The sequence below is a fragment of the Macaca thibetana genome, chromosome 5 (genome assembly GCF_024542745.1).
Source record: "Macaca thibetana thibetana isolate TM-01 chromosome 5, ASM2454274v1, whole genome shotgun sequence".
Lineage (NCBI taxonomy): Eukaryota > Metazoa > Chordata > Mammalia > Primates > Cercopithecidae > Macaca > Macaca thibetana.
The window spans coordinates 71,293,747-71,582,104 of record NC_065582.1 but is presented as its reverse complement, the minus strand read 5'-3'; the positions used below and the strand labels follow the sequence as shown (position 1 = coordinate 71,582,104).

The window sequence follows — 288,358 nt, the reverse complement described above, 5'->3', positions numbered from 1 at the left end:
GCAAAAATAAACTGTGACATGTCAAAATCTGCTGAAAACAGACGAGAGAGGTAAGTCATGGACAATAGTAATTGTGCCCTGTTCACAGCTGGGTCACCAGAAGCAAAAGCCACTGTACAGACAAGATCATTTGATCTGACAATGAGCTATATATAAGGGCATATTTCTATCTGTGAATGAAACGTTGGTGAAACCTAATTCCTCTCTTATTCTTATGGGGAAATAAAGTATAAGCAACAGTTCTACTGTTTCTTTGTGTGCCCCAACGAAGCATTACTCTATATTACTATTCCAGACCAGAAAATTATTTGTGGTTTTATCATTATTATAGATTTAGTTGTCTTGACAAGATCTCTTTAGGAATTTCTGCCTATAGTGCACATAGCTGCCAACAAAAGATATGATATACCGCATCGTTACGTAAACCTTATTTTATTGTTGATATCGCAAACCCTCAGAATTTAAATGCCAAACATTTTCTAGAAAAATAAACCTATTTTTAAATATGTAATATAAAACACATAAAGTTTTTGGTAGTGAAAAATATAGTTCAAAAGTGAACTGACATCTGGTTCCAGGTCTACCCTTATTTCTTTGAACTTAGATCTTTGTACCTTCATGTGATCAATGTCATAGAATGTTAAACTATTGAATTTAAATAGTTAAATTTTAACCTGTCCCCATGATGCCATAATTTAAAAAGAACAATAAATATGCAACAATGATTTTCTAATATAGTCACTGGACTTACCTACTAAAATCCATCTACTCTAGATAATTACTCAAGAAAGCAATTCATATGTGAATATTATTTATATGATCATATATTTATTTCTCTCGTTGTATATATATAACTACATATAAATAATATCAATGTCTTAAATTACTTTGAATTACAAGTTAAGGTATTTTATATAGAATAAACAGCTGTTTTAAACATCTAATAATTATCTACAATTATTCACAATTACCCTTTCATGTTTTGAAAAATGTCAATTTAAATAAAGATATCATGTTTCCATTTGTTGCCATTTTCAATGAAAATATATAAGTATATATATGCATATATAGTATTTTATAAACTCAATTTTAAAGGTTGTATAAAGTATGCAAGAAACAGGCAAAGATTTTAGTGTTAGTTACTCTGTATGATGTTATTAAGGGTGACTTTTTCTATATCTCCATTTTATTCTATACATTCAAAATTTACTAAATGAATATGAGTTACTTTGATCACACAACAGCAAACAGGAAAAGAAAATTTAACCAATATGGCTATAGAGTAGAGACAAACATTTATCTCACCAAGTTTTATTTAGGTATAGAATTTCTTCCTACTTAATTCAAAAACTAACTGCAACTTTATTTAAGACATGCAATTTGTCAGATGTTTCATTTGGTGCTACATAAAATTGATTTTCTGAAGTAAATGCACAACAATCATTTTTCTTCGTAGTGCGTAACTTTCATACCAATTCATGTTTATAAAGGCAAGGTTTAAAATTTGAATGACTCTAAGGTTAGGCAGGCTTTATGAATGCATGAAGAAGATGATTTAACACAAAAGGAAATGGGTGGGGACCCTGGAAAACTAGAGAGTGCATGACCTGCCTAAGGACATTCTCTTAAAACTGTCAATACTTTACTAGCTGAAGGAAACATGTCCGCAGGCAGAGTTCAGACATAGGATAAAACTTAAAATCAGTAATTATAAACTCAACTTTATTCTTAACGAGGCATAATGGAAATAAACATGAAAACTGGAGGTGAATTTCACCATTATCATGGTGAAAAATTATGCAAAATGATTAAGTAAATAACAAAGTATAAAGAAATTAATGATCACAAGCAGGAATCTCATGCACACATATATAGAATTTATTTATATAAACTTTAATTGCAGCATTAAATGTGAAAAATATAAATTAAGAATTACAATTTGCTCGAGCTTGATAAGGATGCTTTCCAGAGTTATGTGACTGTTGAACCAAGTAAGATTTTTATAGCCTCAATTGGCTGCAGGCATTGGTTCTCTTTAATGTGACATTAATCTCACTTGGTTTCTACACTAGCCCTGGCCAGGTCAGAAATCTATCTAGAGGTTGCAACTTGCAGCTCTTTCTAGAACTGTTTTATGAAATTCATGCTCCTTTCCTTCAGTCTCTGCAAGTTTGATCCAGATTCCTGTTTAGATCCACAATTATCCACTGGCTTGATGGCTGAAATGTTGGCCATTTGGCTGTACCTCTGGTATCCACACTATTCTTCCCAACCTTGACTTTGAATACTGGATGGTCTTCTCCACACACCTAAGTGCCAACTACCATTCTGCTCAAGAGGCCTAACTTCCTATTGCCATGATGTCCTTTCTTGCCTCATTTTAACGTTGTACACTTTACATTCTTTTTTTTTTCTTTCTTTCTTTCTTTTTTTTTTAAAGAAAGATCTTGCTCTGTCTTACAGGCTGGAGTGCAGTGGTACAATCATGGCTTACTGCAGCCTGCACCTCTAGGCTCGAGTGATCCTCCCACTTCAGACTCTCAGTTATCTGGGACCATAGGCACAGGCCACCTGAATCAGCTAATTTCTATATTTTTTGTAGAGATGGGTTTTGCCATGTTGCCCTGGCTGGTCTTGAACTCCTGTTCTCAAGTGATCCTCCCACCTTGGCCTCTTAAAGTGCCGAGATTACAAATGTGAGCCATGGTACCTGTCCTCACTTTATGTTCTCTTACAGCTGAAATTCATCCACTTGATTGGGCCTATTTCATCAACACTGGGTCAAATCAAACCTGAGTATGACAAACCTCTCGGGGTGCTAAATAGTTTACTCTTAGTTACGTTCTTAACACACCAACCTTTAGGTAGATAACCCTTTATATACCAGTCCCAGATAATTTTGCCATGCAATATTTCTTCTTTTATCCCACGTTTATGTACCATCAATAATCCAGAAGTTCTAAATGATAAGACACTTGGAATTATACTATTATATGCAGTTATGTACCAGAAAGAAAGAATTGTTATTCCAACATTAATTATTGTCTCCACATTGTACATCCATTCAAAGTCAGCAGACTTGTTTATGGCAGAATTGCTTTTGACTATTTAAGACTCCGACATTTTTAGGAAGCTGAGAAAAGAGAAATCTTCCTTTTTCTGGTAACATTCAGAATTCAGTCAAAACACGGCAGACTGGAAATGACATATTTTGTTTCGACCCCTGAAAGTGAAGAGGAGGATAATCTCTGATGAAAACTGTTGTATTGTGAGCATGGCCACAGCATGAGCGGGAGAGAGCATAGACAGAGGGCAGTGAAAATATGCCTTTTGGAATTATTAACAGGCAAAAAATCCTTAACAGACACAACATAAAAATTAGGGGCATTATTATGATCATGCATAGAGTAATATAGTGTGTAATTCATTTTCAAAGTAATAGAAAATTAAAGATACTCATAGGAATAATAAATCTAGGGTATAGAAGTCACTTAAATCACACATAAAAAAACTGACTTTGTTATTCTTCTATAAACAGTGAGTGAACCAAATTCAAAATTGAGTATCTGTCAAAATGCATCAAGAAAAGTAGAAGTTGAGAAATTTACTTAAATATTATTGTTTCTGTGTCAGACAGATTTCTTCTCTGAGGATAGGTCCTTGCTTTCACAGCACTAATATTCCAATACTGGGAAATCACCTAGATATTTTGAGGAACACACAAGACCAGGGGCTTACAGCGTAATGAACATGAGAGTTCAATTATAAAATGAATTCAGAAAAACAGATTTTCTCCTAATCAGAGAATCTGAAAAATACTGGGAAGAAATTAGGATTTCATTGTAAATGAAATCTTTAAAAAATGAAAAGCTTTTAATCATGGCATAAATAATCTGTAAAAGATAATTCTGTTTGATTAACGAAGAATAGATGTAGGACAATAGTCACATGTTGAATTTTAGCTGAGTCCTCTGCTCCTACAAAACAGAAATGTTTAAGAAATTCTCCCACCTTTTAGTGTTCTGGGTAATGGCTTATTACAGTGAAATGCCCTTTCCCATAAGACTTTGATAAGACTCACAGGAAGTATCCTTATTTACCTGTGGAAAGGCCAGAGACATGCCCTCTAAATTCCCTTTCCTTGCCCCTTAAATAATTAACTAAATGGCTTGTCCTTACTGATCAATCAGTTCAAAATACTTACTAATCAAATTTTGTTTTGTTTTGATTTTTTTCCTTCACTGGACCTTTAAACCTTGACCCACCTTCAGCCTGAGCCAACATACAACATGCAACCCTTCCTGAAAATTGGCTGACTTCAGAGTAAAACGTTCTCTGACTTACTATCCTACTCTTATGCTACTCTTTCCTCTGACTTCTCCACACACTATTCTTCCTAGCCTTATTTACTCCTCCCCATAAAAGAGAAACTTCTTTTGCCTAACCGTTCAGATGCTTGCAAAGCTCATAATCAGAGTGAACTTCCTATTTGAAATTGTCCTCTCCACTTTCCCTCATCATGCAATAATTTTTTTGAAGAAAGTGTCTCCTTTCCTAAGTCCCTATTTGTTTTTATTTGACAATGCACATGGATGAAAGCCTAGATGTAATTTAGGTTATTGATGTCATAAAAACAAGGTAAAATGATAGATTATATTTACATAACTTCAAAGAGCAAGAATAGTGATGATATTTACCAAGAAAGGAAAGACTGGAGGAAAAATGTGTTTGATGTTGAGAATAAATATCAAGATTTTATTTTGGTCAGTAAAATTTAAGATGTTTTTCAAACATCCTAGTAGGCAGTTGGAATTTCATAGGAGTGATGAAAGCTGGGTGTTAATTTGAGAGTCATCAGCATAAAGGCTATATTTAATTAAAGGCACTAGAGGAGATAATCTATGAAGAGAGTAAAAATGGAGAAGAAGAGAAAGAAAGTTTAGGACTGAGTCTCAGAGTACACTAACACTTAGAGATCAAGCCTAGTTGTAAGAACTGACAAATGAAATCAGCTGATGCCTTGTGCTGGGGGAGGGAATCAAAGCATCAAAAAAGTTATAGGAATCAGAAGTGTTCTGAGAGAACAAAATGGGCGCCTTGAGGTTGTGCGTCCACTCATTCTGCTTGCCACATAACAGTCAATAAATTGAGAGACAAGAAGTTAGAGCAAGGGATGCAAATTTATTTTGGATAGCCGGCAAACCAATAAGATGGTATACTAAAGTCCTAAAGAACCATCTTAAGTAAGCACAGATTTCAGGCTCTTTTTAGGGGGAAGATGAGGAGGTTGGGATCAAGAGGTAACTGATGACCACAGACATATGGATGCCAGGAAGGGTCCAACAAGGTTTGGAACTTCTTCACCTTTGGTCAGGTCACAGTGCTCCCATACGTTTTTAACAAAATGTAGTCAGTTGTTTACATACTTCTCTTTTATTCACAGAGTTAGTTTCAAAAACTAAATGATTGTTTTTGCAAATTATCTCAGTGCTCTAAAATTATCCTTGTCTACTTGTAGGAGGCCCCTTAAACAAAAATGGAGTTACTTATGTTAGTTCTTTGGCTGTTTCACTGTTGCACTTTTTCCCACAGTATCTGGAACATTGAGTACCATACACTTCAATAGATACAAATCTTTGCATGTTTGCCTGTGTCATTGCATTTCTAGTATGTTTTATTAAATTTGTCATGATTACCATTAAAATTCCAGCAAAGTAAATCAATTAAAAATGAGAAGTGAGGATTAGTAACCTGTTGGTCACTACTACCATTGTGCTACATCAATTTAACTTAAGCAAATTGTTATTTGTTCTTACTATTCATTTCTTGAAGTAGAACGATATAGAACTTAACATTTCCAGTTGACTTCTTTCTTTGGTGAACATGTTAACAGAAAGCGCAAATTTGTCTGCAGAAACTAGGAACACATCTGTCCTAGCTAGTCAGTGAGCAGAACTTGTCAACTCCAAGTGAGGATATACCCACTGAAGGAATTGCAAGTCACTATCAAAGGAATTGGGAAAATGCATGCAAAAATTTATACAACTTGTTTAAAAATAAATACTTATAACTTACTCCTGATTCTTCTCAGTGCTCAAATCCTTCCCTAAGCGTATTTAGATGAGTAGGAATTCACCCCTAAATCTTTCTGATCACGCAGCACATTGATAATTCTGAGTGCCAGTATAAACGTATACATATTATTATTTTTGTAAGTTATATTAATAAAAACAGTAAACCTCGATTACATAGGTTCATCCATGTCACCTGATTTTTTAGTAGTTTGGATATTTATTCAGGGCAAATATAAAGAGGAATCACTGGATTCCTTTTCCTCAACAGAAAATAGCATAACAGAAGAAATAAAAATGCATGCCCCAAGGAGAGCACAGAACTTTTTCTGGAGCAGTATATGCTGTCAGCACATTCCAAATTGATTTGTAAATCTAATATGAAAGTTTGAATAAACAGTCTGTGTATAATTTAATATCTCCAATTTTATATCCCTTCTAAAACTAAGTTAAAATCGATTACAATGTAAGAAGTACATCTACAAAACGATTAATTTATTTTGGCTTCTTCTGTCTTGAAAAACACTAAAACAATAAAGGAATTTTTAACTGTTATCTTCTACTTAGCCTTCATAGTATGAAAATCTAGGTATATTTATACTATCTTCTAAAGAAAAATCAGACACATATTTATGAGAATGCCAAGAAGTTGAGTTTCAGTGAATGCTATATTCAGTCATATCTGTATCTGATACTTGAAACATTTATAAAAGTAATCATCAGTCCACCAGCTATAATACAAAGTTGTCTTTTGTTGCTTTATTGTGCCTCTTGAACTAATGCTTCACTCTTTTTCTGCTTTTAACAAAGTCTAATAATGTAATTCATTTCAAAAGTACCAAGTTTTCAGTTGAACGATTAGACTCTCAGATAGCTTTAGATCTTACTTTCAAAACTGAAGTTTCTACATTTCTACTCTAATTAGCATCACTACCAGCACTAAACACAACTTGTGACTTTGAAAAAAGTTTGTGTGTGTGTGTGTTTTTGTTTTAATTGTACCAAGAAGCCAAAACCAGTTCAATGTTCCCAATCTATTTAAATTTCCATGTGTATAATACATGAAGACACTAAAACTTCCATATAAATCATAAAATTTGATAGCACTAGTTTAAAATTCTTATTGTTATACATTTTACAGTCTCAGTTTCTAAGTATTATTGCAGATTGACAACTCAAAACTATTTTGAATATATTTTTCCCACCTCAAAACATTGGAAGTGACCTTCACTTCTATTTATACTCATATAAGAATACTAAAAAGAACATGGATATTTATATATATATAGTCTACGTGTGTGTATTTACTTATATACATCACCCACAGAAAAACACAATCTATAGCACATACGTAGCAATATTAGCCATGAATCTTTGTGTTCAAGATCTCTATTTGACATGTAAAAACACATAATGAGTCTAATGATGAAACTCCTGAAAAGGTACCAAATGTGAAGTTGATTATAAATAAATGAGTGTTAGAGATTATAGGTATATTGTGCCTATATTTAAATGTCCTATCTGTTATCTGACAACCATTTTTCAAATTTAATAGAGTTGGAGGAATGTGTGGGTATAAGAAAAGCATGTAAATCTAACTATTGGTCTCTGTCCAGTTCATTATAATTATTGGGTACTTGTATTCTATTTGATTAGTTCTGTAGCTTTTTTTAAATTTTTCAAATTTCTTACTTTCTTCAGTAATTTGTTTCATTAACAACATAGTTTCATTTTACACTGTTTGTGCTTTCTTCTCATAGTTCATCAGCATATCTCTAATCCAGAGTAATAATGTTTACCTATGGTTCAGACATTTTTACACTGAAAATTGGTAACGCTTTTAAATAAAACCCGGATATGTTTTTAGAATTTCATGTACTTTTTTTTATCCAGTAGTATTTATTATACACGAACATATTCGATTTTCATGTAATTGGCGTTTGCCTCCATGACCTTATGCTAAAGGGAATCTTTGAAACATACACCCAGCTTAAATTTTGACAGATACTATAGAAGACAGGTCTTCACCACAGAAATAAGAAATACAGTCAAATTAAATGTGGTATTTGTGATGTTCCTGCAGTTATTTTAAAGAGAATGAAAGTGAACTAGCATTGAAGTGATCAATAATGTATTGTACTTGAATAGCCCCAATGATTTCGTTTTATATCCAGGTGATTCATTTTATTTGGGGTTGAAGAATTATAATGTAAGGAAATTTAAACAAACTTTGGCCTACGGTAGTATAGCAACAGAAAGATATGTGCAAGAGCATCAGGGTTTTGTGCTTTAATATTGAGGACATGTATGCCTACAATTTAAACACTTATTAATCTTTTTTATTTATGTCAAATTATAAATGTAACAAAAGTTATCCTGATATTGTGATGTGCTATGTAAAATGTGTATTATTTGCTCAATCCAAGATTTGTTGTTTCTGCTATTTTCAAGAACATGTGGAGACTCCAGGTAAAACAGCCACTGCCATCTGTAACAGGGGTTCAGCTTCATATGGCATATCGGCTACAGTATATGTGTGTAGGAAAGGAACGAGAAAGAGGTCCAAAATAAAGGAAACAAGTAACAAATGAAGACCTCAGAACATGAAGGGAGAAGTTTCTTGGATAATATTCAAATTTTGACAATAGCATGTGAGGGTCTTAGGGAATGGTAGCTCCAGTTATATTGATTGTTACATGAATTTGTTTTCATCCATTTACCCTTTTGGCAAGTGTATACCCTGCTTGGAGAGATAAGGGGATCTAGATAAACTGAAAAAAAGAAGTTAATAAACTGTTAGCACCTAAGTACCTTTATTATGTCAATTCACATTAAAAAAAAAAAAAAAAAAAAAAAAAAAAAAACGTAAAACTGAAGACAGGGATTTTCCTACCTTCAGATAAAAGATGAACTTTAGTGTCATAAATGGCAAATTCTAAGATAAGTATCGGGTAAGTAGAATGCCAAGTGGAGTGTGATAACTGCATGACAATAACAGTTACAGAATCAGATTTAGCACAAGGTCTGGAAAACATCTAGAAATGTACAGTTAAGTGGCAACTAGAAAGCAAATACAGTGTAAGATATTATTTGAGTTTGCAAAGGTAAGCAACTATTGTTCATGTAACATGTAATAGGGGCCTCATTAAAGATTTCAGTAGTTCAGAATTAAGAGACTAGTTCATACTTAAGAGTCAGTTCTATTTACACTTTGGTGAGTTTCTAGCAGAACTGTGAAAAGAACTGACTGGGCAGATAATATGGTTTGGATCTGTGTTCCCACCCAAATCTCATGTAAAACTGTAATCCCCAATGTTGGAAGAAAGATCTCCTGAGAGGTGATTGGTTCATGAGGGTGGAGTTTTCATGAATGGTTCAGCACCATCCCCCTTTGGTACGGTATAGTGAGTGAGTACTTATGAGGCCTGGTTGTTCGAAAGTGTGTGGCACCTCTTCACTCTTTTTCTTGCTCCTGCTCCTGACATGTAAGACTCCTGCTCCAACTTTGCTTCCCACTATGAATAAAAGCTCCTTGATGCCTCCCCAGAAGCAGATGCTGCCATATTTCCTGTACAGTCTGCAGAACTGTGAACCAGTTAAACCTCTTTTCTTTGTAAATTACCTAGTCTCAGTCATTTCTTTGTAGCAATGTGAGAACCTACGAATAGAGCAGAGAACAAAGGGATAAGCAGAGTTCACCAGCCATCTAGGGACAGCCTCTGTGCAGGAGAAAAGGTAGTGGTAGAAAAGACAGAGAACCATCATGTGGTGACATGAAGTAAGCAGGGAATGGCAGTAGGAAAAACAGTTCCACCAAACATGTCAGTGTGTGAGCCATCATCCTAAAGGACAAGGGTGAGCACTCTGTGCTCTGGAAGGCAAATTTAGCTTGTGGCTTACTTTTGGATCACCAAGAAACTAAGAATGGTTTGTATATTTTTAAAGGATTGTGAAGGAAGAGAGAAAGGTGAAAGAGAAGAGGAAGTGGAAGAAAAGAAAAGGAATCAAGATCTTACACGACCTGAAAAGCCTAAAATATTTACCGTTACACAAATCTTTCCCTTTGTAGAAAAATTTTGACAATCCCTGCTCTAGAGAGAAGAAGAAAACTCCAAGGACCTACCAGGTTTCTGAAGTTAAACTACTGAGGAACAAAGCCACTAATAAAATTCCTGCAAGAATAATATATTTTCTGAGTTTATCACATGGAGTTTTTTTTTTTTTTTTTTTTTTTTTTTTTTTTTAACCAAAGGATAATTGAGCACACAAATAAAGACAAAACATCCACTAAAATTACGTCATGTAGAAACCATTTTGAAAATTATGAAAAGAGTATTTAACTAGCCTAAACATAGGTTGAACTGTATGTATCATAAAAAATAAAAAGCACATACTTAAAGCACACAATTTGATAAGTTGTTGAAATTCTCAACACAACCAAGATTATATATACATATACAATTAAATATACATAAGATATATATAACTACATGATATAAAATAGACCAATGATATGTATAGATACTTTATCAAAGTTGAGATGCATATATATATATATATATATCTCTCCATTACTAATCTCAAAATGTCCTCATGTTCTCTTGTAATCTTCATTTCCCCTTTTCTTGTCCTCCTCTCCAATCTCACCCCATTTCCAGGCAACCAGTGATTATCTTTGTGTTACTACATTTTTTTCTCAAATTGTATATAATAAAATAACTTAGTTATTTTGATATCCATTCATTTTTCATGCATGAATAGTTTATGCCTTTATATTGCATTGTACGGATGTACCAAAATTTTTTTATCCATTCACTTGTTTTTGACTGTTATAAATAAAGCTGCTATGAACGTTTATGTAGAAATCTTTATATGTACATATGTATTCATTTCTTTTAGGTAAATACCTAAGAGTGGAATGACAGGTCACATAGTATATATCCACTTAAATTTTTACACAAATGCCCAACTATTTTCCTGAGTGTTTCTGGAATTTTGTATTTTCAACAGTAGTGTATGAGAGTTAACACATTTTTACATGTTTGTGAACACTTCGCATACTCTGTCTTTTTAAAATGTTAGATATTCTAAGTAGATTAGTATCTCATTATTCAAAATTTTCATTTATTTAATGATTGAGCATCTTTTTATGTGCCTATTTGATGTCTGTTTATCTTCTGTGATGAAATGTATATGCACATAATTCATTGATTTTATATTAGGTGACTTTTTATTTTTGAACTTTGAAAGTTATTTATATATTCTTGACACAAGTCGTTTAATGGATAGGTGATTGCGAGTATTTTCTCCCCTGGTGCGGTTTGTATTTTTATTCTTTTATAAAATAGTTATTTTTTAGACTATGGGAATAAGAGTCACCATGAGAATATTTGGAAATTATGAATAAAATATTACTAGATATCTGCCCATATCTATCTATCTATCTATCTATCTATCTATCTATTTATCTATCTCTGTTCTTTTTCTGAAACATCCTGAATGTATTGAAATTATTTGTGGAATGCCTTGATGGGGCTATCACCTTATCATATTTTTTATTAACTTCCTGAAGCATTATTTTTACATGAATATCTAAACTTTTTAATAGTTTCCTAATTTAAGTCACTCTTTAGAATGTGACATGATAAAAGAAATACCGCTAATCCCCAGCTGTAGTCTTTGGAGATAGGAAATAGTCTCTTGGCTAAGAAAAAGTGTAAAGTAGTAATAGGTTGTGGCAGGGAAATCTTTATCAGTGTGCTAACTAGCTGTCCAACTAGCTCTCTGGTGGGGTACTAGTATCAAGATGATAGCCAATTGATTCAGCATCATTTTATATGTACACTGCTGCTGGCTGGCAAGATGCATTTTGTAAAGTTCCTACATATTAGTTTTGCTTCCTGTGGCAATACTATTTATTTAAATCTATTGCTGAGGTTATAACAAAGGCATAGGAATGACATTACTTATGCCTTTTCCCTAAATATGACATTACTGCCTCTCTAAGGTTAGGCTATTTTTTAAATGAATTATTCCTCTAAAGGCAGATAGTTAGAATATAGTTGTAAATTTTCCACAGAAGGTAAGAGCTTCAATAATAATCCAAAACCAACTTAAATTGATTGTTCTAAGTTCAAGGATACTAAAAGAAAAGGAAATTACCCTGGCTCTGTCAGAATTTCCCACACATACATGCTTACAAAAATGCCTTTGCAGTGTTGGAAGACACATAAGAAATAAGTGTCTTGAAACAATTACAATTTTGTAAACTGTAGATTTTTTTCAGAGACCTCTTCTGTATAGTTACTTGAATAGCCTTAAACTACTAAAGCTATTAAGGTTTCACCATCATTCAATTTCTAGTTAATTTCCACTCTGTAGTGAAAAATGACTAAAGTAAAAAAAAAAAAAAAGCCAGTCTATAATGTAAGATATTGCCTAATGTTAATCTGCACAGTAAAGAATTATGAGATTTAATTATTGAACATGGCAATGAAGATTTACTATGACCTTCATTACCACTATCATTTTTGAGGTACTATATTTTACCTACTATGACAGATTATTTTGAGATGTAACATTTCTCTGTTAGTAACCATGAAAAAATACTTATAATCATTATATTCATAATTTGTTTTATTCATTTATTACTATGCAATTGCTGAAAATAATAATTTTGTCTTTCATTTTTCCAAATACATCATAGATTCATAGATGTTTGAGCTAGCCCAGGCCCCATTATTATGCCTACAAATGAAATCATTGCAATTACCCTATTGCATTGAAATTATTTAATTCTATGACTTGCTGCCTCCCAAGAATCGAAGCTTATGCAAGAGCAAAAACTGTTTATCTCCTCCACTTAGAATGGTAATTAGATATGAAGGAAAGAGCAAAACTTTGCAGAATTGAAGTAAATGTGTTTTGTGTATAGTTTGTCTATTTTACATACTAAATGAGCTATATTTTATTTTCATGGAAATAACACAATATATGCCCAAGAAAGCAAACATATTTAGAATTTTAAAAGAGAGACCAGTAACGAGGTTCTAAGAAGTTTAACAGTAAACTTCTCTGGAGAACTTCTTTAGAATTTCCTTCTAATGCATTCTTGGATATATGTAAGTGTATTATTGTACTTCATGGGTTTATATCTAGCATAGCCAATAAACTACTTAAGGGTAGTAATCTTATTCTTCATTAAATAATCTATATTCCTATACCTACAGTAACTCACTGTCATGCCTTTTCAAAATTGGACTAAAATACTCAAATTAGATTTTCTTATTGATTTTGTTAATGTAAGTAAGTAATTCAACATGGTAATTATTAATTTAATGTCTACTTTGTATCCACTACTGTACTCAGCCCTGGAGACACCATGGTGAAAAAGACAGTCTTTCAACTTGGTGAATTTACAAACTAGAGGAAGGAAGACAATCATTGGGTGAGTACAGTGTACTATCATAAACACCATGATAGGTGCAAGTTCTATATCTATGAGAAAAACTAACCCCATCTTACACTGCTTAAGGAAGACTTTCTCAAAGCTTTGATGAGTAACCTAGAACTAAAGGACACTGAGAGTTTTACAGGAAGAGGAAGCAGCATCTGAAAAGGCACAGAACTGAGAGGGGTGCAAATGGCATACTAAAATTATAGTTGTAGCATAAAACGCAAGTGTGAGAAAAAAGACAACATGTGTGTGCCATGCTAAGATATTTATACTTTACTCAAAATCATAAAACTTCATTTTTAAGTTTTAAACAAGAGAAGGATATGATCAAATTCTTATTTGAGAAAATTCATTGGCCATAGTACAGAAAATAAATGAAGAAACAAATATCAGTTAATTGGGGCACTGGTTCACATAATTCAGAAAAAAGGTGAAATGAACCAGAGCAACTGCAGTAAGAGTAGATAAAAAGATACTATTATAAGAGATACTAATTTTTTTTTCTTCAGCAAGTGACCATGGGACAACTGGATATCAACATGCAAAGAATGAAGTTTGCTGAACTTACCCCACAGGGAAAATTTAACTCAAAGTGCATAAAGACCTAAATGTAAGAGCTAAAACTATAGAACTTTTAGAAGAAACCATAGAAATAAATATTATTGACCATGGATCAGACAACGATTTATCAGAAGTGACATCAAAAACGCCATCAACAACAACAAAAAGATAAACTGGGCATCACCAAAATTAAAAATTTTGTATTTCGGACACTATCAAGAAAATAAAGAGACAATCCACATAAATGGGGAAAATTTGCAAATCACATATCTAATAACATCCTATCAGAATTTGAAGGGACTTGGGAGGCCGATCAAGGAAAAATATATTGCCATGAGGTGGCAATAGCACAAGCAATTATATTGGGCTATGCCGACTAAGAAGTGATGGTTCCTACACAGAAGTGGAAAAAGGCAAGGGTTCTTGTCACTAGGAAGGAAAACTCTGGGTTAGAGAGCTCCAAAAAGCAGCATCTCCAATAGATAAGCAGGGTTGGGCTTATCTATTGCTAGCAGATGTGAGGCAAGGTTTTATGGGATATGCAAAGCAGGCAGTCTCTAACTGGCTAAAAATCAGCTTGTTTGGGCAATTTTAAAAACAATTGATGTGCAAAACTTTAAGTTTGTCACCAGTGAGCTTTTGAGTTAACAGGTCTCAGCCTAAGTAAAGAAATAAGCATCCTCAAGGCCAATAAAAAGAGGCCATCTTAGGCTGGTTTATGTAGCAGGTACTTTCCTCTGGAATATATAAAGAACTGTTACAACTCAATAATAAAAAGATGATATTTTTAAATGGGCAAAGGTTCAGAATACAACTTATTACAAGGCAGACGTACAAATGACAAGTAAGCACAGGAAAATGTGTTCAACATCATTAGTCATTGTGCAAATGCAAATGAAAAACACAATGAGAAAACACTTCACATTCACTATGATGACTATAATCTAAAAGATAAAAAATAACAAATGTTAGAAGGATGTGGAGAAATGAAATACTCATGCATTGCTGGTAGAAATGTAAAATGTTGCAGTTGCTTTGGAAAACCGTCTGGCAGTATCTCAAATGAGTTGACATAGAACTACTGCATGATTTCACCATTCCACTCCTAGGTGTATACCCAAGAAAAATGAAACATATCTCCACACAAAAACTTGTACATAAATGCTTTTAGCAACATTATTCTTAATAATCAAAAGGTAAAAGTAAACCAAATGTCTATAAATCAACAAATGGATAAACAAGATGTGGTATATCTATACAATGATAAATTATTTGACCATAAAACAAGAATGAAGTACTGATACCTGCTACAATATGAACGAACATTGAAAACAAGTGAAGTGAAAGAAGCTAGTCACAAAGGGCCAATATTATCTTATGCTATTTATAAGAAATGTCCAGCACTGATAAATCTATAGAGAAAAAAAAGTCGATTTGTGGTTATCTAGTGGTGTTGTGAAAGGATGGGTTGGTAGGTGGCATTTCAGTATTAAGAGGTTCATTTTGGGGGTAATAAAAGTGTTTAAATTGATTGTAGTGATGGATACACAACTATGAATATGATCAAAGTGATTATAAACTCTAAGTGGGTAAATTGTATGATATGTTCATTCTATCTTAATAAAGCCATTAAAATGAAATAAAAAGTGATTCTCTGAAAAAGATGTATGCATAGAAATATGGATAGGTAGATAAAACAGGGTTCAAGATATATTACAGTCAAGTTTTATGTCAGCTGGTAATGCCATTCACTGAAGTAAAGAACAGAGGAAAAGAAAAGGAATTTTTTTTCAGTAAAATAAATTTGATGGGTTAAATTTGAGACAATTTTGAAGCACCAAAATCAAGATTACCAACAAGCAATTATTTATATAGGTCCTGGGAAGAGGAGAAAAATCTTGAAATACAGATAGAGGATTGTCATCATACAGAAGTCCTGGTGCAGTATGAAATCCCTAAGCATGAATATGTGAATGAAAAGGCCAGTAAAAGAATCGCAAAATATTCTATTAGCATGACCAGGGGTGGCCAGGTGGTATCTTTGCAAAGGCAAGTCTTTAGTAAAGCAATAAGAACAGAAAGTTCTTCCATTCTGTATTGCTTATGATTCCAGGAAAAGTATGTTCCCAGGTGAGAAAACAGGGTATCCATTTGATTAAATAGTCTCAACCTGAAGGATCCTCTTTTATCTCATTTATCTTAAGATTTCATAAATTATTTGCACAAATGATCAGAAGCAAATGTAATTGTAGTTGACAGTTTTTAAGATAATAAAATATTTTTTTCATCAATGCAGTTATTTTATGGTATTTAAGAGGATTTTCATTGGCATCAACTCCATATAAGATGATTAAGCCAATGAAACACTACTTACGAACAGCCTTGTGAGATTTGATGCAGATTCTATACAGCTTCTAAGTTACCTTAGCATTAGATTTGACTGAAAAATTGAAACTAAATTTCCAAAAATAATATGCATTTCTACCCAAAGGAGAAAAATTATTCTCAAAATTTACCTCCAAAATAGTTTTCTAATTGTGTTAATTGAATGTTAAATGTATTTTTTACACAATAAGAACTTCTACTTGATAGAATTAAATTTCCTTTAAGACTAGACCAAATAATACACAAAATCGTTGAGAAATAAAAGACATTTGTCTGTGTTCATATAGTTAAACCCCTAGCTATTATGAACCAATAAAGTTTCATGTATATAACCGAAATGAATATAATCATTAAGTGTGCATAGCATATGTATCAGTAATTGCAGCACATATCTATTACAACACTAGGGTATGTTGTGTTTAATGTACCTCTTAATTAAAAATGAAGAACCCCATTGTTTTCTCCTATGTATGATGACTTTAATTTGATATTCTTAGAAGTATTAAAGAAATGAAAATATTATCCTGCACAAGCCTGTTAAGCTTCCTTACATATCTGTGAACCTATCAGACTTCTTCTAACGTCAGGATTATTATGCCTGTGAATCCCTGTTCCTGAGATCTCTTTTTCCCAAATATACACAAAGCTCACTCCCTTTCCTCCTCCATGTATTTGCACAAGTATCACTTTTTCATTGAGGCCTTCTCTGAACACGCTATTCAAATTGCAACTATGCCTCTGATACTCTCTGCCCTCTTTCCTGTTTCATTAATATTTTTTCTTAATAACTACTAACACTCTTTTAAATGCTATGGATTTTTTTGTATGCACATTGTCTAGAACCACTAGAATAGAGATGTTTTTTGACTGTTTTGATCAGATACGTATCCCTAATACCTAAAAGTGTGCTTGGCACATGCTAAGCACTCAACTAATACATAATTGTTGAATACATAAAATGGACTAAAGATAAAATGTAAAGAAACAATGGCTGAGAATATTGCAGAACTAATGAATGTCACCAATTCTCAGATACAGAAAGCCCGATAAACTTCACATAAAATAAATAAAAAGAAGTTCATACTAGATACATCATAGTGAAACTTCAGAAAATCAAAGACAAAGGGAAGGTCTTTAAAATTGTCAGATAAAAGGACCAGATTATTTTCGAGTGAGTTACATGAGTCTGAGAGCTAGTTTCTGGACAGTACTGATGGACTCCTGAAGACTGAGGAGCAGAACTTGTGAACATAAAACTCCATACTGTAAAAACATTTTTTCAAGAGATATCACAAAATAAAGAGCTCTAACTTCAGACCCAGGCAATCAGGATCCTTGCCCTGGGTCCAGCATTGTACAAAACTCCTTTCTGGCCTTGCTCTGGCTTCACCCCTGAAATGGAGACTGATTTTGTAAACAAAACTTAGACATGCAGGCTGGGGTGTCCACGCAGTATCCTTATGGTGAGGGATGAGGCTGGGGATAGGAAGAGAATATGTGATAAGTTATAAACCAGACTCTATCATTTTGTCTTATGCTATGATTTCAATAAATGTTACTGATGGAATAAACAAAGACTTTTAGAGAAGTATTATGGGTGGCACATGTACAAACAAAGACTTTTGGCAGACAAAATCTAGCTGTTTATCACCAGCAGATTCTTACAAAGAAATTCTATCACTATACTTGACTCAGAAGCAAATTAGTCTTATGTAAAAGACGTGTGAGGACACAAGAAAGGAAAAGCATAGGAAAGAGTAAAAATGTGAGTAAATCTAAACAAATACTGACGATACACATAATTATAGCATATTGCAGGGTAAAAAATGTAATTGCATAACATTTACATAGATGAATGAGTCCACATCTTTATATTTTCTGGGAGCAGGATAAAGGTATTCATTAGCCTTAGAATTAGGTAAGTTTAATATTTACATTGTAATCTTTAGAACATTCTAAGGCAGATAAATATATTCCAAAGTAGAAGAAAAAAAATAGTGGAAAAAGCAAAAAGAATCAATTCGGAGGAGGCAAAAAAGGAAAGAAATAATATGGACCAAATAGAACAAATACAAAACTCAAAATTAGATAATAAAGAAAAACAAATATACTGGTAATTACATTAAATGTAAATGAACTGAATGGGTCGGTGTAAATCAAATATTATCAGATGGGATTTAAAATATCCAATAGTGTTCTGTTCAGTAGAGATGTATAAGTATATAGAAAGATTAAAAGCAAAATGATGAAAAAAAGAAAAAGCAAATCCTAATCAAAAGAAACTTGGTGCACCTACGTTAATATCTAGAAAAAAAAAAAAAATGACTCTAAGACAACCGTAGTCCTCCACCACCGGCCTGGACACAGCTTGGCTGTTGCTACCAAAGAAAGGCTTCAATACTACTGCTGGAAATTGCCTCGGTGAATGAATTCCCCTCTCATCTTTATGTTGCTAGTGTTTGTTTCAACAACAACCCTACGTTGTGTCTGGCTGTACTAATAGTGGCTGCAGTGACTTCTTTTTTGGATCCTTGAGTAGGAAAAATGCCAACAATGTTTCCTCTCTTTTTCTTTTGGTTTATTTATTTGGGGGACAGTGGGAGGCTTTAATTATCTGGATAATTGCTTCTGGTTTGTAATTTATTACAGGATTGTGCAATCTTGCAAAAAAAACCATCACCACAAGGAGTAAGTTGATCTAAAGAACAGAGGCAGAGTCCCAGTGTCTTGACTACCAATTACTTTATGGTTTGGATTTCTCAAAATGTAAAAAGGAGTAATATAAAATATTGTTGTGGCAAATATAATATAAATCTTCTACTCCAACTATAGCACCAGATGCTAAGATTCATAGAAATTACTACTTAGAAGGATTTCAACTTTCCTTTTTATGCCTTTCTCTGAATGGGATTTCTGATTTATTATTACATCTACAAGAAAAGTACCTAAAATAACCTTAAATAATTAAAAGTATAAAATTCAATCTCGCAAAGAAAAATAGGTTGTCTCACATCTTCCCCGAAGTCACACAGCATTGAGCCATTTGTGATACGAAGTTCTGCCCAACAGTGATCCCTTAGCCTAAACTAATCACTACAAGGCAGCTGGCAATTTGACAGGGAAAGACAAGCTGACAGCTTTTCCTCAAACATCAAGCATGCACTGTGTTTCCAGTGCCAAGCTGGATTTGACATTTAATTAAAAAAAGTATCTTAACATAGGTCTACACAAAAATCTAGGCTGCTGCAACAAAATCAATTTTGTCTTATTTAAAGCTGGAAAAGCTTGATGCCCCAAAGGCAGAATTTTTATAAGAAAAGTATCACTGCTCTACCAGTGGGAATAGTGAGGGTATTAAAAATAATGTGTTTCGATTGGTTTATGGCATTAGACTTGGCTCAGGACTACATATAATAACTGTTTATTATACAAGTTGAACTGCTATAAATAAAAGAATCCATTGCTCTAATTAGCTTGTGATTTGTACAAAAGTATAATCAGCTTCATACAAAAAATATATTTATATATACATACACACGTATATACATATATGTATGTTTTACTATATATAGACACACATTCACATACACATGCACACACACACACACATATATATGGGCTCATAAAAAGATTTTCAGAATCAGTAATAACACTTTGATTATGTTTTGCAGAACACATACACATGCGTTTTTATATTTAGTGATAAGCAGAATCAATATAGTTTCATCATATTATCAAACTAACCGAATGAAAGGTTAATATGTTTAAGTATGTCAACATGAATTAAAAAAACACAAAAATTTTGTTGGATAAACAATATTTTTCAGGCTCATGCTGTTCAGTATATTTGGCTTATTTGTTTGTGTTTGATTTCTTGCAAGGTGAAGAAAACACAATATTATTTTATTATTTTTTTTTTTTTTTTTTTTTTTTTGAGACGGAGTCTCGCTCTGTCACCCGGGCTGGAGTGCAGTGGCCAGATCTCAGCTCACTGCAAGCTCCGCCTCCCGGGTTCACGCCATTCTCCTGCCTCAGCCTCCCGAGTAGCTGGGACTACAGGCGCCCGCCACCTCGCCCGGCTAGCTTTTTGTATTTTTTAGTAGAGACAGGGTTTCACCGTGTTAGCCAGGATGGTCTCAATCTCCTGACCTTGTTTGATCCGCCCGTCTCAGCTTTTTATTAACCATTTCATTTCAAGATATTTAGGATATAATGAGAAACTATGTCAAATTTAAAGTGTAGTTAAAATTTTACTTTTTAAACATTGTATAGTTAAAAATTTCACTTTTTAACCATAAAATTAATTTCACCATCTCTTTATTAAATAGCAAGTATGAAGTAACAAATATCAAGTCTGGCATACAACACATTGTTCACACTTGCTGGATTACTAGTGTCCCGCTGTCTGCTTTGCATTGTTGGTGTCCACTCCTAAGGACTCCTCTAGAGTGCAGAGAAGTCAGAAACTACATTTCCCAGAATACCCTTTCCTTTACATGATTCCAGGTTACAGTTTAACAATAAAAGGAACTTGTGCACATTTAGAAGAAGTTACAATTCCCTCAGGAGGTCATGACGGATGCACACCAGGACTTCAAATATCTCCCTGATGTCCCTGCTTCCCTGTTGAACACTAGCACTTGAAGTAACTACCCAGCCAACATTGGAGTCCTCTTGTTCAGTGATTCAGGCTAATGTCAGCAGTGATTGGTTCTTGACCCTCCTAACCTACATTACCATCCCTCTACTCACTAATTACCCCACAACCCACCTCCTTTTCACATTCCCATATCCTCAGCTTCTACATTAACTACTTTATTTTCTCAATTCTTAGAGTAGTTCTGGTTTCCTAACCAAACTGAGACTAATACACCTTTACCCAAAAAGATAATAGATACTATGTATTAGAACATTACAGCAGTGCGATCTCAAGGCAGGACTGGTACGACATTCCCAAAACAATAAACAAACATCTAAAATTGTCTCTCCTTTTAAAGGTTAATAACTTCAATAAGATACATTGATGCTTTGAGGGTAATACTTTATTTTCTATTGCTTATAAAGGTCTGAAGTGATATTTCTTTAAGCTGCTACCAATCATGTACTTGCTAGTGTAAATAAAAAACACTAGGCAGAACCCTCAGCCATGAGCACACCATTATAATGAGTTTTAAGGCCTTGTACATATACCTGAGCTACAATTTTCCCCAAAGCAGAGAAGGAGGACTACCATTCACTTTTCTATTAAGACAGAATTTAAAAGGACCTTTTACAATGATGTTACAATTTCATAAAACTTGGACTTGTTTATTTCACTTCCAGTTATTATTTCGTCCTTTTCTCCTCTACTATAAACAACTTTAAAGGCTGACAACAAACTTATTAATTCTGATAATCACTGTCATCCTTCTCAGTCAAAGTTTTTTCATGAGTATATACTCTATGAAATTTTAAACAATAATAATAAAGTGAAAACACAGAAAGCTTGAAAGGGTTCCCTAATGGAAAGACTAGTAAGATTTCAGTCAAATTATATATTTAAATAATTTATCAGATTCATCCACAACAAGGTAAAAATAATAACAAAACATATTCCTTCCTTTAAACAGGAAGTCAAAAATGGCCTCTTATTATATCTCCCTATCTCTCTCCCTTTCTCTCTCTCTTTCCCTCTCTCTTTCTCTCTTTCCCTCTCTCTCTCTTTCACACACACACGCTTATAAAACCATTTGAGGTTTAAATATTACAAGCTGGCATCATATATTTTGTAACCTTTAATTGTCAAAACAGTCGTATGATTTTGGTGGAAGGAATAAATGCAGACTTCTGAAATTTCAATTTCTTTGTGAAGCCTTGATTTCCATCTCTAACAAAATTTCACTCTCCCTTCACTGAGTCCCCTGTATTCTACGTGGATTTTGACCACAGCTATATAATCACTTAATATTGTTTTGTTTCCTCTATTATACTGTAAACTTCTTGAAGAGAAAGGTATTTCCAGCTCTCAATAGATGCTTGTTGAACAAATACATAAATAAGAAACTAGTTTTTTCTGTGAAGTTGGAAGCAATAGCATGAACTTAGAGTTATGAATAAAAAAAGATGAATAGACATCAGAGAAGGACAAGCAGGCTTAGAATAGAACATTTCATATTCATAGTGCAAGCCAAGGAAAGCCCACAAAGAAGATGAATTCAGACAATGCTGACAAGTAATATTTTTGCTCCCTACTTCTGTTCAAAAGTTAGCAGTATGCTTCCTCTTTCCATCTCTCTCTACATTCCCCACTATCTACTGATTCCATTAAAATGAAGGCAACTTTTTATTTTATATCTGTTAGAGAAGAGATTTTCTCTAAAGGAATAGAATTAGAAGGATAAAATATTGGAAAAAATAATAAAGAGTAATCTAATAAAGAATGAACTCTAATAAAGAGTTCCTAGAAGTCCACGTCATTTGTGACAGCATGGTTGAATGAGGGCAACTCTGGTTAAGGAGTGAGGGTCAGAAACTTTCAAGATTCTGTTAGAGGAATGTTGGATATTACGCTTTGGAGTTGGCACAGTGAAGTGTGGCATTAGACTGGGAGAAGCCCTTCTCCCTGCCTCTAGCGAGATCAGAATCATTTCAATGTCCCAAAGATAAGAATTTCTCAGAATATCTAAAAACAACTTAATTACTAGGGATGTTGGCATTTTAGGATGGAACAATGGTGAGACTTCTTATAAGCTGCTCACAGGCATGGGAAAATGGTAGCAGGAGCAAGACAGCAGAATCAGGGACAATTTGGCATGGAGAAAGAAGCGTATAAATTCCCATGTGGTTACTTGCAAAGCGTCATTGTCAGACTCCCAAAAATCATGACTTGACAGGGTGAGAAAGAGAGCAATGTTCATGTTAGTACATAGGTCAGGGCTATAAAATCAAGATTCATTTGACTGACAAGTAAAAGAATTGCCAGATAATTTTGAGGGCCCAGCTGAAATTGGAAAGCATAAATCTGCTCCACATGACAGAATGAGGATGAAATCCATTAAAAGGTTATATCAGTGATCCAGGTAAAAATGGACGAATTTTGAATTAATACGATGTCAGTTGGAAATTAGATAAGAAAATGAATGCAAGAGGTATTCAGACTGTAGAATCTATAACAATTTATGGCAAATTGAACATAGAATTCATTGAGAGCAAGAAGGTTAGCTGTGGTTCTCATTTGTAGGGCTTGGGTAATCAGTGGTGATTTAACTCGCAGAGTCAGGGAGAAAAGGAGGAAGAGAAAATTTTATTAAAAAGATAATTTGAGGGTCAGTGAAATTTACAAGGTATTCGAAACTCCTGTAGTGCTTATGAAAAACCACCAAGGATGAGTACATATAATGATGAGGGCAGCAGAACATAGGCAAATCACAGGAAAACAAAGCATAAGGGATATGTGTATAAAGAAGAGAGAGCATATGAAAGTAAAATGAAAATCAAAAGATTGTGATGACAAAAAAGCTAAGGAAGAGAAATTTTCAAGAAGGGAGTGTTCCACTGGTTTAAATTTTGCTGAAACCTCAACGTAATACAAAGGTATGCATGCACTTAATTAACCTTACAAGGCAGCTCAGCAAAACCGATATGATTGTGACACAAAGGGAGAGGTAGATAGAGGGCTGAGTGATTAATTTTGACTAGGAACACGTCCTTTGTGCACTCCCCGGAGAAATCGCACCAATATAGCAATAACTAAACCAGTGAATTCCAAATGTTTTGATCACACATACAACTCAATAAAAATAAAATTAAACATAATTATTACACATGTTTATTTTAGAACCTCATGAATATAATCATTGACAGAAAAAGGACTTTGAAATAAATAGCGCCCATAGAAAATCAAGTGGAGAAGAACATTAAATTGTGGACCCAGAGAGTGAAATCTGAGGAAGAATGTTTTGATTGAAAGTGAGCGCAACTTACCATGTCATCTGTTACAACGTTCTTTGCCATAGTTAATTCAAGGTTTAAGAAAGATTCAAAGAGAGAAACAGAGTGTTATTATTGAAGAAATATATATTTAAAAATTTGGCTATCAAGAATGTATCCATAATAATTTCCTAATACAGATTCAGAGACAAGCTATTACAGTTATTATGATAGCCCATCTCTCCAGATATTTGTTGAAAATTCCCATTTTGTTGAAAGTTTTATTTTTCCAAGCTTAGGAAATATGTCCAATTTCAAACATTATCACCAGGGACATCTAAAATTAGTTATGGGGGTCCCTGGTATACTTTTATCATTTTAAAATGCTTGGAAAAGGCCGGGCGCGGTGGCTCAAGCCTGTAATCCCAGCACTTTGGGAGGCCGAGACGGGCGGATCACGAGGTCAGGAGATCGAGACCATCCTGGCTAACACGGTGAAACCCCGTCTCTACTAAAAAATACAAAAAAATAGCCGGGCGACGTGGCGGGCGCCTGTAGTCCCAGCTACTCAGGAGGATGAGGCAGGAGAATGGCGTAAACCCGGGGGGCGGAGCTTGCAGTGAGCTGAGATCCGGCCACTGCACTCCAGCCTGGGCGACAGAGCAAGACTCCGTCTCAAAAAAAAAAAAAAAAAAAAAAAAAAAAAAAAAAAAAAAAAAAATGCTTGAAAACAACTGAATACTTAAGAATAATTACATGTAACCTACTATTTTGGTTTGGAAATAAAGTATTATGAGCAATGCATTTTAATGGGGAAACAATGAGAAAAGGTCTTTTGTGGTAAAAATGAAGAATTATTTACTGATTCATTTCTCCTGACTTCACAGTGATGAACAAGAAGGAATAACTTGGTGAGGAAGAAATGGCAACTGAGAGAGAAAGTAATTTTGTCATCATGGAATTTGTATAGCCATGAAATTGAAGAGTGTGCATAATGATTAATTCATTCTAGACTTTAGGAAGACAGACTTCTAAAAATTCGGGTAGAAAGAATGTACTAATTCATATCTCAAAGTAGACAATTATTCAAGCAATCGAATGCTCTCAGAGAAAGTATTTCTGGCTATGTAGTTATTTGTGAGGAAGAAAAATAAGATTTATCTTTAAAATATATTACATTTGCCTCTGAACTTCCTGCAAATTAAATTCTGGAAGAATATTTACATTGATATGAAAATAAGAACATATAATGAGATGTAAATAAAACAAAAACCAATATGAAAAGTCACAAGTATCACAGAATTGTAAGAATAGTATTAGCTGAGGCTTATAATAATTTTTTAAAATTCAAAGTGTTTTTTTGTTAAATACACCAGAACAAAGCTATTAATAAATGGATAGGTTCACTGCCTGAGGTTGATGGTGAAAAGTTAATGGATAACATTGCAAAAATACATGACACCATATTGTTTCTGTGTTTTCCATAAAGGGAAAATTTGTAAGGGTAAATGGAAAACTAAGACTAGAAAAATGATGATTAAAATGTTTCTCACTGCTCTATATGAGGTCAAGCCTCCTGGCTGGGAAAAATGTCATTTGAGGAGACTATAGGTAATTGTAGATGGGATTGTTTGAATGTGATGATAATGCTTTGAGTAATTATGAGGAAATGAAAATACATCAAAACAATAAAAATGGGAAAATTTGGTTACTTTTCTTTTCTGAAAGGGGAAAAGAATCCTGATGGGACATACAAGATTAATATTTTGAAGAAGAAGAGCTGGCAACTAGAAGCCAAATGGACTTATGAGGAAAACATTAATAATATTTTCTATTCAATATTCTCAATATTGTCAAGTTGAGAAACTGTAGTAATCACCGGGAGAGAGAGATTAAAGCAAGATTTAAGTTTGCTGAAAAAATGTAGCTGAGGTATTGAGGAAGAAGTTAAATAATGGAATTGATGTCTAGAAATATACTTGTGGAAAGAAAAAGAACAAGTTTATTATGAAAATATTGTGTGACACTTAACTCTCAAAACAACCCTATAAGGTAGATAGTATATATACTTAAAGCTAATAAAATTGAGTTTTAGAGGAAATTATTAACCTTCACTGGATCATTCAGCTGGTAGTGGAAAAACTAAAATACAAATCTACATCTTGCTGACTTCAAAACCTGGGTTAGATTGCTCTGCCTCAAGTACAGTTCAGAAAACTAAAACTTTCAGAAATGTGGCTAAATGGGATGAATGAAAAGAAATGTACTTTAAGACACACATTTAAAGTATCCAACTGAATAAAAAGAAGAAAGATATTGTTTAAGAGCCACACATTTTATGTGAAAATACATTAAGTTTTATCCATTTATTTGTATGCTTATTGAACAAATACCCATTGAGCACCTACTGTCTAATCAAGTTTTATTCTAACTTTTCAGGATAAATGGTGAATAAAATATACAATATATCCTGACATTTGATATCTGCTAGTAGAAAGGAGAGGGAGTTAACAAACATTATAATTACTAAATTATATGGGATGTTACCTGGTGAATTTTATGTTAAGTGAAAATAATAATAATAAGGCAGGGAAAAGAGATAGGAAGATTGAAATAAGAGTTTTTCAATTCCAGATAGAGCATTGTATAGGCCTCCCGGAAGAGATGACTTTCCAGTAAAGGCATGAAAGAGTTGAGAAAAGGTGGCAAACAGATATATGTTAAATAGAACTTCAAAAACAGAGAATAGCTCCTGCAAAAATGCCTTAGGCAGCAGCATCTGTAAAATGTTTTAAGAGTGTTGGGAAGTGAACGTGGTGGAAATTGGATTGGGTGGGGAGGAAAGAGGTGGGAAGTAATAGCAGATATGAAGGGGAGCATTAAGGTACATTGCATAGGTGATTGGAAATAATATCAGTCATGTGCCAGGCAAATTAATGCCAATAGAATTCCATGAGCTAGGCATTGACAGCTGGGATAGACTTCCTTCTAATAGGATCATGGGTGATGTATTCTCACTTAAGGCAATGGAAAACTTTATACCCAAGATAACAAGGCAAGAAAACAAAACATGAGGTTAAAGGTCATGAAGGGTTTAGAACAGAGAGCTTATAGGGAAAATAGAAAGTCAGGCTACATAGAAAGTGTTTAATAGTTACCTGTTGAATTAAAAACTAAATGATTAAATGTACTTCTGTAATATTTTCTTATGTGCTGTTATTAAATCATATCAACAGAAGTTCCAAATAAAGGATTGTGGAGTAATGGATTAACCTTACCCAAAGAGAGTTCTGGCTTTTGCCCTTTGCTTCTAGGAGGTTGCCTCTTCTGGGAGGTGATCCTTAAAACATCTTCCCTTGGAGTCTTTGTTTATTGGGAGCCTTGGGCTACTATAACAATACGATATATTTTGGGGCCTTTGGACCCACCAGATAGTCTAGGCTAACATTATGATTTATTATGGGGTCTTTAGGCCACCAAAGCTATACCTTTGGTCAGGTCAACCCCCAAAGGTATTGGATACTAAGGACAACCACCGGGGCAATCACATCTATGTGACCAGGATCCATTAAAACTCTGTCACATGTTATTGCTGGGAGAAGTTACCACTGTTTACAACTCCCCTGGGAGAAACCAACTCAAGTTTGAACTCTTCCCTATGCATTTATTTCTCTGCTAATTTTAATCTGAGTATTTTACTGTAATAAACCATAACCACAAATAAAGCAGCTTTCAGTGAGTTCTGCAAATCTTTCTAATGGTTTATCAAACTTGCAAATGGTCTTGGGGATCCCCCAAACTTGCAATTGGTTTCAGGAGTGAAGGTGATCTTGATGCCTCCTGAGTCTCTCAAGTATGAAGGAAAAAATGGCTAGTAATCTTGGGCCAGAAAGTCAGGGGGAAATGTGAGAGTACTATTAGGAGTAATATAAGGACACAAAGAAAAGTTTAGTGTAAATTTATAAGAAAATGTAATAGCGTTTGGATCTTCCCTTAATGAAGAAAGAGAGGTATGTTTAATGAGTTGGTCATTCAGCTGAAAGGCTAGACAACTAACTAAGGAGCACATCCTTCCCCAGAGACTTTTCCCCTAGCAAGGTAGTTTGGTTTGGGATCCTCTTGATCAACAGTGGTAGAGATTTGTAGATGTTCTCAGGAGAAAGATAATAATAGTTTGTATAGGCCGGGCGCGGTGGCTCAAGCCTGTAATCCCAGCACTTTGGGAGGCCGAGGCGGGCGGATCACAAGGTCAGGAGATCGAGACCACAGTGAAACCCCGTCTCTACTAAAAATACAAAAAATTAGCCGGGCGCGGTGGCGGGCGCCTGTAGTCCCAGCTACTCAGGAGGCTGAGGCAGGAGAATGGCGGGAACCCGGGAGGCGGAGCTTGCAGTGAGCCGAGATCGCGCCACTGCACTCCAGCCTGGGCAACAGCGTGAAACTCCGTCTCAAAAAAAAAAAAAAAAAAAAAAAAAAAAAAAATAGTTTGTATAATTTTGAATTTAAAAAGTATAGCGTGGTTTATCAGGTGGATCTGGGGCAGATGGGTGGAAGGGACCGGATGGTGTCTACCACTGTGATATGCAAACTTTGGCTATTCCCTCACAGTTGCTGGGATTGCATGTGCACACCATAATGGCTTGGCCAGAACCAAAACAATGCTCAAAGATGGCTAGCGCATGCCCTTTTCTGCTTCACGGTATTCCAGTGAGTATGCTGCAGATTATTTTCAGTGGATTGTCGCTTCCTTGAGATATGAAATCACAATTGCTATATCTGAATCTTGATAATCGTAATGTAAAAACACTTCCTGGATTGTTTCTCCTAGAAGATAGAGATACTTTAATTTTGCAGTTATAAGTGAGGCACCCATACATCATTCAGAAAGCAAACCAAAATCCTATTTATTATGAAAAGATTTAAAGAGCGATTCTGTGAAAGGACAGGATTTAATAAAGTCTCTTCAGAGAAACATTCCAGTTAAACAAAGATGAATTTTCTTAAAGAGTTCTGCATTGGCTAAGTGTGTTATTTAATTTTTTTTTTCGTAATTAAAGCTCTTTAAATACAAGCTAAAGTCTTTTCATATGTAAATTTCAGAAGGAATTCAAACTGGGTTAATTTGGCTGGCTTAACTGCTAAATCAAATAAACCCAAAAAAATACAAAGAAGAAAACACAGAATAAGTTTAGTTCTCCTTCCCATAGTAATTTAAAGTAGATATTCCTGAAGAACCAGCTGCTTTTAGCTAATCCTGATTCAGAAAACAGTGTTCATACAGCTTCAATCTCTGCCGTTTCCCAAAACATTGCAATTCTCTGCATTAAGAACAGGTTGAGAAGAGAGAACTTGGAGGAGACACATCTGTTTCTTAAGTCTTGGTTCTGGCCAAGCATTATGGTGTGCACATGCAATCCCAGCTATTTGGGAGGCTGAGGCAGGAGAAACCATTGAGTCCCAAAGTTCAAGACCCATCTGAGTGACACAGAAAGACCTCTGTCTCAAACAAACAAACAAACAAAAATCTTGGTCCTTCAAGAGCAGACATTACTTCCACTTAAATTCCATAATTTAAATGAAGATAGTTGCTAGTTGTCACTCAGAATAAAAGAAAAAGCAATTGTTTTCTTGAGTATCTAGCAACCTCTTATGTTTAGCCATTAATGTTTAATTCCCTAAATTGTTATAGATATTGCCTTCTACTCTATAAGCCTATTCCATATTTAACCACATGATTGTGAAAACATTGAAGGTAGTGAATATCATTGGGTAATACATACAAATTCACTCAGAACTAATCATGTAAAACACAGTTTCTTTCTTTGGGGTTCTCTAAATTAGAAATCTTATTTGTCAGAGACCTTGAAAAAACATTTCGGGACATTCTGATGATCAAGAAAGATAGTTGAGAAGTACATTGAAGTAGATTTAGATAAATTAGTACCTACTCTAACAACGTGACCCAGAATTGGTCTAAATATATCAGTATCTGTCTAGAGAGGATGTCTGTAACGGTGTTCTTAAGGACTTAAACTTGACCCTTTACTCATGGAAAGGTTTCAAATGCCTAAAGATGTAGCAGTTTTGTATTTATCAAACTGTGACTGCCACCAAGTGGAGTATAGTTTAATAAGTTAATAGAATCAGAATCGGTAAGGACATGGACATTCAACAACCAAGATCTCTAACAGCAATAAGTATGGCAGAACTCTATATGGATGAAGAAAAAGTTCCTGTTTTGTTTTGAATACATTAAGTACATAGCAACTACTGATAAATTGAAAAAGAGCTGTGAGTTCAAGTTGATTATAAATTCAACGGAGCCATCAATTTACTGTAAAAAATATCTAAATCAAATTTAGGACACATGAGTAGAAATAAAGTATTTTCTCAGGAAAATAGAGTTATTCTGAATGCTGTGCTCTGATCAGCATATCTGGAAAACTTTAATTTCTTGGTAACACATTTCAGGAAGGACATTAGCAAATGTATCGTGTCCTGAATTAGTGACCAGAATTATAAAAATTTACACACTACCTTGTGAATAATAATTGAATGAATTAAAATTCTTTAGAGACAAAAAGGAAACACTTAAGGAAATAATTATCAAAAGGTTTTTCTTGTGATAGCAAAATTAGCTCTATCTAATCTTCTAACCCCACTGGGTGAACATCATTTTGTGTAAATGTATTATTGTTATACTATTATTTTTGGGTAATTGCTATATTGTTCATATTAATGTTCCTAGCTGTATTTTTATAATAATAGCTGAGCTAGATTATTATATAGGTAAGATGCTAGGGCTTCCCCTGGACGGTATTTCTAACACATTCTCAGCAGGTAGGAATTATTATTACCGTGTCACACACGCCATTGCTGGAGACACAGGTTATCTAATGCACATGTGCTCATACTACTAATAAGTGAAAGAACCTGGATTTGTAGCCAAGAAATGTTCACTACAAAGTCCTGCACTAATTACCACAACATTGCCATCCTGAGAGTGGAGAATGTTCTAGAAAGCATATACAAATCTCAAATTATTTGCCCCACAAGAGAATTATATGTTTAAAGTGGAAATAAGAAGAAACTAGATATACAGGCCGGGTGCTGTGGCTCATGCCTGTAATCCCAGCACTTTTGGAGGCTGATGTGGGCGGATCACCAGGTCAGGAGATCAAGACCATCCTGGCTAACAAGGTGAAACCCCATCTTTACTAAAAAAATTAGCCGGGCGTGGTGGCAGGCGCCTGTAGTCCCAGCTACTCCGGAGGCTGAGGCAGGAGAATGACATGAATCCCGGGAGGCAGAGCTTGCAATGAGTTGAGATCCCACCACTGCACTCCAGCCTGGGTGACAGAGTGAGACTCTGTCTCAAAAAAAAAAAAAAAAAAAAAAAAAGAAAAGAAAAGAGACTAGATATCCAAATGACAGGTGGATAATTTAGAAATTTAGCACTAAGTGAAATTTTTAAATAAATGATTACCAATGTATTTTCAACTTTCAAGGTTTTATGATTTTATTATGTATATGTATGTATGATTTTATTATGTATATTATTTTGCCTTGTCTTTTCCAATTACCTGGGCAACTTGTCTTGAAAAGGATTACTATTGATTTGTAAGCATTAGCACAAAGGAATTTCATTGTGTGACTGGATATTTTGGTGTTTGCCATATTTTTGTTCCTGCTGTTTATTTTGAATAAAATGCCTGCCCATATTATCCTACTCCCATATTCCAACCATCCTTTTAAGGACTTTCTAGGTTGTCAACTTCTCTGTAGAATTTGTCTTGATTTCCTAGGGGTGATGGTTAATTTTATGTGTGAATTGGAGTAGTCTATGATCACCAGTTGTTTGGTCAAACGCTAGTGTAAATGTTAGTGCATTTTTTAGATGTCATTAATATTTAAAGTCAGTTGAATTTAAGAAAAAGAGATTAGCTTCTATAATGTGAATGGGCCTCATCCAATCACTCGAAAGCCATTAGGAAAACATGAAAGATTCTCTAAGAAGAATAATTCTGCCTCCCAACTGCAAAATAGAAATTCTGCCTGAATATTTAGCCTTCAGACTTAAGACTACACATCAACTCCTACCTGCTTCTCCAGCCTGCCCGCTTGCCCTACAGATTTTCCACTTGTTGATCCCACTAATTATAAGATATGCTTTAAAAACACCCTCATATGATTCAGTTGTATCTTGAACCTTCTCTAAATCACACCCAATCTTAAACGTTTTTTACAAATTCTTCCCAAAAGGCCTTGCATACATTTTTTTTTTCAGAACAGTGTAAGTGGCAGAGGTTTTAATTAAATCCATGGTTGAGATCTAATTCTACCTGACTTTAGACAAAATCTAATGGTGCACACTCAAACTTCCGTATGGAAAGAAAAATTTTGGAAAAAAAGTATAAAGAGGAAGTAAAGGAAATCGTTATGGAAAACTTTTATATTTACTGACACCGACTATACAAAATATATAGTAAGTTAGTGGGCATAAAAAAAAACTCTCTCTCCCATCTATCTGAAATACAGTCAAGAAGTAAGTCATGGAATTAGAAAGAAAACTACTTCCATAATTAAATGATGAGTGACAAAGTAGTGTGCAAATAAGTAGTGTTGTAGAAAATCAAAGGGCTTATGTAGGTTATTGATAATCAAGAACAGTTTCCTGTAGGAAAAATGGCACAAGCTAAGCCTCTGGGATGGCAATGTGTAGAAAATGGTCAGGGAAAGTAAGGACCTTAATTTGCATATAGGATTGCTACAGGCAATTGATGAAGACTGGAGGAAATACAGGTTGCTCAAGATTGGAAAGATTTAAATAAAAATTTACACTTCATCTATCAGAAAATGAGACATTTAAGGTTTTAAAGCAGAAAAATAACATATAAAATTGACATTGTAAGTAAAATAACCTAGAGATGGTATTCAATATGGACTGAAAATAAGAGAGAAATAGGAAATTGATGGAAATCATTACTATAACTAGTATCGGTTTCATGAGAAAAAATTCTATATGTTGTAAACCTTATGCTTCATAATGAATACCTTCAGAGACAGCAAAGAAAAAATATTTACAGATAAATGGCTTTTCAGTGTTATCTGTTATTCTTCTACATAATAACATACTATAGCTCACATCACTATTTCTTTTCCTTCTTTGTTATACTTACTTACCAATAAGGATTTTTTAAAATAAACTTTTATATTGAATACAGTATAATAGCTTCCTTGCTAAATGTTGTGGACACAAAAATTTTAAAAACTCACTGTCAGTACATTTTAAAGTTCAGACAGGAGTCTCATACAAAAGTATTATGTGAAGAAGAGCAAAATAAAACAACACGTAATAAAGCAAAACCACTTGAATCTACTTAGAGCAGTTCAGAAAAGTTTTTCAGAAAAGTTGACTTGTGACTTGAGTCTTAAAGAAGAGGCATCACAATGGGAAAAAGACTCTGGGTAAAAAAAAAAAAAAAGAATGTATTTACGTAAAGGCAAATAAAGCTCTCCTTGTAAGTAAAATATAGTCTAAAAGAATTGAAAATGTTTGAATATGAGTGCAGTTAAAGTAATTAATTTAAAGCAATACAGTTATTTCTTTGTTTTTTTTTTTTTTTTTTCCTGTTACTTAAAAATATTTTCATGATACATGGTGATTGGAAATTAACAGCCACATTGGTAGAAGAGTTTATGTGTACAAGGGGGGAAGATAGGTCTCAGAAAAGCAATTTGAAAAGGAGGAAGAAATTGTTCACTAAGATAAGTTTGCAGAGGCAAATAGAATGCAGACATTTTTCGAAGAATCATTTCTTAGGACATATTCTTATTTTATGTTCTAAAATTCCAAGAAGTATTTTAAATATAGTTTTAGTATTTATTTTTATTTCAATAGTTTTGGGGGTACAGGTGATTTTTGCTTTAATGGAAAAGTTCTTTAATGGTGATTTCTTAGATTTTGGTGTACCTGCCACCTGAGCAGTGTATACTGTATCCAGTATGTAGTCGTTAATCCCTCACCCCTCTCTCACCCTGTCCCCTCCAGTCCCCAAAGTCCATTATATCATTCTTATGACTTTGAATCCTCATAGCTTAACTTCCACTTTCAAGTAGAACATAAAATATTTGGATTTCGATTCCTGAGTTACTTCACTTAGAATAATGACCTCCAGTTCCATCCAAGTTGCTGCAAAAGACAAGGAATATAATAAATATTTTGTTCATCCTAATGCACATGAGTTATTCTTGATAAAGTGATCATATGTAGATTTTGTTTTAAAAAGCATCTGTGCCTGGCCTGGTGGCTCACGCCTGTAATCCCAGCACTTTGGGAGGCCAAGGTAGGCGAATCAGGTGAGGTTAGGAGTTTGAGAACAGTCTGGTCAACATGGTAAAACCCTGTCATTACTAAAAATACAAAAATTAGCCAGGTGTGGTGGTGGGAGCCTATAATCCCAGCTACTCGGGAGGTTAAGACACGAGAATTTCTTAAACCATGGAGGTGGAGGTTGCAGTGAGCCGAGAATGCACCACTGCACTCCTGCCTAGGTGAGGCAGCGAGACTGACTCAAAAAAATAAACATAAAATAAATAAATAAAAATACAAATAAAAAGCAGCTTGACCAACAGACAGCTATCCTATTTAAAGATATTCATATTTTCTTTTATTTAAGCTCTTAATGTTATATGTACCAGCTTACATCACACTGCTTTCCCTTTTTAACATTTATTTTTATTTTAAAAAATTTTAAATTATTTTATTTATTTTAATTGTGGTAAAACACATGAGATCACCCTCTTGATCATTTTTAAACTGCACAATACAGTATTGTTAACGATAGACACAATGATGGACAGCAGATCTCTAGAACTTACTCACCTTGTGTAACTGAATCTTTAGACCCATTGATCAGTAACTCTCCATTTCCCCTTACCACTGGCCCCTCACAACCGGCATTCGATCCTCTGTTTCTATAAGTTTGACTACTTTAGATATCTCTAATAGGTAGAATCTTGCAGTATTTGTCCTTCTGTGACTGGCTTATTTCTCTTAATGTCCTAGAATTTCATGTATATTGTCATATATGAAAGGATTTTCTTCTTTATAAAAAAACTTAAAAGTGCATAGAAAAGTGTAGTTTTTATTTGTTCAAAAGAAAATTCAAACAGATTATCAAGTTGTGAATTTCTCCTTCACCCTCCATTTATTTGTTTGAAATTTAAGAACCAAGATTTATCTAAAATGAGGAATTTGCCAAAAGATGACAGGTGGCAGGAATATTTCCTCTGAACCAAAATCCAGTTGTAAACAGAGTAAAATATTTTAATTTATTAGAATATTTGCCTATTTTATTTTGATTGTTCACAATTCAAGTATAAATTGATGAATAAAAAATGCAGATACTTGTCCACTTGCATTGTTTATGTGATTTAAATACATACTCAACTGAAGAGTTCTTTACAGACTGAGTTTATTGAAGGGATCATTTGTTCTCTCATTGCAGGAAGGTTTTAGAAAGAACAAATATTCCATTGATGGAATACCATAATTAAAACAGTTTTAATCCCTTAAGACCTGCCTCAGCAAAAGTTCTTTTAGCATATGATATGTAATTTTCAACTTTCTGATATGGTAACCAAAACCAAAAAATAATTCACCAAACTGTTTATTGTCTCACAATATTTACCAAGACTTACATAACTTTATTTTATAAAAGAACATTTATCAAAAATTATGTATTCTGCATAGCCAATTCCGAATAATTAAAACCAAACAAACAGAAATTTCATGGTACATTTTAATTTTACTGGTGTAAATCCTTATTATTTCAAAAGTTTTGCATTAACATAGCATTTTTATCTGCAACTCTATACTAACAATTATGCATGATGAAACCGTTCAATTTATAGAAAGTAAATAATAATACATAAGTAACATTTATTCTGTATATGACATTACTAATATCTTTCATATTTTTTATTATTTATTTGTTTTGAGACAGTCTTGTTCTGTTGCCCCAGCTGGAGTTCACTGGCACAGTTTCAACTCACTGCAACCTCTGGCTCCCAGGTTCAAGCGATTCTCCTACCTCAGCCTCCCGAGTAGCTGGAACTACAGGTTCCCACCACCACACCCAGGTAATTTTGTATTTTTGTAGAGATGGGGTTTCGCCATGTTGGCCATGGTCTTGAACTCCTGACCTCAACTGATCCACTTGCCTTGGTCTCCTAAAGTGCTGGCATTACAGGCATGAGACTTTTTAAGCCAATATTATTTTCTAATGTCCTCTTTTACTCATATTTTTCTGCCTTAATATTCTAAGTCCTTATATATAATTTTAATCTGTAATTTATGTATACTATATATTGATATATACATTATGTTATATATAACATTTTATGCTTTTAAGGTATTGCTACATATGACAGGAAAGCCAGGGTAAATACTTTTGCTCCTTTTATCATTATTCACAAGAGAGCTGCTAATTTTTGGAATAACATATTTTCATAACTAGTGTGTACATATTTTATATGTATGAATCTGTGATTGTGTATGTGCTTACTAATCACACATCTATAACACATACATGCATGTATGTGTTTGTGTACATATATATGTAAATGACGGCATGGCATAAATATATGCCATCATTTTGTAAATATAGGATTGCTATTTTAGACTAGTATATTTCCACATTTTGTTTTATCTTTAGATTCTGCAAAGGCTTAAGAGATGCTCATGTGGCTATTTTAGAAAAGTAATTGGATTATATAGCAAATTATATGTAATAGTCTGTTGACATTGAGACAAGGAGAAGTGAAAGTTGTATATATTATTGCAATTTGTTGTCAACAAGAAATCACTGTGTGCTTACTTCATGAAAAGAACTGCTTGAAAGACTCAAGACATAATCACACTCATCAGTGGTTTTCTTTATTCATGTGGTGATGGTGAGCATTAAGGAAGGGACCGTAATTTGCAAAGAGAGCTTTTACAAACTGTCAGCGCATAATTATTGAACATCTACTTTGTAACAGGCCCTATGAAGACATGACAGGAGCATATGTGAATCTTGATGATTGTTTATATTTTCCAGCACAGCGTAAGTGTCAGTTTCTATTCTAGCACAATGTTGGTGTTAGGTTCTATTCTAACATGTTTTCTTGATACGTGAAAAACGTTTATTGCACAAGTAAGTTTTCAGTGTAATATATTTTACACAAATGTGTGTGAGAAATCTGAGTACTGGCAATTCGTCTAGACTTATTCATTCACAGAGCTTGTGACTGCTGAGTATTTACAAAAAGAGCTCTAGAGGAAGTAACAAAATTAACTGTGAGAATAAAAAATGTATAGAAGTTTTCAAGCCAGAATAGGTCAGTGGTCCATCTAATTGAGTATAGAGTTTCCGAGTATTTCAATAAAAATCTAAGATTAGATCATTTAGAGATAGTCATCAGTATGGCATTAAAAAGTCACTTAATTTTCAATAGTCTACTGCAAAGCAAAATCATCTTTTACTTCACCTAATGATGTACTTAGAGACAAGTTAAAAAGTTATTACCTATCTAAATACTGAATATAAAAATAATTTTATTTAAAGTAACAACTCTTCCTATCACACAACTTCAGAAAAATAAATCATGAACTTTTAATCACTTCTGTTTACTACATATATACAAGTTTTTTTTATGGATTTCCAAATTGTGAGAAAGAGAGGAGGTTGCTTAATAAGAACATGAAAATATTTGCTAAAGTAATAACACTTTTTTAAGATTCTCAAACTAAGTTTTATAACCTGGATGTTGAACAGAAATTCTTGAAACATCATTATTTTTCTTTTGTAGAATACACATTATATTTATATATGCTGCAAACTTCACAGGTCTGTAATCCACAAGAAAATTAAAGCTAATACATGTAAAAGCACTATTATACTACACAATCATATTTAAATATAGAAATCATACTATACAGAGTGACAAACTATCTTTTTATTTTAATACATTTAATAGTGTAAATAAGCCAGCTAAAGGTGGATTTTTAAAGCATGATTTTAAAAGAGAATGTGTTTTTTATCATAGAAGTAACAATTTTCTAAAGTAATGGACATTTGCCATAATGATAGAATAATATTCAGAAGTTTTGGTCAGGATCTACTATTGGTAAATCTATTAGCTTCATCAACACTTGGTAAGATGTTACCTAAACAAATAAGGTAAATAAAATTTCAGTAAAAGTGAAAAGAGTAGGAACATAAGAAACCCATTTTTATGCCACCCACTGAAAAGCAAGGTATTAAAGCAACATGCAAAAAAGATCCAGTCATTTGGGTTCTTGCAATTAATTTTATTATATCCTTCTTAAAATTGTATATTGGTATAAAAAAGTTTAAATATTATTGCCACATGCCAGATGACAGAAGTTACATTGATTTACTTCAATACAAAGAACATATATGAGATAGTAGCAAGCAATGAAACATCACCTGGTTAAACCTAAAATAAATTGTTGCCATTTTTCATGTTCTATCTCAAGAAAACACAAAAGTAAAATATGAACACAGTAGAAATCAACAACATTTAATCTTCCAAGTTTTAGAAAGTGATGTTAATCTCTGCTTTTCCCAAAGGATGTATTATTGAATATAGTTTAAATTTTGTCAGAGTCTTAATTCAGGGAATTATGTTCTTTTTCATATGACGCTAGTCCTAGGCATGTGAAAGCCAAAAGAAAAAAAAAATAATGAGTCTACCAGTTTCTGAAAAATAACATCATACCCATGAGCTTGGAAAATTAAAAAATTAATGGATTCATATAAATGTCATACTAATTTTTAAATCATTTTAGGCAGAACTTTATCACCTAAACCCCAAAACCAAATCATACTATTGATCCTCATTGGTCCACTAAATTACCAAGAATGGTTATTAACTAAAGCCAGTGTCTATATTATTCTCCCAAAAAGTTCTACATGTTTCCCTTACCCAAGTAAGTATTCATTTTCTGAAGAAGACTCTGGTGCTTACAGTAACAATCAAGAAAAAGAGTTATGGTGTGTACTTGTCAGATTGTTTCAGGGTCTTCCTTCAAAAAAGTCTTGTCTCTTCAGTGTACTTGGGATTCATAACCTGATGGAAGTTGGGGATTAAATGTGAGGCAGAGACTTTCCATCACTGTGACTCCTATCAGGCTAGATTCACAATATTTAGAGATATGTTGTTATACAGAACAAAAAGACCTTAGAAGATGCCCCAACAATTCATGTTCCAGGAACTCCATTTTTGGTTAGTCATTTTAATTACTGCTTTTGCTCTGCTGCATTGAATGGCAATTGTTTCTGCTTTTCTTTTACCAATTAAATATGATTGCCTTTGTGAATAGTGAGACCCCGTCTCTATTAAAAGAAAAATTAAATACTATTGCCTGGAATTTTCTTCACCAATATTCTACTATCTACATTTAGGGAGCTTATTTCAACAGTGACATACCCAACCTTTATTGATACCTCCATTTTATCCTTTTTCAAGGGTGTAATTGCTTCATTTCTTATGTGTTCTCAATGCCTTGGTGAAGGAAGTCTTCTTTGAGAACTGTCCCAGTAGATGTATTTAGGAAATGGTTGTGCAAGTAGATCTTGAGGAATCTACTCTACCAACTTTATCTAATTTATTGAATCCTTTAATATCCATTCTATCTAAGAACGATTTGCTTTGTCAACTCATTCTCAGTAAGCCATCATTGAGCCCAAGATTCCACTTAGTAACCACACAAATGATATTGCTCCTAGATGTTCAACTTCCCACATTGAACCCAGAATCATTGGTAAGTCTATTTCATTAAGAATAAGTCCACCTAAATTATGTTCTCCCTTCCTCATCTAGCACTACAAGACTTATTTGCCATACAAATTTCCCAGGATCAGGATCCCTAATACACATTAATCAAATCTTGAAATTCTATTGGCATTGTAACGCTTTGTCTCCCAGGTTTAATTTTTTATTAACCCCATGGGGCATGTAACAATCTGCATCTAGTAATAGATAAAGAAATAATGACTGTGGGAAAGGTGGGCCATGGCAGCTGGAATTTTCTTGCAAGGTAATGACCTCTTGTGTGACTGTAACAGTATCTCTATAGAAAACAGGACCTCCCTTATATGACGGGGAGGATTCTATTTCTGCTAGCATTGGAGATACACAGGAGCATTCTAGAGTTTAGAGTTCTTAGAATTTCCCAAATGTTTCCAATCTTTGCTAATCAATCCCTTAATGCTTATTTAAAAAACTTTACATTGCTATGAATTGATTTAGGAATCAACAAAGTCACACATCTGCTTTAAGATACATGAGCCATCAGGCTTCAACAAAACACTTTTAAATAAGTTATAGAAATTCTCTTTCTCTGACATGTCCTGAGTCAAGTTAACTCTAAATCTATTGCTTTCTTTCTCCAGTACTCCAGTGCAACAAGAACAACACACTTTGCCCAGAAATATTTATTGTCCTTTGGCAACTGTCACTTGTTCTGTCAAAGTCATGCATTAAATAAGCACTTTATGTCAACTGAACACAAGTGATAATTTCAGTAACTTTTGCCACAGCATACCACACACACTATACTGTGTTTCACCTTTCAATGATAATTAATCTTTAACTCATTGAAACACAATTAACATCTTGATTTTCCAGATTCCAAATCCTGAAGATTGATAGCTTACAACAAATTCTAACACCAAACATTGTCAAGTGGATCTAAGTTACAAAGATAAAAATATCTCAAGTTATTTTAAGAAAAAATGAGCTGCCTACAAAGCTGTTATAAGGACTAGAAGAATATACCCTGGCTTCTGCCCCTAGAATAACTCCAAGGATAACATCACTGAACTTTGCTTACAAAGAAACTAACTTTTTTCAAGGCCAGGGAGTGGGAGTTTCATCAAGACATTATCAAAGGTTGAGCTCCTGAAACAGGAAAGTGGTGCTGACAAGATCAGAAGGTTACTATCAGAACCATCAGCTCTGGTTTGCTGCAAGATCTGAACTGGCAAAATGGATCTCAGGAACTACTGTGTGTTCCCCCACTTATCTCATCTTAAAAACCAAATATGTGGGTAAATCTGAATTTTAGAACTAAAATTATAACCAGAATCTTTGCTGCAAGTCAGGAACATGGAGCTTGTAGTTTCCCACTGTCTATGTTAAAGGAAGATACGCCAGCAGGATCTTGTACCATATTTTGAGTAAGCCTGTCTACTGAATCTACCACAATCATCAGCATTCTAAGATTCAGCTGAGGACAAGACCCTGGCACTTAATAGAAGAGAAGTGATGAAAATTGAATGATGACGAGTACTAATGATGAATTCTAAAATCTGTATTGAAGGCTTGGGATTTCTGCACACTAGTAATTTGTCCCCTCCTCTTTTTAATCTATTGCTTTGTTTTTATATGTAGTATTAACAATTTAGATAAGGCAACTTCTAAAGTTTCTAACACGTATTTTCACATATTCTATCATTTCAGAACAACTGCTGAAAAAAAGTGTTCTGGGATTTAGAGGTTTTCTGTTCTTTGCAATGGATTTGTTTTAGCCCATGGGGGAAGATTAGAGAATATGTGTGTGCATTAGTGAGAAAATGTTAAATGTATTAAGATTCAGTAAGAGTAGAATAAACATCAAACTTATAAACTCATACAAATCTACAAGGAAAAAAAGCAGGAAAGAAAGTTTTGTTATGACTCAGAAAATGAAGCAAGCAGTTGCCTGAAGCTAAAGGGGAAAAACGCATCTAAACACAAGGGACAAGCTTTATAAAATAACTAACTTCAAACGCAAAGATTTTGTGTCAAAACATATATTTACGAACACAATAATAAAAATATTGTAGAAAACCCTATGAAAAGATTTGGGTGTTGGGACAACCCGTATCCCTATTTTTTTTTTTTTTTATTTTCTAATTTCCATCTCTCAGTGCTCTGTCTGGGATATATTTTATAGCAATAATCATGCAATGTTTATTTCTAAGGGAGAGAAAAATATAAGGCACAAAGCCAGTTGTCAGAATCATGCACTGGAGATTCACAGAAAATATCAAAGCTAACATGTCATTAATCAGATTGTCCTAATCTTAGAATGTTTTTACCCTTCTTAGAAGCAAACAAAGAGGTGATTGGGAGAGTGTGGGAAAAGAAGGAATGATGTAAATGATGCAACAGCAGGGAGAAGGAAAGGGAAGTGGCAGGGAAAAGAAGTCGACTGGGAGCAGAGTGAGACAGGGAAAGAGGAGGATAAAGGGCAGAAGAAAGAAGAAAAGAAGCAAGAAGAGTGGAAAGGGGTTTGGAAAGGAAAGATGAAGAGAAATAAAATGTAAAGGAGAAGATAAGGAGGCGGAATTAGCAGGAAGGAAGACCAAAAGGAGACTGGAGACTGAGGAGAAACAATGGCAACAATAACCTTATCATCCATTGGTACCCCAAATGAAGTGAACTGTCACAATCAGCTGTATTCTCCCTTCTCTTTTCGGGGATTAAAATTCCCCTAGATACAATAGAAATTTCTTTTTAAGTTTTTTTTTTTTTCTTAAACTTAATTCCTCCTGATTGAGTATTAGTGCACAATAAAAGTGCATATGCTTGCAAAAATTAGCCAGGCATGGTAGTGGGTGCCCGTAATCCCAGTTACTTGGGAGGATGGGGCAGGAGAATGGCATTATCAGGGGAGGCAGAGGTTGTAGTGAGCCAAGATCATGCCACTGCACTCCAGCCTGGGTGACAGAGCGAGACTCCATCTAAAAATATATATATATACACACACACATATATACACATACACATACTTGGAAAATCTCTGAAAATGTGTGTGTGTGTGTGTGTGTGTGTGTAACACCAAAATAAAACATTTTAATCTTGAATTTTGAAATTATCTTTTGTTATTAATAGGTTGATCTACAACTCATAAAATTATTTAACAATATTTAACAAGGCACTAGGGATACATTTAAAAGGGAAAAGATTTGCCATTTGGTTCCTATATCAGAGGTAATAAGTTGGTTAAAGTTGAAGTGAACTAACCCCTACTCACTACAAGAAATGTGGTCAGAAAATAAAAAATAAAAAAACTGAAAAATGTAGCTTTTAGCTATACCAACTTTCCAAAAAAAAAATATATTAAGAAAACCAGAATAAATAAAGAGCTAAACCTAGTCACTCTATATGGAATCATTCCATTTCTTTTTAGTTCTCCCTTTACCTTGACAAAATGTCACATCTTCTTGCCAGGGGACTATATTACTTCACACAAGCCCTATTATTTCACTCTACTGGTACAAATAAAAGTATGCCAACTGAGAACCAAAATGAGAATAATGGTAACTCTCAATGTATTTCTAGTTATAATCAACCAGATAGGCTATTCTTAGGCATTTCTAGTTTTTGTTGTTGTTGTTGTTGTTGTTTTTCCTTCCATTTTTGGACCCTGAGGAATTGAATAAGATTAATAAAAGTAAGACTGGTGATTCATGACTCTGAACCATAGAACTGTCAATCATGAAGTCTGAACCATAGAACTGTCAATCATGAAGTAAATTTGGTATTTTTCTAATTGTTGTCATTTACGTTTCAAGTGTATAAAAAAGTACACTTAAAAAGCCAATGATTACTATGACTATTTTAAATGACAATTAAAGTATTTCATTTGAATTCTGTGTCAAGATAAAATTGTCTTAAATTGAGTGTTCATCTCAGCTGTTAAAACGAAAAGAACCCCTAACCTCATAATCTTCACCTTTCATCCATAAGTAAGGAAAACAGTTGAGGATTGAGACCAAAGTTTTTGACACCATTTTGTTTTCCACATAAAGCAATAATATATATTGCCGACATCAAGTTCTGAAATAAAAGATAGTTGCTTATTTTACTCTCAAATAAGCATGAGTTAGAGGAAAATCCTCCAAAACTTCTAAGTACAAAGACCAGGCTATCCCCAGCTCACTGCCCCACCATTCCTGATTTATGTCTCTTATCCTCGTAGTTCAGGAAAGCACCTCTATGGGAGGTGGAAGGTAGTAGAATCAAGAAATTAAAAAAAAAAAAAAAAAATTGTAAATGGAATAGTTTTGTGGGTTTCTTTGTTTGTTTGTTTGCTTGTTTTTTTTAAAGAAAGGCTTCTAGAAGCCACCATGAGACACTGACACTTACATTTCATTATCAAACTTCTGTCATATGTCCACACTTCCTTGCAAAAAGTTCTGAGAAATAGATGTACCATTCTGGGTAGCCAGGTGCCTAGCCCCAAATCAAAACAGCTCTATCACACTGGAAAACAAATAGCATATGTTGAAGACATCTATATTTCTCTGCCGTATTTTCTTTCTCATTTTATTTTCATTCTATGTTAACAGTATTTTTATTTTTATTTCCCATTTTCTGAAATCTCATCTTTAATTATCTAAATCAAGATTCCTGTGGAAAGTATAAAATAGGTAAGTCCTTGTCATTTCTTACAATTCTTTAATATTAGTTTTTGAGTGGCAGGTTTTTTAGAATTATGATATTGTTTGTAATGTTTCTGTTTGTGTGTGTGTTTGTGTGTATTAGTTGTAGAAATCTAACTCCAGCAAAGTGACTAAAATATGTTGTTTTCAATATATGATAACATAAAGAATATTAGCTTAAGAGTTGCAATATGAGTAGTTATTGAAGCACATCAGTGACATGATGCATTATTTGGTATACTATATTGTTTAAAAATACTTTTTGTCCTAACTAGATGAAGGATTATTACTTCTGTGCTGCATAAACCTCCAGCTTGTTTAGGGAATTTGCTTTCATGACAAAAAAAAAGTGAGTGGAAATGACATGTATCACTTCTGAGCAGAAACTCCAGGGTCCAGCACATAATTCAGTATTTTGTCTTTTTATTTTGCCTGAGTGCAAACGTTGCCCTGAAGGAGGTGAATCCACGTGCCTAGGTCCAGAGCAAAGACAATGAATTCATTTGGCCTGAGAGGTTAGAGGATAGTTGTGTTTACTGTACATTAATCTTGACTATTCTGACTTAAATAATTATTATGTTTAAATTTCAGGATTTCTCAAACTTACTAATATTTGTCAACAAACACCTAGCTCTTTATTTAAATGGGGTTTTATTTAAAGCCTTCCAATGTTTTCTAAAAAACTTAGAATACAATCTAAATGCCTTAACTGAGATAACAAATTTAAAATGATTGTGTTCCTGGCCTATCTCTGCCATGCCATATGGTAAAACTATTCCCCACTGGTACTACACTTCATCCTCATTGACCTTCTTTCTGTACCTGAAAAAAATACATGATGTGTGTTTCAAGTTCAGAACCTTTGTAACAGCTATCCCTTCTGCCTAAATTCCGGTTACTCTGACCTAAATATGTCAGCTCCTTCCTGTCACTCAGATCTTATCTCAGACATACTTGCAATAAGTATCTAAAGAATTCCCATTCTGTCAGAAACTCAATCTTAGAACTTTATTTTCCTCATGTCACTACCATTATTTTGTTTAATTTGTGGTTTACTATGTTATTTTATGTATGTTCTTACTAATTTCTAAGGAACTAGATGGCAAGTGGCATTTGTGGCCTGACACAAAGTAGGTAAGCCATACATGCTTTTCGAATAAATGGTTGAGATGATATATGACACCATTTGCATGAGATGAGTCTGACAGGGAACTCCTACTGTTAATTCAGAAGAAACATAAAGGATATGAAGGCAATTTCTATCATTGACTGAATTTCCAAAGCTTCTAAAAGCTTTCCAAAGCTTTTGAGAGTGAGACTTTAAAAAGATCATCACTTGAATGAATCTAGTATCATTTTCTGTAACTGTATCATCATCTATAAATGTTCAGATGCAGATTAAAGTGGATGATAATACTGCTATTCTGCAGCAATTGAAAATTCATGTTTATAGTGCACTTTGAATTTTCAAACGCTGAGGAACATCTTTAGTTAGAGAAAATCGTGAATAAATTCAGTAAAAATTTATATGGTGCTATGGTTTGAATGTGTCTCTCAAAGATCATGTGTCGGTAACTTATTCCCAAATTCAACAGTGTTGAGAGGTGGAACCTTTAAGAGGTGATTAGGTTGTAATGACTCTGCCCTAATGAGTGGATTAATGTCATTATTACAGGAGTGGTTTTGTTATCTTCAGACTGGGTTTGTTATGAAAGTGAGTCCAGCCTTCTCTTGTTTTCCTGTCATGTGATGTCTTTCACCATGTTTTGATACAGCGAGAAGGACCTCACCAGGTGCCATCCCTCAATCTTGGACTTCTTAGCCTCCACAGCTGTTGAGCCAAATAAGTTATTGTTTATGAATTTTCCAGTCTGTGCTATTCTGTTGGAGCAGTACAGAATGGACTAAGACATATGGGTAAATTGTTTATTTACCCATTTAATTAACGAAGGCAGCTTACATAGGGGCATCTACAATGAAGCTTGATTGATGCTTAGTGTTCTGAAATTCTGCATCTAGTCTCTCAATTATGCGATTTAAAAATTTCCACTTTTCCATGTATAACTGCAAGTAGGAGGATTTAAATTCAGATGACAACAGACAGGCTGGGATTCAAAGAGAAAACCCTTGCATGATCCAAACCATGGCAGTTTAGGGTATAGTTGTTCAATTAGAGTACCTTTATGATTCATAAAAGGTGGTTTTCAAAGAAAATATTCTCTCAGCTATTTCTGAGAGTTAACATAAAAACATTGTTTTATTACACAAAGTTTACCTAAAGGGAAAATTGTTTTCATAGAACTAAATATGTTAAGTTAGTTATAACTTCTGAAGACAATGCAAGTTTATAACTTTGTTTCTTTACTGGGATTCACATGACCGTTATATAATTAAGAGTGATAAATGTTAATTAAATAATTTACTTATTGACGATTCCTTCCATTTTGTCCCTAACTTCTTTATAGCACTATTCTGCCAACACAAAGTGCCCATACTAGCTGAAGAAGGTAAATTTAACAAAAGACATGCAAGACTTTTACAGTTATAACCACAAAAATATATCACAAATTCTAACTAAATTTACCTATAAAGCTAATGCAGGTTTAATCAAATTCTCAGCAGGCTTTTTTGTTAGTACAATTTTGCTATCTGATTCTAACATAGGGAAAGGGCCAAGACCTAGAATAGGCAGACTGATCCTTAGAAAAAGAGAGCAAGATTATAGGATTGGGATTATCAGATTTCATTACTTATTAAAAAGTTATACTAATCAGGACACTATGGTATTGAAATAAAATTCAACAAAAATATTAATGACTCTGAATAAAAAGTCCAGAAGTAACACCCACATTTACACAATTCATTGCTTTTCAAATAAAGTGCCAAATAAATTCAACAGAGGAAAATAAAGTGTATTTTAAATAGATGATGTGAAACAACAGAAAAAATTTATGGGGAAAAAAGTAAAAGTAAACTTCAACCCCTACCTCCCACCGCACACCATAGTTATTTTACAATGAGTGGTAGACATAAAAAGTAAAGCTAAAACTATAAATATCCTAGAAAAAATAAAGAAGAATATTTGTAAGGTTTTCTAATAGTCAAGCATACCCGAGTGAAAACACAAAATATGCTGTTAAAAGTAACTGATTATCTGTATTTCATCAAATTAAACACTTCAGCTCATCAAAAGACATACTTAAGGACGAAAAGGCAGGCTCAGTTTTTGCACATATATCTTTCTAAGGAGAGGTACTCAAAATATGTAATATATCAAATCAATAATTTAAAAATTGCTCAATTAAAATTGATGGAAGAAGAGAAGAACAACAGTTTACAAAAGAAGATACATGAATGGCCAATAGGTATTTAAAAACTCCTCAATATTAGCATTTGGAGATATCCAAATGAAAACTACAAGTCAGAAACCCTGGAATGACAAAACTAAAAGGACTAAAACACAAAGAACTGGTTAGGGTACAGAGATACTGGAATCTCAATACTTTGCTAGGAATATTAAGTGGTTTTACCATTCAGGAATAGAGTGTGTAGTTTCTTTAAAATGTTAAACATGCAGCTACCCCACGAGCTGGCAATTTCATTTCTAGGATTTTAGTCTAGAGAAATGAAGATGTGTGTACAACGAAAGACATGTTCACAAAGTCAATGTAATTAGGAGCTAAATACTAAATATTTGGGTAATTAAATTGTGTAAACACTGAAACAACCAATCATCCTCAACATGGCAATGAATAAGTGCTTTGTGGTACATTCTTGCCATTGAATATTATTTTAAAAAATAAACTAATATCACGTGGAACAACATAGATGGATCTCAAAAATATCATATTTGACAGAAAAAGCCAAACCCAAAGACCACTGTGGGATTCCATTATACAAATATCAACAAGAGGAAACTCTAACTTATGATGATGAGAACAAAAACAGCAATGTCCGGTGGGCATTGGGATTAGAAGGGGTATAGGAACAAAGACATTTTCTGGAATTATAAGAATCTTTTATATAATTTTTCTATTGTTGATTTCATTTGTTTGTCAGCATTAATCAAATTTATACACTGTACTTCACAGTATGTAAAATTTATCACAAAAACAAATGAACAAATAAAAATGGGTTATTCAAGGATTGGATCATTTAAGCTACTTTAAGCCAGCATAAGTAATAGATTTTATTTAAAAAAATAATTAGAGCCAGGCACGGTGGCTCATGCCTGTAATCCCAGCACTTTGGGAAGCCAAGGCTGGCAGATCAGGAGGTCAGGAGATCGAGACCATCCTGGCTAACACGGTGAAACCCCATCTCTACTAAAAAATACAAAAAAAAAAAAAAAAAAAAATTAGCCGGACATGGTGGTGGTCGCCTGTAGTCCCAGCTACTGGGGAGGCTGAAGCAGGAGAATGGTGTGAACCCGGGAGGCAGAGCTTGCAGTGAGCTGAGTTCACGCCACTGTACTCCAGCCTGGGAGACAGAGCGAGACTCTGTCTCAAAATAAAAAAATAATAATAATAATTAGAAGGTGTTGGGGGCTTCTAAGCAGTACTATCATGTGTTGATTTATATTTTGAAAGCATCCTTCCAACATGTGTGTTCTCATTTCCTACTCTCATTGTGAAAAGTGTTGTGAAAAGCTGAAATTTTAGCAAAAATGTGCTTATGTCTTCCAGAAAAATTAGTGTTAATTCTTTCTTATCTGCTTCACCAATAGAATGCAGAAATCAATTTTGCTGTTAAAAACCAGATTTGTTTTGGGTTTGCCTGTCTGGTGAAAGGGATTATTTACTGATTTCTCCCATTAGACACTACTCTTTTACTCCAAAAGGTCAAGATAAAATTCCAAACAAAGTACTCAGAGGAACAATGGAGACTCTAAATCTTTTAACTTAGTGTTAATGAGCAAAGTTGCTGAAGGAATAGCATCCTTACACAAGATTTCACCTAGGTGATTATTATTAATTCATTTTTATTTGAAATATTTTATATGTTTCTTTCAGGAAATTATTGATTTAAACAAATGAGTTTTTTTTAAATAACTGGAAATTCATTATCAGTGAATACCTCAAAGGCAGGAAGATAAATTTATTAATTAGAAACCAGAGGCCTGAAATTTTTATGCAAAATTCTAACTATAATGGGTAGATTCCTCTCCTACCTCTCAATCTACTTCTTCCATTCATTTTTAAAAACTTCTTAATCTCCTATGCTATGCAACTTTTCTGTTGTAAAAATTAAGTCTAGCTGGGTGGCTTAGAAAAACAGAAATTTATTTTCTTATAGTTCTGGAGGCCAAATGCCCTTAGGATCACACTTTCTTTGGAGGCTCTAGGAAAGAATCCGTTCTTTGCCTCTTCCGGCTCCTGTCATTGTGGGTATTCCTTGACTTTTGCTACATCAGTCCAGGATCTGCCTCTGTGGTCACACTGCCTCCTCCTCTTCTATATGTCTTCTCTATGTGTCTCTTATGAGAACACTTGCATTGGATTTAGGACTGACACTGATAATCTAAGATCATCTCTTCATTTCAAAATTCTTTATTTAATTACATTTTGTTTGTTTGTTTTTGATATAAGGTAACATTCACAGGTTCTGAGGATTAAGACAGAAGCATATCTTTTGGAGGGCTACTATTTAATCTACTACATATGTTAATTAATATCCAGTGAGCATTGCCTTGTGCTCAGCACCATTTGAATCTGCATGAGAAGACAGAATAATGGTCATATGCACATCTTCTTGATTTATATTATAGCTCAATCTCTTAAACTGAGTGAGAACAGGTAAATGACTAACGCATTTCAATTATCTGTAAAACTGGTGTGTTAGTCTGTTCTCATGATACTATAAGGACATACCTGAGACTGGGTAATTTATAAAGGAAAAAGGTGTAATTGACTCACAGTTCAGCACGAGTGGTGAGGCCTCACAAACCTACAATCATGGCAAAAGGGGAAGTAAACATGTCCTTCTTCATAGGGCAGCAGGAAGTGGATGAATGAGAGCCGAGCAAAGGGGTAAGCCCCTTATAAAACCATCAGATCTCATGAGAACTCATTCACTATCAGGAGAACAGCATGGAGGAAAACACCTCCATGGTTCAAATACCTCCCACTAGGTCCCTGCTGCAACACATAGGGATTGTGTGAACTATAATTCAAGGTGAGATTTGGGTGGGGACACAGCCATACCATATCAATTGGGATACCTATTATCTACATCAAACATTATTTTGGCAGTTAAACAAGAACAACAAACTAATTTGCCAGCACATATTAATCACTAAATGTATTTTAGCTATTATTTATTAACTTGGTTAACAAAGGACATATTCACTAATTTTAAGAAACTTTTACCTTATCAAATCTATATTAGAGGAAAGAGGGTATAATGCAGAATATTCCCAACTTAGCTGGTACATATTTGGAGTTTGTGGTCTCATCATGGAAACAATTCACTATCCTTGCTATTTTTGTTTCTGTTATACCGATAAAATGTTGCTTGTGTTTCCTGCTTGATATCACCCAGCAACTCAGGGAAGTAGATCAGAAGATAAATGGTTTGAGAGAAATAGCCTGGGATTTAAAGTTTGACATTAATCAATGGCATAGGAGATCACCTGTCAGCATGTTTTTCCCTGTCTGTCCTACTTCCACTTACCTCCCTTCTTTCTTTCTACCCTAACTGTCCCACAGGCTGTCTAGCAAAGATTGATTGTTGAAAAAAAGAAAGAACAATAAAGTAAAATAATAAAGTACAAGTAAACCAAAATAGACTTATCTTTCTCCAACAACAGATTTCTGGATTCATAATTCCTCCCCATTCTGCTGTGAGTCACACTGAGGGATACTCACAGCAGGGGAATGCTGGCAACCACCCAGCTCTCTCCATAGCATGTTTACCAACACTCTGTGGTACTTACTTCAAGCTCTAATTTGCCTGAGTAACTATTGGGAAGATCAAAAAATACTAATGTAAAACAAAGATGGATGTTTTTATAAAAATCATGCTGAAATACTTAACATTAGATAAACGTAAGTATGTCATTTGAAATTGCTTTAAAAATAGTTGTGGACAAGACAACAATAAAGGATTGGGTGGATTAATTGTAAACATCTCATAAATCCTGCACCCAGATTGCTCCGTGAACTCGAGAGGCGGAGCTTGCAGTGAGCCGAGATCACACCACTGCACGTCAGCCTGGGCGACAGAGCGAGACTCCATCTCAAAGAAAAAAAAAATCGAAACTGGAAACTGCAATTTAAGAGAGAAACACACACACACACACACACACACACACACACACACACACACGACACTTTGAAATTCTAGTCAGTGAACTCAAACTGAAGAAAAGATTCATTCCTTCCATATTAAGAGATTACCTAGTGTGTTAGTTTCTGGGCGCTGCCCCAAAATGGGTAGCATAAAACAATGAAAGTATGCGTTCACAGTTCCAGAGGTTCAAAGTCTGAAATCTAGGTAACGAATTGGCGAGATTGCTTCACTTTTGGAGACTCTGAGGAAACATCTGCTTCATATCTCTGTTGTAGCTTCTGGTGGTTATGAGCAGTCCTTCGTGTTCCTTGGCTGGTAAATAAATCGCTTCATTCTCTGCCTCCACCTTTTCACGGCCTTCTCTTTTTGTGTGTGTCTTAATTTCCATTTTCTTATAAGGGCATTAATCATTAGATAATCCCTTATGACCTTATCTTAATAAGATGACATGTTGAAGATCCTATTTCCAAATAAGGTCACAGTCACAGGTTTCAGGTCTACCTGAATTATGAGGGGACACCATTCAACACAATACAGCTAATAATACCACTTATATTTATACATTTTAAGATAAAAATTAATGTTTTAAATATACTTGCATATTTTTTAACACTACCTTTTTTTAATTAACCATATGACAACATATCCCAATTGCATTATATTAAAAGAGCAAATGATTCCAATAAGAAATTCCAAAATAGATGTGTTCTTACAAGAGAAGACAGGACAAGTTATGTAACTTTCATTATATATTAAAGCTTCCATTTCAAGAAGCGAGGAAAAGAACAGCAAATAAAATCTAAGAAATATAGTAAGGGGAAGAAACAAAGATAAAAAGAGAGAAATATAAAATCCAAAAATATAAAAAAGTAAATAGAAAAAAACAAAAGACACACCAACACACACATACAAAATCAAAAGACAATAGAAAATAGGGCAATATTGCAGATTTGAAAATCTCAGAAAGAAAATACAAAAATATGATGAATAACTTTAGAAATTTGATAATTTCTCAAAAACAAAAATAAAAGCCATAGCTTACTGGAGCTGACAAAAGAAGAAATGAATTCTTAAAGTTTGATATCTATTAAAGAAATCTGTTAACTAAAATGTTTGTCACAAAGAAATCTCCTGGCAGAGATAAACTGACCAATACATTTTTCCAAATACTTAAGGAAGAAACAAAAATTGCCATCATACAAACTCTTCCAGATAAAAGAAAAAGAGATCTTATGTCCCAATGTTTTCCTGAGAAACTCACAAGCGTAACATCAAAACTGCACAAGAGTATCATTAGAATAATACATTCTTAATTTATCACAGAATAATTTTAAATATTATATCATAATATTATAATATTCATAAAGAAGTAATTTATTTCTTTCATCATCAACATTTTTGCTCTTGTCGTAAATTTAATTCTATACTACACATTTATTATGTTTGCTTTAAATAGTCAATAGTCTTAAAGGAAATACATATTTTTACTTAGGCTTGAAGAACCTTTTTAATAATTTATTTTAAAGTTCTGTGCTAGTGCTCAAATTTTTCAGCCTTTGCTCTTGAAAATGTTTTTATTTTACCTTTATTTTAACAGGATACTAGTAAAGAATTCTGAGTTTATTTTTTATTTTTTTGAGTGACTTTAAGGTGACTTTAAAGATGCCACCTCACTATCTTCCAGCCTTCATTGTGAGACATATTTTGTTGTTGCTGTTGTTACCTGAATGTAATTGTAATTTTCCTCTGGCCACTTTTAGTATTTTGTTCTTTATCTTTAGTTTGCAGATGTTTGGTTATGATGGGGAGTTTAAGGGTGTGTGTGTGGGGGGGGGGGTGTGTTTATGTGTTTAGTCTTGCTTAGAGTTTACTAAGCTCCTTACACCTGTGGGTTTCTATCTTTCATTAATTCTGAAAAATTTTCAGCCACTCTCTCTTCAAAAATGTCTTCGCACTCCTCCTTTTCTTTAGCTATTTCTAGAAATTTAATTACAAATATATTAGAACATGTGATATTATCTCATACTATTATTTACCTAGAACATTTGATATTTTGTAGATAGACGGATAGATACATACATACATATATACATACACAGGTATTTTCTATTTTAGCTTTAGTTTTGGTAATTTATTTTGACCTGTATTCAATTTCCTTCAGTGTGTGATCCATTGTTAAGTCCATAGAAACACACTTTTCATTTTTGATACTCTTTTTCTGTTCTGGTAGTTTGTTTATTTTCTTACTTTACATTTTTGTGTCGAAATTCCCAATTTGTTCATGCATTTTGTCCACCTTTCTACTAGGTCAGTTTAACATATTAACCATAGTTATTTTAAAGTCTGGGTTTTCTTATTCTAATAAATGGTATATATGTGGGTCTGCTGACTGTTTTACCCCTATTGTTCAGAAACAATAACAAGCTTGTTCACAAGCTCTTGCTTCACTACATATCTCATATATATATATATATATATATATATTTTTTTTTTTTTTTTTTTGAGATGAAGTCTCGCTCTGTCGTCCAGGCTGGAGTGCAGTGGCCGGATCTCAGCTCACTGCAAGCTCCGCCTCCTGGGTTCACGCCATTCTCCTGCCTCAGCCTCCCGAGTAGCTGGGACTACAGGCGCCCGCCACCTCGCCCGGCTAGATTTTTGTATTTTTTTTTTAGTAGAGACGGGGTTTCACCATGTTATCCAGGATACATATCTCATATTTTTTTTTACCACATATTGATATTACATGTTCAAGAAACATAAGTATTAAAATAAATAACATTTGCATCTGAAAAGAAAATATTTCTTCATCTGTCAAGCTGCTACAAGGATGGTGGAAAGAATCAATATAATTTACGGTTAAATTGGTTTAAGGCTTTGTCGCAGATTTAGTTACATGTATGTCTGACAGGACTCTCATTTCACCACTTGCTCAGAACTTCTTTTGACTTTGAGATAAGAATATTTATTTCAGGATAGCTTGGGATCTGAGCATTGGCCACACTCTAGATACCTCTTTGCTTCACAGTTGAGTAGATAACTCTTCTGAACTGTGGGAGATCTACTTCTGCCTTATAGTCTGATACCCAGTCTTCCAAATGACTATGAAGTTCTCTTTTCTTTTCAGCCCTGCCCATGGCTTTTCACTTTCGAGGGATCGTTCTCTACCCTGCTGCATTAATCCTAGCCCACAGGGGGCCACTACTTTGAACTAAATAAAGATTTTGTGCAATGTGGACATTTCTCTCCATTGCCCTACCCTCCTACCAGTCTCCATGCATTTATCTGCATTTGGTGAAAGTCTTCTGTACCTCCAGGGAATCTTTTGCAACCCTTTTACCTGCTCCTGTCCTTCAGCCACAGTGTGGTGACAACATGCTCAGTGAAGCCTCTGTCATCTTAAGGATTTTCCCCAACCCTCTTTCCCTGCCTCCAATCTTCAGGTCACTACTTACATGTACTAGCTAACCTTGTGTACCTGAGAGAATACTTTTTCATTTCCTACGCTCTGTTCCTACTCGGCTGAGTAACTGGTGAATTCCCCATCCTTCCGAGGAGTACGCTGTCAGTCACACTGTTTTTCCCACGCTATAAAAGGCACTAGTATCATCTACTCAGTGAAGGCTTTGTGTGAAACAACTGGAGGAGAAACAGATACTGAGGATACTGAGACTGCTTGGAAAACTATTAGTTATGCCAGAGCATACACAGCCATTACAATTCTTTAAAAGTTTTATTCTGGGTTTTTCTTATGCTATCCTATGACAGATTCACTCTCTTTTTACTATATGTGCAAAGATAAAAGCGACTGTGTGTTATTCTCTCCAAAGACAGGTTCCTGCTTCATTGAAATATAATTCATCTAGTTTATATTCATCTTAAGTTCTCTTACGGGTTTCAAAACCAAGCATCATAGTTTTTGTAGCTTATTCAGCTTATCTTGTTACACCATAAACTTTTTCTTAAATAGGACAATGAAAGCCCTAACTATAAAGAAAATATTAATAAGTATTAACTTCAAGAATAAAATACTTGTTTATCAAAAGATTCCATGAAGAATGTAAAAATGCTATCCATGAGTAGCAGAAATTTTTATGCATGTAAACAAAAAAAGTATATACAAAATATGTAAATTCCTTCTACAAAACAGTCGGTAAATTGCAAACACTAAGGAGGAAAAAAGTAAAACCAGTCCAAAGAATTTTAAAAGAGAATATACATGGTCAATAAGAATTTAAAATGTGTTATATCATACTACCTCCTTCATTAGGAAAAAGCAAGTTAAAACCACAATATGAACTGCACAATGCACTTCAAGCCCACTAGGGTGGTACAATTAAAGAGCCTAGCATAATCAAATATTGGCCAAGATGTGGAGCAACTGGAACTCCATACACTGCAGATGAGAAGCAACCATTTTGAAACACTCTTTATCAATATCTGCTAAAGCTTGATATATGTGTACCTTATGACATGTCCATTTAATTCTTAGGTATGAACCAACAGAATTGTGTACACACATTCACTGAGCTACATGTACAAGAATTTTAATAGCAGCCCTGGTTTTATTGTCAAAAAGTGGAAGCAACCGAAATAAACTTGAAGAGCAGATATTATAAACAAATTGTGGTATAATCATATAATGGAATATTGTAGAGCAAAAAGAATAAAATATTGCCACACCCAACATGGGTGTATATCATAGACGTTATGTTAATTGAAGTCAGATACAAAAGACTTTGTTTTTATGAAGACAAACAACATGCAAAATAAACATAGGATGATATAAGTCATGATAGCAGTTTTCCTGGTTCATTACTGAATAGGAGAAATATATGTAAGAGGTATCTTGGTCTGCTTTAAAGTACTATTAACGTGGGTATTATGTATAGAGATGTAAGCATTCATTAAACCATACACTCAGAATTTGAACACTTAATGTATATTATGTTTTGATTATTTTTAAGTGGCAGACCTGAACCTCAGATCTGTAAAATCGCCCTCAATAAGATCAAACTCTGTTGCTTCTTCACCAAGGTAAAATTCTTAAGAGGTTTGTCTTTTCTTTTTTCATGTAATTAATATTTATTGTGACATCAAAAAGTCAGTCTTCTTGTATTTGAATAACGTGATTTAGTTATTTAATATGAAAACTAAAACTCCACATCACCACAAATGAATAGATGCCTCAGGGTGAATGCCAGTTTTAGTCCTTTCTTAACCTTTCAGGTTACATTTATCATAATTTCTTGGTCTCTGAAGTTTCTGTCTTACTTCCTACCAGTTCAATTATGCATTTAAAAGGGCATGTTAAATACATTATCCAGATTGTTAGATGTTCTGTCCAGGAATAGTTTATCCAGACACTGGGCATACCAGATTGCCAGAATGATTTTAAATCTCATTGAATTTTTCAAAGAAATTATTTCATATTTTTCTCTTGTTTCATGTTTGTGGCATGTCAATTCTCTAGTTTTAATCTTACGTATTTTATAACTTCTGATTGTGAATTCATTTTCAGTGAGAATTATTTTCTATAGACATTCCCCAAATCCAGGCTGTATTTCAAGCTGCTTTTGTGAGAGCCCTCCAAGTTTCAACTGTTCATAACCAGCTTTATGTCAATTTCTTGGCTGTTTCATGATCACAGGGCTAGCATTGTATTAGTTAGGCCCTTCAGCAAAGTGAATCAAGCTTGAGGTTCAGTTACCTTCTTTTTTTTTTTTTTTTTTTTTGAGATGGAGTCTCGCTCTGTCGCCCAGACTGGAGTGCAGTGGCCGGATCTCAGCTCACTGCAAGCTCCGCCTCCCGGGTTTACGCCATTCTCCTGCCTCAGCCTCCCGAGTAGCTGGGACTACAGGCGCCCACCGCCGCGCCCGGGTAATTTTTTGTATTTTTTAGTAGAGACGGGGTTTCGCCGTGTTAGCCAGGATGGTCTCGATCTCCTGACCTCGTGATCCGCCCGTCTCGGCCTCCCAAAGTGCTGGGATTACAGGCTTGAGCCACCGCGCCCGGCCCCAGTTACCTTCTTGATGGCGCTTCATCCTTGCATACCCCTGCTTAGACTGCTACCTTTCTGCAGCTTCCCAACGCCAGTAGGCAGTTGTTCTGGTTGCTATTCCTAGATGACATAATCAGTAGAGCCTTGACTTATCCAGGGATTGTACCTGCTTCCCATATTGTACAAGCCATTATTCCTTCTTTCTGTTTAACCATTAAAACCTCTATCTCTAAGACTTTTCATCAGTTCTTACAGCCTTGTATGTTTTCTGCTTTGGCTCACATTCACCAAATATTCTTCTAATTTATTTCCAGTTTCTAAAAATTGTTCATTCCTTTTTTATTTGAAAAGCCAACTATAGAATTTAAAAGGATTACATTATACTTCTGATATATGTACATGGTGTGTGTGTGTGTGTGTGTGTGTGTGTGTGTATTTGTATTTGTGATGGGCAGGGTTGTCTTTCTATATCAGGTCAGTTCATCACATTAACCAGAATTTTATTATACTTACAATTTGCAAAAAAAAAAAAAAAAAAGAAAATATTTATTTTTTAGAAGCAACTTAACTGGATTTCCAGCATCTTCTTTATTTATATAAATACAATCTGCTTCTAACTCAAGCATTTTACTAGTTTCAAATTTACGCATTATTTTGGACAAGTCCCAAGATTGCTGGGCTATTCATCTGTGCCGTTTACTTTCTATTAATTGTAGAAAACATTTTTAAAAATTCTGGATACCTTAGCATATTCATTGAGTAACTTTTATTTGTAATTTGCATGGGTGTTTATAAAGAAAACTTATAAGGGCACACATTTAAGCACAACAGTATTATTTGAAAATCTTTGATTTCCCAAATCAGTTCCTATGAAACAGAAGCCACCTGCTCTGTAGCCAGCAGACAAACTCAGCTACTGATCTGGTGATTTTTATTATTTTATTAAAATTCTAGCCACTGATGCTTCTAGTCTTCCTCTTTGATGTGCGCAGACATCCTCACAGACAAGTTCACATAACTTGTCTTGTTAAAATACAAGGTCCCACAGCACATCTAAGCTTCTCTTTCATGCAGAGTGCAATATGTACATGTGTCTTTTTCTATCTAAGTCACATTCTTTTCTCTCTTTCCTTAAAACAACACAGTCACTTCCCTTGAGGTATTTTCTTTGTCTCCACCCACACAACCCTGTAAAGATCAGATAATTTTGCTAGCATCTGGTGTCCCATCATGTGAAGCGCTAAGTTATTTATTGGGCTTTGTTCTATTTAGTCTGGAACTTTATATTCACTCGGATGACATCTCATAGATCAGGATTAGTAGTCTTTAAACGTTAAACTGTGAGCAGAGTTTTAGTGTCACCTTCCTTAGACTGAGAGGCTGGTCTAATCTTTGTATATCTTGAAATACATATTTCCTGTGTTCTGTTAATCTTACTAGCAGAAGCTTTCTGAATGATTTACGGGATTTATTTATGCTAGCAGCTGATCTTTAAATTTTTGCAACATAGTATGTAGAAACTTTTCAAAGACTAGATTTATTTGCTTCAGAATTGTACCATTGAAGGACCTTATTATTAACTACTATAAAAAGTAATATTATACTATATCACTTAGGAAATTTCACAATTAGAATTTTGAGACAAAGCAATTTTGCAGCATAAATAGCAACAATGCTCCAAACCAAGCAAGTCATTCTATTTGGGAAATTTATTTTTGTCTGCTGAAAAATATATACATAGAATTTCCACAATTTCATTATTTGTTAGCAAAATATCATATCATGATATATATGAGTCCAAATAGTCCAACACACAGCACACTTCATCTATTCCTAGCTCTTTATTTTGTTTACTTTGGGCTAGATTAAGATTTTGGGAATGAATATATATCAATCTCAGGAAAAAAAAAAAAAAGACATGAGAGGTTAAATTTCTCAATATAATCCAAAAGAGACATTTTTTAAAGAAAATGTTACTTAACTTCCAGATTAAAAAACATACTGCTTTAAACAGTATGTCCAGTTTGAAAAGGAGTTTCTAGTTAAAATTCTTGTCAAATCTGGATTTTAATAATATCTTGTTTTCATCTCTAGAGTGTAGTACTGATAGTGATAAAATAAAAACTTCAGCCTAATTAAATTTAAAGGTGTTTAATTGAGCAATGAATGATATGCAAATCAGGCAGCCATCTGAGCCAGAGTAGGCTCAGAGACTCCAGCGCAGCCACATGGTGGAAGAAGATTTATGGACAGAAAAAGAAAAGTAACCTATAGAAAATGGGATCGAGATACAAAAACAGCTGGGTTGGTTACAGCTCGGCATTTGCCTTATTTGAACATTTTGAACAGTTGGCTACCTTTCATTGGTCAAAACTCAGTGATTGGCACAAGTGTAGGCTATGGTCTGTTTACACCTCCACTTGTTATAGTTCACGATGTACAGAAAAACTTTTAGGCTGAACTTAAATTATGTAAGGAGGTGGCTTTAGACTAAACTTGATTTAATAATTCTCCCCTTTTGGTCATCTTTTTAACTTTGAGAGATTGACCGAAACTTTAATCAATGATGTCACTATCACCTTTGGTCTTAAAACTTACTGGTAAACAGTAGAATAGTGAATTTTGCAAGGTAGGAACAAGGACTGAGTAGAGGGTACCTCGTTATGCTAGAATGTCCTGTTTACAGGAGGAAAGCAAAATCTGGTCTGTTCTAGGACCTATGTGTTTCCTTAAAGTCTTAGTTTGACTATGTCACATTTAGCATGAGCAACTCCATTTTAGTTTGGTCTGGTCTGTTGGGGCCAAGCGCATGAGTTCAGTACAAAACAATGGCCTCCCCTAATTTTGTAGTAAAAATCCCCCTTTGTGGCCAGGTAGCTGTGAGTGTGACCAAAACATAGGATCTTAGCACCACTCTCAGTTACCATGTTTTTGGGTTTCCATTCTCAGCATATCATTCAGAGGTTATGGTGCTCTCATGGTCACGCACTTCTTTCAGCTCTTGTCAGTCCGGTTGAAGAGAGACCATTTGACATTTAAACATGGCTGCATGCAAACAGTTAAAATTTGAGAGAATACCGAGCACAGGGAGACTACTATTCTGACTGTCGGGAGGGTAATACCAAGAGTTTGGAGTATGCTCCTTATCCAGAATCCCCATAAAACCAACCCGTCTAAAATAAAATAGATCAAAGAATGAACTAGATAAAGATGAAATTCTTTATCTTAAAGACTCTAGGTCTTCATTAATCCCCTACAAATAAATCTCTATAATCTCCATTTGATGCATTTTTTTAATAGGTCACAAGCACCAGCAGCTGCACAGATACTCTTGTTTAGCCAGTAAGTAATCTAGAGCAATTGAATTGTTTGGCGTAACTTTCACAAAAGCATTTAAAGTCTGTTATGTAACCATACCCTTTACAGTAGAATCTGCTATAAAGCCTATTATGAGGGATACATTTCTAATCATTGTTTCTTTTACTCTAACACATGGAAAAAGTAACTAACAAATGATGCCCTTCTAGAAGAGTGAAGATCTCCTGCCAATGTTCTGTTTAACCCATGATAGGGGTTAAGAGGAGTGGAACAATGTTCTGTTTCTGACTGATTTTAAGGCAATGTATGTACCATTAAAGTTTCTCACCTACTTTGGGCCTTCATCTTTCAGCTATCGAGGTATTAAGTTATTCATGCCGGCTGCAAAATCCTTTATAAATAAAAGTATACCCCATAAGCACATACGACAGACCATGTTTTCACTTCTGTTTTTCATAGAGGCATGAACAAGAGAAAAATATTCAAAGATAAATATCTCATGATTCTAAAGAAGTCTTGATCTGTGACCTTGGGAAAAGTTGTTAACATCAAGGACGCCATCACCTTCTGGGGAGAAGCTTCCCTGGTTAGCTTTACCTTAAACTGATGTACACTGATAGGTGTTCACATCCAAGAGTGTGGAGGAACCCTTCTCAGTTGTGAGGTTATGAACCCAAGGTTCAAGGTCCTGAAGTTTTGCTGTAGTGTGGATGGCAAGGGTAGTCTTCTTTTGATGTTCTCAGAAGATTCAATCTTTTTGTTCTAGATTGCAAAGGGGTTCGTTGTCCTCAGGGAGCTATAAAAAGCTTTCTTTATCTGGTGAAAATAGACTGTGGCATAATAATCTTTTATAACATTTGCCTGCTTGCATGGGAAATCCCTTCTACAACCAGAAAACCTGCATTGAAAATTATAATTGATGAAATCTCTCTGTAAATGTTTAAATGGCTCATTGGGTAGTCAAATGTAACTGCAGCTTTGATTGTCTTCCCAGGAATATGGATTTGACAAACCAAACATTGGTCATAAATTGTTTTAGCAATTTAGAAATCACCAAACCAATATGTTTTTAATATGAATCACTTTATCTTTTCCATGATGAGTCACAGAATGTACAATCTTTAATAACGAAATATTTAAGGACTCAGGAAAGAGAAGGTGGCTGTCCTGGTCCATCCGTAATTAACATTGGCCTTATGTTCTCATGAATACCAGTTGTTTCTCCAATTTAAGTACATAGCACTGATGACTGTTGAGTTATCATAGGCAATTTGACTTAGACCATGGAGTTCCTTCAAATTGTATATCTAAACAATTTCGGTATCAGTTGATTCAGCATGAACATCTGGCAAAGTATTTTCTTGGTATTCAATTAATTTTTTTTTTTTCTACTTGGGGTTAGCAGTTTTATTAAAAAGTCAGTCTTTTTGTTAAAGTTCCAGGAATTTTTACCCAGTCCAAATGATATGATTCTAAAATTACTAGAAATCTGTATTCAAGAGTGCTTTTCAGGGTCCACTATATTATTTCATGAACCTCCTAAAAAACACCATTTTCCAGGATTTTGTGTGCCTGTGAAGTTTTCAGAATCTGATCAGCATTAAACAATTAACTGCGGAAATGACTTTAAATAGTTACAGTTGAAAATACAATTAACAAGGAAATGTGATTTTTTCTGTGGTCTACAATAACTTAACATAATAACAATAATTATGATTGATAACATACTCAGAAATTAAAATTTTAGAAATTCTGTACAATTTTGGAACACATATTAATATCAATCACTAAATATAACCTGAAGAAGGTTAAATATTAATTTTATTTTGACAGTGCTTTCCATTTAACTTATCATGTCAAATAATCCTGTTTACTTCTCTTTTGGATGCTCCAGGGACCCTCTTTAGTATTCCAAAGTTAGAGGTCAGAAAAGACCATTTTGAAGTTGAAATTTGATTTTAGGAAGCCTATCAAATATGTTAAAGGTTTAAAACACTTGATATTATGAAATAGAATTCCAGGTCACCATAAGTCATTCATTTATCCAAAATTATGACTCAAAATGTTTAAAAAGTCAAAACTCTTTACTCATTGATAGAGGGAAGACTTAGCTTTTCAAACAATTTGCCTCTCGTCTTTCCCCACTTTTGCTAATTTATTCAAAAAGTAAAAAAACCTTTCATTATCCTTTAATATTACATGAAAATTTTGTTCAAGAGAGAAAGTCAAATTTCACCATTTCTTTAGAGTGCTATTAACGTCAATGCCAATCTTTAATAAAATCTTACAGACAAATTGATTCAATCTTAATCGGCTTGACCATAAGGTGAGATTCTGATAAGCCTTTTGTAATCTTTTACAAATTTTTGTTAAAGAGCTGATCGGTGCTCTAAGAAGACCCTGCTGAGCTTTTTTTTCCAAGGTTCAATTTACAGAGAAACCGAACAATACCCCTTTAAATTTAACCAATATGTTCACACACAGGATTTTGTTTATAAGATTTATTTTGTTTTTACAAACCTTCCACAACCTTTAGCTTTATCTTATCTATTTTAAAGCAATCCTTTAGCCCTCTAAACTATGCAAAAAATTTACATTCTTTGCCTTCTTATAATATTTTACCAAAAACCCTTTTAACTTCTCCTCACACATCTTGCATGTAAAAATGTTTTTCAGTAGTTTCTACTACATGTTATAATGGTAACTCTTAGCAATTTTTAATTTTGTTGAAAAACCTGGTAAGTTATTTTTATTATGTTCTAGCTGTGGAGCCTAGGACACCATACAGAAGTGCAGATGAGGTCTGACTCTTTTTTTTTTTTTTTTTTTTTTTTTTTTGAGATGGAGTCTCGCTCTGTCGCCCAGGCTGCAGTGCAGTGGCCGCATCTCAGCTCACTGCAAGCTCCGCCTCCCCGGTTCACGCCATTCTCCTGCCTCAGCCTCCCGAGTAGCTGGGACTACAGGCGCCCGCCACCTCACCCGGCTAGTTTTTTGTATTTTTTAGTAGAGACGGGGTTTCACCGCATTAGCCAGGCTGGTCTCGATCTCCTGACCTTGTGATCCGCCCGTCTCGGCCTCCCAAAATGCTGGGATTACAGGCTTGAGCCACCGCGCCCGGCCAGGTCTGACTCTTTTCAGCATATTCAGGGGCGTGGGTAACTTCACATGTCCCCAGGCCTTATTTAGAATCTAATAGCTCTGAAGCACTTAAGTTGAACAGTTTTCAGAAGTCAAAGCAGTTTATGACCTTAAAACAAATAGTAAACCTAATATCTACCTTTCCTAATTTAGAGCAAATCTCTTTATTTTACCAATAATCTTTAAAACTCTTTGTTTGCTAAAGTTTACTAAGGTGACATGAACTAAAAGGTATTAATTTTTATTTTTCTAACAAAATGTTAAAGCACTTATTTTTCTTTAAGCCAATTAATTATAACTCTTTTATATAAACATCACACACACAATACATATACAACTACACAGAAAGACAGGAGAAGATCCAGTAGCTGTAGGATGTTTCATTTGTCAGTTTTTAAGTTTCTTAATTGGATTACTCACTTTAGGGTGGAGTCTGTGGAAGAAGATAGCTAGGAAAACATGCAGTTTCTAGAGCCTAATAAGCAGGTACAGATGGAAGGAAAAAATGGATCCCACAAATTAAGTTTCCCATTTATATATCTCATCCTGGATCCCCCAAAAGAGGGAAGTGCTATGGAAGAAGACAGTGCAATGCTTTTACCATGCATTTTATTGCAAAGCAACCCAAAGCTTATCACCCCATTCTGTGATTATCCCATCACCCATGGCAGTCTTCTCTCAGTGGGAGTGGGGACATTTCCGTACTTTCTAGGTGGCCAAGAGCATGCTTCCTTGACCCAAAGGTGCAAAGAGCTCTGTGTTCCCCCATAACTGCCATTAGCCATCCCTGAAGTATATTTAGCTTTAGTTTATAAAAGGGATCTATTTGCTTTGAATTGCTGGGGTTTTGTGAGGAAAACAGAGTTTTTTCCTAAAATTGGGTCTGTGGTGCCTCTTCTGTTTTTCCCAAGGAGTCCAAGACTATTTGAAGTTATCTTACATCCTCTCACATGCATTAAGAGTAGCAAGACAAAATGGAGAAAAACAATTCAGTCAACTGAGAAGAAAATGACCTTTTTTTCCAGAAAAAAAGCAGATTTAAGAAAAGAAAAAAAAAACAAACAAAGTTCTTTTAAATATATATATATAATTTGGATATCCACTTTTAATTAAGCTGACCTTTAACCACAGCACTCTTTTAAAAAGCCCTTTTAGATTTTTTTATTACCTGACTCTAGCTAGGCCAAAGGGCCAATATTTCTGCTTTTAAAGTATACCAAAGGTAACCTCACAGGTGAAAGCAACAAGTCTCAACTAAGGTTATGACTTAACCATGAGTGTATGATGTATTTTCAAAAAGGTGGTTAACAGTTTTTACAAGAACTAGAATTTCCAAAGGTAGCTCAGAGAAAGAAAAATTCAAGATGGTTTGTGGAGGAGAAAAGAATAAAAATAAAGGTTACACAGATAACCAACCAGAAAGGACTCATTCCCTAAGCCAGGATTAAACCCAAGCCACCATTTTAAAATGGCAAAGCTTTAGCTGCTGAGCTACGGTATTGGGCAGTTTCCATCGCCCTTCCCAGAAAAAGACTAGGGAAGTCAATTTTGAGCTTGTAATGGCGTTTAACTACTCAAGATAATTTTTAGAGTTAACCATGACATGAACCCCAAAATTCCTGTTGCCTAGATGGCAGAGACCAAGAGAGAGTACTACCACATGGTTACAAGGCCAAGTTCCCAAGGACATAAAACAAGATGAAGACTTCATCCGGTTTTTTGTTTGTTTCAGGGACCCGCACCAAATTTTGTTACTTAGCAGTTGCTGGGCCATCTTGAACAGCAAGCTTATGGGGTCCTAAGCCCATGTTCTATCCTAAGGCACCCCACTCCATGACAGAATGACACAGAAAGACAAATTCATAGCACACAGTACACTAGATTCACTACAGCTTAAGACTAGCATCTCAAATTATTTTCCTCATTAACTAAAACTTTGCAAGAAATAGTGATTTTTACCATTCCCACAACCAGTTTGCAAAGACATGGAGTGAGAAAGAGAAGGAGAGAGATAAGCATTGATTGCAGCAGGGCAGGGAAGGTGAGGATCTCAGAGAGACAAGAGAAACAACCACCCATTGCAGCAATACTGAATCAAAGTTCAGGTGGCCATTTGTCAGTTACAAAGAGATCTTTTCCAGCAGTACAATTACCTCTCATGTTTCCCCTTTTGAGGACAAAGAGCTACCCATATTTGATGATTCTGTACATGCCTAATCCTCTCACTCACAGTCATCAGCAAAAAGTGCAAGGCAGATTAATCCAAAGAGAATAGCAGTTAAAATCCCATAGTGCCAAATCAATTTTTAACCAAGAGAGACTTTACTGAGAGGAGGACCTCTAACCCAATCCCATCCTTTACCCAGGAAAAATGTACCCATTACTTACCCAAAGTCAATCAATTGGTGCTGCAGTCTATTTCCTTTGGATCTGGATAGTAACTAAGCTAAAAAGTTAACAGGTTTAATTTTTTTTTTAATCAATTAGTTTCTCAAACTTTTTATTTGCCTTTCATAAAGTCTTCAAATAAAAATACCAAAGTCTTTTTAAAAGTTTCTGCTTATCGATAGACATTCCTAGATGAGACTAATTTGGAAACTTTCATTTTCGAATACAATTCAGTGCAGTTTTGTTCATTTGGAACATTCCACTGTAAGTTATCTTTAGTAAGATTTCACCACTTCTGTAAGACTTTGCTACATCCGAGGCCTAACACTTAGGCACGTATAAGCTGGAAGGAACTCAGTTCTTCAGAAATTAAGATTCCACGCTTACCTAAAATATTGGCTTTGCTTGCAGGTTCCCTTGATTAACTTTTTCCTACCTAAGTGCACAAGAAAAATGAAACACAAGGGTAGAACACAAAAATCCCTGCAAATTTCCAAAAGCTGAATTTTACACCCCTTGCAATATTGCCATTTACTACCAGTTTCTTTCTGGCCCAGTCAAATGTAAGAGGCCTCTAACTGGGTCTAAGCCAGTTAATTATCATATCAAATCTGATCCCAGACCCAGTCCAGTTTCTGCCATGACTTCCAAACGTAGTTTGAAACACAGATTTTCTCAAAGAAACTCAGAGAGCTCAAAACACAAATCTGTGAAGCTCTGAAATCCAAGAGAGAACTTATGAGGATCCCTTGCTGCTCCAGGAGATCAACAGATACACATGGGTCCTGTGGATACCTCACTCAGTCACTCAGCGTTCCTAGGGGTCGCTGGAAGCTCTACTTCAGATGCCACCTCTGACACCATCTGATAAAAAATAAACTTCAGCCGAATTAAATTTAAAGGAGTTTAATTGAACAATGAACTATTTGCAAATCTGGCAACCTTCCCAGCCATAGTAGGCTGGGAGACTCCAGCGCAGCCACATGGTGGAAGATTTATGGACAGAAAAAGTAAAGTGAGGTAAAGAAAATGGAAGTGAGGTATAGAAACAGTTGGATTTGTGACAGCTCAGCATTTGCCGTATCTAAACACAGTCTGAACAGTTGGCTACATTTGATTGGCCAAAACTTCGTGATTGACAAAAGAGTAGGTTACCATCTGTTTACACCCCCAATTCTTACAGTTCACGATGTACAAAAAACCCTTTAGGCCAAAATTAAAATACGCAAGGAGGAGCGTTAGGCTAAACATGATTCAACAATAGCAATGAGATATGTCAGGAATGAGTAGACGGACAAAAAGGAATGTTTTATTGGTCCAAAGTATCTCAGGAATAATGCCTTCTTAAAATCACTATGGCACATGAATCTGACAAAAAATAAGCAAACCCAAAACCTAAACAATGATATTTGTTGTTAACAAATCACATTTACAAGGTCAGGAAAGCTACAAGTTAAATGAATAATTCAGAAATAATACTTGCAGACTGTCTAGCCTAGTAACATGCTCAGAGTTGACACTTAATAAAATACCTGTTTGTATTTTAATTATTCAATTACATCATGTATATTGTGGCAAAAATAATTTTTGTTGCTTTGTAATCTTACATGATAACATTTTAAGAAGTGACTACCTCTACTAGGCATGTAAATTCTAAAGGCAGACATATTTACAAAGCTAAAGTTCTCATTGTTTCAGATTTAAAATCAGCAAAAGAAAATAGACTTAATTTTGTTCAGTTTTGCTTGATTTTCAACCTAGAATTCTGCCTGTTTCTGCAGTTAAGAAATATCAGTCTAAGGCCTTCTTCATTCATATCTCTTTTGCTTTTTTATGATATAGCTTCCAGTTACAGGGAAATGTTTCAAAATGTTATGGGATGGGGGCTGACCTCTAGTCTTTTATCTTACAACTTTGAGAAAACTAAACAAAACAAAAACAGCTATGACTCAAGAACTCTAAAGTTGACTCAATACTCAAATTTTGGGATTCAGAATATGCTTTTCTCTCTCATGTGAATGGCTCTTGCTATTATGTTATTTGTTCCTATTGTCTCTACTAACCTGTTTTGTAAGACTTTTTTAGAGATCAAAGCTGTACTCTATTTTCTTTGATATGTTCTGCCCTCTCCCATAAGAAATCAGTGGCTCAGCTTTAATAGGTGCAGGGTTAAAAGGCAATAGATATTGCTAGAAATAAGAATTACCTAAGTTAATATTTAAAATGTAATGCTATTACATATGATGAGCATCTAAAAAAGACAACAGATGCTATTAGGGCCTGGTAATGGACCCTTCTCTTTGTAAGGGTAGAAGAAAGTCTGTTCACTCCCCTTAAGAGTGGGAGACTTTCCACTCAAAAACAAGGTTAGTAGAACCTCCATTTGGTTGATTACATGTTTTTAAAGACAATATCATATAGGTGGGGATATTTTCAAGAGTTTTAAAAGCATGGAGTTGAAGGCTTTATTTGTCATGTTTTTAATTTAAAATATCAATTCAATACCCTGTACTACTGACCATCTCATGTAATGTTATAAGGTAGGTTTGGAAGGCCTAAAATTTGAAAAGTTAAAGCAATAACTTTTAGCAGTACACCAATACCGGGCTGAAATTCTGGTGAACTGTTGAAAGAGGTACATTCACTGTTTCACAGGAGTGATGTACTAATACCTTTCTGCAAGGACTACCAGACTGAATGGGAAAGTCCCATTCAAACTAGAGCTAAAATTGGGGTTTGTATCTGGAACTAGTTAAGGTTTATGAAATTTCGGAAAACTTTCAAATGGCTTAATACACCCAATAAATCTGTGGAGAAAATTAGGCTCTGAACTTAATCAGTTTTTAAGTAGAATAACCAAAGTTTATTTATTAAAGAATACTAAGAAGTGGCTAACATTAGAAAACCTATTATTTTCCCTACTTTTGTTTGTGATTTGCAATAATCAAAATGGATTTCAGTCACCACGGAGCAAGAATATACAGTATTATATCTACCTATATATACTATTAAAGTGTTATATCTAGACAGATAAATAGAAATTAGAGTATACCACACACATGCATACACACAACCTATTTTAATTAAAAATATCTTAATGGTAAATTTAAATTTAATTGATTATTTCTTCTTTTCAAATTGAAAGAATTTGCTTCTCTCAGGCTGATAGTTGCTAGAGAAACCTTTCTAATGGGTTACAGGCCATAGAGCCCTGAGATTTACCTAGTTATGCCATTTTTAGTTTTTGCATTTTCTTCTTATTTAGGGAGGGTCTATTCTATGTTAGACTCTTCTTGTTTGCTTTCTCAAGAAAGCCAAAGTTATAAATTATTTTCCTTAAAATATTTTTACAATAGAATATATACTTGAGATAAGCACTTGAGAATTGAGTATATAATAACACTAAGATTAAAATGAAAACAAACTGCATTCTTAGGTAGTATACAAACATGCTTTACTAATAATGTAGGGGAGCCGGGCTTGGTGGCTTACGCTTGTAATCCCAGTACATTGGGAGGCCGAGATGGGTAGATCACTTGAGGTCAGGAGTTCGATACCAGCCTGGTCAACATGGTGAAACCCCATTTCTACTAATAATACAAAAAAAAAAAAAATAGCTGGTCATTGTGGCACACGTCTGTAATCTCAGCTACTCAGGAGGCTGAGGAAGAAGAATTGCTTGAACCTGGGAGATGGGGGTTGCAGTGAGCCGAGATTGTGCCACTGCACTCCAGCCTGGGGAACAGAGTGAAACTGTGTCTCAAAAAATATTAATAATAATAATACAGGGGAGTGAGTACAATATTCACTGGCAAATTACATTTCATTTTCCCTTAAACTTTCCTTAGATTAACATTTTCATATTATAGAATGAAATGTTTTCTTTGTCAGCTCAACTTACTACACTAAAGCAACAGGGCCACATAAAGGGTGATCTGGAATTTCTACATTTTACTTATATAGAGTGACAAGTTTGAATGTATTAGGTTACTTAAATAAAATATATAATTATTAAAAGAATAAAAGTGCTTTTCTGTTATATCTGGTTGGTTTGAAGTAAATTTTTTTTCAGAAAGAAAATATTTCTCATAATGACCACTTAGAAATTGATCTCATTTAAACAATTGAAGATGTATGAAAGTAGTTTTACATTTTAAGGATAGAGTGTTTACCTTAATTCTCTCTTTAATTTAATTTTAAATAATCATTTCATTTTATCTAAAGTTGAATAGTTTTTTTTTTTTTCTTTTTTTTCTTTTTTCCTGTTTCTAAAAGGAGCATTCTTTTTTGGGAGGATGATAGCCAAGACTTCATTTCATTTCATTTCATTCACTCACCAGTAGATGAGCATTTGGGACTTTTTGAATATGATGAAGAATGATTTTATGAACATTCATGTACAAGCTTTTCATGTTTTCATTTCGTTTGGGTTCATACACAAGAATGAAATTGCTGGATTTTATGACAACCCTATGTTCAAATTTTGAAGAACTGATAGACTCTTTTCCAAACTGTTGCATTATCTCATATTTCTACTAGCAATGAATGAGAGTTACAATTTCTTCAACCACTTCTTATTATCTGTCTTTTTAAATTATAGCCATCCTAGTGGATGTAAAATGGTATCTCATTGTCATTTTGATTTGCACTTCTCTACTAAATAACAATATTGAACATTTTTCAGGTGCTTATTGTCCACTTGTACCTCTATCTTCTTTGGAGAAATATCTATTTAGATCCTTTCTCATTTTAAAAACTTAGGTTATGTATTATTTTATTATTGAGTTGGAGAAGTTCAATATATATTTTGTATACAAGACCGTTATTCAATATATGATTTGTCAATATTTTACCCCGTTCAGTAGACTGTGTTTTCACTTTCTTGATACTGTTCTTTGATGTACAGACATCTTTAATTTGAATAAAATTCAATTTATCTATTCTATTTTCTATACTTTGCTTTTAGTGCTATATCTAAGAATCCATTGCATAACTCAAGGTCACAAAACTTTGTTCCCATATTTTCTTCTAAGAGTTTTATAAATTTATCTCTTTTATTTAGCTATTTAATTAAAAGGAGCATTCTTTGGCAACTAAAATGTGTCTCCTAATGACAAGGTTGCCCAAAATAGTTCCATTGTTAGTCTGTTCTGTAATGTGCTGCCAGTTCCAGCAGCTAGAAGAAAACAAGAGCACCAACACAGATCATAGGAACTTCTGCTATTGCTGACAAACACCAAATCATAAACGTGAGTTAAATCTGTCCATTAGTGTCTGGAAACAATAGTTCCAAGAAACTTAATTTTAATTAATGTTATTGGATATGTAATGCTGTCTATAAAGATACAATTCAACTTATAGACCAAAGTTAAATCCATTTTATTACTTAAAATAATATGTCAAATGTAGGCAAAGTTTCTCCAATGGAGATGTTAATGTATACCTTTTCCTTGTCATGAATGTGAGAGACGATCTCATTACTTCCACAGAAATAGCAAATATAGTTAGGGGTATTTTTGGACAATTAGGCATCATGTACACTAATTGCTAAGTGATTTATACAATAAATTTAAAATGTTTGATAGGTTTATAAATGAATAACCTAAAATGGCAAATGTATTTCCAGACACTGATTATTTACTTGCACATATTACTAATTTTGTGCAGAGGTGTTTCAAATTATCCATTTTAACATTTCTGTACCTTTCTACCTTTCTGGTTTTATTTTAATTGTCTCTTAAATATAATGCTTCTTTTGTTTGTGTTTGTGAATTTTTATTTCATTTCTAGCTCCAAGTGACTGTTTAAAGGCAAATTTTTAAGGTTTAAAAACAATTTGAATAGCATTTTCTATTTTCTAAAGTTAAAATTAATTCATTTTCTGTCAATAATGTCCACTTCATTTATTTTAATCACGTATTCATCTTTTCCCGTTACATATATATTTTACTCCCATGCAGACTTTTTCAGCAATATTTTAAGCATGATTTTTGTCCTTACAGGCAATTATATTATTACAAGTTTAAACAATTTCTGCTTTCAAGATTGAAGCTACAGAAAGGAGTATGTGCAATCTTAATGCACATTCAGTGACATGTTAAGGAAACTGGTTTCAAAATACTAAGAAACGAAAAATTTTCCAAACTTTTCCAGAGTTCATAAAAAAGACATATTAGTCCCCTCACCATCAATTTCACAAATGATAAAAGTTTTAAAATACTTCAAGGTGCACAAAAGTTACAAATGCATCCTTATGATGCACAAAATTTCAAATAATGGAAAATCAATGACCAGAAAGAACTGTTCATTTTTGACCAATTTGTCATGTTGAAAAGCTGTCATTATGATCAATATGTCAAATGAGCCCATTGTTTTCAACTAGTTCATCTGTAGTTTAATAAAATCTTTCTATTTCTGCTGGAGTTACCTGAAATTTAAAAGCCCTGAGAGAAAACTCTGTTCAAAGTGAAAGTTCATGAAACAAGGGAATTACATTTTTTTTTCTTTTTTTTGGTGACCGTTGGTAGCACTCCTTTAAGATAATTTTATGACTATATATGCAACATTTTAATTTGATAAGTGTTTTGCTTTCGACCAGCATTTAATGTGAGAGTGTGGCACGCAAGGATTTCAAAAGTATCATTTTACAAGACTTCAAAAATTAAACATATCTAAGACATATCAGCACATACAAATACCAGACAAATATGATTAACATGATTCTACATTTTCACAAAACAAAACAAATCAGCACAAAAGCTTGCATATTTATAGCAAATAACTGAACAAATGGGATTGGAGGAAGAGTTATAAGATGGGGCTCTCATTTTTACTTGGTAGTTTTTTATATTATCTAATTTTTAAAAGCATTCAGTAATTTTAAAGGATTGTAAGGTTTGTGTGACTAGGCAACAATTTGACCAATCATACAGATAGGTTCAAGAACATGTTTGAAGAAGAGCGTCAGAGTCTAGCGTAATAATTAAAAAGTTGTAAAACGAGGCAAAAGAAACCACCAGAAATTTAAATAAGTAAGGAAGATTTCACTCAAGACTACTAAAATAGAGGAGGAAGATTGAACTCAAGTCTACTGAAGGAAAAGTCAGGAGAGATTTTAAGGCCTGGGGCGAGCTAATGGGAACACACTGGAGAATGTTAGAGAGCATGATCATTGGGATAGGTTAGTTATTCCTAAGTTTGCATTTTTTTTTCTCTATTATTAAGCAATTAGCATTTCCAAATTTGGTGCCCATTAAAGCCAGGCTTCTATAGTCCCACAGAGAAAGGAGCACTATCATCTTTGATGGGTACATTTCAAAGAAATCCAACATAAATTTTTAACATCATACTTTAAGTTCTAGGGTACATGTGCATAACGTGCAGGTTTGTTACATATGTATACATGTGCCATGTTGGTGTGCTGCACCCATTAACTCATCATTTACATTAGGTATATCTCCTAATGCTATCCTGCCTCCCTCCCCCCACCCCACGACAGGCCCCAGTGTGTGATGTTCCCCATCCTGTGTCCAAGTGTTCTCATTGTTCAATCCCTACCTATGAGTGAGAACATGCGGTGTTTGGTTTTCTGTCCTTGTGACAGTTTGCTCAGAATGATGGTTTCCAGCTTCATCCATGTCCCTACAAAGGACATGAACTCATCCTCTTTTATGGTTGCATAGTATTCCAACGTGTATATGTGCCATATTTTGTTAATCCAGTCTATCACTGACGGACATTTGGGTTGGTTCCAAGTCTTTGCTATTGTGAATAGTACCACAATAAACATACGTGTGCATGTGTCTTTATAACAGCATGATTTATAATTCTTTGGGTATATACCCAGTAAAGGGATGGCTGCGTCAAATGGTATTTCTAGTTCTAGATCCTTGAGGAATCGCCACACTGTCTTCCACAATAGTTGAACTAGTTACAGTCCCACCAACAGTGTAAAAGTGTTCCTATTTTTTCACATTCTCTCCAGCACCTGTTGTTTCTGACTTTTTAATGATCGCCATTCTAACTGGTGTGAGATGGCATCTCACTGTGGTTTTGATTTGCATTTCTCTGATGGCCAGTCATGACAAGCACTTTTTCATGTGTCGGTTGGCTGCATAAATGTCTTCTTTTGAGAAGTGTCTGTTCATATCCTTAGCCCACGTTTTGATGCAGTTGTTTGATTTTTTTTCTTGTAAATATGTTTAAGTTCCTTGTAGATTCTGGTATTAACCCTTTGTCAGATGGGTAGATTGCAAAAATTTTCACCCATTCTGTAGGTTGCCTGTCCACTCTGATGGTAGTTTCTTTTGCTGTGCAGAAGCTGTTTAGTTTAATTAGATCCCAGTTGTCAATTTTGGCTTGTGTTACCATTGCTTTTGGTGTTTTAGTCATGAAGTCCTTACCCATGCCTATGTCCTGAATGATATTGCCGAGGTTTTCTTCTAGGGTTTTTATGGTTTTAGGTCTAACATTTAAGTCTTTAATCCATTTTGAATTAATTTTTGTATAAGGTGTAAGGAAGGGATCCAATTTCAGCTTTCTACATATGGTTAGCCAGTTTTTGCAGCACCATTTATTAAATAGGGAATCCTTTCCCCATTTCTTGTTTCTGTCAGGTTTACCAAAGATCAGATGGTTGTAGATGTGCGGTATTATTTCTGAGGGCTCTGTTCTGTTCCATTAGTCTATATCTCTGTTTTGGTACCAGTACCATGCTGTTTTGGTTACTGTAGCCTTGTAGTATAGTTTGAAGTCAGATAGCATGATGCCTCCAGCTTTGTTCTTTTGGCTTATGATTGTCTTGGCAATGAGGGCTGTTTTTTGTTTCCATATTAACTTTAAAATAGTTTTATTTTTCAATTCTGTGAAGAAAGTTATTGGTAGCTTGATGGGGATGGCATTGAATCTATAAATTACCTTGAGCAGTATGGCCATTTCCATGATATTGATTCTCCTTATCCATAAGCATGGAATGTTCTTCCATTTGTTTGTGTCCTCTTTTATTTCATTGAGCAGTGGTTTGTAGTTCTCCTTGAAGAGGTCCTTTACATTCTTTGTAAGTTGGATTCCTAGGTATTTTATTCTCTTAAGTCTCAGGACACAAAGTCAATGAGCAAAAATCACAAGCATTCCTATACACCAATAACAGGAAAACAGAAAGCCAAATCATGAGTGAACAACTTAAGTTTTCTAAGGTAAATACTTACCTTGGAAAAGAGATGTCAGGGGTCTATGCTCAGCAACAACTGTTTAATATTTAGTCAAGCTGAGGAGAATATTAAGATCATGTTGATAATTTCTTTAAATCTTCACTCCATAAGGTCAAGCTTCCTCTGTTTTTTACAACACAAAGGATCCTGATAAGAATACCACAATAACCAGATATGAGACAGATTGCACTTATCTATATAAAATAACACATTATTTAAGGAAGTCTACTACTCAAAGAGACAAACAGAGATTAAAAGGTCAGAACACAAAAGTCAAAAATACAGAAATTCTTGAAGAATCATACAAACACAAATATAATAAAATAATATAGTACTTAAGAAGATTCAGATGCATTACACAAAAATAAGACACTCTGAAATGGTATCACCAAGATGGCAGAGCAGAAGATACCATAAACAAAAATAACTTCATCCCTTACACACACAAAACACAAATGTAGATAACTATCCACAAAACAAAACAGTGCTGGGATGGCTCAAGGGCCCATTTAAGAATCTGCAGCAACACAATGGAAAAAAAAAAAAAAAAAAAACCCAAAAAACAGAGACTATCCATACAAAAGTTTGCTGACGAGCTCGGCATGCCTGAAAGCCAGGAGATGACTATAAAGAAAGAAGAAAGGCAAACACTATTGGTATCTGCCACATGGCAGGAACTATCATAGTCCCCAGCATCCTGCTGCACAAAGGACACTGGCATTTTTAGCCATTGAAGTTACCAAGAGCAGTTTCCTCTAGAAAATCCCAGAGAGGGACATGCAGCTGCAAACTGCCCCTACCAGAAGCAGGTGCTATTGTACTATTTTGAGACTGGAGCTTCAACCTTTCTCAACTCTTCTCCTGCCCCTCAATCCAGAGCCACAGATGCTCTGCAAATGCCCATTCTATGTGGCAGCCCTATGCTTGTCCACACCTCGGACACTGCAGCCATCACCATAGTGAGCTACTTTGTACACTAAACGCTGTACATAAGACCTTTCTGTGCCTGAGCTCTAGTTAGCAACTCAGCTACCAGAGATTTCACCCACACACTGAACTGAAGAGCTGCTGCAGTTATGTACACACCCGTGCTCCAGATCCCAGCTCCAAGAATGCACTGTGCACACTGATGCCTCAGATATCATTGCCATTTCCATAGTGAGCTAGCATGCAACTCAGGCCCTGGAGCCAAGGTCTTTCTGCATGTGCCCACATGTAGGCACCAGCTGAGCCCTCATAGAGAGCTAGATCCCATCCAGGCTCCAGGTCTATAGTTTTGCACATACTCATGCTTCCACCCGTCATTTCTAAGCTGTTTCACTTACCTCACATACAAGTGTCTGTATCCCTGGCACAGGTGCTGTTATAGCCCTGGAACCTAGAGCCATGTATGCCAATGTTTTAGGCCTCAGCTCTGTTGCCACTCCAGAGTTGCCACTCATCAGACACCTGTGCCACCACCATTGCAGGCAGGAACACAAGCTGCACCCAATGCCAAGAGGGATCCCATCAATCATAATTTTCCTGGTGGGAAGAAGAAAGATCAGGAGGACCTAGTATCCATTATCACCAAAGACCCCCAAAGTCCTCACTGCCACTGTGGACATCCATAATATTAGCCAATGAGGATAATCACAATGTTGTCTACACTGAACTCAGTTGACAGTGCTGAATAAAGACAGAGCTGAATATTAAAGGGCACTGCTGTACCGTCATGAGTGCCAGACCTGCTGCTCCCCACCAGCTAGTGTGTCTGAATTTATATAGGAGGGCTTCCCCCACCAAAATCCTTCCATAAAGCCTAAAAGCAGTGATTGTTCTACCAAATGTGCAGACATTAACATAAGGCAACAACAAAAACAACAGAAAAGATGAAAAACAAGGATACAAATTGCCACAATAAAAACACAATTTCCTAGTAGTTGAACCCAAATAAATGAAAATCTAAGAACTATCTTACAAATAATTAAAATAGGCCAGGAGTCATGGATCATGCCTGTAATCCCAACACTTTTGGAGGCCGAGGCGAGTGGATCACCTGAGGTAAGGAGTTCGAGAGCAGCCTGGCCAACGTGGTAAAACCCAATCTCTACTAAAAATACAAAAATTAGCCAGGCATGGTGGTGCATGCCTGTAATCCAGCCAATTGGGAGGCTGAGGCAGGAAAATCAGTTGAACTCGGAGGCAGAAGTTGCAGTGAGCCAGATCATGCCACTGCACTCCAGCCTGGGTCACAAGTGTGAAACTCTGTCTCAAAAAAAAAAAAAAAAAAAAAAAGGAATCAAAATAATTGTGTAAAAAACTCAGTGAGTTTCAATAAAACACAGAAACAATTCAAAAATCAGGAAGATTATAAATGAGCAAAATGAGAAATTTCACACAGATAATAAAATTATTTTTTTAAAGAAAATTTTGGAACTAAGGAATACAATGAATGAAATAAAACGCAGAGTAGAGAGCATGAACAGCTGCTTGATCACAGAAAAGAAAGATTCTCTGAACTCGAAGTCAGGTTATTTGAAATTAATTTAGTCAAATGAGAAAAAATAAAAATAAAAAAAGGAATGAAAGAAACATACAGGACTTACAGAACTGTATCAAGAGAAATAATTTTCAAATTACAGAAGATTGAGATTGAGAAGGGAAAGAGATAGAATGCTTATTTTAGAAAATATAGCTGAAAACTTTCAAAATCTTAAAAAAAAGATGTAATTATCCAAGCAAGTAAAAGGTCTCCAGTAAGATCCCTCCATTAATATAGTTATATAGGCAGGGCAAAGTTCTCCAGTATGATTCAATCTAAACAAGACTACACCAAGATATATTATAATTAACTATAAAAAGTTAAAGGAAAGAAATCTGAAAGCCACAAGATGAAAGACGCATATGACATATTAGGACATTTCAAGAAGGCTATCAGTAGATTCTCAGCAGAAACCTCACAGACTGGGAGACACTGGATTAATATATCCAAAGAACTAAAAGGAAAACGATTTCCAAATGAGGCTATCTGGCAAAGTTGTCCTGAAATGAGAAAGAGATAAAGGCTTTCCAAGACAAACTAAAGCTGAGGGAGGCCATCACTATATCCACCTTATAACAAATCCTAAAGGAAGTTCTTCAAGTTGAAAGAAAATGACTATAATTAAAAACATGAAAACGTATGAAGGTAGAAACCTCACTGGTAAAGCTATATAGTCAAAATCAGATCTCTCTAATCCAATAATGGTGGTTGGTAAATCACTAATATCTTTAGTATGAAGATTCAAAGACAAAATTATTAAAATAATAGCTATAGTAATTTGTTAAGGGATACATAATATAAAAAGATGCAATTTGTGTCATCAAAAACATAAAATGTAGAGCAAGGGTGGAGTAAAAATCTGGAGTTTCTTATGCAATCAAACTTAAGTTTATATCAGCCTCAAATAGCCTATTAACAATAAGATTACCTATGTAAGCCTCAAGGTAGCCACAAAGCAAGAATACACAGTAGATACACAAAAGATAAAAAGCAATAAACTTAAGCATACCACTATAGAAAATAATCTAATCACAAAAGAAGACAAGAAGAGAGAAGGCAGGCAAAACAACCAAAAACAAATTAACAAAATGGCAATATTAAGTCCTTACTTATTGAAAATGATAATGAATGTAAATGGATTAAACTCCCCATTCAAGGACATACAGTGGCTAAATGGATAATAAAACAAGATCCAACTATATATTGTCTAGAAAAAGCCCATTACCTTTACAAACATATGTAGGCTGAAAGTGAAGGAATTAGAAAAAAGGTATTTCATTCAAGAAAAAATAAACTGAAACAAGGATAGCTGCACTTATATCAGATAAAATAGAATTTAAGTCAAAACTGTAAAGGGAGGCAAAGAAAGTAATTATATAATAATAGAGACATCAAGTCATCAAGAAGATGTAACAATTGTGTGTATACACATTTATATATACTATATTTATATATACACATTTATATATACACATAGATATATACTATCTAGTGTTTATACACATATATACAATACATTTTGTGTGTATATACACACATATAAATATATATGTATATACATATATGAATACCACACATATTTTATATATGTATCATATATACATATTATATATTCTATATATAAAATACATATGTACATTTTATATATACTATATATGAAAATGGGATATATAAAAATGGGTATATATTTTATACATAGTATGTATAGTATATATATTTTATATAGTATACATATAATATATACTATATATACATGAAAGCATATATATACACTATATATGCGTATATGTATAGTACATATATACTATGTATATAGTATATACTATATATACTATGTATATAGTATATACTATATATACTATATATACTATGTATATAGTATATACACTATATATACTATGTATATAGTATATACACTATATATACTATGTATATAGTATATACACTATATATACTATGTATATAGTATATACTATATATATACTATGTATATACCCATATGTACAATATATATATACTATATATAATATATATATAATATATATACTATATATACTATATATACTATGTATATAGTATATACTATATACTATGTATATACCCATATGTACAATATATATGTATACTATATATGTATGTGTATGTATAGACATATACTTGTGTGTATATACCTATATACACATATGTATGTGTGTGTGTGTGTATATATATAGTGTGTGTGTGTGTATGTGTGTATTTCCCCCAACAATCAGAGCCACTAAATGTAAAAAGCAAATATTAATAGACATGAAGGGACACGTAGACTGGAATACTGTAAGAGTAGAGTATTTTAGTACTCCACTTTTAACAATGGACTGGTCATCCAGACACAATATCAGTAAAGAAACACTGATCTTGGACTACACTTTAGACCAGATGGAACTTACTGACATATACAGAGCATTCCATCTAACAGCAGCAGAATACATACTTTTTCAAGCACATACTGAACATTGCACACTTAGATAATATGGTAGGCCACAAAATAAGTCTTAGAAATTCAAGACAATTAGAATAATTTCAAATATATTTTCTGACCGTAATACCATGAAGCTAGAAGTCCAAAATAGGAAAAATTTAAGAAAATTCATAAATATGGAGATTAATCAACATGATCCTGCTCAAACAATGGGTCAAAGGAGAAATTAAAAGCAAATTTTTAAAATATCATGACACAAATGAAAATGGAAGCACAATATACCAAACTCTATGGGATGCAGAAAAAGTTGTACTAAGGAGAAAAGTTTTAGCAATAAATACCTATGTCAAAAAAAGAAAATCTCAAGTTAGCAAACTACTGTTTCATCTTAAGAAACTAGAGAAAGAACAACTAAGCTGCAAGTTAGTAGAAGAAAGGAAATAATAAAGATCAGTATGGAAATGAATAAAATGGGGATTAGAATAACAATTAAAATAATCAATAGAACTATGAGTTATTTTTAAAAGATAAGCAAAATTGACAAATCTTTAGCTAGACTAAGAAAAATAATAGAACACTCAAATAAATAAAACCAAGAGTAGAGAAAGAGGCATTACAGTTAACATCACCGAAATACAAAGAATCATTAAAAAAACCATTATGAACAATTACACCCCAACAAATTGTATAACCTAGTAGAAACAGAAAAATTTGTAGAAGCATCCAACCTACCAAAAGAGAACCGTGAAGAAACAGTACACCTCAACAGACCAATCACAACTAAAGAGATTGAATCAAGGCTAAAAGTCTCCCATTAAAAAAAAAAAAATTCAGGACCTGATACCTTACTACTAAATTGTACAAAATCCTTAAAGAAAAAGTAATACCAATGCTTTCCAAATTGTTCAAAAGAGTGAATAGGAGTATTTTCAAACTTACTTTGTAAGGCCAGCATTACAGCATTTGTAAGGTTGCAAAGACATAAAAGAATAAAACAGGAAAAGAAAATTATAGGCCAGTGTTCCAGATTAACATAGATTCAAAAATCCTCCACAAAACTAATTCAAGAGCACACCAAATCCAAGAGCACAATAAAAGAATCATTCACCCTGATGACATAGGAGTTTCCCCTGGGATTTAAGAGCACAATAAAAAAATCATTCACCATGATGACATAAGATTTATCCCTAGGAATCCAGGATACAGAAATTAATAAATGTGATGCCTCACATTATCAGAATGAAGAACCCAAACAAGAAGATCATCTTAATAAGCACAGAAAAGGCATGGACAGACTTCATAATGAAAACACCAAAAATGTTTGCAACAAAATCAAAAATTGACAAAAGGGATTTAATTAAAATAAAAAAGTTTCTGCACAGCAAAAGAAACTATTAACAGAGTAAACAGAAAACCTACAAAATGGGAGAACATTTTTGCAAACTGTACATTGACAAAGGTCTAATATCCAGCATCTATAAATAACTTAACCACACCTACAAGGAAAACAAACAAAAAATTAGGAAAAGGACATGAACAGACAGCATTCAAAAGAAGACATACATGCAGCCAACAATCATATTTTTAAAAAAGCTCAACATCACTGACCATCAGAGCAATGCAAATCAAAACCACAGTGAGGTATCATCTAACACCAGTCAGAATGACTATTATTAAGTCAAAAAATAACACATGCTGGCTAGGTTGTGGAACAAAAGGAACCCTTGTACACTGTTGATGATAGTGTAAATTAGTTCAACCATTGTGGAAGACAGTGTGGCAATTCCTCAAAGACCTAAAGACAGAAATACCATTCAACCCAGCAATCCCATTACTGTGTATATATCCAAAGGAATATAAATCATTCTATTATAAAGACCCATGCATGCATATGTTCATTGCAGCACTATTTACAATAGCAAATACATGGAACCAACCCAAATGTTTATCAGTGATAAACTGGATAAAGAAAATGTAGTACATATACACCATGGAATACCATGCAGCAATAAAATAAATAATGAGATCATGTCTTTTGTAGGGACTTGGATGGAGCTAGAGGCCATTATCCTTAGCAAACTAACACAGGAACAGAACCAAATACCGCATGTTCTCACTTACAAATGGGAGCTAAATGATGAGAACACATGGACACATAGAGGTGAACAGCACACCCTGGGGCCTTTCAGAGGATGGAAGGTAGGAGGAGAGAGAGGATCAGGAAAAATAACTAATGGGTACTAGGCTTAATACCTGGGTGACAAAATAATCTATACAACAAACTCCTATGACACAAGTTTACCTATGAACAAACCTACACTTGTAGCCCTGAATTTAAAATAAAAGTTTAAAAAAGGCATTTGACAAAACTCAATGTCTATTTATTATAAAAAATTCTCATCAAATTAGATATAGAAGGAATAAGGCTCAATACAATAAAGACCATATGTGACTGTCCTACAGCTAACATCATACTCAATGTTGAAAAATTGAAAGCTTTCTCTCTAAGAACAGGCAAAATCGTGGATGCCCACCTTCACCTATTCTATTCAATATAGTATCTGAAGTTCTAGACAGAACAATTAGGTGGGGGGATGGGGGTGGGGAGCAAGATATTTAAATAGGAAATAAATAAGCTAACTTGTCTTCAGAAGGCATGATCTTACATATAGAAAACCCTAAAGGCTTCACCAAAAAACTGTTCAAACTGAAAAACTAATTCACTAAAGTTGTATATTACAAAGTCAACATATAACAATCAGTAGTATTTCTATACATTAACAAAGTACTATCTTAAAAATAATTTTAAAAGCAATCCCATTTACAATAGCAAAAATAAAATACTTAGGAATAAAATTTAACAAATGAGGCTATACATTACAAACTCTAAAATACTGATAAATGAAATTGAAGAAGATGCAAATAAATGGAAAGATATCTCATGTTCAGTGATTGAAATAATTAATATTGTTAAAAAGTCCATACTACCCAAAGTGATCTGCAGATTCAATGCAATCAAATGACATTTTTCATAGAAAATGAAATAATATTCAAATTTATATAGAAAGAAAAAGACTCCTAATAGCCAAAGCAACTGAGCAGAAAGAACAAGAATGAAAATTGAGACATCATACTACCTGATTTCAGAATATGATACAGAGCTATATTAATCAAAACAGCATGGTACTGACATAAAAAGACAAACATAGACAAATGGAACAGAATAGAAAGCCCTGAAATAAACCCATGTATTTATGTTTAGTCAATCTTCAAAAAAGATACTAAGAAAACAACAAGAAAGCAAAGTGTCCTTAATAATTAATGTTGATAAACTGATTTGCACATGCAGAAAAATGAAATTTGACCCTCATCTTACAGCATATACAAAAATCAACTCAAAATTGATTAAATACTTAAATCTAAGACCTGAAATTTAAAAATACTAGAAATATAAGGGGAAAGTCCCATAACATTGGTCTGGGCAATAATTGTTTTGGACCCCAAAAACATAGACAACCATAGCAAAAATAAACGAATGGGATCACATCCAGCTAAAAAATATTCTGTACAGAAAATGAAACAATAGAGTGAAGAGATAACCTATGGAATGGGAGAAAATACCTCCAAACCATACATCTGATACCAAAATATATTAGGAACTCAAACAACCTAATAGTAAGAAAACAAATAACATTATTAAGGGCAAATAACCTGAATAGACATTTCTCAAAAGAAAACATACAAATGTCCACAGATATATAAACAAATGATCAGCATCACTAATCATCAGGGAAATGCAAATCAAAAAACAATGAGATATTACCTGTTAAAATGGCTGTTATTAAAAAGACAAAAGATAATCTTGTTGGTACATATGTAGGGGAAAAAAAAAAAACTCTTGCACACTATTAATGGTAATGCAAATTACTACAGCCATTTTGTAAAACAGTATGGAGATTACTCAAAAAATTAAACATATAACCATTAGGTGATTCAGTAACCCTATTTCTATGTATATATACAAAGTATATGAAATCAGCATGTCAAAGAGATACCTGCATTCTCATGTTCACCAAAGTATTATTCACAATAACCACGATATGAAACTAACCTAAATGTCCATCAATAGATGAATGGATAAATAAGTTGTGGTACATAAACTCAAAGGAATACTATTAAGTCTTATAAAAAGAAAATATTGTCATTTGTGGCAAAAATGATAAACCTAGAGGACATTATGTTAAATAAAATAAACAAATAAGACATTGAAAGACAAATATTGCAGGATCTCACTTATATGTGAAATTCAGAAAAGTTGAACTCATGACATTTTAGAGTAGAATGATGGTTGCCAGGGTCTGGGGATCGGGAGGAGTTGGAAGACTGGGGAGATGTTGGTCAAAAGATACAAAATTGGAGTTAGAAGGATTAAGTCCAAGAGATTTATTGTAGAGTATAGTGCCTACATTTGATAACAATACACTGCATACATGAAAATGTTAAGCATTGTCTCCACACACAAAAAAGTATGTGAGGCAATGAATATGTTCACTAGCTTGATTTAGCCATTCTACAATGTATATCAAAACATCATGTTGTATACCATAAATACACACAATTTTTATTTGCCCAATTAAAAAATAAATTAATTAATTGCAAAAATATAAGAGTCTGGGAGCAAATTTATCTTATCAAACTAAAGAAATTGACAAATGATTTAAGGAAAATAGTTTCCTTTTAAAATTGATCTTATTGGTCTAAACGTCTAAGTTCAAAAATACATCACAGTACAGAAAAAACCAATAGAGCTAGAAATCTTACAGGAAAAGAAAAAAAGAGACCTAATATGACAATAGTATAATAGTATATGTCCAAATCTGTGACAAAATGAAGGTAGCAAAGAGTAAAACAATTAAATAATTATAATTTCTTAGTAAAAGAAAACATGAGTGTTAAGACTAAAATGACTCACCTATTTTTCATGTGAACTAGTGAAAATTACATATGCTTAAGTCATATTATGGTAAGCTTCTGAACCTAAAAGATAAAAAAAAAAAAAAAAAAAAAAAAAAAAAAAAAGTCCTTCAAGCTCCCTGACAGAAACAATAAGAAATAAGAAAATAAAATAAGAAAATAAGAAAATAAAACAAAGTAGATCCTATCTATCTTATCTGCTACTCTGGAATTTAGAATACTATATATACTTATCAGTGAATAAGAATGATATCTAACATAATCGAAAGAAAATACTATCTAAGCAACAACAAAAACAAACTAAACTGAGAGTTTATGGGGAATTTGAAAAATGGAAAGATCAATAGTAACAAATGAACATACAAACACAGACAGGATATGTGTGTCTTTCTACATAAGATCATATTTTAATGGGCTGATAGTTTGTCCGGGAACATAAAATATAAAACCTAGAGCAAAGCAGAACACACTGTAAGGAAAATTCTAATAGGTACTTTATATCTCCTAAAACCTAAGAGTTGGGCTAGGAGATGATCGAGATAAAAGTTCCCAAATTCTCTTTCAGATAGAGGAAAATGCAAAAGGAGAGAAAGGGAATTAGTATATTCTGAAGATCTCAACACATTTGGGTTGGGGGACTACAGGATGGAGCAGTAGAGGGCAAATAGTGTTTTTCAGTGGTAAAAACTGTAGGCATCTTGTTTTTGAATAATGCTTTCCTATATGTCTAAAAAGAACTAGGATAAAGTAAGTAACGTCATATATAGTGGTGAGGCACAGGAGAGCATCTAAAGGGATGAAGTGGCAATTGATACCATCTTGATCAAACAAAAAAAATAAGAAAAAGTGAAAAAGGAGGAAACATTCTTATTTTGCACATGAAGGCTTCCTGAAGGGTACTGAAACCCAAGAGGCAGTCTTAGGGGTGGGTTACAGAGAAGCAATGTCTAATAGATGCCCCATCTTAGGTCTGGTAACATGATAATGCCTTTAATCTGAAGAGCTACAGGTGGAAGACACACAGACATGAAGGCAAGGGAGCTCCGAAGAACCACAAAAATGTGACAAGCAGGGGTCATGTAATAAAGGAAGAGTCATCTCTGAAAATGCAGAAAAGAGTTTTTGTTTGAAATTGAAGCTTCTCTACTTTTCCAGCTTGAGTTCAAGAAGCTGGAAGTCTGTTATGCCACCTTTCCACCTTGGTCAAGCTTCCCAGTCAAGGAGAAACGACAAAAGATAAGAAAAGTCTTATTTGACAAGTAATGATCTGATATTGGTTTCTCCCAGGTTTGGAGATGTTTAATGCCAAAATCTTTTCAAGTTTAATAATTCCTGACCATTACCTCCTCTCTTTCTAGGTCACTCCATCTAGAACCTAGACTGAAAATTATCAAAGCTGTATAGGACTTAAATCCATTGGTTCTACTATCTTTTCAATGCATATTTAGTGCCTCCAGCTTTTTATCCAGCGCATACCCTGAAACATATCTCCCAGGAAAATGTTTCTAAGCACAATACATCTTATTTGCAATACACAAACTTAACAGGTATATCGCTTAGTAAACTAATTTTCAGCTCATTTTTTAGTTGAAAAATATATACTTATATTCCCCAAACTCAGTAAAACATTTTAAACAATGACAACAAAATATGTTCAGACAAATTTCAAGATGCATTCCAAACATAATTGATAGAATGTTAGAATTATATATAAGTATATTGAAGATCAGTTTGTATATAAATGATATGCAAATTTTACACATTTCTACATACAAAGCAAGAGTTAATCATGGATAAGATTGGTAACAAGATAATTTGTTTACTAAGTTAATTACATTTTAGGAAACTGTGGTCTTAGGGTCGACATACAATTGTTTATAATTTTTCCCTTTTATTTAATTAATTTATTCATTTAATCGGGAGACATGGTCTTGCTATGTTGCTCAGGCTAGTCTCAAACTCACGGGCTCAAGCCATCCTCCCATCTCAGCCTCTTAAAGCACTGGGATTACAGGCATGAGCCACCATGCCCAGCCCCAATTTTTCCTTTTAATAAAATAAGATATAGGCTAGCTTGGTTAGCTTTTTTGTACAAAACATCTGATTTTCAGAAATAGCTTACTATCTAAATGGGAGTTCTCACATTTCCTCGCCACCTGGCACCCAATATCTAAGTTAATGCCACACATGTTAGGTTTCTATTATGGCAACATCTTCCGTTAAAGCTCAAATTTCTATGTTAGGGAAATGCTAGTATCTGTGTTAAGAGAATGCAACATCCTTGTTTAAGGCTCAAATTTCTGTGCTAGAGAGATGCTAGTTGCTGTGAAAAACATGGGGGAAGATTTCAATGATGAAAAAAGAAATTTTGCTGATTTTGCTATTGCAACAATTACAGCCCTTGGCTTCTGGTGCTTAAGTGCCATCCCTTGGCCTCTGTTTTTTCAGATCCTTTTTTCAGATCACCTTTCCCAAGCTCTGTTACTACTTCTCCTAGTATAAGTTTTTAGTCTGCAGGGGAAAATACTACTGAATTTCTTAGTAGTGCTGATGCCGCTCTCAAGCAGCACATTCCTGATATACTTCATAAACATTGTATCATCTGGGCCCTACCAGAAATAAACCCCTCCGGTGGGTCTTGTGGCTTCACACAATGTGCAACAGCCATCCAAGGAACATCAAATCAGTTTAGTTTGCATAATTCCCTTGGGTCCAGGTCAGCAGGTGAATGTCACCAAAGAGCTCACCCAAGTAAACTATCTGTTCTTGTCCAATCCCATGCTAAGCCCATGAGTCCTCCACTAAGAAGCTCCAGAGGGCTGCAGAAGTTCCCAAGTGCTCTATGGTGGTTACCTAAAGATTCAAGATGCCAGGCAAGTGCCTGTTGAGATATTAGATGTCTTAGGCCCATTTTCTGCTGCTATAACAGAATACCTCAGATATAAATTTATTTATAAAGAAAATACATTTATTTGGTTCATGGTTCTGGAAGCCAGGAAGTTCAAGAGTATGGCTTCAGCATCTAGCAAAGGCCTTTGTGCTGTGTTATCCCCTGGCAAAAAGGCAAATGAGCACAAGAAACAGAGAAAAGGGGGCAGAACTCCCATGATAACTAAGCTACTCCTGAAATAACAGCATGAATCCATTCATGAGGGAAAAGCCCTCATGATTTAATGATCTCTTAAAAGTCTTACCTCTTAATAAAATGACAATGGCAATTAAATTTTCTGTTTGGGAGGCAATATTCAGACCACAGCAAAGGGGAGTCCCAACAGGAAGAAGCTGTGGGATATTATAATTGAAGCTGTAGGGGAAATTAGCAAAGCCAGGGACCAAATAAAATTTAAAACTAGCTAACAGTCTTCAGTCCATGTAGGATATGGATGGTGCCTGTTCAACAAAGAGCAATGCATAAGGTTTCTGGAAGCAATTAAGTCACTCAAGACACAGATCAAGTTGTGCACTAGCTGCCAACTCCAACCCTGAAGCAGTGAGGACCAAGTCTAACCCTGACCCTAGCAGGGATGAGCCACAACCGAGTTTCCTAAATGGCTTTGTATGAACCAGGGTCCCTACTAACAACTTGAGGAAATGTCATCTCTCTTACGCTCACATACTATTCAGGAGAGGAAGAAGGGAAGCTAGGACTTCGGGAGATCAGAGACAGATATAATTGAAACCGTCCCTATGCACTTGTAAAAATTAATCAGGGAAAGATGGAGAGAGATAGAAAAACAAAAATAACGAAGCTAGGAGCACATTCAACATTAATCATTAGCTCAGCTTGCTCTCTGACCTGCTTCTTCATAGTTGTTTGCTTCCTATTACCCCAGAATCACATAGACTTTTTCACAAGATTGTAGTTCCCCTTAATCTCTCTATAGATAACAACTTGAACATTGTAAAACATTGTTTTACATTTGACATATTTTCAGATCCTGCATACCAGTGAAATTACTGACATCAATTGGTCAGAGGGACCCCATGAGAAGCTGACTCACCAAATAATGAAGTTTTCACATTCTAACGATGTCATCCCTCTTACCCTCATCAATCAGCAGCCTCAATTATCCAGTTCCTTGCACTTCATGATCCATGTAAAAACTCCAGCTCAGAACTCCTCAAGGAGATAGATATGAGGGCCCCTCCCATCTCCTCACTCAGCCATCCTGCAATCATTAAACTCTTTCTCTGCTGCAAACCCTACTCTTGCTGTGTATTGGTCTTTTACCACACAGCAGGTATATGAACCTGTTGGTCCTGTAACATAACAAACTCTGAAGGCATTGAATAAGTTACCCCAAAGGCAAGCATTTAGGCTGAGAAAAAAATCCTAAACTGGAATTTAAGTACACATTTAATCCTCATTATTCTTTTTTCTCATTAAAGAAATAGAGGTTTATCTGTAAGATGATATCCTTTATTAAAAATGAAGGAGATTTAAAATCCTTTTGCTTTCACATTTATTCATATTCCTATTTTTCTAAACAGGGTTTTCTCAAATTCTTTTGTTTGTGTTAATCTGTGAGAGGAGGCTACTGAATAAGGAGAATGAATTAATCATACTTAAATCTCTAATATCCATCCCACTCTTCTTTCACTGATTCAATCATATAGTTTTGGAAATTGACTACAGATTCAGGAAAGGGTTCCTAATCAGTAAAGCCAGTCACAGTACCCATTACCCTTGCTGGTAACTAAGAACCCAGGTCTAATATTGAGTGTTTTTTCCAACAACAGACAAATGACTTGTGCTAAATTAGAATACGGGGGCAGGGAGATTTTATTCTAAGGATGTGAAAGAGGAGATGTGTACACAAGAAGACATCGTCATCAGCAGTGTGAAAACAGACTAATACAGTTGTACACAGAAGTTTAGAAAACAAATATAATTGAAATATCTAATTATTTTTTGAAAGTTTAAATTTACCAACAAAGTTAAAAAAAAAAGAAAAGAAGAAGAAGAAAAGAGAAAGAAAAAGAGAGAATGAAAGATAAAAGAGAATTACTTAGAAGATTTTGGAGGGGAGCACTAATAGAGGACATAATGATATTTGTTTTCTGAAATGCTCCTTTATCTTAAAACAGTTTATAATTTAGCACTCCCATGATTTCCCTGAATGTTCAGCAGTTCTCTTTTAATCATTAGTATCTGTTTTTTAAATATATACTTGAAAGTCAAGGGTTCGCTACACTTTGCGTTTAGATAAACCAGCTTCCAAAAACACACTACAACGGACCAACTCCGAATGATTTTGTTCTCTGCTGCTTGTTCTCACTGTTTTTCTCTCTCTCCCTTCTGTCCATTTCTACTACTTGACTTAAAAAAAATAACTTTTATTTATCATATTTGACTTTAAATAACCAAAGCAAATCCTAGTTATAAATTCTAAAATTTTGATCTTAACTTCTAATAACTACCTGTGCCACTCCAGTTGCTCACTCAAGATTTACTTCAAAAGTACTTTAGAATTAACTAGTATAATCTTAAAGTTATTTAGGTGTTGAAAATAATCTTGGTATGTTTAGTGTGTAGTAACATGAAAATTCCACACACTGAAAAAGATAGATATCCTGTTGAGTCAAAAAAAAAAAAAAAAAAAAAAAAAAAGCACGACATATACAGATGGGAAAAGCAAGATCATTAATATGCCCTAAAGTGATATCACTGTTATTTTAATATGAATTTTAACTTATTTATGTGAGTTTTTATTTTAAATGATAAGCTAAATGAACTCTGAATGATCTTTAGAGGTATAAGATTGTATTATTCTGAGAACATATCAATACAATATAAAAAGTATATTAAAAAGAAGCAAAGGAATTATGAAATCTATGTGAGACCTGTAAGATAATTTGAAGTCCAGTAGGGTGAAGTTTTAACTCCTCTGTAACTTTGTATCAACAGACTAGAATATATACCCTGTCTTAATTTATATTTTAATAATTATTATTACATATATCTCCTTGTTCTTTTTAAAATGGTAAATACAATGCCGTACAACATTCTCCTATTTGATATCTCAAACTGTGCTTTTCATAGCCAACAAATGCTCTGAAATTTTTCTTTTGACTTATTGCTAATAATTCAGAAATCAATTTAATTTTTAATAAATTCTAATTTAATAGTATAAGAATCTCAGAACCTACTTTCATCAAGCCACTTCCTCAGTCTGAACCTCCTTTTATCATCATTGAAATGAGAGAATGAGGATTTGGGATAAGATCGCTTTTAGCGTCTCTGTCAACACTGACATTTGATGGTTCCATGAACCAGTTAAAACATACTTGATAAGATCTTATATTCCCTGGTGGAGAGTGGAACAAGAAGCAAATAACAGAAAAATTCTCCCAAAATTACTGCATGCAGATATCAGAGAAAACCTCATTAATGAATTTCTTAATATGTAAATATTTTAAAATTTAAATAATATAGCTATTGAGTAATTTTAATTATGTAATCTGCTGAAATAATTCTTTTGAGGGCATTGCCATTCGTTTGGAAATACAATTCCCCAAAATTGCTAAGTAAAACTTATATTCCCCAAATGTTCAGGATCTTTAAAATATGCCCCTTTTTGTGAATCCATATTTTAATAAACACTAGTCATGAACTACTGTTCATAATAAACATAGTTGTTTGCCACATAACAGTATAAAGCTGCAAGATTTACATATGCCAGATATGCTTCATACAGGTTCTTCATGTGTGGATATATGTTCTTTTACTGAAACACTGTAGAAAACCAGAGAGATTCACAAAGCATGTTATAATGTTTCAAATATTTTTAAAGCTCTGTTTGTAATTATCCCATTTTGGAAGGCAGTGAAAGGACAACATAAGCAGATAGTAAACAGAGACGGTCTTTAGGAATATGATTTATGATGTCCTCACTTTGAAAAATAAGTGAAGGTCATACTTTGTATATTGTTAGCTATAGAATGTAGTGTTTTAAAGTAAATAAATGAGAGATAATTTGCATTGATAAATGATACTTGGCCACAAAATATCTTAATCCCTCTTCATTGCTAAGCTTCTTGCCCATAAATAAGATAAAATGGTAATTTAACCCATACTTCCCTGAAGGATCTTATGAAAAACTGGGGATCTTGGAGCCAAAAGACCAATAATAGTCAAGCAGCCATTGCATAAACCTTAGGAGAAAGGGACCAGTCAGCAACAGGTCTTGTTCTAACGGCTTTGGCGAGACTGCTGTGACAAATACCCCACTTTTGTAGATGATACCTTCAGAACCAGTGCAGTGGTTATGACTGCCCAATAAAATAAGCAAAAAACTTTTCATGTCATGTTTTGAGAAGAGTCACTAGCATCATATCCTCTCAGAAAAATTTTGTAACTAGGAAAACAGACTTTGCCCTATTTTGATGGAAGAGTTTTACCCTTTTTTGAGAAAAGTAATGGGAGAATGGGAAAACTGGATTTTTGTATAATAACCTTTGATTTTTATGTTTCTTATTTGGGTGTTTTCTGAGCTTCTTAGGCCTGTGGTTTGGTGGCTTTCATTAATTTGGGAGTATTCTTGACGATTACTATTTCAAATATTTCTTTTCCCTGATCTCTTTTTTTTTTTTTTTTTTTTTCTGTCATTCTAACTATGTTTATGTTGTACCTTTTGATATTGTCTCACAGTTTTTGGATGTTCTGCTTTATTATTATTATTCATTCTTTTTGTGTTTCAGTGTGGGAAGTTTCTATTGTGATCTCAGCTCTCTGGTGGGTCTAAGAAATGTGTTGATTTTCAGTTTGTCCCGCTTTTTCTTGTTGGAAGGGTAAGAGTGATAACTTCCAAACTCTTCACAGGTCAGAGATGAAACTCGAAGTTTCAAATCCTTCATTTTTGTTAGTGTTCCTATATCTGTCTTCTGCTTTAAGAGACTTTTTTAAGTGTTCGACTTGATTAAACTATGGATTTGAATTAGTAACTATTTGGAAAGTTTTGTCTTTAATTACCCTAGTTAGTTCGATGAGGCATTGTAGAGAGATGGCTAAGTACAGAGTACATTTTCACAAAGTCCTAGTGTTCTGCAAACAAACACATAGAAATTTAGTGCAATTATCCTAAACTGGAGCCAATGATGGTCACTATGTAGCAATAAGGGTTGAGTTGATCAAAATGTTACAACATTTGTAAATGCACATGCACCCAACATTACAGTACCTAAATATATAAAGCAAATACTAATAAAACTAAAGAGAGAAATAGCACTACAATAATAGTATAGAATTTAACTCCCCTACTTTTAACAATGTACAAATCCACCAGACAGAAAACTAATATGAAAAGAGTGGACGTGAACTGCACTATAGACATGGATCCAACAGACATTTTCAGAACATTCGTCCTTTCAGCAGCACACATCCTTTTCAAGCACACACAGAATGCTGTACACTTAGATGATATGTAAGGCCACAAAACAAGTTTCAAGAAATTCAAAAAGATGGCCAGGCGTGGTGGCTCATGCCTGTAACCCCAGTACTTTGGGAGGCTGAGGTGGGTGGATCATGAGGTCAGGAGATGGAGACCATCTTGGCTAACATGGTGAAACCCCATCTCTACTAAAAATACAAAAAATTAGCCAGGCTTGGTGGCAGGCGCCTGTAGTCCCAGCTACTCGGGAGGCTGAGGCAGGAGAATGGCATGAACCCAGGAGACAGAGCTTGCAGTGAGCCGAGATCGTGCCACTGCACTCCAGCCTGGGCAACAGAGTGAGACTCTGTCTCAAAAAAAAAAAAAAAAAAAAGAAAAAAAGAAATTCAAAAAGATTGAAATAATATCAGCTATCTTTTCTGACCACAGTGGTATGAAACTAGAAATAAATAACAGGAGGAAAAATAGAAAACTCACAAATACATGGAAATTAAAAATGTGCTCCTGGATAAATATGCATCAAAGAAAAAACAACAACAGAAATTTTAAAATATCTTGAGATAAATGAAATGGAAATACAACATACCAAAACTTATTGGAAGCAGCAAAATTACACCCAACATATCAATACTGGAAGAACTAATAATGTCCATACTACCCAAAATGATCTACAGATTCACTGCAATCTCTATCAATATTCCAATATTTTTTTTGCAGATATAGAAAAAATTCTAAAATTTATATAGAACCACAAAAGACAAATAGCTACAGTAATCTTGAGCAAGAAGAACAAAGATGGAGGCATCACATGAACCAATTTCAAAATATACAACAAAGCTATAGTAATCAAAGCAGTACGGTATTGATATAAAAGAGACATATAGACCAATGGAATAGAATAGAAAGCCCAGAAACAGGTTATGTGTTTATGATCAACTAATCTTCAACAGAGTTGCCAAAAACTTACAATGAGGAACAGTCCGTTTAATAAATTGTGTTGAAAAAGTTGAAAATCCACATTCATATAAATAAATTTGGATCCTTACTTTACACTCTATACAAAAATCAACTTGAAATGCATTAAGGACTTAAATGTCAGACCTGAAACTTTAAACACTAGAAAAAAAAAAAAAAAAAAAAAACTTCTTGGCATTCATGTAGTCAGGAATATTTTTGGATATGGTCTCAAAACCACAGGTAGCAAAACCAAATATAGACAAGTGGGATTAGATAAAACTAATAATCTTCTTTACAGTAAAGAAACAATCAATGAAGTGAATACACAACCTATAACATGGGAGAACACATCTGCAAATCATCCATCTATTACCTTCTTTAAAAGATATAACTAACTCAAGTAACGGTGTAACAGGAAAAAGAAAAAAATAATAATAAGTACCCCAATTTAAAAGCGGGCTAAGGCTCTGAGTAGAGAATTCTCAAAAGAAGACATACAAATGATCAACAGGTATATAGAAAATGCTCAACATCAATAATCATCAGAGAAATGCAAATCAAAACCACAATGAGATATCCTTTCACACCTGTTGGAATGACTGTAACCAAAAAGAGAAAAGATAGGCTTTGGCAAAGGTGTGGAGAAAAGGGAACACTTTACACTGTTGGTAGAAATGGAAGCAGGTACAGCTATCTATAGTATGGAGAGTCCTCAAAAAAATAAAAATAGAACTATCATTTGCTTCAGCAATCCTACTACTGGGTACTTATCCAAAGTATGTAAAACCAATATGTCAATGAGGTATCTGCATTCGCATGATTATTGCAGCATTACGGACAAAAGCTAAGATATGGAATCAATCTAAGTATCTATAGATGGATTAATTTATAGAGAAAATATGATATTATACACAATGGAATACTACTCAGCCTTAATAAAGAATAAAATCTTGTCATTTGTGACAAAATGGATGAACTTGAAAGACATTATAGTAAGTGAAATAAAATGGGTACAAAAATGGATACAGCATGATTTCACCCTTATGTGGAATTTAAAATAGTTGAAAGTTGAACTCATAGAAGCAGTTAATACAGTAGTGTGTACTTGAAATTTGCTAATAGTCTTAAATGTCTCACAATAAAAAATGTAAGATAGCAGGATATATTAATTAGGTTGATGGTGGTAATCATTTCACAATGTATATGTATGCTAAAATATCACATTGTACAACATATATATAATTTTTATATCATTTATACCTCAATAAAGCTGAAACAATAGGCATTGAGAAAATTACTGCTTCCGGTATTAACAAAAATCATGTTCCTAATAACCACGTAGGTGTTAGAGAAAAATAAAATTTATTATGACCTTACCATATGAGAAAGTGAGCACCACTTTCTCCCATATTTAATCAGACTTTTTTTTTTTAATTCAGCCTAGTAAAGTTCTTTCAGATTTATGTGAAAAAAAGGATTTTATTTTGCTTTCACTGCTGTAGTACAAATTTGATTTCAGATTCTCAGTCTTTTGAATCAGCAAACATAAAATTACTTTGACACAATAAAACAGTTGCAACTGTTTCAGTTTTAGAAAATTAACAGATTTTCTCTTCAGTTCAAGAAAAAAAAATCAACAGATTTAGATGCCTTTGAAACAATACCAAAATCTATAAGATCTTAGACTATTCTTTTTTTTTTTTAAGTTTCCTTTTTTATATTACACTTTTAAATTCTACGGCACCTGTGCACAACTTGCAGGTTTGTTACATAGGTATACATGTGCCATGTTGGTTTGCTGCACCCATCAACTCATCATGACATTAGGTATTTCTCCTAATGCTATCCCTTCCTCAGCCTCCCACCACCCCCAACAGGCCCCAGTGTGTGATGTTCCCCACCCTGTGTCCATGTGTGCTCATTGTTCAACTCCCACCTATGAGTGAGAACATGCAGTGTTTGATTTTCTGTCCTTGTGACAGTTTGCTTAGAATAATTTTAGACTATTCTTAAAGCAGTACAAATGTCCCTGTTGTCCAAAGCTGAGGTCAAAACACACTTTCTAACAGTTGTGAGATATTGTACTATAAATATTTACTGATATTTTAAGAAGAATCATATTGTAGTAGTAGCAGATTTTAAACCAGTCTGCAAGTGTGTTTTTACTTGAACTCTGTTGAGAGTTTCAAGGGATATAATCAATAGAACTGTACATAATTGAATTGCAAAGGATAAAGGAAAAGGCTGAATAACAAAATTTGATCAAAAAGAACTCTTCTTAAGGGAAAAACTTTTTAGAGTATGCTGGAAAATAAAGCTTCTGAAAAGAGCTTGATTACTCTTTAATCACATTAGCAATCTGGAAGCCCTATGTCTAAATGCAGGGAATGCCTTGGGCTTCCCTAGGAAAAGATTATATTGATTACTGCATTAGTCCCTGAACAGATGGATGAGGGTCACAGTACATCATGCCAGAATTCAATGCCATTTGACTCCAGCACTTTCCAGGCAATAAATATGTGGTTGTAACTGATGCTGTTGTTTTATTCTTTTATTTTTACCTTCTAAACACAGTGCCAATTTACTAAATACACTATAATCTACTCCCAAAATACATTCATTAAAAGGAAATAATTTTTTAAAAGGCAGAGTTGCCAGCCTCAATATAGAAATTATAAAAACCCTTTTTTATTTCCATCGGAAATTCCATCTCTAGATTGCTGTAGTAAAAACCTCATAAGCAAATGAGTTGTCTCATTGTCTCCGGACAATGACATCAGGAAATGTCCCAGACAAATCTTTTCTAAAACACAATCCATCTGGTAGTTGCCTAAAAGCAAACTTCAGAGAGAACCAGAATGCAATCCAACTGCTTTCTCAAGTAGCACCCACAGGATCCCTTGCATCTTCAACCGTCATGTCTGTGCTTCACTCAGGTGTGCTTTCCTATTAACAGAAACGAGAGATGTTATATTTATGATATTTTAGCCTGTGACCACATATGAGGCTGGAAGATTTAGCCCCTATTCTTGTATGACTTATAAATACCTTCCTTGTAAATAACCAAGGTTAGGATAAAAGTGTTCTCCTAGAAAAGAGAGTTCCTGCAGGAATTTTCATTTTATTTTTTGAAAACATCAATTTTCAAGTTTTTTTTTTTTTTTTTTTTTGAGACAGAGTCTTGCTCTGTCGCCCAGGCTGGGGTGCAGTGGCCGGATCTCAGCTCACTGCAAGCTCCGCCTCCCGGGTTTAGACCATTCTCCTGCCTCAGCCTCCCGAGTAGCTGGGACTACAGGCGCCCGCCACCTCGCCCAGCTAGTTTTTTTTTTGTATTTTTTTAGTAGAGACGGGGTTTCACCGTGTTAGCCAGGATGGTCTCGATCTCCTGACCTCGTGATCCGCCCGTCTCGGCCTCCCAAAGTGCTGGGATTACAGGCTTGAGCCACCACGCCCGGCCAATTTTCAAGTTTTAAAGACAATGAAATTAATGACTGAGAGACAGTTTTGACTTTGTTTTTATTAACTTGTCCCTCAACTTTCAAATAATTAAAAAATGGGATGCCTAAATCTTAGCATATTTTCTGCCTCCTTCAACTCTTCTTGGAATTTTTAAAAATTGTGTCTCCGCCAGGCATGGTGGCTCACGCCTGTAATCTCAACACTTTGGGAGGCTGAGGCGGGTGGATCTCCTGAGGTCAGGAGTTCAAGACCAGCCTGAACAACATGGTGAAACCCCGTCTTTACTAAAAATACAAAAATTAGCTGGGCACGGTGGTGCATGCCTATAATCCCTGCTACTCGGGAGGCTGAGGCAGAAGAATCACTTGAACCTGGGAGGTGGAGATTGCAGTGAGCCGAGATCGCACCACTGTGCTCCAGCCTGGGTGACAGAGCAAGACTCTGTCTTTAAAAAAAAAAAAAAAAAAAAAAAGTTTCTCATGCTGAAAACCAAACTAGAACATAAAATATTTTGAAGGGCATATAGGGGCTGGAGAAACTATTGCTAGCCCACATTTTATATATTTTACTTCATATGACTATGAATCTCTAACATCTATGTATTTAAGAAACTTAGGTAAAAAATCTATTCAAATAATCATAACATTCAAAATCAAAACAAATAAACACTCTATATGAGTTTCTGGCAATCACTGATTTGCAAGTATAAAATATGTAATAATTATTTAGATCATGCCTATATGTAAAATATGTTTTGGGTTATAATAAAACTACTAGTTATGTGTATAGGACACTTATGCAGCAGGCACTTTCTAAGCCTTGGATGTAAATAATGTCATTTATTCTGTGAAAGTAATTTGACTATTACCATAATTAACATTGTTTTGGACTAGATCTTACCTCAAAATTCATATGTTGAATTTCTAACCCCTAATGTGATAGTATTAGAAGGCAAGGCCTTTGGGACATAATCAGATCATGAAGATGGAGCCCTTGTGAATGGGATTAGTGCTTTATATACGAGACCCCAGAGAGCTGTCTTGCCCACTTCCCACCATGTGAGGGTATAGTAAAAAGTTAGCGGTTTACATCCTGATAGAGGCTCCTCACCAGCACTTGACCATGCTGACTGGCACCCTGATCTCAGACATCCAGCCTCCAAAACAATGAGAAATACATTCTCATTTGCTTTTTATAAGTCACCCGGTCTATACTGCTTTGTTATAGCAGCCTTATATGACACACACTGAAATTGGTATTGAGAAGTGGAGGTGCTGTTGTTGCAAATACATAAAAATGTAGAAGCAATTTTGGAAATAGGTAGTGGGTAGAGGCTAGAAAAGTTTTCAGAAGCATGCTAGAAAAAGCCTAGACTACCCTGAATAAACTTTTCAAGGTGATTTGCTGAGAGCTCAGAGAGAAAAAAGAAGAGCTATCACAAGAACTTCTGTCTTCCTAAAGAGCACCTAAGTAGGCAGGAAGCAGTGGCTCATACCTGTAATTCTAGCACTTTGGGAAGCTGAAGTGTGAGGATCACTTGAGCCCAGGAGCTTGAGGCCAGCCTAGGTAACATAGGGAGACATCTCTACAAAACAAAAAAGATTTTTTAAAAATGTTAGGTGTGGTAGTGCTTGTAGTAACAACTACTTGGACGGTTGAGACAGGAGTATCTCTTCAGGAGGTTGAAGCTGAAGTAACTCATCACATCATTGCACTCCAGCCTGTGTGACAGAGTAAGATCTCATTTAAAAAAAAAAAAAAAAAAAAAAAAAAAAAAAACCCTAAATAATCATGAACAGACTATTGCAAACTATTGACAGAAATTTGGACAATAAATACTATTCTGATGAGATATCATATTGAAATAAAGCACATGTTATTGGAAACTAGAAGAAAGGTGATCCTTCTTATAAACTGGCAAAGAACTTGGAAAATTGTGTTTGTGTTATCATGTTATGTGGGAGCTAGAACTTGCAAGTGATGAAACAAGAGATAGTTGAGGAGATTTTTAAGCAAAGTGTTGGAGTACTGACTTGGTTCCTCCTGAGTGCTTATAGTAAAATGCAAGAAAAGTGAAATGATTTGAAGCGGGAATGATTTAGCTAAACACACACACACACATACAGAGAGAGAGAGACACACACACACACACACGCACTCCCTCACACACAAAACAGAAACAAAATGTAAAGATTTGGAAAATTCTTAGCCTATTCATATTGGAAAAAAATAAGAAAGTGTGTTCACACTAAGAGTGTGACCTAGTGACCATTTGATAAGAAAAATTAGCATGACCTAATTAGCCATCACAATGAAAATCACTCTCTATTCTTCATGAAAGGAAGAGGAAGAATGACTCTTTGACCAAGACAATTCAGAGATCATCAAGGCTGCTGTTCACACCACAGGCTCAGAGTGTAAAGGCTAGGGTTGGGGAAAGGGTGCCAAGCTAGTTCCTCTCTGGTTCAGGTGAGCTGGGATGCCTCCAGCCCATGCATCATGTGTGGGTCCCTACAGAGGGCTACAACATGGTCTAAGCTCATGTGGGAGCGAGGCTGCCCAGACACAGGGCCACAACCCAAGTCAAGGAAAACTTCAGAGAAGGAACCACTGCCTCATTGGGTCCAAAGGATGGAGCCAAAGGGTGTTATTCTCAAGGCTTAAAGTTTGATGAAGTTTTCCCTGTTAAGTTTTAGACTTATTTGGGACTGATCCCCCTTGCTTATTTTCCTGTTTTTCCCTTTGGAAAGGGAATGTCTATCTTATGCATGCCCCACCATTTTATTATGAAAGCACATAACTGTTTGATTACACGGGTTCACAGCTATAGAGAAAGTTTGCCTCAAAATAAATTATACCCTGAATCTCACCTATATCTGTTTTCAATGTTATTTAGATGAGACTTTGGACTTTAGACTCCAGAGTTGATGATGGGAAAGTTAAGACTTCTGAGTTTGTTGGGATGAAATAAACATATATTGCCTGCAAGATATAATTGGGAGAACAGGAGTGGGATGTTATGGATTGAATAAAAAATGTTTTTGTCTTCCCCCAAATTTATATTTTAAAATCCTAGCTCCCAGTATGATGGTATTAGGAGGTGGGGCTTTTGGGAGATAATTAGGTCTTGAGGGTGGAGCCCTCATGAATGGGATTAGCACTCTCATTAAAGAGATTCCAGAGAGCTCTTTCATCTTCTTTTCGCTTTGCGAGATACAATGAGAAATTAGTAGTCTGAGACCTAGAAGAGGTTCTCACTAGAACTGAACCACACTGGCACTCTGGTCTCAGAATTCTAGCCTCCAGCACTGTGAGAAATAAACTCCTGTTGTTTGTAAGCTACTCAGTCCATAGCACTTTGCTATAGTAGCTCAAACTGACTAAGAAAACCCCTAATCTATAAATATTAAAATTAAGATTCAAAAGGCTAAAAATATCTGTGCAATTCACCATAATCAGTAGGTTATGAAAACAGGGTCCTTTTGGACATAGGCGCTTTGAAGAGTAAATAATCAAATAAGCTTCAATTCCACCCTTTAGGTTTAAAATTTCATTCCCAAGTTATGTGAATTTATTCACTAAATTACAGATGTTTTATAATTCCCATCAGATGCTGAAGCCTCTTAATTTATTTGAGTCCTTTGAACTTTTATAAATTTCAACGTTATTTATTTCTACAAAGTTCATCTTCATACACTCCTATTCAACCTATCTTTGCTTATTTTTCTAAACTTTTACAAGAGAATCCCATTTCTGTTTGACTCTACTTGATTTCAGTTTCTTTGCCTGAGATGTGTTTCCCAGGCAGAGCACTACAGCCTCGATTTTCCAGCACTAGAAAACACTAGATAACTGGGATGACAGATGACACAAGTACCCATGAAGAAAATGTCAAGCTATTCCTTCATTGTTGAAGCTGTTGAAAATTGTTGAAGTTGAAACTAGGAGCTTGGTTTATAGCAAATGCACGTGTTAAAATCTCCCTTTTACATTCCTGGTCTCAGGCAGACACTCTGAGTTTGCTGCTTGACAGTCTTCCTTCGAGGGTCCTCAGCAAAACTAGGGAACTCATTGCAGAACAGAGGCTGAGCATGGAGTGTAAGAGAAAGTGCAACAAGGATGGGGAGAGAGTTACACTGTGTCTCTACAGAGGAAGGAGAGAAAACAAAATAGCAATAAATAATCCTTTATGGAAGGAAGATCTTGTTTAAGGACTTCATTTGATTTGCAGTGTAGAAAAAAGAGTAAAAAAAAATACTTGCATTAATAGACCTCCTTCATAAGCACAGTGCCATTGTATATTAAAGAGTTACATTTTCTATGGCAGCTTTTGTATTATTGGGAATAAAAAGTTTGTATTAGTCTTTGTTATCATACAGAAATAAATTAGACCTGCCTTATGAACATACAGTGACAATGGCCTATCTGATAGAAATACAGTGACTTAAAAAGTCTGATGCCTCTAATATACTGTCCAATAGAGAGAAATTATTTCTCAGGTAGCAATAGTAACAGTAGTCTTAGCAGGGGTAGATGTTGTTATTTCAAGGTTGGTCTATGAACCCACATTCACATTCCTTAAAAATGATTTTCATTTAGATTTGCCAGTTTTTGGTTTTTTTTGTTTGTTTGTTTGTTTGTTTTTAATTTACAAAAGTGTGTAACATAAGTCAGGGAAGGGTTTTATGTCCTGTCCTGATAGAGATATTGGTGTGTACTAAAATGAGTCTTTGTAGTATTAATAAATGAAACAAATCGACCCTCTTGATATCAAATAGTTAAGCAGTGATATTGCAATCAATTTATTATAGCACATTGTAAAATATGTTTCTCCAGAATTTCTTCAGAACATTCTTTGGTTGATTTTTTCTAATTCATTTACTATTTCCTAATATATTTTCCATTGAGCATTTCTCCTTTCAAAGTCCAAATATTTTAAAAATTATGTATTTATAAACAGTCTTTAAAAGTTCCTCATTAGTCGTGAAATTAATTTTCTAGGATGTAATTGTTAACCAGCATTTACACTCTTTCCATAAACATCCTGAATGATTAAGAGAAAAAAAATGGATTATAAATTGATTTTCAGTGTTTATACATTTAATAACGTATAAGAGGTTATATAGCTGGTCTTTATCTGTTCAGTATCCACTTTCATAATACCATTTTAATATTTAACAAAGAACTAATGCTTAAAAAATATTATTGTATCATTTATATTTTGGTGTTATGGTTAGCTCCAACACTACTCACCTTTCCTCACCCTCAAGTGCTTCCTTCAGAACCTAGCTATACTCAACTTCTGGATCCTAAAGTACTAATTACCTAATACACAGACCATAGTTTTACTCTCAGATTTTCACTTTTTAAGAAATTGCTGCAAATTCTAGATTTGTTGATTTATGAAGTTTTGTACATTATTTCAAGGATGCATGTTAATATGGTCACAAAAAAACAAAGAACATATTTTAAAATTATGTTGTATCTGTCCCACAGTACCATACTGTGCCTCAGGAGGTGAGAGCTCAATGAATGTTTTTTAAATAGCCAAAATATATTTTTAGCCCACAACATGCTGGTTAGCATTTTTCTAAATCAATTCACTTCCCCCGAAGAAACAGAGACTTGTCGATGTAAGAAGCTTATCCAAATGATAAATATGACAGTTCTACAGAGAAAAACAACACACTGATTAACAATTTAAAAAATCAGTCATGAAACCAAATACTCCCTTCTTGGTATTAAACAATCTATGTGATCACAGCAACAACAACAACAACAACAATCAGCTTTGTCCTAAAGATTTTGAAATCCCTGCATCCCAGAAGTTCATTTAGCAGTGCATGTACGTGTCTCATGGGTGCCTTTATACAACGAAAATACTGAATCAATTATCTCAGGTCTGTATAATTCAGCCCCATTCATGAAGCTGTGGCCTAAGTTTCCTTCTGCTTTCTTCCTGGACAAAAGTAATTCCTTCAACAGAAGAGAAGCATATTTTCCATTCATTTTTTTCTAAGTATTAGAAAAAGAAGTATTGATGCAGCCAAATTGCTACCTAGAACTTTTTTAAATTATAAAAAATATTTTATCTTTGAATTTAAAATGTGTCTTAAAATTGGTCACTCATGTAATTATTTTTCTTTTTGTCTTGCTATTGTAAGAACTCAATGTATAGTACTCATTAAAATTCCTCACTTGTCAACCCTATAAAAGAAGTTAATTAATTTTAAATCTAATTTCTGAAATAGAAGAAAGGAGTAGGGCAAAGAATAAGAAAGTAGAAGAAATAGAAGAATAAGAAAGTAATTCTTTCAAAGGCTTAAATCCACAAGACAAAATCATATTTTAATGTAACTTGCTTCTGGCATATTAAAACCCAGAGCCATCAAAATCATGACAGAAAAAAATGTCACTAAAGAAACTGAGAATATTATTGAAAATTTTATCTGACATTTTATTTATTTGTCATTTGGTTTGGTTTTGATTTTGAGTTTTGGAGTGTTTGGGGTTTTGTTTTATTTTTGCTGTAGGTTGTATTGAAAGAGCCATAGCCACTAATAAGGAAAGGAAAAATAATTTCTGCCTTCTGATTCAGTATTGAGGCAAGTGAAGGAAAACCAACTATCTTTTTCACTAGGTGACAGGAGAGAGGGACAAGGGAAGGGGTAACTGCCACATATAACTAAAATACACTGAACTAAACCAGCAAAGAACTTTGTAACCCCTGCATCAGGGAGCATTTCATCAACAGAGATAAGTGAGCAGAGCAAAATAGCACTGAGCAATACAACAGCCCATGTGAGAATGAATGGCTAATGAAGAACTCCAGCTTGCAAGCATTCTTCATTCAGGGACAGTGGCACCTGTGCCTATGTGTGTAAACTGAAAAATTGTTCTTACAGCTACACATCATGCTTACTGATTGGTATAAAGTAGTATATAAATAAATTCATATCTACCAGTTTCAAAATAAATTATCTTTTGATATACTATGACTACAGTACTTGCAAGTTGTGCATAAGTGCCAACTTACAAAAAAAGAGTTTTTCTCAAGTTTTTGAGAAAACCAAAAATAAAAGTCAACTATACATGTAAACAAAGTTTAAGGGAGCTCTTTTCCTCTACCATTTTTGCTTTAACAAATGAAAATAGTAGTTTTCTCTGTTTTATTAAATTCATATATAGCTATATAATTATATTCATAAATAAACATATAACGGTGATTGTTGTACCTCTGTTTCTCAATTATCAACTCATAAAAAGCCAAACAATATTGGCTTGGGCAATCAAAGCCAGCCACTGTTATAAAGCAGGTATCAGCCACCATTTCCTTCTGCAGCACCTATCACATTCTAACATAATATTGGACTTCCTTATGTGTTTATTGTGTATTTCTCTTCTTAGAAGGTAATCCCCTAAAGGTCAGGTTTCTTATTTATATTTATTGAGAAGATGGATTTTCATCTCCTCAAACAGTACCTGTTTTATAAATATTTGTTGAAGAAATATTTAAAAGAATGTCTAAGAAACTTTTGAAGGTTATTTCATAAATATGTCTACCATGACCGGCAGAAGTTCTTATGTGGTCTAATAATCAGTTTTCACACTTCTATAAAGATATTACTCGAGACTGGGTAATTTATAAAGAAAGGAGGTTTACTCACAGTTCTCCGTGGCTGGGAGGACTCAGGAAACTTACAATCATAGCAGAAGTTGAGGGAAAAGCAAGTACCTTCTGCATTGGGTGGCAGGAGAGAGGGGCGAGTGCAGGGAAAACTGCCACTTACAAACCATCAGATCTCACGAGAACTCCTCACTATTACAAAAACAGCATGGCGGAAACTACCTCCATGATTCAATCATTCCCCATCAGGTCCCTCCTGGACATGTGGGATTACAATTCAAGATGAGATTTGGTTGGGATAAAAAGCCAAACCATATAATCTAGTTACTTTCTGACTCAATGTTGCTGAAACAGTTAAATTATTAATAATTTCAAATTGCTCCATTCAGCCTTAATTCTTACCTTGTCAAAGAGTAGCCTTTGTGTTGTTCCCCCTAGAAATTTTACAGAGAAAATGACAAATAAAATCATTGAAAAAGTATTTATTGGAAAATACATGATATATAGCAATTAATATTCCTCCTGCAGTGTGGATCTGCCATACAAGTTGGGAGGCCCTATGTCAATACCTAACACGTGGTTAGATGCAGCATCATGCATCTTTCCTAAGGTTCTTAAGTTGGCCCCTACACCTGCAATAAAGCTGAAATCGGGGAGTTATTTGTTTTCATAGATATAGCAGTAAATGGTCATTTTCTTTTCAATGTGCATGCCCATGAAATTCCATGTTATTGTATTTTTTATTTTATATTATGTTTTTCATTTTTAATTATTATGGGTATATAGTAGGTGAATATATATATATGTATGGGTGTACATGTGATATTCTGATGCAGAAATACTATGTAATAATCACATCAGGGTAATTGAGGGTATTCATTATCGCAAGCATTTATCATTTCTTTGTGTTAAGAACATTCCAATTTCACTCTTTTCATTATTTCAAAATATATAATAAATTATTGTTGACTGTAGTCATCCAGTTTGCTATCAAATACTGGGTCTCATTCATTGTAACTATATTTTCGTACACATTAATTATCCCCACTTACCCCACTACTACCCAATAAGCTTCCCAGACTCTGATAACAATAATTCTACTCTCTATCTCCATGAGTTCAATTGTGCATCAGAAAGATACAGTTAAATAACTTATGATATAGATAGGCTTTAATCTGACAACTTAATAAATTAAAGGATATAACAAAATTTTCTGGGTTCTGCTTGGTAAAGTAACAAAACAAAAACAAAAACAACACATACTTACATTTTAGGTGTCATCCATCTACTCATTTTTTGAAATCCAAATATGGCAGGTAAACAAAATAAACAACAAACTTGATTTGAGGACAATTGGACTCAAAAGTAATTTTGTTTCTAAAAACTCTCTATATAATTATATTTTCTTCTAAAAAACCTATATACAGTTATTTTAAGGCAATTATTTTATTTAAAAATATAAACATGGTCACCCAATGTCTTAGTCCATTTGGGCTGCTGTAACAAAATATCTTAGACTAGGTAATTTATAAACAACAAACATTTATTTCTCACAGCTCTGGAGGCTGTGAAGTCCAAGATTAAGATGCCAACAGATTTTGTGTCTGGTAAGAAGGTGCATTCTGTTCCATAAGTGGTGCCTTCTTGCTGTGTCCTCGCATGGCAGAAGAGGCAAGGTATCTCTCTGGAGCTCTGCCTTCATAACCTAATCACTTCCCAAAGGTCTCACTCTTAATACGATCATGTTGGGAATTAGGTGTCAATGTATAAATTTGCAGAGGTATACAAACATTCAGACCATAACACTAAAGGGTTATGAAGTTTTGTATGTTTCTTACCTTATAAAAACTTTAAAAATAAATCAATAAACAAGATATCAAGTTAATATAAATTTTATATGTCAACATTTATTGCTAAGAAAATGTTTCAGATGCATATTCCAATAATCCAAGAGGTTTTATAGTCATGCATTTTTAACTATGCACACAAACATGTATCAGCTGTATTTCTATAATATGCTAACATTCACTTTCCTGTAAAATAAATTATGCACACTATATTTTAACATATGACCCTTAAGAGCAAAATTTGACAAGAGACTTGTTTTTCAACCTTTATGCAAAGTTTACTGAAATGGTATTTACATGCAGCAATGTAATCAATTCTATCAACTTCTATTATATTGGAAACAGTTTCATTGAAATATGCTAGTGTAAATGGATTTCAAGATGTTTATTAAATGCCTCATAAGCTTCTTGGCATTACTAGAATATGGACTTAAAATGTTTAAGTCTACATAACATGAAGTAAAATATTTGCAATTATGGTAAAATCTCACTGAGTTATACACTTCTAATTAAAAATTTCCAACAATTTAAACTTATTGGTATGATGCCTGGGATGTTCTGGCTTCTGACCATAGTTTAATGAAAAAATACTTACTAAAGAAGAAAGAATTTATATACACAGAATTCTTGACATTGCATTACGACTACAAATTTCTTACCATAAGGTTGTTAACACAGTTGTTTAGATCATCTGAAACACTATTAACATCACCATTATTGTAGAAGTTGAATTAGGGTCTGCTATATACAAACTTAACATCTAATTTAGTAATTAAGCATTTTTTTTCTTTTTTTAAATAAAAGGGTTACATGTACAGATGTACTACCTGGGTATATTGCACTCAGATAGTGAGCAAAATGCCCAATAGATAGTTTTTCAACCCTTACCTTCCTCCTTCTCTCCCAACACTAGTAGTTCACAGTGGCTATTGTACCTACGTTTATGTCCATGTGTGCTCAAGGTTTAGTTCCTGCTTGTGAGAATATGTGGTATTTGGCTTTCCTGAGTTAGGTCACATAGGATTATGACCTCCATCTGAGTTGCCACAAAGGATATGATTTCATTTTCTATGGCTGCATAGTATTCCATGGCGTATAAGTACCACATTTCTTTAACCAATTCACCATTTATGGGCACGTAGCTTGATTTCATATCTTTGCTATTGTGATAGTGCTGTGTTGAATATACAAGTGCATGTATCTTTTTGTTATAATAATCTATTTTTCTTTGGGTAGATGCCCCATAATGGGATCGCTGGGTCAAATGTTAGCTCTGTTTTAAGTTCTTTGAGAAATCTCCAAACTGCTAATGTACATTTCCACTAACAGCATATAAGCATTCCCTTTTCTCTTCAGCCTCACTAGTATCTGCTGTTTTGACTTTTTAATAATAGCTGACTGGTGTGAGACAGTATCTTACTGTGGTTTTGATTTGCATTTCTCTAATGATTAGTAATGATGAGCATTCTTCATATGTTTGTTCTTTGCCCACTTTTTAATGGGGTTATTTGCTTTGTGCTTGTTGATTTGGTTAAGTTCCTAATAGATTCTGGATATTATTCCTTTGTCAGATGCATAGTTTGTGAATACTTTCTCCCATTCTGGAGGTTGTATGTTTACTCTATTAGCAGTTTGTTTTATCGGGCAGAAGTTCTTTAGTTTAATTAGTTCTTACTTGTCAACATTTGCTGTTGTTACAACTTCTCTGCAGACTTAGCCAAAAATGATTTGCCAAGGCTGATGTCAAGAAGGGTATTTCCTAGGTTTTCTGGGATTTTTATAATTTCAGGTCTTACACTTAAATATTTAGTTCATCTTCAGTTAATTTTTGTATATGAGGAAAGGAAGGGGTCCAGTTCAGTCTTCTACACGTGGTTAGCCAGTTATTCCTGCATCATTTATTAAACAGAGAATCCTTTCTTCATTGGTTGTTATTGTTAACTTTGTTGAAGATCAGATGATTGCAGATGTTTGACTTTGCTTCTGGTTTCTCTAACATGTCCCTTTGGTCTGTATGTCTGTTTTTGTACCAATACCATGCTGTTTTGGTTAGTGTAACTTTATAATATAATTTGAATTTGGGAAGTGTGATGCTTCCAGTTTTGTTCTTTCTGCTTGGGATTGCTTTGGCTACTTGGGCCCACTTTTGGTTCCATATGAAATTTAGAATATTTTTGCTCTAATTCTGTGAAGAATGATGTTGGTAATTTGATAGGAATCACACTGAATCTGTCAATTTCTTTGGGCAATATGGCCATTTTAACAATACTAATTCTTCCAATTCATGAGCATGCGATGTTTCTTCATTTGTTTTTGTCATCTGTGATTTCTTTCAGTAGGGTTTTGTAGTTCTTGTAGAGATCTTTCACCTCCTTGGTTAGCTGTGTTCTTGGATATTTCTTTTTCTTTGTTGCTATTGCAAGTGGGATTCCAATCTTGATTTCACTCTCAGCCTAGACATTGTTTGGGTATAAAAATGCTACTGATTTTCCCACATTGCTTTTGTATCCTAAAACTTTACTAAAGTTGTTTGTCAGTTCTAGGAGCCTTATGGCAGAGTCTTTAGGATTTTTTTGGTACAGAATTATATTTTCAATGTATAGAGATATTTTGATTTCTATTGTCAGTGTATAGAGATAGTTGGATTTCTTCTTTTCCTATTTGAATGCTTTTCATTTATTTCTCTAGCCTGATTGCTCTGGGTAGGACTTCCAGTACTATGTTGATTAGCAGTTCTGAGAGTGGGCATCCTTGCCTTGTTCCACTTCTCAAGGGGAATGGTTGCAGCTTTTGTCCATTCAGTATGAAGTTGGCTGTGTGTTTGTCATAGATGGCTTTATGTCTAGTCTGTGTAGGGCATTTATCACGAAGAGATGCTGAATTTTATTGAAAGCTTTTTCTGCATCTATTGAGATAAGCATGTGGTTTTTGCTTTTGATTCCATTATGTGGTGAATCATATTCATTGATTTGCATATGTTGAACCAGCCTTGCATGCCAGGAATGAGGTCTACTTGATCAAGGTGTATTAACTTTTTGATACACTGCTGGATTTGGTTTCTAGTATTTTGTTGAGGATTTTTTTTATCTATATTCATTGGGAATATGGCCTGAAGTTTCATTTTTTTCACTGAGTTTCTGCAAGATTTTGGTATTAGGCTGATGCTGGCTTCCTAGAATTAGTTAGGGAGGAGCTTCTCCTATTCAATTTTTTGGAACAGTTTCAGTAGTATTGGTACCAATTCCCTTTTGTACATTTGGTAGAATTCAGCTGTGAATTGTGTTCCAGGATTTTTTCTAGTTGCTAAGTATTTTTTCATTGCTGATTTGATTTCAGAATTTGATATTCATCTATTCAGGGTTCAATATCTTCCTGACTTTAATCTTAGGAGATTGTATGCTTCCATAAATTTATTCATTTCCTCTAGATTTTCTTATTTTCATGCATAGAGTTGTTTATATTACACTCTGAGGATCTTTTCTATGTCTGTGGGATCGATTGCAATGCCATCTTTGTCATTTTTTATTGTACTTATTTTGGATTTTTCTATTTTCTCTTTGTTAACCTAGCTAATAGTGGTCTATCAATCTTGCTTATTTCTTTTTGTTTTCTTTTTCTTTTGTTTGTTTTTTTGAAATACCGAGTGTTGATTTCATTGATCTTTTGTATAGACTTTTTCATCTCAATTTCATTTAGTTCTTCTCTAATTTTAGTTATTTCCTTTCTTCTGCTAGTTTTGGGGTTGTTGGGGGTTGGTTTGTTCTTGTTTTTTCTAGTTCCATTAAGCACAAAGTCAGATTGTTAATTTGAGAACTTCCTAGCTTCTTTATGAAAGCACTCAGCATTACAAACTTTCCTCTTAACACTGTTTTAGTTGCATCTCAAATATTTGGTGTGTTGTGTCCCTATTGTCATTAATTTCAAAGTTCTTTTTTATTTCTGCCTTAATTTCAATGTTCATCCAGGAGTTATTCAGGAGCAGGTTTTTAATTAACATATATTTGTGTAGTTTTAAGAGATCATCTTCATATTGATTTTTATTTTGAATACATTGTGGTCCAAGGGTGTTCTTAGTATGATTTCATTTTTCTGTAATTTAGGCTTGCATTATGACTGAACATGTCATTGACCTTAGAATATGTTCCATGTGCAAATGAGAAAAATGTATATCCTGTGATTGTTGGGTAGAGTGTTCTGTAAATGTCTATTAGATCCAATTGGTCAAGTGTAGAGTTTTAAGTCTGGAGTTTCTTTTCTAGACCTCTGCCCTGATGATCCATCTAATGCTGTCAGCGCATGTCAAAGTCTCCCGCTGTTATTATGTTGTTGTCTAAGTTGTTTCATAGGCCAAGAAGAGCTTGTTTTATGATTTTGAGTACTCTAATGTTGAGTACATGTATATGTAAGTCTTTTTGTTGAATTGTGCCCTTTTATAACTATGTAATGTCGTTCTTTGCCTTTCTTAATTTTTTTTTTTGGTTTTAAATCTGTTTTATCTGATATAATAGCTATTCCTGCTCTTTTTTTTTCTGTTTTCACTGTATATATTTCTCCTTCCCTTTACTTTGAACCTGTCTGTGGACATTGTTACATATGGGAAGGTCTCTTGAAGACAGTGTATTGCTGGGTCTTGTCTTTTTATCCAGCTTGATGCTCTATGACTTTAAAGTGGGACATTTAACCCATGTCATTCAGGGTTTGTATTGAAATGTGAGATTTTGATCCTGTCATGTTGTTACCTGGTTTTTATATAGACTTGATTGTGTGATTGCTTTATAGTGCTTGTGGAATATGTGCTTAATTGTGTTTCTGTGGTAGCCGGTATTGTTCTTTCAATTCCATGTTTAGCAGGTCCTAAGGAGCTATGTATCATAAGGCTGGTCTTAAAAGAAATTCTACAAGTGTTTTCTTGTCTGAGAATAATTTTATTTCTTCTTCACTTATTAAGTTTGGTTTGGTGAGATACAAAATTCTTGGTTGGAAATTTTTTTATTTCCAATTACTTAAGGAAGATAAAAATAGGCTCCAAAACTCTCTGGTTTTTAATGTTTCTGCTGAGAGGTCTGCTGCTAGCATGATGGGATTCCCTCTGTACATGACTTGACCCTTCTCTCTAGCTGCTTTTAAGATTTATTATTTTAAAATGTGGTACATATACCTCCATGGAATACTGTGAAGCCATGAAAGGAAACGAGGTTGGTCATTTCCAGGGACATGAATGGACCTGGAGGTTATGCTTAGCAAACTAATGCAGGAACAGAAAACCAAATACTATATGTTCTCACTTATAAGTGGGAGCTAAATGTTGAGAACACATGGACACATGGGGGAAAAACACACACACTGGGGCCTGTCAGAGGGCAGGGGGTGGGAGAAGGGAGAGGATCAGGATGAATAGTTAATGGATACTGCACTTAATATCTGGGTGATGTGATGACCTGTGCAGCAAACCACCATGGTGCATGTTTACCTGTGTAACAAAACTGCACATCCTGCACATGTACCCCTGAACTTAAAAGTTGGAAATTAAACAAAAACAAAAAGATTTACTCTTTTGTGTTGACCTTGGTGAATTTGATGACTGTGTGCCTTCAGTATGGTCATCTTGCATAGGATCTAGCCAGGGTTCTCTGTTTTTTCCTGAATTTGCATGTCAACATTTCTAGCAACATTAGGGAAATTTTTCTGGACTATATCCACAAAAATGTATTTTCTGAGTTATTTATTCTTTCTCCTTTTCTCTCAAGAATGCCAATGAATCATAGATTTGATCTGTTTACATAGTCCCATATTTCTCAAAGCTTTTGTTCATTTTTCTTAAGTCTCTTTTTTTTGTTGTTACTTTCTGACTTAGTTGATTCAAACGACTAGTGTTCAAGCCCTGAAATTATTTCCTCAGCTTGGCCTATTCTGCTGTTCATACTTTCCATTGTATTATCAAATTCTTGTAGTGAACTTTTCAACCCCAGAAGTTCACTTTGATTCTTTTCTAAAAATGGCTATTTTGTCTTTCAACTCTTGGATTATTTTACTGGATTCCTTGGATTGTGTTTCGCCTTTCTCCTGAATCTCATTGAACTTCCTCATCATTCAGATGCTGAATTCTATGTCTGTCATTTCAGTCTTGTCTGACTGGTCAAGAGCCATCACTGGGGAGCTAGTGGACTCATTTGGTGGTATAAAGACACTTTGGCTTTTTGAATTTCCAGAGTTCTTGGGCTTATTTTGTCTCATATGGGAGGGTTAGTGTTCCTTTAAGTAAGATGTAAGCTGAGTATAGACAATTGACTTTGTTTCTGCGTGTTTTCAGATGGTCCAGGCACTTTGCAGGGCCTTGGTGGCTGAATTCTTGTCCTTGGCTTCATAGGGAGAGATATTAACAGTGTATTTTTGTTGTGGTAGCTTGTGCTGCAATCCAGTAGATGATGCTTAAGAGTCATAGCCAGTAGATAAGTTTTTACTCAGCCATGTGGCTCCTTTTTATTTCCTGGCATTTGCATTCATGCTCTGTAGTGCAGTAGGGAGAGAGGTGATCCCCTCACCAAGTCAGCTCCTGGGCAATGGGGGAGCCCCTCCAATCACTGGCACTGTACCTTCATTTATTTTGTCAAGTATTTGACCCACATCTCTTCCTCAGGCAGAGGCATTTTCTGGGCCAGCCCTGAGAGGAAGGCATGCCCCACTCCCATGGCAGACTGCACAGTCCTGAGACTCAGCTTTCCCCGTGCTCTTACAGCGTGGCTCCTCTTCTGCTTAAGCACTGTTCACAAACCTCGGCTTGGCAATTCCAAGCTACCACCACAGCCTTGGGGGTAGCTCAGACTTTTTGTCCTCCTCCTCCCCAGCTTGGGGACAGCAGGAGTAATGACCACTGTGGAAGCAACGTCAGAGAATTTGTCAGTTGCCTCTGGGATCTCCAACCTAGAGAAACGCGGAACCATGGCTGATTGGAGTATCAACCAAGAGTGCAGAGGCTGTACTACGGGCTCAAGCCAGGGGGATCTGCCTGGTGAAGAGCGGGGGCACAAGGGCTCACAGGGAACACAGTCCGGTCTTCTCTCCTTAGGGTGGCTGGAGTGTGCTGGAGGTACAAGCAAAGCAATCAGTCTCTTTGTTCCTTCCCTAGCCTTAAAGGAGCCAGAGCCTATAATGCAGCTGTGGCAATGGTAGAGTGGTTGTTAGTTGTCTCTGGGAGCTCCACCCAGCTGCACTCGGGGCCCAAGCTGGGAGGCCTTGCCTGGTGAAGAGAAGCAGGGGCAGGGACTCAGGACTCACGTGGAAAACAGTCTGGCCACCTTTCTGTATGGCAGCTGCAGTATGCTGGAGACCTGTGACAATTCTCAGGCTCTTTGCTCTCTTCCCAGCCTGCAGGCAGTAGTTGCAGGGACCATGGCAGTAGCAATGAAGCAGACCTGTCAGTTACCTTTGGGAGCACCATCCCAGAGAAACTCAGAACTGCCACCAGCCGGAGTGCTTAGGCAGGCGTGGAGTAGCTGCACTGGGGTCCCCGGCCAGTGGGCGTTCCTGGTGGGGTGCAGCAGAGGTGGGGCATTTAGTCCATCTACTCCTCAGCACCATGAATGCAGCCTCCATACTAGAGCCTGGTCTCTCTTGTTGGCAGGGCCACCATAGCAGCTGCTGAGGGGCTCAGGGATCCAAGAACCATGGGACCCCATTGGGGCTTGAGCAGTGGGTTTGCCTAAGCTTCAGGCAGATCTCTATGTCAGTCTAGAGGCCAAGGGCATCAAGAAGGATCTCATATGTTCAGAATTGCAAAGGTCTGTGGCAAAAGTGTAGATTTCCAGGGGAAATCTCACTCACTTACCTTTCCCCACAGTAGGCTCCGCGCCAATCCTGGGTGGGCATCTGTCCTGCCTTGCTCCTGTCTGCGCTCCATGGGTCTCTCCTGCTTCCTTGATGAATCCCAACATGGCCTCCTGAACAATCCACTTGAAGGTCTGTTTCCTCTCCATGAGAGTTGTGCACACTGGCTGCTTCTAAGCCAGCCATATTGTCACATTTTTCCAAAAATAAAGAATTTTAATGGAACACTTTATATAATGCTAAGAAATCTAAAACTCATAGCTGAATCCCTAATATAGAGGCATTGGCTTTTACTAAGTGTTTAAAGTTAGTATATTCATGATTCATACAAGAATTAATGTTGAGATCATTTTAGTATTCAATGAATTTATAGCCTAGAACTAAAATTACACTCTCCTCTTGCGTTATACTTGGTTTTTTTTTTTTTTTTTTATTGCTGCTATAACAAATTACCACAAATGTAGTGGCTTAATACAACACAAATTTATTCTTTTGTAGCTCTGGAGTTCAGAATTCCAAAATGAGTCTTATAGGACTATGATCAAAGTGTCAGTAGGGTTGGTTCCTTCTGAAGACTCTAGGAGAAAGCTGTTCCTTGGCTTTTCTAGTTTTCTTATTAGCAGTTGCATCACCCCAGCCTCTGCTTCCACACTTCCTCTCACTCTCCTGCCTTTCTCTTCCCCTTGTAAGAACTCTTGTAATAACTTTGGAACTATCAAGATCATCTAGCATATAACCCCCCCATCTCAAAATGCTTAATTTATTCATATCTGCAAAATTCCTTTTGCCACTTAACATTACATCATCCCAAATTCTGAGAATAGAGTCATGGATCTTTTGGGGAGGAAGGCTATTGTTCTGAATCCCATATACATGAAAGTGAATTTTATTTTAATTTTAACAAGAACATCATAGTTTTTTTTTTTTTTTAAAAAGGATTAGTGTTTTTAATTATACTATTAAACATATTGTCATATTTCAAATTATTTTTTTCCTATCTGACTGTATTTTTTCAGTTTTATTTCTTTCTGATTATTTCAGTTAATATATAATGTGAATATTGTTACCCAATTGATAGCAAAGATAGTAGCTATTTTAAGTTGATATATGATTTCAAATATTTTAACTGTGTGCACCATTTTATTGTGTTTTAGTAATAATGTATCAATTTCTGTAAATTACTACCTTTTTCAAGGGAAGAAACCTTAATAACTCACCTGAGACTTTTCCTTATTATTTGCAGCCAAATCACAACTTAGCCTCCACTTCAGGTACCCTCTTCTTAACACGTGAACCCCATCTTTAATAGCATAAAAGATTAAGTGAAGTGTTATTGTTAGTTATTAAAACCTCACAGAAAATTCGGTTTGGTTAAAGTAATTCTATGCGTTGGGTAGTGATTCTTCAAAACTTGACCAAAAATTTAAATGTAGACTTTGGAGATATTTTTTCCAATTCAGATAGATATATGATGATGTAATGAACATTCTCCCAGTAGAGCTGCAAACAAGAAAATATAAAAGAGAACATAGCTGATTATTTCAGAAGGAGGGGAAAGTAAAATGGTTTATCAACAAGCACAGTCTTTGTAGATAAGACATTTAAAATGCAGTGAGATTTTTATTGCTATCCTTAAAAGAAATGGAATGTACCTCCTCTCTTACTCCCTTGACTCTATCTCGTTCAAATATTATACATGGAAGAGTACACAAAGGACAGAGCTATAAAATTAAGGTGTTTTACTGCTCTTCATGGTTCACTGCTTGCAAGGCAGCATCATTGCTTCTATTAGGGAGGAGAAAGACGATATAAGAAGCAATCATTCTACTTGTTGTTGATGCAAAGATTCTTTGGGATTACTTAGATTTCTGCAATTCACATTGCTGGAGTCAAATAGACCTCTGGCAAATTAATTAATTAATTCCAAAATGAAATTTAGAATTTGCACACATCCTTCCCAAAATGTCACTTGGCTACCACTCAAACAATTATCTGTGAGTGGCGTAAAACTGTGCCTAGTTTAATATCAGCAGTTAATTTTAAAGAAAACTTTATTTTTCCAGTGGCAACAAGTTTAAAATCTATTATTCCTGATATAAGATTCCTACAATTTTAAGAATTTTAGTCTTTATTAATAGAATCATGTATTTAGGCAACTTATATGTATAAGATATAACATGATACTTGAAACAAATCAGTAATATGCTGTATTCATCACGTCTTATCTGGAGTATTATATTTAGTAATAAACCTCTTTTTTCAATCTAGAGTATAAAGAGTAAGTATAAAGAGTAGTAAAAAGAAAATACTTAAGACTTAATAGCTGAAAATTTCCCAAATTTGATGAAGAATATAAGCCTACAACTCCTATAAGCTCAACAAACAACAATCAAGATAACAATTAAAAATGCCTATCTTTCAACAATGAAAGCAAAAGAAAGCCTTATTTATTTCTTTATTTTATTTCTTTATTTTTGAGACAGAGTCTCACTTTGTCACCCAAGCTGGAGTGCAGTGGCATGATCTCAGCTCTCTGCAACTTCTGCCTCCTGGGTTCAAGCAATTCTGATGCCTCAGCCTCCCATGTAGCTGGGTCTACAGGCATGCACCACCATGCCTGGCTAATTTTTGTATTTTCACGCCTTCACCCATGCCATTCTGGGACTATAGTTACGTAAACACTAGACCAGCATTTTACCACATATTATGTTCTTTTTTTTTATATGGTTCAACTTGAATATTTTGATTGTTTTATCTTCAAATTCAGTGATCATTTTCTTCTGCACTGCCTAATCTGTTGCTAATCCCATCTTGCATATTTTTCATTTATTACATTCTTATTCCATATCTAGTTCTATTTGGGCTCTCTCTTTTTAAAAATATCTCATTAACCACTTCCTCATGCTTATGTATTCCTCTACACTCTCAATCATAAAGAGGAGCATATTTATATTAGACGTTTTAGATTGCTGTCTTCAAATTTTCTTCATGTATTTCTGGCTCTGTTTCTATTAATTGATTTGTCTCCTAATTATAGATATATTTATTGTTTTTTGCATGCTTGGTAATCTTTTTTTGTTGTTGGACATTGTGAATTTTATGTTGTTGCTTGCAGCATTTTGTTGGTAATAACAATAAAATATTTTTTGATATACATATTAGAATATATATATATGAAAAGATATATATCAAGAAAGAAATTCAAAAATTAGATCCATACTATGTATATGGTCAATTGATTTATGACAAGACCATAAGGCAATTTAATGAGAAAGGATAGTCTTCAAAAAAATTTACTGGAACAGGAGGATAACCTTATGGAAATAACAAATATCAACTTTATTTCAATTTGATATACACAAATTAACTCAAAATAAATCATTTGCCTAAATGTGAAGGGTAATGCTATAAAACTCCTGGAAGGAAATGTAAGAAAATATCTGTGTGGGCTTGACCTGGACTTTCTCAAAAATAAAATATTTCTCTCTTTGACAGATACCACTAACAAAATATAAAAGCAAGCCACAGATTAGAACAAATACTAACAACATGTATGTAGACAACTAGATTTTATTCGGAGTATATACAAAATTTTACAACTTAAAAATAAGACAAATCCAATAAAATGAGCAAAGGATTTGAAAATACACTTTATAAAGAAAGAGTTAATAATGACTAAGATGCTCAAATTATTAATGATCATGGGAATTCAAAATAAACCACAATTAGATGCATATATAGTGGAGTGGCAAAAATTTAAAAGAGTGATAAAATCAGAGGTTACAAAAATGTAGAAATTTAAAAACCTGTTACATTATGAATGGTGATATAAATAGCACAACCATGAGAAATAGTTTAACAGTTTCTAATAAAAGTAAACATATACTTGCCATATAACCCACCTATTCTACTCAAAGGAATTTACTCCTATAAAATAAAAATATGCCTATACAAGCATTTGTTTACAAATGTTCACAGCAGGATTTTTTTTTGTTTTTTTGTTTGTTTGTTTCAATATCAAAACCGGGAACAACACAAATGCTCATCAGCTGGTAAATAGCTACAGCTATTGTGATATATCCATACAATGAAATACCTCACAGCAATAAAATGGAATAAACTACTGATACATAGGTCATCTATGATGATGAATCCTAAAATCATGTTAAACTGAAGTTGAAGAATCAGATAAAACGAATGTATGTTGTATAACTTTATGTAAGATTGTAGAAAATGAAAATTGATCTCGAGTGAAAAAGTAGTTCATGTTTGTCTGGGAAGGGGTGGCATTACGAATAGAAAGCCAAGGTGAACAAAGAGCTTCTTAGAGGAAATTTCTGTGCCTCGAATTTGGTGGTGATTTTAAAGGAATGTATGTCTGTTGTATTTGTCAAAGTTTAATGTTTAAGTGTATGGAATTTATTATACAAAACGTATTCCTCATTATATTTGTTTAAAAAGATACATGTGTGTAATAAATCAACAAGACTATGAACAATAGAAGATTATAAGAATAGCGGTGAGAAAAACAAAGAAAGGGAGAAAACTACTTTGTTCTTATCGGCTATCAAAAATTATTTTTGGAAATGGAAAACATTCTAATTTATGCATCATATAGATTTGCAGGTTTACACAGGGATCTTCCATTGTCAATGATTTATAGGTATCTTTTTCTTTAACATCAGCTTAGATATTAATTTTCTTTTTTCAACAAAGTAATAAAACAATTTTAAAAATTTCTAACCTCTGTTCAAGGTGTTAAAGGTGCCAACATGGTAATGGGGAACTGCAGTTAGTTCATAGTAGATGATTATATTTTGTTGGCCTAGCCTAATCATTCTCCAGCTCATATTGAAAGAAATAAATTTGCAGCATAGATAAAACTGTGAACCTAGCAGAGAACACAGTGTATCCAGTTCATAAATTTGTGTGCACATAAGACAGTATTAAAGTTGTAAAATACTATAGTAGATCCACCTTTTCTTAGATTATGACATATTTACAAATGGTAAATTTTTCTAGGTATGCACTGTGACTAAATTACAGTCTGCTTTTGCTCCACTGCCTAGAGGAAAAGATGCATCTAATTTATCTTGGTTTAGATTGTACCAGTGAAATATGTTCACTTAATTCTTTTTCTGTGAATCTCATTCTCTACGAACACCAAAGCAAATATGGAGAATTGATTTTTACCAGGATGGAATGCATAGTCTGAAAACTTGGAAATGATATGAAGTACAAAACTGAGTATTTTAGGAAAATCTTTGCAGCGAAGTCACATTTTCCATATGTCAGTAAATAAGATTTAGAAAAAAATCATGTAAATTCATATAAATACTACAACATACTGTTGTAGTATTGAAATTGCTACAACAGGAAATCACAAATACATAATTATAGCTATAACTCTCTTCTTATCTACTGAGGCTTATGGTGGCATGCACATTTAGCCACTCCATTAAATTGCAAGTTGGATACAGATTAGCCCCATATGGAATGGGAGTTTATGGGAAAAGAACATACTTGGTTTAGGAGAGGATATCTGTATGACTCCCTACAAAGCAGTGATTTGTAGAATTTTACAAAGGAGCTCAGAAGTTGGCTTGTTCAAAATTTCACTATTCTCTCCCTCTCTGCATTTCTAGAATGTTTTCTACATGACACATGTGTTAATTCAGCATCTGAATTAACACTCCATGTTGGAGAGTTTATGCAGCTAATATTTATTGAGTGTCTTCCTTGTACCAGATAATAAAAATTTTTACATTCATTAACACTGATAGAGCTCTCACAGCAAAGTACTTTACAACATAGTAACTCATGTATTCCTCAAAATACCCTGTAAAGTAGGTGGTATTAAAACCATTTCACACATGATGAAACCACTACTAATTGGGAGGGTGGGGATTGAAGGTGAGGTGATATGTTTTCAGTGACTTTGTTTTTTCACTCTACTTCCTCATGGTAGGCAATGTGCTTTATACGTGTCTTTATTTTTTATTTTTATATTTTCTAAATTGAAAAACAAAAATTATATAGATTTATGGCGTACAATGTAATGTTTTGTCACATGTATATATTGTGGAATAATTAAATCAAGCTAATTAACATATTTATTACCCCATGTACTTAATTTTTGTGTGTGTGTTGAGAACATTTAAAACCTACTCTTAGCAATCTTCAATTGTATAATGTGTCATTGTTAACTATAAGTGCCCTGCTGTATAGTAGACTCCAAAAACTTATTTCTCCTAACTGAAACTTTGCATCATTTGAATGACATCTCCCCATTTTGAGCCCCCACCAGCCCTTGATAACCACCATTCTACTCTCTGCATTTCATTTTACATATCATATATTGTTGAATACTGACCATAATATTATTAACATCTCCAAAGTGATGGACCCAGTATCCCAACCTAAGGAGTCTGACATGAAAACCAATGCTCTACATAGAAGGATAGAGATGGTCTGTGATTGCTCAGCATTATTTATGATTATTTATGTAACTACTCCTGAATTGATCACTGTATGCCCTAGAATGGAGCAATAAGTTACCAGAAAAGACCCATGGCAGATACACAAAAACAGCAGGTGCTGTGAAGTCACTCATCAAGTTTTTACCTCCTCAGTGTCCAGTGGCATCTCCTAGGTTACCATGAGTCAGGAAGTGAGTGGAGCACTGCTGGGCTCACTGTCCTACTATATCTAGGTGATAAATGAGTAAAGTGTACTTTCTCCAAAGCAAAATGGTTTTCTTTTCACAAAAAAACTAGCCTCTGAATATTGTGGTGACAAAAAATAATATTTATTACTTTCAGCTGTTAAACACTCACATACCTGTGGTGATTTTTAAATATGTCCACACATTCTTTGACATTACACTCTTCAAAAGATTTTTCTCACCTAAATCATGGACTTAGTGACTAACATACAATGACTAGAATGTGGTGAAAATGAAAGTATATATGACTTTTGGATGAAGTTATACCAGACATTGCAGTTTCTTCCTCACATACGCTCTCTTGGATCACGTTTTGTGGAAGAACAGCCAAGCTGTAAGAACATTCAAGCAACCTTATAGAGAGGACTATGTGTCAAGGAACTGAGGCCTCCTGCCAACACTAATATGACTAGTTAGTTACCTTCTAAAGAGGTTAAAGCAAGAACAACTTTGTTTTACATCTCACCACACTCATAATTTTTGTTGTTCTTCGATTCCTGTGTAGCTTTACATTTTTATATGGTACAATTTTCCTTCTGCCTCAGGAACTTCCCTTAACATTTGTTGTAGTTAAGTTCTGATGGAAATGAAATCTTCACATTACGTTGATTTAAAAAGGGTTTCTGGCCTGGCACGGTGGCTCACACTTATAACGCCAGTACTTTGGTAGGCCAAGGTGTGTGGATCACCTGAGGTCAGGAGTTCACGACCGACCTGGAGAACAAGGCTAACATTTTCTAAATGTTTTTACCTGAGTGCAAAGTTGAAGCTTCAATACTTCTTTATAAGGATTAAGATCTTTGGAGCTGTCAAAGTTTCCTGCTTAAGCCTTCATCTACTTCTTCATACTTACTCTTGCTATAAAAGATATGACTATTTTCTCTTTGAAATTATGTGTGAATTTGTATATTGTATATGTATACTGTATAGTTAAGTATATATACAGACTCATATAATAACATATATATTCTCTTAACCAAACAATTTTGTAATATATTCTCTATTTTTTGCTAAAGCTTATTTTAAAAAGTGATATGACAAGTTACCATTGAGACAATTCATTGTGAAAAAGAAAAGTATAGGAAACCAATTGAATAATTATCTTCAATAGAAAACAAAAGTATATTTACTTCATAGTGCTTAATAAAAGATGTAACGTTCATCTGTTCAAACAATGGAAATTAAATGACAACAAGGAAAATAATATGAATGCTACATTTTTTAACAAAGGAAACATTTTAAAAAATCAATTGCCATAATATTAGCAGCAAATCTTCTTAGCTAATATTCTAACCGGGAACTGAGAAATGATAACTAATACTAATAATGAATAACATAAAATGAAATCAGACTGACTTTGCAAAGACAATAACAAATGCCTTTGTATCCATTGTAATTCAATTAAGTCACATGCAAAATAAAACTAAAATCAACCACTGATAACAAATATAAAGTATCCAACAACATCTAAAAAATGAGGAATGTTTCAAAATATTGATGTTGAAAAATATTTTGACATCTGGTAAATGATTGATTCAAATTTTTATTATTTGCTCAAACATATAATCTTCATGTAAGAAAAGCTTTCATGTCACAATTTTATCAATATTATTTGTTAGAAGCACACAATCATATTACCAATTGGTAGCAAGTAGATTGTAAAAATGCAAAATTAGAGTTCATAGATATAGCCTGGTACTGCAGTATCCCATTCCTTTGAACATCATAGCAAACTCAGGATAAATATTTGAAAGTAGCAATTTTGTAAATTGAAATAACGCCAATTTTCATGGCTCTGTTTTATTAATACATACTCTAATTACTCTTTATTATCCATGCCATGGGCCATGTTTTGGAATGCCAAGCAACAGAAGTTAGTAGGTTTACTTTGGCCTTAAACAGATTTTGCTTTTGAAAAATTTAATCCAGGAAAGGGATTTAAAGGAAGAAAAAAAAAAATGACCCATTTCTTTTGAGCTTGAAAAAGGCACATCATGCAGAGGAGACCTGGATGCAACCACAGTGACGAGTGACTTATATTCATACCACATGCTAATATTTCAGATTTCATTGCTGTCTTTTCACAGTGAAAATAGCCCACACTCTTGGCCTCATGTCGAGTAACACACCTGGTAGTGGGAAGAAGATCTTGAAGCAGATGAACTGCTACATTGCTCATAGCACTCACTCTGTGGGGAAGCTGTGCTCATTTTGAGCTCTGCTATGGATGAAAAGACAAACTGTGGAAAGTCGAAACACACACAAAATTAACCTTGATAGGCCAATAATGGAGAAACCAATCAAAAGACAACATATTAGCCTGGATACTAACTCTGATTGATTCACTATGCTTTCTCTAACAAGGCATTTATGCTCCTTGTTAATGTAACTGGCTTGTTCTCTTTTCTCTAAACTTGAATATTTATAAATCTAGTCCCTCTAAAAAAATGTTTTATATCTTTTTTCTCAAGTGTTACATTGACAGTCTCCTATAGGTTTTTATATAATATTTGTTTTCCCCTAGTTCTTCATAATCATTTAGCCTTTGTGTATTATAATTATTATTACCTTTAATCATATTATTTTATCAACAAATAATTGTTCCCTAATATCATTGTTATTAATATTACTATTCTTTCCTAATAAATGATCAGTGTAAAAGAACCATACCAATATATACTAGAATAACAATCCTATTCTTTAAATACCTATGAAAAAGAATTCTACATTCTCATTTCCAAATTTTCACATTCATAAAGTTCTTTCACATTCATAAAGTTATTTCACATTCGTGAAGCTCTTCCTTTCATCAAACCTAAACTGTTCCTATTTCAAATTACATCCATTTGCTGTGGGTCATTGAAAATAGGCAACTGTTGATTATGTTTTCTGCACAGTGAATATTAAAGATGAAATTGTCAAGGAGCCATTGAAATGTGACATCTTGAATCATGAAGACAGAAGATGTCTTGAAAGTTCATTGTCTTATCTTGAAGTCAATATCTAATTAACATCAGGAACACTGACAATTATTTCCGTGATTAATACTCCAAAACATAAGTAACCAAATTAGGTCTTTGTTGCAATAACATTATGCTAATGTTTATGCTAAACATTATGTTAATATTTAACGTTATATTAAAATTTATTGTTTTAAATTGATTATACCATCTTACACTGTTGTGTTTAATTATTAGTAAGTTTATTTACCTGACCATTCATTGACTCAGTGGTCTTTTCGTTATACAAAACAACCTTACGTATCTAACCAATTAGAATAGGATTTATAATTTTTTGAGCAAGATAATACAAGAATATTATTGATGGTATTTTCCTATGCTTTTGAATGGTATACTAATTGAATTTTAAATGACTCATATATATCAAACCTCAGTTTAATTTATTTAACAAACACATTTATTGCACTCGCCATGTACCAGGCATAATTATAAGTGCTTTAGTAATATTAATTCATTTAATCTTATTAACAATAAATTATATTCTAATCACAATTCTAGTGTTGAGAAGTGTGCCAAGGTAACACTGAATATAATATAAGTAGTAGAGATGGAATTTGAACCCAGATAACCCCAGTTCCCAGACTCAGTTCTCTTCCCCACTGTTTCATGCAATCAAAAAGGAAAGGGAAGGAGGACACTATGGGAGGATGGCTATGGCAACATAGTTTTTGAGTCTCATAAACACACAGAGAGCAGCTGGATAGTAAAGCACACAAAACAACTAGATCATATGTCCAAAACTTATAAGCAACATTTACAGCAAATTGAGAAGGCAAGGTATTCCTACAAACTTCAAAATACAAATGACTGAGAACCAACCATCAACAACCACAAGAGCCACCTGACAGCAGCCTTTCTGCAGGACAAAGCAGAAAAAGCAACAAGGTGTCTTTTCACAGCATTCCAATTTGAAGACAGCAGCAGAACTGAGGGTGCTTTTGCCAAATCCAGTATGAAGTGAGCTGAGAAGTCCACAGTAAGATAACATGAAAAGGGTGGTGCAGTTTGGCCCCTGGAAAATCTCAGAGCAAGCGTGTTAGGTTTCCTAGGCATAAGAGAAACTACCTACTTGAAATAAAAATTAAGTAAAACAATTACAATAGAGATAAAGGTTAAGTGAGGTTTCAGAGAAAAGAGGAGAAAGAACCAAAATCAGGAAATCAGAAAGCAAGCTACTACAGTGTTGACATTACATGAATACAAAAAAAGAAATTGAGTGAAATTTAGAAAATCTCCTAGAAACAGACCACCTTCCAAAAGTTTAGAAGCAAAAATAGTTTTACATCAAAATAAGAAATAAAAATATTGAGGTCAAATTCCATACAAGGTTTTTATATGAAAGTATAACAAAAAGATACTGTATAGACAAACTATAAAATACTATAGGTCATTCAAAATGACCTAAAGTAAAATTAAAATGACTTAAGAGATTTAAAAAAGCTATTCAAGAATGACATGAAAGAAAACTTGAGAAGTATATTAAGAGAACTGAGGAAAGAGAAATTTTTAAAAATCCAACTTTTCAGAAATAAAGAATAAATTAGAGAAACATAAAATGGGTAACATCTTAACATAAATAAAAGGTGAAAAAGTGAAACCTTTTTAAAAATCAGAAGTAAATGAAAGAAGAGGTTAAAAAACATTATAAAGTGACAACTATTGAAGATAGGCAAAGGAAGAATTTTCAATAGACAATAACAGCCCAAAGGATGGAAGAGGAATAAACAAAAAAGTAAACAGCACTAAAAATTTCAATTCAGACAAACTTCCTAATATAAAGAAAAGTTTTAAATTACGTATTAAAAGAGCATATCCGCTGCGCACAGTGGCTCATGCCTGCGATCCCAGCACTTTGGGAGGCCGAGGTGGGAGGATCACCTGAGGTCAGGAGTTCGAAACCAACCTGGCTAACATGGTGAAACCTCTTCTCTACTAAAAATACAAAATCAGCTGGGTGTGGCACACCTGTAATCCCAGCTACTCGGGAGGCTGAGGTAGGAGAATCGCTTGGACCTGGGAGGCGAGGTTGCAGTTAGCTGAGATCGCGCCATTGCACTCCATCCTGGGCAAAAAGGAGTTAAACTCCGTCTCGACAACAACAACAACAAAGAATATATCACTTCACATACATAAGAATATGGTCCCCAAATGACCAATGCCAACACACACGTGGCTTCAAAGAAAAAGGAAAACTTTTTGATATTAGGTTAATTAATTAATTAATCGAGGAGAAAGAACTAGTTTATCATTAATCTCTTTGACAATGACATTTAACCCCAAAGAAAACAGAAGTAAATGAAAGATATAGTATATTCAAGATATACAATGAAAACAAATATTTTAAACTCAGCAAAACTGAGTTAAAACTATTATCAATATGAAAGAACTTAAAAAGTATTGTTTCCTTGAGTCCTTCATAGGGAATTTACTAAAGGATGAACTTCAGACACCTAAGATGAATAGAAAACATCACTATAAGGGTGAGCGGTGAGCACTAAACTTATGGATGTTTATAGCTATAAAACAAAAGGAAAGTTGTCAAGGAAAGAAGATTGTTGGAATAGCTGTGTGCTCTGATATTTTAAAATGGTGGAATAAAGGAGATCTTTTATGAAAAAATACTTTCGACTGTTCTTATTAATTATATTAGCAGTGGAATATTCATATTATTATTCCAAGATTATTGTGTGCCTAATGCTGTATAAAACAAGTGAGCAATTATCATCATTTGTGATCTCGAGAATAAGGGTTTTTAGGGTTCGAGAAATATAGATGGAATGTAGAAGAGGTTAAGTAAAAAAAAAAAAAAAAAAAAAAGGGAAAACCCGAAATCTGCATTTGTATTGGAATTATCAATATCAATCATGCTATTGGGACACTAATACAGTCCAGCTGAAATGAGCACACTTAACTCCCAGATTATAGTCTTAAATGATCACTTATCACTAAAAGAAAGTGAGGCTGTATGGGGATATGGCTGATTTCAGGACTGGAGCAGGGAATATGGAAAATGAAACTAGTATGTCTGTCTCCATATCCGACATCAAGGAAGCCATCCAAGGCCATAATAATCATGTCAAAATGATTCAAAAGCCAATTTGTAGAAGCTTTTAGTGGCTAGTGATAAGCAAAATATTTCATAATAATACACTTAAAAACTAATTGGTTAATGTTGAAGGATAATAGGCAACCAATTAATTCTCTTGAATATGGATATACAGCAGGACAGAGTCAAGCATTTATCATGTCTTTCCAATGTGAATTTTCCATTGGTTAACCAAGTGCAAGATGAGGAGATGTGTCTCTTCATAAAAGTATTCAATTAATAAAGTAAGAGAAATAATCGAGGAATATGAGCTATTCAATTAATACATTAATTAATAGAGGAAATTCCCCAGTGAATTAACGAATTGATGCATTAGAAACACTTCTGATAATGTCACAAAAAAGAGATAATGTAGACATGATTTTTCTGCCTATAAAATTCAGATTATGAGCTATTCTCTGCAGGTCAAATACGCAGTGTTTTTCAGCAGACTATAAAAGCTTAAAAATAGCAAAATTTTAGTACTACTAAATTATGTTACCTAGGTATCCGCACTTGGATGTAACATTATAAAGAAATATAGGGTAGTGATAACTAAAATAGTCAGAACAGTTGTTACTTTTGGGAGGAGAGAGAAGGTTGGAAACGGTATAGAAATTATGGAGAGACCTCTGGGCAGCTGGCAAATTTTTAGTTATCACCTAGAGGGGTAGTTACAAAGTTGTTCACCCTAAAATATCTCATTGAGCTATACATATTTGTGCATTTCTACATCTGCATTTCATTTTCTAGTAAAAAGTTAAAAAAGAAAACACTGATTTTTCTTTAATGAAGCATTTACTTAGACACACATGTATTTTCCAAGTGTCCAACTTTAACTCAAAATAGATACTTTTTATCTTAAATCTCATTTGGGGCACAAGAATTCATCTGGTCTTTCAAACCAAATATCAGAAAGTCATTGTGTATGTCATGTTTCTTTCATGCCAGGTCTAATTTGGCCCTTCTGCTTTCTTAACATTTCCACACCTATCTCCCTTTCTTGTCAATCACTTCAACAAGTCCTCTTTCCGGAATTCTAATACTTCTTTCTTGTGTGATAGAAATTGCCTGTTAATCACTACATTCTGATTGTCTTCCACCTTATCTTCTATAATACTACCAAAGTGATATTTTAAAACTTAACATTTGTGATATTATCATTCATGAATAGGATGTCAAATGTAATTTAAAGTAGATGTAGGAGTAGGTTTTCTTTCTCTCAGTAGAACTTGAATATATAAATACATTTTTTGTAAGCTTCAATTAATACTATTTTCAAGCAGGTTTAATTCAATTATTGGATGAAGTAATAGGACCAAATTCAATGAATGGAACAAATTCACAATGGTCTAATGTTTTAAAGAAAATTGAATGATATTCTTCAAGTTACAGAAATTCGCCACAATTGGAGCTTATTGTAGCATTTGTTATCTTAGGAGCTGACCAGCTAATTAAGCTAAGTTCACAATAGTCATAGGGATCATCCAAAAGATTAAACTTTATGTCCAGCCATTCAGAAGAACTCCAGAGTGCTTGCAGTGCTAATTCTGTTATTTTTCAAGATGCCTGGTAGAGTTACAGACAGGACTCTCAGAGTCACAGATATTGCACTTCCAATTGGAAAAATGCCTGAAAGGCCTAACACTCTCACTTCACAACTACTGACATTTAGGGAGAGACATTGGAAGGGTTGCTCGAATTTCTAGCACTAGAGGTGACAGATAAGAGACAAAACCAGGTCTTTGAAATCTCAATACCCACTGCCCTTTCCTTCAGTATTGATATGGTTTGGCTGTGTCCCCACCTAAATCTCATCTTGATTTTTATCTTCCATAATTCCCAGGTGTTGTGGGAGGGACCTGGTGGGAGATAATTTATTCATGGGGGAAAGTCTTTACCGTGCTATTCTCATGATATTGAATAAGTCTCATGAGATCTGATGGTTTTATAAAGGGGAGTTTCTCCGCACAAGGTCTCCTCTTTTACCTGCCACCATATGAGACACACCTTTCACCTTCCACCATGATTGTGAGGCCCCCACCAGACACGTGAAACTGTGAGACTATTAAACCTCTGTCTTTTATAAATTGCCCAGTCTCAGATATGTCTTTACTACGAGTTGGAAAATGGACTAATACAGTAAATTGGTACCAAGAGCGAGGTGCTGCTGTAAAGATACCTGAAAATGTACAAGCAACTTTGGGACTGGATAATAGGCAGAAGCTGGAACAGTTTGAAGGACTCAGAAGACAGGAAAATGTGGGAAAGTTTGGAACTCCCTAGAGGCTTATTAAATGGCTTTGACCAAAATGCTGATAATGATATGGACATGAAATCCAGGCTGAAGTGGTCTCAAATGGAGATGAGGAACTTGTTGGGAACTGATGCACAGGTGATTCTTGTTGTTTCAGCAAAGAGACTGGTGGCATGTTGCCCCTACCCTAAAGATCTGTGGAACTTTGAACTTGAGAGAGATGATTTAGGGTATCTGGCTGAAGGCATATCTAAGCAGCAGAGCATTTAAGAGGTGACTTGCATGCTGTTAAAGGCACTCAGTTTTAAAAGGGAAACAGAGCATAAAAGTTTGGAAAATTTGCAGTCTGACAATGTGATAAAAAAGAAAATCCCATTTTCTGAGGAGAAATTCAAACCAGCTGCAGAAATTTGCATAAGTAACTAGGAGCTGAATGTTAATCACCAAGACAATGGGGAGAATGTCTCCAGGGCATGTCAGAGAAATTTGTGGCAGCCTCTCCCATCACAGGCCCAGAGGGCTAGGAGAAAAAAAACAATGGCTTCAAGGGCTAGACCCAGGATCCTTGTTGTATGCAATCTACAGACTTGGTGCCCTGTGCCCAGCCACTCAAACCATGACTAAAAGGGGCCAATATGCAGTTCAGGACATGACTTCAAAGGGTGCAAGCTCCAAGCTTTGGCAGCTTCTCTGTGGTGTTGAGTCTTCAGTGCACCGAAGTCAAGAATTGAGGTTTGTGAACCTCCCTAGGTTTCAAGGATATATGGAAACACCTAGATGTCCAGGCAGATGTTTGCTGTAGGGGCGGGGTGCTCATGGAGAACCTGTGGTGGGGAAGTGTAGAAGGGAAATGTGGGGTGCGTGCTCCCACACAGAGTCCCCACTGGGGTGCTACCTTGGAATCCCAACCCATGGGATCCCATCTCTTGCATCAGCATGACCTGGATGTGAGACATGGAATCAAAGGAGATCATTTTGGAGCTTTAAGATTTTACTGCCCTATTGGATTCTGGACTTACATGGGGCCTTTAGCCCCTTTGTTTTGGCCAATTTCTCCCATTTGGAATGGCTGTATTTACACAATGCCTGTAAGACCATTGTATCTAGGAAGTAACTAACTTGGTTTTGAATTTACAGGCTCATAGGTGGAAGGGACTTGCCTTGTCTCAGATGAGACTTTGGACTGTAGACTGTTGAGTTAATGTTGAAATGAGTTAAAATATTAGGGAAAAGTTGGGAAGGCATAATTAGTTTTGGAATGTGAGGAAATGAGATTTGGGTGTGGCCATGGGAGGAATGATATGGTTTGGCTATATCTCCACCCAAATCTCCTCTTGAATTCTAGCCCCCAAAATTCCCACATGTTGTGGGAGGGGCCTGGTGGGAGTTAACTGAATCACAGGGGTGGGTACTTTCAATGCTATTCTCATGATAGTGACTAAGTTTCATGAGATCTGATGGTTTTGTAAAGGGCAGTTTCCCTACACAAGCTCTCTTCTCTTGTCTGCCACCATGTGAGTCATGCCTTTTACCTTTCACTATGATGGTGAGGCCTCCTCCACCATGTGAAACTGTGTGTCCATTAAACCTCTTTCTTTTGTAAATTTCCCAGTCTCAGATATGTCTTTATCAGCAGCAGGAAAACAGACTAACACAGGTATCAAAATTGAAGAGTTCAGGGCATCACTAGAGCAAACCAAGGTTTCCAAGAGAGAAACCAAATCTATCTCGGCCCATGGAAACCTTCCTGATCACACACTGAATGGGATGTGTGAGGAAAAAAAAAATGAGAGGATTCACTAACTTAGTTCAATCCCAGCTCTGGTTTTGATGTACTTTAAAGTAGTAGGAGGCATCATTTATCCACTGGATTTTTCAGTAAATATGCTACCGAGTCAAACAGTTTAGCAACATTTGAATCTAACAATTCATTATGAATCATAATCATAGATTATGAATAGATTCAAATCTAACAATTCATTAGATTACAATAAATTGCATATTTTTCATAGAGTGAGTCAAGAACAATTTCAAATCATAGTTCTCATAAAGATCTAAATAAGCACAACTTGCCCTAAGGAAACAGGAAGATTTTGAAATTTATAACATAGAACAATTTTTGACCAAACAGGGAAGAAAATATGAATAACGATTGTGGCCATCAAGGTAGAGGTTAAGAAAAGGAAATTTAAGTCAATCCCCTAACTTTGTATAACATGGGCATGAAAAAAAGAGATGAAGACTGTATCACATCCAGCTTTTGCTCTTTAATGTGAAGATTACAGAGAGGTAAATTTTATTTTTTCACTGAGAAAATTTTCCAAACACTAAAAATTATCACAAATTAGGTTTTACATATAACATTGTTTCTACTTCCTTTCATTCCATTAAAAAAAAGATCATCTTTAATTTTTTCCTCTGTAAATAAGATTTTGTTTTTCATAAGGAATTCAGAGTACCTGTGTTCCAAGCTTAGAAATCATCCACAATTTAGATGAATGAAGTCCACAGTTTAGTCATAAACAATTACACTTTCAGTATTAGTTATATGTACCAAATCAAAATGTAGCAAGGAAGGATATCACTTCAAACAGAAAATCTGAATTTATACTAAAAACAAGTGAAACAGGTGTACTGTTACCTTAGTCTTTCACCAGAGAAAACTTACTTCTTGAACTATTTGGTTTAGCATAGGCTATAGACTTACATTTCAAAAACACATATATCAAACATGAAAGACTGACAGAGAAATTCAAATAAAAGGAATAATTTGCAGTCATGTCTCTATTATGCCATTTCCTTTTTAATGCCTGAAATAAAATTACAAAGAAAAAAAAAGAGAAGGTTTCATAAAATAATCATTTATTTAGGCAATATCATTCTTAGTTTATATTAGTTATCCTTTCCATACATCTTATTTATATTCTAGTTAAAATTCCCATATAGCCATATATGTCTAGACAGGCCATAATAATAAAAAACCTCACCCTTTCCAACTGTATGCATATAAAATTAGCTAACCAAGCTTAACTATACCTTTTTTAACACCAATAAAAAATGTAGAAGATGAGAAGAGAAACCCTGTAAACAACTGAGATGTTTTTCCTTATTTCAAATCTATGAATATAAAAGGCACATTTGTTCAAACACTATCTGATGGACCTCAAAAAATTCATTCTTTATTAGTCACAGCAAAATTCCAATGCAATGATGTTGTCTTTGGAGAATTTTTAAAGATTTTGTTTATAAAACTGTTCTTTCCCTTTGTTACTAATGTCAGTATGTCTGGATTGCCAGAGGGGTTATTGAAAAAAAAAAAGTTGACAATCTTAGCAATGCAATTACTTTCATTGTCCTTTCGATAAAGAATTTATCTGATCATCTGGATTTGAGCAATTCATGTGGTTCCAGCTGTAAGAGAGGGAACTTTTTTTCCTTTAAGAAATGAATCGAAGGGATCATCCATCAAGTCTCTAACCACTTCTTTTCTTTCAGAGCACTTGGAACACTGTGTCACTGTGTTAAGAGTGATGCCGAAAAGCTGGCAGCCAAAGATCTCTTTTTACTTCATTATTTCCAGTGGACTCTCAGAAAATCAATAGTCTTTTATAACCATAAAACTTTATTTGTTGTTGCCCTTGTTCTGCATTACTTTAAAATGGACTATTTATTATAAATAGAGGTAATATAATTGTCATAAACGTGCTTCCCAAAAAAGTTTCCTGTTCCTAAAATAAGTAATTCTGATTAAATATATAAAACAATACTAATTTTTGTGAGGTTTTTAAATTTTGATTTGCTTTAAACTTTATCTGCATAGATATAAGGCCCTTGGGTTAGACGTTTAAATAAATATGATTGTTTTTTCTGAAACATCTTGGCAAGATATCAGAGCTACCACTGAGAACTTGACAATTACAACTGCCAATGACTTTGCTCTGACATTGGATAAGAACAAAACAAATGCTTCAATGTACCATGTAGCATTGCCCTGCTTCTTTAAAATCACAGTATTGTAACTACTCATTCATTTTTCCTTTTATAAAATTATCTTAGTATTTTCCTCCTCTAATATATTAAAATATTTTTAATATGGAAGGAATCCAACATTAAAATGGGTAATAAACTTGTTTCATATATTTCTCTGAGTGTGAACAATTGATTTTTAAAAAGAAATGTTATGTCAGACAAATTATATTTCAACACAAATATTAAACAGAAACCTTTAGTTAAAATACATTTTAGGAGGTGGAAATAAAATTTATAGGAAAAGGCAAAGTAACTGAATTTAATCAACTTGCACATTAGACGTGACAATATATAATATACTAACATTGAAACATACGAAATGTCCACACAGAAGAAATGGTAGACAACTATTCCCATCTCTACCTAAGGACAAGGCTAGATGAAACAGGCCCAAAATGCAGTCAGAGCAATTTAAGTATGAAATATGAGTACTGAAGGGTTTGGGCTGGGAGTACTGTGAAGACCTCTTCTTAGGCCTTTGCAGAGATTTCTCTCTATGAGTTATAGTTGGTTCCATTGTCTCAATTATTTCTTCTAACTGTGACTTATAGACAATACTGGGAATTCATTTATGAAGAAATAATATTTACTATGCAGTCATATGTGGGAACAATCACTTGAGGACTTTTTCAGGTTATCCTTATCACTAACAATATAACCTAATGTGTAGTAAACATGCAATTACTATTAGCTAATTATTAAACCAATAAAAGAAAAGTTACATAGGGTGTTCAGTCAAATATCAAGCAGGAAAGGATGTCACAGTAATTAAAAGCATGGTCTCTGGAGCTGCAGCTAGGATTAAAATCCTAGCTCTTCTACTGACCAGCTGTATGACCCTGGGCAAGTATTTTTATTTTTCTGTGCCCCAATTTTCTCATCTTTAAGATGCAACATTAAGAAATAAGTAAAAATTAGGTATTTGAAAGACTCAAGAGAAACAGAGAAACAAATAAAGATGAGATTAGGCTAGTTTTGGTGAACTTTTAAGAAATGCAAATTAAGTTAATAACATTAAGGTATATGGCACAGTGGCACAAGAGTCTATCCAGCTTGTACATAATTATTTCATTTATAAACAATTTCCCATTGCAGCCCCTCACGTTTATAATTTAACATTTTATGACCTTAATTTCCTTTAAATCTGGGGGGAGAGGAAATCTACAATAGTGCCTTTGAATCACTTATATAGCATCTTTTATGTCTTAGCTACTCTTCTGAGCACAATTGTCATATATTTTTCAGGTTTTCAAGAAAACTTTGCAACTTTAACATAGTGTTTTGAAGAGTAAAAGTGACACCTGAAAAAAGCCATCCATGAGAACTAACTCCCCACAAACTGATCAGATGCCAGGATTGCAATTTTTCTTCAGAGAGAGCAAAACTATGGGTTAAGATGTGTTTGGATGGCAGAAATCTGACCGAGAGTCTGTCATGAGGAGCAGATGTACAGGAGAATGATTCACAAGATCTCCTTTCTGTGCATTGAACGTCTATCCACAGAGCACATCTTCATTACTAGGGGAGAGCATCCATCAGCCGACATGGTGGTGGCAGCATGTTCATACCTGAGGTGCTGCTTCAGAAAGGAGAGCTTTTCAATAGTTAGATTATTTCAAGTCGCAACTAAATGCCTCAAATTCCCAGGAATGTAGATAATAACAGTTATGCCTCTTTCTCTCTTTTCCTCACAGACAAAAAGGTAACCCATGTTGCATAATTATAAAAAATTCCAAAATAATAATTTGAAATATACAGGACACTTCAAATAATACATCTACATGTTTTGAATCATCTTCCTAAAGCCCAAATATTGTTGTGTACCCAGGCACAGCAGGAAGCTGATCATTACAAATGACAGCAGCAACATTTTAAAATTATGAATCTTAAGAATATTTAAATAAATGTATAGCAACTAATAAAATTGAAAGTAAAATGTATACTAACTTAACTGATATTTTGTTAGCAGGTATTTGTCATTTAAAACTGCTTATTAGTAAATTTAAATTATGTAAAATTGTGCATGTATATCTTAAGATGGCAGATATATCTTCAGGGCATATATTCCCCTTGCTTGCCAGTAGACTCAAATATCCACTTTTTTTTTTTTTTTTTTTTTTTTTTTGGTTTCTCATCCTATTTGTACTAACTTGACTTCTATTCATTATTTAAATTAAAAATGAACTGGAAATTCCATAATGGGAATGACTTCCCATTGTTAGATTTAAGTTTCAGTCAACAGAATCTCTCATTTTCATCAAGAAATTTTTTAAACACATGGGCACAATATTCCTATTCTTTCTTTTAAAAACTCAACTCCTGCACTTCAGCTTAAGCAACAGAGTTAAGACCCTGTCTTAAAAAACAAACAAAAAAAAAAAAAATAAAACTCCACTCCATCATAATTTTATGAGTGAATCTACATCAGCTTATTGCTTTAGAACTTATAATGTTTCTACTATCAAGATTAGCTAGACTGAATTTGGCCAATTCAGTGCAGCATTCTCTGCTGAGTTTAATTCAATTATGGATAAGAATTCAGTCATAGTCTTGGAAAAAATGACAAGAAAATCTTCCGATTTTGTAGGATAAAAATATGCTTTTGAAAAATACACACTATATTTTCTACCTCCTTCCTTTATAGTTAAACCAGGCTCTACTTAAATCCATTATGTTTTATTTTTTGCCTGATTATTATACTAACCACTTTTTCTTTCAAATATTGCTGACAGAATTATTTCTGAATTTATTTCAGTGCTGATATGCCACAAAGAAGGAATCACACTGATTGTGCTGCTAAGTGAAAGAAAAAGTGAGCATGAATGACCCCTTATTGAGCTTTTAATACGGCCTAGTGCCCTTGCTCTGCTACACGTTTCTCTCCAAGCCGCATGAGGAGTCCACTCTGGGTACGAACACATGGAGATAAATTATATGAAATCAGGAGTTTGGACTAAGCAAGAGACAAAATTATGAGAAATGATTAATTACTCTTCTTTCTAAGTAAACAAAAAACAATAAATATCATCAAGGCCATCTCTTTCCTTAAAGTTATATTTGATCTATTATTACCAGTTATTAGCTTACTTCTGATATAAACTGGTTTTCCTTTGAGAGAAGCATAATCATTGGAGGAAATGTTTGTCTATGGGGAAAAAAAAGAAAAAAAACGGGAAATTGTACTTCTGGAAAAAATTAGCCCTCAAAAAATGTGAATAATATATCTGCATTTTTTGGCTGTAGTTTCAGCTCATGTACATGTTTCTGCTTATCTTCTCGAAGGAGAAACAAGTTATTCAATGCTATGTATGAATCAAAGATCAGATTACTCAGAATCCTGAAAAATAAATTGTGACTGTGCATATTCTTTATCCATTTTTAGTAAACACATGTATTTTTATACAGTTATGCATCCTGATCTGTTGTCATTCAATGTTTTTTGTATAATTTATAGATATCATCACCACACGTTTTGTGAGATTGACATGCAATCTAAAAATAAATGATTCAAGGATGAGTGTTCAAGATGGGTGACTAGATGCAGCTGAGACATACCTTTTTCAGGCAGAGAAACCAAAATATTGAACAGTTATTCACACTACAAATAGATCATCTGAGAAAGAACACTGGAATTCAACAGAGAAGCAACAAGAGACACCAAGGACTAGGCAAGGGGATGCAAGGCCGCCTGTTCAGCGGGATTGCTAGGAGCTGGAAGCAGCCCCTTGACCCAGGGAAGTGGTAACAGAACCTTGGGGATCCACATCCCCATTGTGGACTTTTGCAATCCTAGCTACAGGAGAGCTCCTCAACCCTTGCTGGCCTCCAGACAGGCATAGAGAGCTCCCTTGAGATTACACAGAGGCACTGCTCAAACTCACGTGGAGTCCCACAGGCTTTTGAGCAATGGGAAGCTGCAGCAGTGCCATTCTGGTAGCACATTCCCTAGGGTTCTATATTCTGCCCTAAGGCTGTTGCTGCCAGCTGTCAAACCAGGGAGCGGGAGGAGAGGCCAGGTACTCACACACACCAAGGACAAATTCCACTGCCACTGCCACAGACTGCTGCAGGACCCAGGCACACTCGGGCCACATGCTGCATGCCTGCCAGCCTCTCCAGAAGCTTCCTATCTGGCCATTCCCGTGGAAAGGGGCCGACCCTTCCTGCTGGCAGATCCACAAGGCAGCTGTTGTTGCCCTGCCTGAGTGTTCCTCCAGTGGCCTGGGACCAGCCTGCCTCTCACTATCAAAGCTAGTGCTTGAGTCAAGAGGTCCTGAGAATAAGTTCACTCTTCTGATCCCATCCATCTTGGTCTCAGGCCCTGCTTCCAGGGATATGAGAATGAGATATGCAATCTGTTCTCAACCAGGAGAGGAGAAGCTGAGAAGACAACGTGGCACAGGTTCCTGTTGCAACAATGGAGCTTATCACCCCTTCCTTCACAAGACTGCACTGGAAAGAGTGTAGCCTGAAAGCTGCACTTTCTGCCCCAAGAATGGAGTCTCACAGCCTGGGATAGCTTCATGATCCGAATGCAGACTGCTTGGGACAGGGCTAGCTGTTCTGGTCTGCTGCCAGCAGCTAGACACTGAAGGGAGACCCACTGGGTTGGGGGCTTGTGTGGGTCCCACTGGCACCTGGTGGACTGTGGCTTCTTGGCAAGCCATGTCCCCCAGAGCAGCCTCTTGAGAACAATAAAAGTGCCTCTCACTCACCCTGGAAATTTGCCCCAGAGGCCTGAAAGTTGTTTCCTAACCATTCAGGGTCAGCACTTGTGCCTGTCATTGGAAAGCCTGGGCACAGGCTTGCCCAACCCAGTTGTGCCCAGCTGTGCCCTCTCCACCTGTCTTGGTGTCAGAGCATGGAATGAGACTGGTGAGAGTTCCATGGCCTCACCCACTGGCCAGACATCTGAGTACTTCTGATTATCAAAAGCCAGGCATAAATCCCACTGGGATCACTGCAGCTGCCTCTCTCCTGCAAGAGAGCACCACCTCATGGCTGGGAAGTCAATCAGTACCGCCCGTTACAACCTCAGCTGACACAATTACACAGCGCTTGCCTGGTTCTTCCCTGCAGTGTCACCTACCGCCTGGAAATCAAAATGCATAACCTTAAAAATTGCTGACAGAAGTACACAGCACTGGAGAACAAGATAATCTTTTCAACACCCCCACTTCACCATATCTGCAAGAGACAATAAGTCTACTCACACACCCAGCACACTGCTACTACAAACTAAAAAAAAAAAAAAAAAAAAAGACAGAATTTGAGAAAACCACCATACTAAGACAATCTATAACCAAGGAATTTATACAAAACTTTGGCCAGTTAAAAGCACCCAGAATAAAAGTCAAAGCCAAAAGATTCTACCCAATTAATGTACAGTCTCATCTGCAAGGGAAGGAAAAAAGTCCCATTAAAGCGAAAGTCAATTCAAAAATAAGAAGTGACACTTTCTCTATGTTAAAAGAAACTAACATAAAAAGTCTAGCAGATGTTTTGACATTCCCCAAAGGATAATACTAGTTCTCTATCAATGCATTCTAATCCAAATGAAAATCCTGAAATGACAGATAAATAATTCAAAATATGAATTGTAAGGAAGCTCAATGAGATCCAAGGGAAAGACAAAAGCCAACGCAAAGAAATCAGAAAAACAATACAGTTTATGCATAAAAATTTAACTAAGAGATCAATGTTTAAAAAAAAAACACAACTTCTGGAAACAAAAATTTATTAAAGAAATTAAAATTATAGTTGAAAGCTTTAAGAATAGACTAGACCAAGTGGAAGAAATAATTTTACAGTTGTAAGACAAGTCTTTTGAATTTATGTAGCCAGACAAAAATAATGAAAAAAAATCTTTTTAAATGAACAAAGCATTCCAATACAAGAAATATGCAATTATATAAAGGGGCCAAACATGAGTCATAGCTATTTTTGAGACAGAATAAGTAAAAATAAAAAGTTTGTAAAACCTATTTGAGGGAACAATTTAGGAAAAATAGTCTGGTCTTGCTAGAGATTTAGACATCCAGATACAAGAGGCTCAAGGAATAGCTGGATGATATATTGCAAATTGAACTTCACCAAGACATATCATCATCAGACTACCCAAAGTCAACATAAAGAAAAAAATTCTAAAATCAGCAAGAAAGAAGCATCTAATAACTTACAAAGGAATCCCATAATACTAGCAGTAGACTTTTCAGCAGAAACCTTATAAGCCAGAAGAGATTGTGGTCATATTTTCAGCCTTCATAAAAAAAAAAAAAAGAATAAAAATAAAATAAAAAACTGCTAGCAAAGAGTTTTGTATCCTCCTAAACTAAGCTTCATAAATGGGGGAAAAATAAAGTCTTTTCCAGAGAAACAAATGCTAAAGGAATTTGTTACCACTAGACCACATCTACAAGAAATGCTCAAAGGAATCCTAAGCATGGAAACAAAAGGGCAATACTTGCTGTGAAAAAGTAAGAAAGAAAGAAAGAATAAAACATTTCTTAAAAAGCGTTTACACAATTGGGTCTACACAGCACCGAGTTAACTATTAGTATTGTGACAGGACTAGAACCTCACAAGTCAATAGTAACCTTGAATGCAAATGAACTACATACTCCACTTAGAAGATATAGACTCAAGGAATTAATTCTTTTAAAAAAAGATCAAACCATATGGTGTTTACAAGAAACCCACCTAACTGGTAAAGATATTCACAGACCCAAAGTCTGCAATTTTTCCTCAAAGGGCTGGAAAAAGATATTCCATGCAGACAAAAATAAAAAGTGAGCAAGAGTAGTTATATAAGATAAAGCAGGCTTTAAATCAACAACAGCAAAAATAGATGAAAGGGTCATTATATAATGATAAAAGGATTAATTCAACAAGATGTAACAATCCTAAATGCTATGCATTCTACACCAGAGCAGTCAGAGCTATAAAACAAATACTACTAATACTAAGAAAAGAGATGGATCACAATACAGTAATGGTGGGGGACTTCCACATCCCACTGAGAGCACTAAACATTATCAAGAAAGAAAATCAACAAATAAACTCTGGTGTTAAATTGGACTCTAGACCAAATGCACCTACTAGACATTTACAGAACAAATTACATAATAATTGCAAAATATACATTCTTCTTATATATGGATGGAACATTCTCCAAAATAGATTATATGACAGGCCACAAAGCAAGTCTCAATACATTTTTAAAAATCAAAATTATGTCAGGAGTCTTCTTAGACCACAGTGGAATAAAACTAGAAATTAATACCAAGATGAACTCTGAAAACTATACAAACACATTGAAATAAAACAACCTAGTCCTGAATGATCATTAGGTCAACAATAAAATTAAGACAGAAGTGGTTTTTTTTGTTTGTTTTGTTTTGTTTTTTAACTTTGTACCAATGAAAATACAAACACAATATATCAAAACTTCTGTGGTACAGCAAAAGCAGTGCTAAGAGGGAATTTTACAGTGTTAAATGTCTAGATCAAAAAGATAGAAAGTGCTCAAATTACAAGCCGAACTTCATACCTCAAGGAACTAGAAGATCAAAAATAAGCTAAATCCAAAGCTTGAAGAAGAAAATAAAAATAACAAAGACAAGAGCAGAACTAAATGAAATTGAGACTAAAAAAAGAAACAAATGATCAATGAAACAAAAAGTTAGTTATTTGTAAAATAAACAAAGTTAATAGACTGCTAGCTAGATTAACCAAGAAAAAGAGAAGAGTCAAGCATAACCAAAAATCATAAAGGTGACATTACAACTGATACCACAGAGATACAAATGATCATCAAAGGCTACTATGAGCATCTGTAGGTGCACAAACTAAAAAAATTGTAAGAAATGAATGAATTTCTGAAAACATACAATGTAGTAATGTTGAACCAGGAAGAATAGAAATCCCGAAAAGACCAAGAATGAGTAATGCAATTGAATCAGTAATAAAAAAATCTCCTAACAAAACAAAGGCCAAGACCAGATGGATTTGCAGCCAAATCCTACCAGATATACAAAAAAATAACTGTTACCAATTCTACTGAAACAGTTTCAAAAAATTAAGGAGAAGGGAATCTTTCCTAATTCATTTTACAAAGCCGGTATCAACCTGATACTAAAGCCAGGAAAAGACACAAGAAGAAGAAAGAAAACTGCAGACCGATATCCCTAATGAACATAGATGCAAAAATGCTCAACAAAATACTGGCAAAACCAATCCAACAGCACATCAAAAAGGTAATACACCATTATCAAGTGTGTTTTATTCCAGGGATGTAAGGATAATTCACCCTTCACAAATCAATACATGTGATTTACCACATAAAAAGGATTATAAACAAAAAGCTTCTGATCATCTCAATGATGCATAAAAAGCATTCAGTAAAATTCAGCACTGCTTCATGATAAAAACTTTCAACCAACTAGGCATAAAGGAACATATGTCAAAATAATAAAAGCCACATATTACAAACCCACAGCCAACATCACACTGAATGGGGGAAACCTGAACTCACTCCCCCTAAGAACTGAAACAAGTCAAGGGTGCCCACTTTCACCAGCCATAATCAACATAGTGCCTGAAGTTCTAGCCGGATCAATCAGGCAATAGAAAATAACAAAAGACAGCCAAACTGCAAAAAAGCAAATAAAATTATCTCTGTTTGCTGATGACAAAATCCTGTACCTAGAAAACCCTAAAGACTCCTCCAAGAAATTTCCAGATTTGATAAATAACTTCGGCAAGGTTTCAGAATACAAGTAACAGGTACAATAATTAGTAGCATTTCTATACACCAATAACAATTAAGCTAACAGCCAAATAAAGAATGCAATCTCATTTACAATAGCCACAAAAATAAAATAAAATACCTGGCAATGCATTTAACCAAGAGGTAAAATATCTCTACCAGGAAAACTGCAAAACCCTAATGAAAGAATTTTCAGATGATATAAACAAATGAAAAATATCCCATGTTCATGAATTAGAAAAATCAGTATTTTAAAAATGAACATACTCCCCAAGGCAACCACCTACAGACTCAATACAATTCCTATCAAATTACCAATGTTTTCTTTTTAATGTTTTATTTCTATACGTTTTGGGGGAACAGGTTGTATTTGGTTACATTAGTAAGTAATTATAGTGGTGATTTGTTAGATTTTGGTGCACCCATTACCTAAGCAGTATACACGAAACCCAGTTTGTAGTTCCTCACCTCTCCCATCCTTTCCCTTGAGTCCCCAAAGTTCATTTTATCATTCTTAGGCCTTTGCTTCCTCATAGTTTAGCTCCCAATTATAAGTGAGAACACACAGTATTTGGTTTTCCATTTCTGAGTTATTCACTTAGAATAATAGTCTCCAGTTCCACCCGAGTTGCTGTGAATTTTTTAAAAATCTTCATGTTCACATGGAAACAAAAAGGAACCTGAATAGCCAGAGCTATCCTCAGCAATAATCTAAAGCTAGAGGCATCATATTACCTGACTTCAAATTATACTACAAGAGTGCTATAGTAACCAAAACAGCATAATACTGATATAAAAATAAACGCATAGATCAAAGGAACAGAATAGACAACACAGAAATAAAGCCATATAACTACAATCCACTGATCTTCAACAAAGTCAACAAAAATACACACTGAGAAATAAACACCCCATTCAACAAATGGGGCTAAGAAAATTGGATAGCTATATGCAGAATAAGGAAACTGGACCCCCATTCCCCAACATATATATAAATTAACACAAGATGAACTAAAGACTTAAATGTAAGAACTGAAACTGTAAAAATCCTAGAAGAAAACCTAATAAAACTCTTCCAGACATTGTGCGAGGCAAAGAATTTATGACTAAGTTCTCAAAAGCAAGCACAACAAAAACAATAATAGACAAATAAGACTGAATTAAACAAAAAGCATTTGCACAGAAAAATTAATAATCCATGGATTATTAGGTTGAAAACAGACAGCCTACAGAATTGGGGGAAATATTGGCAAATTATGCATCCAACGAAAGGCCAGTATCCAGAAGCCACAAATAACTAAAACAGCTCAGCAAGCACAAAACAAGCAATTTTATTAAAAAGTGAACAAAAAACATGAACATACATTTTTCAAAAGGAGACATACAAGCAACCAACAAACATTTCTGAAAAAAATGTTTGACATAATCATCAGAGAAATGCAAATTAAAACCACAGGGAGATACCATCATACATCAGTCAGAATGGCTATTATTAAAAAGTCAAATATAACATGTGTTGGTGAGGATGCAATGAAAAGGGAATGGTTACATGCTGTCAGTGGAAATGTAAATTAGTAAAAACCTCTATGGAAAACAGTACAAAGATTTCTCAAAAAAACGGAAAATAGAGCTATCATTCTACACAGCAATCCCCCTGTAGGGTATCTACCAAAAGGAAAAGAAGACATTATATAAAAAAAGACTCCTGCACATCTATTTTTCTTGAAACACTATTCACAATAGCAAATTCATGAAATTAACCTAGGTGTCTGTCAGCAAATGATTGGATAAAGATGTGGGGTGTGTGTGTGTGTGTGTGTATGTGTGTGTGTGTACATTACTCAATTATAAAAAAAATAATTAAATCATGTCTTCTGCAGCAACATGAACGGGTTGGAGGTCATTATCCTAAGTGAAATAACTCAGAAACTGAAAGTTAAATGCTGCATGTTCTCACTTACAAGTGAGAGCTAAACAATGAGTGGACACAGAGTGGAATAATAGACATGAAGGCTCTGAAAGATGGGAGCGTGGAAGAGGGTGAGGGTTGAAAAATTACCTATTGAGTACAATGTTCACTATTTGGGTGATGGTTACGCTAAAAGCTCAGATTTCACCACTATGCAATGTATCCATGTAACAAAACTGCACTTGTACTCTCTAAATTTGCATAAATAATTTTTTTTTAAATAAAGCATACTTGTTTGCCTTTTATAACTGAATTTGTAAACCTGTGTAATATAAATCAATGGAGAAAGAAAATATTCTCAATGTTTGCTAAATAAACAAATAAATGCTTCAAATAATTTGTGAAAGGTCATATCCCACAATATGCACTGAGCATTATAAATTAGCTGCACATGCTGAAAACATCTAATGATTTTTGTTCTCATATATAAAAATTTGTTTTTAGTATCTCCCTACTTTTAGCTCTTTTGGGGTAAAACTAAAATACATTTGGTTCAATTTAGCCTTCATTAAGAAATTATTTTAGCTGAGTGTCTTGAATAAATAAATGGAGATTAGAAACAGAGAGATAATAAATTAGGGATAAAAACCACTGATTCCTAATTATGTGTGCAGATATCCTCAATGCACACATAATTAAGAAAATGTCCTATACAATATGCATAGATTCTAACTTCCTTGGAAGTTATAACCTCTGGAAATTTTTATCATTCTTTATGCTAACAATTAAGATAAAGAATATTTAAATAATATACAAACAGGTAGTGTTCGATTTTAATTTGATAGTATCAATGGAAACAGGATAAAAGACTTTTATACCAAAAAATTAATTTATTAAAAATGTTCAAAACACCATGCTTGATGCTGCATTAGTGGTGGGGGTAGCAATAGCAAATAAAGTGTGAACAAGAACCCCAAGGAACACATTCACTGAGGAAAAAAAGATAATTCTATGCAAGTCACTCTGTTTAATATTTATAGATTTTAGAAGGGGATCAGAATGGTGATATAAGTATTAAACATTATGTGGAGACATGTAGTTAAAATGATTCTATATGTTCACAATTGAACACAGCTCTTCTTCTCTAAACATTAAGTATTGATAGAAAAAGATTTAAAAAACAAAAAAGAGCTTCTAAAAATAAGATGAACATCCTGGGGAAGAAAGAAAACAAATTCAAGCAATGATTTGGCTTAAGACATAAGCCTGCTGTACTAGGGAGCTTAAAGCAGACAGCATTACTCTACAACCTTGGCTGCTATGGGGTAAAGAAGACTAAAGTACTCTGCATTGGAACCGCAAAGTAGATCTTGGTGCTCTACTTACAGCCAGTGGCTTTAGTGGGTTTTCTCTACTTGTGAAAGGAGAGCAAAGAAAAAAATCAATCCTGCAAACACAGTCTGTGCTGTGGTTTTTAGCAATAAGAGAGTATCTGGCAGTAGAAAGATGCAGACTTTGCCTCCTAACCAAGAACTGTAACAAGTTGCCTGCAGCCAGATCTGTGGTATTCTTGAGGTTACCACTAGGCAGAGGTCCCATATTGCCAAACCCTTGGGAATCACAATGGACATTTATTGTAGGTGGTCCTAATTGCAGCACTGTGTAGGTGAGTTTTCTGTGCTGGAGCAGAAAACGGTGCTACAGGGACAAAATATGGGGCCACTTATTGGAAAATGCATTCTTTTCCATCCCTACAGAAATGATATTTATAATGTTACATTAATTGCACGAGCTAAGCAAGAAACAATGAGTATATTGCAGGCCTCAGTAAGACATGTGTGCTCCAAAGAATGGAAGATAAATTCTATGAAGATTGAAGTTACTGCCACTTGAGTAAAATTTTTAGTATTGCAGGAATCAGAAAGGCCCTGGACATGCACTATGAAATAAAAGACAAATTATTGCATCTTAAATTCCAAGAAGGAAGCTCAATATCTGATCATCTTCTTTGGGATCTGAAAGTAGTTATGTACAATGGAGAATAATGCTTTGGCTCTTATTCTAAATTACACAGAATTCTGCCAGCTTTGAGTGTGGCTTAGGGTAGGAAAGGGCTCTACAGCAGTCAAGGCTATATTACAAGTGGACCTGCCACAAGGCTTATTATCTGAGCACACACTATGGTGTTGCAGGTGTCAATGGTGAAAAGAGATAAAGTGTGGAGTTAATGTCAGCCCCCAGTGGGAGAATCATCTTAAGCCCTTGGGTTCTGGAAGAAAACCATGCCATTTGCAGGATAGAATTATATGGCTGCCAAGAAACAGTACCTGAGGTGCTACTGAGACTTGATGGATCACTTGATCATATGGCATCATATAGCAGATATAGACTGCTATAAACTGTCCATTATAAGCTGGAATCTGGCAAACCTGCCATGTCATAAAATAAAGCATGTCCAGGCACAATTCATTATAAATTGAAGATGGTGATCCATAATTGAGCCTAATACAGACAACAAAATATGAGTAAGTTATATTATTTCATAGCCCATTTAATCAACCACAGTTGTACTAGCATTGCTCCTTCAGGTCACACTTATGGCTTTATGTTTTGGGGTCCCTTATTACCAACTTGATAAAAGGTGGAAAAATTCTGAGTTTGTTCCACAAATCAGTAAGCCTATGACATGTGTACATTCTGAAAATGAACTGCAGCTGCACTACAGTCCCACTAACAAAGCTGAGAAAAATATTTGTTAGGAGAAATCCTCTCAGTGGGAAAATATGAGGTGCTATATCTGCTCATCTATTTTGTATGGAAAAAGAAGACTTTCAAAATTAGAATATTAAAATAATGAGTGATAACGAATGGTGTGGCTGGCTGGTCAAGAAACCAGAAGTAGAAATACTAGAATACTGGGGGTAATAATGTCAGGAAAACAGTTATATGGGTCTCTGAGAGTGTATATAAGAGAGTAGATCACATTTAATATCCACCAGGAAATTTTGAACATGGAAGAGGCTTGATTCAATAACCAAGTAGAAAGAATAATGACTAGTTGTCTTACCTAGCCACTATCATCAGACACAGGGTACTGGCAAATGGATACATCAACAGAGTAGCCATGATGGTCAGGATGGAGGTTAGTCATGGGCCCATCAACATGGTCTCTCACTTACCAACATTGATTTAGCTACTTGTAATGCTGGGTGTCCAATATGCCAGCAATTAAGATCAACGTTTAGCCCCCAGTATGTCACCGAGCCTTGAGAAGTCCAAAGAGCTACTTGGAGGGAAACATCCTTTTAGCCCTGGAAAGCACAGAAATTCATATGAACTGCCAGTGGCATATATTTTTGTCTTTCCTACTCACAGGGTCTTTCAATCAGCATCAGCAATTGAGGGTGTCTTTAACACACCAATCCTGTGTCACTAATTGGTATAATACATGGAAATAGAAACCAAGAGGAGGTAGTAGGAATGGTCCCATTAACTGTCACTCTGAACGACACATTTTTGGGAGTTTGTACTTGCTGTCAATTTTGGTCCTGCAGGTTGAGAAGTTTTAGATCCCAGAGGAAGAAGGCTTCCAACAGTTGACACTGTAAATGTATATGTATATGTGTGTGTATATGTATATGTATTTGTATGTAAATGTATATGTATATGTGTGTATACTTATATGTATATGTATGTGTATATGTATATGAGAGAGAGAGAGAGAGAGAGAAAGTCTCACTCACTCTGTCACCTAGGCTGGAGTGCAGTGGTGCAATCTCGGCTCACTGCAACCTCCATCTCCCAGACTCAAGTGATTCTACCGCCCCAGCCTCCAGAGTAGCTGGGATGACAGGCATTACCGTAAAACAAGGGAGGTTTGAAAAAACGGAAAACATATTCTTTGTGAAAATAATCACACAAATGTCAATTCTTCACAAGTGAATTTATAAATAAAATACAATGCCTTAAAAATGTCAATAAGCTTTCTTCTTGGAGCATGACAAGTTGATCATAAAATAAACATGAATGAATACATAAGCCAGAATATCGAGGAAAGCCTTGAGATAAGAGAGCAATAGGTAAGGAGTTCTAGCTCTGTAGCGTCACAAAATGGGAAATACACGATAAAGCCACAGGATTAAACAGTAAAATACTAACCCATGAATAAATAGATCCACCAGTGGAACCAAAAAATAAATATATAGAAATATATAAATATATTCAGATGCAGGCCAGGTGTAGTGGCTCACGTCTGTAATCCCAGCACTTTGGGAGGCCGAGATGGGTGGATCAACTGAGGTCAGGAGTTTGACACCAGCCTGGTCCAACATGGTGAAACCCCATCTCTACTAAAATATACAAAATTACAAAATATTTTTAGTATACTAAAATATACAAAATACAAAAAATAAAAACCATCCCTACTAAAATACACAAAATTTAGCCAGGCATGGTGGTGGGTGCCTGCAATCCCAGACACTCGGGAGGCTGAGGCAGGAGAATCTCTTGAACCTGGGAGAAGGTTGCCGTGAGCCAGGATTGTGCCACTGCATTACAGCCTGCATGACACAGCAAGACTCCATCTCAAAAATAAAGAAAGAAAGAAAGAAAGAAAGAAAGAAAGAAAGAAAGAAAGAAAGAAAGAAAGAAAGAAAGAAAGAAAGAAAGAAAGAAAGAAAGAAAGAAAGAAAGAAAGAAAAGAAAAAAAAGAAAAAAAAAGAAAAGAAAAGAAAAGAAAAGAAAAGAAAAAAGAAAAGGAAAGAAAAGGAAAAGAAAAGAAAAGAAAAGAAAAGAGAAAAGAAAAGAAAAGAAAAGAAAAGAAAAGAAAAGAAATATATCCAGATGCATATAAAACTTTAAAGGTTGTATGGTCATATAGCAGGCAGAATTTGCACAATTGAATAAACATTTAGAAAAGAATAAATTTAAATGTATGCTTACAAATGTCAGAGAAATTGTAGGACACCCAAATAAATCTGAATTTCAAATAAGCAACAAATAACTCTTTAATTAGTGTGTATCTAAAGATTATTTATTTTTATCTGAAATTCAATACTTTAAAAAATTACATTGATTCATAATAATTGTACACATTTATGTGGTCCCTGTGATATTTTGATACTTAACAATGTGTAATGATCAAATTAGGTTAATTAGGATCTCCATCACCTCTAACATTTTCCAAATCTCTTCTGCCTATTTGAACTTATTTCTTCTGTCTAACTGTATTTTTGTGTTCATTAACCAAACTTTCTTCATGCCTCTTCCATGTCATTTCCAGCCTCCGGTAACCACCATTCTACTCTCAAATTCCATAAGATTGATTTTATTTTTTAGCTGTATATTTTAGCTGTATATTTAGCTGTGGTTTTTTTTTGGGTTTTTTTTTTTTTTTTTGACATGTGCTATTTGTCTTTCTGTGCCTGGCTTATTTCACCTAACATGTCTTCCAGGCTCAACACCACTGATTCCCAGGGACATGCAAATCAAAATCACATGAGGCATTATCTCAGCTCAGTTTATCAAAAAGATCAAAAAATAACAGACACTGTTGAGAATGTGGAGAAATGAGAAAGGAGATCTCTATCTAGTGTACTACTGGTAGCAATGTAAATTAGTTCATCCACTATGGAAAGCAGTATGGAGATTCCTCAAAAGATAAAAATAGAACGACCATATTGTTCTGGAATCCTACTGCTGGTTACATATGCAAAAGAAAGGAAATCAGTATACTGAAGAGACAAAATCAATATGTCAAAGTGATTTCTGCACCCCCATGTTTACTGCAGCACTACTCACAAGAGCTAAGATATGGAATCACCTTAATGTTCCATCAATGGATGAATGCATAAAGAAAATGTGTTATATATACACAACAGAATAGTATTCAACCATAAAAATAATGGAATTCTGTCATTTGCAGCAACATGAAATTCAAATGTAACTGTAGTTTTCTGTGCTAAGTTTATAAACTTACCCTCGGTATGCAAGGATATCAAGCACATATGAGATAAAATGTAAAAAATGAAACCATATAAAAAATAGAAGAAAACATGAGTAAATTATTTTAAACCCAAGTAGTGAGAAAAACATTCTAGTTTTTCTAAAAATTTCCTAAAAATCCAGAATCAATAGAAGAAACAATAGTGACAAATTCAACTTCATTTATTTATTTTTAAAGTTTCATTTTTATTCATTTTTTTTAATTTCAACTTTTATTATAGATTAAAGGGCACACATGCAAGTTTGTTACATTGGTAAATCGCAGGATATTGGTCCCATCATCCAGGCCATAAGCATAGTATACCCAACAGTGGTTCTTCAGCCCACAACTCACTCCCTGCCTCCCCTGTCTAGTGATCTTCAGTATCTATTATTTCCATCTTTACAAGCATGTGTATTCAATGTTTAGCTCCTACTTCTAAGTGAGAACACACAATATTTGGTTTTCTGCTCTTGCCTTAAGTCACTTAGAATAATGGCCTCCAGCTCCACCCGTGCTGCTGCAAAGGGCATTATTTCATTCTTTCCTGTGAATGCATAGAGTATTCCATGGTGTATATATATCACATTTTCTTAGTCCACTATTGGTGGGCAATTTTGTTGATTCCATGTCCTTGTTATTGTGAACAGTGTTGCAGTGAGCATACAAGTGCGTATGTCTTTATGGTAGAATGAATTCTTTTCCTTTGGGTGTATACCCAGCAGAAGGGATTGCTGGGTTGAACGGTAGTTCTATTTTAAGTTTTTTCAGAGGTATCAAAACTGCTTTCCACAATGCTAAACAAATTTTCATTCCTACCAACAATGTATAAGCATTTCCTTTTCTCCACAGCCTCATCAGCATCTGCTATTTTTTGACTTTTCAGTAATAGTCATTCTGACTGGTGTGAGATGGCATCTCATGGTCTTCATTTGCATTTCTCTGATAATTAGTGATGTGAGCATTTTTTCATGTTTGCTGGCTGCATGATGTCTTCTTTTGATAAGTGTCTGTTCATATCCTACGCCCATTTTCTAACTGGGTTGTTCGTTTTTTGGTTGTTGATTTATGCTCCTCTTAAATTCTAGAGATTATACCTGTGTCAGATGCAAATATTTGCTTGCAAATATTTTCTCCCATTCTGTAGGTCATCTGTTTACTCTGTTGGTAATTTCTTTGGCTGTACAGAAGCTCTCTCATTTAATTAGGTCTCACTTGACAACTTTTGTTTCTGTTGCAATTGCTTTTGGGAACTTAGCCATAAATAATTCACCAAAGCCTATATCGAGAGGTATATTTCCTATGTTTTCTTCTTTTTTTTTTTTTTTTTTGAGGCAGAGTCTCACTCTGTTGCCCAGGCTGTAGTGCAGTGGCACGTTCTGGCTCACTGCAAGCTCTGAAACACGCCCAGCTAATTTTTTGTATTTTTTAGTAGAGGTGGGCTTTCACCATGCTATCCAGGATGGTCTCGATCTCCTGACCTCGTGATCCGCCCACCTCAGCCTCCCAAAGTGCTAGGATTACAGGCATGAGCCACAGCATCAGCCATTTCCTATGTTTTCTATGAAGATTTTTATAGCTTGAGGTGCTACATGTAAATATTTAATATATCTTGAGTGAAGATTCATATGTGATAAGAAGTAGGAGTCCAGTTTCATTCTTCTGCATATGGCTAGTGAGTTATCCCAGCAACACTTATTGAAAAGGGAACCTTTTCCCATTGCAAGCCTAATCAAAAGAACAAAGCCAGAGGCATCACATTGCCTAACTTCCAACTATGCTACAAGGCTACAGTAATCTAAATAGCATGGTACTGGTACAGAACTAGACACATAGAACACTGGAACAGAAGAGAGAACTCAGTAATAAACACACATAGATCTAGAACCATCTGATCTTCAGCAAAATTAATAGAGTTTTATTTTTTAATTTTATTTTTAATTAAAAAATATATTTATGAGGTAAAATGTAATGTTCTGATTTTAAAAGCACACCTTTGAGAGGAGGGGCCAGGTGGCCAACTAGAAGCAACTGTGATTCATGGCATTCACAGACAGGAATGAAAGGAGTTAGTGAATTCAGGACCTTGAACTGATATATCCAGCTTCTCACATTGGGATTGACTAGGCAAACAACTCCACTGTCAGAGAATGAAGGAAAGCAGGGTGGGATGAAGGTCTATGCAGGAGTAGCAGGGAGCCAAAGGAACCCCCACCTCCAGCCAAGGGAATTGTGAGTGATTATGCGGCCCTGCCCAGGGCCATGAACTGAAATCTGCCAGAGGTACAAAGAACAGCTGGTACCATTTCTACTGGAAGTATTCCAAAAAGTCAAAAAGGAGGGACTCCTGCTTAACTCATTCTATGAGGCCAGCATTATCCTGATACTGAAACCCAGCAGAGATAGCAAAAATTCAAGAAATCGTCAGGTATTCAGGTCCATACCCTTGATAAACATTGATTCAAAAATCCTCAGTAAAACACTGGCTAACCAAATCCAGCAGTACATCAAAAAGTTTATCCACCATGATCAAGTCGACTTCATCCCTGGGAACGCAAAGTTGGTTCAACATATGCAAATCAACAAATGTGATTCATCACATAAATAAAACCAAAGACAAAAATGGCACAATTATCTCAATAGATGCAGAAAATGCCTTCAGTTAAACTCAACATCCCTTCATGATAAAAACTCTCAATAAACTATTGAAGGAACATACTTCAAAATAAAAAGAGACATCTAGACCCAGAGCCAATATCATACTGAATGAGCAAAAGCTAGAAGCATTCCCCTTGAAAACCGGGACAGGAGAAGAATGTCCTCTCTCATCACTCCTATTCAACATAGTACTGGAAGTTCTGGTCAGGACAATCAGTCAAGGGAAAGAAATAAAGTGTGTTCAAATAGGAATACAGGAAGTCAAATTATCTTTGTTTGCAGATGACATGATCATATATCTAGAAAACCCCACCATCTCATCCAAAAAGCTTCTTAAGCTGATAAGCTACTTCAGCTAAGTCTCAGGATATAAATTCAAAATGCAAAAATCGCTGGAATTCCTATTCACTAAAAACAGGCAAGCAGAGAACCAAATTATGAATGAAATCCCATTCACAATTGCCACAAAAAGAATAAAATATTCAGAAATACAGCTAACAAGGGAAGTGAAGGACCTCTTCAAGGAAAACTACAAACCACTGCTCAAAGAAATCAGGGAGGACAAAGACAAGTGGAAAAACATTCCATGCTCATAGATAGAAAGAATGAATATTGTAAAAATGGCCATACTGCCCAAAGTGATTTATAGATTCTATACCATTCCCATGAAACTACCATTGACATTCTTCACAGAATTTAAAAAAAAAAAATTACTTTAACCTTCACATGTAACCAAAAAAGGGCCCATGTAGCCAAGACAATCCTAAGCAAAAAGAATAAAGCCAGAGGCATCATGCTACCTGACTTCAAACTATACTACAAGGCTACAATAACCAAAACAGCATGGTACTGGTACAAGGACAGACACTAGGACCAATGGAGCAGAATAGAAAACTCAGAAATAACTCAGATTGCACACTTACAAACATCTGGTCTCAACAAACTTGACAAAAGCAAGCAATGAAGAAAGCACTCTCTATTTAATAAATGGTTCTAGGACAACCAGCTATTCCTATGCAGAAAACTGAAACTAGAGCCCTTTTCTTGTGTCATATACAAAAATCAACTTAAGATGGATTAAAGACTTAAATGTAAAACCCAAACTAAAAACCCTAGAAGAAAATCCAGGCAATGCTATGCAGGACAGAGACACAGGCAAAGATTTCATAAGTAAAATGCCAAAAGCAACTGCAACAAAAGCAAAAATTGACAATAGGTTCTAATTAAACTAAAGAGCTTCTGGAGAGCAAAAAAACTATCATTAGAGGGAACCGACAACCTATAGGATGGAAGAAAATTTTTGCAATCTATCCATCTTACAAAGGTCTGGTATCCAGAGTCTACAAAGAATTTAATGAAATTTACAAGAGAAGAAACAAACCCCATTAAAATGTGGGCAAAGGACATCAACAGATACTTTTCAAAAGAAAACATTCACGTGGCCAAGAAACATGATAAAAAGTTCACTTATTAGTAGAGAAATGCAAATCAAAACCACAATGAGATACCACACACACATTAAGATACCATCTCACAACAGTCAGAATGGCAATTATTAAAAAGTCAAAAAACGACAGCTGCTGGTGAGGTTATGGTGAAAAAGGAATGCTTTTACAGTGTTGGTGGGAGTTTAAATTCGTTCAACCATTTGGAAGACAGTGAGGCTATTCCTCAAAAACCTAGAGGCAGAAATATCATTTGACTCAGCATTTACATTACTGGGGATATACACAAAGGAGTATAAATCTTTGACTCAGTATTCCCATTACTGGGTATATATACACAAAGGAATATAACTCTTTCAATTTTAAAGATACATGCATGTGTATGTTCATTGCAGCACTATTCACAATAGCAAAGACATGAAATCAATCTAAATGTCCTTCAATGATAGACTGGATAAAGAAAATGTGGTACAGATACACCATGAAATATTACGCAGCCATAAAAAGAAATAAGATCATGTCCTTTGCAGAGACATCAAAAGTTGGAAGTCATTATCCTCAGCAAACTAATGCAGGAACAGAAAACCAAACACCACATGTTCTCATTTATAAGTGGGAGCTGAAGGATGAGAAAACACATGGACACATAGGGGAGAACAACACACACTGGTGCTTGTCGGGGGTCCAGGGTTTTGGGGATGGAGAGCATCAAGAAGAATAGCTAATTGTTGCTGGGCTTAATACCTAGGTGATGGGATAATCTGTGCAGCAAATCACCATGACATTTGAAATGAAAGAAATGAAAGTTTCTTATATACGTAATAAACCTACATAGCCTGTACATGTACCCCTGAATTTAATATAAAAGTCAAAGAAAAAAAAAAAAGCACACCTTTTTAATGACAAAACCAGTTATCAGCAAAATAAAAAATCAAAGATAAGCTGGAAAAAAATATTGGTAATTTTTGTCCAAGACCTAATATATTTAATATTCAAAAAACTCCCGAAGACCAATTTAAAATCTCAAAATCTAATAGAGTAATGAGTAAAATATAGAAATTGACAATTCATAGAAGAAATAAAATTATTAGAAGTTACTGATATCCTCACTCATGAGATAAATACAAATTCAAGTTATGCTATGATGTCATTAATCATATTGGTAAAATTTTTTATTTCAACAATATATTCTGTTGGAAAGCCGATAAGGAAACAGGCACCCTCATATATTGCTGATAGACTTCAAAGTTATCTTTTTTAGAAAAGATTCTGTGGACATGTTTGACCCAGCAATGCATGTCAGGAGTTGATCCTAAATGCGCACTGACAAAAATAAAAATTAACATACACGTAAAATTAGATACTGAAGAATTATTTATAAAATCAAAAATTAGAAACAACCCAAATGTTTAATAGGAGTCAGTTGAACAAAGTGTAACAAACCTATCAGACGGTGTATTTTGTAGCTACAAAAGTAAAGATATTCTCTAAACCAATAGAGAGCAATTCCAAGATACTTAAGTGAACAAAAGGAAGTTCCAGAACACTATATATTTTTCATAAGACAGGAAACACAGAATTACACACAGATATGCATACCTATTTGTTATATTAGCAAAAATAGTGGGGGCCAGGCACGGTGGGTCAGGCCTGTAATCCCAGCACTTTGGGAGGCCCGAGGTGGGCAGATCATCTGAGGTCGGGAAGTCAAGACCAGCCTGACCAACATGGGGAAACCCCGTCGCTACTAAAAATACCAAATTAGCCGGGAATAGTGGCGCAATCTGTAATCCCAACTGCTCAGGAAGGCTGAGGCAGGAAAATCACTTGAACCCAGGAGGCTTCCGTGTTTTGTTGCGATGAGGTTGCTGTGAGTCGAGATAACGCCACTGCACTGTAGTCTGGGCAACAAGAGTGAAACTTGGTCCCCCTCTCCCCCGCAAAAAAGGGAAGAATAAATCAAAAACTAACAAAAATAATTACTAGTGGTAAATGAAGAATGATGGTAGACAGAACTAAGAGATGTATGAATAAAGTTCTAATGAAGTTTTGGCATTGGAAACATAAAAATTTGATATATCAAAAAACTGAAATTAAATCATGAAGAAAAACTTAAAACTAAAAGCAAACAAACTTTCACTGCATACATGCAATTACTGATCACACAGAAAAAATAACTAATCCATGTGACCCTACTATAGATAATTTTCGTCATATATATTTGGTGGAATACATTTTAAGGGCAACAGGTCTATAAAGAAAAGATGCTTTGTAGTTTTATTACTGAACTAATATAGGTATAAATATTTTAATTAAAGTGTACATACACATACATAGAAAATACTATAAAATTATTTTAATGTTAAAAAATAATTAACCATTTCAATGTGAAAGATACAATTATAAAATTTAAAAAATTATGTAAAACTTCTGTAATATTTAATGTAAATTCAAAACACAACAGACATGCATACTTCATATTCCAGAACATTTTCTAGTTCTTTCCATTGAAAAGGCCTAAAAGTAGTAACAACTAATAGAATAAGAAACCTACTCCCCAGACTGTGATCTCTGTCACTTCTTACTAGAAGGAAACTGGACTTTTCAAAGACTGAGCAATTCAGAAAATATTCCAGTTTTGTTTGGTATATTTTGTTTTGCCAGAAAGCAAAGGTGTCAAATTTAATGTAGTCCTGTCAAAAAGACACAGGAGGCAATGCAAAGAAGCTTCCAGTGACCAAATCTGTAACAATAAAAATTGTGTGTGTGTATGTGTGTGTATATATATATACATACATATGTGTGTGTGTGTATTTGTGTGTGTTTATATATGTGTGTATATATACATGTGTGTATCAAACAAAAAAATCCAAAACTCATTATATGGTATTATACAGTATTATACAGTATAGTAACAATGAACATTAGCAATTAAAAGAAAAGAATCGTGTAGTTGTCCTACAATATTCTATCTTTCATGGGCAACTGTATTTTCATTTGATGAGGAAATTAAGCTTTATACAGAAAGTTCACCCCCCCCCCATCAAATTAGTTAGGAATGTTAGAGAGTTTTTTAAAATCACCATTTTGCAGGTCTAATGGAGCAATTGTTTCACACAGTTATGATCAATGATTGAAACCATTTTCTGAAGTTTGATGGGGGAATTTACATTGAAGGGCCATATTGTCACTAATTAGTTTTGATTTTAATAAACGTTGACCAGCACCACCCTCTGTGAAGTATTTTTACGAAAAAAGTGGATTATGAGTTTAAACAAGTCTATAGAAGTAATTTCCATTTACAAAAATGATTGAGGATGACACCAAGGAAAAGCAAACAAATCCAACGGCTGGGACAATAGCAAAGTGAAAGATAACTGTTAATACTTGAACCTTGATTGTATCCTGATTCAAACAAATTAGCTATAATAATCTTAAAATAGAAGAAATTTGATTGCTCTATAATTTATTATTCTTCTATCTCCTCTATCTCCATATTAACTCATTACAAACTGTACATACTTTATAATCATAAATCACAAAAGACCTTATATTCATGTGTGCCAAAAACTCAATGATTTTTCAATATCTTTTAAGCATATGGAAGGGAACTTGAGATGCAAACATAAGTTATATTTGCTTAACTTGTAATGTATGCCTCATTGATCCATTTTACATTCCAGATTTGAATTTAATTCTTTCTAACCACCTTTCATAAAACTTTGGGAGAGGTAATTACCAAGCGGCGGTCTTAAAATCACTGGCAGGTGCTTTGTTGAATCCTAGTAACCTTAGTTATTCTTAAAAGTTATTTTCCCCTACTCCTTATCACTGAATTGTTTAAACCCAGGTATTTTAAAAACCATTAAGTAGCATAACTTTATTACTAAACAGACAAATTTTTATAGACTCAATAATGTCATAAGGACTAAAATCTACTGTTGAATTAAAATAATTAAGAAAATATATGTGGTGGATATTTCATCACTCTGAACTTGTTGATTTAGTATTGTCTAGTAAGTCTTTGAATATGCTCTTTCACCTGTAATTTTTAATCTCTTCTTTGATATATATTTTATGGAAATCACACTATTTTTGTAAACTCACCAAAGTGATGCATCTTATTTTAACATTTAATAAAAAGTCATACCTTTGATCACAAATAAAATGTAGAGTATGAAATTTCCTATGTCCAGAAGTTTCTTCTTTATTACTTACCAAATAAGCTTCAGGGATTTTGAATACATAAAGATCAAAAGACATCACTGTCAACTATTTGAGACAGGTAGACCCTACATTGTTATTTTAGAAAACTGATTCTGAAAGAAATTTTTAAGAATACTTATCCATGTTATCTCAATGCATAAAGATTTTGTTTACGAACATTTACATATATTTTAATGCAAATAGTGTATTTTTTGAGGTTTCATGTGCTGAAGGCAAAGAAGATATGTTTGGCCTCAAGCATTTTATTCCCATTGTGAGCTTTATAAAGACAGAAAATAATATATTATAGTACCTTCAAAGAATTCTTGTAAAAAACTGTATGGTAAGCCTGTTCCTGTTTACAAAATTCTATTGTAGAAAAGCCCTTGTCCCAAAAGAGTTATTAGAAAGTTAATATGAAAGATTTATGGACTTGTGACTTTATTTTAGTGATAAACTTTAAAATGTTGGGATATATTGATTACTGAACAAAAAATACAGTGTAAAATATTTTAAAAAGTATCTAGCTAAAAGTAACCTGATTCTACTCTTTAATGAAGGAAATATAATTGTGTATACATATAACATATATACACATATGTACATACCCACCATAAACATCAATACACACCCTCAATATGTACATGTACGTACACTATATGGGTTATATTCTGAAAAATTTTTTTAAAAATCTTACTTTTCCAGGAAAGTTTAAAATAATCATGCAATTAATCATTATTTTCAAGTTCGTATGTAATTGTGGTACAGGATTTTTATTTAAAAATAAACATTTCTAGGAGGGGCTTCAACATGGCACACTAGATGCACCTAGTTAATACTCAAATACTCAAGCACGACTTCCAAGGACCTGGGGATTGCCCAGCCCAAAATGGAACTGGTGAAACATGAGCACTCCTCCCAGGGTCTGAGGCCAGGCCCATTCAACACTCTGCTACTACTAAAGCTAACATCCACCCACACATACTACTTGCGCATTTGGGAACCTGCACTTCCAATCCTTCACAGCCATTGCCAATACCATTGCAGACTGCTTGGGTTCCAGAGGATTGTCACACAACTGCTTCTGCCATTGTCCACACCATGTCTACTCCCAGGAGCTGAAGAAATTGCCCACCTTTATAACTCACCACTTCCATTCTGGCACCCAAGCACGTCACCTGGAGGCCCAAGAATTGTTCTGCCAATAACCACCAACACTGTGTTGGTAAAAACTGCCCTGGGGCAGAAGAATAGTCAGTCTCAGCCCACTGTTCTCACCACTAAGGCCTGAAGACTGGAACACTTGGTGTCCTAGTCCCCAACAAAATTTCACCAGAACCTCTACTGACAACCATACCCTAAACCACTGAGAAAACTACAGACACCACTGACACTCTTTACAGTAAAAAAATTATACAAAGACTACACTACTGCTTGTATCCAGTATTACAGCTAAAGTACCGTACCCAACCAACAGCATAGCTCCATCTTCAGGACAAAGTCCTCTCCTACAAACTCAAATTCAGAAAATTTAAGAAGCAACTGTTACACCACAATGCACAGATATCAATGTAAGGACAAAGCAAACACGAAGAGGTAGGGAAATGTAACACCTGCAAAGGAACACAATAATTCACCAACAACAGAACGTAATCAAAAAGATATTTACAATATCTTACAGAAAAGAACTCAAAATACTAAAACCTAAGAAGCTCAGTAAGAATTCCCATACCTAGAAACAAAAAATAATAATAAACACCATCCTGAAAATACACAAAATATAATTACCACTGGTACAGCAAGAACACACCTAAGAAAAATACAAAACTCAAATGTTACCACTACAGAATATAACCAAATCACAAAGAAAAACAGTAAAAGAGAAAATAACAATGGATATGTAAAGCAACCAGAAATCAGCTAGTAAAATGACAAGAATAAGCCCTAACATATCAATAATAACCTTGAATGTCAACAGCTTAAACTTTCTGCTAAGAGATATACACTGGCTGAATGAAAAGAAAATCAAGTATATGCTACCTGCAATAAACTCATATTATCAAGTAAAGACACACAGACTCAAAACAAAGGGATGGAGAAAGATATTCCATGCAAATGTAAACCAGAAGTGAGCAGGAATACCTATACTTATATAAAACAGATCTGAAATAAAAAATACAACAGAGATAAAATCATGTGTAATGACAAAGAGATCAATTCGGCCAAAGGATACAAGAATTCTAAATATATATGTAATCAACACCAGAGAACTCAAATAGATAAAACAAATGTTATTAGAACTGAAGATAGTCTCCAAATCAATTATAGTTGAAGACTATATTAGACAGATCATTAGACAGATCAGTTAGAGAGAAAATTAACAAAGAAACGTTAGATTTAACTGCACATTTGACCAAATGGACCTAACAGCCATGTATAGAACATTTCATCCAACAACTCTAAAACACATTTTTCTCATCAGAAGGTGGAAAAATCTCCAGGATAGACCACATGTTAGAACACAAAATAAGTCTTTACAAATTTTTGAAAAGCAAAATCATATCGAGTATCTTCTCAGACAACAATGAAATAAAAATGAAATAAAACTAAAAATCAATAACAAGAGGAATTTTTGAACTATACACACTTATGAAAATTAAACAACATGCCCCTGAACAACCACTGGGTCAAGGAAGAAATTAAGGAAAAAAACAAAAAATGTCTTGAAACAAAGGAAACACAACATACCAAAACCTATGGGTACAGCAAAAGCAGTGCTAAGAAGCAAGTTTATAGCAATAAACACCTAACTCAGAAGGAGTAGAAAGATTTCAAATAATCTAAAAATACACCTAAAGGAACTACAAAATTAAGAACAGGCCAACCCAAAATTAGTAGAAAGAAAGAAATAATGAAGATCAAAATACATCTAAACAAAATGGAGTATTTAAAAAAGTACAAAGGATTACATAGTGAAAAATTGTTTTTTTGAAAAGATAAAACAGATAAACCAATTATTAGACTAACCAAGAACAAAAGAGTAAATACCTGATATGGTTTAGATTTGTGTCCCTGCCCAAATCTCAGGTCTAGTTGTAATCTCCAATGTGCAGCGGGGTGTCTGGTGGGAGGTGATAGTGAGTGAGTTTTCATGAGATCTGGTTGTTTAAAAGTGTGGAGCACCTCCCGCTTTTCTCTCTTCTTCCTCTCTGGCCATGTGAGATATGCTTGCTTCCCTTTCACCTTCCACCATGATTGTTAGTTTCCTGAGGTCTCTGCAGCTGTGCTTCCTATATAGGTTGCAGAACTATCAGGCAATTAAACCTCTTTCTTTTATAAACTACCCAGTCTCAGGTAGTTCCTTATAACAATGCAAGAACGGACTACTACAGCAAGCTGGTACAAGGAGCAGGGCTATAAAGACAGCAGAAATGTTGAAGCAGTTTTGGAAATGGGTGACAGGCAGAGGTTAAACTTTGGAGTGTGGGAAAGTTTGGAACTTCCTAGAGACATGTTGAATGGTTTTGTCCAAAACGCTGATGGTAATATGCACACAGATGGCCAGGCTGATGAGGTCTCACATGGAGATGAGAAACTTATTGGGAAGTGGAGTAGAGGTCACTTTTGTAATGCATCAGCAAAGAAGTTGGAGGCATTGTGCCCCTCCCCTAGAGATCTGTGAAACTTGGATTTGAGAATAATGATTTAGGGTATCTGGAGGAAGAAATTTCTAAGCAGCAAAACATTCAAGACATGGCCTGGTTGTTTCTAACAATGTATGCTCATAGGCATGAGCGAATAGATGCTCTGAAACTGGAATTTATATTTAAAGGGGAAGCAGAACATGAAAGTTTGGGAAATTTGCAGCCTGACCATATGCTAGAAAAGAAAAACCCATTTTCAAGGTAGGAAATCATGCTGACTGCAGTAATTTGCGTAACTAAAAAGAAGCTGAAGGTTAATAGAAAAGTCATTGGGGAAAATGCCTCAAAGGCATTCAGAGGCTCTTCTGACAGCCCCTCCCATCACAGGCCCAGAAGCATAGGAGGAAGAAATGGTTTCATGGGCCTGGCCCTGGACCCCACTGCCCTGCACAACCTTAGGACAGTGCTCCCTGTGTCCTACCCACTCCAGCTCCAGCCATGGATAAAAGGTTCCCAGATAAGTCTCAGGCCACTGATCCTGAGGGTAAAAGCCATAAGCCTTAGTGGCTTCCACATGGTGTTAAGCCTACGGGTGCACAAAGGGCAAGAACTGAGGCTTGGGAGCCTAAGCTACGTTTCAAAGGATGTAATGGAAACACCTAGATGTCCAAGCAGAAGTCTGCTTCAGGGGCAGAACCCTCACAGAAAACCTCTATCCACAGAGTCCCCACTGGGGTATTGCCTAGTACAGCTATGAGAAACTGGCTACCATGCCCCAGACTCTAGAATGGTATATCCACCGACAGCTTGCACTGTGCACCTAGAGAAGCCATAGGCACTCATTGCCAGCCCATGAAAGCAGCCAAGAGCACTGTACCCTGCAAAGCCACAGAGGGTGAGATGTCCAAGGCCTTGGGAACCCATCCCTCATATCAGTGTGGCCTGGATGTGAGACATGGAGTCAAAGGAGATAATTTTGGGGCTTTAAGATTTAATGACTGCACTGCTGGGCTTCAGACTTGCATGGGGCCTGTAGCCCATTTGTTTTGGCTAATTTCTTCCTTTTGGATCAGGAGTGTTGAGCTAATGCCTGTATTCCCATTGTATCTTAGCAGCAACTAATTTGTTTTTAAATTTACAGGCTCATAGGCAAAAGGGACTTGACTTATCTCAGAGGAGATTTTGGACTGTGTACTTTTTAGTAATGCTGAAATGAGTTAAGACTGGGGGACAGTTGAGAAAGGATGTTTGTATTTTGCAATGTGAGAAGGACATGAGATTTGGGAGGAACCAGGGTTGGAATAATATGGTTTGAATTTGTGTCCCACCCAAATCTCATGTCAAATTGTAATCCCTAATGTTGAAGGAGGGGACTGGTGAGAGTTTATTTGATCATGGGGGTGGATTTCCCCCTTGCTGTTCTCATGATAGTGAGTTCTCATGAGATCTGGTTATTTGGCTTCACTGTCATATTCTATCAAACTTTCAATGAGGGAGTAACACCAATTCTCCTCAAAGGATTTTTTAAAAATTAAACAGGAGGGAATTCTCCCTAAATCATTTTATGAGGCTAGTATTACCCTGATACCAAAATCAGGCAAGGACATTAATTAACAATACACAAGAAAACTACAGGCCAATATTCTTTATGAACATAGATGTAAAATTTCTCAATTAAATACTATGAAACTGGATAGAAATACACATCAAAAAATAATACACCATGATCAAATGGGATTTATACTGGGGATTTAACATATGCAAATCAATAAAAGTGATATATCACATCAGCAGAATGAAGGATGAAAAACACATGATCATCTTATTAAACACAGAAAAAGGTTTGATAATATTCAATATCCCTTCATGATAAAACATCTTGATGAACTGAGCATTAAAGAAAGATACCTCAAAATAACAAGCCCACACCTAATGTGATACTGAATGGGGAAAAGTTAACAGCTTTTTCCCTAAGAACTGGAACAAGACAAGTGTGCTCACTTTCATCACTCTTATTCAAAATAGTAATAAAAGTCCTACCTAAACAATCAGGCATGAGGAATTAAAAAAAGGCATTCAAATTGGGGAAGCAGAAGATAAACTGTCTCCCTTTGCCTATATTGTGATCTTGTATCTAGAAAAACCTAAAGACTCCAGCAAAAAAACGCTTGGATCTGATAAATGATTTCATCAAAGTTGCAAGATACAAAACCAACATACAAAAATCAAAAATGTTTCTATACACCGATAATGAACCAGCTGAGAATAAAAGCAAGAAAGCAATCTCATTTACAATAGCTACAAAAAAAATACCTAGGAATAAATTTAACTAATGAGGTTAATGAAGAATAACTATAAAACAATGATTAAGGAAATTGAGGAGGACACAAACAAATGGAAAGACATTTCATGTTCATGAATAAGAAGAATTAATATTGTTAAAATTACCATAATGCCTAAAACAATTTACACATTCAGTATAATCCCTATCAAAATGCCATGTTAACTTTCACAGAAATATAAAACACAATTCTAAAATTCATTTGGAACCAAAAAAGAGCTTGAATAGCCAAAGCAATCCGGAGAAAAATGAACAAAATTGGAGTAGTCACACAACATGACTTCAAATTATACTACAAGACGACAGTAACCAAAAAAGCACAGTATTGGTGGTTAAAAAAAAGAAAACCCCCACCACCAACAAAAAGACATAGATCAATGGAACAGAATTGAGGATCAAATATAAATCAATGTACTTATAACCAACTGATTTTTGACAAAGCCATCAAGAACATACATTGGGGGAAATGACACTCTTTTTAGTTACTAGTGCTTGAAAAGTTGGATATCCATATGCAGAAGGATAAAACTGAACTCTTATTTCTCATAAGATAAAAAAAATCAACTAATGGTAGATTAAAGACTTAAACATGAGACCCACAGCTATAAAACTACTAGAAAACAAAACAAAACAAAACAAAACAGAAAAAACCCTTAGGACATTGATCTAGGCAAAGATTTTGTGGCTAAGACCTAGAAAGCAGAGACAAGTAAAACAAAAGTAGACAAATGGGTTTGATCCTATAGCATCAAAAATATTTAGGAGTTTTAAATGAAGAAAACATATTTAAGAATAATAGAGGAAAAAAGAAAAGCAGTGATGAAACTACCCTGTAAAGTAACGTATCCTTTTGTTAATATAAAGAATATAACATTACATTAATCTCCACAAATATGCTAGCAAAATATCACATCATTTACTTTTCTAATGTATATAAACAACTCATTGGGTAAGAAATATTTAATATGCCGGAGTACTGTTAGAATACTTGTGGAAAAAAAAAACAAACCCTCACCAAATTTAAGACTTTAGTACCCCTAGAGTCAATACCAATTTAATATCTTAATAAAATGCATTATTTTTGTAATATGTATAAAGCATATGCTATACATGCATACATAAAAAACACACACACATATATACTCAGAAAATATGTATTTTTCATAACAGCATAGAGAAAATTCAAATTCTCCCATAGGTATTACCTTACATTTGTTTCAAATAAAATAGTTAAATTCAAATACCTTGTTAGTTAATGTTAGTTAACATTTATTATTAAAATATTTGTAACCATTTTGTATGTATCAAGTTATTTTATTGTATTAGCTCAAGTTTGCTAAAACCACATGCATATACATAAGTATAATTTACTTCATTTGTCACAATAATAAAAATCATGTTATATGGCTGGGCGCGGTGGCTCAAGCCTGTAATCCCAGCACTTGGGAGGTGGAGACGGGTGGATCACGAGGTCAGGAGATCGAGACCATCCTGGCTAACACGGTGAAACCCCGTCTCTACTAAAAAAATACAAAAAACTAGCCGGGCGAGGTGGCGGGCGTCTGTGTTCCCAGCTACTCGGGAGGCTGAGGCAGGAGAATGGCGTAAACCCAGAAGGCAGAGCTTGCAGTGATCTGAGATCTGGCCACTGCACTCCAGCCCGGGCGACAGAGCCAGACTCCTTCTCAAAAAAAAAAAAAAAAAAAATTATGTTATATGAAATTGATATATTTTAATGTTGCAAGGATGTGTATGCTAAATGAGTATAACTCAAGTTAGTATCTCAAAATTTATATGCAATTTATTTTTCTGATTGACTTCATATAAATACAAATATTAATATTTACACATACATGTAGCATGCATGTAGTAGTGTGTTTTCTGTATATAGCATTTTGTATAGATTGTGTTTTATGTATTCATGTAAGGCATTACTACAGTTAACAGATTTCTTTAAGCAAACTAATGCAATATGAGAATAAAATTTCACTGTCTCTAAAATGCTAAAGTATTTGAAAATTAGTATAATATTTTTAGCTAGTGATGGAAAAATTTCCAGATGGTAAAAAATGTGAATGATAAAAATAGGCAAATTGAAATTAGAACTGTGATGGATTAATTTCCTCTTGGTTGTCCTTATGTTGTTTGTATCTGTGCCAAATCCATGAGCCAATAGTCTCAAAACAACAGACAGGAAAGGAAAGAAAAATTTCCAAAGTGGTTTTCAATAACATTTGCAATTTGAAAGTGAAAATAACTATCCACAAAAAAACTTGGTTCTTTTGTTATGTTTAGTTTTTCAAAATGTATGTTTTAACTTTAAACACCCTTCTTTCCACATGCTTTTGAGTGTAAGGGCATACTAGATGATTACTAGAAAATACTGCGGTCAAAAGTGGAGCCTTTGCCTTCCTGAGAAAATTAAACTTTCTCCGAGATGTCATATGTGTAACAATTAAAGAATCCTCAATTAAAATAGGCCCACTATTTTTTCTTAAAAATTAAAAATGGGTTTATCACACACTTATGAGACAAAATATGCAGGAATCAAGAAAAGTATAATTCTCCGAAAGAAGAGGTTCATTTTCCCATTGTCTTCTTTTAATGTCCAAAATTAATTTCTATTAATGAATGATAAGTTTCTACAATAGCTCAAGGAAAGTACTATGGTTTGCTAGCAAAATTCTTGGATCAGAAAAAGCAACAATGAAAGCTGATTTTAATTTCCCCATCCTACCACAACTGTCTATTTGACAGCTATGTGACTAATACTACCTATGCAAAAAGCCTTGGCATTTGTTGGACCCTTTTAGCTTATAGGAAAATAGCACCAAATATCACAATGATTACACATGCAGTAAAACATAAATTGATGGAAATGTTCCTGAATGGGAAATTTGGACATCTTATGTTTCAGGCTGCTAAAAATATCACTTCTTTATGTTCAATATTCATTATTGATAATCCATTTTATTCTCATATTTGCCAAACATGTTTCAAAATGCCCACAGATGTACCAAGGTTAAGGCTTCTGTGGCTAAATATCTCTATGAAATGCTTTGCTAAACACACTAACCTGTGCCTTTGGCATAACATTCTCAAATGTATTAATACGCTAATAAGAACCATTGGTCTCCACAAGGGCACCACACCACGTGGCTGTTCCAATGTAAAAGTGACTCACAAATCAACTAGAGTCCTCTTGTTCTTCAATTTCTAGGTAATCTTTCCCCAAAACATGAATTATTTTTCTTTGGATTTTGAAAGTCAAATGCCTTCTATCAATTTTTTAAAAATTTTATTGCAGATTTGAGGCAGGTTAGAGAAATGACAATGGCAAGTTTGGGGATCTTGAAACCTATTTAATTTTATAAGCACTCTAAGAAAAAGTAAAAAATTACTAATATTTAAGAAGGCATAAAAGTTAACATTCACTTGAAAGGAAAAAAAGAAATCATAGACATGCATGAAGCTGGAAACCATCATTCTCAGCAAACTAACACAGGAGCAGAAAACCAAACACTGCATGTTCTCCCTCGTAAGTGGGAGTTGAAAGATGAGAACACATGGACACAGGAAGGGGAACATCACACACCGGGGCCTGAAGGGGGATGGAGGGTAGGGGAAGGACAGCATTAGGAGAAATATCTAATGTAGATGACAGGTTTATGGGTGCAGCAAACCACCATGGCATGTGTATACCTACGTAACAAACCTGCATGTTCTGCACATGTATCTCAGAACTTAAAGTATAATAAACAAAGAAATTATAACAATGTTCATTTTAAAAGCTGATAAATTCCACAAACATCACAACGCTTAGAAAATTAATACTTGTATTGTCTTTTATTATACATTTGTTACCATTTTTGGCTGTATACTCTTTGATAGTTTTTTTACATGACAACAATTTTGAAATAACTTCTGTAATAAACATAAAAGTTTTCTGGCAGGGTTAATTAAAATTCGTGTTTTTTTTAATTTTTGGAGGTTTAAAAAATTGCTTTCAATGTAGCAAATTATTCTTGATGATGCCATGTACATTTTTAGGATAATTGTCAAATCTGGGGAATTCTCTATGAAGTTTCTTTCATATTTGAACTGTAATATTTACAGTGTTTGAAGTTTTCTTGTTTGTTGAACAATATTAACTATTTCTTGAATTGATGATACTTATTGCCATTTTGTCTCCAGTGTCGTTATTGAGGCGACATATGTTTGTGTATATTATCTTTAATGATATCGAAATTTTGTGTTAATTTGATATTTTATTGTGTTTACTATGATTCATAATTCTACCTATGTGATCTATAATGATTCACTATTCATTTTGGTTAATATTTAAGTTTTAGGCTCTCAGCCTTGCTATCCATGTATCAACAAGTGTATTGTTTTGTGTGTGAATTTATAAATGCAAGTGATCTTTATTAGAAAATGTCAGGAAACAAATCTTTAGAGAATTAAGAAGGTAGGAAAAATGATTTCTGCAACAGCAAGAAGACAGATCAATGCCATTTGGGGTTAAAAATTGAGACTAGAGAATCCGTATTGATTAATATTTATTGTTATGGCTTGTATGACATAATCATTCATATAAAATGGTTGTGCTAGTTAATTGGTTGTCTTGTATAGTAATTCTCAAACTGAAATCTTTTATCAATGAAGGCAGAAATATTGGCTTTTTTATCTCAGTAAATGAATCTTTAAAGTTTTATTTCCTTCCCATTTGTGTATAAATATGAATAAATCATGGCTCTGATGAATTCCTTATTTTAAAGGTATATTTATGAAAGTGCTTTTCATTCAAAGTAATATATTTGACTTTATTAATGTGGTACTGTGATTTTTTTAGTTGATATTTTATTTGGGATACTTTTGTTGATGTTTACACATGACATTGATCTATCTTTTTCAACATTTTCATTGTCAGGTTCTGGTTTCAGTGTCATAAAATTTCAAAAGAAGGAAATTGGAAATTTTATTTTTCAAACATTACAAAAAGGTTAAATAGCATTGTAATTATGTAGACATTATAGCACAGATAGAACTTTGGGCCTTGTGCTTGGTTTTGTTCTGTTGGGAGAGGAGAAAGTAATGTTAAATCCTTAATGAGTCTCTTCTGGGTCCTTGTATTGAGTTAATCTCTTCTGGAGTTAATTTAATTATTATTTTTTTCCTTGAAAACTATTCATGGTCAGACGCAGTGGCTCACACTTGTAATCCTAGCACTTCGGGAGGCCGAGGTGGATCACTTGAAGTCAGGAGTTTGAGACCAGCCTGGCCAACATGGTGAAAGCCCATCTCTACTAAAAATACAAAAATTAGCTGGGCATGGTGGTGGGCACCTATAAGCCCAGCTACTTGGGAGCCTGAGGCAGGAGAATCACTTGAACCCGGGGGGCGGAGGTTGCAGTGACCAAGATCGTGCCACTGTACTCCAGCCTGGGCAAAAGAGCGAAAAAATACAACTATTCATTTCATCCACATTTTCAAATTTCAATAGAAATAAGTAAATTATTCATATTAGTCACTGGTCAGGGAAATATAAACACTCCAGATATTTCAAACAGAGGACATTTAATACAGGAAATTGGTTGCATAAGTGATAGAAAAGCTGAATGACTAAACAGAATACAATATGGAATCCTCCAGAGAGCAATAGCATGATGCTGCTTCCCGGAGACATAGAGGAAACAGGTAATGTTACCATAGTCCCAAAGCCAGGGCTGTCAGGTGGGAACAAGAACTAAACAGAAGAGGCTTAGGAGAAGCTAGAACCATGGAAACCAGGGCCTGATGTGTGAAAGCAAGAATCACTGAGAAGATGTAGATGTTTTCTAAGGCACTATCTGAATGAAGGAGTAAGAGAATACCCTGGATTGTACTTGGTATTTTCCTAGGCAGAATATTCCCAGAAGAGAGAAAACCAGGGAGAAGGAAAAATACAGTTCCCACTGATAAAGAACAAAACAAGGAAAGACCAGGGAATGGATATGAGAAAAATCAGATAAGTTTTTAATTTTCTGTTTCCCCACTACTTTCTCTTAATTTATACATCAAAACCCAGAGATTTCACTCTATGTTCATGTTTAGGATAGCTAAATGATCTATTTATTAGCTTTTCTTCAAAGACCTAGGCAGTTTCCATTTCTAGCACTATAGTACAATAGATGCTGGATAAAACCTACTGTTTTAAAAATTTTACATATAATATGTGATTGCAGTTTGCAAATAGCTGCCAGCAGAGCCTAAGCCAGCATACAGTATTTGATCAATAGACAAAGGATTCTGCATATTATTACATGGAAACAAGAAATCCACTTTACAAGCGAGGATGTGTGGCATTGGGCATATTGCCATGGGATTCACTAGCTTATCACACACCATACCGCTCAGGAGCTGCCTGCCTAACAGATGAACTGAATGGCTTTTGGAAGGTGCATTTGCTGTCTCAGTTTAGACATGATGCCCTGAGAGGTTTGCACCCATCCACAATGATACAGAATACATATCAACAAACACTATATGTTGTGTGTTCAGCAACTATAATACATGATACTTGCAGCCAAGAGATGAATATAAACATTCCCTTCTAATTACAAATTCACATTGCCTGCCTTAGGGAATTTGTTCTTCCTATATCCCCCACTTTAGGATCTGTACATGTTACATACTATGTAAGTGTTCACAGTTATTTTATATTAATAATAAATTATTACATTAGCATTGTATGAAGACAACTTTAGATGAATGCTTTTCACTATAGTGAAGAAAATATTCTAGAAAAAATTCATAATATAATGAAATCACTAAAATGCAGTATTCCGAAATATAATAATATGTGAATATATTTCTTATATAGTGACTAAGTCATCATAATCTCGTATTTCTTGCTCTCTACTTTGTCTTAAACAACTTTGTCTCTCTAACTGTTAATTTCTAACCCTAATCTTTTAGAAATAACCTCAAAACTTTTCTTGAAGACTTTGTTTTCCTATCTTGATTTTCTTACAATTTCATTTGACAAATGTATACTCTCACTCTTTTAATCACGTCTTGTTTGTGAATTGTAATTTATTATAGAATTAGTAATGATCAACTGGTAAACAATTTTGTCAGTGAAGATACAAGCACAGTTAGTCCTCACTTAACGTCATCAATAGGATTTTGGAAACAGAATTTAAGCAAAATGACATATAGCAAAGCCAATTTTACTAATGATATAAACAAGAGTTAAGTTGCTATGGAATATTTCTAGTTATAATAACATTGCCAAACTTCTAAATAAAGACCTGAATCATTCTTGATATTAAACATTGAAATAAATGTAAGCTACACATACATTTAAGAAAGATTAATAAAAACAGGTAAGATGGTTATGTACCCAGTTTTGGGGGAATCAGTGAGTGATGACAGTCACAGTGGTGGTGGGCGATATCAAGGAATCAATGTTTGCAAAGGAAAAATTGTAAAGAACACTTCCTCCCACCACAGTTCAAAAACAATCAAATACGGTAGGCTCCCTGAGTGCCTTCTTACCACATTGTTTATTGTTTTCCATTTGCATGAGTATGATATACTTTACATATTTCTATTTTGCAATAATCTGTATTTACTCATTTATTCATTTTTCAACCCATTTATTCCAGTTCAGGGTCATGGGTGGCCAGAGCCTTTCCTAGCAGCTCAAGGTAAAAGGTGGTAATCCCCACTCCCACTGCAAGACACACCCACACTCACTCAGACTGGGACCATTTAGACACATGGAAGAACCTAACATGCACAGTGCTGGGACGTGAGAGAAAACTGCAATACCTGGACAAAACCCACACAAACATGGGGAGAACATTCAACTCCACACAGACAGTGATCCAGGCCAGCAGGAAATGAATTTTTTTTTCATCAAACTTATAATAAAACAATGTGGTCTGAGGACTGGCAATGTGCTTGGTAGCCATAAAAGTATCATCAGAAGTTAAGGACAATAGTCACACCAGAACATATTGCATAGTTCAAATAGTTACTTCTATCTACCTTAAATTACCAATATGAGAATCCCTAAATACATATCTTGACTAAGAAGACACGTTTTCAAGAACATAACATGTTAAAAATTAGACTCTTAAGAAAAACACGCCAAGGGTAGAAATGAGCAAATAAACTGCCATAAGAATTATCTTTATCAATGCTAGTTATTGCAATGAAGGTTTTGTTCAAATATAGAAAGTATGTGGGAGGTTATAAAGAAAAATGTTTCACTAAGCCTGAAGGCTGTGTAGGGTTTATAAAAATTACAGCAATTTTCTAATATGAATAAGACGAAAAAAGATGAGAAGGAAGTGGAAAAAAGCAAGTTTGTCTTCCAAAAGGTCAAATGACAAGTATCGATGCCAATTTTAAAACAATGACCATTGTTTATACTTTAATACAAGCAAAATTTCAGACATAAGACCAGTTCCATATTTAAATTTAAAAATATATTTCTAATCCCCATGTGCTATTGATTGGCATGGGAATGATTTATTGACTTAGGAAATGGGAATTTTTAAAAGTTGGTCTTCTGATAAGTTTAAAATTATACTACAACATCTGTCTAAATGTTACCACATGATTAGCATTAAGTATAATGCATTACTTACAAAAATTTGTAATTCAAAATTCCAAAATCTCAGACTAACCATGAGGAAACACTAGACAAACCCAAATTCTACAAAATTCTGAACAAGTACTCTTCTAAAACTATCAACGTCATAAGAAACAAAGAAGACTAAGAAACTGTCATAGATTGGAGAAGATAAAGGGGATATTATAATTAAATGTATAAACACAAAATGTGTTATCCTGGATTGTATCTTAGAACAGGAAAAGATAATTAGTAAAAAATACTGACCAAACCCAAATAAAGTCTGTAGTTAATAGCACTGTACTCCTACAAGTTTCTTAGTTTTGATGTTATGTAACACGTTGACATTAGGGGAAGTTAGGTAAAAGGTACACAGGAACTCTCCATACTAACCTTGCCACTTTTCTGTAGATCTGAAGTTATTCCAAAATACAAGATTGTTAACTTTTTATAAGACAATAATAAATGTAGTGGTTTTCTTTGTAACATATTTCTGGGTAACCTTTGTCATTCAGGACTAGGTATTATTGTGGTTTCATGATTAAGGCATTTTATTCACAGTGAATTTTCACTATTGACACTATTATGAGGATAATGAATATGTAACACACAGATACACAAACACACATGCATATTACATATCCTGAGTAATAAAGATAAATAATCTTTGTGCACGGAACAAAATAAACATTCTCAATGACTTACAAAGTTCTTAAATTTTATGATAATAATAATTATTATTATTACCCAGCATTAATCAATATCACTGCATATCTGGCATTATTCTAGGCACTTTATTCACTGATTCATTTAACAAATTTTTAATGAGTTCCCACAACGTCCCTGATGCTTTTCTAGACAGTAGGGATAATCAGTAAACAAAAAAGCCTCTGTTATGAAACATAGATGCTAGTAGGGAGACAGAGAGTAAATAAATACATGACATATTTATAATATAAAGCAATGGTAAGTATAATCAAGAAAAGTCAATCAGGGTGATAGGGAGCAGTAGCTTTTCAATGAAGGTGTCATTGGAACAGAGACCTGAGTGAAGTGAGGTAACAAAATACAGAATATTTTAGGAAAAGATGTTCCAAGCAGAGAAATGAGTAAACTGGAAAAAATATATAAAAACAACAATACTTTTCATGATCTACGGTTGACAAATAAATCACTGATTAAACATAACAGAGTTTTGAAGGTCAGTACCAAAATAACTCATTATGGAAAATGCTTACAAATGCCTCCAGGAATTGAGAGCATTACTAAGGAAGGAAGGGTAGAGAGGTTTCTTATCCTACTACAAGTCCTTCTGAAATATTAGATGCTGTATTACAGGCCTATTTACTTTGCTAGAATTAAAACATTTTATCTAACTCTAAGTCTTCACTCAGTACTTCCACACATTTTATACATTAAAATTATCTTATCAAATTCATACCTAATAAGGGTGGGGCCATGTCTGTATCAAATATCAAATTTTAAGAGTTAAGAATCCTTACGAGTAATTTTTCAGAAATATATATATATATATGATTTTCCATCTATTCTTCCTATTCCTCTTTGTTCTCTTTTTTTTCTCTCTAATTCGGTCATGAATATGCCCAGCTCTTATATCCACTTCTTATTCTTCAATCCTACTTAGTCTCAGCTCCCTTCAGAAGTCTTATATGATTTATAAATTTCTGACTGAAATTCTCAATCCTCATTGGAACTAACAAACATTAACCAAAACTTTAATTCTCAAACACATTGTCTGGCTAGGAGTTTTAGACAAGCGCTGAACATATTGCGAATATATCAAAATGCATATTTTCTTTCCTCTGTGTCAGTGTTTTATAGAAGACTCTTAAAGAGTTCTGAAGGAGAACAGTTTGTAATAATCCATGCAAAATAAGAACAGGAAATATGATAATAAATTCTAAATATATTTAGTATGATTAATCTTTGTGAGTTGCACATGTACCATTTTCTACATAATTTTTTGAATATAGTACTTGGGAGAAATTTGTCATAGGCATTCAAAATTAATGTGTCAGGTTGTCATGAATAAATACTGAGATCTATAGAGCCAGTGCTTATTGTTTTGATTCTGCATCAAAGGCATTTTCAAATTGCCTTCAAAAGAGAGCACATCTTTTGCAGAAGCTTTCCAATATTAATTGACAGCAGGACTGTGCTTAAATATAAATTTTTTTTTCAAAAAATATATGAATAAGTTGAATTACTTAAGAACAAAAGTAAATAAAGTTAAATAAATTTTCATTACATTAAAATCTATGGGATGGAAAGAGTTTCTATTTTTTAACTCTTTACATAAAACTCCTTAAATTTTTACTGTTTATTATATAATATTACTTAAATATTTATATTAAATACTCATCTTTGTCTCTTTCCTAAAGTATCCAACTAATACTATATATTTATTCCCAGGTGTTCATGATCAAATTTCGTCTCTTTATTTTAGTTAAGTTCATATCAGCTTTTGTTAATTGTTGTTCAAGTAAAACAATCAAATAGCAGAAAGACAAATTTTTATTAAAGTGCAATCTATTATCTTAACAAAGCTAGTGTTTTCATCCTGTCATATCAAAAAGAAAGTTTATTTTTAGCCAATTGGTGCAAAATTAATGGTTTTGTTTTGTTTCTAACACTGGTGTTTGTAAAAGCATGTTCGACTCATATAAAAATTATTGGAGATTAGTACTTATATCATACATTATTTTTTAACAATATGACCTTAAATATAAAGATATATGTACATAATCAGTGATGAAGCACTGTCACTTCTAGGAAGTTCACATTCAAATTAATGAGAAATTCAGACCAGGTGCTGTGGCTTATGCCTCTAATCCCAGCACTTTGGGAGACAGAGGCGGGTGGATAACCTGAGGTCAGGAGTTCAAAACCAGCCTGGTCAAAATGGCGAAAACCCAGCTCTACTAAAAATACAAAAATTAGCCGGGCACGGTCGTGGGCACCTGTAATCCCAGCAACCCAGGAGGCTGAGGCGGGAGAATCACTTGAACCCAGGAGGCCGAGGTTGCAGTGAGCTGAGATTGTGCCACTGCACTCCAGACTGGGTGACAAAGCAGGACTCCGTCTCAAAATAATAATAATAATAATAACGAGAAATGATTTAAAGAATGCCTAAAATACACAAATGTATTTAATAAAGATATTCATTTATTCATCAAATGTACCTTATATGTCAAATATGGGCCAAGCATTATCCAATGTGCTACTGATTCAGTCAGCGAGGCTGAGCCCAATGTTCACAATCTATTTTAGGAAACAATCAGGCCAGGCTCGGCGGCTCACGCCTGTAATGCCAACACTTTGGGAGGCCGAGGCAGGTGGATCACCTGAGGTCAGGAGTTCAAGACCATCCTGGCCAACATGGTGAAACTCCGTCTCTACTAAAAATACAAAAAATTAGCAGGGCATGGTGGCACACACCTGAAATCCTGGCTGTTCAGGAAGCTGAGGCAGGAGAATTGCTTGAACCTGGGAGGCAGGGGTTGCAGTAAGCTGAGATCTCGTCATTGCACTCAAGCCTGGGCAACAAGAGTGAAACTTTGTCTCAAAAAAAAAAAAAAAAAAAAAAAAAAAAAAAGAAAGAAAGAAAGAAAAAAAAAAGGAAGGAAAGAAAAGAAAACAATCAAAAAAGTATCTTCCCATCTTCCCAGAGGAAAGGTATTCTAAAATAAACTTTTGAGGAGTCAGCAGAGAAGAGCATTCAGGCAAAGGAAGCCACAAAACATGATTCCTGAGGTTGCATCGTACAGTTATTTCAGAGGTGCCATGGAGGGTGGATTTGGGTGAGCTTTAGAATGAAAAGTGGGAAATCAAGAATAGAAAACTGGACAAAACGTGCCTTGCATGCCATGTCAAAGAATTTGAACATTATCAGATACATGGAAACTGGTATTGCATTGCAAGTTTTTAGCAAGAATTTGACTTATGATATTCCAGAGGTTTCTAAAATCAAAGAAAGATTGAATTCATCTATGTAGGCAAATAAATTGTAACTTTAAGAAATTTATTTTTACAGAAAATCAATTGTACCTCTTATAAAACATAGCAGTTCATTCTACTTCCTCTTGTATTTCTTAGTTATTATTTATCTAAATAAACTGACATGTAAATGTACCTTTCTTTAAAATTATGATTGTTAGGGCTTCCAGAGTCTCTCCCGCCTCAACTAACTCTTCCTAACCATATTTTCAGAACACTAAGTTGTACCAAAAGATGATACAGAAATTTGGAATTTTCTAGCCACCTTCCTCTTACTTTAAAGATCTGAAAACTGGAGGCCAAGAGGAGAAATTAATTTCCCCATGTCAAACAGCTTTGTATAAAAATCAAGTGTCCCTAAAAAGGGAAAGTTATTCTATGTGTAAATTATGCCTCAAAAAACTTGACTTTTAAAAAAATAAGCATTATGTTAAGAGCATACATAGATCTGAAGGAATTGTGTAAGTCCATTTTCACACTACTGTACAGATACCATCTGAGCCTGGGTAATTTATAAGAAAGGAGGTTTAATTGACTAACAGTTTTGCATGGCTGGGGAGGCCTCAGGAAACTTGCAAAGGGAAACAAGACATGACTTACATGGTGGCAGGAGAGAAACAGAGTGATGGGGGAAGTGCTAAACACTTTAAAACCCTCACCTTTCATGATAACTCACTCACTATCATGAGAACAACATGGGGGAAACCATCCCCATGATACAATCACTTCCCAGCAAGTCCCAACCCTGACACATGGGGATTACAATTTGAGATAAGATTCGGGTGGGGAGACAGAGCCAAATCATATAAGGAATATACTAGAGAACATTTAGACAGAAATTATAAATAAGATAACTACTTTAACTTGTATGACATTTTCATATTTGCGTTTTCTTATTTCTTCTTTTTACATACGCTGTTCTCAAAAAGCATGGGCATTGAGCAGAGAAGATAATATTATTTCATATTTACATGTAGAGATAAGTGAACCTCAGAAGGACATATATGCACCCAATACAGAAGCACCCAAATTCATAAAGCAAGTTCTTAGAGACCTACAAAGGGACTTATACTCCTACACAATCCTAGTGAGAGATTTTAACACCCCACCAACAATATTAGACAGATCATCAAGAAAAAAAATTAACAAAAATACACAGGACCTGAACTTAACTCTGGATCAAGTGTACCTGATAGATATCTATAGAATATACATTCTTCTCATTGCCAAATGGCAGTTACTCTAAAATTGATTACATTATCAGAAGTAAAACACTCCTCAGCAAATGCTAAAGAACTCAAATCATAACAAACAGTTTCTCAGACCGCAGTGCAATCACATTAGAACTCAAGAATAAGAAATTCACTCAAAACTACACAACTACATGGAAATTGAACAGCCTGCTCCTGGTGATGAAATTAAGGCAGAAATCAAGAAGTTCTTTGAAACTAATGAGAACAAAAAGATAATGTACCAGAATCTCTGGGATGCAGCTAAAGCAGTGTTAAGAGGGAAATTTATAGCACTAAACATGCACATCAAAAAGGTAGAAAGATCTCAAGTTAACAACATGTCAACTAAAAGAACTAGAGAACAAAGCAAATGAACCCAAAAGCTGGCAGAAGAAAAGAAATAACAAAGATCACAGCTGAACTGAAAAAGATAGAGATCCCAAAAACCCTTCAAAAAATTAACAAATCCAGTATCTGGTTTTTGGAAAAAAATAATAAAATGGAACACTAGCTAGACTAATGAAGAAAAGAGAGAAGAATCAAATAAACATACTCAGAAATGAAAAAGGCAATATCACCACTGACCCCACAGAAATACAAACCACCAACAGAGAATACTATAAACACCTCTATGTGTATAAATTAAAAAATCTAGAAGAAATGGGTAAATTCCTGGACACATACACCCTCTTAAGACTGAATCAGAAAGAAATTGAATCCCTGAATACATGAATAATGAGTTCTGAAATTAAGGAAGAAATAAAGAGCCTAAGGACCAAAAAACACCCAGAGGATGGATTCACAGCTGAATTCTACCAGCGTTACAAAGAAGAGCTGGTATCATTTCTTCTGAAACCATTCCAAAAAAATTAAAAAGGAGGGGCTCTTCCCTAATTCATTCTATGAACAAGCATCGTCCTGTTACCAAAACCTGTCAGAGATACAGTAAATTCAGAAAAGAAAGAAAGAAAGAAAGAAAGAAAGAAAGAAAGAAAGAAAGAAAGAAAGAAAGAAAGAAAGAAAGAAAGAAAGAACGAACGAACTGCAGGCCAATATCCTTGATGAACATCGATACAAAAATCATCAATAAAATACTGACGAACCAAATCAGCAGCACATCAAAAAGCTTATTCTCCACAGTAAAGTCAGCTTCATATCTAAGACGCAAGGTTGGTTCAACATATGCAAATCAATAAATGCAATTCATCACATAAACATAACTAAAGACAAAATATACATTATTTTCTCCACAGATGCAGAAAAGGCCTCCAATAAAATTGACATCCCTTCATGTTAAAAACTCTCAATAAACTGGGTATTGAAGAATCATACCTCAAAATAATAAAAGCCATCTATGACAAACCCACAGCCAATATAGTAATGCACAAAAGCTGGAAGCATTCCCCTTGAAAACCAGTACAGGACAAGGATGCCCTCTCTCATCACTCCTATTCAATGTAAAAGGAAAGTTCTGGCCAAGGCAATCAGGCAAGAGAAAGAAATAAGAAGAGAGGAAGTCAAATTATCTTTATTGCAAATGACATAATCCTATATCTAAAAACCCCATCACCTCATCCCAAAAGCTTCTTATGCTGATAAACAATTTCAGCTAAGTCTCAGGATACAAAATCAAAATGCAAAAGTCCCTACCATTCCTGTACACCAACAACAGGCAAGCAGAGAGCCAAATCATAAATGAACTCCAATTCACAATTGCTATGAAAAGAATAAAATATGTAGGAATACAGCTAACAAGGGAAGTGAAGGACCTTTTCAAGGAGAGCTACAAACCACTGCTCAAAGAAATCAGAGAGGTCACACACAAATGGGGAAACATTCCATGCTCATGGATAGGAAGAATCAATATTGTGAAAATGGCCATACTGCCCAAAGCGATTTATAGATTCAATGCTATTCCCATTAAACTACCACTGACATTCTTCACAGAATTAGAAGAATTAGAAAAAACTACTTTAAAATTCACATGGAATGAAAAAGAATTGGAATAGCCAAAATAATCCTAAGCAAAAAGAACAAAGCTGGAGGCATCATGCAACCTGACTTCAAACTAGACTACAAGGCTACAGTAACCAAAACAGCATGGTACTGGTACAAGAACAGGCACATAGACCAATGGGAAAAAAAAAGAAAAAAAAAAAAAACAGAGAATTCAAAATAAAATTGCACACCTACAACCATCTGATCTTCAACAAACTTAACAAAAACAAGCAATGAGGAAAGTACTCCCTACTTAATAAATGTTGCTGGGAGTGCTGGCTAGCCATATACAGAAAATTAAAATTGAACTCCTTTCTTACATCATATACAAAACATAACTGTAAAACCTAACAGTTTAAAGATCTAACTGTAAAACCCCAAAGTATATGAAAAAAAAAAAAAAAAAAAAAAAAAGAAAGGAAAAAAAAACATAGAAGAAAACCAGGCAATACCGTTCAGGACATAGGCTCAGGGAAAGATTTCATGATGGAAACACCAAATGCAATTGCAACAAAAGTAAAAATTGACAAATGGGATCTAATTAAACTAAAGAGCTTCTGCACAACAGAAAAACTATCATCAGAGTGAACAGATAACTTACACAATGGGAGAAAATTTTTGCAATCCTTTCATCTGGCAAAGGTCTAATATCCTGAGTCTACAAGGAAGTTAAACAAATGTATAAAAAAACCACAAATGACCCTATTAAAAAGTGGGCAAAGGATATGAACACACACTTCTTGAAAAAGGCATTCATGCAGCTAAAGACATGAAAAAAAAGCTCAACATCACTAATCATTAGAGAAATGCGAATCAAAACCACAATGAGATACCATTTGCCACCAGTCAGAATAATGATTATTAAAAAGTCAAGAAACAACAGATGCTGGTGAGCTTGTGAAGAAAAGGGAATGTTTTTATGCTGTTGAGTAAAATGTGTTTTACTCAAGTGTAAATTAGTTCAACCATTGTGAAAACCAGTGTGGTGGTTCCTCAAAGACCTAGAAACAGAAATACCATTTGATCCAGCAATCCCATTACTGAGTATATACCCAAATGAATAAAAATCATTCTATTATAAAGATGCATGCACATGTATGTTCAATGCAGCACTCTTCACAGTAGCAAAGACACGAAATCAACCTAAATGCCCATCAATTATAGACTGGATAAATAAAATGTGATGTGAGATATATACATATATATACCATGAAATGCTATGCAGTCGAAAAAAAGAATGAGATTATGTCCTTTGCAGGGACATGGATGGAGTTGAAATCCATTTTCCTCAGCAAACTAACACAGGAACAGAAAACCAAATGACACATGTTTTCGCTTATAAGTTGGAGTTGAATGATGAGAACACATGGACACAGGGTCGGGTGGTGGAGTTGGAGAGCATCAGGAAGAATAACTAACGGATGCTAGGCTTAGTACCTAAGTGATGTGATGATCTGTGACAAACCACTATGGCATATGTTTACCTATGTAACAAACCCGCACATACTGCACATGTACCTAAAATAAAATTTCAAGGGAAAAAAAAGATAAGTAAATAAAACAAAACATAAATGCACTTGAAACATTGCCTGGCACATAAACAATAAACAAAAAATTTAAAAAAACTTTTAGACAGAATCAAAAACAAGTGAAACCAGTTTATAACAACAGAACTTATACTAATAGTTACCCTTGGGAAGGGGAAATAATCAAAAGAGGGTGAAAGGGGAATATTGATTTTTGGTAATGTTCTGTTTCTTGATCTGGTCCTCAGATGGATTATTTCATTTGGGAAAATTTCTTGAACTACACACAATGAGTACACCTTTCTCTATGCATGTTATAGTTTAATAAAAAGTTTTTTAATTATAAGAAAACACAAAATAACAATGATACAATTTTATAGATTTTTTCCCATTATGTTTAGAAATTGTGGCTAAAGATATCCATGGTTTTATGGAGATGAATAAACATCGAATGGGCTGGAAACTTCCAATTCTAAACATGTGTATGGGTTCTAAAATTATACACCAAAACTATACATGTATTTGAAACAATTTTAAAACATCTGTAGAAAAACTAAAACTTTTTATGCTAACTTCATAGTTTTTGGTATTTACTTTTAAAAAATAGGAACTACTACTATATACTTTAGTACTAATTAATTTTACAAAACCAAATATACTTAATAAATGTATAAAGATGTATTTTAAGGATTCTGCTTTGTGTTTATTTGCTTATATGCCTCCTATCTTACTACACTAGAAAGCACTTAAAGGCAAAAGCTGCATCATTTATTTTGCTATTTCCACCATCTAGCATAGGTTCATAGTATCTTGCACATGTTTTTGAATTAAAGAATAGCATGGCAATAGGTGAGTTAAGATACAGAGAAGATGAGTATATTTTCTCCATTTTTCTTCTTATCACACCCCAGTCAATCTTCCTCAGTCCACAAACCATGAGGACAATCAAGCAGCACTATAGAGAAGGCATCACAGAAAGGAACTGAAGTCTTCGCCAACATCCAACACTAGCTAGACAGCTGTGTGAGGGAGCCGCTAGGTAGGTGGACCCACAATTCCCGTCAGTACTTCAAGTACTTGCAGCCTGACCAATATCTGGCTGAAACCACCTGAGAGAGTCTCAGCTAGAACTACTGAGGTAAGCCACATCTGAAATCCCGAGCAACAAAAAGGAGAGGTAGTAACCATTTTTGTTCTAATGTGCTAGTTAAGATAATTTGTTACAGATGAGGAGGCAATCACATGGCTCGAAATACAATACTTTAAGTACACAAATTCAATTATTTATAGCAAAGTATTAGAAACAAGCAAATTACCTGACCATAGAAGATAATAAATTATGGTACATTTGTATGACAGAGTACTACACAAGCCATGTAGAAGAATGACAAATGTCTCTGTAAACTGATATGAAGTAGTTTTCCATATAAATAATTACATAAACTAAAGCAAAGACCTTTAAAAATACCTTAACAACATCACCCAAGAAAGCAAACAACTGAATAAATGAAGCAAATGTCGCAAAATCTGATTATTCTGGAATCTGTACTTTCATAACATTCTTGTTTCATTGAGTATTGTTGACTTTTTCATGCTAAAAATTTTAAAACCTAGAAAGTTAAACAAATTATGTAAAATAGTTTTATTCACTATGAAAACTTCCTTCTGCTTACATAAGATTAGATCTACAGTTTCAAGAAAAGGAATCATAGCTGTTTAGCTACCCACTCTTCCTTCCTTAAGGTTTCAAAAACAAAAAAGTTGAAAGATGCAAGATGGGCCAGGGGCTCATGCCTATAATTCCAGCACTGTGGGAGGCTGAGATGGGTGGATCACCTGAGGTCAGGAGCTCAAGACCAGCCTGACCAACATGGCAAAACTCCATCTCTACTAAAAATACAAAAAATTAGCCAGGCACAGTTATACGCAACTGTACTCCTAACTACTTGGGATGCTGAGGCACCAGAATCATTTGAACCCAAGGTGGAGGTAGCAGTGAGCCAAGATGTAGCCACTGCACTCCAACCTGGGTGACAGAGCAAGGCTCCATATTTTAAAAAAAGAAATAAAGATGCATACATTAATACCTAATCAGGTTTTAATTGTTCTCAATCCAAAATGGTAGAGAACCACTCATTTGAAAAATTAGTTCCACCATCTTTTTACTCATAAGAATCTCTAGAGACCACCAGGCATTACTCCAGAGAGTGCAGGAATGAATGCATGCATCTTGGCAGCATTTGTTGACCCTGAAAATGTGCTATTAATTGCCCAAGCATTGAAACACATTCCACTCTGTAATTATTTTAAAAATAATAATAATAATCTCACTACTTTGGTAAAAAAATGCATTGGGTTTAAAAAGCATGAATAGTTAATGAGACTTACTAAATTTAATTATCTTGATTGAAGAGAAAATGTAAGTGCTTTACCTATAACTTTGTGGAAAATTATCTGTCAACTCCCTCCACTGGACCCACAAAATACGCAAAATCTATGACTTTATTTTTGTAAGAATAAATTGTAATAATTAGAATTTGAACACTGGGGAAAAGGAAAATCCTTGAATCTTATTATTTAAGAGATAATTGTCCTGAAATTTTGAAATAGAGTCTTTTTTTTTTTTTTTTTTTACTTTCCATGCACTGAGAAGGAGATATTCATATGTCACCCTTATACTACAATTCACAAGGCAAACATTCAAAATAGGTTAACCAGCAGGGCACAGTGGTTCATGCCTGTAATCCCAGCACTTTGGGAGGCCGAGATGGGCAGATCACAAGGTCAGGAGATCGAGACTAGCCTGGCTAACACGGTGAAACCCCGTCTCTACTAAAAAAATACAAAAAGCTAGCCGGGCGAGGTGGCGGGCGCCTGTAGTCGCAGCTACTGGGGAGGCTGAGGCAGGAGAATGGCGTAGACCCGGGAGGCGGAGCTTGCAGTGAGCTGAGATCCGGCCACTGGCTCCAGCCTGGGCGACAGAGCGAGACTCCGTCTCAAAAAAAAAAAAAAAAAAAAAAAAAAAAAAGAATAGCCTGGCCAACATGACGAAACCCCGTCTCTACTAAAATACAAAAATTAGCTGGGTGTGATGGCATGCGCCTGTAGTCCCAGCTACTCGGAAGTCTGAAGCAGCAGGATTGCTTGAGCCCAGGAGGCAAAGGTTGCAGTGAGCCGAGATCACATCACTGCACTCCACCTAGGTGACCCAGCAAGACTCCATCTCAGAAAAAAGAAAAAAAGGTTAATCTTTTATTGAAATATATTTAGTTAAACACATGCAACTGGAAGTCCAAAAAGGAATCACAGAAAAGAGACTGGCTTGCCCAAATACGGTAGAAATTTAGCATCCTTTCGATCCTAAAACATTCACAGAAGGAGCTGACCAAAGGACACGGATTTGGGATCAAATATTTCCATACCACGGGCGTTGTTCTAAGGTGAGAGTAGAGGAAGCTGTAGGCCTTAGTCCCAGTATAGGAAATGTGTCCATTAAAAAAGCAACCAATACAAACAGCTGAAATAAGTCCAGCACTGTTCTCTGTGATATGCAGTTGCTTCCTAGGTTTATTATCAATAATACCAGCCATTTACCTCCAGAGAATATAATGTCCTTTTGTGTTATCACAGTCGTGATTTTTTTATCATAAAGATTAATACTGTCTAAAAAGTCTTTAGCTCCTTTAACTTTACTCAAACAACTAAAGTATTTAATGAGAAATGTTCCAATCCTTTCTAGTAATTTGAATTATTAGACCCAGTACCATAATATTATAATCTCAATTTATAATAAACTCTTCTGAATATTTTACTCTAATTTTATTTATTTATTTTTTTCACAGATTTATTAAGGAATATTTGACAAAGAAAAATTGTGTAGATCTACAGTGTACTATGTGATGTTTGGACATGAGAATACATAGTGAAATCTTTAAATCAAGTTAATTAGCATGTTCATATTTTTTGTACATGGTGAGAACAGGTAAGATCTACTCTGTTAGCAATTTTCAAGTATGCAGTAATTATTAGCTAGAGTCACCATGCTATACAATGGATCTCAGGAAAGAGGAACATGTCAGTCAAAGAGCACAAAGTATCTTCCTTAAAGCAAGTGTTAAATCCTATAAAGAAAAACAAAACAAGTAACAACAAAAACTGAAAGACCTATAGCTCTGCCTTTATATATGTATATTTGTTTGTTTGCCTATTCCTTTATTTCTTTTTTTTTATTATTATACTTTAAGTTCTATGGCACATGTGCACAACGTGAAGGTTTGTTACATATGTATACTTGTGCCATGTTGGTGTACTGCACCCGTTAACTCCTCATTTACATTAGGTGTATCTCCTAATGCTATCCCTCCTCCCTCCCCCCACCCCACGACAGGCCCCGGTGTGTGATGTCCCCCTTCCTGTGTCCAAGTGTTCTCATTGTTCAATTCCCACCTATGAGTGAGAATGTGTGGTGTTTGGTTTTCTGTCCTTGAGATAGTTTGCTCAGAATGATGGTTTCCAGCTTCATCCATGTCCCTACAAAGGATATGAACTCATCCTTTTTTATGGATGCATAGTATTCCATGGTATATATGTGCCACATTTTCTTAATCCAGTCTATCATTGATGGACATTTGGGTTGGTTCCAAGTCTTTGCTATTGTGAATAGTTCTGCAATAAACATATGTGTACATATGTCTTTATAGCAGCATGATTTATAATCTTTTGGGTATATGCCCAGTAATAAGTAATAAACTGGTAAAAATACCAGTAACAAATGGTATTTCTAGTTCTAGATCCTTCAGGGATCACCACACTGTCTTCCACAATGGTTGAACTAGTTTAAAGTCCCACCAACCAGTGTAAAAGCATTTCCATTTCCATAACTTACTTTTTAATTCACCATTCTAACTGGTGTGAGATGGTATCTCATTGTGGTTTTAATTTGCATTTCTCTGATGGCCAGTGATGAGCATTTTTTCATGTGTCTGTTGGCTGCATAAATGTCTTCTTTTCAGAAGTGTCTGTTCATATCCTTTACCCACTTTTGGATGGGATTGTTTGATTTTTTTCTTGTAACTTTGTTTAAGTTCTTTGTAGATTCTGAATATTAGCCCTTTGACAGATGGGTAGATTGTAAAAATTTTCTCCCATTCTGTAGGTTGCCTGTTCACTCTGATGGTAGTGCCTTTTATATTTTTAACTGATTTAGATTAATATGAATTGCAGGCTTATTGATAGTGATAATGCTTTTCATGTTCTGATTCTCCAAAATGATCTAAATCATTTTTAATAGTGTTGCGACAAAGAACATGATTCATTATTTCACTCCTTTTATGGTTGCATAGTATTCCATGGTATATAAGTACCACATTTTCTCTGTGCAATCCACCATTGATGAGTACCTAGGTTGATTTATTGTCTTTGCTATTGTGAATAGTGCAGCAATGAACATACAATGAACGTATGAGTGCCTGTGTCTTTTTGACAGAACAATTTATTTTCCTTTAGGTATATACCCAGTAATGGGACTGCTGGGTTGAATGGTAGCTCTGTTTTAAGTTCTTTGAGAAATCTCCAAACTGCTTTCCACAATCGCTGAACTAATTTACATTCCCACCAACTGCGTATGAGCATTCCCCTTTCTCTGCAACCTTGCCAGCGTCTATTGCTTTTTTTGACTTTTTAATAATAGCCATTCTGATTGTGTCTCATTGCAGCTGGAGGCCATTATTCTAAGTGAATTAATGCAGGAACAGAAAACCAAATACTGCATGTTCTCACTTATAAATGAGAGCTAAATACATGAACATAAAGATGGGAACAATAGACACTGGGGACTACTACGCAGGGGAGGGAGGGAGGGGTGTGGGGTGAAAAAATACCTATTGGGTTATATGCTTTCTACCTGGATAATGGGATCCATACCCCCACACCTCAGCATCACACATACACACCTGTAACAAACTAGCACATGTACCCCCACATCTAAAATAAAAGTTGAAGAAAAAGAAAAGAATGTTAAGCCTCTCATCCTTCTTCTAAACACTTCAGTACTTTGCCACTCAATATCTTGTTCTTGAAATTTCTTCTCCCTCTCTTCCCCTTTGATATCTTTCCTAATCATTCTTATATCAGCATAGAAAGTTACATTTTTGTCTCCTACCTCTTTTAATATGCTGTCCTGCGTGATAAGAAAATGAAAAACAAACTCTTTTTTACATTATAATGATTTACCTTTCTTAATTAAGTGATATATTCCAGTGGCAGTGGGAATGGGGCATTTGGAGAAGGCTGGAGGGAAACATTTTGATCTGAAAGTACCAAGGGGAAATAAACATAATGATGGCAGTAACGCTACAGTGCTGATTTGGGGAGAATTTCAAAAGCCATAAACTTCATGGAAAGCTGTCACATCAAGAGTAATCATATTCATCATCATACACATGGCAATGACAAAGTATTAAGTGGAAGTATTATATTCAAAGAGAGATTTTTGGTCATCCTTAACTATGATTAAAACACTTTCTTAGAGGCCCCAAGTTAATCCAAGAGAAATAGAAATATGTTTTTATTAATTTAGTATGCAATGTGATTGGAGAATTAAAGAACATCAGATTGAAGCAAGCATGTGACATACATCCTTACTATGGATGTAGGCATTAATTGCTATTGACTACTAAGTCTATCCTAGTATATACAATTAGAATAAAATTAAATTTAAAAAAACTAAGTTATGAGTAATGAATGTATAAAAAGGCATTGTTAATTGATATATAATTTTATTTATATGATAAACTTAACACTAGGTGAGAAGTTCAGCACATTTGCAGAATATATCTGCACTTCTAAGTATCACTTAAAGGCAGTTTCACTAAAATTCACTACTAGGTGGCTAGAACTTTAATGTATATAAAAGCTAAACTTCAAATTTCTTTTGCTATATAAATCATAAAATGCCTTTGAAAATGTCTTTGAAAGCATTGACTGTTTTAAATAACGTGCAAGCTCTGTTATAAAATGTTAGTGACAAAAATTAATTTCAAAAAGTAAATAATTTCAGAAAACGTGTGCTTATGTATGATTCATGATCATAAAAAGAATTAAAAATAACTCTAAAGTTATTGATTTTATCCATCCTCTTATAAACACTAGAAATTTAATTTCAGAATTTACAAAGAAAATGTCTTTAAATAAGGCAACAAATAAGAAATTTCTGCCTGTTTCCAAATTTCCATAATAGAATAAGTGTATCTCTAACTTATAAATGTGCATAATTTCAGTTATTTTATGATAACCCTTCACTGGCCTTCTAGATATTCTTACCATTGCATTTTGGTGCATTGTATTAATAATGTCTTGAAGTATCTTGTGGCTTAATTCAGTGTTGTTAAAGGTGACCTTTTGATTTGATTGTTTAGCTGACTTTGGTGCTAATAAGATAAAGAATGAGGTGTCTAATGAACCTTGTATATGGAAATAATGATAGATGGCTTATTTGGAATTCTACAGATGCAGCACTGCCAAGGCTACTGAGGAGTCTTTGGATCCTAACTAATTTTAGAGAGGTTTTATTGATTACACAGAGACAGGGCACATTTTAATCATTTTTACAGTACTGTATTGCCTGAGGTACCAAAATCCATTAAACAAGGATTATAAACTTTATTTTAAACTGGATCCTAAATTGTTTCTTGATGTATAGTCAACAACAGCTCTGTAATATCAATCACAGTTACTAAGGCATATTAAAATCAACTCGTTTAATTTTAATTGCTCATATGCCTGACCCTCTGAGATGCAGCTGTTCATGAAGCTAAATTACTTTTCTCCCAGATAGGAGTTTCATTTTAGTTTATGTTGCAATCATTTCTTTCCTAAGGCTACCAACATGTTCTGTTTTTTACATGTCTACTTTTAATTTTTTCTTCCTATCTTTAAAAATGTACTAGAAATGACTCCAACACATGACATTTTTTGTCATTCTCCACATCTTTTAATCTTTCTAGGGAATAAGTATTTCAGTGAAAGTATTTGAGTTGAATATTAAAATCATACAAGAACATATGCAAATGTTTCATGTCGATGCATTCTTATAGAATAGAAGTAGGATAACTAGATCATATACCTGGGAGCAAAAATATTTAGTTTGTTTAACAGAACGTGAGTTTTCTTATTTTAAGTCAGCACTTTATGTGTTTGATGTATTGCATAGATTTAGTATAAGCATGTGTACTCATTAAATCTTTATTAAAATGCAAAGGATTATGAATCAATACCCATATTGTGTAACACTGGAGAAACAAAAGGGGATAGAAAATAAACCTATAAGCGTGACTTCTCTGGGAATAGATTGCCTTGAACAGTAAGAATACCTGATTTGAGACCTGGTTTTCCCACTAAATTATTATGTGACCAACAGGTTAGCTAATTCATTTGGAAACCCATTTCCACATTTGTAAAATAAAAATAAAATTTTTCTTAAGTGACAGGGAAATTTGAATTTTATTATGTCAGTACATCTGACATATTTTAGAAATGTTAATGTCCTTTCTTAGTGTTCATGTGCATATATACACGTGTTGACTCAGATATAATATCTACTCAATTTGTCAAAGAGTTAATATATATACAAATACCTATAGAGAGGAAAGTGGTGGAGGAAAGAATGCAATATACGGAAGAATTAATTTAATCTTAAAACCATATATTTTATGTTAAAACGAGCTTCATGCATTTTCAGAGCTATAGGTTCAAAATAACTAGGTCAGCACTTAAAACCACTATCTTGCTAGTTTCATAGTGGCCTAAACACTAAAAGTGCGTTACCACAAAATACATCCATTACATGTATATGAAATGAAATCTTAATTTTCTTATTTTTTCTTCAACTCTTTAGCTTCAACTCAATAAAAGTGTTTAAAAATTAACTTTAATGTTTTGAATTTCAAATGAAGTTGAATACCACTGTTGGTGACATGTCCTTAAACATAAGTTGAGTAGGAAAATTACTAGCATTATCATATTTAGTAATATGTATATTACCTCACTTTTTTAATATCAAAGTGTGCCCACTTATGCATCAATTATAATTATGAGTCACTGATTATTCTGATCAAACCATTAAAGATGCCGGAATGAAATGTCAATGTTGGATTAAGGTTTTTCTTTTTTTGTCTTTAAATGCATTGCAAGTTAACATCAGTAAAACACTTTGTCAATTTCCTAAGGAAAAGAAATAAGTATAGCACAATATGGTGTACCACTTCGTGTTTGTTAACTGGTAACCATCTACCCCAAGATGTATTATGTATCGGCCAAATTTAACAAATAATTATTGTTTTTCATAATGCGTAGGTTTGGTAGAGCAATTCTGGCAAAGGCAACTAAGCTGAGGCCGATGTATAGGATCATCTCATTCACATGTCTGGTGACTCACCTGAAATAGCTGAGGCTGCTTTCTGCATGGTCTTTCATCCTTCCGCAGGCCAGCCCAGGCTTCTTCACATCATTATAGAAGTAGGAGGGGGGAGTTATACCTGATGTAAATGACGAGTTGATGGGTGCTGACGAGTTGATGGGTGCAGCAGAGCAACATGGCACAAGTATACATATGTAACAAACCTGCACGTTATGCACATGTACCCTAGAACTTAAAGTATAATAATAATAATAATAATAAAAAGAAGTATTCCTAGGAATAAAAAACAATTCCTGAGGGGTAAGAATTTTTCTCACTTTTATTTACGTCACTTTTGCTGTGGTCCCATTTAGCAAGTCACATGGCCATGCCCAGTCAATGTGGGAGAGGATGTGGATACAAAGAAGCATGAATACATTAAGGTCCAGTATGATATAGTCTATCACACAAGGCATCATGTACTATTCTTACACTTTTTTACATATTTATATATGATTAATACTGTTCATGTCCACTTACATCCCTTTACCTGAGGGGTGCTTTTATACGCCAGCTGCCGTAGGCAGTACCTACAAAGAGTGCATAGTTTTGACTAGTTGGTTTGAGTTATTTATTTTTTACAATTATTAACAACCAAAAGAATTCTAACCAGTACTTTATTATTTCTGTTCTTTAATACAACAATAAATATACAATTGCAGCGAAGTATACCTTAAGTACCTAGTTTGATATCAATTTTTAAGACTAAAAGTAAGTTTTTATCATCTAATTTATTCTTCTAATTTTTTTCCATACAATTTAAGGCTGTTATTAAGCACTATGGTGGGTCACATTTATTGTTTATATGAAAAATCAGGAAAGTAAAAACAAAATTCTTACCAAGGCCAAGTGGTAAGAAAAGTTGGTATTAAAGAACTGAGGTCATATTTCACTTTTAATATGGTAATTGAGAAAAAATGAGTATATATTAATATGTAGAAATAGGTTAGCATTTAACTATAATTTAAGAAAGTTAAAAATAAAACTCAGAAATAATTAAACAATATAAGGACTTTTTAATATGCTTATATAGGACAGTATTTTATATAATCCTCTGTGAAATTAAATATTGAGGTACCTAAATCTTTTTGAACTCATCATATGTAACTGTCAACAATGCTTCTGGCAATAATATTAAAGTATCTTCTTTGTTTATATTTTGCTATTTAAAGGGTATTTTTTTCCCTTTGAGAGTCTTTCATTGCAATTCTAACTTCCCAATAAGCACCATTCACATAAGATACAACTTTTCCTGTGTATTAAATTTAAGACCTACGTAGATCCCTCTGTTTGTATAGCCCTGCAATGTTACTTTAAAGGCTTCATTTCTCTAACACTGTTTTGTCAACTCTTATCACTTAAGACTATTTTCTCACTTTATTTAAAATCATTCAAGAATAACATTGATAAGTTATTCTTTCTTAGGTCTTTTTGTCTTATTGAGCCAGATGGTGTCAGTGTGTCACAAATTAAAATTTCCAGAGCAAATACATTCATGATATTGTTGTTTGGAAAACAAGTTTGTTAGGAAATAAATAACTGCAGTTGTCCTTCAGTATCTGCAGGGGTTCCAGAACTGCTGGCAGATACCAAAATCCACATATATTCAAGTTTCATTGTCAAGATATCAGAAGCCACAAATACAAAAATCAACATTCCGTTGAGGGGGGTTTCACATTCCATGAACATTGTATTTTGGATCTGCTTTGGTTGCTGATGCAGAACCTGCCAATATGGATAATCAGCTGTATTTACTGAAAACAAAATAAAACTCCATGCAAGTGGATCTCTGCATTTCAAATCTGTGTGGTTCAAGGATCAACTCTGTATCTTAAATTTCCAGACTTATTCCTCATTAATGCTATTTTCTACATATAGACCAATTTCTTCAAATGTGGAGCAAAACTGTCTGTATTAAAACCTTTAAAAGGGTTTAAAATGTCTAATTAATCTGTCTCCCAAAATTTATGAGAAAAAGGAGTTTAAAATTAAACCGCACTAAAATAAGTCTTCTGAAACCATGCCTCTAAGGACGTTAAGGAAAATTCATTTTTTCTCTTAAAATGCAAATTAGATATCTAAATAAATAGTTTGCTTACCTCAGAGCTCCAGATCATTAGATAAGTCCAGCCCACATTGTGGCTGTGTGGATAGCCTCACACAAAATAGAATTTTGTTCTATCTTAACATTCTTGAAGGCATGTCAAAGAACACAGGACCAAAGAAAAATCAACATTATTATACTGTTTTTAAAGAAAAAGATTGTTCTACATTATATATGAAATATTTATCACATCTGATTCACAGCCTTGGCTTCTTAATTTGGAAAACTAATGCATACATTTGCCTAAGATATCAAGGCCCAACCTACTCCACAAACTGTGGTTTATAACTTCCAGTTTTAGGAAGGTACAAACTCAGAACCAAAACTTGAGCTCTCCCACCTCTCATCTAGCATACTTTTAAAGACACTGTCAAATGATTTCCTCAATGGTGATTCTGACATCCAATAAAGGGGACATTTTATATATATATATATGTATTTTTTTTTTTTTTTTTTTTTTGAGACGGAGTCTCACTCTGTCACCCAGTCTGGAGTGCAGAGGCTCACTGCAAGCTCTGCTTCCCAGGTTCACACCATTCTTCTGCCTCAGCCTCCTGAGTAGCTGGGACCACAGGCACCCACCACCATGCCTGGCTAATTTTTTGTATTTTTAGTAGAGATGGGATTTCACCGTGTTAGCCAGGATGGTCTCAACCTCTTGACCTTGTGATCCACCTGCCTCAGCCTCCCAAAGTGCTGGGATTACAGGTGTGAGCCACCGTGCCCGGCCTATATTTTTACTTACTAAAAAATCTCCAGCAACTACCATAGTTTCTGGCATATAGTAAGTAGGCATTCAATAAATTCAATAACTGTATTAGGTTGGTACAAAAGCAATCACAGTTTTTTTTTCATTGCCATTAAAAGTAATACCAAAAACAGCTATTGTTTTTGCACCAGCCTAATATTATGCTAAATTAATTTAAGTTTGGCCAAAAGCTGCCTCTGATCTCCAAATCCCTGTATTCATACATTCCTAAACTGCGATTTAACAAGTATATCCTTGTAACAAATAGCTGAGTTTCAGCCAATTACAGGCAGCCAACTGACCAGGTCATGTGTGATATGATTTGGTTGTTACTCCATCCAAATCTCATCTTGAATTGTAGCTCCCGTAATTCCCTTGTGTTGTGGTAGGTACTCAGTGGGAGATAATTAGATCATGGGGGCAGTTTCCCCCATACTGGTCTCGTGGTAGTGAATAAGGCTTATGAGATCTGATGGTTTTATAAGGGGAAAGCCCTTTAATTTGGTCCTCATTCTCCATTGTCTGCCACCATGTAATACTTGCCTTTTGCCTTCCACCACAACTGCGAGGCATCCCCAGACACATGGAGCTGTCAGTCTATTAAATATCTTTTTCTTTATAAATGACCCAGTGTCAGGTATGTCTTTATCAGTAGCATGAATACTGACTAATACAGTAAATTGGTACCAGTAGACTGGGGTGTGGCTGTAAAAATACACAAAAATGTGGAAGCAACATTAGAACTGGGTAACAGGCAGAGGTTTGAACAGTTTGGAGGGCTCAGAAGAAGATAGGAATATGTGAGAAAGTTTGGAACTTCTAGACGCTTGTTGAATGACTTTGACAAAAAAGCTGATAATGATATGGACAATGAAATTCAGTCTAAAATGGAGATGAGGAATTTGTTGGGAACTGGAGTAAAGGTGACTCTTGCTATGTTTCAGCAAAGAGACTTGCAGCATATTGCCCCTGCCCTAGAGATCTGTGGAACTTTGAACTGGAGAGAAATGATTTAGGGTATCTAGAAGAAGAAATTTATAAGCAGCAAAGCATTCAAGATGTGATTTGGGTGCTGTTAAAAGCATTCAGTGTTAAAAGGGAAACAGAAAATAAAAGTTCAGAAAATTTGCAGCCTGATGATGCCATAGAAAGGAAAAACCCATTTTCTGAGAAGAAATTCAAGCCAGCTAAAGAAATTTGCATAAAAAACAAGGAGCCAAATTTTAATTGCCAAGACACTGAGGAAAATGTTTCCAGGTCATGTCAGAGACCTTTGAGGCAGGCTTTCCCATCAGAGGCCTGAAGGACCAGGAGGAAAAAATGATTTTGTGGTTCAGGACCAGGATCCTTCTGTTGTGTGTAGTCTAGGAACTTGGTTCCCTGTGTCCCAGCCACTCCTGCCATGACTAAAAAGGGCCAACGTACAGCTCAGGACATGAATTCAGAGGGTGCAAGCCCCAAGTTTTAGCAGCTTCCATGTGATGTTGAGCCTGTGGGTGCAGAGAAATCAAGAATCCAGGTTTGAGAAAATCCACCTAGATTTCAGAGGATGTATGGAAATGCCTGGATGTCCAGTCAGAAGTTTGCTGCAGGAGCAGGGCCCTCTTACAGACCTTCTGCTAGGGCAATGCGGAAGGGAAATGTGGGGTGGGTACCACCACACAGAGTCTCCACTGGGGCACTGCGTAATGGAGCTGTGAGAAGACGGCCACTGTCCTTCAGACTCCAGAATGGTAGATCCACCAACAGCTTGCACCATGTGCATGGAAAAGCCATAGACACTTAATGCCAGACTGTTAAAACAGCTGGGAGGGAGCCTGTACCATGCAAAACCACAGTGGTGGAGCTGCCCAAGACCACAGGAACCAATGTCTTGCATCAGCATGACCTGGATGCAAGACATGGAGTCAAAGGAGTTCATTTTGGAGCTTTAAGATATGACTGCCCTGCTGGAATTTGTACTTGCATGGGGCCTGTAGCCCCTTTGTTTTGGCCAATTTCTCCCATTTGGAATGGCTGTGTTTACTGAATGTCTGTACACCCATTGTGTCTAGGAAATACGTAACATGCTTTTGATTTTATAGGCTCATAAGCAGAAGGGACTTGCACTGTCTTAGATGAGATTTTGGACTGTGGACTTTTGAGTTACTGCTGAAATGAGTTAAGACTCTGGGGAACTGTTGGGAAGGCATGATTGGTTTCAAAATTTGAGGACATGAGATTTGGGAGGGGCCAAGGCAGAAGAATATGGTTTGGCTGTGTTCCCACCCAAATCTCTTCTTGAATTGTAGCTCCCATAATTCCCAAATGTTGTGGGAGGGACCCAATGGGAGATAATTGAATCATGGGGGCAGTTCCCCCTTACTGTTCTCATGGTAGTGAATAAGTTTCATGAGATTTGATGGTTTTATGAGGGGAAACCCCTTTCACTTGGCTCTCATTCTCTTTTGTCTGCCCTCATGTAAGATGTGCCTTTTACCTTCTACCATGATTGTGAGGCCTCCCCAGACACATGGAACACATTAAACCTTTTTTCCTTTATAAAGTATCCAGTCTCATGTATATCTTTATCGGCAGCATGAAAATGGACTAATACAATACACATATATAAAGTAAATGTCTCATCATACCATGTTCAAACAAAGCAAATACCAAGCAGTAACCAATCAAACTCTTTCTGTACCTCAGTTCCTTTTTCTGTCTATAAACCCTCCCTGTCAGTGTTGCTGGATGGAGACCTCTGAACCTCTCCTGGTTTTGACTGATGCCGGATTTATAAATTCTTCATTGCTGGCCAGGCACAGTGGCTCACGCCTGTAATCCCAGCACTGTGGGAGGTCGAGGCAGGCAGAATACCTGAGCTCAGGAGTTCACAACCAGCCTGGGCAACATCATGAAACCTCATCTCTACTAAAATACAAAAAATTAGCTGGGCATGGCAGCATGCACCTGTAGTCCTAGCTACACGGGATGCTGGGGCAGGAGAATTGCTTGAGTCCGGGAGGTGGAGATTGCAATAAGCTGAGATCACACCACTACACTCCAGCATGAATGACAGAGCGAGATTCCATCTCAAAATAAATAAATAAATAAATAAATAAATAAATAAATAAATAAATAAATAAAAATTTGTTGCTAAATAAACCCTTAGAAATTTAATTTGTCTAAAGTTTTTCTTTTAACACTTCATTGTTTTTGGTTCTGTTTAGATGCTGGATTATGTTTATTGATTTGCATATGTTGAACCAGCCTTGCATCCCCTTGATCCTGGTGGATAACCTTTTTGATGTGTTGCTGGATTCGGTTTGCCAGTGTTTTATTGAGGATTTTTGCATTAATGTTCATCAGGGATATTGGTCTAAAATTCTCTTTTTTTGTTGTGTCTCTGCCAGGCTTTGGTATCAGGATGATGTTGGCCTCATAAAATGAGTTATGGAGGATTCTCTCTCTTTCTATTGATTTGAATAGTTTCAGAAGGAATGGTACCAGCTCCTCCTTGTACCACTGGTAGAATTCAGCTGTGAATCGTCTGGACCTGGACTTTTTTTGGTTGGTAGACTATTAATTATTGCCTCAATTTCAGAGCCTGCTATTGAGTCCTGCTATTGAGTCCTCAATTTCAGAGCCTGCTATTGAATTCCTCTATTCAGGGATTCAACTTCTTCCTGGTTTAGCCTTGGGAGAGTGTAAGTGTCCAGGAAATTATCCATTTCTTCTAGATTTTTTAGTTTATTTGTGTAGAGGTGTTTATAGCATTCTCTGATGGTAGTTTGTATTTCTGTGGGGTTGGTGGTGATATACCCTTTATCATTTTTTATTGCGTCTATTTGATTCTTCTCTCTTTTCTTCTTTATTAGTCTTGCTAGCGGTCTATCAATTTTGATTATCTCAATAGATGCAGAAAAGGCTTTTGACAAAATTCAACAGCCCTTCATGCTAAAAACTCTCAATAAATTTGGTATTGATGGAACATATCTCAAAATAAGAAGAGCTATTTATGACAAACCCACAGCCAATATCATACTGAATGGGCAAAGACTGGAAGCATTCCCTTTGAAAACTGGCACAAGACAGGGATGCCCTCTCTCACCACTCCTATTCAACATAGTGTTGGAAGTTCTGGCTAGGGCAATTAGGCAAGAGAAAGAAATAAAGGTATTCAGTTAGGAAAAGAAGAAGTCAAATTGTCCCTCTTTGCAGATGACATGATTATATATTTAGAAAACCCCATCATCTCAGCCCAAAATCTCCTTAAGCTGATAAGCAACTTCAGCAAAGTCTCAGGATACAAAATTAATATGCAAAAATCACAAGCATTCTTGTACACCAGTAACAGACAAACAGAGAGCCAAATCAGAAATGAACTTCCATTCACAATTGCTTGAAAGAGAATAAAATATCTAGGAATCCAACTTACAAGGGATGTAAAGGACCTCTTCAAGGAGAACTACAAACCACTGCTCAGTGAAATAAAAGAGGACACAAACAAATGGAAGAACATACCATGCTCATGGATAGGAAGAATCAATATCGTGAAAATGGCCATACTGCCCAAGGTAATTTATAGATTCAATGCCATCCCCATCAAGCTACCAATGAGTTTCTTCACAGAATTGGAAAAAACTGCTTTAAAGTTCATATGGAACCAAAAAAGAGCCCACATTGCCAAGACAATCCTAAGTCAAAAGAACAAAGCCAGAGGCATCACGCTACCTGACTTCAAACTATACTACAAGGCTACAGTAACCAAAACAGCATGGTACTGGTACCAAAACAGAGATACAGACCAATGGAACAGAACAGAGTCCTCAGAAATAACGCCACACATCTACAGCCATCTGATCTTTGACAAACCTGAGAAAAACAAGAAATGAGGAAAAGATTCCCTATTTAATAAATGGTGCTGGGAAAATTGGCTAGCCATAAGTAGAAAGCTGAAACTGGATCCTTTCCTCACTCCTTATACGAAAATTAATTCAAGATGGATTAGAGACTTAAATGTTAGACCTAATACCATAAAAACTCTAGAAGAAAACCTAGGTAATACCATTCAGGACATAGGCATGGGCAAGGACTTCATGTCTAAAACACCAAAAGCAACGGCAACAAAAGCCAAAATTGACAAATGGGATCTAATTAAACTAAAGAGCTTCTACACAGCAAAAGAAACTACCATCAGTGTGAACAGGCATCCTACAGAATGGGAGAAAATTTTTGCAATCTACTCATTTGACAAAGGGCTAATATCCAGAACCTACAAAGAACTCAAACAAATTTACAAGAAAAAAACAAACAATCCCATCAAAAAGTGGGCAAAGGATATGAACAGACATTTCTCAAAAGAAGACATGCATGCAGCCAACAGACACATGAAAAAATGCTCATCATCACTAGCCATCAGAGAAATGCAAATCAAAACCACAATGAGATACCATCTCACACCAGTTAGAATGGCGATCATTAAAAAGTCAGGAAACAACAGGTGCTGGAGAGGATATGGAGAAATAGGAACACTTTTACACTGTTGGTGGGATTGTAAACTAGTTCAACCATTGTGGAAAACAGTATGGCGATTCCTCAAGGATCTAGAACTAGAAATTCCATTTGACCCAGCCATCCCATTACTGGGTATATACCCAAAGGATTATAAATCATGCTCCTATAAAGACACATGCACACATATGTTTATTGCGGCACTATTCACAATAGCAAAGACTTGGAATCAACCCAAATGTCCATCAGTGACAGACTGGATTAAGAAAATGTGGCACATATACACCATGGAATACTATGCAGCCATAAAAAGGGATGAGTTTGTGTCCTTTGTAGGGACATGGATGCAGCTGGAAACCATCATTCTCAGCAAACTATCACAAGAACAGAAAACCAAACACCGCATGTTCTCACTCATAGGTTGGAATTGAACAATGAGAACACTTGGACTTGGGAAGGGGAACATCACACACTGGGGCCTATTATGGGGAGGGGGGAAGGGGGAAGGATGGCATTGGAAGTGATAACTGATGTAAATGAGGAGTTGATGGGTGCTGACGAGTTGATGGGTGCAGCACACCAACATGGTACAAGTATACATATGTAACAAACCTGCACATTGTGCACATGTACCCTAGAACTTAAAGTATAATAATAAAAAATAAAAAAAAATTTTAAAAAAGGAAAGACATGTAAAAAAATAAAAACAAAAAAATAAAATAAATAAATAAAAGAAAATGCAAACCAAAACCACAATGAGAAGTCACTTCATACCCACTCGGATGGCTATAATAAAAATAATAATAATTTTTGATGGCAAGTATGTGGAGAAAATGGAAACCTCATATATTGTTGGTGGGGATGTAAAGTGGTGTAGAACTGTGGAAAACTGTTTGGGAGTTCCTCAAAGCATTAAACATATTACTACTCAAAAAAAAAAAAAAAAAAAAAAAAAAAAACCAGTTCATTGTCAGACTGGAATCCTAAGTAGACATCTAACAATCCCTGAAACCACTCAGTGACCAAGAGAAAGTACCCACCAGGGCCCATTGTGCCCAGTGATCTCTCACAGCAGTGGGAGTGGGAGTGAGTTCTCTCGTCTTCAAGCTCCACAAACTTGTGTTTTGAGTTCTCTGAGTTTATATGTGCACTTTTGATCTAGAGTGGGTATGGAAGTCATGCAGAGACAGGATTGGGTCCTGCAGGGAGGCTTCAGGTGTGTGACTAGATTAGACATAAGCTAAACTGGGTTCAATAGATAGGTGGGTTTACTACAAGACAGAACCATGGGCTCATCTGGATCCAAGGAGTCTAGAACTCTTCCATCTGGGGCATCAGCCAATTACATTTATAAAAACTGTAGACCCAGAATCACTGCTTTTCTAGAGGAACATGTAAATCATACTAAGATAACTTTGAGTTACAATGTCCACAGTAGGAAAACTTCTTACAAAAGGTGAATAGATGCGTATTTTTATAGCTACATCAATACAAGTGTTAGCAGTGGTGAATTTGTATGGATCTGCAGCAACCTCAATTCTTGCTTCCTTGGAATAAAGAATTTGATGGAGGGACATAAAGTCAAAGGAGAGACCAAAGCAAGTTTTAGAGCAGAAGAGAAGGTTATTAAAAAGTTTAGAGCAGGAATGAAAGGAAATAAAGTACACTTGGACAAGGGCCAAGTAGACAACTTGAGAGATTGTGTAATGTTTGACCTTTGACTTGAGTTCTTATACATTGGCATGCTTCTGGGTTTGAATGACTTCTCCCCTGATTCTTCCCTTGAGGTGGGCTATCTGCATGTACAGTGGCCTGCCAGAACCAGGGAGGGGCTGCGTGCATAGCATATTTACTAGAGTTATACACATGCTCACTTGAGGCATTCTTCTTTTACCTGTCCGAATGTTCCCATAAGGTCATCTATCAGTTAAACTCTTCCCTTTTTTCTCTTAGTGTGCATACATGAGTCCACTCGCCCAACTCTTGAGATCTTATCAGGAAGCTACTGGTTACCAGTTTCAGATGGTTCTATCTATTGGGAGGCTGCCTTTCCCCGACACTGGCTGCAACCAATTATTATTTTAGAGAGACAGTTAACAATCACCCAACCATCATCTGGTGGTCCCTTGACATTCCTTGAGTGGGAGCCCTCCCCTGCTCTGCTCATATCTGCCTGACTACCTACCTACCTACTAGTCAGGCAGGGACCAAGAGAATGTCTTTGTACATATTTTAAACCTAATCCAGTGGGTCTTAAACTAAAACACCCAGTGCTCTGGGATATCTGCCTTTATTGTAAACAAGCCATTGGCAGAGTGTCCACTTTTACACCAGCCATCAGAGGGAGCCCTCCCTTTGTCACAAACTATTAATTTTATTTATTTATTTATTTATTTATTTATTTATTTATTTATTTATTTTACTAGAAGAAGCCCTCAAAGTCTTCACTTCCAGGAAAATAATTGGCCAAGGTCTCAGAGAGAAAAGAGAATACTTTTGTGGTGGGAGTTTCAAATCAAGTCCAAAAAGTCTCCATGTCTGAACCTATCCAATTGACACTTGGACCATTTTCAGAGAAAAATTTCTAAGAATTAGTTTTCCCTTTTCTCTAGTCAATTTTGCTTCTTTCATAAGAAACTCAAGGTTGATGGATACCCCTCTTCTCAAACCCCTGATGACTATATGGACTATATGCTCTGCCAACTCTGTTCAACACTTTCCTATTATCGTGGTCTTCTCTATGCCCCAACACTCCTTCTCATGAGGAGAGTGGTGGAAGTGGGTACCTGAATGAAACTGTGATAGGGTTTGACTCTGTGTCTCCACCCAAATCTCACCTGTAGCTCCCATAATTCCCATGTGTTGTAGGAGGGAGCCAGTGGGAGATAACTGAATCATGGGGGTGGGTCTGTCCCATGCTGTTCTCATGGTAGTTAATAAGTATCACAACATCTGATGGATTTACAAATGGGAGTTCCCTGCACAAGCTCTCTCTTTGCCTGCTGCCCTCCGGGTAAGATGTGACTTGCTCTCCGTTGTCATCTGCCATGATTGTGAGGCTTCCCCAGCCACATGAAAATGTAAGTCCAATTAAACCTCTTTGTTTTGTAAATTGCCCAGTCTCAGGTATGTCTTTATTAGCAGCGTGAAAATGATCTAAAACAGTAAATTGGTACTGGAAGTGGGGTGTTGCCAAAAAGTTACCTGAAAATGTGGAAGTGACTTTGGAACTGCATACCAGGCAGAGGTTGGAACACTTTGGAGGGCTCAAAAGAAGACAGGAACTTGTGAGAAAGTTTGGAACTACTTAGAGACTTGTTGAATGGTTTTGACAAAAATGCTGATAGCGATATGAACAATAAAGTCCAGGCCGAGGTGGTCTCAGATGGAAATAAGAAACTTGTTGGGAACTGGAGCAAAAGTGACCCTTACTATGTTTTAGAGAGACTGGCAGCATTTTGCCCCTGCCCTGGAGATCTGTGGAATTTTGAACTTAAGAGAGATTATTTAGGATATCTGGAGGAAGATATTCCTAAGCAGCAAAGCATTCAAGAGCTGAACGGGGTGCTGTTAAGGGCATTCAGTTTGTGAGGGAAGCAAAGTATAAAAGTTCAGAAATTTTGCAGCCTGACAATGCGATAGAAAATAAAATTTCATTTCCTAAGGAGACATTCAAGCTGGCTGCAGAAATTTTTATACGTAATGAGAAGTCAAATGTTAATCCTCAAGACAATGGGAAAAATGTCTCCAGGGAATGTCAGAGGTCTTCACAGCAGCCCCTCTCATCACAGGCTGGAAGTCTAAAAGCAAAAAGTGGTTTCATGGGCTGAACCCAAGGTTTCCATACTTTGTTCAGCCTAGGGACTTGGTGCCCTGGGTCAGAGACACTCCAGCCATAACTGAAAGGGGTTGATAAACTAATACATTACTAATAAACTAATACATTAACCATAAACTAATACATTAACCATTACACATGCCAAAGTCAAATCCTCTCACAGTTCAAGGTAATATCTGGCACCCTCAAAAGCCAAAGAGGTCAGGTCAGGTCATGCAATACAGGAAAGAAGAGCTAAGAAGAATCTGTCCATGACTCTTGGAACTTCACAAAGCAAAATGAACACCCCAAAAAGGGATGAGCATCATCTTTTTTTCTGAGTTTTAGGGGTTCAAGTCATTAGAAGCCTTCTCTATACTTTTTCTTGGTACCAAAGATGATGATGAGGGAAGGAGAAATGAGGGAAAGAAAGGTAAGTGAAAGAACATTTGTTTTTTTTAAAGACAGGAAGCAAACACAGAAACCAAGTGCGTGGTTCTGTTTTGCTTTGCTTTGTTTCTCTTTTGCAGCTCAGAGGAATTTTAGCCAATTCAGAGAGGTCTTGTTATCCATAATCTGGAATTCTTATAAGGATTTGACCAAGTAAGGTAGAGGTGGTAAAGTCTGATGCAAGAAATATTGGAACAAACAATGGCAAAAAAATGATTGCTGAGTGTCCTAATCATAAGGAGAAGTTAAGATCAACTGGTTCTTAATCTTAACTTTACTCAGAAAAAATAAAAATAAAAATAAAACAACTTCAGCTACTTATCTAGGAATGGGTCTCAGGCTGAGGACTGCTCTCCATCATCCTAGATAGGAGTTACTTGCCTTCCGCCATCATGGAAGCAGGAAAACTTGCCTTCATTGTTGGAATCAAGTAAATCTCCAAAAAAGTTTTACAGCAAAATAAACTTTAGATCTCAGTCAAAATTTGGGAGATCAGGGATCCTCTTGGCATTGGGGGCAGGTCTGAGAAAATTGTGTTATTGGTTTGAGCCATAAAGATAGCTCAAGCTGGTACCAATAGGAGATATGTCAAAGGTCAGGGGAACCTCCACTCAGAGTCCCCTCATCTTCACCAAAATGTGAACCTCAAATATCTTAGACAGGACTCCGTCAGCTTAGAAAGTTTATTTGGCTACAGTTAAGGATGTGCCCATGACATAGGCTCAGGAGGTCCTGATGACATGTGCCCAATGTGATTGGGGTACAGCTTGATTTTATACATTTTAGGGAGACATAACACATCAATCAATATATGTAACATTCACATTGGTTGATCTGGAAGGGCAGGACAACTAAAAGTAGGGACTTCCAGATCATAGAATTTAAACATATTCTAATTGGCAATTGGTTGAAAGAGTTATTGTCAATAGAAAAAAATGTCTGGGTTATGATAAGGGGTTGTGGAGACCTAGGTTTTATCATGCAGATGAAGCCTTCAAGTAGCAGGGCTTAGAAAGAATAGACTGTAAGTGTTTCTTATCAGACTTAAGATTTATGTTAACATTAACACTGGAGGGGAATAATGAGGAATGTCCAAACCCCACTTCCTGTCATGGCCTTAACCAGTCTTTCAGGGTAAATTTTAGAGTGCCCTGGCTGAGAGGGAGTCCATTCAGATGATTGCAGAGATCACTGAATGTTATTTTTGGTTTATAGAACTAAGAGTTCAATGTAAGAACAATGTGCAAATGAAGAAGCAATGTCCATTATTTCATGTATATCAAGCACAGCAATAAAACAAACAAACTAAAATTATGGTTTCAGGTGTTTGCTTTCATGATGACATTTACATGCTATACAAATAGCCAACGGGGAAAAAACTTGATGATGGCTAGCTTTGTTTTGTGTTACAATGTGTCTACTTAAAAATAGCTTCCCAAATCCCTTTGGCAACTTGCACCTTGAAGTTTTGCAAATTTAAATAATGAATATTAATTAAATATCTAGATTATTTTAATATAATATAAAATACTGAAACATTAATTGATGAACACAAGTTTAAATTTATTTACTTTGGACTTCTTGTTTTTTATATAGTATGAAGAATTTAAGTATATTTTGGTCTGTTAAGAAACAAAAAGAAATCATATTTTGATGACGCACATATTTTCAGAAATTGCAAAATGGTGTTAATCCACAGAATGATTTGCAAATGCTAATAATTAAAATTCTAATTAATATATGCTAATTAAAACTAAAAATAATAAGGGCAACAACTTCATATGCAAGGAAAGTAAGACAAGTTTTTGTTAATTAAAGCAATGAGGTAGGAAAGAATTGTTCTGTTAAGGGAAAAAGAGTCATTATTGTCCTAAAGTAGAATGACTAATTGTTTCAAAGTGGGAAGAGAAAAAGTATTAGCACAAAGCCTGAGTAAATAAGAAAGTTGTAGAAGGTTTGTGGAAGATGAATCTTGTGAAATAAAAAATTTTATGTGTTATGAAGCTGGCTAAGATTAAAAAGGAATTATTAAGTTTTTCTAAATATTTAGCATCAATTAAAAAATTCACTGATGCAAAACTAGAATTTTGTTTTCTCTGTTAACAATTTGATCCTCTGTTAAAACAAACAGTGCTCTTGGAGTATTGGTTGGCTCTTAATAGGAAATTGTAAAAAGTGTTTACCTTTTAGGAAATTGGGCTGGGAAGTAAAAGTTTTCTTTTACCCTGTTTAATCTTGTGCTTTATGTGTCTTTATTAGATCTTTCATTACATTTAAAAAACTGAGTCCTCTCTACTAAAACAGGTTTTTTCATAACTATGTAACTTTCTGTATTTGCCTTTGAAGTCTTTAAGTTCTCCCTCTAGTTAAATGAATAACTATCATTTAAGTGGCCTATGCTTGTATTTTGATCAAGTATTTTAAACTCTTGATATTTTTGACAAACTTTCTGAACTCAAAATTCGAAATTAAGTTTTGTTTCTTGAGCTTGAAACAACTTCTGGATTTTCCGGATGTGCTTTTGGAACATCTCCAAAGGATTTGTCTCTTTCCTTGTAAAAAGACATATTAAACTATTTGGGCTTATTTGATACATTAAATTAATAAGAAGCATTGCCTAATAATCAGTAATGCTAACTTTTTAAAATTGCATTTATATGGACATGTTATTAATATGTATTCCAGGAATTATAAAATCCATAGAAATCAGGTCATATTTTTGGACCTGATAAGAATTTCCAGAACTCTAAGAAAGAAACTGGTTGGCTCCACAAAACTACTAACCCAAACATGAAGCAGAACAGAATTAATTGAATATCAGGAATGTTAAACTAAATTTGGTAGATTTTCATGCTAGGCTGTAAGTGTGTGGCTTTATTATTAAAATATTGCGATTATTAAAATATGCAATTTGAAAGAGCCTCATAAGTTTGATCCAAGTCAAATTACCTATGATAATCTATTTAAGAAACAATGCTGTATACCTGAATTGGAGAAACAAAGGTGATGTTTATGAAGATCTAAATCTAATGCTAAGTGTGATCTCATGAAAAGCCTAGACAACTGCCTGCTGCTTCCAGAGTCTTTAAAGCTTCTATTTTTCCATTAGGTCTACTCTATGACTCATCATAGAATAGATCAAATGATATTTTAAAAATTAAAAATTGGTTTGGTAATTGTTCTAACATTGTGAAAATGATTTATAACCAATATTTGATTTGTCAAATTCATATTCCATAAGACAGTACAAAACTCGGGTGATTAATTTCCAGCACTTGAGGGACCCTTTAAATACTAACCAATGGATTTCATGCAAGTGCTAATTTCAGTGTATGTTTTCTGGTTGTATAGAAACTTTCCCATGAAGAAAGGCTGATTCTATAATAGTAACTAAGAGATTATTACAAAATGTGTTTCCTTTATGGGACATTCCTGGAGAAATCTTCAGTGATAGAAGCATTCATTTCACTGCAGTTAAACAAGGCATTACAAACACAAAGGCATTAAGCAAAGCTAATTGAATCAATTGTATTGTCTTTGTCAAAGATATTAGCAGACTGATGATAATTAGATCTATTCTTATTAGAAAACAGATTGACCCCTAATGAAATAATTAATGAAAGGCCTATACCCCCTAATAATAAAATCATATGTATCTCCTGTTCTTAGAAACTCTGACAAAATTCAGCATTCCAAGACTTGAATGCATTATGCCTAAGTGTCTTTTTTACCACATAAAATAAGCCTTTAAATGGCCCACCAACTAATGACAACCACACCTTTCACAATCTAGAACCTGAAGATTACATCATATGGATATGACACCAGAGAAAGACCACTACTGAATTGCATTGTAAGGGATCATATCAAGTTATTTTACTTTTTTAATTTTGGCTTTTATTTTAGATAGAGGAGGTACATATGTAGAATTGTCGCATGGGTATATTGGATCCAGGTAGTGAGCATAGTACCCAATAGGTAGTTTTTCAACCCATGCACGCTTCTATTCCTCTTCCTTCTAGTAGTCTGCGTGTCTACTGTTCCCATTTTTACGTGCATGTGTGTTCAATATTTTGCTCCCACTTGTAAATGAGAACATGCAGTATTTGGTTTTCGTTCTTACATTAATTTGCTGAGGATTATGGCCTCCAACTCCATCCATGTTGCTGTGAGAAACATGATTTAATTCTTTTTTATGACTGTACGGTATGTCATGGTATATATGTGCCACATTTTCTTTATTCAATTCATCATCAATGGTCACCTAGGTTGGTTCCATTTATTTACTATTGTGAATATCACGACAATGAACATATCTACATTCCTTTGGGTATATACCCAGTAATAGGATTGCTGAGTCAAGTGGTAACTGTTTTAAGTTCTTTGAGAACTCTCCAAACTGCTTTCCACAGTGACTAAACTAATTTATATTCCTACAAACAGTGTATAAGCATTCTCTTTATTCTGCAGCCTCACCAGCATCAGTTGTTTTTTACCTTTTTAGTAATAGCCATTCTGACTGCTATCAGATGGTATTTTACTGTAGTTTTGATTTGCATTTTTTGATGATTGGTGAAGATGAGCATTTTTTTCATGTTTATTGGCTCCTTATATGTCTTCTTTTGAAAAATGTCTGCTCATGTCTTTTGCCCACTTTTTAATGGTGTTATTTGTGGTTTTTGCTGATTGATTTAAGTTCCTTATAGATTCTGGATATTAGAACTTGGTTGGATGCAAAGTTGTGACTATTTTCTCCTGTTATAGAGGTTGTCTGTTTACCCTGTTGGTAATTTCTTTTGCTGTGCAGAAGCTCTTTCATTTAATTAGAACCCACTTGTCAATGTTTGTTTGTGTTGCAATTGCTTTTGGGGACTTGGCCAAAAATTCTTCACCAAGGCCAATGTCAAGAAGGGTATTCCCTAGGTTTGGTTTTCTTCTAGGATTTGTATAATTTGAGGGGTTACATTTAAGTCCTCAATCTATCTTGAGTTAATTTTTGTATGTGCTGAAAGGTAAATGTCTAGTTTTATTTTTCTGCATATGGCTAGTCCATTATCCCAGCATCATTTATTGTACAGGGAGTGCTTTCCCGACTGTTTGTTTTTGTCAGCTATGTTGAACATCACATGGCTATAAGTGTGAGGCTTTATTTCTGTGTTTTCTACTCTGTTCCGTTAATCTATGTGTTGTTTTGTAACAGTATCATGCTGTTCTGTTTACTATAGCCTTATAGTATAATTTGAAGTTAGGCAGTGTTTTGCCTGTGGCTCATCCAAACCAATCCTAAGCATACCAAGTTCTTACCAATCATACGGCAGCAATAATTCAGGTTCTTGAGTCTTGGATCCACATTTCTCTCCTAAAGACAGCCCCTCCAGACTCTTGTGACTACACAGCCATTGGAGACCTCAAAACTAAAACTAGGCAGGGAGGTTTTTCCTCAGAAGCAGGGAACCTCATGTTGGATATGTTACGTGAAACCTAAATCCTTACATGATCTTAAAAATTATCTGCTTTACTCTCTACCAAATTTTACTAATATCGCAACTGCAGTATCTATTCTTTTCTACAGGGTTAGGCTTTCAGATTTAGGTATCCAGATTCCTTGTTTAAATATAACAGAAAGCAGAACCTATAGTATGGGTTTTTCAGTAATATTATACCAGATATTAAATTTAAAAACTAAAATAAATGTATTTTGACCTTTTGCAGACAAATTTATAACCCTAATTCCCTACATGTTGGTAGCCTCCAGTTATGCAATAATTCAGTAATGGAGTCTTGGATAAATATTACTAGTGCTTCCCTACTAATTAGTCCTAATGCATGAGGCATCCCACAGGGAACTGTCTGTTGTGCCTCTCTAAAACATATATTTACATAGAGAATGTAACAATATAATTATCATTTAACCATATGCATGGGCAACTCCATGTATCAATAAGTGAAAAATAAGGGACCACTATGTTTTAGAGATTTTAACAGTATCATTGCCAATCTATAACCAATGAGAAGCTGAACATTGTACACCTTTTAATTTGCACCACAGAATAAAGCAAAATTTGCCAGCAAATGTAAATCCCACCAAATTGGCATCTTTTTGTAGAATGCTTCTTCCTTGACATGGCATACATGTAAATAAAGTCAAGAATCAAAATTTGTCTCAAACATTAGCCACTATAGTTGATTCTACAGTTGCCAGGAAACTTCTTTAAATTATCTTGCTAAATATATCTTTAAATTAAAAATATCTTTAAATTATTTTAGATAACATGACTGCATTGAGCTATTTGTTGGCTGAACTAAGGTGTTAGCAATAGCTAACACCTCCTGCTACATTTAGATAAAAAAATCTGGTATGACAGAAACTCAGTTTCAGGAAATCAACAAAAAAGCTACCTAGTTAAAACAAGATTTTTGCTTCTGTCTCATTTTTTATATATTTGATATTTATATATCTGATTTTGATTGTTTCAATTTGTAAAGTTCATATACTTTAGTTTCTTAGTATTATCCTCTTTAGAGCTGTCATAATAGATTCCTTGGTGCACTGTGGTCTCTCAAGTCTCAAATGCTCTGGATGCAGCCATCCACTATATGTCAAATAGTCTGACTAAAGTTAGAACAATGACAACACAAAAGGTACATAAAACATCATTCAACTAACCTGATGTCGTAAATTGTGAATTCCATAATGAGACCAAACAAATCCATTCTGATGGTGACAGAGTATGGAATCAATGCCCAAGGTTTTGGTCAATCTTTTAAAACTGAGAGGATATCAAAAGGGTGACTTGTTAAAGCAGCCTACCACTGCTTTTGTATTTCGAATTTCTACATCATGAACTACAACCTAATTTGCTAAGTAAACAAACTGCAACCTAACTTAAGAATATATTTTTGTAACAAACTGCTGAGTCTCAGCCAATTATAGAAGCCAAGCTTCAGCCAATCATTGGAGGCAAACTGGTCAGACAATGTACACATAAGGCAAATGCCTCATCATACCATGCCCAAATAATGCAAATGACAAGTTGTCACAAATCAAGCTGTTTTTTTTTACCTCAATTCCTTTTTGTGTCTATGAATACAGCCTGCCCACATTGATGAGTGGGGCTCTCTAAACCTCTCCCGGTTCCGAGTGCTGCCTAATTCATGGATCATTCTTTGTTTAGAAGAGTTTAGAAATAAACTCTTCTAAATTTAATTTGTATAAAGTTTTTATTTTAACAATAGTAACTGAATGAATGAATGAACTTCTTCTTCTAAGGATTAATCTGATATCTATATTAGAAAAATAAGTAATATCAAAAGGTATTTTATTTAGTTTGTAGCCTCAGGCAAACATTCAAATATGATGTGTGATGAGGTGCAGAAATAGTGAATGTAGAAATAAAATAAAAAACTAGCTAAAGAGATGATACTTAGAAGTCTTACATGCTTGTCTTGTGGCTTACACCATTACCTCAATCAGGAGAGCTTAATCTCCTTTCCTTTCCTTTCCCATATCTAATTATTCTAAATCTTAGATAGAGAGACTTAAAGCCTATTTATTCCATTAGGTTTTCTCTGCTCACCAGATTCACATTACTCGTTTTCTTTTCTGAACTTTTTCTAATATGTGTTCACACAGTGGAAACAGCATTAGCTTTAAAGAACAACAGGTCTATGGTAAAACTCAGTCCTGTCAATCACTGTCTCTGTGGCTGTAGGCAATTTTCATAATGTTTCTGACACTCACTGTCTTCATATCTTATAGGATTATTGTCAGGATTAAAATTAATAAAATAGAACATTTAATTCATCTGAACCTTCATGCCTACTGTGCTTAAAATGAAGTCCCTACATATTGGCACTAACTCTTTTTGTCTAAATACTTAAGTTTGCCACTTAACCAAAGTGAGATATTTAATGATGGTCATATAGGTCATGTAGCCTCCATAGCATGGTTTATACTTAATAAGTTCTTGAGTTTATTTGAATTTTTTGAAACTAGTTCATATATGTTTTTATTCTATACTATTTGATTTGAGAAATACTCAGTAATGCCCCAGGCTTGTGGATGTTTAAAGTGTTGGGGTAATGGAAATAATAATGAGTTAATCCAGCACCAAAATCTTGATATTTTTTTCTGAATTCCTTATATGTCATACTGAATACTGAAATTCTGCACAGTAAGGATTAGTTTTTATCAAGTTCTGAGGAATATGACGTATACTAAACTTGAAGGTTTTTAAGGTTGTTTTTCTGCTAATGGTAAGTGAAAAGTTAACATTTGTTATCAAATAAAAGTGTCCTTTGGTTCTAGCATGTGTTTCTTCATTATTCTGTAGCTACATAACTCAACCAAAACTTTTTAGACATTAAGCCACATGCTTTAGTTGATGATAAAAGTGATTGAATTTTGATAAAAAGTACAGATAGTAAAACAATCTACATGTTTCAAAGTTTTTATAAATTTAATATTACAATAAAATATTTAGATATGATGCCAAGATTTTGAAGTATCTTATGTAATGCAAAAGGGTAGAAACTATTGTAAAGCACATTTGTATTTTGCTACAAATTATAATTTGTCTTCAGAAACCTGAAGTGCTTTGGGAGGCCGAGACGGGCAGATCACGAGGTCAGGAGATCGAGAGACGATCCCGGCTAACACGGTGAAACCCCGTCTCTACTAAAAAATACAAAAAAACTAGCCGGGCGAGGTGGCGGGCGTCTGTAGTCCCAGCTACTCGGGAGGCTGAGGCAGGAGAACGGCGTAAACCCGGGAGGCGGAGCTTGCAGTGAGCTGAGATCCGGCCACTGCACTCCAGCCTGGGTGACAGAGCAAGACTCCGTCTCAAAAAAAAAAAAAAAAAAGAAAAAAGAAACCTGAAGTGTGTGCATTTTTTCTTAGTGACATAATGCATATATTCATTTTCCTGCTATCCTATAACTCACTCAGGCATATGAGGATTAAAGTTCTAGTGAGTTGAAACCACATATTTTACTATATTTTGTCAGATTGCTCTTTGCTAAACATCTACAAGGAAATTTATGAAGGCAGGGTGTCTATAAATCATATCAATTAACAGATGAACAAGATTTAAAACTGTGATCAATTATAGTCCCCTTTATTTACAAATAACAAGCTTTATTATGTTTCATTCTAAGCTAGTTAGTTCCTTTTTAAATCAGAAAATTTAAAAATACATTGTATGAAACAGAATAATATAGTTTGTTATTTAGACTGGTAGAAAAATCATTCAAGTGAAAAATTGCACCATCTTGTTACTGTCATATGATTTCTTATTAGCTACTAACCTGCATTGCCCTACAGTGAATAAGGTGCTTCTATACCTTTCATGTCACATTTTGCACAAAAGTTCAGCTTTTCCAAAATGTTAAATGGTATTTGTTGAAAGTTTCTAAAAGAATCATGATTGTTTTTAAGACACAGGGTCTAATTCTGGAGTGCTGTAGCATGATCATAGCTCAATGGTAGCCTCGAATTCCTGGAATCAGGCAATCTTCCCACCTAAGAACCACGAATTTCCGGAGAAGGTTGGCCAATATGAAAACTGTGGCAGAAAGCCTGATGCTCCTTGATGACCTGGGGTCAAGCTCATGTAACCCATTTCCAAAGTCTAAAACATGCTTAGCAACTAATGACAAAATCCCAACTCAAAATACTGGCAGAGTGCACAGGACAGATATTACATGAATCTGTACAGAATTCATTAACTATATATTTAAACTACAACTGTTTTAATAAAAATAGAAAAGTGAAGATGCTATGTAAATATCATTGGTGAATTCCAAAGCAAAAATTTTGGAAACATCAATACTTTTTAATTGAAGTATTGATGTAGAAGGTGAAGGGTTTGAGATTTAGCTTTATAATGCATATTGCATTTTAAAAACAGTCATAGGCCATTCTTAGAAGAATAGGAAGTGTCTGTGATTATAAGATGCTGCATTATATGCCCAATAGTAAACCAGATAAATATGGACCCTGCTCTTGAACTCGACATATACTAGGAAATATAAATATTAAAAAATTTAGTTACTCTTATTTCAAAAGAGGGAACACTGTTTTAGAAACAAAAAGTAGGGAGGAATACTGGCTTGTTGTGCTGTTCATTAAATCGGCTGCACTACACTATACTCATACGTAAGCTTTTACATACAACCTTGGAAGGAATGTGTATGCATCAGCGGGAAGAGGAGTACTCTCCACTGGTCAGACAAAACATTCAAATAAAACCTGGCCATAAATATGCTGGAAGTCATTGTAGGCAATACATTAAGAGATTTAGGGGAGTCAGAAGATAGCGTCTGACAAGAAAGACCACAAATTCAGTTTTTAAATGTTGATTATGAAGTAACACAACATATAAGTGAAAATGTCCATGGAAAATCTGGGGAGGGAGAGCATGCCCAAGGATCAGAAAAAGGTTGGAAATGTGGATCCATATTTAAACATCATCTGTAAATACATAGATAAAGAACATGTCAGTGATTACAAGAAAAGGGAATAGAAAGAAAATAGAAAGCTTTGTCTAGTTCTTATAAAAATACTATAAAATAAAAAGGAGTTATGTGTACTCCAGCACAATGTTTTCACTCAAGAATCCCTTATCACCTGTTGTGTTTGCACTGAATATGCCATAATTTTAAGATACTTCTACCCTATTCAGCTAATCATCAAAATTAAAACTGGTTGTATACCAGGTTGAAAACGTATTATTTCTATTTCATAATAAATGCCATTGTAAGCTATAAAAAACAAATTCTAACATATACTTACCTAGTAAATACATATGAACTAAATTTATAGCAAACAAATGCACTCAAATAAATACACCCTAAAACCTACGCTCTGTATTGGTCTGAGTTATGGAAAAGGTGATGTCCCAAAGACTGAAAATAATCTCAGACAAGGCACTACAGACCACTATTGATAGGGACAGGAGGCAGACAAATTCTAAGCAGAAAAGGGCAGGTCCTTGATGAAGTCCCACCCTCAAGCCACAAAGCCTGAGACCATGGCACAAAGTGAGAACTTATATCCGTGTTTTCCTGCTCAAATGTTGCCTTTTTCAAAACAATGCATAGTCCACTCTGTCCCCCATCCTGTGCCTATAGAAACCCCAGACTCAGCTGGCAGAGCAGGGAAAAGCAGCTGGACGTCAGAGACTACGGCTGGATGTTGGAGAGAAGCAGCTTGACTTCAGAGAGACAGTTTGGCAAGGTAACTTCGGAAAAGAATCTGGCTGGAAATGGCCAGACTTCAGGGAAAGATTACCTTACTGCCCCTTTTCCTTTTCAGTTCCCCTTCCTGCTGACAGCCACTTTCACTAGCAATAAAATCCTCTGCATTTACCGTCCTTCACTTTATTCCTCTGACCTCATTTCTCCTGGACATTGAACAAGAGCTCGGGAGCCATGAGTGTGGATACAAAAGGCTGTCACACTGACCCTTTGCCAAAAATGCAGAGAGTCCACTGAGCTGTTAATGCTTAAGCCATTCGTAGATGGTAGAGCTGAAAGAGCACAGTAACACTCCCACTGGGACTTCAGGGATTGTTGGGGCACCCCCTTTATGCTTCTGTGGGGCCTGTGTGCTGTTCGTTCCTGCCAGGACCCAAAAGCGCTTGCCCCAGCTCCTGCACTCTCTCACCTGCATGCTCCCTCCCACAAGGGATGTGAGACAGCAGGTCCAATTGAGCAGAGTTCACCCCTGCCAGTGCCAAGGCAGCCAGCTGGTTCCAGCACTCATACACCTCATACACTCCAGTTTCCACCTTGTTCACTCACGCACTCCCTCCCACAAGGAGTTGAGAGCTGTGGATTGAGTAAACGAGGCAACCTTGTTGTGCGTCCCATGAAGGGGTCAGGAAAATATCCTGCTTCACTAATAACAAAAGACTTTTAGCTATATATATTCCAGCAAACCAAGACAAAAACCAAAATTAACAGGTAAAAGCATGATAAAAAGGAATTTCAGTTGGTAAGAAAAACTGTAAAGCCAAGCAAAGTAACTATATCTACTACCGGAATAAGAAAAATGATATAAAAAATAATTTAAGCAAAATGATATATATATATAGTGTCCAGATTATATGTTCAAAATTGGTAAGTCAGAGACAGTTGGAAAAAATAAATTAGACAGATCATTTCACGTTACTTCATTATTTGTAAATAGTCTTTCATTCTTATTAGGTAGAGAAAGTAAGGTTCAAAAATCAATCTAACTAAAATGATGTTTTTCCAAATAAAAGAAAAAACCTCATTTGGCAAAATCTAGGACTAAATGATTGGGTTGGGGAAGAAAGAACGTTAAAATCAGGAAAATAATTCAGTTTAATATTTATCTGATGTTGAATCCGAGAGAAGCCTTTCTAAAATTAAATGCAAATCCATAAAAAAGAAAAAAAAACAGTAGATATGATTGCAGAAATTTTTAAAACTGTGTATCTAAAATAATAAAACATTACATTGAAAGGTAGATGACAATCTGAGGGAGATTATACAATGTATACAAGGCATATAAAGATAATATATACATTATATAAACATATATTTATTTAAAATATATATTTCATATTAAAGTCTTATAATTGCTTTTTTAAAAGTTGTGGGAGGTGGAGAAAGATGGCCAGAGCCCTCCAGCGATTGCCCCTCCTGCAGGAAAAGCAAATTGAACAACTATCCACACCAGAAAGCACCTTTATAAGAACAAAAAATTAGGTGAGAGATCACAGTACCTGGTTTTAACATCACATCAAGGAAAGAACTACTTAAGAGGGTAGGAAAAACAGTCTTGAATTGCCAAGATCACCTTCCCTCATCCCCCTTCAGCAACCTCATGACACAGAGAGAATCTGGAGAATCTGTGTCCTTGGAAGAGAGAGAGTGCAGACATTATGGGACTTTGCATTGAAATTCAGTGCTAACTTGTCATAGTGGAAAACAACAGAGGGTAGAATTCAGTCAGTATCCAGAAAGGGAGCACTTAGATCAGCCCTAGCCAGAGGGGAATCATTCCATCCCAGCAGTTGGAACCTGAGTTCTAGCTAGACCCACCACAAAGGGCTAAAGTGCTCTGGGGTTTGAAATAAACTTGAAAGGCAGTATAAGCCATGAGAATTGCAATTCCTGAGCTAGTCCTGCAGCTGTGCTGGGATCAGAACCAGTGGATTTTGGGTGCACACAACCTAGCGAGACACCAGCTGGGTTGGCCAAGGGAGTGCTTGCATCACCCCTCCCACAACCACAGGCAGCACAGCTCAAAGTTCTGTGAGAGACTCCTACTTGAGGAGAGGAAACGGAAGTTTAAAAAGGACATTGCCTTGCAACCTGGATACCAGCTAAGCCACAGTAGAACAGGGCACCAGGCAGAGCCCTAAGACCTTATTCTGGGTTCTAGCTCCTGGACTTTTCTAGACACATCTTGGGCCAGAAGGGAACTGGCTGCCTTGAAGAGAGGGATCCAGTCCTGGCAGGATTCATCACCTGCTGACTAAAGAGTGCTTTAAGCCTCAAGTAAACATCAGAAGTACCCACGCCGTATTCAACACAGTTCTTGGGTGAGACCCAGGGCCATGTTGGTTTCAGGTGTAACCCAGCCCATTCTCAGCTGTGGTGGTCACAGAGAGACACTTCTTCTGCTTGAGGAAAGTAGAGGGAAGAGTAAAGGGGACTTGTCTTGCAGCTTGGGCACCAACTCAGCCACAGTGGAGTAGAGAACCAAGCAGGATCCTAGAGTTCCCAGTTCAAGGCCTTGGCTCCTGGGTGAAACTTCTGGACATGCTCTGAGGTAGAAGGGAGCCACTGCCCTGAAGAAAGAGACCCAAGCCTGGCAGCATTTACCACAAGCTGACTGAAGAGACTTTGGTCTTTGAGTGAACATCAGCAGTAGCCAGGCAGTACTCACTGTGGGCCTTCTACACGAGGAAAGAAGAGGGAAGAGTAAGAAGAACTTTGTCAAGTGTCTTTAGTGCCAGCTTAGCCACAGTAGAATAGAGAACAGAGTAGATTCTTAAGTTTCCTGACTCTAGGGCCTGGCTCCCATATGGCATTTCTGGAACTGCTCCGGGCTGGTGGGGAGCTTGCCAACTTGAAGGGAGGGACACAAGCCTGACTCTTTACCACCTGCTGACTGAAAAACTCTTGGACCTTGAATGAACACCAATGGTAGCCAGTCAGTGGTCACCACAGGCCTTGGGTGAAACCCAGTGTTGTGCTGGTTTCAGGTCTCAATCAGTGCAGTCCAAGTTATGGTGGACACAGAGGGACTTGGGTCACCTCTCTCCCAACTTGAGGCAGCTCAGCACACAGAGAGAAAGACTCTGTTGGTTTGAGGTAAGTAAGGGAGAAAAAAGTCTCTGCCTGGTAATCCAGGGCATTTTCTTGGATCTTGCCCAAGACCATCAAGACACTGCTTCTACAAGTTTGCAAGAATCACAGTGTTACTGGACTTGGAGTAACCACTAATGCAGATATGACTGCAGTGACAAAGGACTTAGATCACAACACTCAATTCCCTTTGAATACTTGGAAAGCCTTCCCAAGAAGGAGTACAAACAATCCCAGACTGTGAGACTACAATAAATACCCAAACATCGACAAATATTCACAAGCATCAAGACTACCCAGGAAAATGTGACCTCACTAAACAAACTAAATAAGGCACCAGTGACTAATCCCGGAGTGACAGAGAAATGTAATTTTTCAGACAGAGAATTTAAAAATAGCTGTTTTGAGGAAGCTCAATGAAATTAAAAATAACATAGAGAAGGAATTCAGAATTCTATCAGATAAATTTAACAAAAAGATTGAGATAATTTAAAAATATGAAGCAGAATTTCTGGAGCTGAAACACTGAATTGACAAACTCAAGACTGCATCAGAATCTCTCAACAGCAGATTGGATAAAGTGGAAGAAAGCATTAAGGACAGTCCATTTGAAAATACATAGTCAGAGGAGACAAAAGAAAAAATAATGAAAAGAAATAAAACATGCCAACAAAATCTAGGAAATAGCCTCAAAATGGCAAATCTAAGAGTCACTAGCCATAAAGAGGAGGTAGAAAGAGAGATTGGGGCAGAAAGTTTATTAAAATAGATAATAACAAAGAACTTTCAAAACCTAGAGAAAGATATCAGTATTTCCAAACTCACTCTATGAGGCCAGTATTATCTTGTTACCAAAGTCAGACAAAGACGCGTGAAAAAAAAAGAAAATTACAGGATAATATCTCTGACGAACATTGATGAAAATGTCCTCAAAGAAATACTAGCAAACTAAATTCAACAACATGTTAGAAAGATCATCCTTATGATCAAATGGGATATATCCCACAGATGGTCCAACCAGCATATGCAAATCAATGAATGTGATACATCATATCAACAAAATGAAGGGTAAACCCACATGATCATTTTAATTGATGTTGAAAAAACATTCCATAAAATTCAACATCCTTTATGATAAAAACCCTCACAAAACTGGGTGTTAAAAAAACCATAACTGAACACAATAAAAGCCATACACAACAGACTAACAGCTAGTAGCATTCTCAATAGGGAAAACTGAAAGCCTTTCCTCTAAGAACAAGACAAGGATGTCAGTTTTCACCATTATTATGCAACATAGTACTGGAAGTCCTAGCTGGAGCAATCAGACAACAATACAAATATAGGGCATCCAAATTGCAAAGGAGAAGTTAAATTATCCTTGTTTTCAGATGATATGATCTTATATTTGAAAAAACCTAAGTTCCAACAAACAAACTATTAGAGCATACAAAAATCGGTAGCATTTCTATATGCCAACAACAAACAACCTAAAAAGAAATGAAGAAAGTAATCCTAATTAAAATAGCTACAAAGAAAATAAGATACCCAGGAATAAACTTAACCAAAATGTGGTTACAATGAAAACTGTAAAACACTGATACAAGAAATTGAAAAGGACACACAATAAAAGGAAAAATATTCCATATTTGTGGATTGGAAGAATCAATATTGTTAAAATAATTTTACTATTCCAAGCAATCTACAGATCAATACAACCCCAATCAAAATACCAATGACATTCTTCACAGAAATAGAGCACACAATTCTAAAATATATATGGAATGACAAAAGACCCAGAATATCCAAAGCCATCCTCAGTAAGAAGAATAAAACTGGAAGAATCAAATTACCTCACTTGAAATTACATTATAGAGCTATTATAACCAAAACAGCATGGTACTGGAAATAGCAAGACACATAGACCAATGTAATAGAATAGAGAACCCAGAAACAAATTCACACATCTGCAGGCAACTCATTTTCAAAAAAGGTGTCAAGAACGTACATTGGGAAAAGAATTGTCTCTTCAATAAGTGGTGCTGGGAAAACTGGATATCTATAAGAAGAATGAAACTAGACCCTTATCTCTCACCATAAACAAAAATCAAATCAAAGTGGATTAAAGACTTAAATCTAAGACCTCAAAAAATGAAACCACTACCAGGAAATGTTGAGAAAACTCTCTAGGACATTGATCTGGGTAAAGGTTTCTTGAGCAATATTCCACAAGCACAGGCAACCTAAGCAAAAATGGACAAATGGAATTACATCAAACTGATAAACTTCTGCACAACAAAGGAAACAACCAACAAAGTAAAGAGAGAGACAACCCACCAAATTGAAGAAAATATTTGCAAACTATCCAGCTGACAAAGGATTAATAACCAGAATATATAAAGAACTTAAACAACTCTATAGGAAAAACATCTAACAATCTGATTTAAAAATTTATTCTCAAAAGAAGACACATGAATTGCCAACAGGTTTATGAGAAGGTGGTCAACATCATTGATCATCAGAGTAATACAAATCAAAACTACAATATTATTTCACCCCACTTAAAATGGTTTTTATCCAAAAATGAACAATAATGAACGCTGGCAAGGATGTGGAGAAATGGGAACCCTCATACACTGTTGGTGGAAATGTAAATTAGTACAGCCACTATGGAGAACAGTATGGAAATTCCTCAAAAAACTAATAGTACAGCTATCATACGACCTAACAATGCCACTGTCAGGTATATACCCAAAAGAAAGAAAATCAGTATATCAAAAAGATATCTGCACTTTCATGTTTATTGCAGCATTATTCACAATAACCAAGATTTGGAAGCAACCTAAGTGTCCATCAACAAATGAATGGATAAAGAAGGTGTGGTACATATACACAATGGCGTACTGTTCTGCCATTAAAAATAGTGAGATCCCGTCATTTGCAGCAACATGAATGAAAGTGGAGGACATCATGTTAAGTGAAGTAAGCCAGGCACAGAAAGACAAACTTCACATGTACTCATTTATTTGTTGTAGCTAAAAATTAAATGAAATTGACTCATGGAGAGAGAGAGTAGAATGATGGTTTCTAGAGGCTGTGAAGGATAGTTGGTGGGGGATGGTTCACAGGTACAAAAATATAGTTAGATAGAATAAATACGATTTAGTATTTGATAGCACAACAGGGTGATTACAGTTAACAATAATTTATTATACATTTTAAAATAACTAAAACAACGTAATTGAAATATCTGTAACATAAAGAAATGATAAATGCTTGAGGAGATGCATACCCCACTTACCCTGATGTGATTATTACATATTATATGTCTATATGAAAATATTTCATGTACCCCGTAAATATATATACCTACTATGTACCCATAAAAATAAAAATTTAAAATTTAAATAAATTACATAACCCCCAAAAAATCCTATTGGATAAATCAAGAATGATGCATATAAAAGGAATTTACAAAAGTTAAAATTATAATTGACCAATCTGTATTGTCTTATTATTTAATCAAAAAACATCAGATCAATAAATTAATGAGGTGTTTTTATTCCTTAATATTTGTGAAATTAAAATAATAATAATGAACATTCTATCCAGTGTAAGCAAGGACACAAATTTTAAGATCCTATACTGGTAAATTTCTATAATATTTTTAGAATTTATTTCTCAATATACATTAATGGCCTTTATTTTGATTTGAAAATTTTATTTATAGGATTTTATACTATTAGAATAACCAGACTCTCACTGTAATAGTATTACAATGTCAGTGACTACAAAATGATAAAACATTATGAACAACCTAAATGTCCAATGATGGGAGATGATTTGAATATTATAAATCAATCAAAGAATACTATGCACCCTTAAATATCATTTCATACTAGTAATATCATATATAACTGAACTATGTTTTAGTGAAACTGTATTACAGTAGTGCAAAACTTGCAAGAGTTGGTTGATCTGGCTCCACAGACCATTAATTTTCCCCTATCAATTTACCAGTGGACATGTAAATTTGAGAGAATAAATTCATCTGGGTGGCTCATACAATATCAAAAGTGAAAAATAAGCTGAAAAAATTAGAATGAAAAGAGAAATTATAACTGCCTTAATGATTGCCTACAGTTCTACCAATAACATACATTTTATCTAGCTTTGCAATAAATTAACACATGCATAGATGGTAGGATTAGCATTGTTCTTTGGCAATCTCTCTATGTGACTTTCAGATATATTTGGACTGAATACACAGAAGTGATTCAGCTAGGACGCCACCACAAAATAATTCAGTCAGATCATTTCAGAAGTCAATGTGTTCTGCTACTTTTTTGACTAATATTACTTGGAATACATTTTGTCAAAATTCTAGTTTTTAGATTGACTGGGAATTTTGCCCAATCACATTCACAAGGTTTTGCATCACCCACTTGCCCAAAAGCCCAGGGACCCAAGCCTGCAAAGATTACCATGCACCAGCTTCATCAATCATTTTGACAGCCACTGGGCTGGATCAGAGACCCATAACAAGTTACATTCTTTAGGAAAATCAACTCAGTACAAAACTATTAAGGAGAAAGCTTTTCATCTTCACTGAGTCTGCCTATTATGTTTTTATGCTTTTTCTCATAAAAAGAGAAAATGAAATCAGTAAGTACAATGACAGGTAAAGACAGGTAAAAGTGACAATCTGTCAACTTTTACTCTTCTTACAACACTTTTAAATCCTATCTGTCCTTTCTAAATCTTGTGTTTCAGGAATATTACATTTTCCATGTTTTTTAAACTTACATAATAGCTGTTTTAATTTATTTATTAGCTCCTCTAAACAAGTCAGATTGAAGATAGCTTGAAAATACTGTTTTGTTTCCTGGCACTGAATCCTCATTATCACATTTGTAGTTTACAGGCTTCATGACTAAGTTAATATATGTTAATTTTAGTACATATAAATTGTTATGAAAATAGTTTAAGAAAATAGATGAGAAATCATAAATCCATTTAGATAAAGTGTGAGTTATTTCTTTAATTATGAAATAGTTTTTGGCTTCTCGTAGTCAACCAAAACGACTCTTATCTGAAAAGTAAAATTGCCAATTTATCCAGTAAGGAACAATTAACTAATGTGCTGGAAACGCCTTTTAATTTTCACCGAAGTAGAAGATTTTCATTGTTTGCACTTAAAGCTCAGGACAGGATATACTGTTTTTTCTCCTAGAATATTTGAGACAAAATTATCTTTTAAAACGTGGCATAAGCAAGTTATTACACATAAAGAGAACTTTTGAATATTCCTTTCCTCAATATTATTATAACTTTAAGTATTATTAACATCAAATAATATTAGTACTTAAGGTATTTTTCTCTCCTTTGGTTTTAAAATTTTCTGAAGCCAGTATACTTTATCAAAATTATTAGTTTTAATATGTTTTTCTGGTAATAAGGCTACTTGGAACTCTTCAACTATGTATGTTTTTAAATTATGTTTTACACTGATAAAAACTACTTAGTGGCCTAGGATTAAATTATTCTACTTATTTGAGAACTTCAATTATTTCAAACATAGACCTATCCTGAAGCACACTTTTAATGAATGGTCAAAGTTGTAGGAGATGGAGCAGGGGAAATTCTCCTGATTCTGAATGATTCACCTTTACAACCACATAGAGTGGCAAATATAATTGCTTTAATGAGCTTGTATGATTTTTTAAAAATCTTATTGAGTACTTTGATGGAGTGAGGGAATAAGTAATAGATTTTAAAAATAACCTTAAAATATAATTTGAACAAATACCTCAGTAGAAAAGCAAAAATATGTTTAATAATCGTAGTGAAGGAACAAATAACTTTTAAAATAACTAATGTTAATTACAGTTCAGGTTTCTTGACAGTCTTTTGAAAAACTGCAAGTGGTACTTGCTGTGGAAGAAACGCAATCTCCTGACAGTCTGCTTTCACAGTCATTGCTTGTGGGCTTTATTGTTAATAGAGTCACTTTGGTTACTGTCATTATGTCTTTCCAAGCTTTGACTCTGCCAGCAAGTATCGATCTGCAAATGAGCTACCCAAGGACAATGGCATCATTAATTGCTAAGTGATCTGAAAAACAATTAGAGACCTCCAGGCTCATGTACAAATGGATAGTCAGAGCTGTCAGCCTAATCAGATACGGTTGTGCTTGCCTGTGGACCAGTTGGACTCCTCAGAAATGTCCTCCACATCTGTCAGTTTCCCACTTCTCACAATAAAGCACATGTCAAATCTCATAATTCTAGCTTCTTGTTTTCTAAGAAATCTTTGTGCATATACATAAGCAAGAATCATATTGGCTCAACATAGTCCTTCAGAGGGAGCTCAATTAGAAGCCAGGCTCAGAAAAAATATTAAGAATTCATGAGTGTAAGAAAGGTTCAATATTGATGTGAGTTGAAAAGGATAATGCAGTAGTAAAATCTAAAAATTATTAAAAGCCATGCATAGGTGCTATTGGCATCATAATTTCTGACCAAAATCAATGCACCACCATTCTAGAAATAGGCACACCATTATTTCCCACTATAGGCAAAAACACAATTACATTCAGCTTAAAGTTTAAAATCTCAAAAATTTTGCATAAGAATTTAATTAATTGTAAAGAATTGTGACACCTACCTTTGAAGTTAACATACAAATATCATTGCATTGGTTTCTTAAATAATAACCATTATAATTGTTTCTCTCATTTTGATGACATAGATAAAAAAATATTTTATAATATAAACAGCAAAAGGATCACATACATGTACATGGTTTAAAATTTTGTGTGTAATTCTGACATCAAAGTATGCAGTTTTTAAATCCTGTCCTTCAACTTCATTAGTTCACCTATTTAAAAAATGTTAAAAATTTACCAATTACTATCCTTTATTCCATCATCTTCTATTATTATTTACTTTGTTAGTACCTATTATATTTATCTTACAAACTGACCTATGAGAGCACAGAGGACTTATTTTATTAATAGTAAATTATCTACACAAATCCTAACCAAGTACAAATGCATAATTTATTTATTTAAAAAATATTTATTGCACAGCTAACTAAGATCAAGTTTTGTCCTAGCCTGGAGACATCAGTGGCAAACAAGAAAATGGGTCTACAGTGACAGATATGATTCAATTGGATGAAAATCTATAGATAAATTTGTGCAAGTAGCTTGCTTGCATTGTGTTTTTGTTCATTCTAACCTTTTTTTTTTTTTTTTTTTTAAACAAAAGATGCAGTATACAAGAAGACCATGAACCTGTGATTTGGGAAACCTGAATTTGGGAAGTCTGGACTCTCACCCCTGACACTAGCTAGCAGTTGAATTTAGGAGAGTCACTTAAACTATTTGTTTCCCATGTGGCTTAGTAGGAAATAATAAAAATTCAATTCAAGTTCTTTCAAATAATTAAACTCACAGATAAAATAAGAATTTCCACCAAACTACTAAGATTTCTTTAATATATAAATATTGCTATAGGAAGTATGGATTTTAGAACAATTTTTATGGGAATAAAATAAATAGCTAATAAATTTGGAATTTGTTTTATATTTAGGCACTTTTTTATGTGTTTTACATGCATCTATCTTATTTAATGATTTTAACAGTGCTACAACTGAAAACTAGTCAGGTGTAGACTGAAGCTTCACTCAAAGAATTTAGGACAGACCCCAGTTTATTTAAGTTCTTCCCATTAAAGTAAAAACTCCATCACACAACCTCATTTCTAAATAAGTTACTTTGTCTTTGTCATTTTTATCTTTTCTTAACATTTTTATTAAAATTATCAAACACATAAAAACAGAGAGAATATTATGTTCCCATATATATATATATGCAGTCATCACCAAGCTCTCTCCTCTGAACTATTTTAAAGCAAATCCCAGACATTATACTATTCCACTGTAAAATATCATTATCACACCTAAAGAAAATAAAAATAACTCAATAATGTCATTTAATACATATCTACTAAGCTTCAAATTTCCCTAATTGTCTCATAATGTTTTTAGCAATTAGTATTCAAACCAAAGTATACATTTTCATCTTTCAATATCCTTTGTATGATCTTCAGTCTTTCCACTCTACTACTAATTTTGTTAATAACTCATTATTTTCCCATTTCCTCATTTCACACTTCCAGCAACTCTTTTATCTTAATATAGGAATGGCCAGTCTTTCTCTGATAATTCGACTGTATTGCTATGCTGTTGGAATCCAATATAGTTGGACTAGGACTCTGTCCTGTCACCGTTAGAGAGAATAACAATTTACTATTTGATGATCACTCTTAACTATGACTAATGGAGTTACAGATCTTTTATGCAAAATGGTCAATAATTTACTTTTCTAGATCAATCTCAACAACCTATCGAACTAGGTCTATTATTGAGTTATAGTATATTTTTTCAATAAAAATATTTGTAACAAATGCTTAAGTGCTCAAAAATAAAGAAGAAAATAAAGATTATTTTAATTTATCCAGCCATATTAGAGAAAACTATAATTGTCATTTTATTATCTTCTATTGTCTTAGCTACATAACTACATAGTAAACAGAAAGAGAGAGCCAGGAATAAAAGATAGTGACAGAATTATAGTTATGAGAACTAACTCTAGATTTAGGTAATACTAATTCAAACTCTGCTTTAAATAATTATTTGCTTTTTAATCCATAAACCTTAATCTCTCTGAACATCAGTTTCCTCACCTCAAAAAATGAAAATAATGATAGTATTTTATTATTAGGCAGTTTAAAAATACATGTAGTATGGCAGATAAGAATGTTAGTCCACTCCTCATACTGTATAAATTTGATTCTAGGCTTTATTATTTACTAACTGGACAACTTACGTATGCCTTCCAAATGTGAACTTTCTCACTTGTCAAGTGGAACGGATAATAATATATAAATGAATATTTTATGGAGAATTTGAAAAAGTCTGTGATGTTTAAAATACATTTTTAAAAAACTCTCACTTCAGACCATTGCTTATTTGAGATCTCTGATTATTCTCTTTCTACCAAATCTATAATATTTTAATAACCATGAATTCAATTATATTACCGATTCAACAAGGGAAAATCATTTAGTACATATGGAACCTAAAATATAAAAAGCTCTTGCAATCTTTGTTCACTTTGTTTACATTTCATAATTTTTAGCAAAACTAGTGACCAGTCTGACGTACTAAAATATAAGTTTATAACAGTTACCTATCTAAGAACTCTCCTGCCACTGTATGAAATAAATACATATCACTGAGACCTTTGTGGATATAAAAAAATGCTCTTTAGCCTTGCACCTGTCTAAATGAAAATAAAATATTTGAGAATTTCCACGACTTAAACCCACTTTCAGACTTACAAAAGCCATTTTTCTGTCCCTCTAGAAAAGTAGTATACAAAACAGCTACAATAAACAGCTTTTGGCTTTGATTTTTATTAAAATGGAAACATAATCAAAAGACTCCCTTGGGGTCAGAAATAATTCTTTTCATAATCCACAATAATCATTTTTCTGTCTGATCTAACTGCCTTGATCATTAGAAAGAAATTATAAAATGTGAGACAAAAATAGATATTTATATTTAGGGTTTCAATCTACATAAATGCTTCTGTGTTAAATTGCTTTTGTCTAGTACACAAGGAGGACAGTAAGAAGTACTTCTATAAATAACTGATTATTTTAAATAATTTTACATATGTTCTAGAAGAATAAAAATACTTTGCTTTTAAAAAGATAATCTTTCAAGAAAGGACATTAAATACACTCAAGCGATTTTTTTAATGCAACTTCAGAAAGCCATTCAGAATCCCAGGAAAGAGAATTCATGGAGCCCCTAGGGTGGAATCCCAGATATGACACCTCTGGTTTCCACCTGGACAGTTCCATTAACACATTTGAAACACAGGTGCCTCCTGAGATTCAGCAGGCTGTTTTGTCTCACTGACTTCATCTTTTCCATTTGACAGCCATCCTTTGAGATCCAGGCCTGGGATGTGTCCAAACGACAACATAATATTACTTATATTAACTACGACACAGGAAAGAATGTGCTCTAAAGAAATTAAAATGTGTAATATAATTAAACAAATGTATTATATCCAAAGGATTTAGAAAATAATATAAAGCTTAACAACTCAAGATTAAAGCAAGCAGTATCCCAGGCAAGCAAGTTTGTGTATATGACTGAACTGGGCAAGTGACTCACCCAAAAGGCAGAAAACGTCAGGCGTGGTAGAAGAGAAAAGAAAAGGCTGCTTTATGGTATTAGCCGGATCAGTAAGAAACCTGCAGTGATGTAAGGGAAAGCAGATGGTACACACTGGCTACACTAACAACAGCAAAACAACATCTAAAAGTGACACTCCTACTGCCTTTTTTCCCTTCCTTTCTCCATTCAGTCCAAATTGTCTGGGAATTTTCTCCTACCACTGAGACAAAAATACAAGGTTTTTAGAAAATTTTACAATGCTTCTCTCCCCTATTTACAATAAAGAGTGAGGGATTTTTAGTAGAATATGTGTTCTTACAACTAGAAAACTAATGTTTATTTTCAAATGAATTTACAAGTTTTACTGAATAATGATAAGCAAAATCTATGGTATAGTATGTCACTTGACCTAATATAAATTGTTATGTGTTCTTAAAACTTTTCTTATGTGACTAGCCATTAGGGTAGCTTGATTTGAACCTCTCCCTTATGTGAATGAGGAGTCAAAACTTTTTAAACCTCCTCTAACAATAATCTAGTCATCCTGTATCCAGGCCTGGTATACACAGAAAAACGATAGCATTGCAAAATGATGTCCTATGCTTTGAATGTCATTGTTGTGTTTTCCCTCCAAGATTCTACCTCTCTCAAACTAAAAAAAAATTAAACCTCTCTCTACCTCTCTGAAACTAAAAACAAATTTAAAAATAAAAAAAAAGTCTCTGAAGTATAGAAAAAGAGTAAAATATCTGCAGTATTAATGCATAAAGAGTTGACACATGTAAAAAAGTTTGCACATGGGTATAATAGAAATATCTGCATGACTTTATTATGTTTCTGTTTATTCAATTCCACATATGATTCAAATTACAGGCCTACTATGAAGGGCAGTTGGGAAGTCAACAAGAGGTTAGGTAATTTTTTATTGTCATGGCAGATGGTAAAGCAATAAATGAAGTTAGAGTGTTTTAAGGTCCTAGTGATATTAGAGTAATAATAATAATTTATAGGAAATACCATTAAATCAAAAATGTATATTGTGACCTCTAAAATATTCAGAAAAAGAATAATAAGAAATGTATGACTAACAGGCTAATTTTGTGGATAGATGGAGAAAGATTAAATAACAAAATATTTGCATTTGGTTAATTCAAAGAAGACAAGAAAGAAGAGAAATGAATAGTAGATAATATATGAGACTAATAGGAGAAAAGTAATTTATAACTTTAAACAGAAATATATCTGCAATTATATTAATATAAAATAAACTATTTCAGAAAAGAAAAATAATTAGGCCATATTAAAGAAATAAATATAAGCTATTTATGAAGCATATCTTAAATATAAGGCTACATAAAGTTTGAAAGCAAAAGTAAAAATAAAGGCTCTAAGTAAAAGAAAAATGTTTATGGTTTTACTAATATCAAACAAAGTGGACATTGAGACAATATTATTAGGGATAAAGAAAGAAATTTTAAAATTTGTATAAAGCAGTTAATCTACTTGGAAAATATAAAAATTCTAAATCTTTATTAATCTAATAATTTAGCTTCAAAGTGTATTAGGCAAAGTAAACAAAACTGAAAGGAGAAATATATAAACCCTCAATTATTATAAGAACTCACATATTTTTCTCACTAAATAAACTGACAAAATATCAATAAGCATAGAAAAAAATGACAATAACAAATCTGGCCTAATTGATGGATATGAAATACTATACACCACAGAAGGACATTACAACTTTTCAAATAAATATTTATCAAAATTAACTATATGCTGGGGCCACAAAATAAGTCTGAACAAATTTCAGAAGATTTATATCTTTCAGATAAGGATCTCTGATCACAGCAGAACTGCAATACAAGAAAATCCCCAACTTCTAAAAAACAATCAAATGAAAAATCACGATGAAAAGTAAAGAGTATTTTGAATTAATTGATAACAAAAATACAACATGTTAAAGCTTGAGAGATACAGCTAAATCTGTGCTTAGAGGATAATTTATATCTTTAAATGCATACAATCACAAAAGAAAGAGTGAAAATTAAGGATCTATGTATTCATCTCTAGAAATAAAAAAACAAATAGCAAATTACAGACATAGCTTACACAAACTCTTCTGGAAAGTAAAGAAATAACTCCCAACTCATTGTATGAAACCAGCATAACCTTGACACAAAAATCTGGTAAGGTTATTATAAGAAAGGTATTCAAAGACCACTATCATATCATGAATATAGATGGGAAAAAAGATCCTTAACAAAAAAATTAGTGAATCAAAGCTAGTTATACAAAATAAATTACAACCTCTTTTAAAATTATTCAGCTTTTATTTTAATATAGAGAGTGCACGTGTAGGATTGTTACATGGCTATACTGGACCCAGTAGTAAGCATAGTACCCAATAGATAGATTTTTAACCCAAGCTCCCCTCCCTCCCTCTCCCTTTAGTAGTTCACAATGTCGATTGTTGTCATATTTGTGTCCATGTGTGCTCAATATTTAATTCCCACTTACTAGTGACAACATATGATATTTGGCTTTCTATTTCTGTATTAATTTGCTTAGGATTATGGCCTCCAGCTCCATCCATGTTGCTGCAAAGAACATTATTTCATTTTCTTTAATGGAGTATGTGTACCACATTTTCCAGTAATCCAGTCTACCATTGATGGGCACCTGAGTTGATTCTGTGTTTTAGCTGTTGTGAGTAGCACTGCGATGAACACATGTGTGCATGTGTCTTTTTGGTATAATAATTTATATTCCTTTGGGCATATACCCAGTAATAGGATTGCTGGATCAAATGGTACCTCTGTTTTAAGTACTTTGGGAAATTTCCAAACCGCTTTCCACAGACACTGAACTAATTAACATTTCCCCCAATGGTGTATAAGCATTCCTCTTTCTCTGCAGCCTCACCAGCATGGTTTTGTTTTTGTTTTTGTTTTTTGACTCTTTAATAATAGTCATTTTGACTGATGTGAGATGGCATCTCATTGTGGTTTCAATTTCAATTGTTCTGATGATTAGTGATGATGGCCACTTTTTTATGTGTTTGTTGGCTACCTGTATGTCTTCTTTTGAGAAATGTCTGCTCCCGAACTTTGCCCACTTTTTAATGAGGTTTTTAGTATTTTGCTTGTTTGTTTGTTTGTATTTTGATTTGTTAAAGTTCTTTATTGATTCTGAATATTACACCTTTGCCAGATGCATAGTTTGTGAACATTTTCTGTCATTCTGTAGGTTGTCTATCTACTCTGCTGATAGTTTTTTCTGCTGTGCAGAAGCTCCTGAATTTAATTAGGTCTCACTTGTTAATTCTTGTTTTTATTGCAATTGGTTTTGGGGACTTGGTCATAAATTATTTGTCAAGACAGGTGTGAGAAAGGTAATCACTGGTGTGAGAAAAGTATTCCTAGATTTTCTTCTACGATTTTATAATTTGAGGTCTTACATTAAATCTTTAGTCCATCTCGAGTTAATTTTTACATGTGGCTACCCAGCTATCTCAGCACCATTTATTGAATCAGGAGTCCTTTCCCCATTGCTTGTTTTTATCAGCCCTGTCAAAGATCAGATGGTTTTAAGTGTGTGGCTTTATTTCTGAATTTTCTATTCTGTGCCATTGATCTACATGTCTGTTTTTGTACCAGTACCATGCTGTTTTGGTTACTGTAGCCTCATAGTACAATTTGATGTCAGGTAGAGTGATGCCTCTGCTTTTTTCTTTCTGCTTAGAATTGTTTCGGCTATTCAGTTTCTTTTTTGTTTCCATATGAATTTTAGAATTTTTTTTCTAATTCTGCAAAAAATGACATTGGTGGTTTGATAGAAATAGTACTAAATCTGTAAAGTGCTTTGTGCAATATGGCTATTTTAATGATATTAATCCTCCAATCTATGAGCATGGGATGTTTTTCCATTTGTGTTTTCTCTGATTTCCTTCAACAGTGTACTGTAGTTCTTTAAGAGATCTCTTATGTATTTTTTTAGGTGTATTCCTCGGTATTTTGTTTTCTTTGTGGCTATCGTAAAGGGGATTGTGCTCTTGATTTGACTCTTGACATGGACATTGTTGGTATATAGAAATGCTACTAATTTCTGTGTATTGATTTTGTGTCTCAAATCCTTGCTGAAATCACGTATCAATTATAGTAGCCTTTAGGCAGAGTCTTTAGGGGTTTCTAAGTATAAAATCATATTGTCAGCAAAGAAAGAAAGTTTGATTTCCTTTCCTATTTGGATGCCTTTTATTTCTTTCTCTTGCCTGATTCCTCTGGTTAGGACTTCCAGTACTATGTTGAATAAGAGTGGTGAGAGTGGGCGTCCTTGCCTTGTTCCAGTTCTCAAGGGGAATGGTTCCAGCTTCTGTCTGTTCAACATGATGTTTGCTGTGGGTTTGTCATAGATGGCTCTTATTACTTTAAGGTACATTCCTTCAATGCCTAGTCAGTGGAGGTTATTTATCATGAAGGAGTGTTGGATTTTATCAACAGCTTTATCTGCATCTATTGAGATGATCATATGGTTTTTGCTTTTAATTTTCTTTATGTAGTGAATCATATATATTGATTTGTGTTATGCTGAACCAAACTTGTATCCCAGTAATAAAGCATACTTGGTCATGGTGAATTAACTTTCTGGTGTGCTGCTGTATTTTGTTTGCTAATATTTTGTGGAGGATTTTTGTGTCTATGTTTATCAGGGATATCGACCTGAAGTTTTCTTTCTTCATGTCTCTGCCAGATTCTGGTATTAATATGATGCTGGTTTCATAGAATGAGTCACAGAGGAGTCCCTCATCCTTGATTTTTTGGAATAGTTTCAGTAGGATTAGTATCAGTTATTCTTCATATATCTGGTAGAATTTGGTTGTAAATCTACCTGGTCTCGGGCTTTTTTTGATTGGAACTTTTCTTGTTACTGATTCAATTTCAGAGCTTTACAGTGGTCTATTAATTGTTTCAATCTCCTGACTAAATCTTAGGAGATTTTGTGTTTCCAGGAATTTATCCAAAATGAATTAAAATCTTAATACTTACACTGACAGTTTAATATACCTGAGAAATTAATGGCCTCTGAGAAATGCGAAAAAATAATGTTTGTGTAAAATGATTATCAAGCCCAATTCAAAATAGGATTTAAGTATAACTCAATGGTTTACATTTATAAATTAAATAATAGAGACTCTCAAAGAAAGAAAAATCTACACAAATACTATTACTGTTTTGGCCATAAAACGTGCAGCTTATTCCCTGATGTAGCTTTCATCACTTCTCCATTTTTGTGACTCTGATACATGAAAGAGTACTTACATAATAAAATAGGATTTCCCAAAATGTATTCTGTAGCATTCCAGTACAAGTTTTAAACATTATGGAGAGAAATTTAAAAAATTAAAACCACCTTATGGTTAAATACAATTGACTAACAATGAGCTAAATACAATTAATTTGTTTCTTTAAAAAGAAAACTGGAGTACATCTTAAAACTGCATATGCTAACATGTGTTCTAACACCCAAAGAGAAAAATATCTACATAGACTTTTCCAAGTTTATTTGATCATAGACTCACCATCTCCCTTTCCTTGTTATGAAAGAACACACTTTGAGTAACTCTGTGTTGAATAAATTTTAAGTAAATCTGAGGAATCAAAAACCTCTTGAGGCTGGTATGCCAAGCACTATACAAAAGCCCATTATACAAATGAGGAAACTAAAGCTCATAAAAATAAGATTTGCCTAAAACCACAGGTCAGGCAGGTTGAAGAAAGTCTACATATTTTATTTTCAATGTCTTATTTAGCCGTTATACATATATCATAAATGCTGTTTTCTTCATTTAGACTATCTATCTTAACCTTTTGTATTCATTTCCTTCTGCCTTTTGACTATGTACATCTGCTTGCTGATTTCAAACTGTGACTCATAAGTCCATTTATTTTGTGACTTTTCTCAGGCTAGTAAGAATTTGGTAGCTTATTTTCACAATTCTTTAATCAGGAGGGTACTCCAAAGCCACGTTTCTAAACAGCAGATCCCTTTATTTCATAGTTAGGGGAAATAGAGATCATCAAGGGCAAGTAACTTCAGACATCCTCTCTACCTCAAAGTATTCTAAAAATTTACTTATGTTGTTTTCTGTACTGGCTTTCTCAAAGAAAAAAGTTGACTCTACTTGCCAATAATTAATTCTGTATTATTATTGGCACACTCTAATTTTCTTAGAAAAATGTTCAGTATTTCCTGCCTCCTATTTCTCACTTCCATTCACTCTTCCATTCATTGTAATCTAAACTTTCACTCTGATCACTCCACTAAAAATGTCCTTGAAAAAGCTCTCCTATTATCTCCTAATTGTGAAGTCCAAGGGCACTTTAACAGTCCTTATCCTTCTTGACCTCAGAGTCCAATTTGCTCAAACTGACCATCCTCTCTTAAAATTTTCTTCTTCTTTATCTTCTATTTTACCACTTTCAGATCTTTACTAATCCTTTGATTACGCTTGGTCTTTTTTACCCACAAGTTGTCCCACTTTGCTACTAACATACCGGTGTCTCCTAGGGTTTTAAGGCTATCCATCTTCTCTTCCCTCTCTCTTCTTATGTAAAGTAATCTTAACATTCACTAAAATTCAACTATCAACTGCTTAGTTAGGATTCGCAAATTCACATCTTTAGACCTTGCCAGTCTTCCAAGTATCAAAGATATCTTCCTAAATGACTGCTTGATCTAAATATCCCACTGTAGCTCCAACTTAGGCTGTTCAAAGCTGAAGTCTTTATCTTCCCTGTAAGCCTACTTCTCCACCTGTTTTTCTATATCATTATAAATTATCATTTACTCAGACACCAGCATAGCTAAAAATCCACCACGTGCAAATTCTCACTTGTCTTAACCTCTAATATCAAATACAGCATTTGAATCTGATTTTCTTAATTCACTTCTTTAAAGGATTCCATTCTGTCTAGTTTTATTATCCTAGTTAAAAAAAAACTCATTTTCATGACTATTTTGAGAATATGATGGTTGCCTTGTTTAACTTTCTTTTACAACAAAATTACCCTTTATCTGGCTAACAGAGTTATGTCTTTCAATACATATTTCATTATATTCATTTTCCATTTTAAAAACTTACAGGTTTATTCACTGTCTACAGTATGTAGATCAAACTCCTCACTATAAAATTTAAAGCCATTTGTGGTGTAGCCCCAAATACCTGCCCAGTCTCACTTCTAAATCCTACCTTCATTCATTCCATATTCTAGTCATGAAAAGTAATTCATAGTTGTTTTAAAATATCAGTCATCACCACACTTCCATGACTGCACAAGCAATATCTGGAATGTGTGTATGTGTACTTACTATTCTTTGCTTTTAAAATTCTACTCTTTCTTTTTTCAAGACCTAGCCAAAATGCACTGAACTTTCTCAAAACAAATCCTGCTCATCTCTGCAATCTTTCCTTAACAGAATCACTTGCTTTTTCATCTAAAATCATGTGGCTATAGTGAGACTTTTCATGTTAAACAGAAATGGAGGTGGTGAAAATAAAATGATATATCATCTGTGAAATCAGAAATGTCTTAATTTTTAATTCCATATCTTCTTCTTACAAGCTGTGGAAACTTAGGGTGGTTATTTTTCGCTCTGAAAATTTGTTTTCTCATTTGTCAAAAGAAGGACAACAAATATATCTCAGGGATGTTGAAAATATTAAATAAAGCATAGAACTTAGAACAAATTATGTGTTTAATTTCATTCACTTTAATAATAATAAATAGGCCTGGCTGAGGCAGGTGGCTCGCATGAGGTCAGGAGTTCAAGACCAGCCTGGCCAATATGGTGAAACCTCGTCTTTACTAAAAATACAAAAATTAGCTGGGCACGGTGTCAGGCGCCTGTAATCCCAGCTACTTGGGAGGCTGAGGCAGGAGACAGAGGTTGCAGTGAGCTGAGATCACGCCATTGCATTCCAGCCTAAACAACAGGAGTGAAACTCCATCTCAAAAATACTACTACTACTACTAATACTAATAAATATGCATGTAAGGTGTATACTAATATTTTAAATATGTTTCTAAGCACTTTACATGTATTAATTCATTTCATCCTCACAACAGCCCTAGATGATTATTACTATAATTATTTCCATTTTATACATGATGAATCAAATACTTTAAAACGTTAATTAACCTGAACAATGTCATAGATAAAATACATAGAGGAGCCAGGATTTCAGCCCAGGCAGTCTGGTTCTACGTCTCCATCAGGCTGAGAAACACAATCTTGAAACATTTTTGCTGTTCGTGTTATTTCTCCAAGCCTTCTCCTTTCTGCTTTTTGATCAGCTCCAATTCTTCCCTTCTCCTGCCCTCACCAATCTCAAGTGATTCTGGTTATAAGAGTTTCTGCTGTAGCAAGAGGTATTACATCATTGGAAATACAAATAGATGAAGATTAAATGGACACACAATATTTCTCTTCTTACTTTATTTGCTATGAATAAGTTTTAGAAGAAACCATTAATCCACAATTCCAAGAGTAATGTTGAAGAGGTTGTCAATTAAGATATTTATTAAGCCTTAAGGGCAGATCAAAAGCAATTGCTTTCTTGGAGATGTGCAGAGAAAAAAAAAAATATTGAAAGCCACAAAAAGAATCTAAGAGTTGGAAATGCCAACATACCTAACAAGCTTTCCCTTTGGTATCTACATCCCAAGCTAAAATACTCTAAAGATTATAGACCCTGTGGCAAACCTAACAAAGAAACATGATTTAGTTTAATATTTTTATGGAGTTTTGGAAAATGTACATATTGTTCAAAACTCTGCTTTCATGTCCAGGAACAAAAGAAAAAGTGAGATATTTGTGACTCACTGACCTAAAATTGTTTCAATCAGTATAATGATCACAAATGCTAAGGATATATCTAGAGTTGTAGCTAAGCAGATATCAGCATTCAGCACCTTGTGGGTATTGATTGTATGGAAAATAAAATTGCATATTCTACAAACCTAGGTCAAAGGAAAAAATAACTTTTGCAATAAGACGTGGTATTAATTATAACACATTTCTTAAGAGCTATAGTTTTTAGTAAAGTCAATAGAATTTGTCACCTTTAGTTGAAAATGTATAAGAAAAAAAACAGTAAATTCTTACCAGAAATCAAGGTTGAAATAGATGACCACTGTATTCACAGTAATACTCTCACAGTAGCATATTTTTCATCTTGTATTGTTAACACTGTGCAACAAAGACTGTCAGACTATAGGGAAAATTGATAGCTGGACCTATGCTATGGGAGAAGAAAAATGCTTATAACTGGGCCAAAATATTCACATAGACTCCCTTGGTCTATATTTAATCAATGTCATTTTCCAGCATAAGAAATCTTCATCTTTATTTACAGCTTCTACCTTGGTTGTTCATGATCTGTTTCACTTGTAATGCTTTCAAAATGCTTTTCTTTTTTTTTTAGAAAATAAGGTTTTCAATGTCATTCTATAGTAAGAGTCTTCCCTCTAGTAACAAAGCATCTTTCCAGGAGACCATTAATGTTCAACAATCAAAGTAGCTGTGAGTGAACATTTAAAATAAGAAATCTTATACCTTACCTGGAGTGTAAAGGAAGTCTATAGGACTTTCTTCCATTCTGAGTTCATTAGCGGGACAAACAGATTATTTTATTAAAGTAGCTAATTGTTGTCTTAGAGCTCAAGGAACAGGACCTTGGGGAAATAGATCATGGGAACTATAGAATATGAGTTTAATACTGGGAGATGGGGATCCAAGACAACAGCATGAGCCTTAGGTAACTGAGAGTGTGATGAAGGCAACAACAGGCCTTGAACAACAGGCATCTGTCATAGCTGCTGAATCGAGGCCTATAATTATAAAAGAAGTTCGTCTGGCTGATTGGAGAGGATTGCGATTGCAAGTCAGAAAAGCATGTTCATGCTGGCCTGAAAGACAGAAACAGCCAAGTTATGAACTGTCTGTGGGAGCTGTGGGCAGCCTCCAGGAACCGAGAGCAGATTCAAGCCAACAGCCAGCGAGGAAATGGGGACCTGAGTCTTGCAACCACAAGAAACTGAATTCTGCCAACATGAATGACCTTGGAAATGAGTTTTGGCACCACATCTTCCAGATAAAAACGCAGCTTAGCCAACACTTTGATTTCAGCCATGAGAGAACATAAGCAGATAACCCAGCCACTCTGTGTCCTGACTTGCTTTACAGAACTGTGAGATAACGAACGGATTTTGTTTTAGCTGCTGTATTTGCAGTAAATTTTCCACACAGAAATGGAAACTAATACAGTTGAGAAAGTGATGATGATAATATTAAGAAGTAACTGTAAGGAACATGAAACCCACACATGTGGGCGTTAGACTTCAGGAGTAAATGCAATATCTTATTAGGACTCAAACCCTCTGCAGACATGATATTTCAAAGAGCAATTTGGTAGAAGGTGACATAAATAAGATAGAACACAGAACCACAATGTAGTTGTGTTACTAAAGTTGACTTCTTGCATGGTGTTATCCCTGATGCTAAGAAAAAAGAAATTTACAAACACTGCCTTGACTTTTGTTCCTTGAAACTGAAGAGAAGCATTCTACATAACTGTTCTCTAGCCTTTCTGTGCATTAGAATTACCTAGGGAGATTTGAATAATCACAGAGTTTAGGCCACTCTCCTTCCAGTAAATCAGAATTCTTGGGAGTAGGACCCAAGCTTAAGTACGATCTTATAAACTGCCCCAATTTTTTCATTGAATGAACAGTCCAGTTTAAGAACCAGTGCTAAAAAGATCATGTCCCCAAAACTGAAGACTTTTGTTCTACTCTAATTTGTGGAGGATATTCAACTGAAAAATTATTATTGAATTTTCATTCAGAACAGAGTAATAGCTAATATCTGACAAGTACTTACTATCTATGTGTTTTTAAGCTTTATCCAACAAATGAATGAATAACTTGCTCAAAGGCACACACCAAGTGCATATTCAAGAATGTACCAGCAGTTGCTGCCCCCACAGTCCCCATGCTAAATCGGTTTTCTGTAATGCTTGTATTTATCCAAACTGTTATGTTTTCCCTTATTACCTGCAGATGAAAAGCAAACGGCATTTTCTGTAGCAATTCTTTTTTCTCTCAGTCATGTTTCCCTAGATATGTGAAACAGAGCTATTTAGGCTTTTCCCAAAAGATTAAATGCTAAAATAAACCTTCCTGACTCTTTAATAACAATTTGATACAAAGGTACCTGTTACCCACTTAGAGCCTACAATTAGAAGGGCATCTCTTCTTTCCAAGGGTAAGTCAAAATCTATAAAAGATATTCTAACAATATATAATATATTTCTCAAGAAAAGTATGTAAGAAAGCTTCTGTGATTATCAAACGAAAGATAGTACAGAGAAGTTAACATAATTGATCATTGGATGGTAGAAGGAGAATTGCCCTTATATCCCTTCACTTTTGAGAAAAATCTGTGATGGAGATTATCGACATAAGCATTGTTCATTCTGTTATGCAATGGCTAGATTGAAACTCTTTTAAAGACAGATTTGTATTTATAAAATTTCCAGTAGAAGTGTCTTGATTTCTGGGATTAATTAATTCATCAAACACCTTATGGTGTATGCGCACCTTAGGGAGGAATAGCTTTTCAAAGAAAGTTATTGTCAGACTGGATGCTTAAATACTTGGTTTGAAAACAGTGGTTAAAAGAGGACAAATAATTTTATGTCATTTTTAAAAATGACTCTGAAGCAAGAAACAGGCATCCTAGTTCATAAGATGCAAATTTTAAAAAGAGAATCATCAAAACTTGAATAAACAGAAATTCCATCAGATTCGAGAAAAATTTATTTGCCATTTTAGTTAAGAATTAATACCAGTTCCTTTCTGCAATCAAAAAAATAAAGAATCAATACCAGTTCCTTTTAAATATACACTGTGTAGATCACCATCTGAAGGTTCTCCAAAAAATAAACCTTCAAAAGACAGATTAATTGGAGAAAAGGTATACAAATTTATTTAACATGTATATACAGAAGCCTTCAGAATGAAGACTCCCAGTACGAATTGTGGAGGATGCTAATTAATAGAAGCAAACCATCAAAGAGATTATAACCTAGAGGAGAAAATAAGCAAAATGTACACACACAAAGCTAAACCCGATAATTACTATAGTAAGGCAGCAGGAAAATATGCCATAGGAGTTCAGATAAAGAGACATGACTTCTGACTAGGCAAAATTAAAGAAGGGTCTATGAGTATTTTTATTTATTTAAGTCATTTACTGGCAGTATCATGTTGTGTAGAAAAACATATGTCACTTGCATATATTATAAAATAATAATTACTATGCTTGCTCTTTAAGAATTCCATGAGAATCTATTTTGGCCTTTCATTAGTATTTACTTTTCATTTTTAAAATTTTAAAGAAGTTCTTTGTGACACTGCAGTTTCATCCATAAAGCATGTGTCCCAAATACAGAGCTTTGTAAGAGAAACAGCTATAAAGTTTGATTTCTATGCATTTACATTTTCAGTGTCAAGGATTCTAATCTTGGAAAATTCCACTTGTAAATTCTCAATTTTATGAACTAATTTGTCTTACATATACATGTTATTTGACAATGTCCATTGAGTTCAAATGTACTGTAAAGTAAAATGTATTATGTCTTCTATTTTATAAATGAGGAAACAACAGGGAGTTTGTCTTCCTAATAACCCAGTAAGTCACACCACATGATTAGTATCAGGGACCATAACTCCCCTCTAACAGTGTAATGTGTAGCCCACCATACTGTGGTCCTGTCCCTTCTCTTCTCTGCCCACTAATTCCCCATGAGTATCACAGGACAGAGGGCCTGAAAGTGTTAATAAATCATCCTTGCCCTATTATTTGGCATTAAATAAGATGAGTCATGTTGAACAAAATGGGAATCTATTTTGAGCATTTATTATGTCAAATATAATATGTAATTTTCCTCCCACAAAAGAAACAAGGAAATGTTTACCTTTGCCCCATGTGCTGGAAAGAATAGGTAACTCAAGGAGAGAGCGCTGCTTATGGTTGAGAGACATAGGCTGGGTAGAATGCTCAAGTGAAAGAAGGAATTAAAAGAACAAGTGAAAACAGTAAAAATATTTATAAAGTTAATTAGTAAAAAGATCATATTGCCATTGTTTGCAGAGCTTAGGAGGCTAAAAGAAAGACTTCCACAGAAAGCTATTGTAAGACTGGGTGCTTAAATATTTAAATTGAAAACAATGATTAAAGAAAGACTAAGATTTTTCTGTCATCTTTTATAATGACACTGAAACAAGAAACAAGCATCCTAATTTACAAGACGTAAATTTAAAAAAGAGAATCATCAAAACTTGAATAAACAGAAATTCCATCAGATTCGAGAAAAATTCATTTGCCATTTTAGTTAAGAGTTAATGCCAGCTCCCTTTAAATATACACTCTGTGGGTCACCCTCTGAAGGTTCTCTGAAAAATAAACCTGCAAAAGGCAGATTCATTGGAAAAAAGGTATACAAATTTATTTAACATGTAGACACAGAAGCTTTCAGAATGAAGACTCAAAGATACACAGAAAATTGTCGATTTTGATGCTTAGGTTCAACAAAGTATGGACAGCCATGTAGAAATATAATTGGACAAAAAGCATATGATCTAATGCTAATAGACTGGCTGAGGAAACCCAGCAAGGATTGTCTGTCTGGAATCTTCTTGGCCTCGCTGAGCGTGCATTTCTTCCCTCTGGGTGTGGGGCAGGAGCTTCTCTGGAATGAGAGTCTCTGGAAGCTGTTACCAGAACATATCAGAACCCTGGTTATTAAATATATTTAAGCCAAATTGCTATAAAATTGGTATCTTTAATATTTCAAAGTCTGCATTCAGTTATCCTCAGTCTGCTTTTTAAAAAACACCTTTTTTAATGCTCTACATTTTAAAAAAGTGTATATTATTTTATTTATTTAAAGAATATATTTACATTTATCTTCTGTTGAAAAAAATTAACATTGATTACAGAGTTATATATAAACAGAACAGAGAAAAATATTAGATTCAAATAATATTAGATTCAAATAATTATTTCAGCTACAACAGTGCTCAGTGAACATAAAATGAGTAAACAACATCCTGTTAGAATATGACCTTAACAGGGCATAGGTTTCATTCAGTGTCATTGCATCTTGTATTTGATCACCAAAACAATGCAATAACTAGCAGAGAAGTTGTCTTAAACTACTTGAAAATTAGCATTTTATTGCATTTGCTTATTAATAGCATGGCCTTCCTCTCCTACAGGACAAAGCCCTATGTCTGATTTATGACTTTGTTCCTCAAGCTTGGCATATATTTAGCAAATGAGTAAATGGGCATAATAAAACTCTTCAATGGAAATGGACCAATTGATGCTATGAAGACAACAAGCATAAAAAATGTAAGGAGTCACAGATTCCAAACTCAATACAGTACTTGCCTGTTTCAAATCATGTTAATATTCATTATCACAAAAGCAGAATTCAGTCTCTCTGAATTAAAAAAAAAAGAATTCCAGTATTTTAAAACATAAAAACGCAGGCAAATTTCATTCAATTTAATGAAACTTAATATTCAAAAAAATGGAAACCTTACCAAAAAGTAGCATGGACTTTAATTTACAAAGTATAGATTTCTATGATGAAGAAAAACTATACTTCAAAAATATTAATACAGACTTTCCCTTCTGGCAAAGAAGAGACCAGATTTAACTTCCTACCTGAAATAAATTGAAAAAAAAAATTTTTTTTTTCAAGAAAATGGACATGAGACAAATAAGGACAGAGATCCCTAAAAGAAGGGCGACAAAAGAGGTGAGATCTAAGATTGTCTAATTTAACTGTTTTAAGAGTTTTCCGTCTGCAGGGTAAGGAATGGAAACCCAGGAATCAAAAAGATAGAGATGGAAGTGGAGGGGAGCCAAAGCAGCCAGAGTTCACAGTGCAGAGTACCAGAAAAGGGAGGACAGCAGAGAGAGGAAACTCAGAGATCCGCAAGGCTCCTCCTCAGTTCTTTAGTTGAGTACTGCTTAGCACATACATTTTTTAAAAATTGCCCAAGATTGGGAAAATAACTTGTAGAAAAGATAAGGAAAACAAAGAATATTACTTAAAAATTGCACAAAGCCAGGAAAGTTTCTTTTTTCACCAGGCAGAGTAGAAGACTTAACTGTTGAACTTAGGAAGAAGGGTTTTATCTTAGCAATGTGGAAAATTAGATGAAAAGGTTGTTCTGGTATTGCCTAACAAAGTTTAAAGCAGACCTGCAAGAATAAAAGCTTTATTCCAGAAATACAAGCTTGTTTTAACACTTTAAAAACTATCAGCGTAATTCACCGTATTAACAGACTAAAAAAGGAAGAACTGGATTAAGAAAATGTGGCACATATACACCATGGAATACTATGCAGCCATCAAAAAAAGATGAGTTTGTGTCCTTTGTAGGGACATGGATGCAGCTGGAAACCATCATTCTCAGCAAACTATCGCAAGAACAGAAAACCAATTACCGCATGTTCTCACTCATAGGTGGGAATTGAACAATGAGATCACTTGGACACAGGAAGGGGAACATCACACACCGGGTCCTATTGTGGGGAGTAGGGAGGAGGGAGGGATAGCATTAAGAGATATACTTAATGTAAATGACGAGTTAATGGGTGCAGCACACCAACATGGCTCATGTATACATATGTAACAAACCTGCACATTGTACACATGTACCCTAGAACTTAAAGTCTTAAAGTATAATTTTTTAAAAAAAAAGAAAAGTAGGGTGTCAGGGCCCACCCCAGACCTGCTGAGTTAGAACCTGTGTTTAACGAGATCCCAGGTGACTTGTGTGCACATTAAAATGTTCATAGCATTTGTCTCTATCTAGAGGGATACAGGCCAAAAGGATATTGAAATGAGACATGAAACAGGGGGCTATGTATGTGTGTGTGGTGGGGGAGTGGTGATGTAGTGAGAAGAAGATTTTTTGAGTTTTTCTTTTACATGTCTGTATTGTTTGACTTTGATTCAACAAATATATATATATAACTTTTATAATTTACAAAACAGAAAAAATTTAAAATGATGGTGAAATTACTATATAGGTGTATGTTATTAAAATGTTTAGTGAAAAGGAACATATCAAGTAAACCAGCAGTAAAATATAAACTTGTGGTCAAGGAGGAAAGTTTCTTGAAGGTAGGGTTGGTTACTCTCCACTTATCTCTCCTAGTTCCAGGCTATGCCTGCCATATTTTACAAAAAATTAACGATTCCATGTCTCAGCATTCTGTTGCCTGCCATAACTGCATCCAAGAGTGTTAATAAAACTCACCTTCTCTGAGCCAAAAAAAAAGGAAGAACGAATGCTCATCCCCATAGATGCAGAAAAAGCATTTGACAGAATCCAATATCCATTTCTTATAAAAACTCTAAACAAAGAATAGAAAGAAACTTAAAATGTTTTCCCTCTAGATCTGGGATAAACCCACATCCATTATTATCACTTTCATTCAGCATTGTACTAAGGTCCTAGACAATGCAACGAGGCCAAAAAATGAAATTAAAGGCATACAGACTGCAAAGGAAAATCAACTTTTTTACTCTCATATATGATGTCTATGTAGAAAATTCTATGAAATCTGTAAAAAATGCTTCTAGAAATAGTTTAACAAGTTTACAAAATACAAGATAAATATAAACATCTATAATATTTATTTATACTGAAAGCAAATAATTGGAAAATAAAATTATTAAATCATAATTTATAAATCAAAAACATAAAATTCTTAGAAATAATTCTGATGAAAGCTGTGCAAGATCTGTAGACTGAAAACTACCAAATTTTGTTGAGGGAAAATTAAAGAAGATCAAAATAAATTAAAAGATATACTGTGTCTATAAATCAAACAACTCAATTTTGTTAAGAAGGTACTTTCCTCCAAATTGAGCTACAGACTTAAAGCAAATCCAGATCACAATCTTTACAGGGTTTTGTTTTTTTTTTTTTTTTTTTTTGTAGAAATTAACAAGCCAATTCTAAAATTGACACAGAAATAGAAAGGACCAGCAAATAGCCAAAACGACTTTGGAAAAGAACAAAAAGTTTTCAACAGTTGCACTACCTTTCTTCGAAACTCATTATAAAGCTACGGTAATCAAGACAATGATTTTAAGATAGACAAATAAATTAGTTAAATAGAAAAGAAATTCTAGAAATAAATTCAAATGTATCCAAATAATTGATTTTTGGCAAAATCAAAGGTCATTTAGTGAAAAAAAGATAGTGTTTTCAACAAATGATGCTGGATGGGTTTGGCCCCAGAAAAAAATAGTACATGTGTAATAAGTAATAATAAAAAATAACCAGTTGCTCCTAAGAACAGTGCTGACAGTTAGGAAAGCTGACTGCCGACCTACTTAATAGAACCTTTCTCAGCATACTTTTTTTAATTAACTTTTTTCAGATACCACACAGTGCCTGATATCACTTTTATTAACCGTCTTGTCAGCAGTGGACTCTGCACAAAGTTAAAAGCAAACTAGAGTCCCTAAGAAAGGAAACAGCAGGCCACTTCTCAGCAGCATGCCAATCTTCAGGAACTCGAATCTCTGCTATCAACAGGTCTAACGTTGATTAGATCTTCAAACTGTTTGTAGTTAGTTGCAAGGCGCATGCTTTACAGAGGCAGAGCAAGAAAGGATGATGTTGAAATTTAGAAAGGTAAGACAAATGAAATGTAAAATATTGCAGGAAGTATTACAATTAAAATTTATACAGCCATATGCAGGCACAGTAAGTTTCATACAACATGCCAATCCCTAACATGCTACCAAATACAACCTCCATGAGTTCAGGGGCTTTTGTCTGTTATGCTTACTACTGAGATAGAGAGGTAGAAATCATTTTCTTAGGAATTTATAAATACTCACATATTTTGACCTCAATGACACTATGAGTAGATTTACATGAAAATTTTAACAATAATTTAGAAATACACACACACAAGCCAATCCTCATTATGTGCAGATTCTGCGTTTTCAAATTTGTCTACGTGACAAAATTTATCTGTAACCAAAGCCAATACTCTTGGCACTTACAAAGGCATTTGCAGAGGGGCAAAATATTTGAGTTGGCTGACAGCTGCAGGTTCCTGACATCGAACAAGACAACACTCTGCGTTGTTGTTTCAGTTTTCATACTGTAAACATGTGTCTGATTCAGGATCTATTTAGTACCACATTTTTTACATTTCTGTACTTATTGTTGGTGATTTTGCTGTTTTAAATGGCCTCCAACATGGTGTGGAAGTGCTATCTTATCTAAGCACAAGAAGACTATGACGGGCCTTACAGAGAAAATTTATTTGTTAGTTAAGCTTCATTCAAGCGTGAATTATAGTCCTATTGACTGTGAGTTAAATGCTAATGAATCAACAAACAGTATATCCAGAAAAAGGAAGAGGAAATTTGCTGATTTGTACACAAGACCATTCCAGAAACTGCTGAAGTAACGTTTATAGCATATAATGAAGCTATGGAACAGTTGGAAAAAAATGGCTAAATTTGTGAATTCATGAGATGACAACTGATTAGGAAAAAACCATAGTGGACAGCACTATTGTAAGGCTCAAAGTCAAAGAAAATTACAATAATGTTACCCAGGGTCAGGAAAATGTTAAATCCTTCTCAGCTAGTGCTGTCTGCCTCACACATTTCAAAAGGTGATATGGCGTGAAAAATGCTAAACTTGCAGGCAAGCAGCCTGTTCAGTTCAGGAGGCAGCAAAAGAATGTTGAAAATATCTGCTAAGTGTTATACAGGAAAAGGGTCATGGGGAAGAGCAGGATTTTAATGCAATTGTGACTGGTTTATTTTACATAGACTTGGGCAAAGGAACCTGTATAACACAAATGACCTCCAAAGCCACCGGCTCTAAATCATTCAAAGACTGTTCAATCAATTATTTGTAAGAAATATATATACATATATATATATATAAAACATAAGGTGCTTTAAACAGAATAACACATAAAACAAGGTTATGCATTGATTGGCTGATGAAAATATGATCAGAGACTCACAGGCATCAAACCTTCTATTTCTCCTAAGGGCAGTGGTTTCATATTTGCTAATTAAATGCTCATGACAGCTTTATAGAACCGAACTACCATGGATAATGTAATAATTGACACTGTGTGTTTGTGGGTGTGGATTTGTGTCTGACACTAGACCATTACCAATACAGTTGGATAGTCAAACTAAATAAATAATTTTATGACAACTTATTGTCAAAGGAAAAACAGAAAACACATCTGTGTGGTTCTTACTTTGATAAGTAATTCTTCTGTGCTGCCCATTATTTACACCTTTCCAGACATCAGGGTCAGCTCTCCTTTTGTGTGCTCCTTTACTTCTGTGGTGAAGGCTCAGGACTAAGTGGGCAGGCCTGCCCCTTGCAGTGTGTTGACACAGCTACTCAAAGGGACATTATGAAACTGACTTAGTATACCTTCTATATGTTCTAACTTCATCTGTAAAGGGCAGTGACTTTTCTGCTACTGTAGTTCTTTTAGCACCCTTTGCCCTGGACACTCAACATAACATAGAAATTCCATTTTCACTGTGGAAATAAACAGCAACTTCTAAACAAGAACAGAGGATTTTTTCAGAGTTTGATATAGCAAGAGAGTCAGCTACTATTATTTTTGTGCTCGAGTCAAATAATTACACCCCAAAGATGTCCATGTCCTAATCCCCGGAACCTGTGAGTATGCTATCTTACATATCTATACGAGATATCTTATGCATCTATGTTACGGAAAAAGGGACTTTCCCAGATGTGATTCACTTTTAAGGATCTTGAGATGAGGAATTACCCTGGATAATACAGGTAGGCCCATTGTAATCAGATGATCCTTATAAGAGAGTCAAGACAATCACAGTCAAAAGAGACAGGAAAACAGAAGCAGAGGTCAGAGTGATGCAGCCAAGTCTCAAGGAATGTGGACAGCCTAGAGAAGCTGGTAAAGACAAAGAATGGATCTCCTCTAGAGGCTCGAGAAGAAATGCTGCTCTGATAGGCCCTTGATTTTAGCCTTGTAAAATGCATTCAGACTTCCGATCTCCAGAACTGGAAGATAATAAATTTGTGTCACTTTAAGCTGCTAAATTTGTGGTAATTTGTTACAGTCACAATAGGGAACTAATACAACTTGCACTTGGCACAAATTCAAAGACAGGCAAGGAGTAGGAAAACTCTGTAGTGAGAAAAAGGAGGGCTTCAGGTATACAGATGCTCCTCAACTTACAATGACGTTATGTCCAGAGAAATTCATTGTAACTTGAAAGTCGGGCAAGGCAAAAATGCATTTAATATACCAATAAACACTTTCTAAAGTCAAAAAATCAGAAAGTAGAACCATTGTAAGTCAGGGATCATTGCACTTTGACTCAAGGTTGTTGGCATGGGAAAGCTGGAGTTAGAGTGACTCAAAGTGAGGCATCTCACGCGATTGGTTAGAAATCGTATATTTTGTCCTCTACTTGGTGCTGAGTCAAAAATCAGTAAACTAGGGAAGCTGGCAGTCACTGATGACGTCCTTTTTGTTGTGGACCAGCTGTTGTAGAGAGTGTGATTTGGCTTTCTGGACTGCTGGCTGCAGAAATTTTTGGGCAATGCTCTATTGTCATATTTGATTATGAATAAAAGTGTCCTCCAGAACCTCAACAAATAGCCTATCTGGTGTACATTTTATGATACAATTCCATTGTCTCTGATGAGAAGTAAACACCAATTATTTTTCCACTGAAGGTAATATCTTCTTTTCTCTCTGAATCTCATATTTCTCTTTTCTACTTTCTCTTTCATCTTTAGAAGTCTGACAATGATGTCACCAAGTATGATTTATTTTTCTTCAGATTCACTGAATTTCTTGAATATGTGGATTGATATGTTCCAAAACTTTTGGAAAGTTTTCAGCCATTATGTGATCTATTAATTCAGTTATCATTTATCTTAACTTCTGGAACTTCAGTTACATATATGTTAGATCCTCTGACATTGTCCCATAGTCTCTGGTGCTTTCTTTTATTTTTCCCATTCTTTTTCCTTAAGTTCTTGTAAACAGATTTATCAGAAAAAAAAAATCAAATAGACAATTAACATACTATGAAAAAGTGTTCAACCTCAGTAAACATCAGAGAAATGCATATTAAAAGCAAAATTAGATTCCACTATACATCCAAAAGAATTTCTGAAATTTAAAAAGACAAAAAATACTAAATATTGCTGTTGACATATAATAGCCAAAATATCTTGATCCTACATAATGCTCAGACTTCTCTTTGTGAACTAGATCCACTCTCATATTAATCCAGGAATTGAAATACTATTATATAATCAATGTATTTTTCTTTTTACAGGATTATACTAATCAGAATACTAACCAAAAATAAAATTCTTTTCTTAACCCTAAATTCCTCTCTAGTAACTGCCTCCCTTCTACAGTTACATTTACGTTAGTGACTTCTTTCAACACCATGGGTCTAAATACATCTACATCTTAATGACTTGTAAACATATTTTTAATTCTAATCTGTCTCTTAAACTCCATATTAATACATCTATCTCCATTTCCACTTGAATATTTTGTAGGTATCTCAAACTTGAACTCTTGAATATCTCCCCACCCCCCAAAAAAACTATTTCAGTTAGTAAATGGCAATTCCATCTATCCAATTGCTTAGTCCAAACACCTTGGAATTATCTCTGACTTCTCTTTTACACTTCGCAGGTACTCTTTCCCTCAAAATGCAAGTTTTACCTTAAAAAATGTCTAAAATAAGATCTTTTATTATCATCTTCACTTCTATCCCTTTTAAGTCATAACCACTGACCTCATTCATTTCATTTTAGACCTTGCCCTCCAACCAACACAGCAGCCAGAATGATCTTTCTAAAACTCAAGTAAGTTTCTATCATTCCTTTGCTAAAAGTCTCCAGTTACGCCTCATTTTTTTCAGAATAAATGCCAAAGTTCTTAAAATTTCCATAAGCATCTAATGATCTGGTTTCTACCTCTCTGACTTCATCTCCTATTACTCTCCTTTAATTATTTAATGATTGTTAAGAATTGTGTCATATAAACCAAAACCTCAGAAAATATATTATCCTGAAGTAATATCAGACAAGACAAAAAAATCATTCCAGTAATAAGTAGTTAAGAATTTTGATTAAATCATTTTTTAAAATGAGAAGGTAATTGTATCATTACTGGCCTATATTTAATATCAATGGTAAGGATTAAAATGTTATAAAAGTAATTGGCTCCTTATGAGTTACTATATATCTCTAAACATCTCCAAGACACAAAATCAGGTCTGAGGTTGAAGTCTTGCATCTTTAAATTAACAGCGAAATCTCTTTTTGCAATATTTTGAAGTCCTTAATTTTATGTTCTTTTATAATGATTATAAATAATGTTCACAAGTAATCAATATTATGTTTTCTGATATTTGTGAGCAGAATAGATAAATGAAATGATTTCTCCTCTAAGATAAGAGCCTTTTAGTAATAGTATTTTTAGTTGATTTAATTCTCTTAAATCAACTTGTGCAAAATCAATGCTATCTCTCCCTTATATGAGATGTTAACGACAGACTGTTGAGCACATTACAGTTGACCCTTGAGCAGTAAGGGCTTGAAATGTGAGTCCACTTATATGTAGATGTTATTCCTTGTCTGCCACCGCTGAGATAGCAAGACCAATGCCTTCTCATCCTCCTCCTCTTTAGACTACTCAATATGAAGACAATGAGAATTGAAGACCTTTATGATGATCCAGCTCCACTTGATAAGTAGTAAATATATTTTCTCTTTTTTATAATTTTCTTAACATTTTCTTTTATTTACTTTTCTTGTAAGATTTCAATATATGGGCCAGGCACGGTGGCTCATGCCTGTAATCCCAACACTTTGGGAGGCCAAGAAGGGCGGATCACCTAAGGTTGGCAGTTGAAGACCAGCCTGACCAACATGGAGAAACCCCGTCTCTCCTGAAAATACAAATTACCCGGGTGTGGTGACACATGCCTGTAATCCCAGCTACTCAGGAGGCTGAATCAGGAGAATTGCTTGAACCTGGGAGGCAGAGGTTGCAGTGAGCCGAGACCACACCATTGCACTCAAGCCTGGGCAACAAGAACAAAACTCCATCTCAAAAAAAAAAAAAAAAAAAATGCAATATATCTTACATGTAAATATACAAAACATGGGTTAAGTGACTGTTTATGTTTTCAGTAAGGCTTTTGGTCAACAGTAGGCTACCAGCAGTTACATTTTTGGAAAGTCAAAAGTTATATTCAGATTTGCAACTATGTTGGGGGGTCAGTGCCCTTAACCTCCACATTGTTCAAGGGTCAACTGTATTTAAAATAGTAAAAAAGATATAATTATAAGATCTGAATATTGAACTTGAGTACATTCTTTTATTTCTTCAATCATTTAACAATTGAGCAACTACCACAAGTCAGACACCACAATGCACATACAGCAGTCTGCAGAACAGTCATGGAAACGCTCCTCACAGGCTGACAGCCTAGAATGTTCTCACTTTTTTGTAACATTCCCGTTGCTGAGTTCTCTAAAAATATCTGAAACGTCAAATATTTTAAACCTAAAATATATACAATTTTTACTTGTCAGTTATACCTCAAAAAAGCTAGAAAAATCTGTAACATATAAATTTTATGTTAAGTGAAATTTAGTTAAGAAAGACATACTATATTTTATCCATCTAAGTGCTCCTTGATTAGCATACTAATTAGCATGTGTTAGGCCCTCAATGAATATAAGTTGAGAAATTATATTTAAGGGAAGATATCTTGTTTATTTGTTTTGTATCTCAACCAGCTAGCTTTTATTATATCATTTTACCATGCTTTATAAGTATTATTAATGTTAATAAAGAGAAAAAAGAAATGACATTTCTTCAGCACTTGCATTGAGCCAGTCACCATGCAAAAATTTCATGCCCATTGTGCCTTTTAATCATCCCAGTATCACTATAAAATAGCAACTATTATTTCCATTCTACAGATGAGAAACTTATGGCAGGTAGTAACCTAGATTTTCTGGCTCTAAAACTTGTATTTTTAAGCCACCTAAGTCTCACTCACAGTGTTCATTAAGTGCACACTCTGGCCAAGAAACATATTGCTCTCCTTCCTTCACACTAGTCTCCTCATCTAGTTCGATTTCAAATTCCACTTGCCAAGTTCAGCCAGGTATGCCTATTACCTGGCTTAATTTTACTAGTGTCCCCTTTTACTCTCAACGGTGTCTGCCTGTGGATGATGCGTCATGTGATCACCATACCTCTTATTTCATCCTGGTTGTCAGTCCCCATTATGTTTTATCCAGGTGGAGTAACTTCTTCATAGATTGTCAAGAAGATCTCTTCCTCTCTTCAAGTCACTTTACCTTTTCTCCGAGAAGAGCTTGGCTAAAGTTTTCATAGAGATTTATTTGGCTAACAACAGCATGATGGCATTTTCCTTACTTTACAATCTTTCAGTGATTTTGCTGCTGCAGCAAATTACCACAAACTTAGTGACTCAAAATTACACAAATATATTACCATAGGGGTCTATGGATCAGAAGTCTGGTATATATTTCACTTTGCTAAGATCACAGTTTTGGCAGTTCATTAATTTCTGGAGGCTCTAGGCAAAAATCTATGTTCTTGCTTTTTCTACCTTTTAGAGGCCATCTTCTTTCCTCAGCTCATGGCCCCTTCCTCCACTTTCAAGCAGGCAATATCAGGCTAAATTATCACACTGCTCTCTTTCTGATACTCTCTTCCTATTCCCTCTTTTACTTTTAGGTACCCTTGTGATTACACTGAGCCTATCTAGATAATCTCATTATTTTAAGCCAACTGATTTGCAACTTTAATTCTATCTGGAGCTTTAATTTCCCTTGACCATAACCTAATGTATTCATGGATTTCAAGAATTATGACATAAACTTCATTGGGGAATCATTATTCTCCCTAAGACAGTAGTTGATTTTCAAATTTCACTCTTAACTTCCTAACTACCAAGACAACAGAATAAAAGGAAATTTCAAAAACAGGTAGCAAGATAAACTCTATAAAATCAACATATGAGTTCAGTCCCAAAGGACAAGTAAAGTTTTTCTTAGCAATATTTGTAGAAAAAATTCATCAGAAAGGTCTTTAATATAAGACAGTGAATATTATAGTGAACCATGGCATCACATCACTGTTTTGTTTCTAAAAATGGAAAATCATATTTTATATGCCTTTTTTGCTAAGGTACCTTGCAAAATCATATTGAGCAATATTAAAACTTTTTTCTTGTTTAAAAAAAATTTCTTCATGCTAAGTCCTTGCCCTGCAAAGAAAATACTTGTTGAATTGATTAAACCTCTAGTGAAACACATCTTGAAACAATCAATGGAAAATATCATTAATAAAAATCAGCTACAGAAAATTTAAACAGATCTATTAATTCTTTCTTTCTGTTTTATATTCTAAACGAGTGGACTACTAACTCACTTTGATTTAAGAACAGCTCATATCCTGCTTGATCTGAGAATAGAATTCACAAAATAAGAACAGATGCAAATTCTATTTCCAAAATACTACATAATACAAAGACTTCATGAAAATGATGTAATTTACCGATTAGGGGCTACAAATACTATGCAAAACAAAATTCTCTTAAAATTGTAAGATTTATTTCCTTTATTTTTGCTATTTTTTATTAGTGTGAGCTACCAAATAAAACAAAGTAAACAAGCCATATAAAAAGAGTTAGATGAACATGAAAACTGGAAATCGAGTAGCCAACAGGGAATGTAAATAACAAAGAGGAATTAACAAAATAAAGTTTATTATGTACTTGGATCAATCAAATTACAAATTACAAATTTCTTCTGCCATGTATCTTGTCACTCTTCTGAGAGATTTTGTCTACAGGTTTTTTGTTTCTGTTTTTTTTTTTTTTTTTCAAAACAAAACAATATTTTTTAAAAATAAAACTTTTTGTTTTAAATTTTAAAAAGGTAGCCAAACATTCAAAAAATTTTAAATTTTTGTTTGATTTTAAAGTCAAAACAACCAATGTTGAGAAGTACTTATTTTAAACCTAGCTTTGGAAGGTAAAGGTGTTACCAGAAATTAGCAGTTTTATAAAACATATCATCTACTTTTATAAAAAATATTTCAAGTAAAATGCTTGTACTCCTGATTTCCAATCCAGCATGTAAGGAGTTTGGAAGTCATTCTGTGAAGAAGCTAACGCTGAATAAAAAGAAAAATCAACAACTCTTCTTAGATCCCTCACAAAGGATACAATTTTGTTCCTGATTCCAGGACAAACCACTATTCTCAACATTAGAGACAGACATAGAACACATCTATCTCTCTCAATATAGAGAATTACAATTTACCAAAGTAGAAATCTAGGAGTGGAAATCACTTTGGAAAGCAGTGCTGGACTTCTTTTTTCAATACCTCATGTCCAGTTATGAGAAAAAAAAATAAAGACATTCCAAAAGGCAAAAAATAAAATTTTAAGAGACAAAACAAGTGTCAGAATCAGACTCAGATATGCAGGATGTTGTATTATCAGTCCAGGAATTTAAAGATACTACTGTCAATATGCTAAGAGTGCTCATGGATAACGCAGACAGTATGCAAGAACACACTGGCAAAGTGAGCAGAGTAATGGAAATTTTAAAATAAGAACCAAAAAGAAATTCTAGAGATCAAAAATACTGTAACGGACACGAAAAATGTTGTGATAGGCTTATTAGCAGACTGGACACATTGAGGAAAGAATCTCTGAACCTAAGAATATCTCAAAGGGAACAACTAAAGCTGAAAAGCAAACAGGAAAAAGACTGAAAAACACAAAACAGACTAACACCCATGGAACAATGTGATACAAACAATTAGTGGCACCCCAAAACAATTTCAATAGTAACATGTAAGATTGCACATTGCAGATCACAATATAGGATATAATAATAATAATAAAGTTTGAAATCTTGCAAGGATTACCAACATGTCACACAGAGACAGGAAGTGAACCCATGCTGTTGTAAAATGGTCTCAAGAGACTTGATGGATGTAAGATTGCCTCAAACATTCAATTTATAAAAAATGCAATATCCTCAGAGTGCAATAAAGCTAAGCACAATAAAACAAGATATCCCTGCATTTCATTAACAAAACTGTGTTCATGAAACATGTGTCTGTTGAGTTACATTCAAACTGCCCATCATGAATACAGCATTTTTTTTCTTTCTTTTTTGCGAGGGGGTGAGTCTATTTCTGATGAGTGTCAAGGAGAGGGAGGTGGAATATACTCTCTGAGGTCACAGGAATTCATTAACTATAGCTGACAATGCTATAGTAAAGAAAAAATATATACTTCTAAGTCTATATCCACATTAAATTCACAAAGTAGTTGTTTACTCCCAAAAGAATCCGAAATAAATATCAAGGGAATATGATTCTAAAGAGTGAAAAACATTTTTCAGTGATTGTGGTCCTTTGCATCATATGGGTGCCAGAATATAAATTGGGTAAATTCATTCCTTGGGGAACGAGCAGAAGTCAAACCATGTGGCCAGGCCAAGCAGGATGGATTTAGTTAGGAATACTGCAGCATAATATTCACATAAACTCATAAAATTTTATTTTGCTCAGTTACGCAATAGTTATTTTCAGAGCTCACTCACCAGTGGGGAAGAGTTCCCAAAAGGCTACCAGAACTTGTCTCATTAATTCAATCCCAAAGTGGAGCTGGGACTGTATGTGTTTTGTGACTTGTGTTGACACTGAGCTGGGCTAAAACAGGCAGAGCTAGTATTGACTGAAAAAAAAAAAATCCCCCAAATATCTGACCTTATTTAAAAATGCAGCAGTACTTCCACACAGCTTTATGTGGCTCGCAGATAGTCTTTGAGTACAGGAATAATCTAAATATATTTTATTAAGTGTCAACTGCTCAGTAATGCTTACTATAAAAACTATTCAAAATTACAGTTCTGATGCCCCATACCCTGGTTTGCTTCATTAACTTACTATTGCATTATATACTTTTTACTTGTTCATCATACTTTTTATTATATTTTTTTCTCTACTGGAATTGTGACATTTTATATTTGTTTCATTCATTAGTGTATCTTAAGTGTTTAAAATGGCACCTGACACATAAATGATTTTCAATGTGTTAAAAGAATAAAAATTTTGAATTTTCAAGAATTTCTCTTGGGCTTTCTCTTCAAAGAGGAGCTCCACAGTGAAAAGCATTCTGGAGATGTATGAAGTCCATGCTGACATTTTCCCCAGCACATTCTGACCTCTGTGCTCTCATCACATAAGGAAACTCTAAGGTCAACAGCTGTTCACATTTTGGCACTGAGAAACGTGAAAGCTGAAAGAAGCATGGCATCTTGGAAAAGAAATAAGCGTGGAAGTACAAAAAACAAGCTTCACTACCCCATAATTGTGTAAATTTAGGCAAGTTTTGTAACATGTCTTAGTCTTGATTTTCTCAAAACGGGGATATTAGTTACTCGGTAGATTTGCTGTGATAATTAAATGAAATTATACACATTAAGCATTTATTGAGGTGCTAGGCACATTCAGAAAATGATTATTTTCTTGACCTCAAATTCAAATCCACAAGAAATGAATTCCTGTCATTCTTCTACCACCAATAAGTCCTAGTTTGGAATTCCAATGCTCAAGACTGAAGCCCTGGCTTTGTAACTGGGTGCCAGCCCCTAGCTCCCGGCTCCAGACTATCTACTACCCTGAGCCTCTTCCTGTTACCAACTACAAGGCTTTGAAATAATTGGTTGTCATCCTTCTGCTTAGATAGACATTCTGCTCATTTCTAGGACTGTTTGAGAAATTCTAGCCTTCGCTTCTTGGGTCTCGTGTCCTTTCCCTTTCTTGGGATTCAGAAATCAATTGCCCAAAATGAAGGCCTCAGTATCAGAAACAAAACTTTTTCTCTGACTTTTTGCTGTTGCTTTCAGTCTCATTTTCCACCAAGGGAAATCTTAAAAACTGGAATCTCTTTTTCCTAAGGTGGGTCATAAAAACAAGAACCCCTTTTCCCCAAAGCCAGCCATAAATCCTAAAATTTTTACTCTGGCTTTTCTTCTGTCTGTATAAAAACCAACCATTAAAAAAATTATCTGACCTACCTTGTTTGACTGTAGGTCATGAGCCTCCCATACCAAAGAGGGTCCTTCCCCATATACCCAGAAGGAAGAAATACAAGCTCAGAGAGACCAAGAAGAATATGGACAGACAAGACTTGAGTTTCCCCGCTCAGTCCATTAATGTTAGATCATACTTTTTTGGTCTAATCATGTTTTTGCACAGCTATTCACACTTTGTTGAGCCTAAGTGTAAAAATGGACACTTTGCCCTGTATCTTTGGGTCTTTATTCTGAAGGCTCTGGAGTACATGTTAATAACTTTTGAATGCCTTTTCTCCAATTAATGTACCTTGGCTAAATAAATAACTATAATTTCACAATGATCTGCGATCCTATTTCGAGTTTTTTAAACTTTTGATATTTGACAGACTTTTCAAAATCAAAATTTCAAATTCTACATTTATGTTCTTTTAACTTCACACTAACTTTTCAGATATTAGAGCTCCTGGAAGTCCAAGAGGGACATATCAGGCATGTTTGGTATGTTAAAATCATGTGGGGAACATTGTCAAATAAGAAATAGTGTTTAACTTTCTGCTGTTTATATTTACATAAATGTGTTGTTAACTTATGTTCCAAAATTATATGAGATTTCTAAAATTCTGATAAGTCTTAGTATATGTTATCAGTAATAATGATTATCATGTTAACATTATTATATACCACAAAAATAACTAAATTTTCTTGTCAATTGTCTTTCCCCTTGACTATTCTAGGATTTTTGTCATCCACAAACAATCATTGCTTTATTTTTTAATTCCTCCCCAAAAGTGGTTTATAATTACCAACAGTCCAAAATTTACTTCTTCTTTTTAAAAACGCCCATGTAAAGGACTCTCTGACAGGTACTCTGGACAGGTTTCTAGTAACTTTGGAGATCATACCATTAGACTAGGTAAAAACTTCCAGGACTTCAATTAAAATCTGATGCATTCATGAGGAATACTAATCCAACATCAAACACAACAAAAGGTAATTACATGCGACTAAACTGATAAAAGACTAAAATAGTTTTTATATTTTTTTATTTAAAATACTGCTGATTCTTTTTATTTATTTATTTATTTTTTCTTTTTTGAGATGGAGTCTTGCTTTGTCACCAGGCTGGAGTGCAGTGGCACGATCTCGGCTCACTGCAACTTCCACCTCCCAGGTTCAGGTGATTCTTCTGCCTCAGCCTGCCTCCCGAGTAGCTGTGACTACAGGCATGTGCTACCACACCAGGCTAATTTTTGTGGTTTTAGTAGAAATGGGGTTTCATCATGTTGATCAGGATAATCTCAATCTCTTGACCTCGTGATCCACGTGCTTTGGCCTGCCAAAGTGCTGGGATTACAGGCGTGAGTCAATGTGCTTGGCCTTTTATTTTTTTATACTCAATAATTGTTTTTTTTCTTTTGAGCATGGTACAATATACCTTTGTAAAAAACCTGATTTTCTTTGTCTATCTGATTTTTCCAGAGTTTAGAAATAATTTGTGAGTATTCTTAATTTATTATGATATAATTATTTACATAAGTTCAATACAAATCTATTTTCTTATGTAACAGGACACGATGAAAGACATCAGTTATTTAATGAAGGATTTGACAGGAACAGAATATATTCCAATAAGACTGAACTGCTTTGAGGAATCCAGGTTGACTTTCTAGAGTAAGTAAAAAGCCTCTTTAAAAGGCTGGGTTGGCACCTTGTCCACACAGTTCCTTTACAAGGTTCCTGACCTGTGATAAGTTTAAACCTGAGAGAAACAAAATGGGGAAAGGATTCCCTATTTAATAAATGGTGCTGGGAAAATTGGCTAGCCGTAAGTAGAAAGCTGAAACTGGATCCTTTCCTTACTCCTTATACGAAAATTAATTCAAGATGGATTAGAGACTTAAATGTTAGACCTAATACCATAAAAATCCTAGAGGAAAACCTAGGTAGTACCATTCAGGACATAGGCATGGGCAAAGACTTCATGTCTAAAACACCAAAAGCAACAGCAGCAAAAGCCAAAATTGACAAATGGGATCTCATTAAACTAAAGAGCTTCTGCACAGCAAAAGAAACTACCATCAGAGTGAACAGGCAACCTACAGAATGGGAGAACATTTTTGCAATCTACTCATCTGACAAAGGGCTAATATCCAGAACCTACAAAGAACTCAAACACATTTACAAGAAAAAAACAAACAACCCCATCAAAAAGTGGGCAAAGGATATGAACAGACATTTCTCAAAAGAAGACATTCATACAGAGCCAACAGACACATGAAAAAATGCTCATCATCACTGGCCATCAGAGAAATGCAAATCAAAACCACAATGAGATACCATCTCACACCAGTTAGAATGGCAATCATTAATAAGTCAGGAAACAACAGGTGCTGGAGAGGATGTGGAGAAATAGGAACACTTTTACACTGTTGGTGGGATTGTAAACTAGTTCAACCATTATGGAAAACAGTATGGCGATTCCTCAAGGATCTAGAACTAGATGTACCATATGACCCAGCCATCCCATTACTGGGTATATACCCAAAGGATTATAAATTATGCTGCTATAAAGACACATGCACACGTATGTTTATTGTGGCACTATTCACAATAGCAAAGACTTGGAATCAACCCAAATGTCCATCAGTGACAGATTGGATTAAGAAAATGTGGCACATATACACCATGGAATACTATGCAGCCATCAAAAAGGATGAGTTTGTGTCCTTTGTAGGGACATGGATGCAGCTGGAAACCATCATTCTTAGCAAACTCTCACAAGAACAGAAAACCAAACACCGCATGTTCTCACTCATAGGTGGGAACTGAACAATGAGATCACTCGGACTCAGGAAGGGGAACATCACACACCGGGGCCTATCATGGGGAGGGGGGAGGGGGGAGGGGGGAGGGATTGCATTGGGAGTTATACCTGATGTAAATGACGAGTTGATGGGTGCAGCACACCAACAAGGCACAAGTATACATATGTAACAAACCTGCACGTTATGCACATGTACCCTACAACTTAAAGTATAATAATAATAAATAAATTAAAAAAAAAAAAGTCACTTTCTGATAGGCCCAGAAAATGAGTTATTTGGGGATCCACTCCCCAAAAAATAGAAATTTATCCAGGTATTACAGACAGCCTGATGATAAATGCTTGGCTTGGCTTCAGAGCCTTAAGAGACTTTTAAAAGTCTAATCTGAGATTCCTTGTAAAATTTTTCCAACAAAGCCAATTTAAAAAGAATCTAGATGGCCAATCACTATTCATACTACATTTTATACAAATAATCAGGCTGGCCGGGCACGGTGGCTCAAGCCTGTAATCCCAGCACTTTAGGAGGCCGAGACGGGCAGATCACGAGGTCAGGAGACCGAGACCATCCTGGCTAACACGGTGAAACCCCGTCTCTACTAAAAAGTACAAAAAACTAGCGGGGGGAGGTGGCGGGCGTCTGTAGTCCCAGCTACTCAGGAGGCTGAGGCAGGAGAATGGCGTGAACCCGGGAGGCGGAGCTTGCAGTGAGCTGAGATCCGGCCACTGCACTCCAGCCTGGGCCACAGAGCGAGACTCCGTCTCAAAAAAAATAAATAAATAAATAAATAAAAAATAATCAGGCTAAGTGTAATAAAACTGTAACTTATTTTACAAATAAACTGATCCTGCTATGATTTGTCTTTAGTAAAAATTGGGGACTAGAAAAAAATTGTTTAAAATAAACTAAAACATACCTGTTATTAGATTCTAGCCTTAATCATTGTTTTTGAGTTTTTATTATTTTGCTACAATTCAGATTAAATCCTAAATTCCTTCCTGGCTATAAGTCTCCCAACTAATGTTTCCAAATGTTTTCTACTTTCTGACTTAAAATTACTAAAATTAATACTGCGTTTTCCTAAAGCCCTATAAGCTAAGGGTAGACAACTTGATAAAAACTTTTTTAAAAAAATCATTATAACACTTAATAGACAAACAGCCTTTGAACTTGACAATGTGTAGACTACTCAAAAGTTCCCTTGAACACCTGATACAAACTACAAACAGAAAAAAAATTGTCGGATTGTTACTATCTGCTCTCACTTTGTCTAAAGATGCTTCAAGCCTAACATCTAAAAATCTTAGCAATGGGCTGCCTCTTAGAGTCAAAACCTAAGTTTATAGTTTTTTTTAACCGTTAACTTTTGTTTTTATGCTGTTTCCATAAAAATGTCTCTTATTCAATATCTGATTGCAAAAATCATAAAGAAACCCAACTTTGGTAAAAGCCCATCTACACCACCACTGCCTGAAATAAGATGCTAGCATTAACTGTTTCACTTGCTGCCCTGTTCTCAAGACTGAGAGACTGCTTCAATTAAACAGCTCATACAACAATCCACCAACCCAAGTCCTGGCCTGTGAAACTTCTCTGGGAAGTTTTAGACCAGAGAATGTTGGAAAACACAAAACAACATTCAAAAATGGCCTCAGAAACAGCCTCAGGGAAAAAAAAAAAAAAAAAAAAAAAAAAAAAGATGTTTTCTCTGACCTTCTCCCACCTTCCTGCCTCCTGTTTTTCAGCCCCATTCTCCCCCAAGGCTGGTCTTACAAACTTGAATCCCTCTTCCACAAGCCAGGACATACAAATCAGAACCTCTTTTCCTCAAAGTCAGCCATAAAACCTAAAAATTTGACTCCAGCTTTTCTTCTGTCTTTTTGTATAAAAACTGGCAATAAAAAATGATCTGACCCCCTTTCCAGAGAGGGTCCTGTCCCACATCCTGAAGGAAGAAATACATGCTCTGAAAAACCAAGACAAATCTAGACCCAGAGGCCTTGCTAGATTGCTCCACTCAGTCTGTTAACGTTAGATAATACCCTATTTTTCCAAACATACTTCTATGCAGCTATCCACACTTTCTTGAACCTAAGCATAAAAATGGACAATTTTTTCTATATCTTTGGGTCTTCAATCCAAAAGATCCTGTTTACACGTTAATACATTTTGAATGCTTTTTCTCCAGTTCATCTGACATTTATGAGTTCATTTTTCAGTAAACCTTCAGAAGGACAAAGTGAAAATTTTCCCTTGACCCCTGCACCCTCAAAGCTCATTCCTTAAACCATGAACTCTTGGCTTTGCCCCATGTGTCCACACAAGATACTTATTTAATAGAGAAACAACACTTCACTTTCTTCCAGCCCCGCAGATCATCCTGCACTCCTTAGCCCCGCCAGTCTTCGTCCCACTTAAACTTGGGGCCTAAAAGGAGCTTCACTTCAGCAAAATGTTTAATACATTTTGAAAGAAAAATATGATTTTGATTTAAGAAATACATAGATGGTAACTTTTGAGATAGACATTTTAAAATATTCAATTTAGAGGAAAACAGAGCAAAGAATCACAAAGAGCTGTTTTAGTGGAAGTTGAAGATAAGGGAATCATCTCCATGGACCCAGGCCAGATATAGCTCTCAAGGATTTCTCAAAACCATTTACCCCTCACTTTTCATTACTACCTGTACAGCCTCAGTTTAGGCTCTAGTTATCTTTGGCAGACACTACAATCATTGATTCATAATTGGGCTCACTGTGATCAGTCATAGTCTCTAGTTCATTTTCCATAAAGAAATTAATACTTAAAATGCTAACCTGCCCATCTGAATGGATATACCCTTAATTACACCACAAGGTACAAAGTAAAAAATATAAATCAATACTACTCAAAGTGCTAGTCCAAAATTGTTTGATATAAATCAATGATTACTAAAGCACAGAAATTGAGAGTAAGCATTTGGAATCCTTTCTAGCAATTTGAAATTGCCTTGATATCGAAGTATGTAATTTCATATTTTATAAACATATCTATCCACATCATATTTGAAATTAAAGGATAATAATAAAGTATAATTGTCCCCTCACCATACATAGTTGAGAAGTCTTATTCTAACCATCTTAGCATGACATACAAAGTCAGTATCTGCCACGTATCAGTCTCTGCAACTGTGCCTTCTGCCTTCTCCAAGTTAGAATTTTATCCAGTAATTTCAACTCACTTGTTCACTACACCTATCAGTAAACCATAGCAAGGGGCTATATAGTATGGTGGTTAAGGATATGGACTCTGGAGTCAGATAGCAGGGTTCCAAATCTGTCCTCTATCATTTACTGGCTATGTGACCTTAGGTAATTCACTTAAACATTCTGTGCTTCAGTTTCTCCATACCTAAAACTGGGATAGTAATAACTGCCTCATATGTTTGTGGGAGACATGAAATGATTTCATGAATCACTTAAAATGGTGCCTAGAATAAATGTTAAGATCATTGTCGTTTTTATTATTTTAGTTTCCATGCCTTGATAGTATGTTTTCTCTGTCTTACTTACTTGCCTTCCTCTAACTTTGCATCTGGCTACTAAGCAGCTTTAACGACAAATTAGACTTCATCTTCTCCTGGAGGCCTTCCTTGATTTTCCCAGACTGATTTATGTGTTCACTTTGTGCTACCTCATCACGCTGAACTGATGCCTCTATCATGGCATCTATCACATGATATAAGGACCTCTTTATGTGTTTGTTCCTTCTACTTTGTTTATTAAGTCTTGATGAATACTTAACACTTATAAAATACTTAATACATATTAACAGACCCCATAAACATACATATTTAACAGATCCCATTTTGATCCTCAGAAGGATCCGTGTTCACACCATCTTGTCATTTCAACTGAGCATTGCTTCCTGGAAGAAAATCTGGATGGGAAGAGATAGCTTTAGTGCCCAGAGTAAGATAAATGGGGATTGGAGCCTCTTGAATTGCCCTCCCTGCGCTTAGCATTGTCCTTGAGGCTTGCAACAGTATATATACCAATCCCAAAGAAACTAGCCCAGGTAAAGGCTATGTACAGCATGACCTATGCCATAAAAATATGCCCCTTTCCTCATCGAATTCTATTATACTGTTAATAATACAAACAGTGATGAGAAAAGATTTACAGTTTTCATCATAATCTCTTTTCTACTTACTATACTTCTGACTACAAGCACGATTATTTGATGAAGCAAAGAAAGGCTCCAAATTTTAAATTGAACTAAAAATGAATTGTGCATTGACAATGGTTATAGTATTCTTGAATTAATTACAATCAGAGGTGACAGTGTTTTCAGAAATCTCGTGTTGTCAATATAAAATAGCTAAAACCCCAATTATCAATGACCATGTGAAAAAAAAAAACTGGCACTCAAATACCATTAATAGCCATAATGAAATCTCAAATAATAGTGCTACTGTTAGCCTCTTCATAATCTTTATTAAACAGAGCCTAAAAGGAAAACAAAGATTAATCTGGGCACAGGTTTCTCAGACAATGGCTAAAGAGCATGCAAATTACCTCAATAGGTGAAAAGCTATAAGGAAATCAGGCCTCTGAGGAAAAAATAAAATGCAAAGTACAATCAGATGAATTGATAGGTACTTTTAGTTATCCAGCATAAAGGAGAAAAGCAGGGAAACGTGAAAAATTTTAAATTGCAAACAATCTAAAATATTGTAGCAAATTATTTCAAGTTTTCTCATATGACTAATCTACTTTTACAAGGCATGAAAAATATAATACTTACCTGTTTGAGCTTAAGCACTTTTTCATGGTCCTCTTCAGTGTATGAGTACGTACAGGAGCTGTAAGAACAAATGTGCAAAGAGAAAGGATGAAAAAAGCTGGAGACTGACGGAGCCACTGAATACTGAAGCTTACAGGCACTTTCCTATCGAAATGCTCACAGATTCAAGGCCCCATGTACAAAGCAAAAAAAAAGCACTAGAATTTTGATAATCACATCTAAAAGAGTATTAATACGATGCATGATTTTAGAAAACAGGCTTTTTAAATTGCTACTTTATTGAGCAATTTCCATAAAAGATTTCATTATGTTAATTTAAAGATACAAACAGCAAAAGCTGAAAGTAAAATAATTTTAACTTCTCATTTTGTAACATATGGTGATGAAAAAGTGAAGCAGTCAAAAGGAAAGACATTTGAAAAATAGGAAAATCTTACAGGTGGTACTTAAGTCAGAAATGTTTCTTTTTTATCTATATTTAGGGATATTTATTAAACTCCTTCCAGGGCAGCAATGCTAAAAGAGATTTTGTCTTACACATTCTTGCAAACATCTAGTGCAAATGTTAAAAACTTGTGCTTCTGGATAATCATACCTCCAGGGTTTTAGCATCGTGTGGATCTGTGTGAATTATTTTGCAAATGCAAATAATGTATCATCTAGAGAAATAGGAATTCAGTAGTTGGCATTTGACAAGATCAAAAGGAAAAAAGGTGTTTACTTTATCAACTAAATATTGAAAAGTTTCAGGTAAAGAGACACGCTTTTTATAAAATTAGTTTAGCAACCCTAACATCAGTAAGAAACAATACAATACCAACAACATTGATGTGCAAAAGGTCATCATTTGTAAGATAAATGATATCCCACATGGTGAAAAAGGAAAGTTATGTCAACTGAAACAAGAACGAATATAAATCAGGTTATTCCTGGCTGAGGGTGTCATCAAAACCTTCGTAAAGAAAGAATGGTAAGAATAAGGCCAGCACCAGCTCGTTCTCTTCTCACTGAAAAAACAAAATAAAACAAAACAAAAAACAAACAAAAAAACCCCACCATGGTAATCCCCAAAATCAATAGACCTAATGTGCTATTTTTAACAGTTTAAGCATTCTGCTACTGATAGACCTTCACGGTTTCTTCTTCTTGTTTTGCCACTGTACTCAACAGGACATTTATCATCCTTATATATTTACACTTAATTCGTTTTACTTTTGTTAGTACACATCTGATTCCCAAAAGTGGTTTACATGGTATGTGAGCTATTCGTGCCCTTTTTTATCCTGAATGTGTGTGTGTGGGATGGGAGGAGTCAAAATAATTAAATTAGTAATGACTTGGTTGTGATTACGAGAGTTCAGCAGCTTCATGAAGTACATTTCCAGAAAAGCATTTAATTCAACAATTTGGTTTACTTAGTGGACCTCTCCTTATTAAAGTGGTGAGTGTAATTTCACACACACACAAAAAAAGAAATGGACCAGGTCAAAGTGCAAGGGTAACAATTATAAATATGGCACATGCATTTTAGAAGGTCACAGAGAAACTTTCATAAGCTGCCTTCTTTCTTATTCTGTTCTCATCTTTCTTCTCTTCCCCAGAGTTACCCCATGTGCCAGTCATATTTTGTTTGTTTAAAGCCACTACAGTTTAATGAAATTTCACACTTTTTCACAAGCCCACTTAGGCTGTGAACAAACTATTTCCTCTGCTAGAAGATTCACCGTATACTACCCTGCTCCATACCCACCAGATAAACTCTTCCTTCAGCCTTGAAAACTAGGTTTCATGTCACTCTGGTAGGGTAAAGTCGCCCTCCTGGATATGCAAACTTGAATAAAGCTCCATCTTTTAGATAACACATTATCACACTCTATTGTAATGCCTTGTCTGTTTCCCTCATTGCAATGTGACTTTTTGAAGGCAGAGCTGCCTTTTGTCTCTGATAACTTAATACTTATTATAGTGCAGACTTTCAGATTTTTTTTTTTTAACTTAACTGGATGAAAGAGTAACATAGAAAGCAAGAGGGCCAAGAACATTGGCTATTTAGGCACATATATTGAACTGATATAAAGAGAAAAAAAAAAAAAAAAAAAAAAAAAACCTAGTGAGTTGCCCTAAAAAGAAGTATTTAAAGAAGTAAATAGAGAAAGAGGCAATAGATCTGTGGGTATGAGAGTTTAAAAAGGAGAGTAGAAAACATTGTCAAATGCTATAGAAAAAGGTTGAAAGAAACAGAAAGGAAAAGAAGAAATACTAAAGAAAGCCCAAAGTGAAGACACAATATATTTAATAGCTTTGGTTGGCTATGAAGGCTGAAGGAATAGGTGTTAGCAACACCTGTGTCTTGGCACTGGCGAATCAACTAAAAGAATTTTTAGAAAGGCAATTAAGGGGTAAGAATGGGGCAACTGAACTTGAGTAGATGGAGATAAACTGAAATAGAGGCTGAGAAACAATAAGAAGAGGTACAAAATAGAGACACTACGACAATGACAAGCTAAGTCTGTGTTCCCACCTAGCCCGTATACTCCACATCACCCCATTCCCCCACCTCCCCACCCTGCTTTACCCTTAGGTAGTGAGTATTCCAACAAATTCAAGCTTCAATCTGCCTGGCAGTATGTCTAGTCACATTCCATGTAAATGGAGATTTCTATTCCAACAAAAGTTTATTCATCATTATTATTATTTAGAAAGCCCAGATTCACTTGTTATAAAACAGAAAAATTAATAACAATAAAGTACAATCTGCCACTGTAGCTTCATTTGTTATGCTATGCTTAGAAAAACAGATATTTATGAAGAGCTACTTGAAAGATAAATTTATGTTAAACACTTCATTTATTTATTCATATGTCAAAAATTATACACATAGCTGCAAAAAATAGCTTATACAGGAGATGAGACCAACTAGTAGGCTTTTTAAAAAATGTGACAGAATTATAACCTCCCTGAAGGTGATAAGAAGTGGAAAAATCACAAGATAAAAGAGAAAATCATTACAGAAAATGATCCCTGATAAGCAAATCGGTTCTGTAAAGTATAAAATTACTTTTTAATTTTTAAATTTCATATTTTATAGAGAAGGAATGTCTTATACAGAAATGCAGCTACTTAAAAGTTGGAGTACTTCTATCTATGATATTGAAAACTGTATTGATATATTTTCCTTTACTGCAAATTATAATTACCAGAGTTTTCCTGCTAAAGACCAGTACATTATCATTAAAATAATCATAGCTCTGTCATAATTTATATTGTTTTGTTTAATTTATGAATGAATAATTATGTAATATGCTTCTCACTTTTTTTTAGTAAATTATAAATTTGGTTGCTGAATAAAAATATCAGCAAAAACCATTCTATTGCTCTCCAAAAGCTATAGCCTAATGCAGTTCTTGGCATGCTTCCCATATTGTCTTATGTACCACAGCTCAAATTTTTTCTAATTCTTAAGACTTACAATTAGGAAGAAGAATGAAATGATAAACTAAAATAGATGTTTTCTAGTGTGGTTTTTAACTTCCTCTGACTCACGCTTTTTCTACTTTAGAAAACGAAGTGCTTCTTAGAATGAGCATAAATCAGAGAGCATCACTAAACTTCTAATAAACCTTCCACACCACCACCTATGATTTAAATTACTTATCTAATGGTGAAAGCTTTCACATACCATCCCCAGTCCCTTGAACATTTGGAGTGTCCTTCATTTTCTGTAGAACAATTTGTTCTTCCTAAGTACGGAATAGTTTGGTGAGATTTGATCACTTAACATATATGGTAGAAAATGTTAAACATGAAATGTATTTTATATTTAGTACTATAAATACTATACTATTAATACAAATTAACGGGCATCTTTAGATTCAATGTCTTAATAGTATAGCAATAAAAAGATCTTGTGATTAAAGACCAAATAATAATAACAATTTCTCTGGAATTATCAAGCCATGAAAACACATTGCAAAGCAATCCAGATTCAAATATTTGTGTTTAGAGATTATTTTAAGTTTGTTTTATGCCCTCTCAATTTGCTAACTAGGAGAGAATTCAGAAAATAATTTTAAGACAACCATTCTGTGATACATTAGGCATTTTTTAAGTTGACTAGCAATCTAATAGCTTTATTATTCTCAAAGCATATTTGCCAGTTTTATCACCACTCTTACAAGATTTTCATGACTTATATCTTCTCTTTTTAGCTTGGGAGAGTTTTAGAATTGTGCTCCCTTAAAAGAGAACGAGAAAAAGATCATTTTGCTCTCCTTTTAATCTCCAGGTTTAGATGTTGCTTGCAATGGTCAATTTTCTCACTGTCAGCACATTATGTATTAGAGATAGTTTCTAGGCATCAAAAAAAAAAAAAAACAGAGAATCTCAGAGAGAATCACAATAAAGCTTCCCTACACATTTTATCTAGCAGAGAACAGGTCACAATGCATATAGAGCAATAACTCTCTTTCCTTTAAGAAATAAGTTGCCATTGAAGAGCAGCAATGCCAAATTCCCATGGAGTTTTACTAAAATAATTTGTATTTGTAATAGAACTACTGGAAATAAAAATGTGCTGACCTCTACCCATTCCTGGCCTGTTCACATAATTTAATTTAGAGAAAAGGGAACCATTCAGTGAGATCACGATTAAATGAAATAGAAGTTACACTTTCCTCAATGTGGTTGAGACATAGAAATTGTGATGGTTAATATTGAGTGCAAACTTAATTGTGTTGAAGGATGCAAAGTATTGTTTCTGCGTGTGTCTGTGAGGGGTGTTGCCAAAGGAGACTCGCATTTGAGTCAGCTGACTGTGTGAGGTAGACCCATCCTCAATCTGGCTGGGCACCATCTAATCCGCTGCTAGCATGGCTAGAATAAAGCAGGCCGGAGAAGATGCAAGAGCAGACTTGTTGAGTCTTCTGGCCTTCAACTTTCTCCTGTGCTGGATGTTTACTGCCCTGAAACATCAGACTCCCAGTTCCTCAGCTTTTGGACTCTTGGGCTTACATCACTGGTTTGCAAGGGGCTCTTGGGCCTTCAGCCACAGACCAAAGGCTGCACAGTAGATTTCCCGACTTTTGTGGTTTGGGGACTTGAACTGGTCCACCACTGTTTTCCTTGCTTCTTAACTCACAGACAGCCTATTGTGGGACTTTACCTTTGTGATCATGTGAGTCAACTCTCCTTAATAAACTCCCTTTCATATATACATCTATCCTATTAGTTCTGTCTCTCTAGAGAACGCTGACTAATGCAGAAATCAAGGACAAAAGGAGTTTGGGTGAAAGAAGAAAGTTTGGGTTGAAATAATTTTAATAAACTAGAATTAAGGTTAAAGAGATCTTGAGCTCTGTCATCATTAACTTCTGTGTGAAATAGTGAAGAAAAAGTGAGAAAGCAAGGTGAATAGGAAAGAGATAACTGAAAATGTGAAAAACTGATCACTTGTGCTTTTTTTTCTTTCTCTAAATAATTTTTTAAATGGAGAAACACACAAGGGCAAATAGAACTGGAGATAAATATTCTCAGGTGAGAGTTGTCAACAAAGGTTTGGACTTTCTCAGAGGGCAGATAGATAGAAGTAAATGACTTGCAGTACAGACAAAGTTGAGACTTAAGTGCCTATTGAGGAGGATGCCCAGAGGAACCAGGCTTTTTGGGTTACAAAAATCTTTCTGAAAGGCTCAGAATTTGAGGCACAAAAGTCTTGGGAGCAGGAGGATTGGGGGCCAGCCTCAGTTTAAAGTCTACATAGAGGTTAGGTTGCCTAGATTCCATCTCTCACCTAACACAGACAACTAAATACTCCTTTCCAACCAGGCAAGAGATGAGTGATTTATTCCCCCAGCAGAATAGAGCAGCAAGTTCCAAGTCTCAGAAACACTGGAAGAGAAATGCAAACCAAAGCCACAAAGCGATTTAAGTTCACATGAGTTAGAATACTTAAATTAAAGATTGGCAAAACCAAGTATTGGTAAGGAAACTGAAACTCTCATGCATTGCTGAAAATGTAAATGTACAATCACCTTGGGAAACAGTTTAATAGTTTCCTATATGTTTAAACATACATCTGTCTTTTGATCCAGTAATTCTACTCCTAAATATTTACCCAAGAGAAGTGAAAACATACATTCACTCAACTATTTCCACAAGAATATTTGTAACAGCTTTACTCATAATAGCTCCAACTGGAAACAACTCAAATGTCCAACAGCAATTGAATTCATAAACAAGTTATGATTTAATAATATTATGCAATAATACTTAGTAATAGAAGAGAGTAGATTACTTATGCAACAGCATGGATAGATCTTAAAATTACTTTGCTGAAAAAATATGGCAAATACAAAATGGTGCATATTATATGATTTCATTTATATAAAAACCCAGAAAAGACAAAACATCTATAGAGACAGAAAGCAGGTCTTTGGGGTCGCCTCTGGCAGGGTTTGAGATGGGCATTGACTACAGATTGGCATTAAAGAACTTTCTATGGCAATTAAATATTGATTCTGTTAGTGGTTATATAAACATATATGTGTCACAAAGACTAAGCTGTGCTTAGTATGAGTCCATTTTATTATCCATAAATAATACTTTTGGAATGTTGATTTTTAAAATAGATCAAAGTAAGTTGCAGTGTGTACTGTTTTACTTAACATTTAAATATTTGTTTTGTAACAGAGATGTAAATGCATTTGAAGATTGAAGGAAAGAGTCTACTGGATTAATAAAAACATGTTGATATGAGCAAAAGAGGGAAAAATTGATGAAGCATCATTCTGGAGCTGATGGGAAGGTTCAAAATAATTGGTAGAGGGGCTAGCCCTATAATGGTGACCACCATAGTAACCATTAACTTTGTTAAAGACTCTGTTAAAAAATTTTATGAATTATCTCAATTCATCATCACAATAATCTTATGATGCAGGCAGTATGATTCCCACTTTACAGATGACAAACTTAGGATTCACAAAGATTAATAGTATGCTCAAGGTAGCACAACTAATCAGTGGTAAAACTGGAATTTCAATTAATATTTGAGAGCATTTATTTTAGAAAACTTGTCATTGTAAACTCTCTGTCTCTTTGAAATGTACGTAAATCTTTTCTAAAGCTAAATAAAACTTGTCAGCTTTAGGACCCCAGAATGTCTTTCTCAAGGACCTAGGAAGCATATTTTTGAAATGCAATCATCAAGGAAGATAGGAACCCTACCTCTCACCTTCCGTGGGAGAGTAGGAGCCTAAGTTCATTGAGTATCTTGCTCTGAGCTCTAAAGGTACCTATTGTCATAAAGATATGAGAAGGTTATTTTTCCTTTGGATGCAACCAATTTGTGAACACATATGGTCCCCCTAGTTGTGAGGTGAACTTAAGATAAACTATGTGTGATAAATGGTGCTGTCCAGTCCTCTTACTTATGGACTAATTATTGTTTGTCTTGAGAAAATGTATATATAATGGTCTGCATCTGCTTAGTTATATAAAAGACAGATTTTTTTCTGTCTTCAACCTCTTTGTCAATTGCTCATGATGTTCATCACACTCTGGTTTAATGTTTATTCAATAATAAAATTGTTTGTCTTCTACCTCTGCAGAGAGCTTCTCTGGGCTAGGAAGAGATTTTGGTTTTAATTATATCCCCCTAACAAAGATTCATAGCTAATTCCATGTTTTTCACATCTGAAGGCTTGTTTTCAAAAATTTATTTAAAGTTTTTCTGAATTTCTAGTTAGCTAAAGCAAGCACTACAAGTTAAACTTACTCTCCCAGAGCAATGGAGAAAAGATGGAATGATGTTTTTAAGTGAAATATTTGACATTTCTGCTCATTTTATAGAAACCAGATGATACATAAGCCTGCAACTCACTACCTGGCATTCATCTGACATACCTTCTTCAATACCCACACTCATCATGCTATTGTATTTGTACCAAATGTGTAACCACCATTCACTTTTCCTTAATTTCTCTCTTAAATGTCAACACAATGAAGAATGAACCTGCACAATCCATTAAAGAACCAAGCTATATAAAACATTGTTAATAAGTTACTTGATGTCTGCAATCAACTGCTTCCTTGCCTCTAACTCATTTCATATGTAGATTGTATCCACTTTCTGTTGATGAATTAGCAGCTTTTACAAGTGAATGGGCAGACAAGAGAAGCTAAATTGGCTAATAGACACACAGTTAGAAAAGTCAATGTATTTTGTGCAGTGAAGAGATTTCTTTACAATTCAAAGTAACGAACTAAATTATACATATTAACGTAATGCAATATTTGTTATTGGATTGTTATGCATTTAAATATGCAAGAGCTACACTTTCTCAATGTTGTGTTTCCAAAAAACTCTGCCATATTAGCTCAATTCAATTAAACAGTGGCCATTAGCAGCACCTTTAATAAACATGTTTGGTTTCTTTATTGCATAGTGACATGTACTGACATTATAAAGATTACCAGGTGCAGTGGCTTACGCCTGTAATCCCAGCACTTTGGGAGGCCGAGGCAGGCAGATCACCTGAGGTCAGGAGTTCAAAACCAGCTTGACCAACATGGCAAAATCCTGACTCTACTAAAAATACAAAAATTAGCCGGGCGTGGTGGTGGGTGCCTGTAATCCCAGCTACTTGGGAGGCTGAGGCAGGAGAATCACTTGAACACAGGAGGCAGAGGTTGCAGTGAGCCAAGATTGTGCCACTGCACTGCAGTCTGGATGACAGAGCAAAACTCTATTTGGAAAAAGAAAAAAGAAAAGAGAAAAGAGAAAAGAAAAGAAAAAAAGCTTATCAGGGAACCACAGATATATGAAGATGGCATTATCTGTAAGTCCAAATTCTAACTTTTATTTAGGCCCCAAGAAATGACTGTTGGCTTTGGATTTATGTCAGTAACATCTAACAAAAGGAAATAAGAAATGCATATAAAATATTTGGTCCAGTAGTAATTATACCTGGACATTAGGAGTTGCCATTCAATCTGCACAGGAAGAGCCTGCCTTATTGAATTGCGGTCACCAGTCTTTCTGGCAACATAAAATCAGTAGCCTTATGGGTCAGTTAGAACCAACTCAACATTGCACTTCCTATGGAAAAGAGGCTGAGTCAAAATATGTGACAGCTCTGTGTCAGCTTTTCACATTATTAAAATACATGATTCCTCTCCTTTCACACTCTGAAATGACAGAAATATGGAGTTGTCAGATATTTGGAACTTAGCCCTTCATTAAACAAGAAGTATTATATTAAATCAGTGATTTTGCCTGCCTGAAATGACCTAGAGTCTAAACAATCTCCCAGGAATGTGACAGCTATCATTTTTCTATATATATTTAACGTTAAAGTCTAATAATTATCATTATAACTATTATCTGCACTCAGGACTTTCCTGTCTCTTGCACGTGCATGTGTACGTATGTGTATGTGTGTGTGTATTTTCATGCCCTATGTTTAAAAGTTTATTTTCAAAATTTGTAAGAAAATTGTCCCACATCTCAGCAAAGATAAAGCATTGTATTTGTTTTTTAAAACACTATACAAAGCAGAAAACTGTCTTTAGTGAAGAAATAACTCATTGTTGTTTTTTCTCTTGATTCATTAATCATTTACCTGGATTTCCAAGAACAAATGAGTGGATGCCCTCTACCAAGAAAAAAAAAAAAAAAAAGATGTTGGCAAAGCTACCTGTCAGATATTCATGACATGGACAAAGACTGACTATTAAAAATATACCTTGTAAAATTAAGATATGATCTACATATTTCCAATTGTGCCTTCTTCCAATATATCTTCAAAAAAACTGTAAAATTTAAATGTAAAAATTAAATTTAAATGTAAAAGTTAAATGAACTTAAAATTCATAGTCAAACATAAGCATGTTAAAACTAAATCTTCCTTCTAGTACATAAAAAACTAATGTACTATTGGGAAAGACAAAACGATAAAGCTAACTTAATCACTACTTTTTTTACTCCACTAATAGTGATAGAGGCAGGAGGCAGAGAAACTCAAGGCAGATAGGGGTGGGTCTCCAGCAAAACCCCGCCTTCAAGCCAAAAAGCCTGAAACCCACAGCCCACAGTGAGAACTTCCATCTCTGTGTGCCTGCCCTTTCCCAATTGGTGCTTTCTGAATAATGTCTTTTTACAAATGAAATGTTGCCTTTTCCAAAACTACCTATGGTCCACTCTACCCCCACACATCCTGTGCCTATAAAGACCTCAGACTCAGCCAGTAGAGGAGAGAAGCTACTGGACATTGGGGAGAGGTGACTTGACTTCAGAGGTGGCAGCTAGATGTCAAAAAGAGGCAACTTGACTTTGGAAGAGAGAGGCAGAGCGGAGGCTTGACTTCAGGGAAGTGTGACCTGCCCTTCCTATCTCCTTTCCAGCTCCCCTCTCCACTGAGAGCTGCTTTCACCACTCAATAAAATTATCCTCATTCACCATCATTCAATTTATCCGCATGACCTTATTCCTCTTGGACACCAGAGAAGAATTCAAAATGCACTAATTGCAACTACTCAATAAGACTGTCACACTGACCCTTTGCCCTTGCTGGCAGAGGGCAGCCTCCCCATGTGATGAGAAAAGGGCCCATGAGATGGTAACACACTGCTGTCCATGGGCAGCAGAGACAAGGGAACACTGTAACATGCCCCCTGGGGTCTTGGGGTTACCAGACACCCCCACCTGGATGTTGCTGCAGGGCCTGTACAGAGCTTGATCCTGCCAGTGCTGAAGCAGCTAGCCAGTTCTTTCATTCATTCGCTCTGTTTCCCATACTGGTTCATCTGCACTCTGCCTCCCATGAGGGGTTGAGCAGGGCAGCTGAGTAAATGGGACATCACTGTCATGTGTTCCATTGTTGCAGGAAGTCAGGGACCCCAAACAGAGGGACCTGCTGAAGTCATGACAGAAGAACATAAATTGTGAAGATCTCATGGACATTTGTCACTTCTCCAATCAATACTCTTACAATTTCCTATGCCTGTCTTTACTTTAATCTCTTAATCCTGTCATCTTCGTAAGCTGAAGATGTATGTTGCCTCAGGACCCTGTGATGGTTGCATTAACTGCACACATTGTTCATAAAGCATGTGTGTTTGAACAATATGAAATTTGGGCACCTTGAAAAAAGAACAGGATAACAGCGATGTTCTGGGAACAAGGGAGATAACCATTAGATCTGACTGCCTGGGAGCCAGGCAGGACAGAGCCATATTTCTCTTATTACTGAAAATGGGTAAGAGAAATATTGCTGAATTCTTTCCCCAGTAAGGAATATTAATAATCAACAGCCCTGGGAAAAAGAATGCATTCTCGGGGTGGGGGGGGGGGTCTAAAACAGACGCTCTGGGGGTGTCTCTCTTATGTAGTTGTAGATAAGGGATGAAACATACCCCTGGCCTCCTGCAGTGCCCCCAGGCTTGCTAGGATTAGGAAATTCCAGCCTGGCGAATTTGAGTCAGACTGGTTCTCTGCTCTTGAGCCCTGTTAAGATGTTTATCAATGACAATGCATGCACAGCGGGACATGGAACTTCATTAGTAATTCTAGTTTTGCCCTGACCTTGTGATCTCACCCCGACCTTCTGCCTTATGATCTTTTGTTGCCCTTGAAGCATGTGATCTCTGTGACCCACACCCTATTGGTACAGTGCCTCCCCTTTGAAAATTGGTAATATAAACTTGCTGGTTTTGTGGCTCAGGGGACATCACGGAACCTGCCAACATGAGATGTCTCCCCCAGACACCCAGCTTTAAAATTTCTCTCTTTTGTACTCTTTCCCTTTATTTCTCAGACTGGCCAACACTTAGGGAAAATAGAAAAGAACCTACGTTGAAATATTGGGGGCTGGTTCCCCCAATATTCCACAAAGGGGTCAAGAAAACATCCTGCATCAATAGGAATCATTCCTTTTCTCACCATTGCACTGAGAAAAAAAATAGGATTTCTAATGGTCTTTTTATGTATTCAACAACTTCACAGCAGGAATGAAAAACCCATTGGGTCAGCAGCTTTTGGCTGTTTTCAAAGAGGAAAGGTGGTTGTAGTGAAAGAATTACTGCTACGGCCTTCTCAGTGACCTCCCTGTGACACTTACCTGACATGTCACCATTAGTGATTCATGTGGGGGCCACAAAAACCTTTATGCAAAAAACTATGCATGATCTTGCCAAGGAGACAAGAGTCCCAATGATTCTTTTCCTCTCCTGTGAAAGTCTGCATGCATTCAGTGTGGAGATAGGAGAATTATGTCCTATATAGCTAATTTTCATCTAACAGTCACTGAAAATCTACTACATGCAAAGATGTTCATAGTCATTTCTGGACAACTTGAAAAGAAAGGTAAAGAAACTATTATAATATGATATGATATGAGATGTGATAGACATAACACAGGTGTATGGTAATCTTCTCCAAAATCACATGATTTCTAGTCACTAGTCTCCACTCTGGAATCTGCTTTTTGATCCAAACAAGTAATTAGAATGTAGCAAATTTAACTCTCTTAGGTTCCATAACCAAACTGTCACCTTAAGAATGTGATATCATAAAAGGCCATGTCCATCTTTCTGCCAAAATTCATTGCCTGCATGCAAATGTAGTCACACTCTATTTACCACAAAAATATCATCAGAAATATAATACTAAAAATATCATCCTGATGTTGCAATATTTACTTCCATTAACACTTTCCATTTCAATTTTTTTCAACCTCAACCCGGGCTAATTCAAGCTGTGATCATCTAGGTTCTTACATCAGCAACATCTGTCACCAAAAATAAATATTCTGCAATCAAAACTTAACTGGCCTAGCAATTTGTTGGTGATGCATGAGGCAGAACTGAATTCAGCTTCATTCTTCCTCAGCTAAATTGACTTTCCAGCACTAAGAGTAGGAAAGATTTATGTGTTAGTAAATTAAGCAGAGCTACCCCAGAGAAAACAAAAGACACAAACACATGAGGCCTACAATATTCTTTGATATTCAGTTTTGCTCCTACACAATGTAATATATTTTAACAAGCTGAGAAACATAGATAAAAGAAGAGACAATGCTCCTACTAAAAATGAACTTTGAATTTCAGATGTAAACTGTTTAACAGATTAACATGTGATTTGTCATCTTACTAAATCAAGAAAGAGCTGAATACTCTTACTAAACGGTGGTAAACATTAATAATTATAAAATCTCTAGCATATTTTCTTCCCTTTAAATAAATAATGCTGTCTGCTCCTGTTGCATCATTTCAGTTTACAAAGCAGTGTTATAGATACTACTTTATTCAATCTTGAAAACAACACTTTCAGACTGTGGCTCTGGAATTATCATTCTTATTAAACAGCTGGAAAACTGTAGCCTAGAAGTTAAATCAAGATAACAAACTTAAGAACATGCAACAAGAGCCTGGAGAAAAATTAACACTCTCTCTTCTTACTCATACCACATACAGTTGTTTCTTGTTATTCATGGTAATTATGTATGTTGTGGTTACATAAAATCACCACAAACACTGAATTAATGAATACTGAACCATTGTTTCTATGGGAAACGCAGAGTTAGGTTCAAGTGAGCCTGTGGTCACATTTTTATCAACTGACCAATATAGAATTTTGCTTTATGTATATTTCTGTTTAAAATCACATTCAGTATATATTGTTGATTCAGTAACATTGAACTTATAGCCAAGCACTATAATTGCCTGAATGAAATTTATCTAGCACACCTACATTCTCCATAAGGCACGTCCCAATCTTTTGCACTCAGAGACACTAGAGAGCACTTCAGAACTATGCTTGGGGACCATTAAACAAAAAAAAAAAAATGATGACGAAAATGCAAAAAAAAAAAAAAAAAAAAGAAAACACACACACACAAAATAAACTAACAAAACACCCACTTGTTTATCATAGGGGAACAGAAACAGGAAGGCAAAGTGTCTGTTCACCTTCAGCTGGAAACATGTGCTTTGGGTGACTCAAATTTTTTGCCACTCTTTACATATACATGCATGTCTGCAGATAACCAAGCGTTGATTCTGGGGTTCCAAATAAATTTCAGTAAGTAGGTAAATTCACAATATACAGTTTATCCTCATTACCTATGGAAGATAGATAATATATATAGATAGATATCTATCTATCTTCTGAATATGTTTATATATTCATCTTAAATGACAACTTTAGAGAAAGAAAAGGTAAAAATACATTTACTTGTCTATACTCTTAATGCTAACAGCAATGTTACAGTGATAATTGAAAATAGGTTGGAATACAGATGAAGGGTGTGATTGCCCAAGAAGATGTTGTACATCTTTAACCCTTCTCTTGACATTTGACTGTTTTATGCTGAGGGAAACCTGGAGATGAAGGGAATAATAATAGATGTAGAGAGAGGGAAAAGTTTGAATTTGGATTTACCCAAGCTGAACAGTGACTAACTGATTCTGAACAGATTCTAAAGAAAATAATTATATATTAGTCTGGGTTCTCCAGAGAAAGAACCAATAGTTCTTTAAACTACATAACTGTGTATTTATAATAGAATACATATTTCATAAATATATTTATCTAGATAGATATACAGTAATGTATCACTGAATGAAGATACATTCTGAGAAATGCATCATTTGTCATTGTGCAAACATCATAGAGTGCACTCAGACAAACCCAGACAGTGTAGCCTACTACACACTTTGACCATATGGTATAGCTTATTGTCCGTAGGCCACAAACTTGAGCAGCATGTTACTGTACTAGATACTGCAGTCAATTCTAAAACAATGGTAAGTATTTGTATATCTAAACAAAGGAAAAGTACAATAAAATATGGTATAAAAGATTTTTTTAAGTACACCTGTATAGGGCACCTACCATGAATGTAGCTTGCAGGACTGAAAGTCAGTGAGTGAGTGGTGAGTGAATGTAAAGCCTAGGACATTACTTTGTACTACTGTAAACTTTGCAAACACTTTACATTTAGGCTATACTAAACTTATTTTTTTAAATAAAGTAACTGCCCTATGATGACAGCTATGATATCACTAGGTAATAAGAATTTTTCAGCTCCATTATAATCTTAAAGACCACCATTGTATATGCCATCCCTCATTGTGATGTCATTATGAAGCACAAGATTTCATGTCTATTAGATATGTATTTATTGTTTCTAGATAAATAGAGATTTGTTATAAAAAATTGGCTTACACAATTATGAAGGCTGAGAAGTCCTAGATTCTGTAGTCAGCAAGCTGGAGACCCAGGAAAGCTGATAGCATAGTTCCAACCGGAGTCTGAAGGCCCGAGAACCACAAGATCTGGTGAAGTAAGTTCCAGTCCAAGTCCAAGTCTGAAAGCAGTAAAAGATCAAAGTCTCAGCTCAAAGTCAGTCAGAGGAGAGGAAATTTCTCCTACCTGGCAGTGTCAGCCATTTTGCTCTATTCAGGCCTTCCATTGACTGGATGAAGCCCACCCCAGTTTCACCGGGAGGGCAGTCTGCTTTCCTTGGCCTGCTAATTCAAATGTTGGTCTCATCCTAAAACACTCTCACAGGCACACTCAGCATGATGTTTAACCCAATATCTGGGCATCTCATGGCCCAGTTAAGTTGACATACAAAATTAACCATCACTATATTACATTCTTTTATTCAGAAACATGTGAAACACATTTAAAAACAAATCTGCAGAGAATAGTAAACAAGAACGAATGGAGCAGAAGGGAAGAATGTAACTGGCATATAGCTTTTGATGTTATTAGGTCAAGAACTTCGCAAGCTGGACCTTCAGTTTGAATTGGTGTGCACACTTCATATATCAGGAACAACAATTCACAACATAACACATAATTACATTCCATTTTCACTTGTCTTTTTTTTTTTTTTTGACTATGTTATTCTTTCTCTATATTGTCATGATTTTATCTTTCAAAATAGAAAAATCTTTTGGTCATACTCATTCACAGCTTTCTTAGATTTTTATTCCATTTAAACTTTGCAAATCTACTATGTTCAAGCCCCCAGAACCAAATCACATATAAAAGTTAAGGATATTACTAGCAGGTTATCCTAAAAGATAGAATAATATTTTGGCTTTATCTCTTTTCATTCATCCAATCAAAAACCTAAAAAAAATTAATTACACATATACTTCTTTGAAAATTCAGCAAAATATATACCAACTAATTTTCCTAGAGGGTTATGGTCAGTGTGGAGATGCTTCAACGACTGTGAATCAGAAAGTCAGTCATCAGCCTCTAACTTGTCTTCTGCTGACCAAGGGCTATGGCTTTGACACTGAAGTGATCTTGCTCATCTCTGGATTATGAGGACCTGGAACTACGTATTTGCTAAATGCTTTTTTGAATCAAAATGAATTAAGAGGTGGGAACTACAAGAAAAGTCTGGCTTTCTGCTCCACTAATGTAATTTCCACTTTAAGAACAATAGTAACCTACTTAGTGACCATGCTTTAGAAATCACACTTCCTGGGAATTTGAAAAGACATAAATAACAATGAACTAAGAAGAAACATGTCACTGTCAGTGAAACTGTTGCTTGAGAAAATACAATTACACTAACCATGAAAAGTGAGACCTCAAAGGTGGGAAATTCTCTTTATCACCCCCGTCTCCAAGGACCCATAAGGAAGCTACAGAGAAAAGTAAAATAGCTGAATATGGTACCTGTAATGTCAAGAAAATGAAGAAATCATCCAGGAAATCATCTTATAAAATCGCAAGAACTGCAGTCTAAATAGACATTTAACAGCAGAAATGAAATGGGAATGTGTTCATATGGAAAGGTGCTAGAATGGTCAAAAATCAACCAGTAAGCTTTGGGGTAATAAAGAAACAAGTCACTGTGAACAGTGTTGTCATGATTGATTTAAGACTTTGAGAGCATAAAGCATTCTATTTAAAGAATTTTTTCAATAATTATCTATATCCCAGACCTATAACTTTCATAGTAAGTATTAACTACAAGGAAAAGATAAAAATTTCATTGAGATGGTTTGCATTTTAATATGTTAATACTTTGGATAAGAAATATGAGTTAAACATAAAAAAAAAAAGTTTATTATTTTTAGGGGTCTCGAAAGGAAAACTAAATAGATTTCCAAAAGAACAAATAAATACATAGGTTTTGTATTTAATCACATATGTGAGATTACACAGGACACAACAATAGACAGTTGAGTGTTCAGACTGATTTTTAAATAAATGTTCTCATTTCAGTACAAGTAAAACAAAGAGAACATTGATCAATGTTGGGCATTCAAGATTTTTCTTTATTAAAACATCAGCAAGTTACTATTTCTCTATCTGGAAACTGTGTAAATATAAATCCTTCCAGGAGCTTTAAATTTTTTTCTATTACCAAACTTTAGAAATTTCTGTATAAACTCTCAAATTGTTTCTCAAAATTATTATTTTGGGAAAAAGTTTCCTGTGATTTACTTAGCAGTAATGACAGAGAACATTACAGATAGTAAAGTCATTGAGATTACAACTTAAAGTTTAGAACTGAAATGAAGATTCATTTTTTAAAAGCTGTGAAAGAAACTTACTACTAGACTGAAAAGCAAAGACTCCTAAAACAAAAAGCAGTATTTAATGTCTCGTCTAAATGACCAAGTGAAAACTATTTATCAGGTTGTTGCAAAAGTAATTGCATTTTTTACATTAAAAGTAATGGCAAAAACTGTAATTACTTTTGCACCAACCTAATATATACTAAGCAAAATGAAACCTACTTATGCAGGTTCCAGGATATACCACTCATTATTGAACACTTGACTGTCAACTGCTTTCCAGGGAATTTTACAGACTACAGGGGTAGATTATAGAGACATATTCAACCCAATGGCAGAGACATTATATTGTGCTTAAAAAAAGAAAAAAAAAGAGACGTGCTTTCTCCCTTAGCTATAAGACAGCAAAGAAATTCTAACAGAGATCAGTCACCATCTTCAATGAAATTAATACAAGAATACTCAAAGGCAATCTTCACAATTACTTCATGTTTCCTTCATCCTGCAAAATGAACAACATCTACATTTTCAGGAAACGTCTTGAAATTTTGCCCAATTATCTCATTCTCTGTATTTCTCATATGATTCCTTTTGTTGTCTATACCTCTTTTTAATATCATCTACTGTTAGAAACAAACAACTTTTTAAAAAGTTTCTTTTTTGCACAACTCTATTGTTCATTAAATGTGAGTTAGCTGGTTTCAGCACCTGAATGGCAACTGGAGTCTGTTCCTGTTTCACTATGTGTGCTTCAACAATCAGGGACACTATGGGCATGTAAGAAAGTCATATGATTAACTAACCTTGCATTCAACATACTTCAGAAGGCTCATGAAGCACAGTACTAATTAATAGTCAGGAGTTCTTTGCCTCTGAAAATACACAATATAATACAGAAACTGAAAGAGGAAAAGTTCCCTAATCCCCATCACAAGGCATGTGATGGGGTGTGGCTCACTTCTTCGGTGCCCCACTGCTAATATCCCTACGGGGAGCATGCAAACAGGCAGCTCATAGGTGGAGCTGACCCCACAGCGGTACCTAGGGTTGAGTGCTCACAGCTCTCAAAGCCCCAGCGTGCGTGTGCTACAGTGCACTCTTTCAGTTTTGCTGTCTGCAGGTGGCATGTGTTAATCAGCTCTATTAGACCCTCTGCCTTATTAAAGGACAGAGGACTTTCTGTATCCCAGGTTCTTGCCTTAGTGTACTGGAAAAATCGGATCACATGTGGACCTAGAGAAGGAGTGCATGGTTTTATTGAATGACAAAAGAAGCTCTCAGCAGATGGATGGGAGGCCAGAAAGGGAATGGAGTGGGAAGGTGGTCTTCCCCTAGGGTGGGGCCACCCAGTGGCCGGGCTATCCTCCGACCACCCTTGGCCAAACTCCACGTCGTGTCACTGTAGATGGTCTGCCAGAGTCTGCTCATGTCTGTTGGTGCGTTCTTCTGCTGATGTGTTCCTCTCAACATCCAGTCACTTGTGTCTGTGCCCGCTAAGGTCCTGGGGTTTTTATAGGCACAGGATGGAGGCATGGCAGGCCAGCGCTGTCTTGGAAAATGTAACATGTAGGTACAAAAACAGGAGTGCCTGTCCTCACCTAGGACTGTGGGCACAGGCCCGAGGATGGGGCCCTCACCAGGAACCCTGCCCTTCTCCCAGCACTTCCTAGTCCCTCTCCCGTATCATTTCCCTCTTATGAAGAGGTATATCTAACTGCCGTTAAAATATGGATGGCGGTTGGTCTTAGCTGCTTCCTGCTGACAGGGGCATTGTTTTGGATAAAATGGCAGTCAGATTCCTCCCAGAGGTTAATCTCAGGGTTCCTCGCAAAGGGGAGCCATCATCTGAGGCTCTGGTTGCCCGACCATTTGAAGTTTGATGGCTTCTACGCATGAGAGAAGAAAAAATTTTTACAAGGTTAAGTATGCATGGTTTAAACATGGGTATTATACAAGGAAATAATTTAATGCCAAAGATTACAGAGATAAGAAGTGAAATACACTAACAAGAACATTAGTGTTGCAAAACCCAGAGCTGTTTCACCCTGGTGAAAGAAATTAAACCTTGTGGCCGGGCACAGTGGCTCACACCTGTAACCCCAGCAATTTGGGAGGCCGAGGCGGGTGGATCATGAGGTCAGGAGATCAAGACCACCCTGGCTCACACAGTGAAACCCCATCTCTATTAAAAATACAAAAAATTAGCCAGGCATGGTGGCAGGAGCCTGTAGTCCCAGCTACTGGGGAGGCTGAGGCAGGAGAATAGCGTGAACCCGGGAGGTGGAGCTTGCAGCGAACGGAGATTGCGCCACTGCACTCCAGCATGGGTGACAGAGCAAGACTCCATCTCAGTAATAATACTAATAATAAAATAAAAAATAAATAAATTAAACCTTGTATGAGAGCGGTTAAACTTTAGAAGAAAGGTAACTGTTCTTGCCATATCTGTAGCAGTTAACAGGTGTACACTGGGAATTCTAGGGTTTGTGGCCTTGCACAGTGGTCATTCAAGCTTTTGCCTCTTTCTTGTGTTTCCCTTTCTCTATTGTAAAAGACTGAGGTGGCCACTTTCAGGAGGTCTTCTAATGTGCTATCTGGTCCCAGGTCCTGTTTTTGTAGCTTCCTCCTGATGTCAGGAGCTGCCTGAGTAATACATTTATCCTATAGGATTAGCTTTCGCTGAACTGAATCAGGAGATAGAGAGGTGTGCATTACCAAGGCCTCTTTTAGCCTCTCCAGGAAGGCAGTGTGATTTTCATCAAATCCCTGGTCAATCATAGACAACTTAGTATAATTGAGAGGTTGGTCTTAGTCCTATGTAAGCCCTCCATTATGCACACATGAAAGTGTCTCCTCTTCTAGTCACCTGTTAACTGCCACATCACTGGGTTCCCATTTACGGTCATTCACTGGTACTGCTTCTCTTCCAATTGGATACTATTTGCTACCTTCTCTGATGCTATATGTGGTGCAAAGCTGATCACCAAATCTCTCTGCTGCTTGCAGAGTGGCCTGTTTCTCAGTGTCTGTTAGGTTCTAATTCAAAAGTAACATAACGTCTGTCCAGGACAGTTCAAATACTTGGGTGAAATTCTGGAAAGCCTCTATATAGCTATCAGGGTCATCCAAAAACTTGCCAACATCCCCCTTAATTTGCTTTAACTCCTGTAGGAAGAAGGGGACCTGGACCTTACTGGGTCCAAATTCACTGAGCATTTGTTGAAGGAGCAAGAGTGCGACTGGGGCTTATTCAGGGTGAGGATTTTTAGGAGGGGATGAGTGAGACACCGAAGCTGAATAGGGAGATTGAGGTGGACCCAGAGGAGCAGGGCTTGAGGGAGCTCCTTCCTCTGCTAGGAGTGCCTCCAGAACTCTTTAATTCCCCAGGCTTACCCCTTGCAGTCTTTCCTGAGATGGCAAACAGGAGGGCTGGATCAATTCCACACTATCAGCAAAGGTCTGGATTG

General features: G+C 34.9%; 2 long non-coding RNA genes across 7 annotated transcripts; one reads left to right on the top strand and one right to left on the bottom strand.

The window, feature by feature from the left end:
• Positions 1-98,384: 98,384 nt before the first annotated feature.
• Positions 98,385-230,503, bottom strand: LOC126955611 (uncharacterized). 2 transcript variants are annotated; one of them, XR_007726001.1, is made up of 6 exons: positions 125,137-125,282; positions 117,501-117,783; positions 107,880-107,897; positions 107,015-107,046; positions 100,481-100,570; positions 98,385-98,472 (listed from the first exon to the last, which is right to left on the bottom strand). It is a non-coding gene; the product is annotated as an uncharacterized LOC126955611 (long non-coding RNA). The 2 variants fall into 2 exon arrangements; XR_007726000.1 differs by lacking the exon at positions 98,385-98,472 and adding an exon at positions 230,411-230,503 and having other exon boundaries at positions 99,933-100,570; positions 125,137-125,247.
• On the top strand, positions 204,017-276,160 carry LOC126955609 (uncharacterized). 5 transcript variants are annotated; one of them, XR_007725995.1, is made up of 6 exons: positions 204,017-204,626; positions 247,952-248,208; positions 252,403-252,453; positions 253,281-253,346; positions 261,306-261,408; positions 274,035-276,160. It is a non-coding gene; the product is annotated as an uncharacterized LOC126955609 (long non-coding RNA). The 5 variants fall into 5 exon arrangements; XR_007725994.1 differs by lacking the exon at positions 204,017-204,626 and adding an exon at positions 204,639-205,796; XR_007725997.1 differs by lacking the exon at positions 204,017-204,626 and adding an exon at positions 247,245-247,638.
• Positions 276,161-288,358: the final 12,198 nt, after the last annotated feature.